At 41.6% G+C, this 288,358-nt stretch overlaps 1 protein-coding gene and 4 non-coding genes across 5 annotated transcripts; 2 read left to right on the forward strand and 3 right to left on the reverse strand.

The window, feature by feature from the left end:
- Positions 1–10,139: 10,139 nt before the first annotated feature.
- On the reverse strand, positions 10,140–10,214 carry Trnas-cga (transfer RNA serine (anticodon CGA)). The gene has a single exon. It is a non-coding gene; the product is annotated as a tRNA-Ser (tRNA).
- A 527-nt stretch (positions 10,215–10,741) lies between these two features.
- On the reverse strand, positions 10,742–10,816 carry Trnas-cga (transfer RNA serine (anticodon CGA)). The gene has a single exon. It is a non-coding gene; the product is annotated as a tRNA-Ser (tRNA).
- A 14,479-nt stretch (positions 10,817–25,295) lies between these two features.
- Positions 25,296–230,224, forward strand: LOC126094538 (E3 ubiquitin-protein ligase SH3RF2). The gene is made up of 15 exons (XM_049908968.1): positions 25,296–25,427; positions 25,754–26,310; positions 26,393–26,507; positions 29,063–29,146; positions 29,229–29,365; positions 41,678–42,145; positions 46,469–46,541; positions 69,867–70,048; positions 94,362–94,532; positions 124,195–124,385; positions 132,389–132,660; positions 154,321–154,475; positions 171,619–171,765; positions 202,686–202,817; positions 224,852–230,224. Exons 2-15 carry the CDS (start codon positions 25,850–25,852, stop codon positions 225,018–225,020), a joined length of 2,757 nt encoding a protein of 918 aa, XP_049764925.1. The 5' UTR covers positions 25,296–25,427; positions 25,754–25,849; the 3' UTR covers positions 225,021–230,224.
- Trnat-ugu (transfer RNA threonine (anticodon UGU)) lies at positions 144,273–144,347 on the reverse strand. The gene has a single exon. It is a non-coding gene; the product is annotated as a tRNA-Thr (tRNA).
- On the forward strand, positions 144,597–144,671 carry Trnat-ugu (transfer RNA threonine (anticodon UGU)). Its single transcript has one exon. It is a non-coding gene; the product is annotated as a tRNA-Thr (tRNA).
- Positions 230,225–288,358: the final 58,134 nt, after the last annotated feature.

The raw sequence follows: 288,358 nt of genomic DNA on the forward strand, positions 1-288,358 counted from the left end.
GGAGAATGTTAGTATGCAACACTGGGAGAACAACCACTCGACAGCATTGTGCCTCTGTGGCAAGCATGAGGAGGCCCTGGACAATGTTGAGTCAAGCACTTACGAGAAAAAATATATGTCGTGCTGGATCTGCATCCAGATAAATGTGCTCTGTGTGATCCACCTGGAGTGCTGGAATGATTTTCTGGAAAAACAAGTCAGCAGCCATGGCGGTCATGATCTATCATGTTGTGAATGGAAAAAGCAACAGGGTTTGCTGCAAGGCATCATTCGACTCGAACACAAGAGCATCTTGCCGGTCCAACTCCACATTGGGCCCCACCAGTAGCTGAGAACCGCATCAGCATTAGCATGTGGGCAGTGGAGCACTAATGAATGTTATAAGAATAGTTACTGAGAAAGTTGACCAACAGCCCTGCAATTGGTGGGCAGTCGTATCCAGCAGCTTGGAACAATGCCAAATACGAAAAACAGCAGCTTGTGGTCAGTGACGCGGGGGCAGCTTGCCCAATACAGAAAAAGGATAAACTTTTTGCCCCCAAAAAGAATGGTAGTGCCTCCTTTTTCCACCTGTGACTTGTTCCACCATCTGTGAGTAGTTCCATTGCGCAGCAGAAAGTGACTTCAGTGGGTAAGTGATGGGCTGTTCAGTACTGTACAGGTTCCGTTGCGACAGAATGCCGTCAGTGCCATATTGAGATGTGTCACAGGCCAGAGTTAAAGGTTTAACCGGTGTATAGGAAGCCCAACAGGGAGCAGAGTACAAATGCTACTTGAAAGACTGGAAAGCACATTGACAATCTACAGACTAGACAAATTTAATGCCTTTCTGGCAAAGCCACAGATTCTTGGGCGGTGATAGGTTGAAAGTGGCTTGATGTGGGGATAAGATGATCTTTACTAAGCATATGACCAAAAAAAGATTTTGGGGAGAAAAAACTGCAGTTTTCCAGCTTACAATGAAGGCCATTCTGCAGGAGATACTGGAAAACAGACTGAAGGTAACATAAATGTTCTTCCCCAGTAGGGTCCTTGAACAAGACATCATCAAGGCAACTGATGCAACAGGGAATTTCCTGAATCAACTGCTCCAAATATTGTTGGTACATTTCTGGAACACAGGAGATTCCAAAAGGTGAGTGATTTAACTGGCAAAGCCCAAAGAGGGCAATGAAGACTAAGACAGTCAGTTAAACTGTGTCCAATGACAACTGCAGATAAGCATCACATAAGTCATGCTGGGAAAATACTGGCCTCTCATAACTCCACCTGCCACATAATAGTATACGAATCCGTGACACACTTTATGTTGACTGTCTGTTTAAAATTGCTGCATCAGGCTTCTGAATCAGTACCAAAGGGGTGGCACACTTGACTCAGGGAAACAGGATAAATGGCAACCTGATCTCGCCAACCCTGCAACCCAGCCTTTACCTTATTGGGCATGGTGAAGGGAATGAGGTGGGGGTGACAAAATTTGGGGACTGCCGACAGCTTAAGAGAAACATGCGCTTTAAAATTTTCTGCCCGGTCCAAGAGATTCTCAAACGGTGAGCTGTAGGACCACAGCAAGGAGACCAGATTGTGAATAGGAAGATACTGAGACAGTAAATGCACTTTGTCAATGATCTTTTTTAAAAAAAAGGGGGGGGGGGAGAAAATGCTCCAAGCTCAAAGATATTTGGTGCCGTAATTGACCACAACAATGGAAGTTGGTGTTCCATATTCTTGTAATACGCAGAGATGGAGAATTACCCTTGCAAGGGAGTGCACTGTTTACCATAAGACACAACCTGAGGAGAGGCTACGATAACTCTGGGTACCCCAAGATTCTGTACGTGTTCAAATTAATGAGGCTGACTGATGCTCTCATGTCTACTTGGAATTTGACTGGATGCCTATTCATCATCAACAGAAAAATATGCTGGGGAGACACATGCATGGCATTGCAGCAAGGCCAGGGAAAATACCGTGGTATGTGATGACTGACTCACAGCTAGTCGAATGGTCTAAACATTTGTCAAATGTCCTATCTGACACTGTACCCAACAAATTGCCTCCATGTGTGGGCAGTCTTGGCAAACTTACAAGAAATGACAGTCACAGAAAGACCGATGGCTCATCCAGTGAGCAGAAGGAAAGCAAAGTGAGGATCACCATGGGTGGTAATTACAATGCAGCAAGTGACATGAAACTAACGAGGTTGGTATGGGCATAGAGATGCTACTGCACTCGAATGATCAATGGTGGCAACACATGGCATCTCTGTGTGAGGTGAGGCCATTTGAGGGGCTCCACAGGGCACTGGGAGCCATTGACCATGCATATCTGCCAATTACCAGAAAGGATATCCTGAGCCATAAGCTCATGTGATTCTGCAGTTTTGGCAATGTTGGCTTAAGAAGTGTCCGACAAGGTCAATGCCCATTTCTGACCTTGCACTCAGGACTAACCAATCACATCTCGAATTAGTGACTCTGCATACAAGGCAGCACATTTGGGACACTCAAAATGACACTTGTGAAGGAGCCCTTGCAAATCAGCAATTCAGGCTGCATACGACTGCCCAGGGTACTTGTGGTGCTGGTTAAACTGCAACCACACCACTACCGCAAGGTTTCGATGACTGAGACACTGTGTCAGCAGTCAGCAAAGCTCATCAAACGGAACATTCTCGGGCTCTGTGGAGGACCTCAAATTCTGGACAACTTTATATAAACCTGCAGGACAAGGCAGTCTTATCAATCAGGCTGTTGATGTGCCATACCTGACAGTGCACCAAGAACTGATGCAGAACCCCGCGAATGGAACTAACCTGCCATGCTGATTGAACTATGGGAGGCAGAGCATCTGAGCTCATGTAAATACACACATGGCAATATCCTCAGCATGTGGGTGGCACAGGTGGCTAACGACTGAGGTCATGAGGACTTTTGGCACAGAGCACCAAGCTTGTCTGTGGCGGTATAGCTCTGTGGAAACACTGGCCTGCTCCACTTACAAGCAAACACTTTGGTCAGCAGGTCTGCACTTATGACACGACATGTGCACCCCCCATGGCAGGTTTCTGAACTATGCCACTGCTCTACCCATGCCATCTCATCTGTCACCATTGCAACATCCACTAGCATAGATACTAAACATGCCAAGTTGTTGTTTCCATTTTATGCACAATATTTCTGCTGTACACCTAGACTACTGCCTGCGACACAGGCACCAACCATACAGTTATGCTCTGCAGGTTGCTGAAGCTACGGTGCACTAATAATACTACCCCTGTGATTGAACAAAAATCATCCAACATCAATAGAAGTATTCCGAATTATTTTCAACTGAACCATTAGCAGCCACCAGGGTACTGCATGGTCGAAAATAGCACTGCCATTGTTGCACTACCTCGCTTCCTTGAGAAGGTATTCTTCTCCTGTACGAACTTTCTGCAGTGAGTTCACATTTCAGGCTTACCGGCTGTGATTAGCAGTTCATAAATCAAAGTTCACATCGTCAAGTCAACAAGGAGTATCATCTCACCGCAGTGTCAATGGACTGCAACCATCTCGCTGAACTACATCTCAACTGTCCCCGACCTATCACCTCACTGGACCTCGTCTCAGGCATTTTTGAGCTACCACCTCACTGGACCTCGTTTCAATTCAGTCTCGAGCCACTGCCTGGCTGGACTATATTTTCAAACTATCCTCAAGCAGCCTACGGCTCACAGCCAACCATGGCCTAATGGACTTGACTTTGCCTTTGTAAGAACATTCCCATGCAACATCAGTGAACAAGTGAACCAAGTAGTGCAAACTCATGTCCCAAGGAATGGTGTTACTGTATTCCTCCCACTAGACTCAACAATGATTGTTGCTACCTGGGAACTTCAATTGCAGTCGCAAACACCAGAAGGGTGACGGTAATTGGCTTACAGATTAGTTGGTTGGATTAAAAGAGGGGGAAAAGGACCAAACTACAAGGTCATCAGTCCTTTGTTCTGAATAAAACAATGCCAAAAGTGTGAGAATAAAACAAATGAGACTGACAACTCAAAACGGCATGAAAGAAAAATCGCAAGAATGATAAAGGACAACAAACATGTAAATGGACAAAAGGGGACAAGAAAACCACAGAAACGCAAGAAATGAGATGAAGAGATTAAAACAAGAAAGCAGATTACCATGGCTGGCTGACCATGAGAATAAAAAGAATAAACCAGCCACTCTGCAACACATTAAAACCTCCATCCTAGAAGCACTAGGGTGGAGGACACAGAGGGGCAAAGGACATGCACTAAAACTTAGATCAAATGGTAAAACCCACCTTCACGAATAAAATGTAAAACTAAATAAGCCGATGAGGCGTTGTCAGATAAAATTAGCGGCAACGAGTCTGGTAACCCAAGATTTCGTTGCTGTGCAGTCAAATTAGGACACTGCACCAGAATATGGGCCACTGACAACCGGGCGTCGCCCTGACACTCAGGTGGGTCTTCACGACGCAGGACATAACTGTGGGTCGCCCAAGTGTGGCCAATTCGGAGCCGGCAGAGAACCACAGAGTCCCTGCGAGAGGCCCGCATGGAGGACTGCCACACATTCGTAGTCTCCTTAATGGCACACAGTTTCTTGTGCATACTGAGACTATGCCATTCCGCCTCCCAAAGCCGAAAAAACATGGCGATGTAAAAATGAATGCAGGTCAGTTATTGGAATGCCTATCTCCATAAGCTGTTTCTGTGTAGCCTGTTTGGCCAGCCTGTCAGCAAGTTTGTTGCCTGGGATTACAATGTGTCCTGGGGTCCACACAAACACCACTGAATGACCAGACCATTCCAGGGCATAGATGCACTCCTGGATGGTTGCTTCCAAAGGATGACAAGGGTAGCACTGGTTGATAGCTTGTAGGCTGCTCAAGGAGTCAGTACACAGAAGAAACGACTCCCCAGAGCATGAACAGATGTGCTCAGGAGCATGAGATATAGCCACCAGCTCTGTGGTGAAAACACTTCCACCATCGGGCAAGGATTGCACTGTTAAATATGTCCTCCACGGACATACATGAAGCTGACGTGTCCATCAGCCATTGAGCTGTCGGTGTAAATCACTTCATCGCCTCGGTACAAGTCAACAATCGAGATGAAGTGACAGTGGAGAGCCGCGGGGTGAACTGAGTCCTTTGGGCCACGTAAAAGGTCCAGGTGAAGCCACAGCCTAGGTGTACACCATGGAGGTGTACGCGACTGGACCTAGTATAAGTGATAAAGGAAAGGACTCCAGTTCAGATAGAAGGGATCAGACACGAACTGCAATTGTAAGCCCTGACCTGGGCCGCTGATGCGGGAGACGAACCGCCGTGGGTGGGAATAGGAGGCTGTAATTTGGATGCGCAGGAGAACTATGAACGTGTGCAACATAACTGGCAAGCAGTTGTGCACACCTGACCTGCAATGGAGGAACTCCAGTCTCCGCAAGGACGCTGGTCACTGGACTCGTCCTAAAAGCTCCTGTCGCTAGTCAAATGCCACAGTGGTGCACTGGGTTGAGTAAATGCAATGCCGAGGGCTCCACCGAACCATAAACCAGACTTCCATAGTCAAAGCGGGATTGAACAAGAGCTCTGTATAGCTGCAGCAGCGTAGAGCGATCTGCACCCCAGTTGGTGTTGCTCAGGCAGCAGAGGGCACTGAGGTGCTGCCAGCACTTCCGCTTAAGCTGACGAAGGTGAGGAAGCCACGTCAATTGGGTGTCGAAAAACAGTCCTAAAAATCAATATGTCTCTGCTACAGTAAGGAAATTGTCAGTAAGGTAAAGTTCTGGTTCTGGATGAACAGTACAATGCCGACAGAAGAAACTACTTTGCAGCCAAAAACTGAAAGCCGTGGGCTAGAGCCCATGACTGCACCTTGTGGGTGGCTCCCTGTAGGCACCGCTCAGCAACACCAGTACTGGTGGAGCAGTATGAAATGCAGGATTCGTATGCACACAGAGAGAGTGAGATGGGCGGCCCTACAGCCGCTGCTAGACCATTAATGGCCACTAAAAATAGAGATAAACTCAATACAGAGCCCTGCAGGACCTCATTCTCCTGGATATGTGGGGAACTATGGGAGGCACCAACTTGGACACGGAAAGTACGAAACATTACGAAATTCTGGATAAAAATTAGGAGCGGTACTCATATAATGTGCCAAGGATATGGTGTCGCCAAGTGGTGTCATACACTTTTCGTAAATCAAAAAAGACAGCAACAAGATGTTGGCATCTAGGAAAGGCTGTTCTGATGGCAGACTTGAGGGAAACTAGATTATCAGTGGTAGAGTGATCCAGGCAGAAGCTGCCCTGGCATGGAGCCAGTAGGCCACATGACTCCAGGACCCAACCCAACTGCCGACACACCATATATTCCAGCAGCTTATAAAGAACATTGGTGAGGCTGATGGGCCAATTGCTATCCACATCAAGCGGGTTTCTGCCGGGTTTGAGCACTGGTATAATGGTGCTCTCCCACCATTGCGATGGAAATACTCCATCACACCAAATATGGTTGAAGATCATGAGGAGATGTTGCTTGTAATCAGACGAGAGATATTTAATCACCTGACTGTGGATCCAATCGGGCCCAGGAGCTGTGTTGGGGCAATGTGCAAGGGCACTGAGGAGCTCCCGCTCTGTAAATAGGGCGTTATAGGGTTCACTGTGGCACGTATTTACCAAGAGGACTTTCTCCTCCATCCGCCATTTGAGAGAGCGAAAGGCAGGGGGATAATACTCCGACACAGAGGCGCAAGCACAGTGCTCAGCAAAGGGCTCGGCAATCATGTTTGCGTCGGTAGATAACATACCATTTATGTTAACACCAGAAACACCTGTTAGGGTCTGGTACCCAAAAACTTGTTTGATCTTAGCCCAGACTTGGGAAGGTGACGTATGGCACCGAATGGTCGACACGTATCTCTCCCAGCACTCCTGTTTCCGCCTTTTGATAAGCTGGCGAATGTGGGCACAAAGCCATTTAAAGGCTATGAGGTGCTGTAGGGAAGGGTGCTGCTTATGCCGCTGTAGAGCTCGCTGACGCTCCTTAATTGCCTCAGTGACTGCTGGCGATCACCAAGGGACTGTCTTTCACAGTGGGCACCCACAAAACGAGAGATTGCGTTTTCTGCTGCATAAACGATTGTGGTAGTCCCCTGCTCAACCATCACACTGATGTTACAATGTGGGGCAGGGTCAACAGTGACATCAGAGGTCAAAGTTTCCCAGTCCACCTCATTTAAAGCCCATCTGGGCAGGCGTCTGTGGGCCTGACGCTGAGGCAGTGACATGAAGATGGGGAAGAGGTCACTACCACGCAGGTCGTTATGTGCTTTTCAGTGGAGAGATGGAATAAGTCCTGGGCTGCAAATTGATAAATCAATGGCCGAGTAACTACCATGAGCCATACTGAAATGTGTGGTGGCTCCAGTATTTAAGAGGCAGAGGTTGAACTGAGACAGTAGTTTCAACATCTCTGCCTCGGCCAGTAAGCAAGGTGCCACCCCACAGAGGGTTACGGGTGTTAAAATCTCCCAAAAGTAGGAAAGGTTTAGGGAGTTGATCAATCAGTGCAGCTATTACATTCAGGGGTATTGCATCATCAGGAGGAAGATATACATTGCAGACAGTTATTTCCTGTGTGGTCCTTATTCTGACAGCCACAGCTTCGAGAGGGGTTTGAAGGGGCACAGTTTCACTACAGACTGAGTTTAGGACATAAACGCAAACTCCACCTGACACTTGACTGAAGTATCCCATATAGCTGTGGAGGGTAGGGGACCGCATTACCGCTGGGAACCACTTTTCCTGGAGGGCAATGCAGAAAGCAGGTATAAAGCTTAACAGTTGCCATACCTCAGCCAGGTGGTGGTAAAAACCACCGCAATTCCACTGATGGATGATGTTATCGTGAGGCTAGGAAGGCATGAAGCACACAAGAAGGCAGGTTATGACTCAGGGTCACCTGCTGCCTCTGACTGAGTATTTTTAGCCATTTCTATGGTAGATGAGGTATCAGTGAGATCCAGGGCCTCAGGGGACACTGAGATTTCCACCTCATCCGCAGGTGCCGAATTGGTAGGAAGTGGTGGTGTTTGGGCCACCGGAGGGTCCTTTTTCTTAGCAGACTTCTTTGTTTGCTTGCCCTCTCACTTCTCTTAGGGGCTTGCTGGGAGGACTTCTCCAAAGCAGCTTCAGGCACAGAGGAAGATGTGAGCTCTTTGTCCAGCAACTTTTTGCTCCTTGAGCCACTGGCGATGGTCCGCCACGGCACTAGTGGAGACCTTGTAAGGGAGGGCCCCAAGGGAACCCCTTCCGCACAAGAGGAGCCAGAGAAGGCTGTTGCTTCTCAGGCAGGGGGGAGGGGACTGGTATACCCTGCATTTGGGGGGGGGGGGGGCACTTGCTACCAAAGTAGGTGCTTTAGAGCTGTGGTGGAAGATTTGCCCCCTACCACCAAGGGCGTTGATGTATTCTGGTGGACCAGAGAGACCACTGTTCGTGGCACAGAGTAAGGAACCACTGGCCCTTGGGATGACGATGCTGATGTGGCTGCAGCGTATGTTGACGACAACCGAATGGGGTGTAATCTTTCAAATTTACGTTTAGCCTCTGTGTAAGTCAGCCAGTCCAGGGTCTGTACTCCATAATTTTCCACTCCTATTGGAGTACTGGGCAGTCTGGTGAGCACGGGGAGTGTTGCTCTCCACAGTTGATGCAAGTGGAAGGTGGTGCACATGGAGTATATGGCTGCAGTGGATGTCCACAGTCTCGACATGTGGCGCTGGAAGTGCAGCGGGAAGACATGTGCCAAAACTTCCAGCACTTAAAGGATCGCATAGGGGGAGGGACGTATGGTTTAACATCACAGCGGTAAACCATCACCTTCACCTTTTCAGGCAATGGATCACCCTCAAAGGCAAAGATGAAGGGACCAGTAGCAACCCTGTTGTTTTTGGGCCCCCTGTAATCGAGCAGCAGGACGAAATGAACATCCTGCCATTATAAACTGGTACAGAGCTCATCATCAGACTGCAAGAGGAGGTCTCGATGGAAAATAATACCATGGACCATGTTGAGGCTTTTATGGGGAGTGATGGAAACAGGAATATCAGCCAGCTTGTCACAGGTGAGTAACGCTCGGGATTGGGCTGGGAGTGCTGACTGAATCAAGACTGCACCTTTTGCATCTCAAGGTGTTCAATGAAAAAATGAGCTTCATCGGTGGAAAAAGAGTCTCCATCGGTTCTGCTACAGACTATAGTCTGAGGCAAATATAGCTCTCTCTGTTCTGTACCTCTATGTTCCTCCCATGGTGTAGCAAGGGAGGGAAACAATTTAGGGTCAAATGTGTCGGCATTGTATTCTATCTTTCCCTTCTTAGTGACTGCTGGTGTTGTACGGTCACCAGCGAGAGATGACTTGGTCCACTTCATTGTGGGTCATCCGCCCTGATGCCACCCACTCCCATCAGGGGCTCTTCCCACATGCGCCACCCAGCCACAGCAAAGGCCAACTGGCATGATGGCCATTGCTGGGAGTTCGGATGCCCCAGGAAGACAGGCATCTACTCCTTGGCATATGCAGGGAGTTTACAGCTCAGGCATCAGCAATGCGATCCCTGTGTTGTTAGGGGACTACTACCAAACGGGTCCATGATGGCCCCACCACAACGGAATGGATACCGTGCTGGATAATGGGTGCAGAGAAATCCAATATTGTCATGGGGGCAAAAGAGGACAGGAGACAACGGAAGAAGAGGACATACCCTGGAAAGTGTCATGACCCAAATTGTAGAATCACAGGTGGAGATGCAAAGCCATGACAAGAGATTCAGGAGATCGAATCTAAGGGCACTCATGCACCACGTAATGCATCCTTCCCCATATGGCCTGCACTTCTGTAGAATTTTGAAAATTGCAGGTCAAACCATAGAATGGGACCTGAACTCATAGGGCCGAAAAGTGAGAGACTCCTTTTATTCGCCTCTTATGAGAGGCAGGGATACCTCGGGCCTATTCTATCCCCTGGACCCGCAGGGGGGTGGCTTACGGATTACATCCCACAGGTGACTAGCACTTAGACTGAAACTTCCTGACAGATTAAAACTGTGTGCCAGGCCGAGACTCGAACTCGGGACCTTTGCCTTTCGCGGGCAATCGCTCTACCAACTGAGCTACCCAAGCACGACTCACGCCCGGTACTCACAGCTTTACTTCTGCCAGTACCTCGTCTCCTACCTTCTAAACTTTACAGAAGCTCTCCTGCGAACCTTGCAGAACTAGCACTCCTGAAAGAAAGGATATTGCGGAGACATGGCTTAGCCACAGCCTGGGGGATGTTTCCAGAATGAGATTTTCACTCTGCAGCGGAGTATGCGCTGATATGAAACTTCCGGACAGATTAAAACTGTGTGCCAGGCCGAGGTTCGAACTTGGGACCTTTGCCTTTCGCGGGCAAGTACTCTACCAACTGAGCTACCCAAGCACAACTCACGCCCGGTACTCACAGCTTTACTTCTGCCAGTACCTCGTCTCCTACCTTCCAAACTTTACAGAAGCTCTCCTGCGAACCTTGCAGAACTAGCACTCCTGAAAGAAAGGATATTGCAGAGACATGGCTTAGCCACAGCCTGGGGGATGTTTCCAGAATGAGATTTTCACTCTGCAGCGGAGTATGCGCTGATATGAAACTTCCGGACAGATTAAAACTGTGTGCCAGGCCGAGGTTCGAACTCGGGACCTTTGCCTTTCGCGGGCAAGTGCTCTACCAACTGAGCTACCCAAGCACGACTCACGCCCCGTCCTCACAGCTTTACTTCTGCCAGTACCTCGTCTCCTACCTTCCAAACTTTACAGAAGCTCTCCTGCAGGAGGTCCCGAGTTTGAGTCTCGGCCTGGCACACAGTTTTAATCTGTCAGGAAGTTTCATATCAGTGCACACTCCGCTGCAGAGTGAAAATCTCATTCTGGAAGCACTTAGACTGTCAAACTTTTTGTGTTTGCCCTGTGTAGCCTTCCATACGACTTTGGATGTTTGCTGATTTCTCACTGTGTACATGTGCTCTCAATGCCCACTGACGCAGCCACTGCTGCCTCAGGAATTCATGGCCCACCTTTCTCATATGACTGTAACAGTACTTCATGGCCTGCACGATTTACCTTGACGCTGAACAAAAAAAACTTTTTTCTCCTCACCTACTCCTCTGCTCCCACCCATAGTGCTCATTGGTTCCTCAACACTGATGCAGACCTTGCTACCCTGTTCTACATTCCTTTAAAGGACTAACTCAATGTCTATTATGACATTTTTTGTGCTTATACACGCACAACACACTCCATCATCCTTTGAGTGGCTCTTCTACTCATCGCTAGTCTTCAGTGAATTAACATACACTACCGGCACCTATGCCACAAGCACCACGGCTGCCAGTCCTGCTACAGCTAGCCCCATCATTGCCAGCAATCTGCTGCTCCATTCCACACCACAGAGCCCACACACTTCCAGCCTGGCTCTCGCAGGCCTTCTACCTCTGATGTGCCTGCCCACTACCCATCTTTGTCAGGTCTCTTATGCACCACTCTACAGGATCTTACAGGCTTCCCCTGTCATCCAACTCCCCTTCTTCCCAGAAAGACCACGTGCCTCACACTCTTTGACTGTTTTCAGACAAGCAACATTGCAATGCACAGCACGCCTTCTGATGATCCATGCCCTAAACAGCCCCTACTGGGTTGACTCCCCAGGAAACCTCACACTAATGGTACCAATTGCAGCCAACAGGACTTCTTGTGGTCAGAGGGCTACAGCCGTTCCTCATCTGCCCTACCTCTTGGCCTCATGTTGTGTATTCCTGGAAATTTCAACACAAACCTGGGCCATGCTGTGTCCTGCCTTCATTGTCACCCATCAACCTTCCACAACGATTGCTATATCCGCGAGAAGCATGTTCAAAAAACAGGAGAGTAACGGTGACGGCACAAGGCGGGAAGACTGTCTGTGGACAGGACTCAGACTCGTGCCACAGTCGAGCAGCAGGCCTTACCAAATGGTGGACATAGCACAACAAGAGCAAGTCAATAACAAACTAAGCAACAACAAAGTGCAATGAACTTTTGACACAACGCTGTCAACAGGCTAAGTACACACCACAATCCAAATTGAGACCAAACAGGAAAACCAGTACCAAAGCAAAGTCGTTGACGAGTAGTCAGTAGTAGGCGGAGTAGTAACAAATACTATCAGACGAAATACACAACTGACTGAGCGGTCAGGTATGGCGGTATTTATGCCAGCCACGAGGGACACTATTGACCGGTGTATCATGTGGCGAGATGGTGGCGCACTCACTATGCAAGTGCAGTGCTGCAGCAACACTGCCCTCTACTGTCCATCAAGATCCATTTGCTCTGGCGGGCATTCAACTTCCACACAGCCTGACAGCAGAACAACATCACATCCTTGTCGCCTTCCCCAGTGACTACGTCAATCTTCCCAGATGATGACACTGCACATCTCGCTTTTTCAGCGAAGATTGCTTATGGTACCTTGGTTCCAGACAAGTCGTTTAATATCTCAACTAGAAAAAAGAAGTTGCTTAATTCTGACGATTGTTTATTTGGGCCAAAGTAGTCAATGGCATTGTAAAATTAAGATTGAGATGATGATGTTTGGTTTGGTTTGTGGGGCGCTCAACAGCGCGGTTATCAGCGCCCGTACAATTTCCCAACCTTTGCGCAGTCCAATTTCGCCACTTTCCTGGATGATGATGAAATGATGAGGACAACACAAACACCCAGTCATCTCGAGGCAGGTGAAAATCCCTGACCCCGCCAGGAATCAAACCCGGGACCCCGTGCTCGGGAAGCGAGAACGCTACCGCGAGACCACAAGCGGCGGACAAATTAAGATTGAGTTGACTGTATGTTGTATTATAGACAGTAAATGTTTACTTTCTTACCTCTTGTTTTGCTCCTGCCACTTTCCGTCTCAGCCAGACCCATCAATCACACCACATCTGAGCTGCTTGTCTTTCGGCTAAGCTCCCTAGGTTCATGCCTCCAGCATTGCAAGCACCCATCCCAGGAACTGCTTCCTGAATCCCAGAATGCCTCCTCTTTTCAGATATCACATCACCAAGATGGTTCTGCCATCTTTCCTTTGGGGCGGTTGCTGTATCCCCAATCCCCAGGCTATGGTCTGCAACATAGCCATCAACCATACATTCATGTACTGTGGGTAACCAAAAGTCCATCCCACTAATGATGCTACCTGTGGAGATCAAATGAAAATAGCCTGACATCAATAAAAATAAGCCAGGTTATTTTCAACTCAATCTTAAGTAATCACCATGCACTGTTTGGCACCAGTTTTGCTGCCAGTGGTGTAAGCATTGCCACAAACAATGCTATCATCATCGTACTATCTCGCTTATGCAATCCATGTGCCCCTGGAGTGTCAAGCCAGATTCTTTTGCTGGGTAGTTATTTACTTCGCCGCCGAACTGGTCTGTAGAGAGTTCGCAGTCTGGGCTTATACCTGCAGCATATAGCAGCTCATCAATTAGAGTTCACGCCACCAAGAAAACGAGGCATATCTCATTAAAGCATCCATAGTATGCAACGATCTTCAAGCTACCACCTCTCTTGATCTCATCTCCAATGCCCTGAAGTCTACTACCTTGTTTCAACTTGTCCTTGAGCCACCGCATTGTTGGACTCATTATCTTCAACCCATCCTTGAGCAGCTCACACATATCTACAGCCTACAGACTTCCCATCTTAGCCGTCTTGACATGATCTATGGAACACAATGATGAATGTATTTCCAATTTTTTTTTTGAGCGTATTAAGTCATGTAAGTCATGAAACAGCTTATAGAAATGTTTCACTCTTGACTGATGAGGAGAAAGGAAAAACGAGTAAAAAATTCAGTCTGAGATTTTTACAGCTGGAAACACACACTTATTTTGCTTTTGAGAATTCCTTAGTTAACCTTGGAAGTTAGGTTGGCTACTGCTTTTAATGAATGCATTCTGATTTAACCAGCAGCTTAACATTATTGGACTTACCTCTGCAAAACTGCTGTTGGTTTAAAATCCACAAACGATTGTTATTCATCAAAAAACAATGTGTGTGTGTGTGTGTGTGTGTGTGTGTGTGTGTGTGTGTGTGTGAGAGAGAGAGAGAGAGAGAGAGAGAGAGAGAGAGAGTTGTTGCTGTTTCTCTAATATTACTTTTAACTTGAAGAACGATTCCAATGCTGGTCTGTTGTAAAGTTACCCAGTTGTCCCTATAGAGGTCAAACAGTTCCCAGAAATGAATTGTTTGATTTCCATGGGGGCAGCTGGGTAACTTTACAGATCAGCATTGAAAGTCTTGATCTAGATGTTAAATTAACGAATGCTGACAAAGCCAAATCTGAAGTACACAAGTGAAAGTTGTGTTGAGAGATGAGGCAACTCATGCTGGAAACCTATATGCTACTGTGGTTACAAATATTGCACAGTAATAAAAATATTTATTTATGCTTGGATCATTTTGTTTCCTGGTGTGGACAAGCCACATCTAAAGATGTGTAAACATAATGGACAAATAGTCTGAAGACAGCATGCTGCTATGAACAACAAGGCAATATTATTTGTCTCTCTCCTGGACTTACTATTAACACAATAATACAGAAAAAAGTTAATGTTTTAACAATGTATGGATGACATCAATACCTAGCGATGTTATTCTCTACAGATGCATCACATCAAACAAGAAAGCTCTGATTTATAGTAGACGGTACTGGGAAGATAAGAGAAAAAACTCATCTCACATTAGTTATCATTTTAGAATCTGTGAACCACATGGTGCCGAGAGTGACATGGAAATAGACAACATGCATAAGTTGTGCTCTCTTGCTGCTCTTTTCTCCTAGCTATTGGCTTGTACAGGAACACTCTAAAGCTCCCTTCACATTTTTCAATCTTACGAAATTCAGATGCACTATCATTTCTTGAGATAGGAAGAAGAGAAAAGCAAGTTAGCATTTGTAACTAAATGTGTGACACTATGCATGCATGTAGAGAAAGGAGGAGTCCTGGGTAGAATACAAAAAATGGATGTACAAAAGGTAACCATTCATCATATAGCTGAGCTGTTGAACAATTGACAAACACACAGAGCCTTCACAGAAGTCATGTCGTGTACTACCTCTGCTATAACTTTTGCATTGCCTTTAATGTGAGCATGACCACCAACCGTACACCTGGCTGAATGGTCACCATCAAACTGAGCCAAAACAAGTATGTTTTGACCTTCCAGCACAGGAATAAGCTGAGCAGCACAATAAGATGCACATAAACGGCTGTTCACAGTATGTGCCATCTGGATCCTTCCCCGCAATTTAAGCTTCTCTGAATTAGGTAGACTGGAATTGTCCTTGCAACACATTCTTTGATCCTGTAATCCTCCTGGCACCCAACTCTGCCAGCCCCTGTCGCTCATCCACCTCCACCTCTGTCTCCATGCCCACCACTTCACTAATTCAATTTTCATACCTTCCTCTTCCTCTGACCTATCTCCCCCTTCCAACCCACTCTTCTACTTCATTATGTACCACCACACACAACTCTTCGTGCTTGAAGCAGGGCGATTCCAGCAGTGTCAATTCTCATTCCACATCCTGTTCCCATGTAACCTAACTCCCGCTCTCCCCCCTTGACTGTTTTAGGTCTGTTGGGAAAATTCTTGTGGTAAATGAGTAGTCTTATTGGGTCTTTGATTACCGACCTTGTCTGGATTACTATCAGGACTATGCGATGTTTTATTTTTTAGTTTCCTTATTTTTAAGTAGCATTACCACTGTAATGCATACTCTTTCATAATGTTAAGTCATTTCATTGTATTCCACTTAAATCAAATGTATACCTTTTACTTCTTCTATGGTCAGCTGACACACGATGCTGAGGTTGCAGGTTGGTAGGTAGACTGAGGGTGGGGGTTGTGTCTGGAGGGGTGGTTAGTGGGAGAAAGAAGCAGGAGGTGGCCGGGGTTGGGGACAGGTAATTAGCATCTTGGAGAGAGAGGTAGTGGGTGTACAGGCTATGAATGTGGAAGGGAAGGGTGGCAGCTGCATGGACTAAGCATGTGACACAAGTGTACTGGATCCTGTGATGGGAGTGACGATGGAGGTGGTGATGTGTGGATTGAGTGGGAGCAACAGGACAGACGGAGGGGAAACTGTTGGGTAAAGAGAGTGCGGTCAGCAGAGGTTGACGCCTGGAAGATTTTTTGGAGCAAAGGATGTGTTGCAAGCATAATGCCCATTTATGTAGTTCACAAACAATGGTGCTGAAGGGATGGCTCCATATGTGCTGCAATCATTGTGAGGCGTTGCAGCTAGGGCGTGATCACCAATTTGTCTATTAAAGCTTTCTTGTATGAATGTATGTGGGCTCCAGTGTAAGCAGTCAGAATCTTATACTATCTGCAATGGGTGAGCTGTGTCCTGCAGACGTGCGTCATGACCATATGACGTGACTGCAGCATGTGAAAGTAGCGGAGAGGCACTTACAGAGTAGTAACATTTTCTGGAACTATAAAAATTAATAACTGATCTAGAAATAGCCTGAGGAACTTCATATTAGGTACATAACATTCTGTTGTGTAAAGGAACAATCTGTCAAAATCTGAAGTCAATAACTGTCATAATATGGAAGTTTTTTATGTTAATAGTTCACCAACTTTGACTATTTGAAAAGATATGATAACACCTTCGGTGTTTAGATTCAAATTTGGAAAGTTCTCATTTTAGAAAAACTTTCGTAATTTTGCTGTAGTAATAACTTTAAGAATTTCAAGTAGATATTTATGTGTTGCGTTAGGGTGAGTGTGAAAGAGAGTACGTGTGTGAGTGTATGTGGGACATTCGCCAATATTAAATTTTCAGTTTGTAATTCTCTCCAGGAACTTGCAAGTGTTCCAGCTTTGTATCGTGGGAACGAATCCACCAGTGGTTCCCCTACTAGTGGATGACGGATGTCCAAGCATGTTTGAATATGTAAGAGACAGCCAGAACTTTCACGACTATATAGTTAAATTCCAGACGTAAAGTTTATTTAATTTTATTTGTTTAACAAGAGAGTTTTGAGTTGCTTATTTTAATGACGTCAATGAGCTGAGAGCAGTGGTTGGTTCTTGCTAGGTTTTGGCGCGAGCTGTGCCCTGAAAGTCAGTTCTGATTGGCCGTAATTCTGTACAGCCAATAAAAAGAGAGATGGTTTGCCACCTAAGGCCTGAGACAGAGGTGCTTGTAGAGGCAGAGAGAGAAGAAGGAAGTGGTGGACTAGCTTTCGAAGGAGCCAGTCATGCTGAAAGTGTCCGAACACATTATGTGTAAAATGAAGTGATATTGCGACTTCCACGTTTCGGTACAGTGATAAAGGTAGCTGGTGTTTACCATTAACTATTTGTGAAATTTTAAGAGTCGAGAGATATTTTGTTCTGGAGAAAATCGTGTGTGTAAACTTTGAACTAAAAGTGTGGCAGTACAAAGTAAATTTTTTTTACTGAGTATTTATGGCGAGCAAAAACTTTATTCAAAGACAACCACTGAATGCCGAGTGCAAAATTAAATAGCAGTTTATTGACTGTGTTACTCTCGTAAATGATTTCAGAATTGGATAGGAAAAGTTCTGGCTGTTTGAGTGTGACAAGGAATGTGAACAGGAACTTCAATGATTTAAACACATGTGGGCTGATGATCTTGCTTAATAGCAATTAAAAAAATCCTAATGCAAGTTTAAAAGGACCTTTGAACTTAGAAATTTGAAGAGCAACCCATTTCCGATTTATTCTTTAGAGTTCAAAAGACTATTTTCAGCTTTTTGTACTTATAGTGGCCTCCGATGTGTAGTTATGAAATCTCAGTGTCTTCAACACTGCTCTTCTGAGATCTCTTAAGTAGCTGCAGTCAGGAGTTATGTGTGCAGATCTGCAGCATCAGGTAGGTGAACAATTTAAGTTGCAGAACCACCAAATCGATGTGCGAAAGAGTGCGTTATGCTGCAATTGCACAGCATTTTATGTGGGTTTGACCACCAACAAGCTATCAACGAGAATGAACGGCCATTGCAAAACTGTGGCCAAGAACAAAGTTGACTGTCCATTGGCACGATACGCCGCTGACCTTGGCATGCTCGAGTTCACTAGCTGCTTCACAACCCATGCCATCTGGATCCTTCAGTCGAATACCCAACACAGCCTGTCATACTAAGCTCTACACAGTTTCTGATGGCTTCATTTTACTCATTTGACTTTATCTTCCCTACTATTTTCTTCATTAGGAATGTCATAGCACAGCAAGAGTTATGAGTTTTTGTTCATTCTTCTCACTCAAAAGCTTACCCTGGACCTTAGGTAGGTGGTAATTCACGTTAGTTTCATAGAAGGGAAGGGATGCAGGGGGGGGGGGGGGGGGGGACTCAATTTCTTACAAACTAAAACTCTACATTATTGAGAAACCATGTTTAGTAATCGCCACACATATTAATGCTATAGTTTTTATTGACACTGGCTACAAAGAAAAACCATCACTAGATGTGTGAAGATACAACACTATTGGAAACTTCTGAATTTTTATTATTAGATCTGCATCATTTTACCACATGACTGGGCAGACTGCATCGAAATTATATACATAAATATGAGTTGTTTACAATTTTTCATATAAGATATAAAGAAAATTTTTCACAATAAATACATATGTAAGATGAAAACATTATTATTTTGTCCATTGACTTTTTTGACTGTTGAAAAAAAATCTCCAAAGATAACAACATGTGCTGTTTCACATCCTGTTCAATTTTTCTTTTGCATAGTCCTGGTGGCAGACCACTGCACTGCTCAAAACAGCGTGCCAAACATTTTTAGAACAACCATTGGAAAACTATCTTGTGTTCCAGTCAGTCGACTGCTTGGAATTTTGATGTTCTTCTTGTTGTGGGTGTCATAAATATGTATTTCTTGCCTCATGCTGAAAATCACTTCATTTTCTTTTACACTGCTAAGGCATAAAAAAAACACACTAGATGAAAATGGTTGTTATTCCTAACTGGTTAAATGAAGGTTTGCAGTGCTCCATTCTAATTGCTTGTTGTGATGATTCTGAAAGCTTTTAATTTGTAGCATTAACACGCTTTTATAGCTTGAAGTGTGTCCCCATAACAGCAGGCCACAATTAACGTGGCTGTGAAATAGAGCATAATACACTGTTACAAGGCTCTGGTCAGTTACTACACCCTTTAGTCTTCTTGGAAACCATAGGAGAGCTTGAAGTGTGCGCATGCAAACGAGCATGAGTGCACACACATGACCCCCCCCCCCCCCCAAAACACAAACACTCTCCCTCTCTCTCTCTCTGCATTCATTTATAGTTTGCTGTCAGTCATGAAGCCCGGCAGTTGCATTCATTTATAGTTTGCTGTCAGTCATGAAGCCGGGCAGTTTGACAGGCTCTGTATTAGCCTGGCATCCAACATAACTGAGGCTGCATAGTAGAAGATGTGTTTTCCCTTTTACCTTCATTCATTTTATTTTTGATGAACCACTTTTTCATGTTTTAAAAAAGGACATCTGTTGCTAGTAGAGCTTGGCAGCAGTTTTCTATTTGGCAAAAGGGGTAGTGTCATCGGCAAACTGTAACATGTGGTTGTCACAATCTACGCTGGTGTCCAAAATTAAAGCAACAAACTGTTATTTCCTCATGTTGTGTCTAGTTCATGGTATAATCATACAAAATATCAACAGATGCTTTACAGTCATGTTCTGCCTGGAAGATAGCATTCCGGTCAATGGACAACCATGTCAATGACGACGTCAGAACACCTATCCAATAGGGTAGTGTTGGCCGGGTAGTCCCACATCCATTTCGGTGACATCTTGGGACCCCATGTGCTGTTGTTGCAAGGTGGTGTGGGCCCAGAATTCGTATAGATAGACAATGTTCAACCTCATAGAACACAGGTGGTTATGTTTTCTTGGAAATGTAAGATACTGTGTGCATGACCTGGCCTGCTTGCTCTCCCAATTTGAATCCCAAAGAGCATGTCTGGGATGTGCTATGGTCTCAGCACATTAACCCGTTGTCGGAATGTTCACTATGTGATCAAAGTATCTAGACACCCCCAAAAAGTGCTGCCACCTACTGACAGATACTCCATCTCATTGAACTCAGTAGTCATTAGACATAGTGAGAGAGAAGAATGGGGCATTTTGCAGAATTCACGAAATTCGAATGTGGTCAGGTGATTGGGTGTCACTTGTTTCATACGTATGTACGCAAGATTTCCACACTCCTAAACATCCCTAGGTCCACTATTTCCAATGTGATAGTGAAGTGGAAACGTGAAGGGACACATACAGTACAAAAGCATACAGGCTGACCTCATCTGTTGACCGACACACACTGCTGACAGTTGAAGTGGGTTGTAACGTGTAACACGCAGACCTCTATTCAGTCCATCACACGGGAATTCCACTGCAAGCACGATAACAGTTAGGCCGGAGGTAAGAAAACTTGGATTTCATTGTCAAGCGGCTACTCGTAAGCCACACATCACGTCGCTAAATGCCAAATGATGCCTCGCTTTGTGGAAGGAGCGTAACATTGGACGACTGAACAGTGGAAAAAACGTTGTGTGGAGTGAAGAATCACGAAATACAATGTGGCGATCCAATGGCAGGGTGTGGGTATAGCGAATGCCCGGTGAATGTCATCTGCCAGCATGCATACTGACAACTGGACTTGGACAGGATTTGTGATTGGTGTAAAGAATGGCTGCTAACTCTAAATATAGATAAATGCAAATTAATGCAGATGAATAGGAAAAAGAATCCCGTAATGTTTGAATACTCCATTAGTAGTGTAGCGCTTGACACAGTCACGTTGATTAAATATTTGGGCATAACATTGCAGAGCGATATGAAGCAGGGCAAGCATGTAATGGCAGTTGTGGGGAAGGCGGATAGTCGTCTTCGGTTCACTGGTAGAATTTTGGGAAGATGTGGTTCATCTGTAAAGGAGACCGCTTATAAAACACTAATACGACCTATTCTTGAGTACTGCTCGAGCGTTTGGGATCTCTATCAGGTCGGATTGAGGGAGGACATAGAAGCAATTCAGAGGCGGGCTGCTAGATTTGTTACTGGTAGGTTTGATCATCACGCGAGTGTTACAGAAATGCTTGAGGAACTCGGGTGGGAGTCTCCAGAGGAAAGGAGGCGTTCTTTTCGTGAATTGCTACTGAGGAAATTTAGAGAACCAGCATTTGAGGCTGACTGCAGTACAATTTTACTGCCGCCAACTTACATTTCGCGGAAAGAGAACCAGCATTTGAGGCTGACTGCAGTACAATTTTACTGCCGCCAACTTACATTTCGCGGAAAGACCACAAAGATAAGATGAGAGAGATTAGGGCTCGTACAGAGGCATATAGGCAGTCATTTTTCCCTTGCTCTGTTTGGGAGTGGAACAGGGAGAGAAGATGCTAGTTGTGGTACGAGGTACCCTCCGCCACGTACCATATGGTGGATTGCGGAGTATGTATGTAGATGTAGAACTGTAAAATTTGGAGGTGATGGTGTTATGGTGTGGTCGTGTTTTTCATGGAGGGGGCTTGCACCCCTTGTTGTTTTGCTTGGAACTGTCACAGCACAGACCTACATTGATGTTGTAAGCATCTTCTTGCTTCCCACTGTTGAAGAGCAAGTTGGGGTTGGCGATTGCATCTTTCAACACAACAGCACAGCCCGAGGCGGAGTGGTTACACGATGATAACATCCCTGTAATGGACTAGGCTGCACAGAGTCCTGACCTGAATCCTACAGAACACCTTTGGGAGGTTTTGGAATGCCGACTTTGTGCCAGGCCTCACTGATCTACATCGATACTTCTCGTCAGTGCAGCACTCCACGAAAAATGGGCTGCCATTCCCCAAGAAATCTTCCAGCACCTGATTGAACGTATGTCTGCGAGAGTGGAAGCTGGTATCAAGGTTAAGGGTGGGACAACATTACCGATGGAGGGTGCCATGAACTTTTAAGTTATTTTCAGCCATGTGTCTGGATACTGTTGATCACATAGTGTATGTGCAAATCCATTAAGTTGGGCAAAATGGAGAACATTTTTGTCTACCATTATGCATGTTGTAGTTGTTTATGCTCTGCGTTCTTTACATTGTTTCTACTTTACTATCATCTGTGTACACTATTTTGAGGCAAAATAAACGTAAATTTCTAAAATCCACTTGTTGCTTTAATTTTGGACACCGGTGATTATCATTTACATAAATAAGGAACAGGAGAGGTCCTTTGGCAAATCCCTGGGGTACACCTTTCTTCAGCTTTTGTCATCGGAGATTGTTCCACAGACTGATACTACCTGATTGAAGAGCTGCCAGAACAACACCCCCAGTACCACAACACTTTAGCTTATTAAGCAGTGTCTTGCATGAGATGTGATCAAATGCCTTACTGAGGGCACACTTGATCCGTTTTCAAATCCCTGCCTTCTTTGTAAATGGAATGATCAAGTAGACTCAATCATGGGTACCACAGGTGGTAGACTTTGGTTTATTGGTAGAATACCGGGGAAATGCAATCAGTCTGCAAAGGAGATTGCTTATAAACACACAAGAGCATTTAAACTCTCATTCTTCCCACACTCCATATAAGAATGGAATGGGAAGAAACCTTAATAACTGGTTCAGTGGGACGTACTCTCTGCCATGTGCTTCACAGTGGTTTCCAGAGTAGAGATATAGACAGACAGAAAAGAGTGCACCAGCCTCAAATATTTTATCTCATCGTCATGAGCAGTTTTAGGTCATTATACTCATCTCCAGATGGCAACACGTTTTAGTATTGTCACACTCGTCAGCAGCATGGTACCTGCTTCTATATTGCACACAAATATTTATGTTAGTGCAACTACATGTGCTGTAAGAATGATACACGTATAATATATAGAAATATGCCATTTAACTGTATAAAGTAACTGCAAGCCTATTATCATATAAGTCATCCAAACAGCATGTAAAACAGCACTAAGTACATAAATATTTCCATGCAGAACAGGAGGAGATGATATGCTGCTAATGATTCTGACATAGTACCAGCACTAAAATAAGTGCAGCCTTCTGAAGATGGGCACAGTGGTCCAAAACCCCTTTGTGGTAAGAAAATTCATGGCTGGTGGTAGTCTTCCTCAACAATCCCTAACTGAAACACTGCCACAGAGTCAACAACATCCATGCATATTTTTATACTGACTACACTTTTCTGTGTGTAGAGGCATGGTAAATGTAGAATATTTAGTCATTGCTTGGAGGGTGTTAGCCTAAAACTGTTTGTAATTATTCTAACAGCTCATTTTTGTTGTGTAAAGACTTTTTAGATTTGTCTTATCATGACCGCAGAAAGTGAGGCCATAGATAATAGCAGTGAGAATGTAAACAATTCCGCTACACTGCTTACTAGCCAAATTAATACTTACACATAGTGCAAAGCAATCACAACTTAACTTGTCAGTGAGATAGTGCATGTGGGCCATCCAATCTACATTTTCATATATATGGTCACCTAAAAATTTAGTGACTGCTGCTCTCGTAACATCTTTATTTTGTATTCTGATGTCCAGGTCAGTTTCTGACTGTTTTCCTGTAACTTAATAATTAGTTTAAGAAATATTTAAGGTTAACTTGTTCATTTTAAATCAGTTTCATAAATATCCAAAACTATAGTTGCACATGTTTGCAATACCTGGTTTATATAAGTTACAACAAAATTTGTATCATCAGAAAACATGGTTTTATGAGTACCACTGACTGGAATCTTGATGTCATTTATGTAAATTAGAACTACATGGAAGTCCTAGAACACTTCCCTGTGGCACCCCAACTGGTACAGTCTGAAACAGAGATCTGTATGCAATATACAATACTGGTATTTTGGTTTTTAATGTTGCCTGAGGTAATTTCTGCCACCTTCTTCTATTACAGAGATTAGACCGGAACCATTTTTTCACATCTCCTTGTATACCAATTGTGTAATTTGTCTAGCAAAATGTTATGTTGACCAATATCAAATGCCTTCAGTAAGTCCAAATTTATTCTTGTTGTACTGCTGTTTCTGTCTAATCCCATTACAATGTTTTCAGTGAAATGGGTAATAGCTGCTTTTTTTTTTTGTTCATGCCTGGTGACTGCGAACATTTCTTGGCGGCTATATTATTCGAACCTTGAGGCATCACTATATCTTATTTCACATGGGCAAATATATTATAATAATGAAAGTGGCAAATTAAACTGTGGTCAGTGTTAATCAACGTTTACCTTCATATGATGCATTGTACCCCTTGTTTCTTCTCGGCGGTTGTGAACTGTGTCTTGACATGACAAATGTTAATGTTGAATGGAAAACAAACAAACCTAGATAATGACTAGACTATTGTGTGGAGAATAACTTTAAGAACCTGGTGTGCTTCTGCTCATACTTATTAATTTGCGAACTGCTGCACTGGGACGTCATGTACTTTTAACTTAATTCTGTGGGCGCATGAAGTGAAAATGACTTTTATGACCTGTGCAAACGTTACAACACAAGCTTACAATCATATACTATACTTTTTGGGAGAATATGCGGTTAACACACCTCCCTTTTCAGAAAACTGCTTACAAATTACAGTTAGTTACAGCCGAATTAGATTTTGTGGCACATTTCACGTGTTCATATGAAATATACAAATTGATTACGGAAACTGAGAACGTCTAGTTTTAACTAGGACTTACCACATTTAACCGACCTAAATAAGAACATTTGGCTATGTGAAATAGAATCTTCAAAATTCTCTTGACGCTAAACATCTACAGCAGCCGACTCGGCACTCGCTATGCGCCGGATTTGAAAATTTGGCGATTTCTGCTTGCTCCCACTAGTGTATCAATGCGCAGCAGCTTGGCATTAATAACATTGGAGAGTTTGTCTCAAATGATCCATAATATTTTGGTTTATTGGCGAATAGTTTACAGCTTTCACATTTTTCCATCTGTTTTAAATCGATCTTTGTTATAAGTTCGTACCTACCTTTCGGTTAACAACGCCCGAATTTACGTAGGAGTGGCAGCGATCTTGCATAACGGAGGTGGTCTACACCTGCTAGCGGAAAGCCGGAAATCCTAATGGTAGGAGAGGTGATTGATTCATCTAATCACAGGAGTCGGCATAACGAAAAGTGATGTGGTTGTGCGCTTCTGGACGGCGTATTAAAAAATGCTACGGTGAATTGACAGGGAAGAGTTCTCAACAACATGATGCTGTTCAAAAAAATGTTAAGCTCGACTTAGTAGCGACACTACAGGTTTGATATAAAAGTTGGAACATCGGTATTTTTGTTTTAAATCTGTCAGATTTTGCTTATGTCGCATCATAATAGCGTACTTATAATTTGCATGAATGTCCTCACATTCATTTACGTAATATTTGCAGTACAGGTTATAAGATAGTTTTAGGATTTGAATGTAAGTTGTGGAAATAGTAAATAGTTTCTGAAAACCATTAATAATTATTAGAGCAGCGCTGTGCATGCTTATCTTGCAGGATGTTAGTTTATTACTGACTGATTTTGTTAACATCTCTTTCAAATTTTTGTAACTAACAGTAGTTACCCCTTTGTTTCCTCCCTAGGTCGCCAGAAAGTATGATGTACATAGTGTATTTATTATTCATTAAATGTCAGAAGTAGTAGGAAGACTGTGCTGATCATTAATATCAAGAGTCACAATGGATGAATGGACTTTAAATGATTTGCTGGAATGCTCAGTGTGCTTAGAAAGATTGGATACAACAAGCAAAGTGTTACCATGTCAACACACTTTTTGCAAGAAATGTTTGGAAGAAATTCTAAATCGGCACAAAGAATTACGATGTCCAGAATGTCGTATATTAGTGGATGTTAAGATTGAAGATTTACCACCAAATGTGTTACTCATGAGAATTTTAGAAGGCATGCGAAATGCAGCACCAAAGAAAAGGAACACTGCTGCCATTAGGATGCAGGGAGGAAATTATCCTCAAACTCCAATACACCAGACACCCTCGGTGCAGTACCAGATGACATCACAGGCAACTACTATTACTACCACGGAAAATATTACTGTGTCTCATGCAATACCCAAACAGCAGTTGCTACCAAATTTGTCTTACGCAAAAGCTTTATACGATTATCGCTCACAGGAGAAAGGGTAAGCTGTAATGGATAATTTTGTGTCCCCATTTATACAGAGTTTAATTATTTGTTGTTATCTTCAACTTTTTATTGCACAGGGATCTGAATTTTAAAAAGGGTGATATAATAATACTACGAAAAAGAATTGATAGCAATTGGTACTTTGGTGAGAATGGTGGGTGTACCGGTGTTTTCCCATTAAGTTACGTTCAGGTAAGTGTATGTTGCAATAAAAAAAAACTTTCTCATGTTATTAAGAAAATGTTTGAAGCTGAAACTTCATTTGTTTGACGATTTGTAACCGACTGAACTGACTTTTGTACATTTATTAACTAATCATATGTAAGAAAGTAAGCCTCTTCTGTCCTTTGAGTATATGGTGTTAGGGAGATATACAGCTAGCTAGTGAGTATAAAAGGTATGCATGCTGTGCTGTTCTGTCTACAGTTCACACATTCCTCATGATTTAGGGAAACAGTGTGGTTCTTGCTTAGGTAAGCTTTTGTGCAGAACTGTTGTCAGCCTTATAGTGAAATTTGTTACTCTCATAGCCTTACGTGTATTTTTCATATGCACTATGTGGGCGTATGTGCGCACATGTTCTTGTTCTTAGGGTGTTCTGTGTGTGTTTATCTGCACTTTGTGTTTTAAAAGTTTTGCGGCCTTTGCTCATCTTAAAAAATGTAGTACGGATGCTAAAGATCCTGCTGTCATTCAGCGACACCACCACCACCACCATCATCATCATCCTCATCATCATCATCATTATCATTATTTGTTTGTACTGAATGCACAATATAACATGGCATTTCTTGTGGTGAATACTCGCAGTGTAAGCTACCAATTGCTGCCTAGTACAGTGGCTGCTGTAGTGGGAGGAAGAGTGTGTCTGGCTCTGTCTCAGTGGAATGTTAAACAGAATTTTGAAAATTTGTTCTAACTTCATATGTAATGTCTTAAATGATATAGAGAACGCATCATTGATACAGGAAATTTTTCCAGGTAGATTAAAATATGCAAATTTTAAACCTCTTTATCAAAAAGGTGACAAGAAAGACTTAATTAATGATTTTACTTTTGCATGGAGCCATGGTCATATAAAACTTTTTGAAAGATGTCACTGCCATTTGACTGTACAACTGGTTTTATTCCGCAAGCTAGATTTTAGCCTTAGGCCATTATCAACTGTTACAATTATTAAAATCACAAAATTACAAAAATTAAAAATCATTAGACTTGAGTAGAACACAAGTCACAGTCAAAACCTGTAACTTTGTTTATGTAAACAAATTTTGACAAAGGTTAATGCAAGAAAATTTATGTAACAGGCTAATTTGCTGGCAGTTAGGATGGCTTCTGCACTTGATATGGTTGTGAATAAAATAATGACAAAATCACAGTCACAGGTTTTAAACTTTGCTACTCTGTGTCTAGGCAGCCACTCCTAGTTAAAACTTAAATAATTATTATCACAATATTGTGACTGGTAGTGGAAATATTTCTACACTCTATAAAGGAACAGTCATGGAATTCAACAGCATCCACTACGGATAAAGTTCACATTTTTCCAAAATATTCAAAAAAGCAATGTACTCGGGTAGTCTCACATTTAAGTAGGCCTAGAAACAATTCAGGATATTGCATTTGGGTTCAACCTCCTGACATATTTGGCATAGTAACATCTCTAGGAATTATTTTCACTCATCACTTAGACAGAAAGGATTGATTGCACAAAAGTGAGCAGTAAGAATAATATATAGTGTCCACGTGCAGCCGTCATGTAGGTTCCTTTTGAAGGCATTTTAACTGCTCCTTCACAATATATATATTTGCTAAAGAACTTAATCAAAAATAATGCTTCGTGATTTGAGAAGAATAGTGATGTTTAAAAGTAAAACACCACAGAAAAAGACTTTTATTACCTGTTATGGAAGTTGTCAGTGGCCCAGAAAGGAATTGAATGTACAGCAACAAAAAATGGAGCATTTACACAACAACATAAAGTGACAGAAACAAAGCAAATTTTAAATGTAACGTAAAATCACTTCATGTGGACACCTGTTCCATTGATGAATTTCTATTTAAAAATTGATAGCCTGTAAAAAATAAAAAAAATAGGTTTGAAATGTAGTCACATGAGTGAATTATTAGGGCTAAAATATTTTTAATTAATGTTAACATTATCTTCATCTATAGATATCCTGCAAACTAAATTTTCCACATTTTGATAAAAGAATCATTCAAAAGATCTCTGTAACATGTAACTAACAGACCAATTTCCTAGCAGAGCAAGCAGCATATAGGAGTAAATGTTGCATTCTTAATGCTGACTAAAATGGAACATTTCTATGATGTGTGCTGTATTGGTTCCTAGCTAAGGTTGGCAACAGGTGCAGAAATCTGTACTACTCTGAAGTCGTCAGACATTCATACATTCCTTCGCTCCCAGAAAAGTGCGAGGTTAATTTTGCATGAGTGCCAAGTTAAATTGTGCATGTAGTATTAAAGAGTTCACACCAATAGCAAGCTACGGTTTATGCACTACGTGTGATAATTATTTTATAGGTGAACTTTGAAGGTATCTCATTTTTTTAATGAACTGTTGACTCTGTAAGAAGCATTCTAAATTGGCGGTGTTAGTGATTTCTTAGGATATTTAATGCGAGAAGAGTAGTTTGTGGTTTTATAAAGAATAGTAAATGTTGTAATTCTATGTTAATTTTCTCATTTTCATTATGATTGTTTCTATATTACGTACTATTTTTCAGGTGATCACACCTCTGTGTTCAACGCAGCCTCAGTGCAAAGCACTTTACGATTTTGACGAAGAGGGCTGTTTGTCTTTCATTAAGGTGTAGTAATTTGAAAAGCATTGTTTATATATGTGTGTACACGATGTGCAACATTTTATTTCAGTTACTTATTTCTCAACAGGGTGAAATTATTACTGTTATACGCCGTGTTGATGAGAATTGGGCTGAGGGAAAACTTGGTGAAAGGATTGGAATCTTCCCTTTGGCTTTTGTAGATCTGAATCCAGTTGCACGTTCTCTAATGAAGCTGTCTACAAAGTATGTAAGATTTTTCATAAATTTTCAGATTGTCATCTTTGTGGTATGTTTAGCAATACAAGCTGTTTTGCTATAATTTAATTTTGAGATAAGTAGTTCACAAAACAGTGTTCATGGTATTTCAGGTTGGAATACCAACAATATGAGAAAAAGATAGAGTGCTATTCACTGTAAAGATGACGTGTTGAGAAGCAGATAGAAAGACTTACACATTTAGCTTACGGCCAAAACCTTCTTCAGAAAAGAAAAGACGCGCGCGCACACACACACACACACACACACACACACACACACACACACACACACACACAAAAAAAAATAAGAGCAAGCACATCTCACACATGCATGATCACTATATCTGGCACTCTGAGTTGTAGGAGTAGGGTGTCTGTTTGCTGTTTGAAATGACTGAAGCTTTCTTTGAACTGTTCAGCAGCTGTATCACCTGAGTCATGGGATTGGTTAAATGAACCAGTTATTAATTTACTCTGGTTGTAAAGTATAGCCTCTATATGTACTAACTCACAGGAACTGTATATGTAGATTTCACTACAGGGTTAACTATTACGGACAGCAGTAAACACTCCACCACAATTGTATTTAATCTATTCTTTTGAACACCATTAGGTCCTTCATAAGAATTTTGGCTGAACTTCTCTCTGGCTTTAGCCAGCTTTCAGAAGCTGTAATGATTTGAGCTGCAATGTTTTCTTTAAATGCTTGGAGCTCGTGTTCTTTCCTAACATAGCTACAATAATTTACAACTACAGCACTGATAATTGCTTAGGTCTAACCTTGTCCTATTTGTACCTTGCACCCTTTTAGACTGAAACTCTTTCTGTAATTTTCTGAGACCCTGTCACCTACAAAAATGCCCAGTGCCCTCCACCCCCCACACAGTCCCTGCTACCTGTGTAGCTGCTTCCTGTGTGTAATGGAGCCCTGACCTATTAAGTAGAACCCAAAAACACACCACCCTATGGTGCAAGTTGAGGGATCTGCAGTCTACTCAGTCACGAAACTGTGCGAGACTCTTATTCAGACCCTCCACTCTGGTTTGTATCAAAGGTCTGCACTTGGTGCCGTTGGTGATGCTACAGATGGCAAGCTATGCCGTCATCTTGCAAACAAGACTGGCGGCACTCTTCAAGACTTCAGATAGCTGTCTAAGACCATATAGAATCTCTTCTGATCCAATGCTACACACATTGTTAGTACTGACTTGAACCACCACCTGCAGTTGGCTAAACTCCGTGCAGTTCATGGCATCTGGAAGTACCCTTTACACATCTGGGATGACTCCGTCCGGTATGCACATAGAGTGCATGCTGGACTTTACTTCCCTTCTTGGCAGCCATATCTGTAAGGGGTCTCGTGCATCTCACATTGGAGCTCCCAACTGCCAATAATCCCTCCCTCTGTGACAGTCCAGATTTTACAGGCTGAGAGGCTTCCTCCGAAATAGGGCAAGTGATTGTATCTGGATCAGGATCTTTATCAGACATCATTGATAGTACCTGAAGCCTGTTTGTCAGATGAACTGGGGAGGCCCTTCGATTGCCCCCCCCCCCCCCTCTTCCTCAGAGCCCTTAGATTGTCCCCTCTCCTCCTCACCCTCCTTGTGAAAATTGATCTCTTGCCTGCCACATCTTGGAACAGCCTCCCACTTGACCAAGGGTGAGGGGTCAGTCTCAGTGCAGGCTGTATCCAGGGCGATCACAGTAGTCTACTGATTGGAGGACTTGTAGGATGTGTTTGCTGTCCCTCCTACCACCCCCCCCCCTCCCCCTCCCCCACGGTGAAGCTGCTGTGAATGAGAGTCACCAACTGATCCTGGATCTGAACACAGCAAATACAGCCCCTACCTATACTAAGAGGGCAGAAATACAAGCATACACTAACATTTATTGAAATGAGAAACTGTTCCTGGTAAACACACATACATGCAAGAAAATCAAAATAAGTTGCTTCTTTTTAGAATCTGTGTCAACTTGCAAACAAAATAGTGTGCTTTGACATGCTGCTGCAGTGGTGGAAGCTGCTATTCAACTGAGTGGTGTAACAACTGTATCTGGATGGAAAGAAAATTTCTTAACTGCCACAAGAAAATAAAATTTGACGGTAAATGAAATAATTAGAAGCACTTTAACACAAGAACACTATACAGTGTATGATTGAATGACTTTGACACAACAAAAACAACAACAACCACAACCACTTGTATACACAAAGGAAGTAGTTCAGCCTCAGTTTAGTTCTGATGGTTGCTAATTGCCTGTAACTGGTTTTGCATTGCTGGTTAGTGTTACATAGGAACAACTGGAAGGAGTCAGCAGTGCTGCCCTGATTTCCATAATTTTTTACTGTGTGTACATGTGGCAGTTTCAGACTGCTACTTGAACAGACCCACTGCTATCTTGTTAGGTTACACGTGGTTTGTTAACTTTCTTGACATTTTGCATGTTTAGAATTTCTAATTATTATCTGGAAGTACTAGCTGTTCCAAGAAGCTCTATCTTCACACAAAACAGAAACTAAGTTAATTTTGACATATCAACCAAGGCAACTGGTTTATTTGGAAAGTTTGTGCATAAATGACTAATTCTCAAAAAACTGAGTCTTGAAATCATTATAGATACTCTGCATCATTATTAGACAGTAATCCAGAGGATCCATGCTTCAGGCTGTGTACTGTGTGTTGCTATAGTGTGGAATATAGGATTACAGTAATTGAATAATAACTGAATATACTGAACCCTCCTTTTTTTGTCTTCTACGGACCACACTATTTCAATCGTACTTTTCTTTTTCTAAGCCTTTAACATAATATTATCCCTTTTGTTTCTTATACTGCTCCAATCTTGTCTTTTCTTTTAAAACAAGGTACTCTCAGAGTTTATTGTTGAGTGGAATGGATTTCTGAATATCCTGCTGTGTTATCCCCACTTCTTATAAGTCATTTTCTATCTCAGTGATAGCAATGACAAATATCCCCATGTTCTGCATGTGTGTTGTTCTCAAAGAAACACATTTCACTAATTGCCATTCTGCAACCCTCCAACCCTGTTGGAACCATACTGGCTCTAAGAGAGCATTTAGAGGGGTCTTTATGTTGATCCACATATATGTTATTAGTTAGTGGTTTCCCCTCAGTGCCACATTAAAATAAATAGCAGTGAGAGTGCGTACGACATCGGGGATCACTGTTTGGAGTGTTACTTATCCTTGTCCCCGTAGGTTGCTTGGTTGCCTTGAGATGGCTATCTTAAAGTGAGAGTGCCCCGTCCCCCACCCACCTTTCTCCAGCTTTGAGATGTCAGTGCACACCAACCCCTGTGGGGGAGTACCAAGGTGTGCAGTAGGGGCCATCTGATTGGCCAACTTCTTTCTGATTATGTTCTGTCCCCCCTCAATGCTGGTCCTTTTGCTCACTTTAGTGCTGCCCATGGACATGTTCTGCTGCCGAATTTGCAATCTCTTTCCTCACTTGACTTCATTACAATGGTCGTTATATGATGATCCTTGTGACAGTGGTCACATTCCAGTGATCCGGTCACTTACTTGTCACCACCCGATGGACCAGTTGTCACATTGGACTTGACCAGAAGAGCCCATTTGCAATCGTACACTTCCGCTATCACCTTTGTCCCATGTTTGTCATATTGCATCGGCAGGGTTGTTGGATACATCTCCAGTCAGAACACCCATGCTGCTGAAACTGCTATCTTCCTTAATTATCGCTAATTCATAACTTAACAAAAAAATTTTAAAAATCCCATAGTAGTTGGTGCCATGGTGGACCAAAGAATTTGCAACAGTTATTAGAGACTGTTGAAGGCTCCTGCGACGTCTCAAGTGACATCCTTCTCAGATTGCCCTCATCACTTTCAAGTTGTTCCCTGGAAAGGCTCACTATCTAACGAGACACAGTAAAAAAGAATACTGGGAACACTGTGTCCCCTTCTTGGGAACGTATGCCTCTTCATCCCAGGGGTGAAGCTCTGTAGTGTACTGGGCCACCAAAGCTCAACTGTTCTGGCTCCCTCCTTTGTAGTGGTACTTGGGCCAGTGTGTCAGTTTTTGCTGAACACACCGTGACTCACTTAGTAACAGTGCTGGCGTCCTCTTCTTAACTTGGGTACCTTTTGAATGAAGATAACTGCTTCAGACTCTTGACTCATCTCGTGACACCCCCCCCCCCCCCCCTCTCCCCCGCCCTGCGGGTCCAGGAGTTAAAATAGGCCCGAGGTATCCCTGCCTGTCGTAAGAGGCAACTAAAAGGAGTCTCACACTTTTCGGCGCTATGAGATCAGGTCTCATTTTATGGTTTGACCTGCCACTTTCCAAATTCTACAGAAGTGTGGGTCATATGGGGAAGGACGCTTTACGTGTTGCATCAGTTATCCATAGTGCCCTTAGACTCGATCTCCTGAACCTCTTATCATGGATTTCCATCTCAACCTGCAATTCAACTATTTGGTTGAGGACACTTTCTGGGGTATGTCATCTTCTTTTGTTGTCTCCTGTCCTCTTTCGCCCCCATGACAATATAGGATTTCTCTGCGCCCAATATTCCAGCACGGTAGCCAGTCCGTTGTGGTGGGGCCGTCATGTACCCATTTGGTGGTAGCCTCCTGACAACACAGGAATCACATTGCTGATGCCTGCGCTGTAAACTCCCCACGTATGCCAAGGAATAGATGCCTGTCTTCCTGGGGCATCCGGACTCCCAGCAACGGCCATCATGCCAGTCGGCCTTTGCTGTGGCTTGGTGGCGATCGTGAGGAGAGCCCCAGATGGGAGTGGGTGGCATCAGGGTGGATGACCCGCATTGAATCGGACTAAGTCATTTCTCGCTGGTGACTGTATGGCGCCAGCAGTCTCTAAGAAGGGCAAGATCGAGTACAGTGCTGACATATATGACCCTAAATTGTTTCCCTCGCTTGCTACACCGTGGAAGGAATGTAGGGTTACAGAAAGAAGAGAGCCATATTCGCTTTGGTATTTAGTCTGTAGCAGAATGGACAGGGTCTTCTTTCTACCTATGAAGCCTCAATTTTTGTTGAACATCTTGAGGATAAGTTTGAAGAAGTGACAGCACTGTTCAAGATGAGAAGCAGTGCAGTCTTGATTCAGACAACATCGCCAGCCCAAAGCAGAGCGTTACTCACTTGTGACCGGCTGGGTGATATTCCTGGTTCTGTCACTCACCAAAAAAACCTCATCATGGTTCAGGTGATTATTTTCCATTGCGACTTCCTCTTACAGTCTGACAACAAGCTCTGTGCCAGTCTACAACAGAGGGGGGTTCATTTCATCTGCCGTGTTTATAGGGGACCCAAAGGCAATAGCTTTTGTATGTCCATCCTTTTAGCAGGACGACAACTGGGTTGCTACCGGTGCCTTCATATTGGCTGTTGAGGGTGATTCATTACCTGAAAAGGTCAAGGTGAGTCCAGTGACCAGCATCCTGGTGGAGGCCGGAGTCCCTCCATTGAAAGTTAGGGGTGCACAACTGCTCGCCAGTTACGTTGCGCACATTCGTAGTTCTCCTGAGCATCTGAATTACCGTCTCCTTTTCCCACCTATGGTGGTTTATCTCTTGCATCAGAGGCTCAGGTCGGGGCTTACGAATGAGGTTCACTTCCGGTCTCTTCTGTCTGAAGTGGAGTCCTTGCCTTTACCACCTATACTCAGGGTCCAATCACTACACCTCTATGGTGTACACCTAGACTGCGGCTTCGCCTGGACCTTTCACACGGCGCAGAGGACTCAGTTCACCCTGCGGCTCTCCACTGTCACTTCATCTCTATTCTTGACATGTACTGAGGCCATGAAGTGATTCACACTGATGGCTTGATGGCTGATGGTCATGTCGGCTTTGCGTATGTCCATGGAGGACATATTGAACAGCACTTTCTTTGCCTGATGGCTGCAGTATTTTCACTGCAGAGCTGGTGGCTATATCTCGTGCTCTTGAGCACATCCGTTCATGCCCTGGGGAGTCGTTTCTTCTGTGTACCGACTCCTTGAGCAGCCTGCAAACTATTGACCAGTGCTACCCTCATCAACATTGGATAGTGACCATCCAGGAGTCTATCTATGCCCTGGAACGGTCCAGTCATTCCGTGTTGTGTGTGTGTGTGTGTGTGTGTGTGTGTGTGTGTGTGAAGAACCCAGGCCAAGTTGAAATTCCAGGAAATGAACTTGCCGAGAGGCTGCATGGAAACAGCTTCTGGAGATTGGCATCCCCATAACCGACCTGCAATCATTATTACACCACAAGGTTTTTCAGCTTTGGGAGACGGAATGGCATAATCTCAGTACCCACTCAAATTGCATGCCACTAAGGTGACTACGAATGTGAGGAAGACCTCCATGCAGGCCTCTCGCAGGGACTCTGTGGTTCTCCGCCAGCTCTGCATTGTCCGTACGTGGCCGACACATGGCTACCTGCTCCATTGTGAGGACCTACCTCGGTGTCACTATGCCTCACATATGACTGTCGTCCACATCTTGCTGGACTGCCCACTTTTAGCCCGTTTGCGACGGACTTTTAACCTTCCCAGCACCCTACCTTCGGTGTTGGGAGACAATGCCCCATCAGCAGATTTAGTTTTACATTTTATTCGTGAGGGTTGGTTTTATCGTACTATCTAAGGGTGGGCATTTATCCTTCTCTCCGAGGCCACCATCCTCCCTTCATTTTAACTCTGTCACACTTTTTTTGCATTTGTTTGTCTTGGTGGTTGTCTTTTTCTGAAATGTGTTCGTCTCGCCTTGTTTTTTTGGGGTATACCTTTTAATGTGTTGCAGAGTCATCCTCTTTTATTATTGTGATCGGCCAGCCCAGACCATCTGCTCTATGGTTTTAATACCTTCTTCTACTTTTCCTTGTGGTGTATTTTTCCCCCTTTTTTGTTTGTTCCATTCATTTTCTTTTTAGGTGTGGTTCCTTATTCCTTTTCCCCTTTTGCTTTCCCAGACATACTTTGGGTGTTTCTGTACCTTGAGTGTTGCTTGCTTCAGGAAAAATGGACTGATGACCCCGTAGTTTGGTCCCTTTATACCCCAAACCAACAAACCAATCATCTCGTGACATTGCCCCAGGCCTTGATACGATTTATAGTCAGATCGTCTAACATCTAATACAGCTGAGACCCCATCAACTCAGTCATCTGTTGTATTTGCCCAGAAGGTATTTTTTTTCCTTTTGAATGGACAGGTAGTGTCATCATTGCAGTCTTTAAAACAGCCAATGTCCATCAACAGCTGCTGACCGATTAGTCTCGCCAACGTGCTCTATGGACTGTTTGAAGGAATTGTAGGCGGATGATTATGATGGGTTCTCAAATCGTACTGCTTTTTGCCACTCCCTATCAGTGTGGTTTCCAGGAGGGTTGATTGACAACAGGTCATGTCGTTTCAACATTGTGACAGGTCTTTTATGAATACCAACTTCTCATTGAGGATTTTTTTTACAACATAATTTGTATGACACTGCTTAGTGCCATCGTATTTTACTTACTTCTGTGGCTGCCAGGGCTTTAGAGGCCACCTACCAGTTTTTATTCACCAGTTTTTATCCTACCAATCATTTCAGTCCCTCAAGACACTGATGAGAGTCACAGTCTTCCCCATTGTCATCAAGGGGCTAGTGACCTGCATCAGACAAGTAGTTCCTCTGTGCTATGGATTGGTTATTTTTGCATTTGGTATATCTCCCATTTTATGCCATCTGAAGAGCCTCCACTTGAACACTTTCCCATGGCTTCCAGTTGTCTCCTGATGAAACTGGAGTTATGCTTTTCTATCATTCCACAGTTCATGCTGGTCAATAACTCTACTTGGGTACTCCCACTACTTGGATTTTGAGCAGGCCACATTTTTGGGACTACTCTGATAATAATTTAATATGACTGTCTCATATTTGTCAACAAAGACTAAATGCATGTGAAAGCTTAACACACTTTGCTTCCTCACCCACATCTTTAGGGGAGCAAATCATGCTACTCTACTCTGTCTTTACTGGGCCTTTGTCTTTCCCCATCTGGACTGTGGTTGCCAGTTTTATGGGTCGACAGCATCTCTGGCTTTGGATTATTTGACCAAGTACATCATCGTGGAGTAAGACTGTCCACTGATGCCTTCCTGGTGAATTTCGTAGACAGTCTCCTTGCTGAAGCTGGCATCAATATTGCTTTCAGCACATTGATTTTACCATTCCTGTGTACTATAATTAAATATGCCAAATTTCTGGATGACATAATTAACTCCATCTGGACTACCACTGAACAAGAGACTGATGACCTCGCTGTTTAGTCTCTTAAACCCCAACCAACCAACTAATCTGCTTCTATGAACCACATTTTCTTTATTTTTCTTTTTGGGAAGGTAATGGGAGGATCAAAGTGCCAAACCTCATAGGACTCTCAAAATCAGTGTGGCCATAGGAAACAATCCTCCTCGTACTAATCTCATCTCTCATCTCATCTTTTTTATGAGTGTGCAGAGTTTGTAGTTCTCTGATCTTTTGAGTTCATTATTTGCTTGATTAGACATTATAGGATTGTCCTCAAGACATGCTGTTCCCTTATTTCTGATTTCTCAACCAGAATTTTTTCTGTTCATAGCAAAGCACCATGTGGCGTTTACAGCCTCCTGCCATATTACAGTGCAGCAATGTTATATCTTGGCATTAATGGATATGGATGTCTACAGTTGACACTTTCAGTTAGTTTATATACCGTATCCATTTTCCTTATCAGTGATGCAAATTGCACTATATTGCATTGCATTGAAAAATAGTAACAGTAACAGTGGCTATAATAATAATAATAGTCAGGGAATAAGAAATATGACAGGCATGACATCTTTTTAGGACTCATCATGGTGTTGATATGAAATAATTTAGTAAAACCAAAATTAAGCATTTTTGTCTCAGTTGTGACTGTAATTCTATATACATAAATAGAGAAATAAAAGTCCTGGAGATAACAACTCATAATATATGCAAGTCTTTAAATGTTGCTAAACTTTTGCCACAACACACACACACACACACACACACACACACACACACACACACACACTCTGCAGGAGTACATTGTGCCAGCACTGCTGTGTAAAACCTGTTGTGGGTGGAGAGGACAAGGGGAGAAAAGAGGTAGTGTGAGACAGGGTGGGTTGCAGTGAAAGGTAGCTGATAGCTGGGAGGGAGAGACAGCAAGTTGATCGTGTAGGAGTGTGTCGCATTGATGCTTGTCCTGGCGCAGGCAGGCAGAGTTTGTGCAGCACACAATGACATGGAGAAGTTGAATTGAAAGGGGGGGGGGAGGAGAAGAACATAGGGAAAGACTTTTACTGTGGATGGGATGTTATGTACCAGAATATAGGCTCTGTTTGTGCTTACGCTCTGTTTGTGCTTAGTGCACTTGATAGGGATAGAGGTTTTATGGAGCCATCAGAGAGGTGGAGGCCAACGTCTGAATGCCAACACATACTACTGGCTGTGCTTATACCAAGCACACAGTATTTGTGTTGTTTCGACATTTACCTTTTAACATTTTATCTTGCGGCTAACCATTCTGTATCATGACGCCACATTTTTCTGCAATTTTGTCACCTGAAGATGTTTGTGTGGAATAAAACTGGTTGTGGCTTAAATGCACTTAAACTAACTGCTGTGATGGTTTTCTTAACGTTCAGATTGTATATGTGCACCCAGAAAATGAGTGGTGATAATTATTTGAAGTTGCTATTTGTGGAACTTTATTTCTCTCAAGCCACACTACTATTCTTGTACACTGATTCATTTCTGAAAGGTGTTTGGCTTGCATTAAAATTAAAAAGATTCATCCAATTTCACAAGACTATATCTTCTACATAAATGAAGATAGGAACTTGAGGTAAATTTTAATTAGCACTTTGGACCTAAAAATTTCTCTTGCTCCCATTTGTAAGTTGCCAGTTCATGTGGCTACCAGTAGCAGTCTCCTTGGTGTAGCTTGCTCACTCACTCATTCATTGAACACCCTGTGATGAATTGCGATGGCGATAATAGAGCAACAAATGCATTTTGCATTCTCTGTTCCCAGACATGCAGTTCAGGTATAACTGTGTGACATGACTTTTGTTGAGAGTACAGCACTCCACCCACTACTGTTAAAAGGACATACATACCTTCATTGCACCATTGGCTTCCAAGGTTGCCTGGTCTCACAGTACGTGATTTCTTTTTTTCCAATTTGTGAAAGTACCCTGTATGTGCCTTCCCTTCCAACAACTTTTGGTAAAAAACAATGCCACTTAGCAAGATCAATGAATGTAGTAACTTGAAAATTGCTGACAAAACTAAGGAATGAGTTTGATTATTGTGAGGATATTCAGCTTGTGTTTGGTGCAATGCATGTGGAAGAATTCTGAAAGATGAATGAAAACTATGATCCTAAACTTAATCTAAAAATTTCCCCAAGGTTGTACGTCCATGTAGGTAAAAGGTATAAAACTGATGGCCCTTTTGAAAATAAAAGGGTTGCAGTCCCAGTTTTATGTTGAAATTTGCCTCAAATTTCTATCTTCATTCATGGAGAAGATATAGTCTTGTTAAATTGGCTGAATGTTTTTGAAACACCCTGCATATTAAGGTATTTTATTAATTATTTCTATAAAACTGCACATATTTACACTCTGTAGCTATGCGTCAATAACTGGAATAACTCAATCTGTGTTACCGCTTTAGTGTGGTGATCCAAATTGACTGAAATCTCATATGACCATTTCTGTAAACAAAAGGAAAAAATTGCTTTTCTTTTATAGTACTCTTTCATTATGGCCATTGTAGCTCTCATTCATGAAGCACACCTTCAATGGCAAAGACTCCAATATGCATAAATCAGTGGGCAAAGACAGTGGTCTCGCATGGGCGCGCGCGCACGCTCGCGCGTGTGTGTGTGTGTGTGTGTGTGTGTGTGTGTGTGTGTGTGTGTGTGTGTGTGTGTGTGTGTGTGTTTTTGTTGTGCCTATCTGCAACTCAGCATCTCTGCTATACAGTGAGTAGCAATTTCTGTTTTCATAAAATGAGACATCCCTTTTTCAGTTAACTACTCAGATTCATTTACTCAGACAGCTGATACTCTTTATTGTATGTATTAATAGTCATCAAATGTAATAACTCAATTAAAACTGTCATTTGGAAATACAAAATACAATTTGTTAACCAAGTCAATGTTGTTTCTATCTTTCGTGGTTGCCACAGTTTATAAACGGTTAGTCGTGACAACACCCTTTGTTGTGGCATTTGCTTCTTACTTGTTACTGTGACTGAAGACCTTTCTGGCATGTGGTGTATGAATTTCTACGGCCTGTGGACCCCTCTATTGATAAAATTCACTCTGCATGTCACAGTTTGGTATTTGGCAAAGGGTACTTCTGGTACAGTTACCTTTTATTCCCTTTCCTGTTCCAACTGTGATTGATGCATAGGAAGAATGATTTTGTCTCCACAGAGACTCATTTCTCTTGTTTTACACTCGTGCTTATTTCACAAGACAGTTCAATTGTGCCATTTAAATGTGCACCAGTAATTCTAAGAAAGATTCAAGAATGTGAAGACGATAAATAATATATAAAAATTCGTCTGCAAGGTTCTTAGAATCTTACATGGAAGGCACAGTTGATGACAGTATCGTGCCCAGTGCAGGTTTAGCTTACTGTCTGGTGCCTTCTGCTAAATATATATTTCAGTTCAGACCATTTACACTGATGGTAATGCATTAGTTAGCCAGTTTATGTGTTTTCCACAAAACACCTCCATCGGTCTTCCTTTTCCTGTCTGCAACCAGAGCTTGTTTTTCTTCTGTAAAGAAGTATTGGTGGGATGTTAATCTCTACGATCATCCCATGTTTCCATCCACACTTTCCAATTTCATTAGTTTACAAAGTGTAATGGACAGTGTACAAGGAAAGAGAAAAAAAGAAAGCATTGGGTTTTTGTGTGCTATGCTGTATGTTGTCATAAGATATCAAATATGATTTCCTGCATATAATTTTGCTACTTTAATTCTTGCTGTGCAGACAATGACTGTTGCATTGCCTTGTTCATACTGCTGGAAATCTTAATTTCAGAGTGTGTAGAGAATTTAAAATTTCATTGTTCTTACAAAATTTTCCGTATTCACTGTTGTGTTGATATTAACATCTCTTTCAGCTGTTGCTTCATGAGAAAGCGTCTTCAGATTTTTCAAACTTTGTTTGGTGTAGTCACATGACAGATTGTTTTGAACGATTACTGCACCACTTACTGCACTTCAGTTCACAGCCTGGGCCTTCACGGGTAGCACCACCAACACCGACTTCGGAGGACACTGCGCCACTCATTCCGACAGACCACACTCGTAGTGTCGGAGCTGTGCCAGTTCCCACTTGCCGTTCACCTGCTGCCGCTGCAACTGGGCCGCCGCCTCATGTTCACACCCGCAGTCGAGCTGCAGTAGCATCTGATTCGAGCTCCACACAGTCTTCGCCGTCATCTGCCACTACTCCCAATACTTCATCGGGAAACACGTCGTCGGGTTCAGGATCTGGAACAGAACCCTCATCACCAGCATCTCCACCTCTGGCACGACCTCCACCTGATCCAACGTTGCCTTCACCACCACAAGCATTAGGATCTGGTACAGCTGCACCACCACCTAGACCGACGCCATCTGTGCAGCAGCGAGATAAAAGGCATAGCTTTAGCGCTGTTCATACAGGACACCATCATCAAACATCCCATAGGTGAGTGCAATACTTGCTCTAATTTTGAAAAGAGGGAGAGAGAGATTGTTTCACTGTTGAAGATCATAATAATGGCTCCTTTCTGCAAAAAAGCTGAAATGGCAATAATTAATATTAGTTTTTGCAGAATAGGAAGTGAACTACTTTGTTCAATAGAAGAAAATCCAATTGGAATTGATGTGACATCTGTACAATTCAGTACAGCTTATGTGAAAGAATTTTTGTTGCTCCACTTCTGGTAGCATTTTACTGTACAGCAGTGAAATTGTGAAGTGCACAAAGAGATGCGTAGGTCATTCATTCGTTCATATAATGAAGGCTTTCGTGACCCGATGTTTCAGCTGCCGAGAATTCTTCTGGGTTGTATGGCTGTGGTCCATGGAACTCTTCTATCCCTGTCGTTTTTATATCTGCTATCATGTGAAATCCAGACCACGCCCACTTTCCACAGTATTTAAGCCATTCTTCGACGTCTGACTCGTCAGTCGGCAAGACTCGGCACAACCACGAGCACCTCCAAAGATGTCCAACGTAGCTTTGGACGAAACGTCGGGGATAGAAGAGTTCCGTGGACCACAGCAGTACAACCCGGAATAATTATCGGCAGCATTCCTTCATTGGTGAAACATCAGGAGACTAGCAAGCCACATTTAGCTTTTAACCATGAGTCCACTTTGTGAAAATGTCATCACTGAATCTGATTCAGAAAAGGGCTTTTCGACTGCGTAGGAAATGTTGTGTCTAGAGATCCTGCATACTAAACAAACAATCCAACAACTTGTAGTCATGAGTTTTATTATAACAAGACAAGCACAAATACTCAACTTTGATAGATGTGTTGCAATCAAAGGGCGACATACAAAATAATTAGTCTTCTTCAGAATAGACAAAAACAAGTCTGTGCTACATAGAGATTACTAATAATAGAGGGTACGATGTATTGGCTAACAAACTGGCTAACATTGAAGCTGCCATCGAAGTGGGCTGCCACCATTCAGAAACCACCACCAGTACAACGCCTGAACTGTGCTATGTGACATTGTAGATTTCATTGGCACAGCAAAAGGAATCTTGCTATAAGAGTCTACCACAATCGACAAATGAATGTTCCAAAAAGGACCTGCAAAGTCTAAGTGCACACATTGCCATGGTGATTGCAACTTACGCCAAGCAGAGAATTTTTGTTGTGGAATGGACTGATTTTCTGCACATGCGAGACACTGTGATGTCATCTGTTCTATTTGGGTGTCCATACCCTGCCAAGTACAGTGTCAATGCGCTATCTCTTTTGTACGAACAATCCCCCAGTGTCCATGGTGAAGTAATTGCATCGCTTCTTTTTGCAAAGATTTGGGGATCAACACACATGACTGTCCACTGTCATTTTGAACAAGAATCACACCTTGCTTTATAGCGAGGCTTTGCCGATGTACAAAGTATCAGCGCACTACAGAGTTCATTATGATGTGCAACGAGCGAGGCCAAGATGTGCGAATGTACTTTAGCAAAATGTTCAAATCTCAATCACCTTCTGTGGCCTGTGCAATTTTCCTATTCAGAATCATGAGCATTGATGTGACAACAAGTTACAGCCGAAGTGTCAAAGTCTGTATCAGGGCCAATCGGAAGATGTGAAAGTGTGTGTGTGTGTCGTAAGACACCCTCCGCATAAGCCCTACCCCTCCAACCGTAGGTCTGACCGCATGACCCCCCCCCTCTTGTAAGCCCATATCGTTCCCCCCCCCCCCCCCCCCCACCAGAGCCCATTCCCCCCTGGTCAGCTTGTCCTCCCATAAGCACCCCCTTCCCCCAACCTGCACGCCCCCCACTCCTTCTCATATGCCCTACCCTGTGAACTCCTTTTGTCTTGTTCTGCTGGTGCTGCTTTATCTGTGGAAATACCTGCATCACGTTATACTCCTATCCCCTCTTTTTTTCTTTGTGTGTCCTTTCCTACGCGTGCGAGCGCGCGCGCGTGTGTGTGTTTGTGTGTTTGTGTGCATGTGCGTGCGTGCGTGCGTGCGTGCATGTGTGCGTGCACTAGTGTCTTGGCAGCGCGCACGCTTGTACTTGGGAAAGAGCATAAGTTCGAAAGCTACTGTGAGTACTGTTTTGTGTTAAGTGCGTTTCTATGTGCCACATGTGTCATCTATGTTAGAACAAAAACATTCTGCAGCTTGGTTTCTAACTTTGGCATTTTACAGCAGCTTAAGAATAGTATATGACAGTCATGGGTGTCCTTTTGTACCTGTTTGAATTAAAATTTTATAATATATACATATTTAATGAAACAATGGAAAATCCAGAATGGAATTAACGGTATTATGAAAAGGATAGTTGCTACTCACCATATAGTGGAGATGCTGAGTCACGGATAGACACAACAAAGAGACTGTCAGAAAGTTAAATTTCGGCCAACAAGGCCATCATCGAACACACACACACACACACACACACACACACACACAAAGTTGCCTATCCCATCATGCGCTGCTGCTCGCAGTCTGGTATTAGTAGCCAGAGACTGTGGTCATGCGTATGAACTCTGTGTGTGTGTGTGTGTGTGTGTGTGTGTGTGTGTGTGTGTGTGTATTTTCGATGAACGCCCTATTGGCCAAGACCAAAAGCTTACTTGCTGACTTTTCTGTTCTTCTCTTGGGCCTGTGTAAGTAGTAACTATCCTTTTCATAATATTAAATATTTAATTAAATTTATAACAAAATGTAGTAAAAGTGGCAATTTTTTCCATTATTACAATGCTAGAAAGAAAAATTTTCATTGCTATTTACAGATATTAATTTTGGCTTTGAAAGAAATGGATTGGGATCTGTCAAACATTTGATTACTTACCTAGGGAGTAAAATATCTAACAGGTAGAAAAATTGATTTTTAGAAACACAGTAAAAAATCTTCCTTTTTACAATGTTTATTATGTAAATAAGTTTAAATTAAAAACCCATTCATTGTGGTCCATGTTAAGAAATCCTTTATGAAGGTGGATGTATTTTCCTCTTAAGTTTTTATTTAGAAAATTATGTATATAACATACTGTGATTAAGTATTTCTCACTGTGGTGTTTGGTCATCTGTAAATTGGCAGTTCATGATCTGAATCGAGCAAAGGTGCTTTCAGTCTGCATGTTATTTTGATTTCTACATTGCTTTACTTAGTGATCCTTGTTGGGGATGACATGCCAATGCCTTCCTCCAATATGAGAATTGACTACCCCAACGAGTTACAGAGAGAGACATAGAGCTTAATGTCAAATGTGAATCCAAGAAGACAGTAAGCTTCAGTGCCAGAAGGGGAAAAATTGTAGGACCATATAAGGGCTGATACCTGAACCTTTAGAATTGTTGTCATATACTTGCTCGCTGCAGTATCGACCCACGTGCATATAACATTAAATTCCTCTAAATTGTCTTATTCCACATCATTATAATATGTTCCACAAATCTTTGGTGCTTGTAAAGGGGATGACAGGGTCTTTCATTCAGTAGGCTTTGTGACTAGCCCATCTCAGTAAAACTTTCTCTTCATTTATCAGTAATATTTATGAGACTAGTGTCTTGGCAGCCCATCATACTAGTGTCATTTTATTACTGAAATGAATTGTGATAAAGTTCTTGGTATCAGATATTTCATTTACATTGGCACTTACCGTGATTTTCTGTGTTAAATTAAAAGGCTGCTAGTCATTGACTGAAATCCACAGGACTGAGGAAAGCGAAGGCATACAACTTCTAGTGGAATCGAAAACAGTATATTACTGTTAATGTTGTCACCATACCTGTCCCAGTCCATTTGATTACAATTTACTGTGCACAGTTGTCGTAACTGCTTTCCATAATAATATGTTTATGGGTTGACATGCATGCAATCTCATTGCTGAGGCAATATTAGCTGGAACCAAGTTCTAAACAGGAAAACAGAATTGTAATGTTGTTGTCCCAATAGAACACTGATTGCATTATTTTCTACCTAAGGCATCATGTGATATCAATATTTGGCGAGGATCAAACAATTCTCCTGGTTGTGAATTTTGAATCTAGAGACATTATTTCTCCTTAAAGTAACTTTGTAGTTGCTGTGAAGGTCCTGAGTACTATCATGATATGAATAAAATACGCAGGCTCAAATGGATGGTATATGTAGGATGCAGTAATTATGTAGATATGATAAAACTCTCAAAAGATAAACTAGCTTGGAGAGCTACATCAAACAAGTCTTTGGATGATAACAATAAGAGGGTGGTGTACAATGCACATTTTATTGTTTTGTATTTTTCGTTGCCTTATTGTGACTTGGTGTTTTTTCTTGCAGGTTATCTGCCGAAATTCTCAGCCCATCAGAAACATCCTGTCAGGAGCCCTCATCCTCAGACCAGACATTGCAGGTGTGTGTAGTGTCCAGTGTGCCAAAGAAAAAAAAAAGACAGTGCAATGCAATGCATAGCATTGTATTGCATTGTACTGTATTGCATTGCATATTGATTTCATTACCTTGTGCAGTAATTGTTTCTTTGTGGGCACTGGTTGCATGTTATAAGATATATATGAAGATAGTGGTCCTTATCATTCACAAACATATGTCACAAATAATGTTTTGTGTTTTCAGCTTGTGTATTTATGAAATTCCATTTGTATGCACCTTTTCTTACCTGTCATTTTTTTTCTTGCTGCCTATAAGCATTGCTCTCAGCTCAAATGTTGGTGCTAAAGACTTGGAGAGCAGGCCGTTTCAGATTAGATGAGAGAGTTGGAACTGTTCCTCCATAAGGGGGAAAAAAAAACTTGGCATTGATGGATACTACTGAATTAAGAGGATTCTTATTATGTATCCCTCAGGAGTTCCATGATTTGTGGGTACATTCGTGATGAGCATGGGGTTCTCAGGTATTGTTGTCTTTTTCTCCCTTTCCTTTGCAGCATTTCCCTTCTCCTTCCTCAGACAGTTTCTTCTCAGATTCTACTGACCCCAATGTTAAGGCTTGATAGTGACATGGCTACTACTTGGAGTGTTCCCTTCGCTTCCTTATATCACCATTTTGGTAAATTAGTCATAGTTCCTACTTTTGGTTTTGATGCTCCTCCTCCCCCCCCCCCCCCCCCAATGCCGTCCTCCCCCCCTTTTTCCCCCCCAAATTTAAAAAAAAGTGTACATCAGTTGGGGATGTGGTAGTACCATACCCATACTGTGTGACAATCTCTTGCAAGTTTTCAGTATGTGGACATCTACTCCTGCCAAAAAGCCAGCATGGTAGCCAATCTGATGTGGGGCACTCAAGGAAGGACTGGAGCCGCCTGGCAAGGCTTTACTCACACACTTGATGGCCAAGCTGTTACCTCCCCATGTAAACCAAAGAGCTAACCTGAAGAGTAGAAGCCTATCATTTTGCGGCACTGGAATCCTGAGCAGTGACCGTCAAACCAGATACACATCGCTGTGGTGGTGTGATGCCTGTGGGGACAGCTCTTGACTGGAGTTGGCAGATCTCTTGCAAATGAAGATAATTAAACTTATGCCAGACATTGGCCACATAGAAACTGCTTTCTCTGTGACTGGAACAAGAAAACTTTATACATAAACTTACAATCCATCAGCATTTCCTACTGTAGATATGCCTTAAGATAAGGCATATGCTAGGAAAGAAGGAATTACACAATTTACTCAATATTTGTCTTCACTAGGAGAGATTATGATTACTCCACAACAGTGAAATTTGTGTGTGTGTGTGTGTGTGTGTGTGTGTGTGTGTGTGTGCGCGCGTTGTGGAGAATATTGAAGAAAAAGTTTTGTAATGTTGCTGTCCTGGAAAAAAAGCATCAAGGTAGGAAAGATCAGCATTACTGTTACCACAACCAATAAACTTAATATTCTGCGGGGCATTATTTTTCACTGAGATCTAATACTTAAATCTGACACAGAATTCTGAGACAACCTGGAACACTGTGTTGTTCATTTTGTAAGCTGCAAACAGAATTGACACAGGTGCCTTTATGATAGTCATTTGAAGGAAACATCTTTATAGAAAAAAATGATTGTATATATATGTGATCTTACTTCCTAATATCCATGAGGAGGTTACAGTGTTTCCGTTTTGGTCACTCTTAATCTTGCTGTACTCTTGAACCTGTCTGGAACTATAGCAGAACACACAGTGATCACCATTGTCAACAGCTTTCGCGGTGCACAAACAGCCCAGACCACCAACCAACAGTCACAAGTTTGTGGCATGTTTGAAAAGGGAAATAAGATATAGAAAATTAACCATTTGATTACCAGGAAGACTGAAAAAAAGGAGGAATTCATTTAGTTGGTGTGATTGGAAATTTTGCGGAGGTACAGCTAATGCTGCCTATTGTGTTGTTTTGGTCTTGAGTCCGAAGACTGGTTTGATGTAGCTCTCCATGGTAGTCTATCCTGTGCAGGCCTCATCATCTCAGCATAACTACCACAATCTTTATGTGAACTTGCTTACTTTATTCAAGCATTGGTCTCCCTCCACAGTTCTTACCCCAAACACTTCCTTCTTAGCAGAGTGACAATTTCTTGATGCCTCAGGATGCATCCAATCAATCCATCCCTACTTTTAGTCAAGTTGTGCCATAAATTCCTTTTTTTCAACAATTTAATTGTGTACCATCCCATTTGTTACTTGACCTTCTTGAGCTTCTATTCTCAACTGATTATTGCCCGTGTTGCACTTCCATACAAGGCTACACTCCAAATACCATCAGAAAAGGCTTCCTAATACTTAAGCTGGTAGACATTAATAAATTCCTCTCTTTCATAAATGTTCTTCTTGCTATTGCCAGTTCAAAATTTTATATTCTCTCTACCTTGGCCATCATCAGTTGTTTTACTGCCCAAATAACAACACTCATCCTCTGCTCTTAGTACCTCGTTTCATAATCTAATTCCCTTGGCATCACCTGATTTAATTTGATTACATTCCATTACTTGTATTATTCGTTTTATAACCTCTTTTCAAGGCACTACCCTTTCTGTTCAACTGATCCTCCAAGTCTTTTGTTGTCTCTGACATAATGACAGTGACATGGGCAGACCTCAACTTCTAGTTTTCTCCATGAACTTTCATTCCCTTTCTGTATTTCTTCTGCTTGCTCAATGTTTTGATTGAATAACATCACTTCCTTCTCAACAGTGTCTTCCCTTTCATGTTCTTCGACTTTCCCACTGCAGCTTGGTCTCTGTACAAATTGTATATAACCATTTGCTCCCTGTATTTTATCCCTGCTGCCATCAAAATTCTCATGAGCATGTTCCTGTGAACATTGTTAAAAGCTCTCCCTAAATACACAAATCCTATAAATGTAGATTTTTTGACAACCTATTTTCTAGGATAACAATACCAGAGAAGGAAAGTTGACATTCACCATATAGCGGAGATGCTGAGTCGCGATAGGCACAACAAAAAGAATCACACAATTATAGCTTTTGGCCAGTAAGGCCTTTGTCAGCAGTAGAGAGAGAGAGAGAGAGAGAGAGAGAGAGACACACACACACACACACACACACACACACACACACACACACACACATGCGTTGTTGTTTTTTTTTTTTTTTTTTTTTTTTTTTTTTTTCCCCCCCCCTGTGGATAACTCAGCATTTCCACTATATGGTGAGTAGCGATCTATCCTTTTCATAATATTATTCCATCCTGAATTTTCCATTGTTGAACTGATGCTTCGGTAGTACATACTAACATGTTAGTGCACGCGTGCAAGCGCACACAGAGATCTGGGCGGTTCGTAAAAAACTTTGACTGCTCCTGGTCTAGGTCAACAATTGACCACCGTCTATTACCGGAGTCCACGATAAGGGAAGCCTTTGCACTCTGTCGACACCTAGTAGCAGTTCCCTTGATTTGCAAATGGTATATAATGAGTGGTGATACCACATAGGTGAGTGATGCTTCTCAGAAAATCAGCATCTACGTACATACTCCACTAGCCACCAAGTGGTGTGCGGCAGAGGGCACAATTCGCACCAGTCATATTTCTATTCCCCCCTCCCACCCGTTCCACTCGCGGATTACGTGAGGGAAAAATGACTGTCTGAATGCCTCAGTACAAGCCCTTATTTCCCTTATCTTTGAATGGTGATCATTGCGTGATTTGAAAGTTGGTGGTAATAATATGTGCTCTACATCCTCAGTGAAGATTGGATTTTGGAATTTAGTGAGCAGCTCCTTCCGTTTAGCACAGCGTGTATCAGCAAGTGTGTTCCACTTCGAACTTTCTGTGAGATTTGTAACACTCTCATGATGGTTAAATGTACCAGTCATGAATCTTGCTACTCTACTTTGGACCTTCTCAATCTCTTGAATCTACATCTACATCTACATTTATACTCTGCAAGCCACCCAACGGGTTGTGGTGGAGGGCACTTTATGTGCCACTGTCATTACCTCCCTTTCCTGTTCCAGTTGCGTATGGTTCGCAGGAAGAACGACTGCCGGAAAGCCTCCGTGTGCGCTCGAATCTCTCTAATTTTACATTCGTGATCTACTCAGGAGGTATAAGTAGGGGGAAGCAATATATTTGATACCTCATCCAGAAATGCACCCTCTCGAAACTTGGACAGCAAGCTACACCGCGATGCAGAGCACCTCTCCTGCAGAGTCTGCCACTTGAGTTTGCTAAACATCTCTGTAACGCTATCACACTTACCAAATAACCCTGTGACGAAACACGCCGCTCTTCTTTGGATCTTCTCTATCTCCTTCGTCAACCTGATCTGGTACAGATCTCACACTGATGAACAATACTCAGGTATAGGTCGAACAAGTGTTTTATAAGCCACCTCCTTTGTTGATGGACTACATTTTCTAAGGACTCTCCCAATGAATCTCAACCTGGTACCCGCCTTACCAACAATTAATTTTATATGATCATTCCACTTCAAATCGTTCCGCACGCATACTCCCATATATTTTACAGAAGTAACTGCTACCAGTGTTTGTTCCACTATCATATAATCATACAATAAAGGATCTTTCTTTCTATGTATTCGCAATACATTACATTTGTCTATGTTAAGGGTCAGTTGCCACTCCCTGCACCAAGTGCCTATCCGCTGCAGATCTTCCTGCATTTCGCTACAATTTTCCAATGCTGCAATTTCTCTGTATACTACAGCATCATCCGCGAAAAGCCGCATGGAACTTCTGACACTATCTACTAGGTCATTTATATATATATTGTGAAAAGCAATGGCCCCATAACACTCCCCTGTGGCACGTCAGAGGTTACTTTGACCTCTGTAGACGTCTCTCCATTGAGAACAACATGCTGTGTTCTGTTTGCAAAAAAGTCTTCAATCCAGCCACGCAGCTGTTCTGATATTCCATAGGCTCTTACTTTGTTTATCAGGCGACAGTGCGGAACTGTATCGAACGCCTTCCGGAAGTCAAGCAAAATGACATCTACCTGGGAGCCTGTATCTAATATTTTCTGGGTCTCATGAACAAATAAAGCGAGTTGGGTCTCACACGATCACTGTTTCCGGAATCCATGTTGATTCCTAAAGAGTAGATTCTGGGTTTCCAGAAACGACATGATACGCGAGCAAAACACATGTTCTAAAATTCTACAACAGATCGACGTCAGAGATATAGGTCTATAGTTTTGCGCATCTGCTCGACGACCCTTCTTGAAGACTGGGCTACCTGTGCTCTTTTCCAATCATTTGAAACCTTCCGTCCCTCTAGAGACTTGCGGTACACGGCTGTTAGAAGGGGGGCAAGTTCTTTTGCATACTCTGTGTAGAATTGGATTGGTATCCCATCAGGTCCAGTGGACTTTCCTCTGTTGAGTGATTCCAGTTGCTTTTCTGTTCCTTGGACACTTATTTCGATGTCAGCCATTTTTTCATTTGTGCGAGGATTTAGAGAAGGAACTGCAGTGCGGTCTTCCTCTGTGAAACAGCTTTGGAAAAAGGTGTTTAGTATTTCAGCTTTACGCGTGTCATCCTCTGTTTCAATGCTATCATCATCCTGGAGTGTCTGGATATGCTGTTTCGAGCCACTTACTGATTTAACGTAAGACCAGAACTTTTTCTGTCAAGTCGGTACATAGAATTTTACTTTCAAATTCACTGAATGCTTCACGCATAGCCCTCCTTATGCTAACTTTGACATCGTTAAGCTTCTGTTTGTCTGAGAGGTTTTGGCTGCATTTAAACTTGGAGTGAAGCTCTCTTTTCTTTCGCAGTAGTTTCCTAACTTTGTTGTTGAACCACGGTGGGTTTTTCCCGTCCCTCACCGTTTTACTCGGCACGTACCTGTCTAAAACACATTTTACGATTGCCTTGAACTTTTTCCATAAACACTCAACATTGTCAGTGTTGGAACAGAAATTTTCGGTTTGATCTGTTAGGTAGTCTGAAATCTGCCTTCTATTACTCTTGCTAAACAGATAAACCTTCCTCCCTTTTTTTATATTCGTATTTACTTCCATATTCAGGGATGCTGCAACGGCCTTTTGATCACTGATTCCCTGTTCTGCACTTACAGAGTCGAAAAGTTCGGTTCTGTTTGTTATCAGTAGGTCCAAGATGTTATCACCATGAATCAGTTCTCTGTTTAATTGCTCGAGGTAATTTTCGGATAGTACACTCAGTGTAATGTCGCTCGATGCTCTGTTCCTACCACCTGTCCTAAACATCTGAGTGTCCCAGTCTATATCTGGTAAATTGAAATCTCCTCCTAAGACTATAACATGCTGAGAAAATTTATGTGAAATGTATTCCACATTTTCTCTCAGTTGTTCTGCCACTAATGCTGCTGAGTCGGAAGGTCGGTAAAAGGAGGCAATTATTAATCTAGCTCGGTTGTTGAGTGTAACCTCCACCCATAATAATTCACAGGAACTATCCACTTCTACTTCACTACAGGATAAACTACTACTAACAGCGACAAACACGCCACCACCAGTTGCATGCAGTCTATCCTTTCTAAACACTGTCTGTGCCTTTGTAAAAATTTCGGCAGAATTTATCTCTGGCTTCAGCCAGCTTTCCGTACCTATAACGATTTCAGCTTCGGTGCGTTCTATCAGCGCTTGACGTTCTGGTACTTTACCAATGCAGCTTCGACAGTTTACAATTACAATACCGATTGCTGCTTGGTTCCCGCATGTCCTGACTTTGTCCCGCACCCTTTGAGGCTGTTGCCCTTTCTGTAGTTGCCCGAGGCCATCTAACCTAAAAAACCACCCAGTCCACGCCACACAACCCCTGCTACCCCTGTAGCCGCCTGCTGTGTGTAGTGGACTCCTGACCTATCCAGCGGAACCCGAAACCCCACCACCCTATGGCGCAAGTCGAGGAATCTGCAGCCCACACGGTTGCAGAACCGTCTCAGCCTCTGATTCAGACCCTCCACTCGGCTCTGTACCAAAGGTCCGCAGTCAGTCCTGTCAGTGATGCTGCAGATGGTGAGCTCTGCTTTCATCCTGTTAGTGAGACTGGCAGTCTTCACCAAATCAGATAGCCGCTGGAAGCCAGAGAGGATTTCCTCCGATCCATAGTGACACACATCATTGGTGCCGACATGAGCGACCACCTGCAGATGGGTGCACCCTGTACCCTCCATGGATCTGGAAGGACCCTTTCCACATCTGGAATGACTCCCCCCGGTATGCACACAGAGTGCATATTGGTTTTCTTCCCCTCTCTTGCTGTCATATTCCTAAGGGACCCCATTACGCACCTGACATTGGAGCTCCCAACTATCAGTAAGCCCACCCTCTGCGACTGCCCGGATTTTGCAGACTGAGGGGCAGCCTCTGGAACAGGACAAGCAGCCATGTCCTGCTGAAGATCAGTATCAGCCGGAGACAGAGCCTGAAACTGGTTCATCAGACAAACTGGAGAGACCTTCCGTTCAGCCCTCCGGAATGTCTTTCGCCTCCTGCCACACCTCGAGACAACCTTCGACTCTACCACGGGTGAGGGGTCAGCCTCAATGTGGGCAGTATCCTTGGCAGCCACAGCCGTAGTCCGACCGGGGGATGTGTGGGACGAGATGGCCGTCCCCGACAAGCCCCCATCTGGACCCCCACAGTGATGCCCATTGGCAACAGCCTCAAACTGTGTGACCGAAGCCAACACTGCCTGAAGCTGGGAGCGAAGGGATGCCAACTCAGCCCGCATCCGAACACAGCAGTTGCAGTCCCTATCCATTCTAAAAACCGTTGTGCAAAGAATGTCTGAACTAATCTACAGAGAGCACAAACAATTTGACACAAAATTTAAAAGGTTATTAAAATACAAGATTGCATAGTAAATGCAGTAATGCTGCTACTTGCGCACTGCTGACACACTGCTCGGCGGCGGAAGGAGAGTATGCGATTTTACACTATTCAGGTACTAAAACGCGATGCTACAGCTCCCAAATACTATAATACGCCCGAAATTTATGAATTAAACAATGCAAGTACCCAAAAAGATGCAAAGAAATTAAGAATTAAACTATGTAACAAATAAGTGAGCTAAGAGTATACGACTTGCTGCTGGCAGCTGCTATCCAACGGCGGCAGGGAGCACACTGGCTGTGACCAACCGACACTGGCCGTTCAAAACAAAAACAGAAGACAGACAACTACACGAATTTACACTATGTAGGTACTAAAGCGCGATGCTACAACTCTCAAATAATATAATATGCCCGAAATTTATGAATTAATCAATGCAAGTACCCTAAAACACGCAAAGAAATTAAGAATTAAACTATGTAACAAATAAGTCGGCTAAGAGTATACGATTTGCTGCTGGCAGCTGCTTATCCAATGGTGGCAGGGAGCACAGACCCAACTGGTAAGGGTCCCAAACAGATGAACAGTACCCTAAGACTGGACGAACTAATGTATTTTAAGCAATTTCCTCTGTTGAAGGACAGCGTCACTTCAGGATTCTACCAGTTAACTGCAATCTAGAGTTTGTCTTGCCCATTACTTGTGTAATCTGATCATTCCGTTTGAGATCATTTTGAAAAGTCGCACCCAGATACTTGACGGATGTTACTGCTTCCAAAGACAGGGCATTTATTTTGTACTTGTGCATTAATGGGGATTTTCACCTTGTTATATGCAGTAGGTTACACTTACCAATATTGAGTTCACAACTTAAGTGTGATACTACTTTTCTGTAGACTACAGCATCATCAGCATACAGTCTAATGCCGCTGTCAATACCATGAACCAGATCGTTTATGTAAATCGTAAAAAGCAGCAGACCTATTACACTGCCCTGGGGCACACCTGAAGTTACGCTTGTTTCCGTTGAAGTCATCCCGTTCAGGATGACATACTGCTCTCTTTCTGTTAGAAAACTTTCTATCCAACCGCATATGTCATCTGATAGACCTTAAGCGTGCTCTTCTTGGACCAAGCGACAGTGCGGAACTGAGTCGAACGCCTTTCGAAAGTCAAGAAATACGGCATCAACCTGGGAGCCAGTATCTAGAGCCTGTTGTATATCATTCACAAAGAGGGCCAGCTATGTCTTGCATGACCGCTGTTTCCTAAAACTGTGCTGGTTTCTGCAGATGAGCTTCTCGGAGTCTAGAAAGGTCATTATGTCTGAACACAAAATATGTTACATGATTCTACAACAAATCGATGTCTGTGAAATGGGCCGGTAATTATGTCCATCAGATTTTCTGCCCTTTTGTAGATTACTATAACCTGGGCCTTCTCCCAGTCCTGTGGAACTTTCCACTGTTCCAGTGATCTCTAATAGGTGATGGATAAGAATGGTGCTATATTTGTAGCATAGCCAACATATAATCTTACGGGGATACCGTCTGGGTGAGATGGCTTCCTGGCATCTTCAGGATCTTAACTGTTTTACAATCCCAGATACACTTAACGCTATGTCAGCCATCCTTGCATTTGTTCGATAATTGAAAGGGGGAATGGTGCTGCAGTCCTCTACCATAAATGAGTTTTTGAAAGTTAGGTTTAGAATTTGTTTTCTGTTTATCATCATCCGTCACATTACCCATACTGTCAGCAAGAGAAGGTATTGAATTATTTGTAGTGTTCATAGATTTTACGTATGACCAAAATTTTTTTGGGGTTATTTTTAGAATCTGCAGATAAAGTATTGCTTTCAAATTCGCTAAAAGAATCTCTCATTGACCTTTTGACAGCTGTACATGTAGTAGATGCTTTCATTTCGCATAATTTCTGTTTGTCGGTGGATCATTGAACACTTTTAAAACAACTTTGTAATATTCTCTGCTTTCTCAGCAACTTCCTAATATGTTTGTTGTACCAAGGTGGATCCTTTCCCTCTATATTTTTGCTAAGCATGTACTTCGCTAGCATGTGGTGGACAATACCTTTAAATTCCGACCAAAGATGCTCAGTATCTTTGTGTCCCGTGGTGAATGCTTGGAGCTGATATTCATTAATTCATATTCGTTAATGACCCACTACGAAGATATTAATGAATGATTTGCTTTCCCTAACAAGAGAACTCTATGCTGTTTTTTACAACTTCCACTGACATAGAAGCCACAATGACATTATGGTCGCTAATACCTTCTTCTAGATTAACTTCCTCAAAAAGATCAGGTCTGTTTGTCGCCAAGATATCTAATAAGTCCCCATCTTGAGTTGGTTTTCTAACCAGTTATTCAAGGTTGTATGTTGAGAGTGCTCCTAGAATAACTTCACACGAGTCTTTGCTTCTGCCCCCTGTGATAAACATGTAATTTTCCCAGTCAATGGATGCCAGATTAAAGTCTCCACCTATAACTAATGGATAATTTGGATAGTTATTTCCTATGTACTCAAGACTTTCCTTGTAACGTTCTGTGACGTTTGTTGCGGATGCTGGTGGTCTATAAAAACATACTAATACAATAGTCAATCCTTGCCTTATTGACAGCTTTATACAGACTATTCCACAGTCCGACCCAGTATCGATGTCAACAGCTTTTAACTGCAATGAACACACCACCTCCCATAGCATCAGCCCTATCCTTCCTAAACATTGTCCAATTTGAGTTCAAAATTTGGATCTTGCTACAGACACTTTGGCAATTTACTAACACGAGATTTAGCATATTTCAATTCTTTGGAATGACCTGTTTAGGTGATCTAACAATTTTTACAGTTGGCACACCCACATCAGTGTCATGAACTCGTAATTTTTCAGGCCAACAGTTTGTTTCCCGTGGGAGGAACCTAATCTAAAAAAAAAAAAAAAAAAAAAAAAAAACCATCTACAAATGCTATTAAAAATTTCTCATCCTATCACATTTTCCAGTTAGTTGCTACAGCCCTTATTAATAAACATGTACAAGAAAACAGGGTTCTGCAGTGTTCAGTCTTGTGTTCTACCCCTTTTGAAATTGCCATAGACGGAACTGCCACCATAGCATGACCAAATGTATTGGCAGCCTTGTTGGTTACTTCTGCCTGTACTGTACTTCTATGTCACTATGCTTAGCAGAACATCACCTTCACGTGCCCATTCAGAAGACATGCTTAGGGCCCAAAATCATGGGTATAATTGTATATCTATGAAATCCAGGATCATGCACTTCCTCACCCTGAATTATATCTGAATAACCAATGACTGGAAGTGATAAACAACTTTTACTTTTTGGACAATTATTAAACCAAAAGTGGATGCAGTTACGGCATATAAAACAGCTCAAAAAAGCTTGTATGTGGGTATTAAACTCCCCTTGCTTTCTCAGAAAGACGTCTTGGGTAGATTGAAGGTTCTAGTCAAATTTTACTAGTTATTGATTTTAACCCAATTTAACTATGGATATATTCCTTGAGAGTTAGCACTACCATCTGTGCTAGGCTGAAATATACTCTGTGTGCAACAATGGATTCTGCCTTGCTATTGGAGCATTCAATGCAAGCCCTGATGATAGACTCCTAGTTGAATCAGGTATTAAACCATGAGAGACATGGTGCGATCAACTTTTAATTAGACAGTTAACATTTGTTGTAGATCAAAACTTCCCTATTTTTACACCAGAACCTTAACAACTGCATCCTTATGAATTGATTGGGAACAGAATAGGAGAGATTTGACTAAAAGACATTCACCAGGAACACTCTTCCTCTGAGACAACTTGCCTGCCTCTGCCTCACAGTTGTAACCCCCCCCCCCCCCACACACACACAATGGTATATTCAACAACATGCAGCATGAGTGGCCCTCCACTGTACCACCAGGAATCACACAGACCCTAATATTCATCACTGTAGGTTCTATTTGGTCTTAAAAGACTACACACTGTCTTTTTGTTTTACATATACTAGTGACTCCAACAATGAGAAAATCAGCTGTCCATTTGTTGACAGAAATCTGTATGAACAACTCTTCTTTCCCACTGTGTACAGTATCTACTGGTGGAATTAGTAGCAGTACGCAAAACTCACAGGCGTAGAACCTCGACTTGCCAGAAATATGGTGTGTGGGATGGCTCCCTCATTACTTTTAAGGTTATTGAAAATCAGTGAACCCATTCTTTGGTGTCAGCCAATTACAAACTTTTATACAATCTCCACAACACAGGAATCTCGATGGTATTTTTTCGGATGCTGAACCACATAGTGATCTCAGGCAGTGAACGTACCGAGACATTAGCTAAGGAAGTCTCAATAAAAAATTGCAGAAGCTGGCCTGTAGGCGTGTGTCAGGTGCAGTAACTTAGGAAAAGGTAAGAAAAGTAAATGACCGACATCCAGTCTTCAAACTCTGAACCATAGAAGTCTCCACTAAGAAGTGGAGAATATCATTTTGCCCTTCTCAAAGAGAAGCTACAGTCTCACATCACATCAATATTGGCCGTACTTATCTCACACAGACTACATACTACAGCAAGTGAACCCTCCCTGTGCATCTGTGTAGCAACCTTGTCAGTCTGCCACATCCTTGAAGCATGTCCACACTCAGTTGGCGTGCAGTGCTGCTGATGTCTTGACAAGTCATTACCACAGATCGTAGTGATGATGAAATAAAACCAGTCTTTGTTTTAATCTTCCTACAGTAAAGTAGGTACTACTACTTGTTTTAAAGTAGTCATTTTAGTAGTTGACTTACGTAGTGGAATTGGGGAGCAGATGCTGTAGTATCTGAGGGTGGATCAGGTTCCCTGCCTAGCCCAAGTATCAGTATAGACAGGCATCACAGGTACTTGGGCTCCAGGCAACAGCTGTGGCCCGCACGCTGCACCAGTTGCCATGGCAAGCACGTAAGTGGTGCTGCACTCTAGCAAGTGTTTACCAATATACAACCACACTCTGAACTGGGACTGGTTATTAATTCACATAGTGACCTCCACTGTCAGTTACTAAAAAATTGTTGTTTCATTCTGCTGGTCTCTTTGTTACCATTAGTGTGGGTGATCATAAACTGTGTTTCTACCTATACAGAGCCGGATAGAAAAGAAACCATGTGCTATTCCTTTTGTCCCTCTACATGCATCTCTTCTCCCTGCCTGCACAGGTGTAACTCAATATCTTACCTCCCTGTTTGTTTGAAACCTGTCTACATGGTATGTGCCCTTATCACCCATACTGCTTTGAATGACTTCCGTTTTTTGTGGGAGTCTCTCCTGGTATCTTGTGGTGAGGGGAGTGAATTATGGGGTAAACCTTCTGCCCCAGCCCTTATTCTTAGGGAACCTTCCCCCTACTGCTCTCCCTTTAACTGTGCACATTCTATATTACTCTTCTATTGGCCCATTGACATCGGGACTCATTGATTACAACACTGCTGATTCCCTTGAAAACTCCATTCATCATCATTGCAGTAGGGAATAATTTGACTTTTGTTGTTCCTACTCTTGAGTTTAAGGATACACAGTGTGAATAATATTGGTGTTTAATGTACACAATGTGTCTATAGTTATTGTGAGTGTTACTGTTGATGCCATGGATTGATTTGAATTTGGGAAATTATGTGCAGTTGCAGATTTAGTTCAATTAGATGGAAATGGTGTAGAAAGAAGTTCGTTCATTCATACAGTCAGCAATATTTGATTTGGCTTAAAAATAATATGTGAAATGGTAGTAAATTAATAGTAAATAAATGAGACCTGGAGGTGGAAGAGGAAAGGAATAAAATGTATATATAGAAAATGGAATGTAGGAAAACTAATTATTCTCAGTCTATTAGAGTAAGAAGGAAAGGAAGAGACTAAATGTCAGATGTAGGAAAAACAAAGAAAAATAATGTTATTGGAAGGAGATATAATAGAACTGTTTCCTTGCATTCCTCCTTCAAGATCCTTTGGTCCTTGCAGGGTGTTTTTTCATACTGTATGCCATCATTCATCTCTCTCTCTCTCTCTCTCTCTCTCTCTCTCTGTGTGTGTGTGTGTGTGTGTGTGTGTGTGTGTGTGTGTGGGTTATCTTTAACACTGAATGGTATACCTTTTATTAGTCAGAGGTCAAAATCCCTTTGGATGTTACTTGAATACCGACTTTTCCACAGGGTGCACTGCTATTGCACAGATGCCCAGCTCTTGGTTTTTATTTTCTCTGTTTCCTTATGGGGTCATTCCATACTAAGTCATCCAGGGCCTATCCCCAACTGTCACAGATGTTTATGAAAATTTGTATTTGAATTATATGCATAAATACAAGAAAATATTCAAAGTTTCATCCAATTCTAACCAGTAGTTTCTGAGTTATAACCGTTTTAAGTTTTAGGCTAATTGTATTTCCGAGGGCGATTAAGATGTAACTAAAGCATGCATGCTGTTACAGAATTTGAAGCAAAATCGGTAGTTTTGAAGCTAGAGACTTGAAATTTTCGCAGTTTTGTTCTAAATTAAACCCTGAAACTGACAGAGGTACAAAATTCCAGTTTATAATGTTCATTCATATTGGAAAAACTGTACTGAAACTCAAAATATTGTTAATTTCAAAATTGTGACATAGGCGTAGAAAATTATGAATAGCTACAATCTCTTTCCAAAAAACCCAATACAACCATATATTTTTGAAAACGGCATAAAATTACCTTTCAAATGGTGCAAAAATAAATAAATAAAATAAAATAAAATAAATTGGTAGGGCTCTGAGTTGTAACAATTTTATAACAAACTGAAGTCAAATTTTGTAATTTACTTTGTAAAATGCATGTTTGATACAATAATTAAATATTTGAAGTCAATATAACTGTGAAAATACGAGATCAACACAAGTTTTATGTATCAATTATTTTAAAATAAAAGATACATACATTCAGAATTTTACAATCTTCCCACCATGAACCAAGGACCTTGCCGTTGGTGGGGAGGCTTGCGTGCCTCAGCGATACAGATGGCTGTACCATAGGTGCAACCACAACGGAGGGGTATCTGTTGAGAGGCCAGACAGGCGTGTGGTTCCTGAAGAGGGGCAGCAGCCTTTTCATTAGGCAGGGGCAACAGTCTGGATGATTGACTGATCTGGCCTTGTAACACTATCCAAAACGGCCTTGCTGTGCTGGTACTGCGAATGGTTGAAAGCAAGGGGAAACTACAGCCGAAATTTTTCCCAAGGGTATGCAGCTTTACTGTATGATTAAACGATGATGGCGTCCTCTTGGGTAAAATATTCCGGAGGTAAAATAGTCCCTCATTCGGATCTCTGGGTGGGGATTACTCAAGAGGACTTCGTTATCAGGAGAAAGAAAACTGGCGTTCTATGGATCGGAGCATGGAATGTCAGATCCCTTAATCGGGCAGGTAGGTTAGAAAATTTAAAAAGGGAAAGGGATAGATTAAAGTTAGATATAGTTGGAATTAGTGAAGTTCGGTGGCAGGAGGAACAAGACTTTTGGTCAGGTGAATACAGGGTTATAAATACAAAATCAAATGGGGTAATGCAGGAGTAGGTTTAATAATGCATAAAAAAATAGGAGTGCGGGTAAGCTATTACAAACAGCATAGTGAACTCATTATTGTGGCCAAGATAGATACGAAGCCTACACCTACTACAGTAGTACAAGTTTATAGGCCAACTAGCTCTGCAGATGACGAAGAAATTGAAGAAATGTATGATGAAATAAAAGAAATTATTCAGATAGTGAAGGGTGACGAAAATTTAATAGCCATGGGTGACTGGAATTTGGTAGGAGGAAAAGGGAGAGAAGGGCACGTAGTAGGTGAATATGGATTGGGGCTAAGAAATGAAAGAGCAAGCCGCCTGGTAGAATTTTGCACAGAGCACAACTTAATCATAGCTAACACTTGGTTCAAGAATCGTGAAAGAAGGCTGTATACATGGAAGAAGCCTGGAGATACAGACAGGTTTCAGATAGCCTATATAACGGTAAGACAGACATTTAGGAACCAGGTTTTAAATTGTAAGTTATTTCCAGGAGCAGATGTGGACTCTGACCACAATCTATTGGTTATGAACTGTAGTTTAAAACTGAAGAAACTGCAAAAAGGTGGGAATTCAAGGAGATGGGACCTGGATAAACTGACTAAACCAGAGGTTGTACAGTGTTTCAGGGAGAGTATAATGGAGAAATTGACAGGAGTGGGTGAAAGAAATACAGTAGAAGAAGAATGGGTAGCTTTGAGGGATGAAGTAGTGAAGGCAGCAGAGGATCAAGTAGGTAAAACGACAAGGGCTGATAGAAATCCTTGGGCAAAAGAAGAAATATTGATTTTAACTGATGAAAGGAGAAAATATAAAAATGCAATAAATGAAGCAGGCAAAAAGGAATACAAACGTCTCAAAAATGAGATCGACAGGAAGTGCAAAATGGCTAAGCAGGGATGGCTAGAGGAGAAATGTAAGGATATAGAGGCTTATCTCACTAGAGGTAAGATAGATACTGCATACAGGAAAATTGAAGAGACCTTTGGAGAAAAGAGAACCACTTGTATGAATATCAAGAGCTCAGATGGAAACCCAGTTCTAAGCAAAGAAGGGAAAGCAGAAAGGTGGAAGGAGTATATAGAGGGTCTATACAAGGGAACTGTTCTAGAAACAGTAGATCACATCACAAGTGGATGTGCAATACTAGCAAATACAGAATACCCCAGAAGAAATGACAATGTAGCAAAAATAATACATCAACAACTTGCCATACAAGTCAAGGACATGTGGCATCAGGATAAAGTTGACATTATACCGATTACACTATCAACTACAGGAGTCATACCACACAATATCCACCAGTACATCAACGCAATACAGCTACATCCAAACGTATATATACAACTACAGAAATCCGTAATTATTGATACGTGTTCAATAACCCGAAAGTTCCTAAATACAATGTAACATATACCGTACAGTTAAAAGGAAGTCACGCTTGATCAATGCAATATAACATATACCGTACAGTTAAAAGGAAGTCACGCTTGATCAAGGTCCGCGTCACTTTCCATTTTTAACCAGACCTAAGGTCTGAGAAAAGAAAGAAATAATAATAATAATAATAATAATAATAATAATAATAATAATCTTTATCTGAAACCTAAATAATCATCATCATCATCTTCTTCTTCTTCTTCTTCTTCTTCTTCTTCTTCTTCTTCTTCATCTTCTTCTTCTTTCCTTTCTCAGACCTTAGGTCTGGTTAAAAATGGAAAGTGACGCGGACCTTGATCAAGCGTGACTTCCTTTTAACTGTATGGTATATGTTACATTGTATTTAGGAACTTTCGGGTTATTGAACACGTATCAATAATTACGGATTTCTGTAGTTGTATATATACGTTTGGATGTAGCTGTATTGCGTTGATGTACTGGTGGATATTGTGTGGTATGACTGGAATACTCTTTCAAATTCTAAAGGTGGCAGGGGTAAAATATAGGGAGCGAAAGGCTATTTACAAGAAACCAGACGGCAGTTATAAGAATAGAGGGGCGTGAAAGGGAAGCAGTTGTTGGGAAGGGAGTAGGTATTAATATCCATGGAGAAGAAATAAAAACTTTGAGGTCAGAGACAGCAAAGGACTTGGAAGAGCAGTTGAACAGAATGGACACTGTCTTGAAAGGAGGGTATGAGATAAACATCAACAAAAGCAAAATGAGAATAATGGAATGTAGTCGAATTAAGTCTGGTGATGCTGAGGGAATTAGATTAGGAAATGAGACACTTAAAGTAGTAAAGGAGTTTTGCTATTTGGGGAGCAAAATAACTGATGATGGTCGAAGTAGGAGGATATAAAATGTAGACTGGCAATGGCAAGGAAAGACTTTCTGAAGAAGAGGAATTTGTTAACATCAAGTTTTGATTTAAGTGTCAGGAAGTCGTTTCTGAAAGTATTTGTATGGAGTGTAGCCATGTATGGAAGTGAAAGTTATTCCATGTGTAAGTGTATCAGGGAATATGTATGGGTCTGCAATGTAATTGTTAAATAATTTAGTTAGATGTGAATGTGTTGAGGTGAACTTCTTTAGCCAGACATTTGCTATTTTATAATTCCCAGGGGCTTCCAATTGTGCGTAGAATTAATTACTCGGGTGACTTCATGTTGCAAAATTACCACTTCTGGCATTTGTGGTATCATCTTGTATGTGTCCGTTTCTGCTTGTATCCACCATGCATGTCTATTATGTTGTACCAGGTTTTATTATTATTATTATTATTATTATTATTATTATTATTATTATTATTTACAGTTGCTACTTCATATCTAACAATTCATCTATTGAGTAGGAGTAACTGTCATTCAGAAATTCTTTTAATTTCCTTTTAAATGTTGTTTGACTATCTGTCAGACTTTTAATACTATTTTGCAAATGACCAAAATTTTTTGTGGCAGCATAATTCACCCCTTTGTGCACGAAAGTGAGATTTAATCCAGAAGAGTGAATATCGTCCTTTCTTCTAATGTTGTAGCTATGCACTTTGCTGTTATTTTTAAATTGGTATGGGTTATTAATGACACATTTCGTAAGTGAATATATGTACTGCGAAGGTACTGTGAATATCCCAAGTTCCTTAAATAAATGTCTGCAAGGTGATCTTATGTGGGCTCCAGCTATTATTCTGCTTACATGCGTTTGTTCAATGAAAACTTTCTCTCTTAATGACGAATTGCCGCAAAATATGATGCCATATGAAAGCACGCACACACACACACACACACACACACACACACACACACACACACACACAAAACTATAGTTTTAAAAATAAAATTGTAACTGTGTTTATATAACAATTATTTAAAATGTCATTAAGCACAAAACACTAGGCAGTTAACTTGAACAGAGCCAAATGAACACTGACAGACTTGCAGTACAGGCAGGCTGTGGAGGGAGGGTGGGTTTCATGTCCTGACTTGAATTTTGTGTCTTGACAGAAGACAGCAGGCAGACTGCTGACTGGTGAATTTTCATGTGCATACTTGCATGGTAGTACTTACTGCCTTATCTGAACTTCAACACACTTCTCATGACTCCAAAATGTTGTATGTTTCTTGACTTTAACTTCAGCTAAATAAAACAAAAAATATAAATAAAATTACAACTACAGTAAAATCTTTGGCCCAATTTAAAAGTAAATAACAAAAAATTTTTCCAGAATGAAATTTTCACTCTGCAGTGGAGTGTGCGCTGATATGAAACTTCCTGGCAGATTAAAACTTTGTGCCGGACCGAGACTCGAACTCGAGACCTTTGCCTTTTGCGGGCAAGTGCTCTACCATCTGCCTGGGAAAGGCAAAGGTCCCGAGTTCAAGTCTCAGTCTGGCACACAGTTTTAATCTGCCAGGAAGTTTCAACAAAAATGTACTAATAAATTACTGTTTTAAGTAGCTGATCTTCCAAATTGTAGTTTTAAAACCTTTTACTTCTATATAACCTCTACTATAACCATTTTGAATTTTAAAATAGCTGTTCTATACGTTTTGAATAGATAGAACTTGTTTTGACTTCAATATAAGATAAAGTTGTTACAACTCAGAATCACACTAATTTTTTGAACCATTAGAAAGGTAATTTTATGTTTTCAAAAATGTATGGTTGCATTGGGTTATTTGGAGAGAGATTTTAGCTATTCATAATTTTCTATTCCTACGTCACAATTTTGAAATTAACAATATTTTGAGTTTCAGTACAGTTTCTCAATATGATTGAACATTATAAATCGGAATTTTGTAACTCTTATAAGTTGCTGTATTTAATTTAGAACAAAACTGTCAAAATTTCAAGGCTCTAGCTTCAAAACTATCGATTTTACTTCAAATTCTGTAAAAGCACGCATGCTTTAGTTACATCTTAATCGCACTTGGAAATACAATTAGCCTAAAACTTTAAATGGTGATAACTCTGAAACTACTTGATAGAATTGGATGAAACTTTGTATATTTTCTTGTCTTTATGCTTACATTTCACACACAAATTTTGGTACAAATCCAAAAACCTTGGGTGTTGGCTGGATGATTTTGTGTGGAATTGACCGTATGTGGTGTTGTTAGTTAAGGGTACATCTCACTCTGAATTTATTGGTTTTATACTCATTTTTATGGGAAACTGGTGCTGTGTATTTTTTTGTGGATGATCTTAGTCTGACAGTGTGATTAGGATCTTCAGTAACGCATTTATCTGTAAATGAGGGAGAGCTTGAGGAGACTGATTGTAGAAACTTTACTCCATGAAGCCATCCGCTTTTCCCACCAAACTGTCATAGGAAGACACTTGACCATATTTCCTATTTCTTTTGTGATTTTGATGCTCGAAAGGATTGACTTAAGATATCACAGAAAACAATTCTCGTGCTGTATCTTATGGATAGAACACAAATGCATGTAAATATGCCAGCAGAAAATTGCTAAGTTTTTTATTCAGTTTCCAGAATATCTGACTCGAAATCCTCCTCATGCAGATTCACCACTAGTTCTAATTCTGTTCATGATAGTTACCCCTGAACAGAAAATAAGCTGACATGATGATCTATCTGAATCTTCAATGAATTAATGTCTCCTGAAGTTCCTCTTGTTGAAAGGGAAATTGAGCCAGTACCCATTGTGATGATATCTGTTTCCTGAAGCTTCTGTTTACTGAGGTGATGGAAAAAAAGGAAGGTAAGTTTGAGAGTGGTGGTCACACTAACCCACAATAACAACTCAATAACTTCTCAAGATAGTTCTCTAGCTATTCTTGAGAGCACCAGTGTAACTTAGTATTGGTAATGTTTTAGGAGATCTTTAAGGACAGAGTCATATGGCTATGGACAAGCGAGTTTCGCGAAAATGTTAAAGCAAAAAGTAATGTGAAATTGCCGGTTTTTTAACAAAATATTGGCAGAGCAGTGATTTGTATGAAATATTGAGAAATGTCATTTCCATGTATAAAAAAATATTATAAATCTGAGAATGGCAGTTTGCCAATTTTTGTAACTGCTGGTTACTGAATGCTGAAATCACATTTTGACATCTTGTTTCTTCAAGGCTGAGGGTAACGTATAATCTTAAAATGAATGATCATTTCCCACATAACTGTGATGTGATGTCAAAACTAACACCAAAAATGGCAGAAAAAGCCATGAATTGGGGAAAAAGGTAACAGCAAAAAAGGAAGAGAACACCAATTCTAGAGAAAAATACTGACACTGGAAAAAACACCAAATTTATTAAGAAACCAGCAAATTTGGCAGAAAAGGTAACACTGAATTTTTTTTCACTGAATCTGGAAAAAATAGCAGCGAATTTATAAAAAAAAGCAGCAAATTTAGCAGAAGAGCAGCAAATTTGCCAAAAACTGAAGAAAAACAAACTTCCAAAAAAATAGCTCCAAAGTGGTAAAAAGAACTTGCAAAAAATAAAACCTGAACCAGAAAGAGAAAAACGGCAAAACAGCAAAAACTCTGATGACTTGAAGGTACCGTTGCAAATGCTGGTTCTCAAAAGTTTTTCTCCCCTTCCCTGCACGCATTCCCATTTGAGATCGCAGAGTATTTGCATAACACTTGCCTGTTATTTGTTCTTAATGTAATTAGTGGGGTACGAAAGCAACATAATTGAATGTTTGTATTTTTTTTTTTTTTTTTTTTTTATCATGCTCCACACAGGGACTGTAGCGTCATATTTAGGTGTTAGACAGAATTAAAATTTCGTGGTCCTTGAAGTTCATTAATGACAATAAATTCTTTGTTGGAGATTCTGGCGCTTCCTGTGCCGTTGGTAAACGAATAATTGACAGTGTTTATGGTGGTTCTTATCTAGTGCTTTCAGTGAATGCAGGGCAGCTGCATGCTCCAAAGAATGTAAGTAATTTGCTATCAGCATTACTATCATAATGGCTCAAAATTTATCACTTAATGCAGTGGAGTTACATACATATCACACAAGCCACCATACAGTGCTTAGTGGAGTGTATCTCGTACCACTTTAGGCATTCCCTTTTTTGTTACATTCACAAATGGAATGAGAGGGAAAAAAAGCTATCTATATGCTTTTTATCTGTGAGAATAATTTGACGGCGCACTGAAAGATCTGTGCCCTAAGGGTAGATGACATTCCCTCAGAATTATTGAGTGCCTTGGGAGAGTCAGCCATGATAAAACTATTCCAATTGGTGTGATAGATGTATATGATACCGGTGAACTACACTTACAGCTACCTAAAGATTCTGTAAGATACCACAGCGTGCATGGCAGGGGTAACTTGTGCCACCAATAGTCATTCCCTTTCCTGTTCAGGGGGAAATGTAGTGAGGGAAAAATGAATGTCTGTGTGTGTCTCAGTATGAGCCTTTATTTCCCTTATCTTGTCTTTGTGATCCTTAGACAAGTTGTGTATTTGTGGCAATAGGATTGTTTTGTGGACTGTTGCAAATGCTGGTCCTCAAAAGTGTTTCACAAAAAGATTTTCGTCTTCTCTGTAGGCATTCCGATTTGAGTTCGGAGTATTTGCATAATACTTGCCTGTTGATCGAACCTACCAGTAACAAATTTAACTGCATGCCTCTGAATTGCTCGATATCTTCTCTTAATCTGACTGGTTTGAGATCCTGAAGACTTGAGCAGTACTTACGAAGAGGTCACACAAGTGTTCTATTTCAGTACCTGTGTTCCACTATCATCCATATGATTGTGAGTAATATTTGGAGCTTGGTGTGCATCTGCACCACAGGGATCATTGCCTGTCCTCGTCTTAATTGTATATGTGGTGTCTGCTCTTTCAAATGTGCAAGACAGCCAGTAATCCCTTCAGTGCAGATGCACACCAAGCTCAAACTCTTACACAAATTGGCAAAATGCCGTGAGTAGTGAGTATAATAAGCAAGGGGCTCTACATCAGTAGTGTGTGAATAAGTTGAGAATTTGGGTCTGATGGGAGGTGTGCTAGGGTAGTTTGTGTAGTTGTGATGACCACTGTGTCTAGGCGGTGTAGTGGTCAGCGCATTCGCCTAATAAGTAGCAGCCCCTAGTTCGAATCCCGGACACACCTGTGAATGTGTGTGTGTGTGTGTGTCTGTGTGTGTGTGTGTGTGTGTGTGTGTGTGTGTGTTTGGTCTGCATTTAACAGAGGACTTTCTGAGGTAGCTGATAATTGATAGAACCTCCCCCCCCCCCCATGCGCCTTTCTGTCTCTCAGTGCGGTAAGTAGCAATCTATCCGTCCCCCCCCCCCCCCCCCCCCTCACCTTGGATTTTCTATTGCTTGACAGTCATATAGTTATTCTTATTGAGTTAATCACTGGTTAATGTATGATGCATCTGTGTTTTGCCTGTGAGTAATGATGAGTCATTGTTCCTAGGTACCGCCACACAGCACCAGCACTAGTAGTAACAGCACTGTTGGCGATGGCATAGGTGTACAGAGGCAGGGCAGCCAGAGACACCGCCGCTCAGGCAGCAGCGACCTGACAAGTGTACCTCCGCTGCCCCCGCCACAGGGTCTGCACTCCATGCCAGGAACCTCTGCACACCTGCCTGCAGCGTAAGTTAAAAACTTTGAATGTGTTTGGGATGTGCTTTAGTTTCTCAAAAACTTTTATGCGCATACAGAGGAGGTAATTTGAGAACATAATGACAATTACTGATAGGACAAGTAGGTTGGATGTAAATTTTTTATTCATTATGGCTACATCTGTGCATTTGTCTAAGGTGTCAAGAGTGTTGAGGTAACACTGGCTATTACATGTACTTACAGCCAAATTTTGTTTTGGATCTCTCTCCCTCTTGTCTTTCTCCCCTTCGCCCTCCCTCCCCCTCCCCCTCCCACTACCCCCCCCTCCCACTCCTCCTCCATGTCCCCATCCCCTTCCCATCTCCTCTCCCCTCCCCTCCCCTCCACACATCACCCTCCCCTCCACTCTCCCACTGCCCCACCCCTCCCATCCTCTACATTCCCCCTTACCCTCTATCCTTAAGTGTCCTAATCTCTCGCACAGGACATTGTGAGGTCTTCAAAAGACTTCTGTATAAATTCCCTGTAAATCTGTGAGACAGTTTTATGTGGGATACATGAACATCTTACTTTGTAGCAATGCGTACAAATTCTTTTGATGTCCGCTGTTGCGCTTGCTTGCTAAAGACTCCAAATTTTGGAACAGATCACAAATAGCGTTTTGTATACAATTTCCTTATCATATGCCTAGCACTATTCACGATATCTCACCAAATCAAAGTCATCCATTCATCTTGTGTACTACAGATTTCCCATATTCCTTCTATATCATATCATTTCGCTTTATCATTTCATGTAAGGACACAAACTGGTTTTCCTTCTTGCCCATGTAAATTACACATTTTGCACGATGCATATATGAAGAGAGCTGCCCTTCAGTAAACAAAGTTGAAATACTTTCTCTCAATCTCATATTATTACAATCACCCAGCAATGATACCTTTCTGTGAACAACAGCACTATCAGCAAAGAATCTGAGTGTGATACTGATAAATCCTTTATGTTGTGTCTATAGGTGAAATGTGGTGACCTGGATAACTATGAACACTCCAAACATTTAGTGTATGAGTAAAATATCATTACTTTTATTTGCAAAATGTGCAGGCAATGAAATATACATAACTTTGAAGATGTGTGTCTTTCCCAGTAATTTCCATTATTCATTGATCTCCGAATACTAGTTTTGAATATAGTTTGAAATTTAATAGCATTATGCACAGTTTGTTGTATCTCACTGTGAGTCTTCAGAGATCTGAGGGCAGAACTCAGTGAACAGCTTCTTAAGATGATGTGCAGCTGGGTACATTGGGATGCAGTGAGTGCAATCAAAGGCATTCCCTGGTGGCATCCATAGGAATATAATGAGCCCTGCAGCTAGTATGACTTCGAGTGGTGCCAGCTGGCAGCCTGTCTGTAGGTTGTGACTTTTGCTGAGATGTGGGCACATTCCATGCGCAGATGGCCTAGGAATGCCATGTGCAGATGATCTAGGGACTGTTGATATCACAGTCCTCCACCCCACACTGCCCCCCCCCCCCCCCCCCCCAAAACTGCATACCATTGTTGCATAGTGTGAGTGCAACAAGCAATGATATGGAGAAAGCCTGTGCCATGGTGCAACTAACGGAGTTGAATATGGCATGATGGCACCAACCAACCAGTGTCCCAACATTAGCTGTGTGAACATCAGTCGACAAATGTTGTGGCTGCAGCATAGCTGGGCAGGGGTCAAGAGCTGTCTGTTGAACTATATGCCTGCACATCAGGCACCAGTAAAGGCTGTTCAGGGGCAGCAGTTTGGGATACAGGCAACATGTCTGAAAAATGAAAATATTTGGCGGGATCACAAAAATTCCAGAATGTAATTGGTTTTGGTGCCGTCAGTGTGTGTCTGTTTTGCCTGGAGTGGTATAGTGAGCTCAGTGTAAGGTTTGGTAAATACACAATAAAAAACTTTGTCATTCATGTGGAACTTCATTGCTAAGGTTATGTCCGAAGCAGAGTGCTGAGCACATAATAAAAGTAGCAAACTGCAGTAGGTAGCAAACTGCAGTGACAATGACCATGTAGCACTTCTGCAAACAAAGCATCGCGAACAGGCATAGTGCAGAAGGTTCTGAGAAACAATAACAAAGCATTGTCCCTCGAGTGTGAAGCATGAAGTTTGGGCATCTGAAACTTGGAATTTCAAATGAATTGCTTAGCTTCGCCTTTTGATTATGAAGAGGAGGAGCCATCCGGATATGATGAATCCCATTTTGTCAGCAGAAATGTTGAAATTCCAATGATGAAAACTGTGTACCATTGTCTGAAATAATTTTTTGAGGCAAACCTTCTAAACAAGTCTGAAGTGAGCTTTTTGATAGTGTTAGCACTGGTCATCAAATTCAGAGGGATTGAGCTGCTTTCTGTATGGTCATGTACATCTTTCAACAGATGAAAAATCACTGTTAGTAGCTTATGATCAGTCACAAGAAAAATTTTCTTCCATGCAGATATTGATGAAATTTTATAACACCTTATATCATGGCTAAGATTTCTTTTTCCTGTTGACTGTAGTTGACTGGGCCTTGTTCAGTGTTTCAAAGGGAAATGCTGTGGAGCGTTCGGTGTTTCCAACCTTGGAGGAAAAAGCGCACTTTTTCAATGTGATGCTGTATTGACTGCAATCACTGCCGACCTGTGGGGTCATAATGGAAACGATACGGGCGAATAAACGATGCATTTTTCAACGTTTGAAATGAACATTTGTTTTCTCCAGAGCATCGGAAAGGAACACTCTTACACCTGTGATGATGCAAAGGAGCAGTGATTTGCACTGTGTTCAGAATGAATTTAGTATATTAGGTAATTTTTCCAAGCACTACCTGTAGTTACAGAACATTTTTATAAGAAGGTAATTTCCTGATGGCTTCTAAGTATTTAGTCGAGGTACAAGCTGCACGGGCATCGATGAGATGTTCCAAATATCCAATTTCTGTATTGAAAAATGAAAATTTCTGCAGATTGCACTGCATCCTCTGTTATTTAAACTTGGAAAAAAAATCAAAGCTTTGGATATGCTGTTCCAACATTTGTCCAGATGCTGTGATGTCATTCAAATAATATGAACAGGATGGGACTTTCAACATCACTTGTTCAAGAAAATGGTGAAACACTGAAGGAGCAGATGTGCTACCAAAGAGAAAGCACATGCAAGCCAACCTGTGTATTTTTTATTTTATTTACACGTCAAGTTCTGTAGGACCAAATTGAGGAGCATATCTCCAACGTCATGAAGCGTGTCAGTACATGAAATTACAATATAAAAGTAACAACAGATAAAAATAAAATGTTTATGAACCCGCAAAAAAGTAAAGCCATAAGTTTAAGTAAATGCAATCAACAATACAACAAGAATCAGTTTAATTTTTCAAGGAACTCCTCAACAGAATAGGAGTGACCTATGAGGAAACTCTTAAGTTTCGATTTGAAGCGCGCTAATATTTTTGAATTCTAATGCTAGCTTATTGAGAATGGATGCGGTAGTATACTGCACACCTTTTTGCACAACCGTTCAGGAAGTCCAGTCCAAATGCAGGTTTGATTTCTGCTGAGTATTAACTGAGTGAAAGCTGCTTATACTTGGGAATAAGGTAATATTGTTACCAAGAAATGACAGTAAGGAATATATATATATATCCCTGTGTGTGTGTGTGTGTGTGTGTGTGTGCGAGTGTATACCTGTCCTTTTTTCCCCCTAAGGTAAGTCTTTCCGCTCCCGGGATTGGAATGACTCCTTACCCTCTCCCTTAAAACCCATATCCTTTTGTTTTTCCTTCTCCTTCCCTCTTTCCTGACGAGGCAACCGTTGGTTGCGAAAGCTTGCTTGAATTTTGTGTGTATGTTTGTGTTCGTTTGTGTGTCTGTCGACCTGCCAGCACTTTCATTTGGTAAGTCACATCATCTTTGTTTTTTATATATATATATTTAAAAAGAAAGATGATGAGACTTACCCAACAAAAGCGCTGGCAGGTCGATAGACACACAAATAAACACAAACATACACACAAAACTCTAGCTTTTGCAACCAACGGTTGCCTCGTCAGGAAAGAGGGAAGGAGAAGGAAAGACAAAAGGATTGGGTTTTAAGGGAGAGGGTAAGGAGTCATTCCAATCCCGGGAGCGGAAAGACTTACCTTAGGGGGAAAAAAGGACAGGTTTACACTTGCACACACACACATATCCATCCACACATACACAGACACAAGCAGACATTTGTAAAGCTTGTCTGCTTGTGTCTGTGTATGTGTGGATGGATATGTGTGTGTGTGCAAGTGTAAACCTGTCCTTTTTTCCCCCTAAGGTAAGTCTTTCCGCTCCCGGGATTGGAATGACTCCTTACCCTCTCCCTTAAAACCCAATCCTTTTGTCTTTCCTTCTCCTTCCCTCTTTCCTGACGAGGCAACCGTTGGTTGCGAAAGCTAGAGTTTTGTGTGTATGTTTGTGTTTATTTGTGTGTCTATCGACCTGCCAGCGCTTTTGTTTGGTAAGTCTCATCATCTTTCTTTTTAAATATATTTTTCCCACGTGGAATGTTTCCCTCTATTTTATATATATATATATATATATATATATATATATATATATATATATATGTATGTATTGATTTCTGCTGAGTAATATTGTTACCAAGAAATGACAGTAAGGAATATATATATATATATATATATCCCTGTGTGTGTGTGTGTGTGTGTGTGTGTGTGTGTGCGAGTGTATACCTGTCCTTTTTTCCCCCTAAGGTAAGTCTTTCCGCTCCCGGAATATATATATATATATATATATATATATATATATATATATAAACAAAGTAGATGTGACTTACCAAATGAAAGTGCTGGCAGGTCGACAGACACACAAACGAACACAAACATCAAGCTTTCGCAACAAACTGTTGCCTCATCAGGAAAGAGGGAAGGAGAGGGAAAGACGAAAGGATGTGAGTTTTAAGGGAGAGGGTAAGGAGTCATTCCAGTCCCGGGAGCGGAAAGACTTACCTTAGGGGGAAAAAAGGACGGGTACACACTCGCACACACACACATATCCATCCACACATATACAGACACAAGCAGACATATTTAAAGACCGCTTTCAACACTACCGCTGCTATAAAATCCACCGTTTCTAGTTCAATAACAGCTGCTTTCACGTATTTAACAATCATTTCGGCTAGTTCTAATAACTTTAACTTTATTTCCACTTCCGTTTTTCGCACATCACTGATCATTTTAGCCGCTCCCCACAGGTTTTAACGTCATTTTTTCTACAATTGTTAGCCGCATTTTCGTAATTTTTCACCACAACACCACTCCTTTAATACGTTTTTTCGAAATTTTCTCGAAATTTTCCCGAATTTCTCCGTCCTTTAACGTGATTTAGCGGCAACACAACCACCTAACCTTTTTGCACATCGCTGTCTACCAACCCAAGTTCACCACAAGATGTTTGTGTTTGTTTGTGTGTCTGTCGACCTGCTAGCACTTTCATTTGGTAAGTCACATCTACTTTGTTTTTAGATATATTTTTCCTTCGTGGAATGTTTCCTTCTATTATAACCATATATATATATATATATATATATATATATATATATATATCCCTGTGTGTGTGTGTGTGTGTGTGTGTGCGCGAGTGTATACCTGTCCTTTTTTCCCCCTAAGGTAAGTCTTTCCGCTCCCGGGATTGGAATGACTCCTTACCCTCTCCCTTAAAACCCATATCCTTTTGTTTTTCCTTCTCCTTCCCTCTTTCCTGACCAGGCAACCGTTGGTTGCGAAAGCTTGCTTGAATTTTGTGTGTATGTTTGTGTTCGTTTGTGTGTCTGTCGACCTGCCAGCACTTTCATTTGGTAAGTCACATCATCTTTGTTTTTATATATATATATATATATATATATATTGAGAGACCAATGTCAAAATAATATACTTTTAGAATGGGAAGGGCTATCCCAAAATATAATACAATAAAATATAAATGAATGAAAATAAAGTAGACTAATTTTCGTGTCGAACAATCACTCACCTTTGATGCTGTTCAAATAGTAAAAATGGCAGCGTTAAGTCCTTGAACTAGGTCCTGAATGAGGGCTTTCCATGAAAGTTTACTATCTATCTGAACACCCTGAAATTGGAACTGTTCAGTTTCACTAATCATACGCCCATTCTGTGAAATTAAAATGTCAGGTTTTGTTGAATTGTGTGTTAGAAATTGTAAAAACTGAGTCTTACTGTGATTTAGCATTAGTTTATTTTCTGCAAGCCATGAACTTAGGTCATGAACTGAACTATTTGAAACTGAGTCAATGTTGCATACAACATCCTTTACTACCAAGCTAGTGTCATCAGCAAACTGAAATAATTTAGAGTTACCTGTAATACTAGAGGGCATATCATTCGTATAAATAAGGAACAGGAGTGGTCCCAACACTGATCACCAGGGCACCCCCCACTTGACTGTACACCACTCAGACGGCACGTCACAGCCATTCTCAACACTGTGAATAATGACCTTTTGCTGTCTGTTGATAAAGTAAAGGTGAACCAGTTACGAGCTCCCCATATTCTGTCATGATCCAACATCTTGAGCAATATTTTGTGATCAACACATTCAAATACCTTAGTTAAATCAAAAAATATGCCTAGCATTCGAAACCTTTTGTTTAACCCATCCAGTACCTCACAGAGAAAAGAGAATATAGCATTTCAGTTGTCAAATGACTTCTAAAGCCGAACTGTACATTTGGTAGCAAATCGTGTGATATAAAATGATCAAGTATCATTACATACAAGCCTATTCAGTAGCTTTAGCAAAAACTGATGGCATAGAAGTAGGTCTAAAATTGTCTACATTATCCCATTCTCCCTTTTTATAAAGCGGCATTACTACTGAGTACTTTAATTGTTCAGGAAACTGACCATTCCTAAAGGAAAAATTACAAATACAGCTAAATACAGGGCTAACATGTGCAGCACGGTACCTTAATATTCTGCTAGACACTCCATCATATCCATGAGAGTCGTTAGTCTTCAGTGATTGACTTAATCTCCCCCTTGTCTGTATCACAGAGGAGTATTTCAGACATCTGTCTCGGAAAGGCATTTGCCAAGAGAGTTATGATTCCCTGCAGAAACTAAATTTTTATTTAATTCATCAGCAATGCTCAGAAAATGATAGTTAAATACTATACATATATCTGAACTGACTTCATATTGTCGACCTTGTGCTGCTGACTAGACATTTCCTTTGCAACTGACCATGTCGTTTTCATTTTATCCTGTGAGTTAGCTATTCTGTTTGCATACTGCATACTCTTTGCCGTCCTTATAACAATTTAAGCACCTTACAGTACCGTTTGTAATGGACTGCCGTAGCTTGATTGTGACTACTACTGTTGTTGTTGTGGTCTTCAGTCCTGAGACTGGTTTGATGCAGCTCTCCATGCTACTCTATCCTGTGCAAGCTTCTTCATTTCCCAGTACTACTGCAGCCTACATCCTTGTGAATCTGCTTAGTGTATTCATTTCTTGGTCTCTCTCTACAATTTTTACCCTTCACGCTGCCCTCCAGTACTAAATTGGTGATCCCTTGATGCCTCAGAACAAATCCTACCAACCGATCCCTTCTTCTACTCAAGTTGTGCCACAAACTCCTCTTCTCCCCAATTCTGTTCAATACTTCCTCTTTAGTTATGTGATCTACCCATCTAATCTTCAGCATTCTTCAGTATCGCCACATTTTGAAAGCTTCTATTCTCTTCTTGTCCAAACTATTTATCGTCCATGTTTTACTTCCATACATGGCTGCACTCCATACAAATACTTTCAGAAACGACTTCCTGACACTTACATCAATACTCGATGTTAACAAATTTCTCTTCTTCAGAAACGCTTTCCTTGCCATTGCCAGTCTACATTTTATATCCTATCTACTTCGATCATCATCAGTTATTTTGATCCCCAAATAGCAAAACTCCTTTACTACTTTAAGTGTCTGATTTCCTAATCTAATTCCCTCAGCATCACCATACTTAATTTGACTACATTCCATTATCCTCATTTTGCTTTTGTTGATGTTCATCTTATATCCTCCTTTCAAGACACTGTCAATTCCATTCAACTGCTCTTCCAAGTTTGCTGTCTCTGACAGAATTACAATGTTATTGGCGAACCTTAAAGTTTTTATTTCTTTTGCATGGATTTTAATACCTACTCCGAATTTTTCTTTTGTTTCCTTTACTGCTTGCTCAATATACAAATTAAATAGCATCGGGGAGAGGCTACAACCTTTCTCACTCCCTTCCCAACCACTGCTTCCCTTTCATGTCCCTCGACTCTTGTAACTGCCATCTGGTTTCTGTACAAATTGTAAATAGCCTCTCAGTCCCTGTATTTTACCCCTGCCACCTTTAGAATTTGAAAGAGAGTATTCCAGTCAACATTGTCAAAAGCTTTCTCTAAGTCTACAAATGCTAGAAATGTAGGTTTGCCTTTCCTTAATCTTTCTTCTAAGATATGTCGTAAGGTCAGTATTGCCTCACGTGTTCCAACATATCTACGGAATCCAAACTGATCTTCCCCGAGGTCGGCTTCTACTAGTTTTTCCATTCGTCTGTAAAGAATTCGTGTTAGTATTTTGCAGCTGTGGCTTATTAAACTGATTGTTCGGTAATTTTCACATCTGTCAACACCTGCTTTCTTTGGGATTGGCATTATTATATTCTTCTTGAAGTCTGAGGGTATTTCGCCTGTTCCATACATCTTGCTCACCAGATGGTAGAGTTTTGTCAGGACTGGCTCTCCCAAGGCCGTCAGCAATTCCAATGGAATGTTGTCTACTCCGGGGGCCTTTTTTCGACTCAGGTCTTTCAGTGCTCTGTCACACTCTTCAAGCACTATCTTATCTCCCATTTCATCTTCATCTACATCCTCTTACATTTCCATAATATTGTCCTCAAGTACATCGCCCTTGTATAGACCCTCTATATACTCCTTCCACCTTTCTGCTTTCCCTTCTTTGCTTAGAACTGGGTTTCCATCTGAGCTCTTGATATTCATAGAAGTGGCTCTCTTTTCTCTAAAGGTCTCTTTAATTTTCCTGTAGGCAGTATCTATCTTACCCCTAGTGAGATAAGCCTCTACATCCTTACATTTGTCCTCTTAGCCATTTTGCACTTCCTGTCGATCTCATTTTTGAGACGTTTGTATTCCTTTTTGCCTGCTTCATTTAGTGCATTTTTATATTTTTTTCCTTTCATCAATTAAATTCAATATTTCTTCTGTTACCCAAGGATTTCTAGCCAAGGATTTCTAGACCTCGTCTTTTTACCTACTTGATCCTCTGCTGCCTTCACTACTTCATCCCTCAAAGCTACCCATTCTTCTTCTACTGTATTTCTTTCCCCCATTCCTGTCAATTGTTCCCTTATGCTCTCCCTGAAACTCTGTACAACGTCTGGTTCTTTCAGTTTATCCAGGTCCCATCTCCTTAAATTCCCACCTTTTTGCAGTTACTTCAGTTTTAATCTACAGGTCATAACCAATAGATTGTGGTCAGAGTGCACATCTGCACCTGGAAATGTCTTACAATTTAAAACCTGGTTCCTAAATCTCTGTCTTACCATTATATAATCTATCTGATACCTTTTAGTATCTCCAGGGTTCTTCCGTGTATACAACCTGCTGTAGCTTGAGCAGAAACGCTCTGAAGTCAGAGTTAGGGGACCTATAAACAACAACAATTAGAAGTTAAGTTTTACTAAATTCAACTGCCCCTGCACAACATTCAAATACAGGGTTATTACAAATGATTGAAGCGATTTCACAGCTCTGCAATAACTTTATTATTTGAGATATTTTCACAATGCTTTGCACACACATACAAAAACTCAAAAAGTTTTTTTAGGCATTCACAAATGTTCGACATGTGCCCCCTTAGTGATTTGGCAGACATCAAGCCGATGATCAAGTTCCTCCCACACTCGGCGCAGCATCTCCCCATCAATGAGTTCGAAAGCATCGTTGATGCGAGTTCGCAGTCCTGGCACGTTTCTTGGTAGAGGAGGTTTAAACACTGAATCTTTCACATAATCCCACAGAAAGAAATCGCATGGGGTTAAGTCGGGAGAGCGTGGAGGCCATGACATGAATTGCTGATCATGATCTCCACCACGACCGATCCATCGGTTTTAGCATCTCCTGTTTAAGAAATGCGGAACATCATGATGGAAGTGCGGTGGAGCACCATCCTGTTGAAAGATGAAGTCGGCGCTGTCGGTCTCCAGTTGTGGCATGAGCCAATTTTCCAGCATGTCCAGATACACGTGTTCAACCGTTTCTTCGCTCACTGCAGGCCGACCCGTTGATTTCCCCTTGCAGAGGCATCCAGAAGCTTTAAACTGCGCATACAATCACCGAATGGAGTTAGCAGTTGGTGGATCTTTGTTGAACTTCGTCCTGAAGTGTCGTTGCACTGTTATGACTGACTGATGTGAGTGCATTTCAAGCACGACGTACGCTTTTTCGGCTCCTGTCGCCATTTTGTCTCACTGCGCTCTCGAGTGCTCTGACGGCAGAAACCTGAAGTGCGGCTTCAGCCGAACAAAACTTCGAGTTTTTCTACGTTTCTGTAGTGTGTCGTGACCATGTGTCAATGAATGGAGCTACAGTGAATTTATGAAATCACTTCAACCATTTGTAATAGCCCTGTATTTGTTCAGTGCAGTGCCGTGATACGTCTTTGGACTCAAATGGAATAATATTTTTTACGTACATGGCCTCTCCTCCACCCCGCAAGGGACTCCTTGAAAAACAGCCAGCTAATCTGTATCCTGTATTAACATGGACCGTAAAATAAGAGATAATCAGTACGCTAACACCAACAGCACTGCCATATCCTGTGCAGACTGCTACTGCCTTGAAATGGCAACCCTCAGTTGCTGCTGGAGTACCAATTATTCTGTATGTTTTTCTATTCCTGTTAGTACACACTGGTAAAACAAATATTGCATGAGCATAATTTGTGCCCATTTTATCAATTGGGCACATAATATTCTGCTTTAAAAATAATTTGGTTTATAAAGGGGAAGCACACTGATGCTTTCTCTTGACACAGGAAGCACCTGAAAGGTATGATGTTCATTATTTGTTTGGACTGACTCCAGCTGCAAATTGCAAAAATGAAATTGTAAATATCAGCTTTACTACTGAGTAATTTAATTGTTCCGGAAACTGACCATTCTTTAAGGAAAAATTACAAATGCAGCTAAATATAGGGCAGAGTAAATGCACCCGATGACTGTCAGGAAGTGTTCTGTATTCATATTACTGAATTATTTGTAATGGATGGTTTCCGATATCTACATCTACATCTACATTTATGCTCCGCAAGCCACCCAACGGTGTGTGGCGCAGGGCACTTTACGTGCCACTGTCATTACCTCCCTTTCCTGTTCCAGTCGCGTATGGTTCGCGGGAAGAACGACTGTCTGAAAGCCTCCGTGCGCGCTCTAATCTCTCTAATTTTACATTCGTGATCTGCTCAGGAGGTATAAGTAGGGGGAAGCAATATATTAGATACCTCATCCAGAAACGCACCCTCTCGAAACCTGGCGAGCAAGCTACACCGCGATGCAGAGCGCCTCTCTTGCAGAGTCTGCCACTTGAGTTTGTTAAACATCTCCATAACGCTATCATGGTTACCAAATAACCCTATGACGAAACGCACCGCTCTTCTTTGGATCTTCTCTATCTCCTCCGTCAACCCGATCTGGTACGGATCCCACACTGATGAGCAATACTCAAGTATAGGTCGAACGAGTGTTTTGTAAGCCACCTCCTTTGTTGATGAACTACATTTTCTAAGGACTCTCCCAATGAATCTCAACCTGGTACCCGCCTTACCAACAATTAATTTTATATGATCATTCCACTTCAAATCGTTCCGCACGCATACTCCCAGGTATTTTACAGAAGTAACTGCTACCAGTGTTTGTTCCGCTATCATATAATCATACAATAAAAGATCCTTCTTTCTATGTATTCGCAATACATTACATTTGTCTATGTTAAGGGTCAGTTGCCACTCCCTGCACCAAGTGCCTATCCGCTGCAGATCTTCCTGCATTTCACTACAATTTTCTAATGCTGCAACTTCTCTGTATACTACAGCATCATCCGCGAAAAGCCGCTTGGAACTTCCGACGCTATCTACTAGGTCATTTATATATATTGTGAAAAGCAATGGTCCCATAACACTCCCCTGTGGCACGCCAGAGGTTACTTTAACGTCTGTAGACGTCTTTCCATTGATAACAACATGCTGTGTTCTGTTTGCTGAAAACTCCTCAATCCAGTCGCACAGCTGGTCTGATATTCCGTAGGCTCTTACTTTGTTTATCAGGCGACAGTGCGGAACTGTATCGAACGCCTTCCGGAAGTCAAGAAAAATAGCATCTACCTGGGAGCCTGTATCTAATATTTTCTGGGTCTCATGAACAAATAAAGCAAGTTGGGTCTCACACGATCGCTGTTTGCGGAATCCATGTTGATTCCTACATAGTAGATTCTGGGTTTCCAAAAACGACATGATACTTGAGCAATAAACATGTTCTAAAATTCTACAACAGATCGACGTCAGAGATATAGGTCTATAGTTTTGCACATCTGCTCGACGACCCTTCTTGAAGACTGGGACTACCTGTGCTCTTTTCCAATCATTTGGAACCTTCCGTTCCTCTAGAGACTTGCGGTACACGGCTGTTAGAAGGGGGGCAAGTTCTTTCGCGTACTCTGTGTAGAATCGATTTGGTATCCCGTCAGGTCCAGTGGACTTTCCTCTGTTGAGTGATTCCAGTTGCTTTTCTGTTCCTTGGACACTTATTTCGATGTCAGCCATTTCTTCGTTTGTGCGAGGATTTAGAGAAGGAACTGCAGTGCGGTCTTCCTCTGTGATACAGCTTTGGAAAAAGGTGTTTAGTATTTCAGCTTTACGCGTGTCGTCCTCTGTTTCAATGCCATCATCATCCCGGAGTGTCTGGATATGCTGTTTCGAGCCACTTACTGATTTAACATAAGACCAGAACTTACTAGGATTTTCTGTCAAGTCGGTACATAGAATTTTACTTTCGAATTCACTGAACGCTTCTCGCATAGCCCTCCTTACGCTAACTTTGACATCGTTTAGCTTCTGTTTGTCTGAGAGGTTTTGGCTGCATTTAAACTTGCAGTGAAGCTCTCTTTGCTTTCGCAGTATATGCTCCACAGCATATACTGAATCTGAAACCCATCATTTCAATAACAGTTATGAAATTCTTGTTAAAAAGTTTTGCAACACTGCATATACCTGTTACCAATTTATCAAACAGTGGAAAATGCAGAATGGAATAATGACTATATTATGAAAAGAATAGATTGCTACTCACCATATAGTGGGGACATTGAGTTGGAGATAGGCACAACAAAAAGACTGTCAGACTTGCAAGGTTTTGTCCAGGAAGGCGTTCACTGAAATTAGACAAAAAACACACACACACACACACACACACACACACACACACACACACACACACACACACACAGGTGGGTCTAAACAGGGGGATCAAGTTGACTGCTCTGTTGTTTTCCCTGATTCTTTCCTCAAGATTTGGTTGCCTCAAGACGTCACCGTCTTCAGTTCCAAATGATAAACAGCCTTGAGGGTGCTGGAGCAGATGAGATGATACAGTGCTGCACTTGCTAAATTTCTGGTCTCTTCAGATTCCCTGAGTTCCCTTCGTTCTGTACAACACTCATATCCAGCAGATAAAGTAGTCCAGGATAACCAGGACACCTTTTTTAATTATTTTTTTTTTTTTTTTTTTTTGCATCAGTCTTCTGACTGGTTTGATGCGGTCTACCACAAATTCCTCTCCCGTGCTAAACTCTTCATCTCAGAGTAGCACTTGCAACCTATGTTCTCTATTATTTGCTGGATGTATTCCAATCTCTGTCTTCCTCTACAGTTTTTGCCCTCTAGTACCAAGGATGTCATTCCCTCATGTCTTAACAGATGTGCCTCCATCCTGTCCCTTCCCCTTATCAGTGTTTTCCACATGTTCCTTTCCTCTCCGATTCTGCGCAGAACCTCCTCATTCCTTGCCTTATCAGTCCGTCTAATTTTCAACCTATGTCTGTAGCACCACATCTCAAATGCTTCAATTGTCTTCTGTTCTGGTTTTTCCACAGTCCATGTTTCGCTACCACACAGTGCTGTACTCCAGATGTATGTTTTCAGAAATCTCTTCCTCAAATTTGATATTAGTCTTCTCTTGGCCAGGAATGTCCTTTTTGCAATTGCTAGTCTGCTTTTGATGTCCTCTTTGCTCCAATTGTCATTGGTTATTTTAGTGCCTAGGTAGCAGAATTCCTTAACTTCATCTGCTTCGTGACCATCAGTCCTGATGTTAAGTTTCTAGCTCTCCTCATTTCTACTACTTCTCATTACCTTCGTCTTTCTTTGATTTACTCTCAATCGATACTCTGTTCTCATTAGACTGTTCATTCCGTTCAGCAGATCATGTAATTCTTCTTCACTTTCACTCAAGATAGCAATGTCATCAGTGAATCGTATCATTGATATCCTTTCACCTTGAATTTTAATTCCAGTCCTGAACCTTTTTTATTTTCATCATTGTTTTCTCGGCGTACAGATTGAAGAGTAGGGGGGAAAGGCTACAGCCTTGTCTTGTACCCTTCTTAATATGAGCACTTCGTTCTTGATCGTCCACTCTTATTATTCTCTCTTGGTTGTTGTACATATTGTATATGACCCGTCTCTCCCTATAGCTTCCTCGTACTTTTTTTCAGAATTTCGAACATCTTGCACCATTTTACACTATCAAACACTTTTTCCGGGATTACAAGTTGTATGAACATGTCTTGATTTTTCTTTAGTCTTGCTTCCATTATTAACTGCAACATCAAAATTGCCTCTCTCATGTCGTTACCTTTCCTAAAGCCAAACTGATTGTCATCTAGCGCATCCCCAATTTTCTTTTCCATTCTTCTGTATATTATTCTTGTAAACAACGTGGATGCGTGAGCTGTTAAGATGATTGCGTGATAATTCTTGCAGTTGTCAGCTCTTGCCGTCTTCGAAATTGTGTGGATGATGCTTTTCCGAAAGTCAGATGGTATGTCGCCAGACTTACACGTTCTACACACCAATGGGAATAGTCATTTTGTTCTCGCTTCCCGCAGTGATTTTAGAAATTCTGATGGAATGTTATCTATCCCTTCTGCCTTATTCGATCTTAATTTCTCCAAAGCTCTTTTAAATTATGATTCTAATACTGGATCCCCTGTCTCTTCTAAAACAACTCCTGTTTCGTCTTCTATCGCATCAGCCAAATCTTCTCCCTCATAGAGGCTTTCAATGTATTCTTTCCACCTATCTGCTCTCTCCTCTGCGTTTAACAGTGAAATTCCCATTGCACTCTTAATGTTATCACCCTTACTTTTAATGTCAACGAAGGTTGTTTTGACTCTCCTGTATGCTGAGTTTGTTCTCGCAACAATCATTTGTTTTTCGATTTCGTCATATTTTCCCTGCAGCCATTTCGTCTTAGCTTCCCTGCACTTCCTATTTATTTCATTCCTCAGCGATTTGTATTTCTGTATTCCTGAGTTCCCTTAACATTTTTGTACTTCCTCCTTTCATTAATCAATTGAAGTATTTCTTCTATTACCCATGGTTTCTTCACAGTTACCTTCTTTGTACATATGTTTTCCTTCCCAACTTCTGTGATGACCCTTTTTAGAGATGTCCATTCCTCATAGCAGATCTAACAGCCAAGAAGGCAGATCACAACTCTAATTTCATTCAGTGTGGCATCCCCCTGCATGCTGTCGCCTCGTTGTTCAGCTACGGAGTTGTGTTGATGGGGAGATGAGTGGCTGGAAGGTTTGAAGCGTACCTGCTTCCAGTGACACAGATTGGATTTATGTCCTTCTCAGTTGTCTTCACATAGGACATAGTCCTCTGACACGTGGCTTCTTGTTCTAGTGCACACTGGACTCACATTTGGGAGGACGATGGTTCAAACCCATGTCGGACGCTCCTAGTTTAGGTTTTCCATGATTTCACTAAATTTCTTAAGACAAATGCTGAGATGGTTCCTGTTGTAACCAAAACCAACTGCGGGAACGCCTTGGGCTGCGGATTGGAGCCGCCAGCGGTGGAGCACGCACCACCGGGTAAACATAGGACGAGTCGGACGCAGACCAACGACAACTGACAACAACCAACCACGGCCGACTATGAGCGACACAACAAGGAAGAGATAAACAACAGAGGCTTGTGGAAACCACAATGCCAAACACCAAACGTAAATCCACTCGGAACCATAGCCAGGCAAATGTTAACAACGAGCAACGACCAGAACACAGTACCGCCGAGATAGGAACGAAATTCAGAGCGAGTACCAGACTGACTGGACTAGGGCAGAGCGGGTCCCTATATACGAAACCGGAGGGAGCGGCTATTGGCCGCTGTCTGCATGTGGCGTAGCGGTGGCGCCCTCGCTGTGCGAGAGCCGCTGCGGAGGCGGAGCCCTCTATGGGCTGGCCACGTCCATTTGTTCTGGCGTGTGTTCGACTTCCGCGGCGAAAGGTACTAGAGTTCCTTCAAAAGGGCGTGGCTGCTGTCCTCCTCCATCGGTACCTAATCTGAGCCTGTGCTTCATCTCAAGTGACCTCGTTGTCAATGGGACATTTAACACTAATCTTCTCCTCCTCCTCCTCCTCCTCCTCCTCCTCGCACCAGTGAGAGGACTCTCCTGTATGTGGTACAGATGGGGTGCTGATCATGGTGCGCCACATTTTGGTATGCTGTATTTTGTATTCAGGCAAATGGCAGCAGCTGATTTGTTGTTAGATTTGGCCTTTACACAAATGTGATATGTTTTTTAAGGATCTGTGCAATGTCTGATTTGTTCCCTAAAATTTTTATTGTGTTATCAGGGTGTCTGGCTCATCTGTGTTTTTTATAAGGGTTCAGCCCGGCACATATTCCTATGAATTTATGTTAGTTCCCCTTTTGTCTTACTTGTATTTCACATGAAAGTTAACATCTGACCATTTTTAACTCTATCATCCATGTGTGTGCGCTAGTGTGGTTATGCAGGTGTTCATGGGTGAGATTAGGAAAGAGGAAGTGCAATTATATGACAGATTGCTTTTTCTCTGTTTTACCCACATCCATTTCTAATTTTCAGATGGTTGCGTCACTGAGTGTCCCTAACCCCCCCCCCCCCCCCCCCCCCCCCCCCCCCCCCCCCCCCCCCCCCCCCGTCCACACACACACACACACACACTTGGGAAAACAGCTTTCAAATAACATAAGGACTTCATTAGTAAAGTGTTGTGTTTTTAATTCATGCCATGAGCACTATATATATCGCACGATTTCAGATGAGGAGTTTCCTAAAGTACTAAATTTTTGGCTTATTGACCATCTCCTTGAACTCAAATTTATTAGATTTTGAGTTCAGATCTACATTAACATGTATCAAAAGAAACTGCATGTAACTGTTTGAGATACTATTGACTATTGGTTTTTTAATATAATTTTGTTCATTACACATTTATATAAAGATATTGTCAAATGGGTATTTTTGAGTAACTGGCTACCTTAGTAAGTTTACAGTAGAAATTAAGTTGACTGTGATGTTAATGACTGCCATAAATTTTTACTGAAAGAGTTTTTACGAAACTCAGCATTAAAATCACCATCTACCACTGTTTCCATGTGTTTTGATGTTAAATAGACCAGTGGAGCTTAAAAGTGATTTCCGAAGATTGAACTATGTGCAGGTGCTTTGTGTACACTCACTGTTATAAAGAATTTTTACGAAATTCTGCTTTTCTCTCATGCTTACATATGCTGCACTGAGCAAAACCTATGTTCTTAAATTTATGACAGTTCTTGATGAATGTTCCAACTCCTACCTTCTCCATTTCTGCTCTATGGAAGTGAGATGCTGATCTACAGTCTGTAACTATTGACACCAGCGATCACATGGTGTTGAGAAGTCAGATTATGTCCACTGAGTTTGATGACTCATTAGTCACTGTAGTTGAAAGCAAAACAATGAAGATAGTTGGCATTTCACACTGATTAAGATATAATTGGCTGGAAATAAAATTTCTGATGATTACTGTAAATTTTCAACCAACAACTGTTTTTACTGAAGCAGTATGCCAGAATTATGTTGTTTAGATTCTTTCTGACTGAAGTTTTATATCAGTCCTAACGTGTCTCTAAGTTTTTTTCTTTCTATTCCCTCTATACTGGAAAAAAATGCTGTTCTGACACCCATTAGCACCAGTATTTTACTACTGACGTATTTTACTACTTATGACAGAGCCTCACCCACTCTTCCTTATCTTAAGTTTTGTGTCCGTAAATGCAGCCAGTATATCCTTCCCTTTCCTGTTGAGGTGAAGGCCATGCCCAGTATAATCCCATCTAATAACAGAATCAAAGGTGATAAGAGAGATGTCAATAACTATTGACCTGTTTCACTGTTGACATCATTCTCCAAAATGTTTGAGGTGATGACGTATTCTGGAATTGCATCTTTCCTTAGCAACAAAAATACCATTTGCAAATCAGAGTTTGGGTTTCAGAAGGGTTGCTCTACTGACAATGCCGCTTATATGTTCCCTCACCAATAGTGCCAGTTGGTATTTTGTGCAACCTCTCTAAGGCATTTGGCAATGTGAATCACATTGTTCTGCTAGATAAATTCCCATTTAATGGGATTGATCGTATTGCCAACCAGTGGATAATGTTATATCTAACCAAAAGAATGCAGAAAGTTGTAATTAGTAATTCAAGCAGTATAGGCTAGGGACATAATTCTGACTGGGAAGAAATCATATATGGGGTTCCCCAAGGTTCAGTCTTAGGTCCACTACTGTTTCTCATAAAGGTAAGCAATCCTCTGTGTAATTTACAACAAGCAGAATTAGTTCTTTTTGCAGTGACATATATTGTAATGAATTCAAGCATACATGCAGAAACAGAAGAAGTGATAAACGAAGCTCTTAAAAGTATCATTGACTGCTTTTCTGCAAATGGTGTCACCCACAATTTTAGAGAGACACAACACATTCAGTTCTGTTGAGGGTACTACACCAGTGATAAGTGTAACACATGGTGGGGAAATAATAAATAGGGTGGAAAATTCAAAATTCTTAGGGGTCCATGTTGATGAGAATTTAAATTGTAAAAAACACATTTTGGAACTCCTAGAACAACTTAGTTCAGCTGCATTTGCACTTAAAATCATTGCAAATCTTGGGGAGAGACAAACCAGTAAGTTAATATATTTTGCATGGTTTCATTCAATGTCATGTGGAATAATGTTCTGAGCTAACTCATCTTTAAGAAAAAGTCTTCATTGCTGAAAAAGTGCTGTAAGACTCCAAATGATAGGCCTCCACAGCTGATGACCCATGAATTGGCAATGACAATCAGCAATGGACATTGGCAGAGTGGCAGAGTATTGCATGGTCTGATGAATCCCAGTACCTTCTTCATCATGCTGATGGGAGGACGCGAAACCGTCGTCTCACAGGGTAACAGCTCCTCAATACCTGTACTGTGGAATGGAGACAAGCTGGCAGTGGCTCCAATGTGCTCTGGGGAACATTCACTTGGACATCCATGGGTCCAGTGATGCTTGTGCAGGGCACTGTGATGGTGAAGGAGTATTGTACACTGCTTGCAAACCATGTACACACTTCAGTGACGATGACATTTCCTGACAGCAGTGGCATTTTTCAGCAAGATAATGCACCATGTCACAAGGTTAGGAGTGTGATGGAGTGGTGAGTTCCAGCTCTGAACCTGATCGAACACACTGGAAAGTGATTGAATGTGGCCTCAGAGCTTGTCACTTCCCTCCCCATAATTTATGGGAATTAGGTGGCTTGTGTTGGTAGATGTGGTGCCATCTCCCTCCAGTGACCTACCAAGGCCTCATTGCTTCCATGCCATGACGTGTCCCCACTGTTATCTGTGCCAAAGGTGGACATACTGGCTATTAGGTAGGTGTTCATAAAGTTTTGGTTGATCAGTGTATGACCCTGCATCCGACATAAGAACTATTCCAACGCCAAATTAACTCTCCTGGCAGAAGAGCTCAAAAGAGTTCAGTCATGGTATTCCAAAGCAGATACAGCCAATGCTGATATGCCTCAATGCTGGTGCAGTCTTTGCCAGTCACTCTCTATTATACTCAAGATCTCTCATTACTATTTCCTTGCCCACCCACTACACCCTGGTGTCTTCTTTGATAAAGACTTTGCAAAGTGATCCTAAATACCCTGTCACTTGACCCAGACCAGCACTAGGTTAAAAATAAAAAAAAGTGATCTGGTTTTCTGATCCTAAATCATCCTGCAAAAGTTGGTTACACCTCTAGCATGATAACTACATAACAAATAAACTTTATCTTTACTGTTTTCCCTACATTCTTACTTTCAGTTTACTGCTGAAAATTTCTTATCCTGTCTATACCTACAGCCGCATGAGGCTCATCTATGTATAATTGAAACAACAGATCACACTTATTTTACACTTTCACTACAAAGCTGTCAGATGAAGTTCTGTGCCCATTCCTTCCGTTACCTGTTGCCACCTCTCACCTCTCTTTACCCTTCTCCCTCCTTAACCTGTTGAGATCTTTCCTAGCCTAATCTAAATCACCCTGAAGGACAGTAGTTTTCCCCTCCTGTTCCACTATCTTCCTCTCCCTACTGCCTACTGAAGAGCATCATTTACTTTTCCGGTCCCCACGCCACTGCAGTCATCCCTGTTGAAAAAGCTACAGCAACCATCACACTTATATACAGCTACATAAATACACTGCTAGCCATTGTGTGGTGCAAGACAGAGGGCACCTTGTACCACTGCCAGTCATTTCCTTTCCTGTTCCACTCGCAAATAGAGTGAAGAAAAATGACTGTCTATATGCCTTTGAACAAACCCTAATTTATCTTATGTTATCTTTGTGTTCTTTATATGAAATGTACGTTGACAGCGGGAGAATCATTCTGCAGTCAGCCTCAGATGCCAGTTATCTAAATTTCCTCAATAGTGGCTCGCGACGACATAGTCTTTCCCCCAGGAATTCCCATTTGTGTGGAAACATCTCAATAATACTTGCATGCTGACTGAATTTATCAGTAACAAACCTAGTAGCACACCCCTGAATTACTTCTATGTGTTCCTTTAATCTACATGGTGAAGATCCCAAACACTTGAGCAATACTCACAAATGGGTTCCACTAGCATTCTACATGAGGTCTTCTCTGTAGATGAACTAACTATACCCCAGAACTAACAATTCAAGAGCAAGTCAAGTACTTTACATTCATAGTAAAATAATAATTTTGTAAGAATAAGTCAGTTAAATTACCGACAAACAAGAAAACATGTGAGCGTATGTGCAAAAGTTTGTAAACAAACTACATCTACAAAATTTCTGAACCCATCCACTTATCTGCGTCTCCTTCACTAGGTTTTTCACATAAAGGGATTGTCTGTATCATTTGTAGTAGATTTTCCTCTTCATTTGCAACTAGGTTGTCCTGAAAAAAAGAGATGTCCAGATTTCTCCATGATTTTCTCAGAGTATTTTCTGAAATATTCTGCCATGCCTCAGCCACCCTGATGCCATATGAAAGCAGAGAATGAAAATAGGCATCTATGCATACACCTAGAAATTTTGAATATTCTACCTTAGCTACTGATTTCTGATCGAAGTCTGTATTTATTAATGATGTCATTCCGTTTACTGTGTGGAACTGTATGTACTGTGTTTTGTCAAAGTTTAATGAGAGCCCATTTGCAGAGAACCATGTAATGATTTTCTGAAAAACATCGTTTACAATTTCACCAGTTAATTCTTGTCTGTTGGGTGTGATAGCTATACTTGTATCATCGCAAAAAGTACCAGCTTTGTACCTTCTTGAGTATAGAATGGCAAGTCATTAATATATATTAAGAACAACAGAGGACCCAAGATCGAACCTTGCGGCACCTCATTCTTGATCGTTCCTCAGTTTCAGAAATCGCCAGGTTTTTTTTTTTTTTTTTTTTTTTTTTTTTTTTTTTTTTTTTTTTTTTTTTTTCCATATTATGTGAACCGCTTATTTCAACTTTCTGCACTCTTCCAGTTAGGTATGATTTAAACCATTTGAGTGCTGTCCCATTCATACCACAGTACTTGAGCTTATCTAGAAGTGTTCCATGATTTACACAATCAAAAGCATTTGAGAGATAACAAAAAACCCCAACGGTGACTTCCGGTTGTTCAGAGCATTTAATATTTCATTAGTGAATGTATATATAGCATTTTCCGTTGAAAAACCTTTCTGGAAACAAAACTGACATTTTGTTAAAACTTTATTTTTCTGAAAGTGTGAAGCTACTGTACAATACATTACTTTTTCAAGAATTTTCGATAAGGCAGTCAGAAGAGAGATTGGGTGGTAGGTGTGGACATCAGACATATCCCCCTTTTTATGCAGTGGTTTAACAATGGCATACCCTGCTTCAGAGAGCTATTACATATGTGGCTAAGAATCCCACTTATCTCTTGGGAACAAGCTTTTATTATCCTGCTGGAAATGCCATCAGTTCCATGTGAGCTTTTATTCTTGAGAGAGCTGATTATCTTCCTAATTTCCAAAGAAGAGGTGGGTGGAATTTCAATTGTGTGTGTAAGACCTCTTCCATTAACTGTCTTGCTTCTTCTAATGATCATTGAGATCCTATTTTCTCTACTACATTTAAAAAATGATTATTCATAATGTTTTCGACTTCTGGCTTGTTGTTTGTCAAATTTCCATTCACTTTGATGGTAATGCCGTCATCCTGTAGAAGTGGTGTAACATTCGGCAGCAAAAACTTTACCACAAGTTTTCCATCACATAATTCCTCAGTGCTGGGGTGAGATGGTGCGTTAGCAATCAAAAGGATTGCTTGGGGAGACAAATGATTGTCCTTACAAAATCGTCAAACAGAGGGAAAAAACTGGCCGTGAAACCATTCTTTGAACAACTTACCATCCGTTGATGCTTTTTTTGTGGTTGCGATAATATACGGGCAAGGACTTCATGTTGCAGTTTTTAAAAGCTCTGGGCCTAGCAGATTTGTCGATCAGCAATAAAGGCAGTTTGTGATTACCAGCAACGTTGCTGCATGCTTATAAAGTCACATAATCTTTGAACATTTTAAAACCAGGAGCACGGTCTCCTGCTTTTGATGCCAGGCTTTTTGTTGGCAATGTCCTAAAACTAAAGCCAGTCTTGTCAGCATGTAAATTTGTTAGGGAGAACACTTTCCCTTTCTTATCATTTTTTTTTTCAAACTTACCCAAGTGTTCCTTCACTGCATCATGGACAGAAGAAAGCTTCTCTCCAGTAATTGTTAGCTGATGGATTCCATGAGGTTTTTTGAATCTGTCCAACCAACCAGTACTTCCATTAAAAGACTCATCACCATTCATTAACTTGTTCAGGTAAACAGCCTTCTCCTGAACCAGTGCTCCACTCAAAGGAGTTCCCCTTTCTCTTTCGTATGTAAACCAAAGGAAAAGAGCTTCATCCACTTTATCATACTGGGACTGTTTCAAAGTCTGCCGAATTTAGTGTGTTTATCCCGAAGATGTTGCACAGGACTGTTCATGCTTCACTTGGTTCTTCTTCCAATCATAAATGGTTGCTTTGCCAACACCCAGTTCAGTTGCCAGTTTAGATACATTCTCACCATTGTCTATCCACTTCAAAGCATTCAGTTTTTCTCTGAGAGTTAACGTTGTATGCTTCCGTTTACTCATGACAAAAATACGTACACTACTACACCTGAATGAATAAACAACTGTTATGCGTGCCAGCGATTGATAACTAACATAACCAAGCGCTTTGTGAGCCAACTGGCAGTGCACTGACCTCAGTCACTACAAAGGTCTCAACAATGCACAACAACAAGGGCAGAGTGTGAGAGTGAGCCATTGTTCCCATACTTGTTCCCATTTGTTACTATGGTGTATCTACTTATCTGCTTGATATACTTCATTCTAGAAACTTGTCACCGTAATTCTGGCTAATCCAGACAAATTGGTAATCCGAACAAGGTCCGGTCCCAATTAGTTCAGATTAACGGGACTCTATTGTATTCATTATTTAGTACTTACAAGTATACAAACATCTTTTTGATGTGAAAAGTCTAATGGTGACAATTGTGCTTCCTATTCCAGGTATATTGCACTATACCCATATAAGCCACAAAAAGCGGACGAGTTGGAATTGCGTAAAGGTGCTATTTATATGGTAACAGAAAGGTGCCAGGATGGATGGTTCAAGGGAACATCAAATAGAACTCAAAAGTCAGGAGTTTTTCCAGGAAATTACGTTGCACCTGCTAATAAGTAAGTGCTATTATGTAATGTGAAACTACTGTATTCCTTAGAGCTGCTGCTGCTGAAAAAGCACACAGTTGCTGCTTTGGAAGGAAGTTTTGTATGTTAAGCTATTACTCATTTCTTGTAACAAGAGTTTATAATGTTATGTAATTTTAGTGAGCATTGCAGCAGTGACCCTCTGAGCTACAAAACAATGAACTAAAGTTTTTTTCTCTTTATAATCTTCTTGACTGTGAACATACATACTTCACAATACATTTTGTATCACCCCCACCCATTCATATAAAAAAAGACACCATGTAGCACCAACCTAAACCAGATGATGGCACATGAAATAAATAATAGTAGTCCAAGTAAGAGCTATCCATTTCTTGAAGTTTTGCCAGTAAGTCTAGTATTTTATAATTTTTTTGGAGACACAAACAGGGCATTATTAGTACCTCTTGTGATATTTTGGCTGAAAAGTTTCCAGACAAGTGTAAAATTATGCCTATTTATTCTTTGCGATTCCAAAATGTTGTGATTGGAAGCTGTACTGGTGAGTTCAATGCACAGAAGATATCAAGTGTATGTCCAGTACTTACATTCAGGAGGCACAATTCCAGATCTTCCCAAAGACACAAAAGTATGAAAAAACCTCTATCCTAGCTTTTGGAACCATTAGTTCCTTTCTGAGGGAATAAAGATAGATAAGTTGGTGAGGGTTTGAAACGGGAAGCAGTTCTTCAGGACCCCCAGGTAGTGAGGGACACACTTGTCATGAGGATGAGTGGAGGCAAAGTTATGGGTTATGAGTGACCGGCTTCTCCTTTCTGATCTGCTCCAACATATCCTACGTTCTACTATTAGGAAGGATCTAACAGTACCAAAAAACTGGGATTGAGTTTTTCCATTTCTGTCTGTATCTGTTGCCAGTACTGGAATTTTACAAGCTCTTTGTTATAGCAGTCAACACAGCTATTCCCATTAACCACCATACCAAGAGTTAATTGCTGTACTGTGTTGTTTATAGCCTTGCATAAGTGATTGAAGTGTTATGTTAACTGTTACTGTCGAGTTGAAGTCTAGTGTTTTCTGTCACAGAGTTTTGATACTGATAATGTAATTGGCATTACAGTGACAATCACAGATATAAATTATGTGCAAACGATAAAAAGTTGAAACAGAGAGAGTAGAAACTGCTCAAGAAATCACGAGTGGTGCAAAAGTTGCATTACAACAATATTCAGATTGATGACTGGTAGCAAAACGTGCAGAAGTGGAGATAGGTTTATAACTAGAAATCAGGCACCTATCTCCCTCATTCGTGTGTCCCCACATTGTTTTTTACAAGGTAGCTTGCTATAGAATACTGCACCATATTTCTGGTGATAATTTTTTTTAAAAGTGCTCAATTAGGCTATCCTTAAGGATTTCTCCATTGAGAAGGCAATATGTTATCTCATGAACTCAACCCTTATAGAGTGAGTTGTGATTTTCTCTCTCTCTCTCTCTCTCTGTGTGTGTGTGTGTGTGTGTGTGTGTGTGTGTGTGTGTGTGTGTGTGTGGTTTTTTTTTCCCCTACCACACAAGAAAGCCTTTGCATTTTGGGTGAAGCTAAACGTATAGCAGTATTCTTGTTGCACCTGTCAATGACTCGGTCTTCACTGTATGGTGAGTAGCAATCTATCCTCATAATATGAAAGAAAAATGAATGCAGGTACCAGAAGTAGATATTAATGGTCATACACTGGATGAGGCTTCATCTGAATTTTGTAGGTGTTAAGTATATTATAAACTAAGGTGTCACAAGTATGTGGGCAAGTTAACCAAATGCTCAGTTCTGCCTGCTTCACATTCAGAAGTCTCTCTGTGTGCTGACTTGTAAACAAGATAGCTAGCATACTTGGTTTACTTTGAATTCTTCTTCATGACATAATCTTCTGGGGCATTGCAGGCAAGGTGAGAAAAGAGTTCATTCTACAGAATATTGTGTGATGTTGATAGCCAAATGTGTTGCAGGAGCCTTTTGAGAGACGTAAGGGTTCTTACACTTACATAGCAATATACACGCTCCCTAATGGTAATTTTAGTTAAGAGGAAGAATTAATTAGGGAGAACTCAGCAATTCATTACCACAATGCTAGTGCAGAAATAATTTCTGTTTAGCCTCTGCATCTGTCTCTGTGCTTCTGATATGTTTATAGTCAGGTGCAAAAGTCTGAAACAAGTTGCTGGTGGACATGAGTCAAGAAATTAAAATCTCCAAATAATAGATGCGGCAGTGAAACCAGTGATTTGGCAACTTTAGAAATAGCACATTATGTGAAGGATCATAAAATGAGAGTGATGCCACCTGGACAACAAACCTTTGCCATTGACCCTGTTAATTGATGTCCATTTGAAATGGAGTTGTGGACCAGTGAACAACATGCTGTTGGCTTGAGGGCATTTTACAAAAACAATAACAGCTATGCGGCTGTGCAGCATTTATTTCGTGCTCATTATAATCTCACATGTCATGCTCCAGATCCAATAGCGCATGCTGTCAAAGTGTGGTTACAGAACTTCAAGGAAACAGTTCATAGGGTGCAAAAGAGGGGGAAGTGCAAAACATATGTGCACACAGAGAATGTTGCAAGGATCGAAGAAGCTTTCACTCGAAGTCCCACATGCTCTGCAACACGACATATTGGATCACAGTATATGGTAAATATTGCACAAAGAGCTACAATACAACCTATACAAAATTCAGATAGCGCAAGAACTGAATGCGCCCAACCTCCCAAAGACGCTAAGTTATTGCCGGTAATTGTTTTAACTCGTGAACCCAGGTTTGTGAGACATTCTGATCATGAGTGATAGGACCAGTTTTATCAACTAGGCTTTTTTAACAAGCAATACTTTACATACTGCTTGCCTGAAAGTCATGATATGATTCATGAAATGAAATGCCACCTCACTCAGAAAGTGGTAGTGTGGTGTGGCGTATGATCGTTTGGAATCGTGGAGCTTTATTTTTTTGAAGATAGTCATGACAGTGCTGTTACTGTGAATAAAGAAAGTCAGGTTCACATGTTAGACCATTTCCTCGTGTATCAGTTTGCTGATCTTCCTGTAACTGCAAACATTTTCTTCTGACAAGATGGGCCACGTGCCATGTCCCATGACATTTCATTAACATGCTACAGGGTATCTTTCCTGATCATCTCATCTCCAGAAATGGGGACATTTCCTGGCCTCCAAGAAACCCTGACCTTTCAGCATGTGGTTTCTTCCTTTGGAATCTTTTGGAAGCATAGATCTTCTAGAGTGACCTACCTCACACCATCCAGGAACTGTCTAACTTCTGTAAAAGACTTGAAATACATGTGAAGGAAAATGGCAGCCACTTACTTGCATTTTTATAGTTTTTGTATGATATATGTACATAATATACACCAATATACTCTTTGTAGTGTTGTTTATTATCTAATAAAGGTTATCTCAATTTGGTACAATGTTTAGCCACCCAGGTGCAATTTTTCCTACAGATTAATGCAATAGTTCACATGAAAAACGACGCATTTTGCCCATAGCCATAGTAGCAGACTGGGCAGGTAGTAGCAAATCGAGAAGTCGCAGTGCTGAGCCAAGTGTTTTCAAAGCTAAGGTACACTATTTGGTGGTTATCATTTTTCTACTGAAGTCCTAAAAAAATGGGGACATTCCCTGGCCTTTGTGCACCGCATTAAAGACCTCTCCAAAATGCATAATTTTTAGTGCAATTTGTCCTGCTAAAGTGTTGGGAAAAGTGATGTCGGTGGCTCAACGAAGTACAAAGTACCCTGAACTTATCTAGCAATTTTAGATTTTATAAAGAAAAGTGCATGGAATATTGGAAACTACATTAAATGTGGTGTGTGAATGTAGACATTGTGCCTTACTACAGATCAGTGTGCCACTACGACGAAGATTCAGGTGGGGGGAGGGGTACTACAGTATCACACTTAATTAAGCCTGTTAAGCACACATTTTTTAAAACATTAATAAGCCATTTTATTTATTATACTGACATTTAATGTTGATGGTCTCACATAAATAGGACAGAATGAACAAATAAGTTCACCCTGCAGGTTCGGGGGTAAGAATAGGCCCGCGGTATTCCTGCCTGTCGTAAGAGGTGACTAAAAAGAGTCTGTCACGTTTTGGCTTTTATGTGATGCTCCCTTCTTGGGTTTGACCTCCATCCGTCAAAATTCTTCTGAAGAGCAAGCAAATTGGGGAAGGGCGCCTTACATGGTGCATTGTGTCCTTCGTGCATTGAGACCTTTAGCCAGCTTTCTCGTCGTCACATTGCAGTCCCACTTGTTCTCCATCTCTTCGGCAAGCATACATTCCCGGGTGCGATTTCCACCATGTACTCTGCAGTGTTGCTTTCTGTGGAGACGACTAAGGACTTCCTTGCCCCTAATATCCAGCACGGTGGCCAGTCCGTTGTGGTGGGGCCGCTATGTACTCTGTTGGTTGTAGCCCCCTGACAACACAGGGATCGCTCTGCTGATGCCTGCACCGTTAACTCCCCATGTGTGCCAAGAAGTAGAGGCCTATCTCCTTAGGGCATCGGGACTCCTGGAAATGGCCATCCTGCCAGGTGGCCCTTGCTGAGGCTGGGTGGCGCCCGTGGGGAGGGCCCCTGGTTGGAGTTCGTGGCATCAGGGCAGATGATATCTCATGAAGCGTAGTACATCATCTATTGCTGGTGGTCAACCACCAGCAGTATTTAAACATTCAAGGGCACAATTTAGTGCACAGAAGTATGTCCCCAAGTTGTTCCCCTCCCTGGTCACATCCTGAGAGGAATGCCAGGCTAAAGATGGCAGCAAATCTTACTCGTCCTGGTACCTAGTATGTACGACAACTGATGGGGAATCCTTTGTGTCATTGAAGCCTCAGTTTTTTGTAGAGCCTTTAGAGGACAAGTTTGGGGAGGTGGAGGGCTTGTCCAAAATGCGCTCTGAGTCAGTATTGATAAAAACGGCGTCTTCTGCCCAGTCATGAAGGTTACATGCTTGTGACAAGTTGGGGTATGTTTCAGTTACCGTCACACCCCATAAGAGTTTAAATATGATCCATGGTATTATTTTCCTTAGGGACCTTCTTCTGCAATCTGATGATGAGCTGCGCGCCAATTTAGAGCGCCGAGGTGTTCATTTTGTCTGGCGCGTTCATCGGGGTCCGAAGGATAATCAGATTGCTACTGGTTCCTTCATCTTGGCCTTTGAGGGTGATAACATTATCGGAGAAGGTCAAGGTGTTGGTCTACCGCTGTGATGTCAAGCCCTATATCCTTCCTCCCAATGCGGTGCTTTAAGTGCTGGAAGTTTGGCCGTACGTCTTCCCACTGTACTTCCAGCCTCACATGTCGAGATTGTGGACACCCATCACATCCCAATACTCCATGTGCCCCACTCCCATCTGTGTCAACTGTAGAGAGAATCATTCACCTTGCTCGCAAGACTGTAGGATCTTACAGAAAGAGCAGAAAATTATGGAATATAAGACCCTGGACTGACTGACTGACGTATACTGAGGCTAAGAGGAAATATGAACAACTCAATCTTGTGCTAATGACTTCCTCATATGCTGCCTCTATGACAACCGTGATAGCCCCATCAGTTCAGCGAATTCCAGTCGGCTCCCCGAGCCGTACGACTCCACATGCCCCCTTGACCGTGGGGGGCACTACCCACCCTGTTGCTCCTGCGCCACCTACCTCGGGAGCAACACCCACCCACCCATCGGGGACGTCTGTACCCGCTTATAAGCTGGAGAAGCATCCAACTTCTTCAGCTCCTCTCTCTCGCAAGGGGTTCCTTGGGTCCCTCCCTTTCCAGGTTTCCACAAGTGGGAAGGATGACGCCCAGCAGTGGCATAAGTGCCCACAAGCAGCTGATGGGGCTTCGCGATCCTTCTTTGTCCGGGAGACTGAATCGGTGAAGCCCTTCCAGCCAGTGAAACTCAAGGACCAGCGAAAAGTCCAAGACGACGACCTCTAAGACCAAGGAACTTACTGTGGCACCCACCCCACCGCAACCTACAAGCTCTGCGTCTGAGGACAAGGTAGAGATTCTGGCGTCTGCTGAGGACCTAGATCTCGCCGGACCCTCAGACACAATGGATGTCACTCACACAGGTACTCAATTGGTGGCACCAGGTGACCCAGCAGCGTAATCTGTCTCCTTGGTCCATTCACGTCTTTCTCGGCCATGGACAGTGTCATCCTTCAGTGGAACTGCAGCGGTTTTTTCCACCATCTTGCTGAGCTCCGACAACTTCTCAGCCCTTTCCTCTGCATTGCTCTTCAGGAAACATGGTTTCTGGCGGTGCGAACCCCCTCCCTCCGTGGCTGTCGGGGTTATTATAAAAACCAGGCAGCTTATGAGAGAGTATCTGGTGGTGTCTGCATTGATGTCCTTCACTCTCTTTACAGCGAGTGTGTCCCTCTACAAACACCTTTAGAGGCTGTCACTGTTCGGGTGTGGACACCTCAGGCTGTTACTGTCTGCAGTCTCTATCTTCCACCGGATGGTGATGTCCCACAGCATGTCATGGCTGTGCTGATAGCCCAGTTGCTGCCACCTTTTCTGTTACTGGGCGACTACAACACCCATAACCCTCTGTGGGGTGGATCAGTGGCAACATGCCAAGGCAGCGTCATTTAGCAAGTGTTAGCACAGCTCAACCTTTCTCTTTGAAATAATGGTGCTTTCACACATTTCAGTGGGGCGCGTGGCACGTATACAGCCATCGATCTTTCAATCTGCAGCCCAAGCCTATTACCGTATGTCCAAAGGAGTGTGCATGACGACTTGAGCGGTAGTGACCTCTTTCCAATCTTTCTGTCACTGCCACAGCATCACTTTTCTGGGAGCTCCTGCAGATGGGCTATGAATAAGGCTGACTGGGTCTTGTTCACCTCCATTGCCACTATTGAGCCTCTTTCCAATGATGCCTTTAATGCGGTGATTCACTCGGTCACCACCGGCATCGTTACTGCCGCAGAATCTGCCATTTCCTTTTCTTCTGGGTCCCCTTGGCAGAGGACTGTGCCTTGGTTGTCGCCCAAGATTGCTGAGCTGATTAAAGTTTGTAGGCGGGCCCTCCAGTGTCACAAGCGGCATCCCTCATTGGAACACCTCATTTAAATGGCTCCGTGCGTGAGCCCACCGCCTCATTTGCCGACGCAAACAGGAGTGCTGGGAAAGGTATGTCTCCACCATTGGCCTCTGTACCTCTCCATCGCAGGTTTGGGCCAAGATTAGGTGACTCTATAGCTGTAGGACCCCCATCAGTGTACCTGCACTTTCACTGAATGGAGCAGTCTGTACTGACTCTGACACAATTGCAAACCACTTAGTGAAGCATTTTGCTCAGAGTTCTGCTTCAGCAAATTACCCGTAGGCCTTCTGCTCCCTGAAAGAGTGGTTGGAACGTCAGAGCCTTTCATTTCACACGTGCCACCCTGACTTGTACAATACTCCGTTCAGTGAGTGGGAATTCCAAAGTGCACTAGCTACTTGCCCTGATACGGCTCCCACGCCAGATCGCATCCACTGTCAGATGGTCAGATACCTCTCGGTGGACTGCCAGCGATGCCTCCTGGACCTTTTCAACTGTATCTGTGTTGAGGGCGAGTTCCTGTCGCAATGGCGGGAAAGCATTGTAATCCCTGTGTTGAAACCTGGCAAGAACCCACTGGAGGTGGGCAGCTACTGCTCCATTAGCCTCACAAACGTTCTTTGCAAGTTGCTTGAACACATGGTGACCTACAGGTTGAGTTAGTTGCTTGAGTCTGGGGGCCTTCTGGCTCTGTCTCAGGGTGGGTTCTGTAAGGGCCGCACTGTCACCGTTAATCTGGTGAGCCTGGAGTCTGCCATATGTACGGCCTTTGCCCACCATCAGCATCTGGTTGCTGTCTTTTTTGACATGCGGAAGGCGTATGATACGACATGGCGACATCACATCCTCACCACACTTCATGGGTGGGGTCTTCAGGGTCCGCTCCCGATTTTCATACAAAATTTTCTGTCGCTTCGTTGCTTCTGCGTGCAAGTTGTGGCCTCCCATAGTTCCTCCTAAGTTCAGGAGAATGGGGTCCCGCACGGATCCGTCTTGAGTGTCTGCTCTTTTTAGTTGCAATTAATGGGCTCGCTGCGGCGGTGGGAACGTCTGTCTCGGCTTCCTTGTACACTGATGACTTCTGCCTATACTATAGCTCCACCAGCATTGTAGCTGCTGAATGGTAGCTGCAGAGCACTATCCACAAGGAGCAGTCTTGGACTGTAGCACATGGCTTCCGGTTTTTGGCTGCCAAGACCTGTGTTATGCATTTCTGCCGGCGTCGCACTGTTCACCCTGAACCTAGGCTTTATTTTGACACTGAACCTCTTACAGTGGTGGGGACGCATTGGTTTTTTGGGATTGGTTTTTGATACCCGGTTGACTTGGTTCCCTCATAATCGATAGCGTAAACAAACGTGCTGGCAGCATCTTAATGCTCTTCGTTGCTTGAATCACACCAACTGGGGTGCCGATCAGTCTACCCTTCTACGGCTGTACCAGGCATTAATTCAGCCCCGTCTAGATTATGGGAGCCTGGCTTATGGTTTGGCATCCCCTTCTGCATTGCGCTTGCTGGGCCCCATCCTTCACAGCAGGATCCGACTTGCCACTGGAGCTTTCCGCACAAGCCCTGTCAACAGCATATTTGTGGAGGCTGGTGTCCCTCCATTGCGGATCCGGTGCCAACGATTACTGGCCGCTTATGCTGCCCACATTTCTAGCTTGCCCGGGCATCCCAATTACCATCTGCTGTTCCCCAACTCGGTTGTCCATCTGCCAAAGTGGTGGCCCCAATCAGGGTGTATGATCTCAGTTCGTGTCTGGGATCTTGTCTCTGGGCTTGAGATTTTCCCTCTCCCACCTGTTTTCCGTGCCCGTATACGTCTACCCCCATGGTGTTTGCCCCACTCATACCTTCGGCTTGATTTGGCACAGGGCCCTAAGGACTCAGTCCCTCCTGAGGCCCTCCGCCGCCACTTTCTTTCAATCCTTGCCGTGTTTCAAGGCTCTGACGTCTATACTGATGGTTCAATGGCTGCTGGTCGTGTCGGTCATGCTCTTACTCTAGGGGATCGTTATGAACAACACTCATTGCCGGCTGCCCCAGTATTTTCACTGACAAGCTGGTCGCCATCTCTCGTGCCCTAGAGTATATCTGCTCCTGCTCAGGTGAGTCCTTCATTATTTGTAGTGACTTCCTGAGCAGTTTACGAGCTATTGACCAATGTTTCCCTCGCTCTCGTCTGGTGATGGCTATCCAGGAGTCCCTACATACTCTTGCCCGTTGCGGCCGCTCTGTGGTCTTTGTGTGGACCCCGGGTCATGTCGGCATCACAGGAAATGAACATGTTGTCATGCTGGCCAAACAGGCTGTCGGTGCACCAGCCTTAGAGATTGGCCTTTTGGAGAGTGACCTTAGGTCAGTTTTGTGGCAGAAGGTACTTTGCACCTGGGAGAAGAATGGCGCATCCTGCCTTCACCTAACAAACTTTGGGCCGTCAAGGAGACTTTTGGTGTGTGGCTTCTCCTTGCGGGTCTCTCGCAAAGACTCTGTCGCACTCTGCTGGCTGCGCATTGGCCACACCTGGCTAACGCACGGTTGTCTCTTGCGCCGTGAGGACCCACCTGTCTGTCGCTGTGGATCAGTGTTAACAGTGGTCCACATCTTGTTGGCGTGTCTGTTTTTAACCACGCTCAGGCAGACGTATGCTCTGCCTGATATGCTCCCTGCACTTTTATTGGATGACGCCGCAATGGCAGACTTAGTTTTGAGTTTTATTCGTGCAGTGGGTTTTTATCGTTCAATCTAATGGTCCGTGTCCTTTTTTATGTTGAGTCTGGCCTTTGGCCTCCGGGTTTAGATTGTGGTTTTTAGTATGTTTCTTGGTGGTTGGCTTTTCGTCTCTCTCTCTCTCTCTCTCTCTCTCTCTCTCTCTCTCTCTCTCTCTCTCTCTCTCCCTCTCTCTTTTTTTTCCCATGGTCGGTCAACCACTGTCACCCTCCAGGTGATTTTAATTCCTTTTATCTGGTCTCTGTCTGTGTCTTTCTTGTCTTCTGTCGTCCCTTGTCATCTCTGGTGTTTGTTTTTATTCTTTTTGGGTGTTTAAAGTTCGTGGAAAGAGGGACCGATGGCCCTTGTAGTCTGGTCCCTTCCATCCCACAAACCAAACAACCAACAAATAAGTACAGTAGTTCTTACTTTTTAGCAAAGAGATCCAAAATTGTGGGTTGTTTTAATTTTTTGATGTATTTTTGTTTTTCAGTGTTATTTTCCAGTTCATAAATGGAGTAGAAAGCTTTGGCATCTGTAGCAAAAATATATTTTGTTGTTGTCTTCACCAATTTACATCTGCAACAGAAAGAACCTCATTGTCATCACTATCACATTCTGCATTATTGTTTAATTGCTGAAAGTCAGTCATGTCTTCAACAGATATACTTTCAACAATGACATCGCTGTTATCAGTATGTAGAAAATTTGCACCAGATGCTCCAGCTGCAGCTCTTCTCATGATAAAGCAATTAAGAGTTGGTGTCATCATTATTACCTAGGACTGTTGTGCCAGATCCATTTGAATGCCTTTTGCACAACGGCTTTCCTGTGATACGTTTTTAAGCGATGGTTAATGCCCAGATACAAATGCTGCAATTTGCTTGTGCAGTTTAGTGGCAGAGACTCTTAACTGCATGTTGTTGTTGTTGTTGTGGTTGTTGTGGTCTTCAGTCCTGAGACTGGTTTGATGCAGCTCTCCATGGTACTCTATCCTGTGCAAGCTTCATCTCCCAGTACCTACTGCAGCCTACATCCTTCAGAATCTGCTTAGGGTATTCATCTCTTGGTCTCCCTCCACGATTTGTACCCTCCACGCTGCCCCCCAATACTAAATTGGTGATCCCTTGATGTCTCGGAACATGTCCTACCAACCGATCCCTTCTTCTACTCAAGTTGTGCCACAAGCTCCTCTTCTCCACAATTCTATTCAATACCTCCTCATTAGTTATGTGATCAACCCATCTAATCTTCAGCATTCTTCTGTAGCACCACGTTTCGAAAGCTTCTATTCTCTTCTTGTCCAAACTATTTACCGTCCATGTTTCACATCCATACATGGCTACACTCCATACAAATACTTTCAGAAATGACTTCCTGACACTTAAATCTATACTCGATGTTAACAAATTTTTCTTCTTCAGAAACTCTTTCCTTGCCATTGCCAGTCTACATTTTATATCCTCTCTACTTCGACCATCATCAGTTATTTTGCTCCCCAAATAGCAAAACTCCTTTACTACTTTAAGTGTCTCATTTCCTAATCTAATACCCTCAGTATCACCTGACTTAATTCGACTACATTTTCATTATCCTCGTTTTGCTTTTGTTGATGTTGATGTTTTTCCATTCGTCTGTAAAGAATTCGCATTAGTATTTTGCAGCTGTGACTTATTAAACTGATAGTTCGGTAATTTTCACATCTGTCAACACCTGCTTTCTTTGGGATTGGGATTATTATATTCTTCTTCAAGTCTGAGGGTATTTCGCTTGTTTCATACATCTTGTTCACCAGATGGTAGAATTTTTTCTGGGCTGGCTCTCCCAAGGTTGTCAGTAGTTCTAACGGAATGTTGTCTACTCCTGGGGCCTTGTTTCGACTCAGGTCTTTCAGTGCTCTGTCAAACTCTTCACGTGATATCATATCTCCCATTTCATCTTCATCTACATCCTCTTCCATTTCCATAATATTGTCCTCAAGTACATCGCCCTTGTATAGGCCCTCTATATATTCCTTCCACCTTTCTGCTTTCCCTTCTTTGCTTAGAACTGGGTTTCCATCTGAGCTCTTGATATTCATAGAAGTGGTTCTCTTTTCTCCAAAGGTCTCTTTAATTTTCCTGTAGGCAGTATCTATCTTACCCCTAGTGAGATAAGCCTCTACATCCTTACGTTTGTCCTGTAGCCATACCTGCTTAGCCACTTTGCACTTCCTGTCTATCTCATTTTTGAGACTTTGTAATTCTTTTTGTCTGCTTCATTTAGTGCATTTTTATATTTTCTCCTTTCATCAATTAAATTCAATATTTCTTCTGTTACCCAAGGGTTTCTACTACCCCTCCTCTTTTTACCTATTTGATCCTCTGCTGCCTTCACTATTTCATCCCTCAAAGCTACCCATTCTGCATGTTATAGGTTCCCATTCTTGTATCAAGGCAATGTAATTGCTTCTCAAATACTTCTGCTCTCATCCCTGCTTTGGTAATGGCACTGTAGTTTGTGAAAAAGCTTTTTTTTTGTTTAAACAACCTATACATAATTTTTTTCCCAATGGCAAACAGTTTGGTTTTTTGAGTCTCATCAGCATTTGCATGTAGTATTAGTGTAAGGCAAACTTTCCTTTTTTTTCCCTCTCCTTGGCTTTTTCTGTCTGTAAAGGCAAGTGTTTTGTTTGGAATGACACTGAAAAATGATCGATTTAATCTGTGTTTATAGTGCTTTTATAAGTTCTTGTAACCTGTCACTCTGTTATTCACTAAAATTTCATACACTGCATTTTACTACATCTTGAACCTTTCAATCCACCAGTTGTATGCGGAGAAGTCCTTGATTCTGAGTGAATTGGCCACCTTCAGCAACCTTTTGCACATCACACTGTTCATGGTGATGTTGGAAGCACGTGCTGTCTGAAACCAGTCCTTCATAATTCCTTCCAGCAAATCTTTTTTAAATATGACACACTATTATTAGCACTTCTGTTGCACTTTCCTAAATGGGGTCTTTGTTTTTGACAATGATGTTCAGCATAGACTTAAGAGTATCTCTAATCTCTGTGCTAATGCACTGCATGTTCTGCAGTGAACTTTGAATCTTTAAGAACTTTTTCTTTCTTTTCCATCAGAAAGGTTTTTCTGTTTGCCTTCATAATATTTCCCATCTTAACTCTGTGACAGGAAACGCCAAACTCCTAGTTGATAGAAACAGCTAATAACACAACACTTCAACATTTACACAAGGCTATAAACAACACGGTACAAACAATTAACTCGTGGCGTGGTGGCTGACGGGAGTAAACTGTGTTGATTGAAATCATCTCACCACACAACTTTGTCACCACACCTGTATAGTGAGCCTCAGCCAGTGGATGACACTGTGTTCAGCGCATATATGGACCATAAATAAAACTACATTATTACTTACAAATGCTAGGCAGTGGATATCCTCTTCATGAGATCACAGTATCAGGGCAAAGTTAATACTGAAACAATATGGATGCAATAATGTACCATACTGCTTTTTGTATGGCACACAGTAGTGGAAGCTAAGATTGGTAGTGGAAAGAAACACATGATGTTCGCCTGGATTCATCCTTCTTGCCCACACTGAAATAGCAACATGTGAGCATATATTGTACATTTGTGTAATGTATGTAGTGGGCAATCACAGCTGTAAGACTGAATTCTTATTAAACAAAACTGCAGCAGCTGTTGAGTAATCCTTTTATTAGTATAACTGATTTCCCCCATGAACCATGCCATTGGGCGGGTGGCTTGCATGCCTCAGCGATACAGATAGTGATACCATAGATGCAAGCACAACAGAGGAATGTCTGTTGAGGGGACAGACAAACATGTTGCTCCTGAAGAGGGTTAGCAACCTTTTCAGTCGTTGCAGGATTAACAGTCTAGATGATTGACTGATCTGGCCTTGTAACATCAACCAAAACACCTTGTGCCAGTACTGCAAATGGCTGAAAGCAAGGGGAACCTACACCTATAATTTTCCCTGAGGGCATGCAGCTCTACTGTATGGTTAAATGATGCCATCATCTTAGGTAAGATATTCTGGAGGTAAAATAGTCCCCTATTCGCATCTCCAGGTGAGGGGCTACTCAGGAGGATGTTGTCATCAGGAGAAACAAAACAGCGTTCCGCAGATCCCTTAATTGGGCAAGTAGGTTAGAATATTTGAAAAGGGTAATGGATAGGTTGAAGTAAGATATAATAAGAGTTAATGAATTTGGTGGCAGGAGGACGTCTGGTCAGGTGAATACAGGGTTATAAATACAAATAGGGGTAACATAGGAGTGGGTTTAATAATGAATAAGAAAATATGAATGTGGGTAAGCTACTATGAACGGCATAGTGAATGCATTACCCTAGCCAAGATAGACTCGAAGCCCGCACCTATCACAGTAGTACAAGTTTATATGCCAACTAGCTCCGCAGAGGTTGAAGAAAGGAAGGAAGGAAATTTGGGTTTAACGTCCTGTTGACATTGAGGTCATTAGAGATGGAGCAAAAGTTCAGATTGTGTCTAGGATGGGTAATAAAATTGGCTGTGACCTTTCAGAGGAACCATCCTGGCATTTGTCTGGAGCGCTTAAAGGAAATCACTGAAAACCTAAATCTGGATAGCCAAATGTGAGTTTGAACCATTGTCCTCCAGAATGCAGCAGAGGATGCAGGGATTGAAGAAATGTATGATGAGATAAAAGATATTATTCAGGTAATTAAGGAAGACGAAAATTAATAGTGATGGGGGACTGCAATTTGACAGTAGGAAAAGGAAGGGAAGAAAAAAAAAATAGGAGGTGAATATGGATGGGGACAGGAGTGAAAAAGCAAATCACCTGGTAGGATTCTGCATTGAGTTCAATTGACTTATTGCTAACAGTTGGTTTAAGAATCATGAAAGAAGGTTGCACATGCGAAAGTGACTAAGAGGCACTGGAAAGTTTCAGATTGATTATATAACAGTAAGACAGAGCATTCGGAACCAGTTGTAAAACACTTCCAGGGGCAGATGTGGACTCTGTCCACAACTTATTAGTTCTGAAATGTAGATTACAAATGAAGAAATTGCAAAAAGGTGGGGAATTAAGGAGATGGGACTGGATAAGTTGAAAGAATGCAGAGGTTACTGGGAGTTTCAGAGAGAGTATGCGGCAGTGGTTGAATAGAACAGGGGAAAGGATTACAGTAGAAGATTAGTAGGTAGCATTAAGAGATGAAATGGTAAGAGATGAAATAGGAAAAAAGATAAGGCCTAGTAGAAGTCTGTGGATGACACAGGAGATACTGAATTTAATTGGTGAAAGAAGAAAATATAAAAATGCAGCAAATGAAACAGGAGAAAGCATATACAAAGGTCAAAAAATTAGTGACAGGCAATGCAAAATGGCTAAGGAGGAATAGATAGAGGAAAAATGTAAGGATGTAGAAGCATATTTCTTTATGGGAGAACTAGATACCGCCTACAGGAAAATTAAAGAGGCCTTTGGATATAAGAGGAGCAGCTGTATGAATATCAAGCTGAAGGGTGGAAGCAGTACATAGAGGGTCTATTTACGGGAGATGAAATTCATGCCAATGTTATATAAATGCAAGAGGTTGTAGATGAAGATGTGATGGAAGATATGATACTGAGAGAATAATTTAACAATGGAAAATCCAGGATGGAATGTAACAATATTGAGAAGGAAAGTTGCTACTCACCATATAGCGGAGATGGTGAGAGAATAATTTGACAGGACACTGAAAGGCCGACATGGAAACAAGACCCCGGGAGTATATGACATTCCATCAGAACTGCTGATGGCCTTAGGAGAGTCAACCATGACCTGCCTCTTCTACCTGGTGTACGACACAGTTGAAATACCTTCAGACTCAAGATGAATATGGTAATTCCTATTCCAAAAAAAGCAGTTGCTGATGTGTGTGAAAATTACTGAAATATCAGTTTAATAAGTTATGGTTGAAAAACACTTGCACAAATTCTGCAAAGAAGGAGGTAAAAACTGGTAGAAGCCAACCTCAGGGAAGATCAGTTTTGAGTCCAGAGAAATGCAGGAACAAGTGAGGCAATAGTGACCTTACAAATTATCGTAGAAGATAGGTTAAGGAAATTTTGAAGGTGTTGTTGTTGTGGTCTTCAGTCCTGAGACTGGTTTGATGCAGCTCTCCATGCTACTCTATCCTGTGCAAGCTTCTTCATCTCCCAGTACCTACTGCAACCTACATCCTTCTGAATCTGCTTAGTGTATTCGTCTCTTGGTCTCCCCCTATGATTATTACCCTCCACGCTGCCCTCCAATACTAAATTGGTGATCCCTTGATGCCTCAGAACATGACCTACCAACCGATCCCTTCTTCTGGTCAAGTTGTGCCACAAACTTCTCTTCTCCCCAATCCTATTCAATACTTCCTCATTAGTTATGTGATCTACCCATCTAATCTTCAGCATTCTTCTGTAGCACCACATTTCGAAAGCTTCTATTCTCTTCTTGTCCAAACTATTTACCGTCCATGTTTCACATCCATACATGGCTACACTCCATACACTTTCAGAAATGACTTCCTGACACTTAAATCTATACTTGATGTTAATAAATTTCTCTTCTTCAGAAACGCTTTCCTTGCCATTGCCAGTCTACATTTTATATCCTCTCTACTTCGACCATCATCAGTTATTTTGCTCCCCAAATAGCAAAACTCCTTTACTACTTTAAGTGTCTCATTTCCTAATCTAATACCCTCAACATCACCCGACTTAATTCTACTACATTCCATTATCCTCGTTTTGCTTTTGTTGATGTTCATCTTATATCCTCCCTTCAAGACACCATCCATTCCGTTCAACTGCTCTTCCAAGTCCTTTGCTGTCTCTGACAGAATTACAATGTCATCGGCGAACCTCATAGTTTTTATTTCTTCTCCATGGATTTTAATACCTACTCCGAATTTTTCTTTTGTTTCCTTTACTGCTTACTCAATATACAGATTGAATAACATCGGGGAGAGGCTACAACCCTGTCTTACTCCCTTCCCAACCACTGCTTCCCTTTCATATCCCTCGACTCTTATAACTGCCATCTGGTTTCTGTACAAATTGTAAATAGCCTTTCGCTCCCTGTATTTTACCCCTGCCACCTTTAGAATTTGAAAGAGAGTATTCCAGTCAACATTGTCAAAAGCTTTCTCTAAGTCTACAAATGCTAGAAAAGTAGATTTACCTTTCCTTAATCTTTCTTCTAAGATAAGTCGTAAGGTCAGTATTGCCTCACGTGTTCCAGTATTTCTACGGAATCCAAACTGATCTTCCCCGAGGTCGGCTTCTACTAGTTTTTCCATTCGTCTGTAAAGAATTCGTGTTAGTATTTTGCAGCTGTGGCTTATTAAACTGATTGTTCGGTAATTTTCACATCTGTCAACACCTGCTTTCTTTGGGATTGGAATTCTTATATTCTTCTTGAAGTCTGAGGGTATTTCGCTTGTCTCATACATCTTGCTCACCAGATGGTAGAGTTTTGTCAGGACTGGCTCTCCCAAGGCCGTCAGTAGTTCCAATGGAATGTTGTCTACTCCAGGGGCCTTGTTTCGACTCAGGTCTTTCAGTGCTCTGTCAAACTCTTCACGCAGTATCGTATCTCCCATTTCATCTTCATCTACATCCTCTTCCATTTCCATAATATTGTCCTCAAGTACATCGCCCTTGTATAGGCCCTCTGTATACTCCTTCCACCTTTCTGCTTTCCCTTCTTTGCTTAGAACTGGGTTTCCATCTGAGCTCTTGATGTTCATAGAAGTGGTTCTCTTATCTCCAAAGGTCTCTTTAATTTTTCTGTAGGCAGTATCTATCTTACCCCTAGTGAGATAAGCCTCTACATCCTTACATTTGTCCTCTAGCCACCCCTGCTTAGCCATTTTGCACTTCCTGTCGATCTCATTTTTGAGACATTTGTATTTCTTTTTGCCTGCTTCATTTACTGCATTTTTATATTTTCTCCTTTCATCAATTAAATTCAATATTTCTTCTGTTACCCAAGGATTTCTACTAGCCCTCGTCATTTTACCTACTTGATCCTCTGCTGCCTTCACTACTTCATCCCTCAAAGCTACCCATTCTTCTTCTACTGTATTTCTTTCCCCCATTCCTGTCAACTGTTCCCTTATGCTCTCCCTTAAACTCTCTACAACCTCTGGTTCTTTCAGTTTATCCAGGTCCCATCTCCTTAAATTCCCACCTTTTTGCAGTTTCTTCAGTTTTAATCTACAGTTCATAACCAATAGATTGTGGTCAGAGTCCACATCTGCCCCTGGAAATGTCTTACAATTTAAAACCTGGTTCCTAAATCTGTGTCTTACCATTATATAATCTTTCTGATACCTTTTAGTATCTCCAGGGTTCTTCCATGTATACAACCTTCTATCATGATTCTTAAACCAAGTGTTAACTATGATTAAGTTGTGCTCTGTGCAAAATTCTATCAGGCGGCTTCCTCTTTCATTTCTTAGCCCCAATCCATAGTCACCTACTACGTTTCCTTCTCTCCCTTTTCCTACACTCGAATTCCAGTCACCCGTGACTATTAAACTTTAGTCTCCCTTCACTATCTGAATAATTTCTTTTATTTCATCATACATTTCTTCAATTTCATCGTCATCTGCAGAGCTAGTTGGCATGTAAACTTGTACTACTGTAGTAGGTGTGGGCTTCGTATCAATCTTGGCCACAATAATGCGTTCACTATGCTGTTTGTAGTAGCTTACCCGCATTCCTATTTTCCTATTCATTATTAAACCTACTCCTGCATTACCCCTATTTGACTTTGTGTTTATAACCCTGTAGTCACCTGACCAGAAGTCTTGTTCCTCCTGCCACCGAACTTCACCAAGTCCCACTATATATAACTTTAACCTATCCATTTCCCTTTTTAAATTTTCTAACCTACCTGCCCGATTAAGGGATCTGACATTCCACGCTCCGATCCGTAGAACGCCAGTTTTCTTTCTCCTGATAACGACATCCTCTTGAGTAGTCCCCGCCCGGAGATCCGAATGGGGGACTATTTTACCTCCGGAATATTTTACCCAAGAGGACGCCATCATCATTTAATCATACAGTAAAGCTGCATGCCCTCGGGAAAAATTACGGCCGTAGTTTCCCCTTGCTTTCAGCCGTTCGCAGTACCAGCACAGTAAGGCCGTTTTGGTTATTGTTACAAGGCCAGATCAGTCAATCATCCAGACTGTTGCCCTTGCAACTACTGAAAAGGCTGCTGCCCCTCTTCAGGAACCACACGTTTGTCTGGCCTCTCAACAGATACCCCTCCGTTGTGGTTGTACCTACGGTACGGCTATCTGTATTGCTGAGGCACGCAAGCCTCCCCACCAACGGCAAGGTCCATGGTTCATGGGGGGATTTTGAAGGTATCAGGGGTAAAATACAGAGAATGAAAGGCTCCTTACATCTTGTACAGAATCCAGATGGCAGTTAAGAGTCAAGGGGCATGTCAGAGAAGAAGTGATTGAGAAGGTAGGAAGACAGGGCTGTAGTTTATCCTCGACGTTGTTCAATCTGTACGTTGAGCAAGCAGTAAAGGAAACGGAAAAAAAATTAGGGGGAGGAATTAAAGCTCAGGGAGAAGCAATAAAAAATTTCAGGTTTGCCTTTCACATTGTAATTCTTTCAGAGACAGCTAAGGACTTGCAAGAACAGATGATTGGAATGGATATGTCTTGAAAGGAGAATGTCAGATGAACACCAACAGAAGCAGAACAAAGATAATGGAATGCAGCCAAATTAAATCAGGCAGTGCTTGTGGGAATCAGGTTAAGAAATAAGACAATGCAATAGATGACTTTTGTCATTTGCACAGCGTAATAACTAATGATGGTTGAAGCAGAGATGATATAAAATGTAGACTCTCAATGAGAAGAAGAGCATTCCTGAAGGAGACAAAATCTTATTAACATAAAGTATAGACTTAAGTATTTGGAAGTCTTTTCTGAAGGTATTTGTCTGGAACATGAACAATAAACAGTTTAGACAAGAAGTGAATAGAATCTTTCTATGTGGTGACACAGAAGAAAGCTGAGGATTGGGTGGTAGATCATGTAACTAACGAGGAGATAGTGCATAGAATTGAAGAGATTCGAAATTTGTGGGACAATTTGACTAAAAGAAAAGGATGGTTGATGGGACACTTTCTGAGCCATCAAGGGACCATTGTTTTAGTACTAGAGGGAAGTTGTGTGTGTGTGTGTGTGTGTGTGTGTGTGTGTGTGTGTGTGTGTGACCAAGAGATGAATACAGTAAGCAGATTCAGGAGGACATAGGTTATTGCTGTTGTTCAGAGATGAAGGCGCTTACACAGGATAAAGTAGCATGGAAAGCTACATCAAACCAATCTTTGTATTTTAGACAATAACAACAACAACAACTAGTTGCATCATCAGGTACATCTCAGTAAGGGGGGGGGGGGGGAGACGAACAACAACAACAACAACAACAGAGATAGTTGGGATTTTTTTTTTTTTTTTTTTTTTTTTTTACAATGGGTCCAGAAAAAATTTAATGCTGTGTGGACACTAAATATACATAATTGACAGTATTCTCAAGAGAATCAAGTACACAATAAGCTGGTTACTCAAATTCAATTCATTTACAGTGAAACATAGAAATAATAGTCCTCTGTCACTCTGTCAAGTTGTATTAAACATTCTTAAAAGAAATGGTAATCAAAGTATTATTAGTGGACTGGAGGAGACAGCCATGATAAATGCATGAAGTTTTAGAAAGAAACCTGGAGAATAATACAATAAAAGTGTATCAACCAGACCAAGAAATGGATAAAACATATAAAAGTCTATTGTATAATGCTTACCTGGAGGAAAATAACTATAGTATCAAGTAGGGCCATGACATGGGCAGTACTACAAACATATTAAAACTGTATAAACTGTAGCGAAGTGCATGAACTCAGAATGAAAATCAAATGGGCCAGAAATAAAAAAGAATGAGAAGGAAAACAAAATAAATAGAAGAATAAAAATCCCTGCCATAGAGGATGTATCATCATGCGAAGAAGTGTGGGCTGATACCATCTGAATACTGAGGCCATGGACAAGCATTATTTGACAGGCAAGCGCAAATAAGGCCCAAAAATAGGTGGCGTAGCAGTAAATAATAAAACCTGAATAAGAGCACTGGGATGCACCGTTACATTCATAGTGTTATATTAAAAAAGTAATAAAAACATTTGAAAGGAATGAAGATTCATAATATTGTCATTATTCCAACCTGGATTTTCCATTATTTGTCTTTGAATGTAATGGCATGTCTCAACAAACTTATAGAGGTTTTATTATTTTCTGTCTGTCTTACATTTCTCCATGCCACACCACCTATTTCCAGGTCTACTACGCATTTATCTGTCAACTGACTCTTGTCCGTGCACTCAATATTCAGCTTGTTACAGCCCATGTTAGTTCTCGCCATGACACGTCAGTTGCTTGTGATAAGACCCATGTCGGTAGTCATTCATGTGGACAGACAGCTTGTTGGTTGTCATGTCTACATAGAATGCAGTACAATGGTTGCAGCTTAGCTTGTAGAAGGCATGACTGGTTTCACAGGTAGCCCAGCCTTTGATGGGATAGGTGATGTTAGTGACCAGATTGGAGTAAGTGGTGGTGGGAGGATGTATGGGACAGGTCTTGAATCTAGGTCTATTACAGGGGTATGGGCCATGAGGTAAGGGATTGGGAGCAGGTGTTGTGTAAGGATGGGCGAGTATGTTGTGTAGGTTCGGTGGACGGTGGAATACCACTCTGGGAAGGGCTGGAAGGATATTGGGCAGGACATTTCTCATTTCAGGGCCCAACAAGAGGTAATCAAAACCCTGGCGGAGATCGTAATTCAGTTGCGCCATATCAAACCTACTAACCACCAGCAATACACCTACTTAGACAGCTCCCACCCATTCCATACCAAGACGTCCCTTCCTCACATCCTATCCACCCGTGGTCGTCGCATCTGCAGTGACGAGCAGTTTCTCTCGAAATATACCAAGGGTCTCACTGAAGCCTTCACTGACTGTAATTATCCTCCCATCCTTGTACAAAAACAAATCTCCCGTGCCTTATCTTTATAGTCTCCCAATGCCCCATCGTCCGGCCACAGAGGAGCATTCCCCTCGTAACTCAGTACCACCCAGGACTGGAGCATCATCAGTTATCTGCTATATTAGCAGGTCCTTTGCCTCTCCATTTTCTGTGATCCATTGCTTCCTTCTTAAGGCTGCTGTATGTTGTACCGTCCATCATGTCATCCAGTATCTGGAATCTCTTCCTTCCTCGCTTCCTTTTCCCTTCTACATAAACTTCTAAAACTGTTTTTATCAGTCCGTCATTCTTTCTTAATATATGCTCAATCCAATTTCTTTTTCTTCTCTTTATTACATCTAGTAACTGTCTTTTCTCTCCCACTCTTCTCAGTACCTCTTCATTTTTTACTCTGTCCATCCAACTTATTCTTTCCATCCTCTGCCATGTCCACATGGCTGGAGCAACTGAATTAAATTCTCTGCCAGGATTTCGATTACCTCTTGTTGTGCCCTGAAATGAGAAATGTCCTGTCCACTGTCCTTCCCACCCCTCCCCACAGTGGTATTCCGCTGTCCACTGAACCTACTGAATATACTCGTCCATCCTTACACAACCCCTGCTCCCAATCCCTTACCTTATGGCTCATACCCCTGTGGTAGACCTAGGTGCAAGACCTGTCCCATATATCCTCCCACTACCACCTACTCCAGTCTGGTCCCTAACATCACCTATCCTATCAAAGGCATGGCTACCTGTGAAACGAGTCATGTCTTGTACAAGCTGAGCTGCAACCATTGTGCTGCATTCTATGTAGACATGACAACCAACAAGCTATCTGTCCGCATGAACGGCCACCGACAAACAGTGGCCTAGAAGCAAGTGGATCACCCTGTTGCTGAACACGCTGCCAAATATGATATCCTTAATTTCAGTGACTGCTTCACAACCTGTGCCATATGGGTCCTTCCCATCAACTCCAGCTTTTCTGAATTGCGCAGGTGGGAACTTTCCCTGCAACATATCCTACTTTCCCGCAACCTTCTCGCCTCAACCTTCGTTAGTCGCTGTCCACCCATCCAACCCCTTCTCTGCTCCCATTCTGGCACTACACAGCTGTCATTCCACCACCACACTCAGTTCTTATTTATTTATTTCTTATTTAATTTTTTGTTTATTTATTTTATTTATTATTCATTTATATCTCTTTACTTCTCTCTATTTTGTTCCTTTTCTGCTACTTCCCTGCCCAATCTCTCCCATGCTCGCCGCCCAACTTGCAACACTTCACTGTCCTCCCCTCCATCCCCACAATACTATTCCCTCCCCTCACTGCCCAGCCTCCTCCTTTCCCCCTGCCCAGCCACCACTCCCATTATGCACTGGTGCTGCTGCTCACAGTGTGGTTTCAGTTGTCTGAGACTGCAGCTGTGTGTGTGTGTGTGTGGGGGGGGGGGGGGGGGCTATTGTTGACAAAGGCCACTGGCCAAAAGCTTTGAGTGTGAAAATCTTTTTGTTGTGACTATCTGCGACTCAGCATCTCCGTTATATGGTGAGTGGCAACTTTCCTTCCTGTAATATTGCTATTCCATTGTTTGAAACTGTAATACCTTTCATATGTGCAGCCTCCTACTGCTGCTTGGTGAGTAAACTTTTTATCCATCCAATTAGTTATACTGTACTTGTATTAGAGGGATCCTTACTTTGCCAGTATATAGGAAACTATATTTATTTCTCGTTCAGCTACAGGCAAAGCGTGATACACTTACAAACATCAACATAAAAATTTAAATTAACATTAACAATGATTTACAATAAAATTTTCAGGGTTTCCAGCCACAAAAGTGCTTGGTCACTTATCAATGTATGTCCATCAGATTTCCTCCCTTAAGTCCGTGTACGTCGCACTCAACTATATGCTGCATGGTTTGACTCTCTCCGCACTCACAATTGGGGTCCTGGGAGAAACCCCACTTTTTCAACAAATATCCGCACCGACCAACACCTGTCCGCAGACGATTTAGAGTTACCCACACTCTACGTTGGAGTTGGAAGCCTGGAACTCGTTGAGATGGGTCCTCAATAAGGAAACTGTTATTCACTTTGCTTTCCTGCCATTGCTGTTTCCACAGGTTATCGATATCAATCTGTTGTTTGAGTTCTTTCCAGAAGGGATTTCTTGACATCAATCTGTCCGGGGGAGGAGGTAGGTCCCTGAACTTTTCTTTGTACCTCTGGATTGCTCTTTCACGTCTAATCGAGGGTAGTTCGATATTGGCAAGGACGGGCAGCCAAGGTTTCGGGGTGGGTCTTACTGTTCCTGTTATGAGCCTCATTGTCTCGTTAAGTTGCACATCAATATATCTGACATGCCTACTGCGGGCCCAGACGGGTGCGCAATATTCCGCTACACTATACAGAAGTGCCAGTGCTGATGTGCGTAGAGTTTCAGTGGAACATCCCCAGGTTGTTCCTGCCAGTTTCATTATGATGTTGTTTCTTGTTTTCATTTTTTGGGCGACTTCGTACAGGTGGCTCTTATATGTGAGAGTGCGATCTAGCTTAACACCCAGATATTTTGGCGTTCTATCGTTTTTCAACAATTTACCTTTTATTTGCACTTTTAGCTCACGATTTGCATCTTTGTTACACAAGTGCATTATTGATGCCACGGATTTAGTCGGATTTACTTTGAGGTGCCAGTTGTCATAATATTGTTGTAGTCAGTCCAGATCCCTGTTTAAAATTTCTTCCAGTTCTTCGAAAGTGTTGGCGTGAGCCGCGATAGCGATGTCATCTGCATACATAAAAGAATGAGATTCCAGGTTTGGGATGTCCGCTATGTATAAATTGAAAAGGCATGGAGCCAGCACAGACCCTTGGGGGAGACCATTTTGTAGTGTCCTGTAGCTGCTTGTTTTCCCATTCAGAGATACCTTGAATCTCCTGTTTATCAACATATTTCTGACTAGATCTATGATCTTCTTGCATTTCACGACTTTTGACAATTTATACAGTATCCCTTTTGTCCATACGGTGTCGTATGCTGAGGTGAGATCTAATAATACCATGCCCGTTTTCTTTTTGTTTTGGTAACCTCTTTCAATGAAAGTGGTTAGGGCGAGAACTTGGTCGCAGCAGTCTCTTCCTTTTCGAAAACCGCCTTGCTCTGGGGGGAGAGCAGCTTCTATTTTACTTTCTATTCTGCCTAGGATGACTCGTTCAAACAGCTTGTAAGTGGTGCACAATAAAGATATCGGTCTATAATCTTTAGCATTCTCTCCTGTTTTCCCTGGTTTCTGGATGGCTATGACTTGTGCGTTTTTCCATTGCTTTGGTAGCCGGCTGGTATCTATGATATTAGAGAAAAGAGAAGACAGCCATACTCTTCCCTTTGGCCCGAGGTTCTTCAAGAATTCTGGAAGAAGGCCGTCGCAGCCAGCTGCTTTACCAGGTGATATTTTCTTTAGTGCTATATTTATCTCTTATTGTGTTACCCAGTTCGCTAAACCTGCTTCCTCCTCGCTTGCATCTAGCTCTTCGTTCATCAGTTGGTGCAGTTCTTTTTTCTTCGAGGCGGAGGCATGGATTCTGGATGTTTGTAGTATAGAAGAGCATATCTTGTTAGGGGTCATTTTATTATTGATGTTCCGTCCCTTGAATTGTGCTCCGCCAAGTTTCCTCAGTAGATTCCAGCTCTTCTGTGAGGAGTGCGTAAAGTCCATTTGTTCCATCCGCTTTTGCCATCTCTGTTTGCGTTCCTCGTCCATAGCTCTTATGAGCTGTTCTCCTAGTTCTGGATTCTCTGTTTTGTTGTATTCATCGAGTAGTTGTTCGCACTCCTTTGTCCAGCATGGGATGTATTCTTTCCGCGCTCCTCTTGGTATTGAGTTATGTGCCGCTTTGATAATTAACTTCGTAAATCTGTCGTAATTTTCTGGAATTGGGGGAATTCTGTTTACATTATTTTCAATGGTATCTTTAAACTTAACCCAGTTAGCCTTCCTGAGGTTCCAGCGGGCTATAGGGGGGCTCTTTATTACTGGTATTTGGATCCCAAGGTCTATAATAACTGGTCTGTGTTGGCTCCGAGGAATACGGCTCAGTACAGTTCTCTTGGACGGAAGTGCTATTCCAGTTTCTCCAGATGAGACAAAACAAAGATCGGGCGTTGATGTTGTGCCCCACGCTCCTGAACAGAAGGTGGGGGTATCTTTTGCATCGTATATTAATGTATAATTATTTATATCTGCCCAGTCTGCCAGCATGAGTCCTTTGTCGCAAGACTGATAGCCCCATCTGGGGTGGTGGGAGTTAAAATCGCCAATTATGACTGCAGGGTGTTGTTGGTTAGGTAAAACAGGTTGTTCCCATTTTTCTGAAGGTGGCTTGTACACGTTATACACAGTCATATCGTTTAGTTTGATTCCCACGGCAAATTCGTGGTGCATAGTTTCCTCAATATTATCAACCAGTTCTTTCTTGATCAGTGTTGCAATACCGTGTTTATTATGGGCTTTATAGCCCACATAGGAAACTATAGTGGTCTGTGTAAAGCTATGCAAATGTTTTGTGGACAGTATTAAATGGAAGCAGAAGTTTGATTAGTGTAGGAGGGTGAGGGGAGGAGGAGGAGGAACAGTCTTTTACACTGAAGAGCCAAGGAAACTGATTCACCTGCCTAATATTGTGCAGGGCCTCCAGGAGCACGCAGAAATGCCACAGCATGGTGTGGCATGGAATCAACTAATATCTGAAGCACTACTGGAGGGAAATGACACCATGAATCATGCAGGGCTGTTTGTAAATCTCTAAGAATGTGAGGGGGTGGAGATCTCTTCTGTACCAGTTCTAGGCCCCTCGGGTGTCACATTGTCCTGTTGGAGTTGTTGAAGTCCGTTGGAATGCACAATGGACATGAATGGGTGCAGGTGATCAGACAGGCTGCTTACGTACACGTCACCTACCTGAGTAATATGTAGACATATCAAGGGTCTCATATCACTCCAACTGCACGTGCCTTGCACCATTACAGAGCCTTCACCAGCTTGGACAGTTCCCTGCTACATACAGGGTCCATGGATTCATTAGGTTGTCTTGATACCCGTACATGTCCATTCGCTTGATACAATTTGAAATGAGACTTGTCCAACCAGGAAACATGTTTCCAGTCAGCAACAGTCCAATGTTGGTGTTGACGGGCTCAGATGAGGTGCAAAACTTTGTATTGTGCAGTCTGCAAGGGTACACCAGTGGGCCATCAGCTCTGAAAGCCTATATTGCACTTAAATCTTGATAAATTGTCATTATAGCAGCAGTAACCGATCTAACAACTGTGCCAGACAGTTGTTGTCTTATATAGACATTGCTGCCTGCAGTGCTGTGTTCTGCCTGTTTATATATCTCTGTATTTGAATACTAATGCCTTTACCAGTTTCTTTGACACTTCATGTAATTGTGCCTATCTGCAACTTGAGGTGTCTTCTTTAAGGTAAATAGCAGTCTGTCTTTTCCTACACTATTGACATTCCTCCCTGGAGCTTCCACTGTTTGACTTTGTTACTTTTAACCTATTTTATATTTTTAATGTAGAAGTACATATAATTATCATTACTGTAGAGTAGCACTAGTCATAATTTGTGTTAATATATTATGCAGAAGTGGCCCACAGCATTTGTTTCTGTCTCTTAATGTATAACTTGACTCATTCCACACCCCTGAAAGCTCTCCTCCATGGTGGGTGGGATTGAATGAATCAGGCAGTGAAAACTCTGAACAGAAATTCATTTGAGAGCAAAGATGCAAAATTGAAGTATTTCACGAATTGGCTAATATGTGGTCCATGTCGTGGTTGGTGGGGTTTTCTGCCAGTATTTTCTTCACTGCTGCCTTAACCGCACAATCCTGAAAGGAGAAGACTTTGAATAGTATCTGAACTTGCTTGTAATCCATGGAATTGTCAGTTGAAATGAAATGCTCGACCATCATATATTTGGTTGTAAAAGACAAGTGTGTCATCTGTGTTCTGTGTATCATTCCTGTACAGTGTATGTAGTTTGTCCTATATAACTTTTATTGAATGCACATAAGATTCTTATAGATTCAGGCAGAAGATCACTATTCACTTGGTATTTCTTCATAGTTCTGAAGAAATATTTCTGATGCATGGAAGAAATGCTGTACACTTTACATCATCATCAGCTCTTTCCTCTTCGTTGGTTTGATATTTTGGTTAGCAGAGCTTCCACAATATGCTGCAACTATCTATTTTTCTTAAAAACAATCACAGGGTGCAACAGTTCAAGCCCATTCAGGCGGACAGCAGGTTCATTGTGTGTGTGTGTGTGTGTGTGTGTGTGTGTGTGTGTGTGTGTGTGTACTGTTGTAACAAAATTTACAATGACATAATTTTTCAGTATAACCACTCTGGCTTTTAATGCACTTGTTCTACCATTGCACAAGCTTTCCAGTGCTCTCAGAAAAAGTTTTTCAGCTGAACAGCAAGACAACTTATCTACTTCCACTGCTTCAATCCCCTCTTCATCAGAGGTCTATTAATGGTCGCTTAAACAGTTTTAAGGAACAAAACAAATGGAAATTTGACAGGGCGAGATAAGGACTGTATGTGAAATGCTCAAACGCCTCAAAATTCATATTCTGAAGAGTCAGAGCAATGAAGGCAGGGATATGTGGATGCACATTGTCATGAAATAAATAAATAAAAAATACATTGATTGGCAATAGAAGTGAGTGTTGTGTTTTGAATTGCGGGCTGTAACTCGCTGTGAAGCATATCATTGTAGTATTGACCATTTTCTGTTGACCCTTTTTCCAGCCAATGTTCCAGAATTTGGCCTTGTGTGTCCCCCAAAAAAGCTGTGAACAACACTTTTTTCTGCAGAGGGTTGACTCGTGAATTTCTTTTGGTTGGCGGTTTGGGATGTTTCCATTCCATGCTGCGGTGTTGGCTCTCTGGTAGAAATTGATTAACCCATCTTTCGTCTCTATTGATGATTTCTTTCAAAAACATTTTATTTAATTGGCATGACAGTGCAGTAGCTGCTGATAGATTCTCACACAACTCTTCATTGAATTGTTTTGGGACTCCTCCCACACAGACTGTATGAAAGCTGAGCCTGTTTTGAATGAAGTCACGCAGAACCATGACTACATTTGTGTATTTAGTTTTTCACTTTATCAAAAGTCACTTGTCACTTATGCAGAATCAGGTTAACAACTTGTTAAATGTTGACAACAGTAATATGACTGGACACCCGTTCCTGCTCTTTCCTTGGTCTTCTTGCTTGTTTGGCTACAATTGAATTGTTCAGTCCTCTGGTGAACATTTCTCCATGGGAAAACAATGTGCTGAAAGTTTTATGAACTTCAGCCCTTGGCACGCCTTCAGACAACAAAAAATGATTTACAGAACTCTGTTCTTCATCTGTGCAAATGAAAAGTGGCATAACTATGTTTACTCCACAAGAGCACAAAGTGAACTGATGTGACCTGCTACAAGTAAAGAGAATAGTGCCATCTACTGGCTGGCTAGAGCACTAAGCTGTTCTAGATAATTAGAACAAAAGTGTAGACACTTACGGACTTACCCTCAGGTCTATCTAGCATGTGACATTATGGTAGAGTATGAAGTTAGCTTACATTGTTTTCTAGGAACATGCCATGTTTTATATTTGTGTCTTATCTTCAGAGCACTACCTAGTCTGCACAACCAGCTGCGCTGTGCGGTCCGTGTTGCTTCTGGCACGGGCAGTAGCTCCCCACGAGCAAATGGAACTCCACCCTTGGAACCTCGGAGTTACACTCGTTCCAGGCAAGGACCTGCCACCCTGCCCTATAGTCCTAAGCAGCAGTCACATGGACCTGCACTAGATTTATTGAGTGAGTATTAGTGATTTATCTCTCTGCTTTAATTTGTTTGGGTTTGTGGAGTCACTGAATGTAGATTCTGCTTGGGTGTCACGAACGTATGCTATAAGGAAGATGAAACACCATCTCTTATTAGTTTCATCATTTTTATTTGCATTTAATTGATATTGAAAGTTTTTCTCCGTTGGTCTTTCTTAGGTGATGTAAATTTACAACATGCAAATAGAATAAATTTGAATGATGAAATAATAGAGTATGGTATAACACATAGCCAGACAAGTTTCATTAACAGTGGTAAAGTGAAAAATACATTTTTCTCAGAAATTATAGTTTCATGAATAGTTTCAAAAACTAATGCAGGTGAAAATATTTTTATCTTTATTTTTGCTCATGGAATAGTGTGCAAAAATAATTGAAAAACTTGTTGTCTTTTAAAAAAATTGAACAGCTTTGTTAGAAAATTTTGTGAGTGTGAAATGATCTTTTGATAAATTTCTGTGGGTGATGTCCTGATGTACATGAATAATACACATAATCAAAATAAATGTGGCAGTAAAAACAGTTGTTACAATTATGCCTGTGACATCACTTGAAGGAAACGTTTTTCCCTCCTCCAGAACTTGAAAACCAAGCAGAAAGGCAACTGTTGACTTTATTTTACCTTTAAACAATAACAAACATTCTTGTAAGCAGTACATTTATATAGAGGCAGCTTGGTGTGGAATAAATTTGATTGAACTTGGGACACTAATTTCTGCTTGTGTTAGATAATCTGGGAAGATAACTGTGCCAAAAGAAGCAGCAGCAGCAGCAGATGATGATGATGATGATGATGATGATGATGATGATGATGAGTCAATGCTTACAATTTTAATTTTGTGTGAAATATTAATTGAAAGACTTTATCATTCCTCCATCTTCTTCTTTTGTTTCTTCTCTTCTTTGAGACTCCTAATACAATAGTAAATAATTTAAAAGCATTCATTGATGATTAGTACATTGACAACTGTTCTTAATGGCCTGCTGTAGTGAATTCTACTGTACAAAATACAGTTAGCGATTTTGATTTGCACAAAAATACAGCTGAAAATCAAATTCATCATTATGTTAAAATTAGTTTTTTTTCTATTCTTGAGCCTGACTTTATCACCTCCACCTGGAGCAATGTAGGTACAGTTAGATGTATTTTGGTGAGTTGTGTAACTGATGTCGAGGCTCCTGCATCTGCTCCTGCAGAGATTTTTTTCACAGGCAGGACATCAAACTATACAGATTATATAAAATCAGTAATACACCAATAATTAAAAACATTTTTTTTTAAAAGATATCTTTCCCACAAATCACTAAGTAAGCAGCTGTTTGCAATCAAAAAGTTATGGAAGATCATCCAAAACCATGTCCTGTTGTATTTTGCAAACTCAGTTATTTTCTCCCCCTCACAGCATGCAGATGACATTAAATTTATAAATTGAATATTTCCATAACACTCTTTGATTTAGCTAGGGGTTTTTACTGTATTCAGCTGGAAGTGCCGATGATTGTTCAGACCTTTGTGACTGTCATGTGCACATTTGTTCACAAGATAATTGTTGATAGTATTACGAAGATGTATGTTCTAAGAGGTTGGTTCTGCCAACACAGTTGACTGAGCCAGTTGCTGCAGACAGTGCTTAATGCGTATGTAGGTTAAGTCATTGCAACAATTCCTCTCAATACTAGTGACACTGCTACATTACTCCTCCTCCTATTTTACCGAGCGAGGTGGCGCAGTGGTTAGCACACTGGACTCCCATTCGGGAGGACGAATGTTCAATCCCGTCTCCGGCCATCCTGATTTAGGTTTTCCGTGATTTCTCTAAATCGCTTCAGGCAAATGCTGGGATGATTCCTTTGAAAGGGCACGGCCGATTTCCTTCCCCATCCTTCCCTTACCCGAGCTTGCGCTCCGTCTCTAATGACCTCATTGTCGACGGGACGTTAAACACTAATAGCCTCCTCCTCCTCCTCCTCCTCCTCCTCCTCCTCCTCCTCCTCCTATTTTCTCCTCTCCCTTCCCTCTCCATTTCATTATAATGAATTAACTAATTGATGTAAAAATTTGTTAACATTGGCAAATTATAATTTAAGAGTTCTTTAAGAAATGCATTTTGGTATGTACAATGAAACATATAATTGACAAGCAGTTGTGTATCACAAAATGTATTGTTTTGTTGCAATTGTCCTTTCTCCAAAATTTTCAGACTACACATTGATTTAATAAAAACTTATAATGAATTGCTTCACAATACAAGGGGGCAGTACTTGAGAATGGGTCACACAAGCATTCTGTACACTTTCCTTTATAGATGAGCTACACTTTCCCAAAATTCTGACACTAAAACGAATACAAGTATTTGCCTTCCCACTACCAAGCAGACGTGTTCATTCCTTTTTGTATCCCTTCTGAATTTGCGTACTATATTGTTCGCTTGGTATCCCTATGCAGTTATACCCCCCCCCCCCCCCCCCCCACACACACACACACATTTTATATCATCTCTGCTTCAGCCATCATTAGTTATTTTGCTGCCCAAATGACAAAAGTCATCTATTGCATTGTCTTATTTCTTAACCTAATTCCCACAAGCACTGCCTGATTTAATTTGCCTGCATTCCATTATCCTTGATTTGTTCTGTTGGTGTTCATCTTATATCCTCCTTTCAAGACATTATCCATTCCCTTCATCTGGTCTTGCAAGTCCTTAGCTGTCTCTGAAAGAATTACAATGTGAAAGGCAAACCTGAATTTTTTTTATTTCTTCTCCTTGAACTTTAATTCCTACTCCTAATGTTTCTTCAGTTTCCTTTACTGCTTGCTCATTGTACAGAATGAACATCATCAGGGATAAACTACAGCCCTGTCTCCCTACCTTCTCAATCACTGCTTCTCTTACGTGCCCCTCAACTCTTAACTGCCATCTGGTTTCTGTAAAAGATGTAAGGAGCCTTTTATTCTCTGTATTTTATCCCTGATACCTTCAAAATTTCAATGAGAGTACTGCAGTCAACATTGTCAAAACTTCCCTAAATCTACAAATGTTATAAACATTGGCTTGAATTTCCTTAACCTATCTTCTACAATAATTTGTACGTTCACTATTGCCTCACTTGTTCCTACATTTCCCTGGACTCAAAACTGATCTTCCCCGAGGTTGGCTTCTACCAGTTTTTCCCTTTTTCTTTACAGAGTATGTGCAAGTGTTTTGCAACCATGACTTATTAAACTGAAAGTTCAGTAATTTTCACACACATCAGCAACTGCTTTCTTTGGAATTGGAATTATCACATTCATCTTGAGTCTGAAGGTGTTCAAATTGTGTCATACATCTTGCACACCAGGTAGAAGAGGCCATCAGTAGTTCTGATGGAATGTCATGTACTCCCAGGGCCTTGTTTCCATGTAGGTCTTTCAGTGCTCTGTCAAATTCTTCTCTCAGTATCGTATCTCCCATCTTGTCTTCATCTACAATGTCTTCTATTTGTGTAATATTGCTGTCAATTTCATCTCCCGTTAATAGACACTCTATGCACTGTTTCCACCTTTCAGCTCTCCCTTGTTCACTTAGCACTGTCTTTCTGTCTGAGCTCTTGATATTCATAAGGTGCTTCTCATATCTCCAAAGGCTTGTTTAATTTTCCTGTAGGCTATGTCTAGTTTTCCCATATTTAAATATGCTTCTAAATCCTTAAATTTCTCCTCTAGCTATTCCTCCTTAGCCATTTTGCATTGCCTGTCACTCAAATTTTTTGACCTTCGTATTCACGTTCTCCTGTTTCATTTGCTGCGTTTTTGTATTTTCTCCTTTCATCAAGTAAATTCAATGTCTCCTGTGTTATCCACACATATCTACTAGGCCTTGTCTTTTTTTCTATTTCATCCTCTTCTGCCTTCAGCATTTCATCTCTTAATGCTACTTAATCATCTTTTACTGTAATCCTTTTCCTTGTTCTAGTGAAGCACTGCCATATGCTCTCTCTGTCAAACTCCCAGTAACCTCTGCATTCTTTCAACTTATCTAGTCCCATCTTTTTAATTTCCTACCTTTTTGCAATTTCTTTATTTGTAATCTGCATTTTGAAGCTAATAAATTGTGGGAAGAGTCCATATCTTCCTCTGGAAATGTTTTACAGTTGGATCTAAAAGCTCTGTCTTAACATTATATAATCAATCTCTTTAATTTCCTAACATTTTCAATTTTCTCAATTCATAACAAATAAATTGTGGTCTGAGTCTACATCTGCCCCTAAAATGTCAATGTGACTGTGTCAAGCAGCACACAGATAATGCTGTAGTTGAACATTACAGAATGTTTTTTCTACTCATCCGCATTACTTTACATTTTTATATACTTGAGGCACATTGCCATTCGTCACACCAACTAAAAATTTTGTCATTTTCAATGTCAATAAAATTCACCGACAGCCATATACTTTAAGAAATATTATTTTATTCTGAAAGCAACCAGTTTTTTCATTTCATTTTGCCATCTTCAGGCTCCATACGCTTCTATGAAATAAATGAACTTGTCGTATAGCGCCATAAGTCACTGGATATCGTGAATTCGAATTGTTATACAATTGCTTCATACAAAGACATGACAACCTGTCACATCCTTGTGGGTAGAAACTTTTACGTCTCAAGGAATTTTTTATGTTCGGACTCGGAATGCGTTCAAGAATTCTGCAGCAAACCAGTGTTAAGAATATTGGTCTGTAATTGAGCAGGTCTGTTCTTTTACATTTCTTATATACAGGAGCCGCCTGCAATTTTTTCCTGTGCGAGAGATTTGAGATTAACAAAGCAAAGGAGCCAGTGCCACAGAATACTCGCTGTATAACCTGGTGAACTGTTTTCAACTCTTTCAGTTGCCTCTCTACACCAGGGATGTCTATTGCTGTATCCTTCATGGTAGTCTGTGCAATAGTCAAACGATGATATGTTCATATGAACCTCTGCATCAATGATTTCTTAAGAATGAAGTTTCAAACTTCAGCTTTCCTTTTGCTGTCTTCTATTGCCACCTGACACTAGTTGATGAGTGACTGGATAGAAGCCTTCGACCCACGTAGTTATTGATTTTATGTATGTTCAGTATTTTCTTGTTCTCATCCATCACACCAACACTGTGTGACACTGCCAGTAGTGTCTATACTGGTATCAATCTGAACAAGGAATAGTGTCCACAATTTTCTTCAGGTGTGCCATTTTCAGCTATAGGCGATCATTGATGATTAGAGCCTTTCGAGATGCCGAATTGTGGGGATTTTGGTTGCACTATTTCACCCATTGTTCCAACTAGTCCCAGATGTTTTCCACATGACTAATATTATGCAATTAACAGGTCAGTAGAGGTGTGATAGGGTGCCAGCATGTTCGTCAAACAACGAATGTATGTGTGCAGCTATGTGAATGTGGCCTTTGTCATCTTGGAAGATGGGAGCATTGATTGCTTACTCATTTTGAAGGTGCAGAAGAAAGGGTTATGCTTGTTTACAGAGAGTTTTGAATTCAACTTCTTGGTTCATGTTCATGGTAACCTGAATGAGTGGGCCCAAGGAATTGTACAAAAAACACCTGCAGAACACCACAGAATGAAATCCGACCTGAACTACGTCTCGCACACACTGTGAGTTAAGTGCCTCATTGAGCTGTTGGTGCACTTGAGACCTTGTGTCATTTGAAAAATTGCAGAATTATGACTTACAGGACAACACTACATGCCCCTAGTCTGCTGCTCTTATGTTTGTATGTTATTTGGCCCACTGAAGTTTGTTTTATGTGCTGCTGTGAACAATGACCTTTTGCAAGGCACCGAACTCCAAATATCATTACATACAGTTTCCTTCGCAACGTCGGAAACTGCGAGACGGACCTGTATCCACAGACAGCAAGGGTACAATACCTGTTGGACTCGAAACTGATGGTCATTGACGTGGAGACACTCGTGTCTGGTCCCTGTCAATTAGGACTTTCTTATGATGACTGTTGTAATGATTCATTGATACACAAACAAATTGGGCAACAACATTCACAGTATGGTCATGGCCCCTCTGAACACAATAGCTGCTTCCTACCATTGTGTCACATCCCCATTTTGTTGTACTGATTCCACAAAAATGATAGGCATATGCATACCAATTCATTGATGTGACATACACTAGTGGTACAGGGTCACACAATCATCTATTGCCAATTCTACACCATCGACGGCCCCCCTAAGTGAACCATAAACTCTTGTAGAGGTTACTAATATTTTGTACCGTGAGATTACATACATAGACTCTGGTGTAGGCAAGATTACTCCAAAACAAGGTACACTACACAACCAATTATATTAAAGTGTCACAGTCCCACAAAAAAGCACACTCGAAGAAATCTGTCACAATGCAAATCATAAATTCACGTTTTCAGAAATAGTGCATTACCTATTCAGTTACAGTACACAGCATAAACTGAAGTGAAACACTTCTCGAGGCAATAAACAGTAATAGAGGTAAATCAAAATTTTAAACATCCAAGAAACATGAATAAAACATTCTCAGTTTACTTATCACCTCAAATCTGGATAAACTATCACCTTCATTAGGAATAACTGACTGTTGTGACTGCTGTCATGGTAACTATTTATAGCCCACAGACGGCTTGTGATTGATCAGTGTATGTTGTGTTTCCAGAGATAGTGTCCATGTTTGCACCAGTGGTGCCACCCGTTTTGTTAGAATGTAGGCAGTTCAGCCTATTTCTGTCTTCCAGCAGTCAGAGCTTGCTTCCTTGCACTACTACAGTTTTAGCCTCTGTTGCAGTTAAATTTATTTTCACACATTCTAATTTCTTCTGTTTCCTTAAACGCAGGATAAAATTTCAGTTTCATCAAACATTATTCTGTGTTTATTCTTGAGGCTTTAGAAATTGCTGATTTCTCAAGTTCGCGATTTTTAATGTGCCTTTAGTGTTCTGTACAGCAGTTGATAACAGTACACATAGAGCGACCAGTGTAATTGCTTCTGCACGTACAAAGATTGTCATAAATCCCAGAGTCTCTGAGACTGAGACTGCCCTTAACTGGTCATAGCATCTCATTTATATTCTTGGTTGGTCAGAAAATAAGTCTTATGGCTCTTCTTCCCAGGACCCTAACTATTTTGCTTGATGTTCCATTACGGAAGGGAAGAAGTAGCTCACCATGTGATAGTTCAAAATTTTTGCATTTTTATTTGTTGGTGAATGTTATATCTTGAAATTGTACACAGATTAGATGTGACACGTAAAGGAAGAATGTTTCATACAAGGATCTCAGCACGAGAAACTTTGGTCTTGTGCAAAAAAGATTTTTTGAGAAGTACGTTGGAATAAATGTGAGCTGATGTTTTTTAAATCGTGTTACATACATGAACACTATCTGTCTACAAATATATTATGTAAAATTTAGTTCTTAAGAACTACACAGGATATTTACTGTATCTACAATATAATATAGTGTTTAATATTATGTAATATTTCATGGAATGACAAACATAAAATTAAATAAACCCCATCCCCAGTCCTCTCAGATATCGAATATGGTATGCCTGTGGTGAGGATGCGGTATGAATTGCAGAGTGCCCAAAAATAAGTGGAATGGATTCCAGTCATGCAGCTGATGTCTGTTGCACTGTAAACATGACAAAGGCTAACAGTACACCTAATATGTCAGTATAGTATCATCGTCAGCTGACGGCTGCAATACATTTCATACTGCTGATGCTGATGCAACATTACTTAATGAAAAGCATATGTCAGCCTGAATATCCAGAAAAGTATCCTGTAGGTATAAGTACATTCTTGTTTCTTTTGTCAAAGATAAAACTTACAGAAGAAAATTACATTCTAGATATTTATTGCATGATGAATGAGAGATAATTGCTAATAAATGAACTGCTCCTGTGTTCACTTTAGGGCACTGCTGTAAGTACAGTGTTTCTCTCTGCCCTTGCAGCTGGCACAAATAGTGCTCTCCACCCGCCTGAGCTGCCGCCACGATCGACAAGCCCAGGGCATCGTGCGAGCAGCTCGAGTGTGGTCGCTTCGTGGCTGACACCTGCGAGTGCTGCCGACACAACGGCATCCAGTGCTGGAAGTGGCAACAGTGCTAACTCCATCATCTCATCAGTTACATCAGCTGCTCACGGTGCTCCCGACGTAACTGCAGTGACGGGCACACCTGTACGCTTTGCTCATGTTTCATCAGCAGCAGCCTCGAGAGATAAGGCGAGTATCTTTCATAGAAATTAATGATGTGGGTATTGCTGCATCCGAATAACAAGGAAAATATTATTTATGGGAATGCAACATGATAGTTCTGGAAAGATCAGCAACTAGTTGTGAATTCACTGTTTTTGTTTTCTACTATATTTGCATTCACACTCAAATTTACTGGTGATTTGTTTCAAACACATTTTCAATTTGAACATTAAGTACTAAACATGTGAATCAACAACAAGTAATTTTTTTAACGGTTCCTGCTGTTTTGCACTTCTCTACAGCCACAGCAACCCTGCAGTAAAGATGTAGGTTATAAATTAGCTTTAAAACTTCCTCCCAGATTAAAACTGTGTGTCGGACCGAGACTCGAACTTGCCTTTTGCGGGCAAGTGCTCTACTATCTGAGCTACCCAAGCAGGACTCATGCGGGCGTCCTTACAGCTTCACTTCTGCCAGCATCTCGTCTCCTACCCTCCAAACTTTACAGAAGCTCTCCTGCGAACCTTGCAGAACTAGCACTGCTGAAAGAAAGGATATTGCGGAGACATGGCTTAGCCACAGCCTGGGAGATGTTTCCAGAACGAGATTTTCATTCTGCAGTGGAGTGTGCGCTGTTATGAAACTTCCTGGCTATAAATTAGCTTTGACGACTTTGGCAACTTGGTTGAGGGGAAATAGATGCATCTCAGAAATGAAATATAGCAACCTGAAGAGAGAAGTTGTGTATCTTCAATAGAACTGAATGATATGGTAATCACAGGGTTCAAAGAGCAAAAAACAAATATTATGATGTAAACCATATTAAAAAAATTAATATGGCAGCTAAGTGCAGTTGGGAAGTAGTCATTAAAATGAAGAATGTTGTGTTGGGCAGTGTGCTCAGCAAGTGGGTGGTCCAGTTGTTTCTTGGCTGCAGGTTTTCAGTGGCCATTCATGCGGACAGACAGCTTGTTGGCTGTCATGCCCATGTAGAGTGCAGCACAGAAATTGCAACTTAGCTTGTACATCAAACGACTGGTTTTACAGGTAGTCCTGCCTCTGATTGGTTTGGTGATGCTTGTAACCGGACTGGAGTAGGTGGTGATGGAAGAATGTATGGGACAGGTCTTGCATATAGGTCTGTTACAGGGATATGAGCCATGAGAAAAGGGTTTGGGAGCAAGTGGTGTGTTGCAAAGGTCAAGGATATTGTGTCGTTTCGGTGTGCGGTGGAATACCACTACAGGAGAGGTGGGAATGGTAGTGGGTAGGACATTTCTCATTTCATGGCATGCTGAGATGTAGTTGAAACCCTGGCAGAGAATGTGATTCAGTTGCTCCATTCCTGTGTGGTACTAATTCATGAGGAGAATGCGCCTTTGTGGCTGGGTGGTGGGACTTTGGGAGGTGGGGATGACTGGAGAGATAAGGCACACAAGATACATTTCTGTACAAAGTTGGGAGGTAATTACGATCTCCAAAGGCACGACAACCAACAAGCTGTCTGTCCACATGAATTGCCACCAACAGACTGTGGCCAGGAAACAGCTGGACCACCCAGTTGCTGAGGATGCTGCCCAACACAACATTCTTCATTTTAATGACTGCTTCACAGATTGCACCGTCTGTATCCTTACTATCAACACCAGCTTTTCTGAATATGGGAACACTCTGTGCAGTATATCCTACACTCCCATACTCCTCCGTGCCTCATCTTTCATTAGTCATTGTCCTACACTCACTTATCCCCTTTCCTGCTCCCACTCTAGCACTACACAGCTCCCTTCATTCCACTGCGCCCCCTACCCGCCCTCTGTCTTAACTTCCTGACTGAACTAAGCTGCCCTATCCTCTTTCCACCTCATCCCTATCTTCCCACTTTCTCTCTCCCCACACCAGCCTCCTCTTTACCGCCAACTTTCAGATTTCTTCTACTGTCTTGCACTGCTGCTCGCACTCTGGCCTCGGGAGCCATAGAATGTGTGTGTGTGTGTGTGTGTGTGTGCGTGCGTGTGTGTGTGTGTGTGTGTTTTGCCTAATTCTGATGAAGGCCTTTTTGGCCAAAAGCTTACTTGTTTGACAGTCTTTTTGTTGTGCCTGTCTGCAACTCAGCATCTCCGCTATATTGTGAGTAGCAGTCTGTCCTTTTTATATTATTTCATATTTATAGTTTTTACATTTGCACTTACATATTCCAAAAATATACAGTTTAGGGGCTAAACCAGGTTAAAGTTCTCTCCAAAATGTGTCATTTTTTAGAATATTTTGTTACGCTAAAGTGTCACAGAAATTTTACTGTCAGTAGGTAAACATCCTACTGTACTTTGCTCCACTGAAATTACGTGTGTACCATTGCCTCAATGTCCACTGTTTTTATCCTTGTGTTTATATTTGGGTTGGATGCACCAAGTTTCCTCAATTTTACCCTGACCTCATACTCCTATTGTGTGCCTGATAAATTGCACACTAAATTCGTATTAAGCTGTTTTAAGACTCATATGCTACAGTTATTCACAAATCACACTTTATCCCACAAATACCATTAGCAAATTATTTGTTACTAAAGGAAGTGGAACATATTTTGGTTGCTCACTTACTCCAGTCATTTGTGAAACTTTAGCTAGGTGGTGCTGTATTCTAGTACACTTTAGCAAGACATCTATAAGTTAATGTTCTTTTTCTGCAATGGATAGAACTGCAGATGCCAGAAACAAGGAAGTATCCTCAACACTATCAAAACATTGAGGCACAACAAGGATATACAGAGGCAGGGATTCAATAGTGAAGGTTAAGCTGCTCTGGTGACTCCCTTTTGTTGTAAGCAGTGGAATGTGAAAATTGTATAGGGATGGGTAGGACACCCTTAAACTGAACAGAGAGTGTCTTTGGGAGAAACATATATTCCATAGAAGAACCCAAAGCTCTGCTCAGCAGAATTAACCTTTATTTCAAGGCACAAAGTTGGGAACAGCTGCTACTTGTTCGAAAAACATCATTTGATACCAACATTTCCGAAAAAAAAAAAAAAAAAAAAAAAGATTCATTATATGAAATCTTGTGAGAAGTATGCAAAATGTGTTCTGATAATTTTTCTGTAATCCATTATCTATATATAGGGTGTCCATTCGTCCCGTTTTTCCCGGGACAGTCCCGTTTTTTACCAAAATGTCCCGCTGCCCCGAAAGTTTTTTTTGGGGATGCTCAAATGTCCCGTTTTTTTATGATTTCGCTTGGCTAGAGTATTTTACGCTACTGGTTGTTTGACTTGCTATTAACTGCACAATTATTTACGCTAGGAAGCGTGTGATGACTTTCAACATATCCCAAACATGTACCGAACTGTCAAAAATTGCAAGTAATTTTAAACGCACTATAGGTTACGAATAACAACGAAGATTCTTCTCTTCTAAATCGATCCACTGAATCCGTCCTTTCGGTCCAGAGATAATCTACACCACAGATACTTGCTCTCTGGCTTTCGTCACCACACTGTTAATGTTTTGCACTGTGCAATCACTGTTTCAGTATGCCAAAACGAAAGTGTAATTTTAGCAGCAATATAAAAAGCGAGTTTCCTTTTATCACTGGTAGTGGAGAAACTGTAGAATGTACATTGTGCAGATCAAAATTTTCTATTGGTCATGGTGGAAGGTTTGACATTGTGAATCACATTAAAACGAAGAAACATCGCATGAGTGGTCGAAGGAAAAGAGCAAATAAATGCGTGAGTGACTACTATGTAAACTTAAAATCAGTAATAGAAATGGATAGGCAGTTGGCAGCACAAGAAGCTACGTTTGCATACCACAGTGCAATGCATAACCATAGCTTTAAGTCAATGGACTGTACTACAGCAGTTGTTAAAAAACTTTTCAATCCTAAATTTACATGTGGACACACAGTGTAATGCAATCATTTCAAATGTTATTGCACCGTATGCAGCTCAGCAGGTCTTTAATGAACTGAAAAGTGCTCGATTCATTTCTGTAATGATTGATATGTCGAATTATCTGGATTTGAAGTTGGTTCCTACCCTTAGCAGGTATTTTCACCCTGAAAATGGCATCACGGTGAAAGTACTCGAATTGATTAATTTAGCTGGAGAAAATTCAGATTTATTTCAGAATTATGTGCTGGAGGTTTTAAAGAAATATGATCTTGAGGGAAAGGTGATTGCAGTTTCTGCAGACAACACTATCACCAATTTTGGTGGTAAGCAGAGGAAAAGAAAAAAACAATTTGCTCTATAAACTGCAACAAAACACAGTGAATAATACAATAGGTGTTGGCTGTCCAGCACATGTGGTGCACAATTCCATACAAAGTGGCTCAGATTGCCTGCCTACCCATCGACTGCCAATTAATAGTAAACAAAATCTACCAGCATTTCCACATATATACAGTAAGGGTTGAATCTCTGAAGTCATTCTGTAAGTTTACTGAAACTGAATACAAAACTGTACTTGGGCATAGCAAGACAAAGTGGCTCTGCTACCAGCATTGGAAAGAATTGTAGAAATATTTCCTGCTTTGAAATCATATTTAATTTCTCTTGATAAGTGTCCTGTTATCCTTAAACAATTCTTTGATAACCGTGTGTCTATTGTTCTTCTACATTTTTTTTGTTATCCAGCTAAACTCTTTCTCCACAACAACTAAATGCATTGAGAAATCACAATAGTGAAAGTTTATCAAGAAATAAACAAATTATTGGGCAAATTACAATGTAGAAAAATCTGAAAGATTTCTCACATCCTTTGTACATGAGACTCTAAGAATGCTGGAAGAAGAGGGTGAAATTACTGTAGAACAATTTCATATTTATGCTGGCATCTTCTATGACTCTTGCATTGAGTATATTAAAGAATGGTGTTTACCATTTCTCACGTCTTTTAAAGCATTTGACTGGGTTAATACTGAAAAGGAGAAGCTACAGTGGAAGGATATTCAGGACTGTTGTGTTTTTGTCAAAAGTATTGTACCAAATTTTCCTGTTGATGAAGACAAACTGTTCGATGAATTTTCATGTGCACAGGACTTTATAAAAAGTGAAGGAGGAGACAAAGAAAGTGATAGTGCAATGTGGTGTAAAATATTTGCTTATTTCAAATGTAAAAACATTAACATGAAGAACATGATTCATTTGGTGGAGTTTTGTCTGGCAATTCCTTGGGGGGGGGGGAACAGAATGAAAGTTGAAACAGTGACGGCCTTGCTCATTGTCAAAACACGCTTTCATGTTGTATAGTGTACTGACTTTTTTTTATACAATTTCAAACGAAAATGCACTTCTTGATAAAGTACATAAAAGTGAAAAGTACGGTGATAGTGTGGCAGAATAATTGTAAAAAGTGATTTGGGATCATCTGAGTGCACGTTGTAAAGGTAAACTTGTATGTGTATTAAATTTAGTCAATACAATATTTATGTCCCGTTTTTTTTCTTCATTGTCCCAGGTTTTTCTCTAATTTATTTTAAATGTCCCCTTTTTCAATGAAAATGAAATGGACACACTATCTATATATCATGTAAATAAGTAAGAATGTGTGTGTGTGTGTGGGGGGGGGGGGGGGGGGGGGGGGGGGGACATCTAGGCTAACATGCATGACAGCAGGCATGTTGCGTGGGTAGTATCACAGTGCATTCGGTGGGCTATTGATGCAGGATGCTGAGCAGAGAGAGGGGAGGAGATGTGGGAGGTAGGTGGAAGATGGAGAAGGGTAGTGGGCAGGCAGAAAACGAAGTTCATTCAGAAGACAGCTGGAAGCACTGTGACATTGTACTAGCCTTAAAGGTCGGGATGGGAATGAGAAGGGTGTGACATGTAAAAATGCTCTACAACTACCTTTTGGTATTTCTTTCCTGTATTTAATTGACTGGGCGTGCTTTAAAAGTATGAAGTTATATTTTGTATATTATTTGTGCTGCTGACGGTTTCAAGTAGGTCACGAGAATGAGCCCAATACTTCCATCAGTGTGTATAGCGATGAAAGATTATGCCACAAGGCTGAATATTACAGGTAAATTTAACATCCTCTCTCAGGTCATGTGGTGTAAAATGACAGAGAATAAGGTGTGTGTGAAATATATCCAACGTACAATGACATGGGCAAAGCTGTGGGTAAAAGGCTAGTACATACATAAAAATGGATGTAAGTGTTTATGTTCTACATCTCCTTCTAAACCACCAGATTGATTTTAACCAAATTTGGTACACACATTATTTATTGTCTGGAAAGTAGTGCTGTGGGGGTAAGAACTCTGCAGTAATAGGGGTAAGAGTAAAAAGGGTTGGTAGCCCCTGACATTTAGGGTGCCCTGGGTAAGTGGTATTGTAATGCTTTCCAGTGGGTATACTTGCAGATGGTTGTGGCTGAGCAGAGAGGGATGAGAGGAGGAGGTGTATAGTGGAAGGGAGTGGATGAGATGGACAGAGAATAAAGGGAGAAGATGGACAGACGGAGAGGTGGGAGGACGAGATGATCGAGGAGAAGAAAGACGGAGTGAAGGGTGTTGAGAGATGGGAAGAGGGAGAGAGGCGGGAGGGGGTGGGGTGTGAGAACTGATGTGGGCAGGTAGTTGAGAATTACGAGAAAGTGCTGAAAAGTAATGCCTCCAAATTTTTTATGTGAATACCTAAATTTAAGTGAAACAAACTTCAATTGTAATGGACCAGGATTTGAACCTGGGTCTTCTGCTTATGAGGCAGTTGCACTGACAAGTCATCTGGATACAGTGGTTATCGCACTTGCATGGACTACCCCAGCACCCATCCCGTCAGACCAAAATTTTCAACTTATCCACCCACTACTGATGTAGTGTCCCTTGCCCATTATCATCCTCATTACTCAGTGCATTTCGTCAATTCCCGTAAGAATTTGAGCTCACTGTGCATATGCGCTGAAAGGATCATTGGCCATCCTCGCCTTAATAGTGTATGTGGTATCTGCTTTTTGCTTTACACGTCTAGTTCTGTTGGACCAAATTGAGGAGGAAATCATCATCGTCATGTAACACGTCAGTACAAGAAATTACAACAGAAAAGTAATAATACATAAAATAAAAGGTGTAAGAATCCTAACTAGATGACAAACTATAAGTTTATATAAATGCAATAAAAAACGTAACACAGAAATTAGTTTAATTTTTCAAGGAATTCCTTGACAGAATAGGAGTGACCCATGAGGAAACTCTTCAGTTTAGATTTGAAAGCATATGGACTACTGCTAAGATGTGACTGTAGGCTTTCCCAGCATAAACTATTGATGAAGGTTTCTCTGGTCTCCAGCTGGGTGGTAGCATTGATATGTCGCGATGCCTCGGGAGGTGTCATACTACCCATCTTCTGGCGAAGTCACTCGCCAGGAGATGGGTAGTATGACAATTCCCGAAACGTCGTGACATATCAATGCTACCACCCGGCTGGAGACCCGAGAAACCTTCATCAGTACTGCTAAGATTTTTGAATTCTTGTGGTATCTTATTGAAAATGAATGCTGCAGAATACTGTACACCTTTCTGCACAAGAGTCAATGCAGATTGGATTTCTGTCTAGTATTAACTGAGTGAAAAGAATATATAGAGAAGTCAGTGTCAGATAGCCAGTCTAATGAACTGGGGCTCACAAGAGGTTCACAAACTAACACCACATGTTGGCCGAACTGCCCATTTCTGAGCCATAAATACCCTTTGAGAATGGAAAGAGTTACCCCAAAATATAATACTGTAGGTCATAAGTGGAATAAATGGATAGGTTAAAGTTAATGGATAGATTAAAGTTAATGAAGTTCAGTGGCAGGAGGAATAATGGTCAGGTGAACATAGGGTTATAAATACAAAATCAAACAGGGGTAATGCTGGAGAAGGTTTAATAATGAATAAAAAAAATTGGAGTGCGGGTAAGCTACTACAAACAGCATAGTGAACACATTATTGTGGCCGTGATAGACACGAAGCCCACACTTACCACAGTAGTACAAGTTTATATGCCAGCTAGCTCTGCAGATGATGAAGAGATTGATGAAATGTGTGATGAGATCGAAGTAAATATTCAGACACTGAAGGGAGATGAAAATTTGGTAGTTATGGGGACTGGAATTCAATAGTAGGAAAAGGAAGAGAAGGAAACATAGTAGGTAAATATGGAATGGGGGTAAGAAATGAAAGAGGAAGCCACCTGGTAGAATTTTCCACATAGCATAACTTAATCATAGCTAACACTTGGTTCAAGAATCATGAGAGAAGGTTGTGTGTACAGAAGAGGCCTGGAGATACTTTAAGGTTTCAGATAGATTATATAAATGATCTAGAGAGAATTTCTGTATGGTGCGAAAAGTGGCAATTTGGCACTAAACAAAGAAAAGTGTGAGTTCACCCACATGGGTACTAAAAGAAATTCGATAAATTTTGGGTATACGATAAATCACACAAATCTAAGGGCTGTCAGTTCGACTAAATACCTAGGAATTACAATTACGAGCAACTTAAATTGCAAAGACCACATAGATAATGTTGTGGGGAAGGCGAAACAAAGACTGCACTTTGTTGGCAGAACACTTAAAAGATGCAACAAACCCACTAAAGAGACAGCCTACATTGCACTTGTCCATCCTCTGCTGGAATATTTCTGCGCAGTGTGGGATCCTTACCAGGTAGGATTGACAGGGGACACCGAAAAGGTGGAAAGAAGGGCAGCTCGTTTCATGTTATTGCGCAATAGGGTGAGAGTGTCACTGATATGATATGCGAGTTGGGGTGGCAGTCACTGAAACAAAGGCGATTTTCTTTGCGGCGAGATCTGTTTACAAAATTTCAGTCACCAACTTTCTTTTCCTAATGCAAAAATATTTTGTTGGCACCCACCTACGTAGGGAGAAATAATCATCATAATAAAATAAGAGAAATCAGAGCTCAAACAAAGAGATTTAGGTGTTCCTTTTTCCCACTCGCCATTCGAGAGTGGAATGGTAGAGTAGTAGTATGAAAATGGTTTGATGAACCCTCTGCTACACTTCAGTGCGAATTGTAGAGTAACCATGTAGATGTAGACAGAGTTTTAGGAACCAGATTTTAAATTGTAAGACATTCCCAGGGGCAGATGTGGACTCTGACCACAATCTATTGGTTATGAACTGTAGATTAAAACTGAAAAAAGTGCAAAAAGGTGGGAATTTAAGGAGATGGGACCTAGATAAACTGACTAAACCAGAGGTTGTACAGAGTTTCAGGGAGAGCATAAGGGAACAATTGACAGGAATGGGGGAAAGAAATATAGTAGAAGAAGAATGGGTAGCTCTGAGGGATGAAGTAGTGAAGGCAGCAGAGGATCAAGTAGGTAAAAAGATGAGGGCTAGTAGAAATCCTTGGGTAACAGAAGAAATATTGAATTTAATTGATGAAAGGAGAAAATATAAAAATGCAGTAAATGAAGCAGTCAAAAAGGAATACAAACGTCTCAAAAATGAGATCGACAGGAAGTGCAAAGTGGCTAAGCAGGGAAGGCTAGAGGACAAATGTAAGGATGTAGAGGCGCATATAGAGGAGCATATCACTAGGGGTAAGATAGATATTGCCTACAGGAAAATTAAAGAGACCTTTGGAGAAAAGAGAACCACTTCTATGAATATCAAGAGCTCAGATGGAATCCCAGTTCTAAGCAAAGAAGGGAAAGCAGAAAGGTGGAAGGAGTATATAGAGGGTCTATACAAGGACGATGTACTTGAGAACAATATTATTGAAATGGAAGAGCAGGAAGATGAAGATGAAATGGGAGCTATGATGCTGTGTGAAGAGTTTGACAGAGCACTGAAAGACCTAAGTCGAAACAAGGCCCCAGGAGTAGACAACATTCCGTTAGAACTACTGACAGCCTTGGGAGAGGCAGCCCAGAAAAAATTCTACCATCTGGTGAACAAGATGTATGAGACAAGTGAAATACCCTCAGACTTGAAGAAGAATATAATAAATACAATCCCAAAGAAAGCAGATGTTGACATATGTGAAAATTACAGAACTATCAGTTTAATAAGTCACTGCTGCAAAATACTAATGCAAATTCTTTACAGATGAATGGAAAAACTGGTAGACACTGACCTCAGGGAAGATCATTTTGGATTCCGTAGAAATATTGGAACATGTGAGGCAGTAGTGACCCTACGACTTATCTTAGAAGAAAGATTAAGGAAAGGCAAACCTATGTTTCTAACATTTGTAGACTTAGAGAAAGCTTTTGACAATGTTGACTGGAATACTCTCTTTAAAATTCTGAAGGTGGCAGGGGTAAAATACAGGGAGCGAAAGGCTATTTACAATTTGTACAGAAACCAGATGGCAGTTATAAGAGTCGAGGGGCATGAAAAGGGAAGCAGTGGTTGGGAAGGGAGTGAGACAGGGTTTTAGCCTGTCCCTGATGTTATTCAATCTGTATATTGAGTAAGCAGTAAAGGAACAAAAGAAAAGTTCGGAGTAGGTATTAAAATCCATGGAGAAGAAATAAAAACTTTGTGGTTCGCCAATGACATTGTAATTCTGTCAGAGACAGCAAAGGACTTGGAAGAGCAGCTGAACGGAATGGACAGTGTCTTGAAAGGAGGATATAAGATGAACATCAACAAAAGCGAGATGAGGATAATGGAATGTAGTCGAATTAAGTTGGGTGATGCTGAGGCAATTAGATTAGGAAATGAGACACTTAAAGTAGTAAAGGAGTTTTGCTATTTGGGGAGCAAAATAACTGATGATGGTCGAAGTAGAGAGGATATAAAATGAAGACTGGCAATGGCAAGGAAAGCGTTTCTGAAGAAGAGAAATTTGTTAACACTGAGTCTAGATTTAAGTGTCAGGAAGTCTTTTCTGAAAGTATTTCTAAGGAATGTAGCCACAAATGGAAGTGAAACTTGGACAATAAATAGTTTGGACAAGAAGAGAATAGAAGCTTTCGAAATGTGGTGCTACAGAAGAATGCTGAAGATTAAATGGGTAGATCATGTAACTAATGAGGAGGTATTGAATAGAATTGGGAGAAGAGAAATTTGTGGCACAACTTGACTAGAAGAAGGGATCGGTTGGTGGGACATGTTCTGAGGCATCAAGGGATCACCAATTTAGTATTGGAGGGCAGTGCAGAGGGTAAAAATTCTAGAGGGAGACAAAGAGATGAATACACTAAGCAGATTCAGAAGGATGTAGGCTGCAGTAGGTACTGGGAGATAAAGAAGCTTGCACAGGATAGAGTAGCATGGAGAGCTGCATCAGACCAGTCTCTGGACTGAAGAGCACAACAACAACAATAATATGTCATAAGTGAATGAAAATAAGCAAAGTAAATTACTTTTCATGTCAAACTACCGCTTACTGTAGGTGCTGTTCTAATAGTAAAAATGGCAGCATTAAGTTGTTTTGACATGTCCTGGCTGTGGTTACAAAGATACTGGTTTCGATCTCTGGTCAATCCTACCGCTTCTGGCTGACATTTATTACTTCTTTCGCCTCTGGCAATTTTTATGATGTGAAAAAACGCCAAGTTGCACCCTGTTTCAGAGTCGTATTATACCATATATAGGTTTGAAATGATAATTAAATGGACACCCTAGCTGCAAACAGGCATTGATGTACTTCATTGGGGACATGTTGAAAATGTGTGCCCCGACCGGGACTCGAACCCGGGATCTCCTGCTTACATGGCAGACGCTCTATCCATCTGAGCCACCGCGGGCACAGAGGATAGTGCGTCTGCAGGGACTTATCCCTTGCACACTCCCCGTGAGATCCACATTCCCAACATGTCCACACCACTACATTCGTAGTGCGCCTAATAGATGTTTGCCCATCATACTCATTACTCGTGGCAGATTAATCTACCAAGTCCCTTACGAGTTCGGGCATAGCGTGTGCGTTTGCACAAGAAGGTGGATCTCACGGGGAGCATGCAAGGGATAAGTCCCTGCAGACGCACTATCCTCTGTGCCCGCGGTGGCTCAGATGGATAGAGCGTCTGCCATGTAAGCAGGAGATCCCAGGTTCGAGTCCCGGTCGGGGCACACATTTTCAACATGTCCCCAATGAAGTACATCAATGCCTGTTTGCAGCTAGGGTGTCCATTTAATTATCATTTCATTTCTAGCAAAGCTGCATGGTCATCCACGGTAACTGTTCTTTCGGGAACAGATACTACCGTCGTATATAGTATATAGGTTTACAACTGGCTGTGCAAGTCATTCCAAAGGATGGAGGAGAGCAATGATATACCACCTTCAGCAGGACCTGCTGCTGCTTCCGTTGTTGTTGTTGTTGTTGTTGTTGTTGTTGTTGTTTGTGTCTTCAGTCCCAAGACTTGTCTGCTGCATATCTCCATGCTAGTCTATCCTGTACGAGCCTCTTCATGTCTGCATAACTATTGCAACCTTCATTCATTTCAGTGTACTTACAGTATTCTAACCATGGTCTCCTCTACAATTTTTACCCTCCAACGCTTCCTTCCATTACGAAATTAACAATTCCCTAAAGCTCCAGGAGTGTCCTATCAACCAGTCTTTTCTATTAGTAAAGTGATGCTGTATACTTATTTTTTCCCCAGTTCGATTCAATGCCATTGCATTTTTCATTTGAACTACCCATATAATCTTCAGCATTCTTCTACAATAGATGTTTCAAAAGCTTCTATTCCCTTCTTGTCTGAACTAATTATTGTCCACGTTTAATTTCTGGACAGGGCTACACTCCAGACAAATACCTTCAGGCAAGGCTTCCTTAAATGTATACACTGTTCAGTCACAGTAATGTGACCACCTGTCAGAAGCCTGAATAATCATCTTTTGTAGCACACGACTCAAAATGTCTATAGTTTGGTGAGTGATCTCCTTTACCCCTAAATTATTTTTATTATGTAGGTCAAATTTAAATGAATGCAAAATATCCAAGATTAGGGATCATTTACAGAGACTTGAATTTTAGCACAGACTTGAATGCAAGATGCTTATATTAGTTTCCACAATGACACTTTGTCTCAAAACCTGGCAGAAAATCCAAAGAAATTCTGGTCATATGTAAAGTATTCTAGTGGTATGATACAATTGATGCCTACTCTACGCGATAGTGATGGAACTACTGTTGACGATAGTCCTGCCAAAGCAGAATTACTAAACACAGCCCTTCGAAATCCCTTCACCAAAGAATATGAAGTAAATATTCCAGAATTCAAATCAAGAGCAGCTGCCAACATGAGTAACTTAGAAGTAGGTATCCTCAGAGCTGTAAAGCAATTTAACTCGTGTAATAAAAGCAAGTCTTCTGGGCCAGACTGTATACCAATTAGATTCCTTTCAGAGTATGCTGATGCAATAGCTCCCTACTTAACTACCATATACAACTGTTTGCTTGATGAAAGATCCGTACCCAAAGACTGGAAAGTTGCTTAAGTCATACAAAAATTCAAGAGAGGTAGTAATATTGTTCTTGTGAAACACAAGTAACTCTGTACACACACACGCAGTGCTGAGTGCTATTGACAAGGGATTTCAAATTGATTCCATATTTCTAGATTTCCTGAAAGCTTTTGACACTGTACCACACAAGCGACTTGTAGTGAAATTGCATGCTTATGGAATATCTTCTCAGTTATATGACTGGATTTGTGATTTCCTGTCAGAGAGATCACTGTTCGTAGTAATTGACGGAAGGTCATGAAGTAAAACAGAAGTGATTTCTGGCATTCATCAAGGTAGTGTTATAGGCCCTCTGCTGTTCCTTGTCTGTATAAATGATTTTGGAGATAATCTGAGCAGCCGTCTTGGGTTGTTTGCAGATGATGCTGTTGTTTATCATCTTGTGGAGTTGTCAGAAGATCAAAACAAATTTCAAAACAATTTAGAAAAGATATCTGTATGTTGTGAAAATTGGCAATTGATGTTAAACAATGAAAAGTGTGAGGTCGTCCACATGATTGCTAAAAGGAATCCGTTAAACTTTGGTTACATGGTAAATCGGCCAAATCTAAAGGCTGTAAATTCCATTAAATACCTAGGAATTACAATTATGAACAATTAAAATTGGAAAGCACACACACAGTGTTTTGGGGAAGGCAAACTAAAGATTGCGTTTTATTGGCAGAACACTTAGAAAATGTAGCAGATCTGCTAAAGAGACTGCCTTCACTACGCTTGTCCATCCTCTTTTGGACTAATGTTGCATAGTTTAGGATTCTTACCATATAAGATTAACAGGGTACATAGAGAAAGTTCAAAGAAGAGCAGCATGTTTATATTATTTGAAATAGAAGAGTGTGTGTCAATGACATGATACAGGATTATACAGGATTCGGGGCAGACGTCATTAAAATGAGGGTGTTTCTTATTGTGATGGAATCTTCTCATTAAATCTCAATCGCCAACTTTCTCCTCCGAATCCAAAAATATTTTGTTGATGCTGACGTACATAGGAAGAAACAATCATCACAATAAATTAAGGGAATCAGAGCTCACACGGAAAGACGTCAGGCACTTCAGTGTGATTTGTGGACTATCCATGTATATGTAGATGTACATTATACCAGCAATTTCCTAACCATATATGTACTTTGACCATTGTCGCTTTTTCATTTTGCCATTTCCTAATCTATTATCCTCTGCATTGTCTGATTTATGTTTTTGTTGATGTTCATCTTACATGCTCCTTTCAAGAGACTGTCCATTCCATAGAGCTGCTCTTACAAGTCCTTTCTTCCCTCTGATGGAACTGCAGTGTCACCAGCAAGCATCAAAGTTTTTATTTCTTTTCCCTGAACTTTAATTCATTCTCCATATTTTTCTTTCGTTTCCTTTAGTGCTTGCTCAATGTACAAACTGAATAACATCATAAACTCTTTCTCACTCTCTTCTCAACCACTGTTTCCATTTCATGCTCTTTCACTCTTATAATCTCTGTTTGTTTTCTGTACAAGTTGTAAATAATATTTCACTCCTTATGTTTTATCCCTGCTACTTCAAAATTTCAGAGCATAGTCCAGTCAGTATTGTCAGAAGCTTTCTCTAAATCTACAAATGCTGTAAATGTGTTTGCTTTTGTTCAACATTCCATCTAGGATAAGTCGTTGGGTCAGTATTGGCTCCCATGTTTACAGAATGTGAGATCATCTTCAACCAGTTTTTTCTATTCTTCTGTAATTTGTGTCAGTATTTTTCATCCATGTCTTATTGTACTGATGGTCTGATAATACATTTGTCAGCCCCTGCCTTCTGTAGAAGTAGAATTATTACAATTTTCGTGAAGTTTACATTTGATGTCCACCCCAAATCCTGTACCATGTCGTCGTCTTGCATACCAGTGGAACCATTTTGTCATAACCAATAAACTATGGTTAGAGAGTGCACATCTACCCCTTGGAAATGTCTTAAAGGTTAAAATCTTGTTTTGAAATATGCTAAACTTCTGAAGGAATATTGTATGCCAGGAATCTTGTTTCCATCTATGTCTTTCAGTGCTTTAAAAATTCTTCTCACATTGTCATATCTAGCATCCCTTCTTCATTTACTTTCTCTTCCATTCCTATAATATTGTTTTAAAGTTCATTTCCTTCCACCTTTGAGCTTTCCCTTTTTTGCTTGGTAATGGCTTTCCATTTGAGGTCTTTGTATTCACACAGCTGCTTCTCTTGTCTCCAAAGTTCTCTTTAATTTCTCAGTAGACAGCATCTATCTTCCCCCTAGCCACACATGCTTCTACAGTGTTGCATTTTTTCCTCTACCAATTCCTACTTGGCCATTTTGCACTGTGTCAGTCTCATTTTTTAGAAATCTATATCCATTTCACCTGCTTCATTTTTATATTGTCTCCTTTCTACAGTTAAATTTAATATCTCCTACATTATCCAGAGATTTCTGCTAGGCCTTGTTGTTTTACCCATGTGATCCTATGCTGCTTTCCATATTTCATCTCTCAAAGCTGCCTGTTCATCTTTACCCCTTTCCCCCTGTATCAGTTCAGTTTTTCCAGTGTTCCCTCTGAAAACCTCAACAGCCTGTGGTTCCTTACATTTAGTCCAGTGTTTCCCGTGTTCCCTCTGAAAACGTCAACAACCTGTGGTTCCTTGCATTTATCCAGGTCTCATGTCCCTAGTATCCTATCTTTTTGTAATTTCTTCAATTTTGATAACAGTTTATAACTAATATGTTAAGATCACTTTGCCTGTGTAACTGTCTTAACAGTTTAAAATCTGATTTTGAAATCTTGTCTTTCCACTATACAATCAATATCAAACCTGCAACTGTCCTCAGGTCTCTTCCATGTCTACAGATATCTTTCATGATTCTTAAACTAAGTGTTAGTGATGATTAAATTATGCTGTGTGCAAAATTCTACCAGGTAGTCTTTCATTTCTCTGCCCCAGTCCATGTTCCCCTAAGATTTTTTCTTCATTTCCTTTTCCTACTGTTAAATTTCAGGCACCAATCACAGTTAAATTTTAATCTCCCTTGCGTATCTGAATAATTTTCTTTATCTCATCGTACTTTTATTCAATCTCTTCATCATGTGTGATGCTAGTAAGTGTATAAACTTTTACTACTGTGGTGAGTGTCAGTTTGTGTCTATCTTGGCTACAATAAAGCATTCACTGTGCTGTTCATAGTAGCTTGCCTACATTCCTGTTTCATTATTATTTATTTGGCCTACTCTTGCATTACCCCTATTTGATTTTGTGTTGATAAACCTGATACTGGGCTGTGTAAAACTCCTGTTCCTCCTGCCACAACACGCAATTAATTCCTGCCATATCTAACTTCAGTCTATCCATTTCTTTTTCCAGTTCTCTAACCTACTTACCCGATTGAGATCCAACACTCCACAATCTGATCTGTAAAGTGCCAGTTTTATCATACAATGCAGGCTTTCTTGGCTAGTAGTAGCATCCTTAGTATTATTGTTTCATGGGCATTAGGCCATAGTCTCTTCCTAATGTTTCATCTTCCAGTGATAGAAACATCATCAGAGGCTATAATGACACTGGGAGCAGTTACAGTCTCAAACAAACTCAGCAAGTGGAGCTGTTCATAAGTATCCACACAACAGTCAGTTTGTCATGCCATCAGACTGCTGCCTTAAGTTATGGAGCCGTGTCGACATGTGTTACGGGACTTGTTGTAGTGGGGCATAGTTGCCACCGTTTTTCTGTATTTGGCACTATGGCCAACAACTTATTTAATTTCAGTCCTTGTTTCTTTTCTGTTAAATTTGTTTTTGTATTTTTCAATTTCTATTGTCTCTCTGTACATCCTAGCACAGTAATCATTGTATCTTGATAAAACCATAAAATCAGAGAAATGAATGTCCCAGTGCATAATCTGCTACTGCTGATTTCTCCGTGTTGTCCAGATGACAATTACTCACGGTTCCTTAAGGTCAGTTTAATGTTTATTGTTGTAGTTCCTGTGTACATTTGGCCTTGCGTGCAGGGGATTTTCTACACTCCTGTGACGATTTGTGAGTGTATGTCCTTTGCAGTGTTCAAATATTCATGCACATTTCTTGTCAATACTGTGTCTTCTAAGTACTCTGCTGATGTAGTGTATGACTATCTTTGTGAATGGGAGGAAAACTATCCCTTTATTTCGTTATTTTTCACTAGAAGCTCCAACATGTAGTGGCCTAGTTATCTACTTGTCACAGTAGCCATTTCTTCTGGATGCAGATCTGAAATGACTGAGCTTTCCCTCCAAGTCCTGTGATTCACAGATTCTTTCAGCCCGTTCTACCAATGTTTTGATTAATCCTTTTCTTTGCTTGGGGTGGTGGTTGGAATGTCTGTGAAGGTATCTATCCCTGTGAGAGGGTTTTCTGTAGTCTTTGTACACTAAAGTTCCAGCAGTTTTCTGAAGACGTACAGGGGGATTTTTTTTTCCCACCATGTACAAACTCTATACCTGCATGCTATGGTGACAGTGAATCACCAGTATCGGTGCAGCCAAAATGTGTAGTCTGGGATAATTGACAACAATATTTTGGGATCAGTCTTCCTTCCATGTTGCCTAACAGGCCGGAACTATTGGCATTCCTTGCAGGTGACTTTGCCTCCCCGGCTGGAAGAAGGGGAAGGATTATGTGGCTGCTGCATGATGCTCCAGCCCACGTCGCTGTTAACATCCAGACGCATCTCAATTGTGTCTTCCCTGCTCGATGGATTGGACAAGAGGTCCAGTTGCATAGCCTGCTTGTTCATCTGATCTCAACCCTTGAGATTTCTGGTTATGTGGTCATCTAAAATGTGTTGTGTATGCAGAACCCATTCCAGATGTGGATGCACTGTAGCAGTGTATTCATGCTGCTGGACACTGTTCGTATGCAGCCTGGTTGATGTGAGGCACATGGAAAACATTTTCAACACATACTGTAACTGTGGTTGCATGGTACAGCATGTATTTGACCAAAGTATCTGAAACAATGTGTGATTGAATAAATGGTCTCTAACATGAACACCATGCATTTCTGGACGTAAATTCATTATACCTTTTTTTTCCGTATTCTCTCATCGATCAATCCCTAGACTTTTTACACGGTGGAAAAAATCAACCTGTTTACATTCAAAAATGAAACTGGAACTCCTCTTTCCATAGTGAACTATATATTGGTATTAATATAATTCAGAAAATTTAGAAGTTCTGAAGTTCATTTTCTCCATGAGGCCATGTAATGAATGTACCATCCCTGTACTGAAACTGACATAAAGGTTTCTTATTGCCATCTGAGGACAGACTCTGTGCTCAGTGTGTTCCCCACAGCCACACCATAGGTTTGCTCATAGAACTTGTTGCCCCATTAAAAGTAAGTTGATCTGAGACAATCTTTAAATAGATCTGACATGTCTTTTTGCAAACATACTTTCCAACTTTTGTAACGTTATCCCATTAAGAGGGACCAAAACTTCCCATAATATCACTTGAACTGAACCTGAAGGATTTTAATTTTTTGATAAAATGATTAGATTCTCTAATGTAAGTGTAAGTTTTTCCTTTAAATGGCCGTAGGTGAGTGGCGAAGTGTTTGGTGGCAGTCCCGTAGATCAATCAGTAGAGCTAACAGTAGGTGTTAATGGAATGTGAAGTTTGTAAATTTGTGCCAAATCGTGCAGTTTTAGTGATAATGCTTCTGATTTGGTGAAATCCTTCTTGTCTAGGGAGAGATGAAAAAGTCTTTTATTAACTTATCCTTTATTGTAAGGAGAGAACTTCTGGGATCTCCCGTAAGCTCTTTCTATTTTGCTGGTTGTAATGTACTTTACTGTGGCAATCTTCCTTCCTCATTATCACGGTAGCACTACCCATATCTGCTGGAAGTATTAGAATGCCTTTATCAGTATGTAAATGTTGGCAAGCTTTCATCTTGCCTATTACTAAGTTATTGCTAGAGGGCTGGCTCCTGATGATGTCTCCAGCATTGAGAGATGAAACAGTAGGCAGAGGAATAGCCTTGGAGCATGACCTAACACTCATAAAAACAAAAAGCCCCAAGAATGCCAGTCTTGTTTCTCTGACATCCTCTTAAGCGGTGCCCACCTGAAGATCCAAATGGAGGACTATTTTACCTCCTGAATAACGGGAGAGGGTGCCATCACCATTTAACCTCACAGTAGTGCTGCATGCCCTACAGGGGACAAACAAATAGCTGTAGTTTCCTGTTGCTTTCAGCCTTTCACAGTATCAGCATAACAAGGTCATGTCAACGGAGCAAATAATTTTTAGGTGGTGCTATTGTCTTCACTTGGAACTTTTCTTCTTGAAGGTAACTAATGAACAGCCATTCTGTCTCCTTTTAATTTACAGTTTTCTCAACTGAACTTACTATGAATCAAAAGTAAAATTCAAGAATATTATGAAAAAAAAAGAGACTGCTACTAGCCTTGAAGATGATATTGTTGACATTCCAACCTTGGACTTTCCAAAAGTAAAATTTTTGCAAGGTAAATGTGAATGAAAAGGAGAAAGAATGGCTGGTCAGTAGTTACCTACATTCAAGAAGTAATGATAATAGACACACTTAAAAATTATTTACTTTGTTTGGGTGATTAGCAGCATTGAAAGTATGTAGTAGGCCCCATGTGTTGTGGCACTGGTGGGTACTTACGCTCAAGTCCCATAGCTTCTACTTGTCTGCAGCAGCAAAATGCTGGTTCTTTATAAATCTTCCTTTTCCCAGTTACAATTACTTGTGTTATGATGTAGAGTTTCGTAATCCGACAGGAGTAAGACTATGTAACTATAGTAATTTCACTAGTTAGCATGATACGGAACATAGCTGATGTTCACTCTGACTCCCACACTTTACAAAGGGTGGTCAGACACAGTCTGGAAAGCTTGTAAGGGTGTTTCAGGGTAGGTTGTGCTGACAAATAATTGCACTGTTTCTGAGTTAATTAGCATTGAAATTAGACAATGAGTCCATTGCATGCACAGATTCAGGCGCCATTGCATACACAAACTCAAGCGGTGTCACCAAAACGTGTTCTTCGATCAGTTTCCGAAAACCAAAGAGAGCAATGCAAAAATCGGACATGGTATGGTAGTAAGGATTGAACCAGAAGCCCAGACACTTGAGCCAGAAGCTGTGCAGTCTCATGTGTTATCATCTATGCAGTGAGAACTACTGACACACAGTGTATTTGATGGGCTGCTTGAATTTACATGTGCAACAGCCTGATTGGTTAACTTCAGTGTTAATTAACTCTGAAATGATGCACTGTATCAAATTTTCCTAACTATTCTCACCAAAACTTACCCTGCAACACCCTTACAAGCATTTCAGACTGTTTCTGATGACAACCCTTTATAATAGCTTGTAAAAGGATAATGGGAATTGACACTTTTCATACTTAGCTAGTAAACATATCCATTTAGTAGACAGATCTTTTATGTTGACATAAGTCACTTCAGTAGTACCAGTATAGTTTTTTCTTAATGAATTAACACATATTTCACGTTAACTCTGTTAGTGTCATCACATTATTCATAACTGTTACTTTTTAGCATCTGTGGTATATATTTTTTTCAAAATAAAATCTGAACATCAGTTGTAAAATGCAGATATTCATTTCACTTAATTGGTTTTGACAGAATACTCCATCTTCAGAAGTCTACAAAATTTAGGCAAAAATAAATCCCTAGAACATGGGCATACATGTAGGTAAAGTACAGTACCGTATTACAGAAACTCACATAATATTGGTTCAGCAGATGTCATTTCCTAAGTTCAGTGAATCGTAATGCCATGACATATTGCAGAGTGTAGGTAGTGTATGTGATTATTACATCCTCAATAGACATCACAATAAACTTCACTAATAGCTTGACAAGCTTGAACTGACATAAGGCATCAAGTTCACCATATTTCATTGTTTCTGTGCCAGTGTAAATAACAAATTTTTCCTCTTTGGATGACTCAAAGAGAATTATCAAAATGATCAGCACCGCTCATGATGCAATCTTCTGTGTATATATAGCAATTGCCATAAACCACTTGTCATGTGAATCACAGCTCCTCTTGGAGCTATGCAGATATGTAAAAGAGATATTCCTTTCTTGGATTTTGTGTCAGCCTTTAGTAGAGTGACAGAAGAGTTATTGATTTTCCTTACACAGGACAGGTCAGATTGGACACTAAACACAATATTTGTCATAATTTCTTCATATCTTCTTTGTTTTACAGGCAAAAGAGAAAAAAGAGAAAGGTGTTGGTTTAATGCGTCGTCTGACTAGCATGAAAAAGTCAAAATCACCACCTCCAACTACATATTCAATGGATAACCCTGTGTTTGAAGATGGTACAGTGGCAGCAAGTCCGTCACATCCGGTTCACGTCAGGTAAGGACCTTAGTCTAGTGGCTTGCTGAAATTATGAACTAGTTTTTTCTGCTAGAGTTTTCTGTAAGGCTAAATTTAATTTCATTAAACAAATTTCAAAATTTTATCAAATATGTGTTCGATACCAAAGGATGCTGCTGCTGCTGCCGCCCACTTACTGTATGCGAGGACATCATGTACTCTAGTGGACAGGCGTTGTGCATTTCTTTTTTCCTCACAACATTTGGATTTCTATGTCAAAATAAATGCAGAGGAATGTAATCTGATGATTATTTATAAATTTAATGATGTAAAATGTACACAATACTCCATATTCACTTACGGCATAAAAAACAAGACAGAACTTTACAAACTCCCCCACCCCTCTGGCTGTATTGGTTAGATTAGATTAGATTAGTACTTGTTCCATAGATCATGAATACGACACTTCGTAATGATGTGGAACGTGTCAGGTTAATAAAAGGTGTCTATACTAAGATATTACATTAGATAAAATATTACATGACACTCAATAATCTCTCTCTCTCTCTCTTTTGTGTGTGTGTGTGTGTGTGTGTGTGTGTGTGTGTGTGTGTGTGTTGAAATACGGCAAATGTTATCCCGGACGAGCCCCCAGTTGAAATACGGCTAAGACACAAGTTGAAATATGATCACTATTTTTTCTTATTTATTTAAATTTGCCATATTTCGTGACAGTACCTTTTCCATTAGACGTTTATACGACGATATAGTCTTGGCTTCAGTTGTCTGAGAATGATTCCACAATGCATCTTTGTTGGTTGCAATATTGACGTGGTTCAACGTGTTTCTCTCTTTTTGGTGTTTCAAATACAGTTTCTTCAAATGTAGTTTCTTCTTTTTTTAGTTAATACAAAAATAATAGTAACATACTTCAAAATGATTTATGACGGCGACCTTCACAATGTTCTTCCAACAACACCATGGTCAACACACACCAAGAGTTAGCTGCCGACTAAGTACAGTCAAAGAAGACTCCAACGTCAAAGATGTTTTACACCACACACAATCTTCCAGTTGTAATCAGTCTCTCTGCTATACTTCGATACATTTTCTAATAGTAATCAATATGCTTTTACTCTCAAAAACAGAAGTAAATTAACATATAATAAGACAAATTATAATAAATCCTGACAAAAATATAAGAAAACATTTACATTCGGTATCGACAAATATGGTAAAAAAAAATAACGTCTCCCAGATCCATTACAGTGTGTGTGTGTGTGTGTGTGTGTGTGTGTGTGTGTGTGTGTGTGTGTGTGTGTGGAGGTTGGGAAATTACCCACTTACTATATCCAAAAATTCATGTAATGAGTAGAAGGAGTTGCCATTAAGAAATTCTTTTAATTTCCTTTTAAATGCTATATGGCTATCTGTTAGACTTTTGATGCTATTAGGCAAGTGACGAAAGACTTTGTGGCAGTATAATTTACCCCCCTTCGGAGCCAAAGTTAGATTTAACCTTATTTATGCCCATTTATGAGCAGTATGGTAAGTTTGTTATTTTGTGCATAGTGGTAACAAATTCCCATCAGGTATCCAGATTTAGCTTTCCTTTGACTTCCATTAATCACTTAACCCAAATACTCTCTCTCTCTCTCTCTCCCTCTCTCTCTCTCTCTCTCTCTCTCTCCCCCTCCCCCCCCCCCCTCCCTCTCCCTCACTCTTGTGGCTGTTTGTGTGGTGTGCGTTTTGTGTGTTTCCTTGTTCACCTCATTAACAAAATCTTCTCATTTACTTTAAAATATCCAGTGCCCTGAAATTAATAATCTAGATCAGGGCCACTCACCAAGGCTGATTGTCTAGCATGTAGTCTTCTTTAAGTGAACAGAACGATGAGTGAGAGAGCGACAGTAAGAGCCACAGGACATCCTGCGTGCTGGCCTCAGTTGTCAGATGGAAAAACTTTAACAAAAACTGTTTTTAGCGCTACCAGGTGGTTATAATTAAAGAGATGATTTTTCGAGTGCTGTAGTGCGGGCTTATACATCACAGGATGCTGAATCATCATAGGTATGTTCATTAATTGGTGTGCTCACAAGGTATGCTGGAAAAAATGGGTGTGCTCACAAGGTATGCTGGAAAAAATGAGTGTTCCACTTTCTGCAACGAGGTGAAAATATGGCCCTGTAAGCAGTTAATGTGGTGTTGTTTTAGGAAGAGGTGAAGATCGATCAAACACGTGACAGTAATAGTTCTGGTGTGCTTATTAGGATTTGGTCACAAGTTACTACATGTGTTTAATATGGTCTCCCGACTCGGGAATGTCGACAGTTGCTCACAAGCATATCCATTGTAATCAGAGTGATATGTTGTCAGTGCCTTCTTTCAGATCAGGAAGAGTCCGTTTACAGTCCTGATATACAGTCTTTCAGATATCCAAACAACCAGAAGTCATGGATTTAGGTCAGAGAAAGTGGAAGGCCCACATCTTGAAGTAAATTTTCCACCTGGCAAGAGAGATGTAATGTCACCCCATCTTGCATAAAAATAGTAGTGTGGCCACAGTTGCATTCTTGCAAAACTAGAATCACCTGTTGCAGAACTAGGTACTCATAATATGCAAATGTCGCTGTCGCCTAACAGGCCTGCAAGGTGTCATCTCCTCAAAGAAAAACCGACCGGGGATGAAGGAGCTTGTGAAACCACACCACAACCACAGAAGATGAGTTCAGCAGATGTTCCTGCACAACATGTGTCTTGGGCTTCATTTGGTGCACGTTCTTAATCTTGCAGGGATACCAGTGTAAAATGCACTGCAAAATCTTTTTGAACTGTTGACCAGGAAGAGAGAATTCGCATGTCACAGCATGAGCACTGGCTGCAGAATTTAAGGCATGTGCTGCATGGTTGGCTGTAGCTACAGATACTTAATCAGCAGCTGCCATGGAAATGGGTCACCTCCGTCTCCCTTCTTAGACCATTTGTTGGTATGGGGCCTCTTTGCAGCTTTATGTGTCAGCAATATTCCTGGGATGCAGCACTACTATTGCTGCAACTTTGATACAACTACTTTTACCAGTAGTGCATGGTATTTGTTCTCAGTAGGCCTAGTCATTGTGTATGGCACAGAGAACTTCAACCTTTTTAAGCCTATACAACAACAGTCACTTCACAAAAGAAATCAACATGTGTCACCAAGTGACAAACAGCATACTCATGTCAAAACAGGAAACATTTCACATTCTGACTGCCTACAGTGCCATATTTTCACCTGGTGGCAGAAAGTGGAACTTCAATGTTTCAGCATCCTGCAATGTATATACCCTGTACTGCAGCACTCAAAACATCATTAGTTTAATTATAATCATCCGGTACATGGGAGTCAGTATCTTTTTACCAATTTTGATAGATATGCAAATTGTCATGTAAGTGTCATGTGATTTATGGCATAATGCCACAGAAAACTGAATTACTCAAGAGGACTTAGCACTTTATGACAAGTGTGAGGCAGTAATCCATGACCTGAAAGCCAGTCTGTAGTATTCACCACTTAATTTAAAAAATTGTATTTTTTTTTCAATGTAATGACAAAAGCATTAAATAGATCCATCTTCACTTGAGCAGCAATTGCGATGGTAGTTTTTAGCTTCAATAACAGATATGTTGTGGAGAAGTAGTTCCATTATTTGCAGCAAGGAGATCATCTAGGAAGAGAATCTGCAGATAGAATCAGCTGGAAACTTTCTTGTAAGATATTTAATGATCTGAAACCATTTTCTACAGACTACTTGATTAAAGAGTGTCTTTTAATAACAGCAGGAGAATAGTGTCTACAACTAGTGCCCAACATTGAGAGTCCAATGCAAGAAAAAACAAAGATATTGAGAAGGAAATAATAGAAAATGATTTTGTACTGATTCCGTGTGTCTTCATATTGTTTTGGTTTCTCACTGTTCTGTAGGTGTTAGCTGACTGCTATATATTGTGATCAGTGATTAACATACTCATTTATGATTGCAAATCAGGAAGTCTTTGCACCCCCCCCCCCCCCCATTTTATATCCAAATTACAGTTGTAAATGCAGAGTCAACATATCTGTTTGACACGGGCCTTATCTGGCTGTAGCACGGCGGCATAGTGCTGCTGTCAATTGTTGAAGATGGCGAGTGTGCTTGACATGTTGACAGTGTAGGAGCAGTGAAGTATTGATTCATTTCCTCTCGCACAAAGAACGAGTGCCCATTGAAATCCACAGGGAAATGCCCTTCCTGTGTGAACAACAGTGTTTTGCTGTGAGAAGTGTGAGATGGTGGTGTTGCAAGGTCGAAAAAGGCTGTGAAGACTTGCATTACAATAAGCGTTCGGGGACACCACGTTTGTCACAGGATGACGTCATATCCAATATGAATGAACGCAATGGTGAAATTGGATTGGCATGTACACCTCGAGACATTTCTCAGGAGCTTGGCATTTTTTTATATGGGAGTGTTTAATACCTTGTTCATGGGTCCTTAGGGTGCTGGAAGGTTTCATGTCAGAGGATGCCTAAACAGTTGAATGATACGATAAATGGCAAGAGAATGAGTGCTTCACTGAGTCACCTGTGAGGAGAGTGACAGTTTTCCGGACTTTTGTTACTGACAATGAAGTATGGGTACTGCATTTCATGCTGGAATTGAAGGGGGAGCATGGTGTGGAAACATCCAGATTCAGTTGAGACAAAAAAAAATTCTGTTCAGTGCCATATGTTGGGAAAGTGATGTTAATGGTCTTCTGGGGTGGTTGTGGACCTCTCCTGCCAATCCGAGCAGGGAATATCAGCACCCAGGGCAGGAAAGGGGAGGAAGAGTGTGGTTCATTTGTCACTAGGTGCAGCCATCAGTGCTGATGATTACTGTTTCACACTGTCATGTCTACAGGCTGTCATCAACAAGAACTGCTGAAGGATCCTCGATGTGGGCAATGTGATTACCCCAGTGGCAGCGCAAGGCCAGTTGCAGTGACCAGAACTGCCGACAAGCTCTGGTCGTTTCACTGGGAGAGTCTGGGCTACCCAGCGTACAGTCCAGACCTTGCCCCTATTTGTTTGTGCATTCTCAATCCACTGAAGAAGTTACTAACAGGACAGCGATTCACGTGCAACTATGAAGCCAAGGCAACATCTGATGGTGGTTCCACAGTCAGCCGGACGAATTTTATCATAGGGTTGTCTCAGATTTAGTGCTGTGGTGGAACAAATGTCTGAAATGGTGTGAGGACTACAAGGAAAACTAGTCGGGCACATAGAATAGTACATATGATAATAAGTACCTGTAGTTGTATGTACCTTATTTTGGTTAGTAAAAAATAAGGGCAAAGACTTTCTGATTTGTCCTCGTAGTTTATAGTTACTTTTAGTCTGTGGCGTTTATTTGTTTGCAGGTCTTTCCCTTACATTATAAAGTGTATGTTATTAAGTTCACTGCAACATTTTTTTAATTATTAACAGTTACATGTGTTTGATCAATATTTCTGAGATTTTTCTTCAGGTTCCCCTATTTTGAATCAGTCTTCAGAACATTTGCTTGTTTATGACTAAGAAAAACGGCAACTGCTATATTTTATTTGCGAGACTATTACTTCTGATAGATTGAGCTTGGGGCCACTGTGCACCACATGACGCATTCTACGATGCACCTGTCACTCTATGGTATTACTTTTTTCGGTGGACACTCTCACTCCTAGGGCCTGTGCTCCATGGAGCAAGAGCCAGTCTCATTGCTGAGTAGAACACTAGCATGAACAATCTTGATTTAGACTAAGTCATCATGGTTAAAGTACAGGTAGCTAAAGTTTATCTGTTACTTGTGCAGAAACATAGGTTTTCTGATGACATTGTAATTTTGTCAGAGACAGCATAGGTTTTGGAAGAATGGTGTCATGGAAAGAGGTTACAAGGTGAACATCACCAAAAGTAAGACAAGGGTAATAGGATGCAGTCAAGTTAATCAGACAGTACTTCTATAATTAGATGAGGAAATGAGACATCAAAAACAGTATCCAAATTTTGTTATTCAGACACCAAAATAATAGATGATGGCAGTGACAATATTTCACAAATGAATAAAGATATTCAGGAAGTGAAAACAGCAAATTAAATATAAAATTGAGGTGGCTGTCAGAGCTCTAATACTGCCAGTAGTTCCAGAGCTACATGAAACCAACAAAAATGCTCCATTACTGTACTTAGAAATTAATTAATGCCATTAACAAAATTGATAAAACTCTCAGGAAGATGCCAACATATGCTGATGAGAAGCAAATCAGGGTAGTGTCAGTTGGAGGGTGCTAATGGGAGATAAATGGTGTAAACTCTGAGATGTGTATGTGGAGAGGAGACAACTGTACGAGACACATTTACGAGACAGCTGTGACAGTTTGGGTTGCAAGTTAGCCACATTGATAAAGTATTTGTCATGAGAAGTGCTAAATTCAGGACTGTAAATTCTGGAGGGGCTTTATGTTTGGCACATAATGAGCAGCACCGAGTACTTTAACTTTTGATGGAACTTTGCATCCACAGTGATACTAGGCTTCTGATGCTAAAAGTTTTTGGGACTTAAGGATAGTTAGTTGATGATTGAGTGTCTTCGGAGGGACATGTATAATTTAGCATTAGTAAGTCCGGTTTGCCGTACTGGTTCTATGATTCACGACACTCTGCACATTTGTCTGAGGATAATAAAGCATTTACGGAACTTTAGTTCTCACATGTGTTGATTAAATTTTAAATCAGCGCTACATTGTAATTTTTAAGGAATATGTATAGGCGATTTCCATGATAAATGTTCACAGAAACAAAATGTGAGGGTGCAAAACCCCTTTGATATGGATGAGCTACTAACATTAAATGGTTATCCATCCAGCGCCTTCCACTGCCAGGATAAAATCGTTGATATTAAGAAAGAACTTTATATTATTTTAAAACCACAGTTAGGAGCAAAGGTCAAGGTTCACCAGATGTGGGTCACAATAGTTAAGCAGAGACTTGCACACGATAGACTAACATGGAGAACTGCATCAAATCAGTCTTTGGGCTAAATACCACAACAACACTACCATTTGTAAATATAAAAAAGGCGTTTGGACTCAACACAGGAAACATACTTCACAGGGATTGTTTAGAAAATACTGAACCGTGAATACGTCCTTGGACAATAACTTTCAGTGATTCTGATCTTACCTATGACTTTAAAATAAAATAAAGTTTATATGAATGTTAATGGTTTTATCCCTGCATAGTGTATGTGAGGCACAGATAACTGAAATATCATGGCTAATGTGAACAATGTAAAACATCAGTATGCCATTTTTACAGTCTGTCTAAGAGCTGTCATTTCTTCTAGAGTGGACAGCTGACATTGTTCTCAATGGCTGGGTTTTTCTCTCCACCAGCCAAGAACATGTCTGTCAGCAAGACCCTTGCTGTCCAGTGCATGCTGACTCACTCCTCTTAAATAAGCTAACCACCACATGGCTGCTAGCTCTCATTGTGCTGTCATACTGTGCATGTATATCATCACATTGTCTGACAGGGATATCATCTTGTTTTGTCACTAACTACACTGTAGTTCATAGGAATTGTAAACAGTGAAGAACTGTGGGGTCAAGGAGATTTGAATTCTTGTCTGACTATATGGTCCACTGGAGCTGTGAAGGACACACTAAGTACCATATATTCTTGGTCCAAAGAGTGTGGGAAATGACAGAAGTTGAATAAATGAGTACGTGATCATCTCACAGAACAGCAAATGTCATATGTTCTGAAGTATATTTGTCAATTGTCTTTGGAAAAATGCTTAATTTTTGCGTAGAGCAGCACTGAGACAGAAAAAATAGGTAAAATATGATAACTCATATTGCTGTTCAGTGGTAAGATGCTTCTATTCTTGTATGGGACTAAATCCATTTTGACTGCTGCTGCTCTTGACGACGAGTGAAACAATTAGGAAAAACACAGTTATCACTTATCTGATACAGACTGGGCTGTATAAGAGCACAAGTGCTCTTCAACCTGTATTTACAGATTGTTTAATTGTTCTGCTAATTTCTTATTTTTCTGTTGATAATTATGGTCAACAGTGCCATATTTGAGTGATTATTTTAAGGAAACTATTGAAAGCTGAATAACATTGATAAATTTAATTACTTGTTTAAATTTGCTGTATACTATAAATTCATTGGATATTCTAAGAGTGACATTATCATCACAGTAGTTGTCACAGGGAAGAATTTCAGTGGTAAGAGTTTATTTTGGCTGAGGTCCTCGTGCTGTTCTTCTATGATGTATAGAAAGGATGGTGGATAAAAAAGGGTATTTTGAAAGAGGTGACAGTTTTCCAGGTGTTACAGAAGAAAATACTATGAAAAATATCACAAATCCTTTTAATTCAATATAATGTTGGGGAATTAATTCTCAAACAACTACTAATCACTCCCTAGCCACAGTTCCCATGCAATCCACATCACAATAAATAAATCTATCCTGATATGGATGGTATCAAAATTTTGTTCCTCGGGTAAGTGGCTCATTACGCTTTCTTTTGTTTTAAATTGAAATTTTTTTCCAGCTTCACAGGAAAATTTTCTATAATGGAAACCACAGAAATTCAATTTCGAATGAAGATTTGGATCAAAGTAGTCACTGGCTCAAATATAGAATTCCTCTAAATATGTGAAAAATATGTCTGCTGTTGATTGCTTACACTTGTTCTCTTTAAGAGTGTACATTGTCTTGTATGAGCTAAGTTGTGTTTTGTAACTGCATGTGCATGTTATACAAATTATAGATTCATGCCTTTCAAAGCACAAGCGGTTTGTGTTTAAACCTTCTCACTGTAAGCTTTGTCATATTTGCATGCTGTGTTTATTTTTGTGTGACTTGATGCATATGGACTCAGTTCTGTAGGTTGATTAGTAAATTGAACATGTTGTAGAAATACATGTAGAAAATATGTACTTAAATGAATGCGAGCAACATTAGTGTGATTAAACTGAAGTAGACTTGTTGTGTGTTGTGGTCTTCATTCCAGATACTGGTTTGATGCAGCTCTCTGTGCTAATCTATCCTGTGCAAGCTTCTTCATCTCAGACTAAATGCTGCAACCTACATCCTTCTGAATTTGCTTAGTGTATTCATCTCTTTGTCTGCCTCTACGATTTTTACCCTCTACGCTGCCCTCCAATACTGAAGTAGTGATTCTTTGATGCCTCAGAACATGTCCTACCAACTGATCCCTTCTTTGTAGTCAAGTTGTGCCACAAATTTCTCTTCTCCCCAATTCTATTCAGTACCTCCTCACTGGTTATGCGATCTACCCATCTAATCTTCAGCATTCTTCTGTAGCACCACATTTCGAAAACTACTACTCTCTAATTGTCTCAACTATTTATTATCCATGTTTCACTTCCATTTGTGGCTACATTCCATACAAATACTTTCAGAAAAGACTTCCTGACCCTTAAATCTACATTCGATGTTAACAAATTTCTCTTCTTCAGAAACGCTATCCTTGACATTGCCAGTCTACATTTGGTATCCTCTCTACTTCGACCATCATCAGTTATTTTGCACCCCAAATAGCAAAACTTGCCTTCTATTTAAAGTGTCTCATTTCCTGATCCAATTCCCACAGCATCACCTGATTTAATTCGACTACATTCAGTTATCCTTGTTTTGATTTTGTTGATGTTCATCTTATATCCTCCTTTCAAGACACTGTCCAGTCCGTTCAGCTGCTCTTCCAAGTCCTTTGCTGTCTCTGACAGAATTACAATGTCATCGGCAAACCCTTAAAGTTTTTATTTCTTCTCCATGGACTTCAATTCCTACTCCAAAAGTTTCTTTTGTTTCCTTTACTGCTTGCTCAATATACAGGCTGAATAACATCTGGGATAGGCTACAACCCTGTCTCACTCCCTTCCAACCACTGCTTCTCTTTCATGCTCCTCGACTCTTGTAACTACCATCTGGTTTCTGTACAAATTGCAAATAACCTTTCGCTCCCTGTATTTCATGCCTGCCACCTTCAGAATTTGAAAGAGAGTATTCCAGTCAACATTGTCAAAAGCTTTCTCTAAGTCTACAAATGCTAGAAATGTAGGTTTGCCTTTCCTTAATCTTTCTTCTAAGATAAGTCGTAGGGTCACTACTGCCTCACATGTTCCAATATTTCTACGGAATCCAAAATGATCTTCCCTGAGGTCAGCGTCTACCAATTTTTCCATTCATCTGTAAAGAATTCGCGTTAGTATTTTGCAGCAGTGACTTATTAAACTGATAGTTCTGTAATTTTCACATCTGTCAACACCTGCTTTCTTTGGGATTGGATTTATTATATTCTTCTTCAAGTCTGAGGGTATTTCACTTGTCTCATACATCTTGTTCACCAGATGGTAGAATTTTTTCTGGGCTGCCTCTCCCAAGGCTGTCAGTAGTTCTAACGGAATGTTGTCTACTCCTGGGGCCTTGTTTCGACTTAGGTCTTTCAGTGCTCTGTCAAACTCTTCACACAGCATCATAGTTCCCATTTCATCTTCATCTTCCTGCTCTTCCATTTCCATAATATTGTCCTCAAGTACCTCGTCCTTGTATAGACACTCTGTATACTCCTTCCACCTTTCTGCTTTCCCTTCTTTGCTTAGAAGTGGGTTTCCATCTGAGCTCTTGATATTCATGCAAGTGGCTCTCTTTTCTCCAAAGGTATCTTTAATTTTCCTGTAGGCAGTATCTATCTTACCCCTCATGAGATATGCCTCTACATCCTTACATTTGTCCTCTAGCCTTCCCTGTTTAGCCATTTTGCACTTCCTGTCGATCTCATTTTTGAGACGTTTGTAATCCTTTTTGCCTGCTTCATTTACTGCATTTTTATATTTTCTCCTTTCATCAATTAAATTCAATGTTTTTTCTGTTACCCAAGGATTTCTACTAGCCCTCGTCTCTTTACCTGCTTGATCCTCTGCTGCCTTTACTACTTCATCCTTCAGAGCTACCCATTCTTCTTCTACTATATTTCTTTCCCCCATTCCTGTCAATTGTTCCCTTATGCTCTCCCTGAAACTCTGTACAACCTCTGTTTCGTTTAGTTTATCCAGGTCCCATCTCCTTTTTGCAGTTTCTTCAGTTTTAATCTACAGCTCATAACCAACATACTGTGTTCAGAGTCCACATCTGCCCCTGGAAATGTCTTACAATTTAAAACCTGGTTCCTAAATCTCTGTCTTACCATTATATAATCTATCTGATACCTTCTAGTATCTCCAGGATTCTTCCATGTGTACAACCTTCTTTTATGATTCTTGAACCAAGTGTTAGCTATGATTGTTATGTTCTGTCCAAAATTCTGCCAGTTGGCTTCATCTTTCATTCCTTACCCCCATTGCATATTCACCCACTGCTTTTCCTTCTCTTCCTTTTCCTGCTGTCGAATTCCAGTCCTCCATGACTATTAAATTTTCGTCTCCCTTCAGTGTCTGAATAATTTCCTTTACCTCATTGTACATTTCTTCAGTCTCTTTGTCATCTGCAGAGCTAGTTGGCGTATAAACTTGTACTGTTGTGTTAGTTGTGGGCTTTGTGCCTATCTTGACTACAACAATGCACTCACTGTGCTGTTCATAGTAGCTTACCTGCCTTTCTATTTTTTTATTCATCGTTAAACCTACTCCTGCATTACCGCTTTTTGATCTTGTATTAATAACCCTGTATTTACCTGACCTGAAGTCTTGTTCCTCCTGCCACTGAACTTCACTAATTCCCACTATATCTAACTTTAACCTATCCATTTCCCCTTTTGAATTTTCTAACCTACCTGCCTGATTAAGGGATCTGACATTCCACACTCCAATCTGTAGAACGCCAGATTTCTGTTTCCTGATAACGAGGTGGTCCTCACTAGTCCCCGCCTGGAGATCCGAATGGGGGACTAATTTTCCTCCAGAATATTTTACCCAAGAGGACGCCATCATCATTTAACCGTACAGTAAAGCTTCATGCCCGTGGGAAAAATTACAACTGTAGTTTCCCCTTGCTTTCAGCCGTTCGCAGTACCATCGCAGCAGGACCGTTTTGCTTAATGTTACAAGGCCAGATCAGCCAGTCATCCAGACTGTTGCCCCTGCAACTACTGAAAGGCTGCTGTCCCTCTTCAGGAACCACATGTTTGTCTGGCTTTTCAACAGATACCTCTTCGTTGTGGTTGCACCTGCGGTACGGCTATCTGTGTCGCTGAGACGTACAAGCCTCCCCACCAGTGGCAAGGTCCATGCTTCAAGGTGGGGGATTAAAAATCGAATAAAAAAAGTCTTGATGGCATTTTCAGATTTTTAATTTGCCAGCAACCGGTTTTGGACCTTTCCTCAAACTATCTTCAGGCTTTTCCCCACCATTATGGCTGGTGGTGGTGGCGAATGAAGCGAGATCCGTAGAAGTAAAATTGTCACTTTCAAGGATCTCACTCCGTCTGTTGCCATCAGCAGCCATAATGGCGGGGAAAAGCCCAAAGATGGTCTGGGGAAAGGGCTGCAACCGGTTGCTAACAAATAAAAAATCTGAAAATGCAATCGAGACTCTTTTTATTTGATTTTTAGTATTTTACTCTGATCACTGTGCTCCAATTACAGAATGCCTTCTAAAATTTTGAACTAGTCTTGCCCCTTCTTTTTTTTATTTTTATTTATTTATTTATTTATTTATTTAATCCAGTAGTACTAATCTGATTGGGAGCTAGTCAGTGTATTGCTTGGTCCTGGCGGGTATGTTTACTCCTTATACAGCATCAGGCCATTGCAGTAGAATTCTGTATCAGCAAACTGATTGATGTGATAATTTAGAAGGTAAACTGGACGAAATTTGTCCATGCCTTTATTTTGCAACGGGGCTATCTAGCCACTGGTTCATGTTTCTCTAGTCGTGCATCAGTTTTCTAGTTTTTTACTGTTCATACAGGGCGTATGGTAGTAAAAAGTTACAAAGACCTTCAAAACCCACCACATAGAAGTGGAAAGTTCCGGTCGCAGCCTATTGAAAGGATTACCATGTCATTGCTCATGTATAATAAATCAGCTCACATGTGCTCACATTAATTATATACTATACACGAGATGGATATTAATATAGCAAATTATAGGCAGATAAAGCATCAAAGCAGGCAGTTTGCCCAAATCCCAATAAATGTCCAACAGCACTTTCTTTCTTTCTTTCTTTCTAAGCACTACATTACTTATCATTGAATGTTTGACAGGAGTCATAGTGTTTTCACGCATTACTGAGTTTTCTGGGATGGACATTTTTATCTACTGTAACTCAGTCTTTTGATATCTCAGAGTGCGAGAACTTCAGAGTTGTTTTCAGTGTCTCAGTATCTACAAAACTGTTATTTTTTTCCTCTCTTTCGCAAGAGGAACGAAACTTGTCAAAAATTTAGCACTACCAGTATAGAAGTTTGATAATAAAGGATCTCTGTATTTCATTGACTGTAATCTGACTCTGTATCAATGCAGCTGATTAATTATTGTTGCCTCTGGTAAGAACGACCAATCTGGTTTTTTGGTTTTTATCTTGTTTATGCTGCTGGCAGAATCAGGTCATAATCAAGTGTACTGATTGGCAGGAAAGTGTCATCACTTGCTTATGCAGCATTTGAAATTGGCTTTTGAAGCTATAATTATAGGCTAAAGCTGATCCTTTGCAATAATGGAGGATAAGGGGCACTGAAGGTTTGGAGCACAAGTTAGGAAATAAAACTGATGTTTTGGCTTCTAGCATTTTTATCGGGTTCTTCTACCACAGCATTGGAACTGTTTTTTATCTTGAATGCGGCCAGTGTAAAGTTACTTGAAGCTTAAATTACTAACCCGTCAGTATTATCAGTTTATTGTGATACATTTGTGTTGTATTTAATTTGAATGTGCAATGTAAATTGTGTAAGTTTCATATATTGCACTGAACAGTGTAAATGTTGTTAGTGAGAAACAGCAATAACAGTGTTTCCCTCTCTAAATTTGCAAAAGTGATTGTTGTCATAAACTGTTTATTTGAAACACACGGTATCATTATTTTGCTTAAATGATATGTTTGTGTACATACACATGAAATGCTAGAGAATATTCCATATTGGATATACAGCCGACTACTACTACCTGCTCTGTTTCTTTGTTGAATTAATTTCATTGTGTAGGAAGTAAGGAAAAAATACTTTGTGTGCAGTAGATGTTTTTTTACATTTTTTTTATCAAAAACACAGTTGGAAATTAGTATAGTATTGACAGATATTGCTTTAGTGTTTTCCTCTCCAGCTACTTGTTTCCAAAGCACCACACAGTAAACAGTGTTTTCAACTCGACTGTAACTGTGGAGCAGGTGAATGCCTTAATTCATTTCTGCCACCTGCCTCAGTCACACATCATTTACATGTTTATGTCCAACAGTGGCACATAAAGCAATGTGAAGCATGAGTGTTTTTCTGAAAATTTGGTAGCATGTTCTGTTCTTTTTTCATTGCAAATAAGGCAGTGATCTTTTGGTTTAGTAATTATACAGCAGCAAAACCAGTGAAGATTTCTGTATTAGGTAATTCCAGTGCTATTGTCCAGATTTGAACCCATAATTTGTAATGCAGTGATTTGTCAGTGTATCTTGTCTAAATGAAGTACTGAATATTGATTGGGAACTGCCTAATTGAGCAATGATTTCCCTATAGCCCAAAATTCTGTTGAAATTATTAATAAATAGGTAACTGTGTAATATTTAAGTTATTCCAGTGATGTAAAATAATGCTTCTCTTCATTAGGTGGTGTTTGTTCCATCCATTTCATTGCTTTCATGGCGTGGTAGTTCAAAGACAAAAAATATTGTAAGCAGTTAGCATTTCCTTTCTAAAAACAGTAGTTTCTTAATTCAAAAAGGAAGAATTTTTTTCTAGTAATCACTGGCATTGCGGTATGATATTATCAACTTTTAAACTTTTGAAGTTTCAGCATACTTTTTTCTTTCTTCCATTTAATGAGATTTGTGGTCCCATTTGTGTATGTTTCTTTCCGTTGGTGGCCATCTGCAACAGGTAACACAGTGTTTTTCTAGTTACGTCAGCAATGTCCTATTGAAGACATTTTTATAACAACTCTCCAGTTAGTACCCACCACTGAAAGAGAATTTAGATTGAGACCTTTGTCTTATGGATCTGAAAATGTATTTGATTTTTCTTCTTGGCACAATAATTTAAAATTCCATTATCAGTTCAGTTTTTGTATTCTGTCTTGTTTAGATCTTTATTTTAGGAAAGAAATGGTGTTATAGATTCATTATATGGTTGTCTTCAATTATACTTACTGTTCCAGAGTTTTAAAATTCTGATTCTTAACAGTGCATACCTTTTGTGTTGTCAAAAGCTGTTTAATAAAGAGAATTCATAGCAGTCTCTACTTGGTAGTCACATGAAAATTACTAACCTAATTTAGATCGTTTCTGCCATGACAGGGCCATTAGTTCCGAACATTTTGTATTTATTCTTTCTATCCAAAATGAGATTGGCATAATTTTTTGTCAGTTGCTGTGGATGTGTTCCGTTTTAAGTTGTTTATATTTTTAATTTATTTACCTGTGTGTAGTATTACCACTTTTTTCATATGGCTACAGTTTTAACATGAGTTACTTCAAGTACCTTGCTTTGTAATTGAAATAGTTAAGCAAATACTCACTATTTGTTGGTTTCTTTCTCATTTTACATTGAAAAAATTCTCAAACATCTCTGTTTAATGTATTTTAATTGCTGGACATGAGTAAAGTTCTGTGCTTCTGTTTCCTTGTACTGTTTAATGTCTGCATGTCACAGAGGTAACATTACTGCTACTAAACCCACCCAATGTCTCTGGTTACATAGCAAAGGACACTCAACAGCAGAACACTGCATGTCAGAACAGATATGTGTTGGCATTCATTTTTAGCTTTGTATGGTGTGACAACTGGTTTTTGAAGTGGTTTACGTCTCAGATAGTTTTAATACATAGGCAAGCTGTGCCATAAAAATTGCATAACTATTCTTACATTTGTACTAGTTGTTAGTTCTAGCAGGGTGCTTAGGTGCGTGCACTTAGGACATATTGTCAGTTGAAATTCAGTATCACTTCTCTTTATTATATGGGTCTGGCACTCTGAGCTCTATGAAAATGTCCATGACTAAATATGTGTGGCTGTCTCTCTTCATTGACAGTCTTGTGGAGGCAATAGATAATGAATTATGGTCTTCCCCAACATCATGAACCTGAAAATTGTAAAGAACTAGCAGCATAGAGCGATTAGTGTAGGTGTCAGGTGCTGACCCACAAGTGTGCTGGTCCCAGGAGCTACGCTGCGAAGTGTTTGACCATCCATTTTTTGTAGTACTGTTCTTGCTCCCACTGAGTTCAATCTTTTCTTACAAAGAGAAGAAATTCTTGGCTAGTTAACTTTTTTGCAGTGATGGGAAAGCACTGTAGGCTGTTGTGCACTTGTTTCACTTCCATGAAACATACATCTGAGACAAAGGAACAGAAAAGCTGACCATATAATATGACAGGTAATATCAGTATAGTAGTAAATATGTTAATTCAGTGCTTGTTTGTCTATTCCAATAAACATTTTTCAGCATCTATGTATCTTTTTTTCTTTTTTAGTGATAGGGAAAGTAACTTTCTGTATAACCTTATATGCACCTACCTTGGATGGCAGTTATTTAACAGAAATCATGAGAGTTTCCTTCAGAAACCTTGTTGCGTGCAAACGAGGTGCTTTCTTAGCTATCAGCAGTCACATTGAAAGTGTAGCTGCTTCCTTTTCCAGTGATGCTGCTGTCTATGTAAACTATATGTTTCATCCTGTGCTTCCAAAATAATTCAGTTTGTAGTATTTATGCAGCTTTTTTTGCAGTTCCCAGATTCTTTGACATTTTAGTGCCATTTTGAAGTTTCATTATTTCAAATAAATTTAACACCGTGTGTCATCTTTGCGGTTAACAGATTCGCTCTGCACAGTAAGGCAGTAGCATTATGTATCGAGAAAGTTTTGGATTTTGTATCTGAATCTACTTGTATTTGTCAAAAACATTTGCGTTATCTGTGTGTCTGTGTGTGTGTACAGTGTGCTGTACATTGTGTTGTGTACCAGGTCGGGATCCTGCCCCAGCCAGCTTCTCCAAGTTCTGCCCTTAGATGCTAACAGTGCACACCACCGCCTGTTTGGTTCCGGCTCCCAGAGAATGAAACACAAAGACCGACCCAATGTAGTCGTGGCTAACCTATCGCATTATGGAAGGTTTGTTGTCCCCATTACCTGCTTACCTTCGGCCATACATTCATAAACATGTCATCCTATACTGTTTTAATGCACCACTATTAAAGTCCTGTCTGTATTTGTGTTATCCTTTCCCTTCCTGCAATTTTAAGTTTCTCATTGCCTCATTGTTGAAGTCTGAAAGCCTGTAGCCGTTACTTAACAAAAACAAACTGAAGTCCCAGCCATAGTAGGATATGATCTCACGACAAGGTGGAGCCACATTTTTTTCCGAACTAGTGTATACTGTTACCTTGCAATGCACACAGGACACTAAGCTTGAAAAATAATTCACAAGGAGGTAAGACACAGTGCAAGATATTATCCTCATTACCTTTTTATTGATAAATGGGTGAAGATGATGGGATATGCTTGTAAAGTGTTGGATTTGTCAAATCCAGTGATGTCACAGTTGCAAAACGAAGGGCATAATGAGTGCATTGATAACTTATCATTTATTCAGAAGAAGAAGAAGAAGAAGAAGCTGAGGATGAAGATGATGATAACAGGGCTACTAGGCAGCAATTATAACAGTACTATGTAGTTTGAGGAGATGCTGAATTTGAAATCTCTTCACAGATTGTGCTACTGAGAACTGAAATTGAAGGTATCTCAGCAAAATGAATGTATATTCTGGAGCCAGTATTACCACTGCTAGGGTAAATAAGTAGTACTGTCTCTCTCTCTCTCTCTCTCTCTCTCTCTCTCTCTCTCTCTCTCTGTGTGTGTGTGTGTGTGTGTGTGTGTGTGTGTGTGTGTGTGTGTGTGTGTGTGTGTGTGTGTGTGTGTGTGTTGACACTGTGGTTGGGACTTCAGTTTCCAGTATATGGCTACACTTAATTTTAAACGTCTGTCATCAAGAACAGTTCTTAGGGATATTGATTTTTAAATAGGACATATCTCTAAACGGAGAAGTTTGATACAGAATATTACGTGATTTTAAACATCCGTTCGTGTATGTCTTAACAATTAAACATTAAAGACCATGTTTGTAGGGACTCTGTTGTTGCAAACTCTGCTTTGCTACACTATCTAAATGACTTCATCTACCTGTATCCCAACCTTTTTCTCCAATGAAACCATCTTTATTGCATGTTTATCCTTTTGATTTATCTATACTATTATTTACTGCTTGCAGAAGTGTTTCACTCCTTCCAGTGTATGCTGTGTACTATAAGTAAACTAATGTGTAATGTACTGTGTCTGAAAATGTGAATTGAGCTTTGCATTGTGATTGATTTCTTTCAGTGTGCTTTTTCTTGTGGCATTGTGGCACTTGAACATAACTGCTTGTGTTGTGTGACTTGCTTTGGAGCTATTATGTCTATTGTTGGGTGTGTAAGGATGTAAAGACTTTGGCTGTGTGCACTTGTATTTGTATTCCATTGGATGTTCATTGACACTGCACTTCATTGCTATCAATGTTCTTTGAATCAGTCAGGGAACTCTCATTAAGGCTGTTTTTGTTTTGCAGATTAATGTATAGTAAGGTAAACCAATAGTGAACTTACGTGAAACAGATATCAACAGGAAATAAGCGAAATTGTGTTCTATAGGCATTACATGTTGTGAAGAATGACAGTGTAAGAAGCGAGCTGCAAGATGGTTTGTTAATTACTCAAGTGTTTGCATGACATTGGAACTACTTGTCAAATCGTAAATCTTTCACACAGGAGGGAACTTTAGGGTCACATCTTGTCAATCCACGTGTCATTGCTAAATACTGAATGTTGAATGTAAAGGAATAAGAGACTGTCATACAAGAATTTGATATTTGGATGCAGTATTGAGGAAGTACAGCACAGTACTGGTAATACTTGCATTATCGAAGAACCAAAGTGAAGTTCATAATGACTGTTAGTGACAAAATTCCTGAACAAACTCCCTGTGGTGAAAGAAAGTGAAAGAAGAAAAATACCACACACAATTTTTAAGACATCATAGGATTAATAGTTGCTTGCTCCTGAAGATGTTTCTCAAAAGGAAAATCCACTTCACAAAAATATAAAATTACAAGGCAGAATAACAAGCCAAAAATTTCAGCACTGCTTACACACACACACACACACACACACACACACACACACACACACAAATGAAAACATTAATCCTCTCTAAGGAGGGAGCAAATAGTTCCGGAAACTAAGACATGTTCTTGTATGTGTCTATCGGCAGAGCTGGAATTTTTCCTCCTGAATGTAAGTACCCATTCTCTCTCTTCATAATTTTATGGTTTTCCAGAATATATTTACAAATACAGATACTAACACTATTTGGAAGGTAGTTAATACCATCTTTCTGTCTTTGTCCAGTGTATCTGGTTCCTTTGTAATTGAAAAAAGGAAATAATGCTAAAAACTGTGTTGTCTTTCATTTGAGTTTTTGATTTGTTTGGAAGCATGTACAATAAAATTTTCTGAGTATGTGTGTGTTCTTATTTAGGTGCAACATTTTTATGGGGCATATTTTTTAAAATATAAGTAATGTTAGCTTTGGGAATTGTGGTCTCTTTTACAGGAGAACGCATGAAAGTAAGATTGTAACTTCTCATACAGCGATTCCAATCTACCATGGGAAAAGTAAGCTATAAAATAAAGATGAACAAATGATAAATGCACAGAATATGTCATAAGTAACTGTGCCAATTACATTAGATTGGGATAAACTACCATGCTTTTATGGTTCTCTTGGTGATGTGCACCACCAGTGGAATATTAAAACATTCTAACAGAGGCTCTTCAGTTAGACATGGCGAGATGATATTCTGTGCCATTCATTTCCATTGATGCTCAGTGCCACCTTTAGTATATATTCAGTGCTTTCACAAGAGATTACATGATGTGGCATAGTGTCCAGTGTGAATCAACTTTTTAAATCTGCTTAGGACATATGCAGTGAGAAGTTTATATTTATGATCAACATTTAAATAATAGATAGGAATATGAACAGTGACGATATAATGGGCAGATAGGATCGGTGAGACACGAGGAATTTGGAGATTAAAGTGAACTGGGAACTGAGCTATCTGAGAGAAGATGAAAATAATGTGATTAAAGTGTTGAGATTGAGAACAAGGAAGAAATAATGATAGTACGTGTGGCACAGGGGTGGCAATGTAATGTCACCAAACAAAGTCCCTACTTAATAACGTATTGCACCATGATTTGTAATTAGCACTAAAAATTTAGGTTTTCAGAGCGTAGGGGTAACAATATTGATAAATAAAAAGATGCAGTTATCAGTTTTGTATGATGATGGGCATGAATACCCAGAAGGTTGAAGAGTTTAATGTGTTGTACAAATCTAATGTTGTTGAAATTGGTAGCAGAGAAGAGGCACAAAGCTGTTGGAATTATGATGCACTGGATGCAAAGTACAACATTCAGCAGTATCTGTCCTTAAAAAAAGCCTTAGACATAGTAGTGTTTTAAAAATCTGTAGAGAGTTGTGTATCACAATGAAAGTGAACCAACTCAAATATTTGTCTTCAAAATCAAAGTACCCTCAGAATACTTTTTTTGTGTAACATGCTTGTAGTGAGAAAAATGTTTCATGCATTGGTTCCAGAACCATACTTTGAAATTGTGTGTCAGTGTCATTTTTTAAATCTATAAACACATTATTGCAACATTTGGCATTCTTTAGAGGCTCAGGCTTTCCTTGTGCGTATTATTAAGATAATTACTTCAAGTAGAGATGAAATCTCATTGTTTATCCATACGTCACAGCTACAGTAAGGTGCGCACAATAAATATGCATCCTGAGAAATCACAGTGGAATAATGGAGAGGAACTAACAGTTCTATGATACAATTTTTCACCAGTGTTGGTAATGGACTGTGTTTTGAGGAATGTCTCCTGTGCATGAAGAAGACTATACAATTCACACAAACATATTCTGAAGGTTCTGAGAAATTGAGAGGTAATTTCAATATTGAGAATGCTGCTTTCAATCTTCACCTGCCAACGAAGAGTATGTTGATGTATTAAAGCAACTAGTGAAGTAAAAGTGAAGTTTGGCAGGATCATGAAGGAGAACCTCACTTCAGACGTACCTTCAATTTTGCCCAGAAATGTATTACATTGGAAATTGGAAATGAAATTGAGTCCTCAGATGTGTCTAGTATTCTATAATAATCCCACAATAACATCAGCTTATTTGGACACTAACATTTATTCCACATATTCTGTGTAAAACCAGAACTGCCTGAAGTCAAGTTTGGAATTGATATATGGAATAACTTTGTTCATATGGCACAAAACCTCCACCTCCAGAAATAACTGGGATTTATAACCCACCAACCCCAAATGGGAATGTAGTTGTTAATCTCTGTGCCACTTAAATCTGCTGATGTTTCAGAAAGGGTCATTGTATATATGAGGAATGGTATGTGAACAGTAATGAAAGCATATATGCCTACTAGCTGTGCAGATGATGATATTCAAAAAATGTGATGATGAGATTTAAAAAAAACAATTATTCATCTCATTAGCAAAGACAGATATTTAATTGTGATGTGGGAATTCAGCAGTTGGGAAAGGAACAGAAGGAAAAATAGTCAGAAACATGGATTGCAGTAAAAAACAGAAAGTGGAAGCAGCTTGATAAAATTTTGGGCAGAATAAAATAGAAGATTGCTAGTACTTGGCTTAAGAATCATGAAAGACAGTTGCACATGTAGAAGAGACCTGGAGACACTGGAGAGTTTCAGGTGGATCATACAATGGTAAAAATATTGTAAAGAACGCTCTAGCAGACTGTAAATAATTTAGAAGTAAAAGTGATTTCTCATCGAATAGCAGAAGCGTTGCGATCAACAGGCACACAGCTACCATAAGCACAGATAAGGCGGCTTGTGAACCCAGATGTGTCATCATGAACTCTTGAAAACTGGTTATTAGCAGTGGGACTAAGGACACATACCCTCCTAGTGTGTCTGCCACTCCGGCCACAGAATGGATGTGCACAGCTGTACTGGTGCCATCAGAGTGTCACTTGGAAGGTGGAATGGCGCACTTTGGTATTCGGCAATGAAAGCAGATTCTACCTGCACATAAGCAATGATCATCTGTGCATACGATGTAGATCTGGTGAACACACAGGCCCCACCCCAGGCCTTATGGTATGGGGTGTGATAAACTACAGCTCTCTTCACCTTTGGTGTTTCTTGATGGGATGCTAACCGGTGCTTGGTATGTGCAGAATGTTAGACCCTTTCTTTCTTTTGCCATTCTTGGAAAGGGAAGCTGATGTGTTGTTCCAACAGGATAATGCTCACTCCACATGCTCTGCAAGATATCCAGACTTGTCTCCAATCGAACACATGTGGGATATGATGGGATGAGAAGTGACATGGGCGGCTCGTCAACCAAAAACTGTTACAGAACTACATGAATAGGTCGAGCCGGCATGGCATAACATATTCCAGGACAGTATTTGTCATCTGTGTGATCGACTGGATGCCAAAGTTAGTGCTTGCATTGCTGTCCATGAAAGCTGCACCACATACTAATACAGATTTTTTAGCATCAGGGGATACCTGATGCCTCAGAACCACTTGCGCTATTGAGCTGTAAATGAAATTATTTCATATCCTCCGTATCCACTATTGCCACAATAAATCCTGAATGAATTGGAAACCTCTAAAAAAGTGTACTAATTATTTTTTCCAGCAGTGTATGACTTAGGGGAAAAGAGAGGCACCATGTACAGGAAAATTAAGAAAGGCTCATGCCACATCAACTGAACCACCTTTAGGAATTACCATGACCGTCTCCAATTTGAATAAAATTTTCAGCTCTTTCCTACTGAATAAAAAATAAGCTGTGAAAAATTTGAGCTCAAGATTCAAAAAATTCTATGTGTTTGGAAGTTAATGATTGAAGGCTGCAAAATGTCATGCAATCTCTAAAATAGTTTTGGCCAAATTTAAGACTGCTTAAAATCGATACCAGTCGTGATATAGGCCTGGTGTTTGGATTAGATGCACAATGTTCTGTGCTCTTCAGTCGTTCATTGTCTTTAAGGTTCAGGAAGTCAATGTTCATAAAGAATGAATGGTGGTGCACTGCCTATTGAATAAATGAAGCATCCAGAAGTGAGGCAGGAAACAAAATGAAATTTCACGAGTTGAGATGGTATCCGATTTCAAAATCGAGCAAAATTTACAAAGAACTTGACAGTATGAGCCCACTCATCAGTATGAGGGTTCATCTCCTCTAGTCTGGATGCATGAACTGATTTGGTTGGGAATGGTTTTGTGAGGCTGTTTTGTCCTGTCCAGAGACAAGATGACAAAAGCTTTCATAAATGGTCCTTGATATCATGGATACAGACACTCGGATGCAGTTTACATCCAAGGTCATCCGATACATGTTCTATTGGGGACAGAGCTGGGGATCTTGCTGACCTCAGGAGTACCTCAGTATAACACACATGGATCATAGAGTCAGGTATCACGTATGGACGAGCATTGTCCTGTTGAGAAATAACATGATACTGCCACATGAGAGGAACACACGAAAACGCAGGATGTCCACGACTTACTGTTGTGCCATTAGGGTTCCCTCGATCACTGCCAGCTGTAATATGAAGCCATACCCAGTGGTTTGCCTCACCGGGATGCCAGAAGTAACACTGCTGTACCTCTCCATAACAGTGAAGAATAGGACCTCTCCCCAGGCCTGCCGTCACCATACTTGCTGACGATAGTCGCACACGACAGTGCAGAACAATGTTTCGTTGTTGAGCACAGTGTGCCATTCATCTTCAGTCCATGCTTTTCAGTCATGGCATCACTCCCAATGAAGTCACATGTGTTGTGGTGTTAACGGCAACCTGGTCTTTCAGAGAAGTGGACAACATGGAAGACTGTAAACAAACTACACTCTAGTACAACAAGATGCAAGGCTAACCTCAAGTGGCACCTTCCTGTGGCATCACTTTTTTTTAAAAAGTATGATGCTGTGCAGACTAACAACCATCTATTACAATTCTCTTCATCTCCAGCCTGATGAGGTCGACACCAAAGGCACTTGATGTGGTCAACCAATGTAGGAATTGATGTCGACAATTGATCTCCTTTTTCTGATTATGTATTTGATACTTGTGACACGATAATAAACAAACATTGGCTGCTTACACATGGGATCGTAATTCTCTAGGACAGCTGCTGCTAGCCTTTGACCAATGGTGCAGGATCACACAGAATGTTGCAGGTAGTCCTTTACTTGTAATCAGATGGTAGTCACTGATTTGATGAGGCAACAATGTGCTCAGTGCACAATATTGCGATCATCCCTGGTGGAGGTTGGACATGTTCATCTGAAACACTGACGAGAAGTATGCCTTCTTTAACATTCTCGTGCATTTCAGCATTTGGCCACTGTTATGTCCAAAGGCTCTACAAAACTGGACATTGCACAGATCAACCAGTCAGCCAAAGTGAAACCCAAAATGAGGGCCCTTTCAAACTCTGTCAGCTGCTGATAATGCTATGTCATACAAGTACTTGAGATATCTGCATCCTTCACAATGATCATTCAACATCTGATGCTGTTCATGCCCATTTTATGCCTAACCAGGCATGGTAACAACACTAAACATGAACAAAACTAATGTCCTCAGGTGGCTATAGTAATTGTCATAGAGAATTTCAGCTCTAATTATTTACGTAGCTGTTGATGGTGAGTGTGTCTGCACAGTTGCAGTGACTTGTGGCCATGTCATCTGTTTCATTCACTTTTTTTGTCAGCCAGTGTAACTGTTTCACCATTTTGTGACTGAAATAATTTTTGGTCAAGAAATTATACTAAATGTCCTTTAGTGGTGCCACAGAAAAGTTGTGTGCTGCCATTTCTACCAATTTTGAATGTTGTAGAAGTTATTAGTACATAAACAAGCCATTGTTTTTTTTTTATTTCTACCTAATAAAATACTGTACTGTTAAATATTATAACCCCTATTTTGTGAATGTAGGTTCTCCCAGCATATATTGTTGTTGAAAAGCTCTCACGTTCCCAGCCGGGTAGCAGTATTAAAATACCATGATGTTTTGATGAATGTCATACTCATCACCTTCTGCCAAAGTGTCAAGATATGCAGACACTGTAATATTTATACTATTGGAGTGTGGCCCTCCACTTGGCTATAGGTGGTCTTGATCTGTCCAGCTGGTGGGCTGCAGTGGTAGGGGTACGGGGTGCTCCGTTCACATCTCTGTGTGGGCATTCCGTCACGTCTTGTGAGTTGGACGGTGCTTGTCATGCTCTCATCATCTTGTCACTAACACTAGATACCATGCTGCACTTAGTTGATATCCTTTGTCTGTTGACCAGATTTTTTTGTAGTGCTTTCTCAATATCCGGCTGCTCAGCGTAGCATCTTGGTGTTCTGGAAGTCAAAGATGTGGTCTTCTTTGATGCTATGCTGTGCTATTGCTGATTTTTCTGTCTGTCCTAGTCACAGGTCTGATGTGCTCCTTGCAGTGTTTCGAAATACAGAACTGTGTTTGACCAACGTACTATTGGCCATATTCACAGGTGATCCTGTATATTCCCAGTACTTCATTTGAAGTGGGTCTTTTGCTGAGCAGGGTTACCCTTTCATCTTATACTGTGGTTGGAAGACAGTTTTTACATTGGGTTTTTCTAGTAGGCTCACGATTTTGGCTTAGGGCAGTCCCGGGTACAGAAGGAAAGCAAGTCTCTTTTTCTTCCTCTTCCCAGTTTCCAGCATATTGTCTCCTCTTGAATGCCCTACGCAGGGTGCTGCACTGGTCGACATTACCCTGCCAAGTAAGGAAAAGTCCTTCAAAAACTAGTTCAGAGTTGAAGAAAGTCACAGTTAAACTTTTGGAATGATGATCTCTGAGGTGGGGTATTTACTCTTGAGGATATGGATTTTCACTCAGAGGAACCTGAATGCTGGGCACCAGCTGACATTCCCCCCCTGACCTCCCGATAAATCACCGCCTCCGAGGGAGAGAGGCAAGACAAACCATCACTAATCAATGGCTCCCACAGAAATTTCTGTGTTGCAGTGGAATTGAAATGGATACCGATCACATTTGGAAGAATTACAGCTCCTGATCCAGATGAAACCATCCTGCATCTACTTAAAAGAAACTCATTTTAAAGTCACCGACACACCTGCATTAAGGGGTTACCACCCCTACAGGAAGGATGATATTACTGGAGACAGGCTAAAGGTGGAGTGACTGTTTTTATTGATGACAGATACCACTCCTCTCCGGTCCCTCTTACGATGGCCATACAAGTAGTGGCTGTGAAAGTTCTTGCACCACTCCCACACCCGTTCCTCCTTGTGGGGAACTTCGTGCTGTGGGACTCAGCTACCACTTGCTCCGGGGGGTTGAATTATTTTGAGAATATCTGCCTTTTGAACTTGGGTCAGATGACACTTCTCCACAGGTACAGGGGCTTTTTCAGCCATTGACCTTTGTTTTTGCTCCCCGGCTATTGCAGACTCAGTTCAGTGGGAACTGGCTACAGATTTACATTCCAGTGACCACTTCCCAGTGTGGGTCTGTCTGTCAACTCAGATGGTGGTCAACAGGAGACCATGAAGATGGATGATTTAAAGGGCAAACTGGTTGCAGAGCAGTCGACGGACCATTTTTGAACGAAAGGATTGTGCATAGGAGACAGTGCCGTGTATCACTCATGAGATCCGATTGGCTTCCACAGAGTCCATCTCTTGGCTAGCAACTACGTCAAACGATGACCTGTACCCTGGTGGAATGACAACTGTTGTGTGGCAATCAGAGCCAGACAAACAGCTCTGCTGAACTTCAAACACCATCCAACTACAGAAAATATTCATCCTTTCAGATCAGTGAGAGCACATTCAGGGCGAGTGATAAGAGAACGGTAGAGGTATTCCTGGAAGGAATTCACAACTTTCGTTAATTGGTCCACTTCCACTGTGCAAATTTGGGAATCAATAAGACAGATCTCGGGCAAGGACAGTTTGTCCCCCCTTACAGCCTTGTCAAGAAATGAGGTCTTGGTGGATGCGTCTAAAGATGTGGCTCAGGTTTTAGATGAACACTTTTTTACAGTCACTGCACCATCTAGACAAGCTCCTCCTTTTCAGATGTTCCATAGGACTGTGGAGACGATGAAGCTCCATTTCTTCTTGCATAATGAGGAAGTCTGCAACTTTCCATTCTCCATGTGGGAACTGGAATCAGCTCTATCCATGGCGGAGACACTGCTCCAGGACCTGGTAAGATTCATTATGCCATGCTTCATCATTTGTGCTCTGAAGCGAAAGGACAGCTCCTCTCTTGTTTCTATCAGATCTGGTTTGATTGACAGTACCCTATGACTTGGAAGGAGGAATTATTAGTACCAAAAGCCCTTACCAGTTGTGTGTGTAAGACTCTTGAATGCATGGTCAACTGCCACCTTGTCTGGTTACTCAAATCCTGAGATCACCTGAGTCGCCCCCAGTGTGGTTTCAGGTGCTACGGTTCCACCCTATGCAACTTAATTGTACTGGTTTGTGTGTTTCTTGACCTCGAGACAGCATATGACACTGCTTGGAGGTACAACATCCTTCACCAACTTCATGAATGGGGACTACGTAGACATCTGCCATTTCTTATCAAGTCCTTCCTTGAGGACCCTTGCTTTCAATACTGCATCGGTGATGCATTGTTTGACTAGTATGTTCAAGAGAATGGGGGTCCCCCAAGGCAGTGAACTCAGTGACCAGTGACACATTGTTTGCCATTGCCATCAATAGCATTTACTCCACTACTCTTCCTCCAATCCTCTTCCTCCAATCTTAAAATGGCGACAAGGCAGCTACAGCTGACCATCAGGATTCCGGAAACGTAGGCCAAGAGAACTGCTTTTTGATTCTCACCAGAGAAGAATACATGTGTCAATTTTAACCATCTTCATCGAAGTTTTAATGAACCAGTGTTTACAATGGTGTACAGTTTTTACGTCTTCTGGAAACTGTGCACTTTTTGGATTTTTTATATTCTTGAAATTAACTTGATTCCCACATGTGAAAGACTACGAACAAAGGGCTTCCAGTCATTGAATATTTTGAAATGCCTTAGAAGACAAGTATGGGGAGCTGATACAGCCCACTCCCTGCAGTTTTATAGGGCATTTGTTTGCTCACGTTTGGAGTATGGCAGTGTGGTCTATGGATCAGCCCGTATTTCCTGCCACAAGATCTTAGCTGCTGTGCACCATGAGGACATTCAGATATCAGATGGAGTCTTTAGGACCACTCCAGTTCAGTATCTGTGTGCAGAGGCTGGTGAACCACCCCACTGGATTCAGTGACATATCCTTTTGGCTCAACAGCCACTGAAAATCTCAGTGTCACCTGAGTCATTGGCATTTAGTGCAGTGGTCTAACTCAATTTCAAAGGGCTGTTCAGGAATCAGACCCATGTGACCAAGCCATTCGGGATACTTGCTACTATACTGGCTGTCTCCGGGATGTGGAGCCATCTTTAGAATTTTAGTATGTACCACATTTTATCATTGTTTATACAGATGGATCCCAGCAAGAGAATTTCTTCCGTTGTCCGTTTTCCCTGAAAGGGTTTCCAAACTGCATCTTCTGGAACAATTTACAAATTATGATGCGGAGTTATATGGCATTATGATGGCATTGGGTACGGACATCACTATACAAGGTTCACTGTGTTTCAACTTGCCTAGTCCACTACAAGCACTTTACCAAATGTATCAAGTAGACTAGTTGATTCAGCTATCCATGACTCCTTACACCGGCTCAAACACTGTGGCAAGGAGGTGATCTTTTGCTGTGTACCTGTCCACATTGGGACACAGGGAAATGACTTGGCCGATAAAGCAGTCATAGGAGTGTGTCAGGATGGTGCTGTCCATCAGTGTCCCATCACATTGACGCCATCACTCATTTTCTGACAGATGCATCATGCGTCAGTGGAAGACTGAATGGTTGACAGAAAACAAACTGTGGTTGCTCAAATTGGCCACACAGGCATGGCAGACTTCCTGTTAGCCTCATCACTCAAAGGAGGTCCTGCTTACCAGGATGCGCATCGGACATAGCCCTTTAACTCATGGCTTCCTCCTCCGGTGAGAGGATCCCCCACTCTTTGAGGTTTGTGGTGTGCCTCTTTCAGTTCAGCATATTTTGGCAACATGTGTCTTATATAGTGATAGCAGGGCAGCCATCAGTCTTGATGAGATCTGCCCACTATACTCACTGATACTGACTTCAGTATTACAAGAGTGGTGGAATTTTGTGGACTGTCAGGCCTCATCCTGAAATTGGTGGGGAAGGGAGGCAGACTTTCATGCATTATAAACAGCTCTACATGTGGCTACAGCTTTTGGGGTCCCCACCTATGAGGTTGGCATGCTGACTATGTCAGGGCACTGATGATCATGATATTGAGTGCCCCTCACCTAATAATAATAATAATAATAATAATAATAATAATAATAATAATAATCTTTTTATTCACATGTCTTTAAGTATTTTCATGAAATCGGCAGAGTTCTTAACATGATGACTACGTAGTCCACAAGGGGATTTAGAAGTGTCACCAGATATTAGGCTGTGCATAATTGTGTGAATTGATGGTCTGAGTATTGGCTGCAGAGGCACCCGTTCTTTATATATCTTTGGCAGTCATACTGGTGTGGTGTGCCCCCTGTGGGTTCGGGGGTAAGAATAGGCCCGCGGTATTCCTGCCTATCGTAAGAGACGACTAAAAGGAGTCTCAAACGTTTCGGCCTTAATGTGTTGGTCCCCTAAGGGGTGTGACCACTATCTTTCAAAATTTTCTGTTAGTGCGTACCATTTGGGGAAGGACGCCTTACGTGGTGTATTATACAGGGTGATTAAAAAAGAATACCACAACTTTAGGAATTTAAAACTCTGCAACGACAAAAGGCAGAGCTAAGCACTATCTGTCGGCGAATTAAGGGAGCTATAAAGTTTCATTTAGTTGTACATTTGTTCGCTTGAGGCGCTGTTTACTAGGCGTCAGCATCAGTTGATGGTAAGATGGCAACCGCTCAACAGAAAGCTTTTTGTGTTATTGAGTACGGCAGAAGTGAATCGACGACAGTTGTTCAGCGTGCATTTCGAACGAAGTATGGTGTTAAACCTCCTGATAGGTGGTGTATTAAACGTTGGTATAAACAGTTTACAGAGAATGGGTGTTTGTGCAAAGGGAAAAGTTCTGGACGGCCGAGAACGAGTGACGAAAATGTAGCACGCATCCAGCAAGCATTTGTTCGCAGCCCAGGAAAATCGACTCGCAGAGCTAGCAGAGAGCTGCAAATTCCACAATCAACTGTATGGAGAGTCCTACGAAAAAGGTTAGTTATGAAACCTGAACGTCAACTACCCGAGGCGATGGATCGGCCGCCAGGCAGCCCGTGACAGAGCACTTCATCACTGGCCTCCAAGAAGCCCTGATCTTACCCCCTGCGATTTTTTCTTATGGGGGTATGTTAAGGATATGGTGTTTCGGCCACCTCTCCCAGCCACCATTGATGATTTGAAACGAGAAATAACAGCAGCTATCCAAACTGTTACGCCTGATATGCTACAGAGAATGTGGAACGAGTTGGAGTATCGGGTTGATATTGCTCGAGTGTCTGGAGGGGGCCATATTGAACATCTCTGAACTTGTTTTTGAGTGAAAAAAAAACCTTTTTAAATACTCTTTGTAATGATGTATAACAGAAGATTATATTATGTTTCTTTCATTAAATACACATTTTTAAAGTTGTGGTATTCTTTTTGAATCACCCTGTATATCCATCTTGTCCTAATATCTGGCACACCCGATATTGTCATGGAGTTGGACTTCCATCGAGCTTCCGGCCACATTGGCTGCAGTGTGTTCCGGGTAGCATACATTCCCTCCATTGTGCGCTTCCATCTTTGCCCTCGTGATGTACATGGATATTTTGACACCCGACATCCAGCACGGTAGCCAGTCCGTTGTGGTGGGGTTGTCATGTACCCTCTTGGTGGTAGCCCCCTGACTACACGGGGATCGCACTGCTGATGCCTGAGCTGCTACCTCCCCACGTATGCCGAGGAGTAGATGCCTATCCCTCTGGGGCATCGGGACTCCCGGCAAAGGCCATCCTGCCAGGTGGTCTTTGCTGCGGCTGGGTGGCGCCCGTGGGGAGAGTCCCTGGTCGGAGTGGGTGGCATCAGGGCGGATGACCCGCAATGAAGCGTGGTACATCATCTCTCGCTGGTGGGCCTCCACCAGCAGTCTCTAAGCGATCGAGGTCTACCCTCAACGGGAAGAAATTTGATCGGAGATCGTTTCCCTCCCTGGCCACTCCATGGGAGGATCGCCTGGCTAAAGAAGGGAGTGGAGAATATTCACCCCGGTACCTCATGTGTACACGGGTTGATGGGGGAATCGTTTATGTTGACCAAGCCCCAGTTTTTTGTGGAGCATTTAGAGGACAAGTTCGGGGAGGTGGAGGGCTTGTCCAAAATGCGCTCTGGTTTTGTGCTCATCAAAACGGCATCCTCTGCCCAGTCACGGATGTTGCTCAATTGTGACAAGTTGGGGGATGTTCCAGTTAGCATCACGCCGCATAAGTGTCTCGACATGGTCCAGGGTATTATATTCCACAGGGGTCTTCTTCTGCAGTCCGACGATGAATTACGCGCCAACCTCGAACGACGAGGTGTTCACTTCGTCCGGCGCGTCCATCGGGGTCCGAGGGATAATCAGGTAGCCACCGGTGCCTTCATCTTGGCCTTCGAGGGTGATGTCTTACCCGAAAAGGTCAAGGTGATGGTTTACCGTTGTGATGTGAAGCCATATATCCCTCCTCCGATGCGGTGTTTTAAGTGCTGGAAGTTCGAGCACATGTCATCTCGCTGTACTTCCGGCATCACCTGTCGAGATTGTGGCCATCCTTCCCATCCCGATACTCCATGTGCCCTGCCTCCTATCTGTGTTAACTGCGGAGAACACCATTCCCCTGCTCACCGGACTGTAGGATCTTCCAGAAGGAAAGGAAGATAATGGAATATAAGACTCTGGACCGCCTGACCTACACCGAGGCAAAGCAGAAATATGAGCGGTTCCATCCTGCTCCCATGACATCCACCTATGCTGTGGCTGCAACACTGGTTCGAACCTCTACCGTGTCGTCACCTACAGTTTGCCCTCAGCTCTGTCAGAATTCACTGGCCCCCTTGGTTGTTGGGGGCACTTCACTCCCTGTTGCTCCTGCTCCATCTACTTCAGGAGCAACACCCCCCCAAACCATCGGGGACATCAGTTCCCCCTTCCCAGCCGGAGAAGCGTAAGACTTCTTCGGCTTCTCTCACCAGGAAGGGGTCCCTTGCGGACCTCCCTTCGCAAGTTCCGACCAGTGGAAATGCGGACACCCGAAAGTGGCTGAAACAACCACCAGTCCCTGGTCGTAGGGCCTCACGGTCGTCGTCCGTCCCTGAGACTGACTCAGTGAAGCCCGTGAAGCCTGAACCACCGAAGGCACAGCGGGAGAAGCCGAAAAAGAAGAAAGTCCCCAAGACCAACGACATTGCGGTGGCGCCCTTCCCACCGCTTCCTACAAGCTCTGCGTCTGAGGACGAGGTCGAGATTCTGGCGTCTGCCGAAGCCCTGGATCTCGCCGGTCCCTCAGACGCCATGGATGTCACTTGTGCAGGTTCTGAATCGGTGGCAGCAAGTGAACCAGTGGCGTAAATTGCCTTCCTAGTCCCTTCACGCCTTCTCAGCCATGGACAATTTCATACTCCAGTGGAACTGCAGCGGTTTCTTCCACCATCTAGCTGAGCTCCGGCAGCTTATCAGCCTTCACCCTTTCTTCTGCATTGCTATTCAGGAAACTTGGTTTCTAGCAATGCGAACCCCCGCCCTCCGTGACTATCGGGGCTATTATAAGAACCGGGCAGCTTATGAAGGGGTGTCTGGTGGTGTCTGCATATATGTCCTTAACTCTCTTCACAGCGAGTCTGTCCCTCTACAAACACATTTAGAGGCTGTCGCTGTTAGAGTGTGGACAGCCACAGGCTGTTACCGTCTGCAGTCTTTACCTTCCACCGGAGGATGATGTTGTGCAGCATGTCCTGGCTGCGCTGATAGCCCAATTGCCGCCGCCTTTCCTGTTACTGGGCGACTTCAACGCCCATAACTCTCTGTGGGGTGGGTCGCTGGCAACAGGTAGAGGCGCCACCATTGAGCATTTATTGGCACAGCTCGATCTTTCGCTATAAAATGATGGTTCCTTCACACACTTCAGCGTGGCACATGGCACGTACTCCGCCATCGACCTTTCAATTTGCAGCCCTAGCCTCTTACCGTCTGTTGACTGGAGTGTGCATGACGACCTGTGTGGTAGTGACCACTTTCCGATCTTTCTGTCACTGCCACAGCGTCAGTCTTCTGGGCAGCCTTGCAGGTGGGCCATGAACAAGGCTGAGTGGGACTTGTTTTCCTCCACTGCTGCTATTGAGCCTCTCCCTAGTGATGACATTGATGCGGTGGTTCAATCGGTCACCACCGGCATCGTTACTGCTGCCGAATCTGCCATTCCCTACTCTTCTGGGTCCCCTCGGCGGCGGACTGTGCCTTGGTGGTCGCCTGCGATCGCTGAAGCGATTAAAGATCGCCGGTGGGCGCTCCAGCGTCACAAGCGACATCCCTCCATCGAAAACCTTATCGCCTTCAAACAGCTGCGTGCGCAAGCCCGCCGCCTTATCCGCCAAAGCAAGCAGGAGTGCTGAGAGCGGTATGTGTCCACCATTGGCCTCCATGTCTCTCCATCGCAGGTCTGGGCCAAGATCCGACGCCTCTATGGCTATCGGACCCATGTCAGCGTCCCTGCGCTCTCACTGAATGGAGCAGTTTGTACAGACTCCGACGAAATTGCCAACAGCTTGGCAGAGCATTTTGCTCTTAGTGCCGCTTCTTCCAATTACCCACTGGCCTTCCGCTCCATTAAAGAGCGGATGGAACTTCGGAGCCTTTCGTTTTGCACCCACCACCCAGAATCTTACAATGCTCCATTCAGCTTGTCCTGATACCGCTCCTGGGTCAGATGGCATCCACTGTCAGATGCTGAAACACCTTTCAGTGGACTGCCAGGGACGCCTCCTCGACATTTACAACCGTCTTTGGGTCGAGGGGGAGTTTCCGTTGCAATGGCGGGAAAGCATTGTCATCCCCGTTTTGAAACCTGGAAAGAACCCTCTGGAGGTGGACAGCTACCATCCCATTAGCCTCACCAACGTTCTTTGCAAGTTGCTTGAACGGATGGTGAGCCGGCGCTTACTTGGGTACTGGAGTCTCGGGGCCTTCTGGCTCCGTCTCAGGGTGGGTTCCGTAAAGGCCGCTCCGCCACCGACAATCTGGTGAGCCTGGAGTCGGCCATCCGTACTGCCTTTGCCCGCCGTCAGCACCTGGTTGCTGTCTTTTTCGACATGCGGAAGGTGTACAATACGACATGGCGTCATCACATCATTTCTACGCTTCATGGATGGGGTCTTCGGGGTCCTCTGCCGATTTTTATCCACAATTTTCTGTCGTATCGTACCTTCCGCGTGCAAGTTGCGGCCTCATATAGTTCCTCCCATGTCCAGGAGACCGGTGTGCCACAGCGTTCTGTTTTAAGTGTCTGCCTGTTTTTAGTAGCCATTAACGGGCTCGCTGCGGCCGTGGGAAATTCTGTCTCCGCTTCCCTGTATGCTGACGACTTCTGCCTTTACTACAGCTCTACTGGCATTGCAGCTGTTGAACGTCAGCTACAGGGCGCTATCCACAAGGCGCAGTCTTGGGCTGTAGCTCATGGGTAGCCAAGACCTGCGTTATGCATTTCTGCCGGCGACGTACTGTCCACCCGGAGCCGCGGCTTTATCTTGCCGACGAACTTCTTTCAGTGGTGGAATCACACAGGTTTTTGGGGGTGGTTTTCGATGCCCGGTTGACTTGGCTGCCTCATATCCGGCAGCTTAAACAGGCGTGTTGGCGGCATCTAAACCCTCTGAGATGCTTGAGCCACACCCGCTGGGGCGCCGACCGATCTACCCTGTTACGGCTCTACCAGGCTTTAATCCAGTCCCGTCTAGATTATGGGAGCGTGGCTTATGGCTCAGCATCCCCATCTGCGTTGCGGGTGCTGGACCCAATTCTCCACAGCGAGATTCGCCTTGCTACTGGTGCTTTCCGCACCAGCCCTGTGGACAGCATACTAGTGAAGGCAGGTGTCCCTCCACTGCAGTTACGACGCCAACAATTACTGCATCTTATGCTGCCCATGTTTTTAGCTTGCCCGGGCATCCAAATTACCGTGGCCTGTTCCCGCAGTCAGTCGTCCATCTGCCAGAACGTCGGCCCCGGTCGAGTTGTCTGATCGCCATACGCGTCAAGGAGCTTCTCTCCGGGGCTTGGGTTTTTCCCTGTTCCACCTCCTTTCCGGGCGCCTCTGCGTACACCCCCGTGGTGTGTGTCTCGCCCTCACCCTTGCCTTCGGCTCGACTTGGCACAGGGCCCGAAGGACTCAGTCCCTCCAGAGGCCTTCCGCCGCTGCTTTTATTCCATCCTGGCCACGTATCAGGGCCCTGGCGTTGTATACACGGACGGTTCGATGGTTGCTGGTCGTGTCGGTTATGCACTAACTCTAGGGGACCATTCCGAACAATGTTCCTTGCTGGATGACTGCAGCGTTTACACTGCTGAGCTAGTCGCCATCTTGCGAGCCCTAGAGTATCTCCGCTCCTGCTCAGGTGAGTCCTTAGTTATCTGTAGCGATTCCGTGAGCTGTTTACGAGCTCTTGACCAGTGTTTTCCTCGTTCTCGTCTGGTGATGGCTATCCATGAGTCCCTGCATACTCTTGCACGTTGCAGCCGCTCTGTGGTCTTTGTGTGGACCCCAGGCCATGTTGGGATACCCGGCAATGAGAATGTTGACTGCCTGGCGAAAGAGGCCACCAGTAAACCACCTCTGGAGATTGGCCTCCCGGCGACTGATTTGCGGGCAGTATTACGCTGCAAAGTTTTCGATTTCTGGGACACTGAATGGTGCAGCCTGCCCGTGCCAAACAAACTCCGTCGTATCAAGGAGACGACGACTGTGTGGTGGTCATCCATGCGAGCCAACCGCAGGGACTCAGTCGTCCTTTGTCGGCTCCGCATTGGCCACACCCGACTGACGCACAGTTATTTACTGTGTCGTGAGGATCCACCTCTTTGTCGTTGCGGGGCATCCTTGACGGTGGTCCATATTGTGTTGGAGTGTGCCCTTTTAACTGTGTTCAGGCAGACTTTTGCGCTGCCTGATACGGTCCCTGCGCTTTTAACTGACGACTCTGCCATAGCGGACTTAGTTTTGCGTTTTATTCGGGCAGGGGGATTTTATCACTTAATGTAAATGTGTGTGTTTTTTTTGTTGATTCTGGCTTATGGCCTACGATTTTAGTCCGCTTTTTTAATGCGTTTCTCGGTGGTTGACTTTTCCCTTTTTTTCTCTATGGTCGGCCAACCACCGTCACACTCGGTGTGATTTTAAATTTGTTTTGTCTGTTCTTTGTCGGAGTATTTCTTGTCCTGTGTCGTCTGCCGTCTTTCCTGTTATTCATTTTTATTCTCTTTGGGTGGTTTTAATTTTTTTGGAAAAGGGACCGATGGCCGTCACAGTCTGGTCCCTTTAATCCCACAAACCAACCAACCAACTGGTGTGGTGTCATTGGCACCCTGGGATACAGCTGCTGCTTCTTTGCCTCTGACCAGAGTTCTGCAGCAGAGGCACAGTTTTCCTGGTCATCATCACAGTTTGATCCTTCTTTAGCTTCCTGTAGAGATGGTCCTGCTGCAGCGAGCCAATTTTATGATGGTAGTTGTCGGTGCATATCAACACAGTTGCACTATTTTTGTCTGCTGGAATAACCATAGTGTCAGCATCATCTCTCAGTGCTCGGGTGGCCTCCCGTTCTGCTGCAGTGATGTTCACTTTCAGAAGTCACGACCCTGCAGGTTTCCCAGTGGATCTCCTCTGCTTTTTCCTTTCTCAGGCCTCAGATTGCTACCTCCGTGCCCTTAACAGTGTCCTGTTCCATTACGATTCTCGAGACAGGTGTGAAGTTCAGTCCTTTCGCGGGGACCGAAATTGTACCTGAATCCTGTACTTCTTCTGTCAAATGCACTATAGCCTTGGTGTTGTTTGCTTCCTTGACAGTGTGTGAGACATAGTGTCAGTATCCAGATTGCATCCACCACATGCGCTCCAGCAGCACACTTGACACCTTGTAGTTTGTGTTGTTAGCTGCTACAGTTACTATTATGTTGGTGACAGACACACACAAGTGTGTCGGGTTCCAGATCCAATATTTTCCTGGATAACAGTTGTGAGAGGCATCGTCTGTTGCTTGACATAGGCCCACAGGAACATATTTTAATCTGTTAAGTGATGACAGTTTGTGATTTTAACACAGGCTGGACATTCATCATTGATGATCAGTTTTGTCAATTGAAGAAGGCTGAAAACTTTGCCTAGCCATGCCAACCATTACTCTGTAGCGATCTGTTATAACACTCTATGCTATATGACACAGCATTATATACACCAGAAGGTACAACTAAAAAGTTGTGTAACCAGTTTTGAGAGTCTCTAATCAACTCAAATAAATACACCTGAAGCAAACTATTGTACTTTGAATTCAGTTTTATATTTTAATAGTTTTAACACCTGTTGTACTACGTGGCCAGAGATGTGAACTGAGCACCTGCTACTCTCGCCACTGCAGCCTCACCCTCATTCCTGGTGGCAGCCAGACAGTACACAGCCATTCGTAGCCTGCTAGAGGGGCTGCCCCTCCACTAGTACAAATATTGCAGCATCCGCATATCTCAACACTTCACCAGGAGACGAATGTGATGTGTGTTGAAATGTAACAGTATTTCAACACTACCACCCAGATGGGAACCTCATAGATTTTTACAAACCTCCTGTTTTCTTTATTTTTGTTTCATTAGCAAGAACAGGTGTTTCTGTTGTAAAAAGTTTCGTTTATTTTAAAGACCACCTGGGAACGGTTTAAAAAATGAAATTGAAAATACTACTGCAAACATTTTAAAACTGTTGTTATGTTTAGTGTTTGATAACATTTTCATTATTTGTAAGCACTTATTTCATATATTTACTACTAGATTTTCTATATCTAATCATAACTAAAAACTTGTTATGACAGTGGCACTCCAGGCTGCAAATAATTAAAAATGAAGTCTGCCACTCACTTCTAAATGAATTTACTTCATATGCTAGACTCACCAAATACATTTGTTTCCAGACTCTCACTGCTTCATATGCAGTTTGAATTGATGATTATTGTTTCTGGCAGCCAATAACAACTAAAAACTCAGCACATAGTCAGTATATGTTTCAGGAAACAACAATGTTTAGATGTATCTGAGTGGTAGTCTGTTCTCCTTTCTTAATTAAGAGCAAGAAATTTGTCACTCTTGAGTCCATGGGCAAACTGAACATTTGGTTGCAAACTTCATTCTCAACAAGACTTATTTTGTTTACTAAGGAGTTTTGAAGTGTTGTTGCACAAGTGTTTATTTAAAATTATTTTGCGTAGGGTAGATGGATACAAATGTTAGCTTTTACTTGCCACTGTGCACAATTGGTTGTTTGGACAATTTAAAGTGCCTTTCGGCCTCTCTTTGTAACTAGAAAAATAACTTTTTACTATTTGAGTCCCAGTTACCATAGTAATTAGGACAGTGAAACAAATTCAGTGATCTGCTTCTGTTATGAACTTCGCTTCTGTTATGAACTTCGCTTCTCATTCACTTTGAGTTCTTCCAAAATCACTGCTGTGGTCTGTTTGCAGAAACAAGTCATGCTGCTGAAAAGGACTTGATAACATAAAAACATTTGCAGAAAATAAATGTGTGGTGTAATGACTGGCAGTTATCTCTCAATATTAGTAAGTGTAACCTACTGCGTATAACAAGGCGAAAATCCCCATTAATGTAAGAGCACAAAATAAATGCCCAGTCTTTGGAAGTAGTGACATCCACCAAGTACCTGGGCGTGACTATTCGAAATGATCTCAAATGGAATGATCAGATTACACAAGTAATGGGCAAGGCGAACTGTAGATTGCAGTTTATTGGTAGAATCCTAAAGTGATGCAGTCCTTCAGTAAAGGAAATTGCTTACAATATGTTAGTTCGTCCAGTCTTAGAGTATTGTTCATCTGTATGGGACCCTTACCAGTTGGGTCTGATTCAAGAGACTGAGAAGGTCTAAAGAAGAGTGGCAAGATTCATGACTGGTACATTAAGCCATCGCGAGAGCGTTATAAATCTCATAGAAAGTTTGAAGTGGGGCACACTTGCAGATACACAACGCGCTGAACAGAAGGGGCTGCTCACCAAATTCCAAAATTCGTTCTTCGCCGAGGATGTAGAGCATGTATTATTACCACCAACTTTCAAATCGCACAATGATCACCATTCAAAGGTAAGGGAAATTAGAGCTCGTACTGAGGCATTCAGACAGTTGCTTGTCCCTTGCGCGATCTGCGAGTGGAACAGAGGGGGGGGGGGGGGGGGATATGACTTTGGCATGAATTGTGCCCTCCGCCACACACTGCTTGGTGGCTAGCAAAGTATATATGTAGATATAGATGTAGGTGTACAACTTTGCTTCTGCTGTTTGCCTACAGGTGGCAACAACGGTAAGTAACTGTTGAAAGAAACAGATTGCAGACATCGAGCAGTTAGATTGGACCTCGGTCAACATAACCTCATTCAAACATTAGTCGATTTGTGTTTGCATCATAAAGTTGTTCTCGATTGAAAATTTCACTTTACGAGCCTAATTCATGTCATTTGCAGGATGTGTTACTGTGTTGTTTCAGTATGAAGAAAACAGCGGCTGAGTCTCATAGACTGCTGTCGAGTGTGAATGGTAAGGATGCTGTTAGTGAAAGAACATGTCATGAGTGGTTTCAACGCTTCCATAATGGTGATTATAATGTCATAGACCGGCGTAGTGGTGGAAGAGAGAATGTTTTCGAAGATACAGAATTGGAGACATTGCTGAGTGAAGACTCGCATCAAACTCAAGAAGAATTGGCATGATTAGTGGGAGCGACACAGCAGGCCATTTCAAAACACATCAAGGCTATGTACATGATTCAGAAAGTAGGAACTTGGGTCTCGTGTGAACTGAAACCAAGAGATGTTGAACTGTGTTTGTGAACAGTTGCTTCAGAGGCAAAAATGGAAGGGATTTGCGCATCGCATTGTGACCGGGGACAAAAATGGGTTCATTATGATAACCCCAAATGCAAAAAATCATGGGGATATCCCAGCCATGCTTCCACGTCGAAGGCCAAACCATATATTGACAGCTCCAAGACCATGCTCTGCATTTGGTGGGAGCAACTCAGCGTCTTGTACTATGAAGTGCTAAAACCAAGTGAAACAATCACAGGTGCTCATTCAAATGCAGTTAATGTGTTTGAGCAGAGCATTAAAAGACAAATAGCCGCAATACAGCAAGAGGCACGATAAAGTGATTTGGCAGCATGACAACGCTCGACACCGTGTTGCAAAAGAGGTGAAAACATACTTGGAAACGTTAAAATGGGAAGTCCTACCCCACCCGCTGTATTCTCCAAACATTGCTCCCTCTGACTATCACCTGTTTAGATCAATGGTACATGTCCTGGCTGACCAACACTTCCGATCTCATAAAGAAGTCACAAATTGGATCAATTCGTGGATCGCTTCAAAAGATGAACAATTTTTTCGACACGGGATTTGTACACTGCCCGAAAGATGGGAGAAAGTAGTGGCCAGTGATGGAAAATACATTGAATGATACATGTGTAATCAGTTTGTTTCATTAAAGCCTCAAATTTTGGGGAAAAAACGGTGGAAGGAAAGTTGTCCACCTCGTAGGAGCAGCTGACTTCCACGAAATCTCACAAAAATTGTGCCCAGTATAACTGAATGTGGTGAAGAAGAAACTTGCTGCTCTGTTATCTTCTTGAAAGGCCCAAAGTGCTGATCATTATGGAAGAAAAGAAACCTGAAGAAAGAACCAACACCAGTTCGTCAAATCTTGACCATTCTCCACTAAAATGTCAGTCTCAAAATGAGATTCACAAGGCTACATGAAGCAAACTGCTGCTTCTCTCTCTCCCCCTTCCTCCCTCCCTCCTCCTCCTCTTTTTTTCGTCCACCTCCTCCATGGAAAACTAATTTAACTAGAATGAAAATGTGTTATGTGGAAAGTTATATAAAACTACTTTTGCAATAATTTTACTTTACTGTCATATTGAAGTATGTAACTAATATACAGGTAACAGGTATATTCTGGCTCCAGCTGCCAGAGATTTTGTGTGTGTGTGTGTGTGTGTGTGTGTGTGTGTGTGTGTGTGTGTGTGTGTCTGCTGTTGTCTATTTTTGACAAAGACCTTGTTGGCCTAAAGCTCATAGCTCATTTTGTGACAGTCTTTTTTTGTTGAGCTTATCTCTGACTCAGCATGTCCGCTATAGGGTGAGTAGCAACTATCCTTTTCATAATATTGATACAGATACACCGAAGCACCAAAGAAACTGGTTTAGGCATGTGTATTTAAATACAAAGTCAGAATATGGTGCTGTGGTCAGCTACGCATATATAAGACAAGTGTCTGGCACGATTGTTTGATCAGTTACTGCTTATTAAGATTCAAGTGAGTCTGAATGTGACGGAATAGTGAGTGGACAAATGATGGGACAAAGCCTCTCCAAGGTAACAATGAAGTGAATATTTTTCCATATGACCATTTCACGAGTGTTCTGTGAATATCAGGAATCCGGCGAAACATCATATCTCCAACATTGCTGTGCCCAAAAAAAGATCCTGCGAGAACAACAACTACAACAACAACAACATGGGCATCACCAAACAGTGGTGCATACTTGGTAACTGTATTGAATATAAGTACATTGTGTTGAACATAATCACAATGTCTGCAGTCAGAATAAGACTAAGGATGACCAGAATGTGCAGCAAAAATATTTTCAGTGGCTGCTAAATATTACCGGTTCATCATCTGACTTTAAAGCGAGATGATAATATGACAGAGCACTGTCAGAAAAACTGTTCTGTTAATAAGATTCAAACCAAACATTTTCTACAGCAGATTGTGTCCTGAAATGAAACTGCATGGCAGATGAAAGTTATGTGTTGGATTGAGACACGAATCAAAATACTTGTAAAGACATGCGTTTTGCCACAGGTAGTGTCTGAGACTGAATGTAGATTTGATTTGCAGTCTGGCACATACTTTTAATAAATCAGTTACATTTATTCAAAAAAATTGTGTTAATTGTTCGATTAACTCACATTATATAATGATAAACATTTTATGCTGACCCTCATGTATTGTGGAAGATTACCATAGAAATACTAAACAATGAAGAGACATTTTTACACAAAAATAATTATGGTGCAGTAAGATGAGGGAGTAATCAAGAATAGTCAAATTAACTCGGGGGGGATGCTGAGAGATTTAGACAAGGCAATAACACTGGCATTGGTAGACAAATTATGTTATTTAGGCAGCTAAATAAAAGGGGATAGAGCAATGCCAATTTAAGTGATAGGAACTGTTTCCTGAACGTATCGGTTTGCAGTCTAGCATTATATGACACTGGAACTTGGACAATTAGAAGTATAAACAAGAAAAGAATAGGAACTTCTGAAATGTATTGCTGTAGAGGAGTACTGAAGATTATATGGGTGGATTGAGTAACTAATGAAGATGTACTGAATGAAATTTGAGAGAGCTGTACTTTGACAAAACTTGGCAAAAAATGGACAGATTGAATAGAAAATGTCTGAGCTTTAAAGGAACAGTAATTTAGTAATGGAGAGAACTGTGGAGAGCAACATTTATGGAGGGAAATGACCAGAGCTTGAATACAGTGGGTAGGTTCAAATGGATGTAGGGTGTAGTAGTAACAATATTATGAAAATGAAAGTTGCTACTCACCATACAGCAGAGATGCTGAGTCGCAGAGAGGCGCAACAAAACTATTTGTGATGGTCTTTTTGTTGTGACTGTAAGCATCTCCACTATATGGTGACTAGCAACTTTCCTTTTAATTGATGACTCCTCTGGTAACAAAGTGGACTGATGATTATGACAAGAAGGAAAATTTACTCAAGAAAATTATGAAATAATGACTAAAATTCCCTGGCATCACTTATATTCAGGAGGTGATTATTGCCATTTCAGCATTTTTAATTTTATTTCTTCCCACTAGTGAGAAAGATCAGAGGTGTTGAGACAGTGCATGGAAGTTCTGATAAAAGCAGCAGATAAAGGACAGCGTGTCTTGTAGACTAGATTTTTTCAGTTACCTTCTGAAAGAACTCTTAACATTTTGGTCTCTTATTGTGAACAAACAATTTTATGCTTGTGCAATACTTCAGTCACACTATTCCGTATACCAGTGACAGTACAAGGACCTCATTATGAAAGTGAAACATTGTGACTTTAGGTCAAAAGGCACTTACACTACATAGTGATATTTTTGGACATTTTCATCTGTTGTTGCAGTTGTGGGATACCCCTCCATGTTTCATCTGCAAAACTACGGAGATCTACATCTACTCTCTGCAAACCACCGTGAGGTGCATGGCAGAGGATACATCCCATTGTATCGGTTATTCGGGTTTCTTCCTGTTCCATTCATGTATGGAGTGCGGGAAGAATGATTGTTTGAATGCCTCTGTACATACAGTAATTATTCTAATTTATCCTCGTGATCCCTATGTGAGCGATACAAAGGGGTTGTAGTATGTTCTGAGAGTAATCATTTAAAGCCAGTTCTTGAAACTTTATTAATAGACTTTCTCAGGATACTTTAAGTCTATCTTCAAGAGTCTTCCTGTTCAGTATCTCTGTGACACTTTCCCATGGATTAAACAAACCTGTGACCATTTGTGCTGCCCTTCTCTGTGTGTGTTCAATATCTCCTGTTAGTCCTATTTGGTACAGGTCCACAAACTTGAGCAATATTCTAGAACCAGTCGCAAGAGTGATTTGTAAGCAATCTCCTTTGTAGACTGACTGCACTTCCCCAGTATCCTACCAATGCACCGAAGTCTACCACCTGCTTTACCACGACTCAACCTATGTGATCATTCCATTTCACATTCCTACAAAGTGTTACACCCAGATATTTGTATGAGTTGGTCAATTCCAACAGTGACTCATTGATATGATAGTCGTAAGATACTATGTTTTTTGTTTTGTGAAGTGCAAAATTTTATATTTCTAAACTTTAGAGCAAGTGGTCAGTCTCTGCACCACATTGAAATCTTATCAAGATCTGATTGAACATTTATGCAGCTTCTTTCAAATATTACATTTCTTCATTATACATAACTGCATCATCTGCAAAAACTCTGATTTTACTATTATTATTATCTACAAGGGCATTAATATACAATATGAATAGCAAGGATCCCAATACACTTCCCTGGGGCACACCCGAAGTTACTTCTACATCTGATGATGAGATCTGAGATAACAAGCTGTGTCCTCTCTACCAAAAAGTTCTCAGTCCAGTCACAAATTTCACCTGTAAGTCAAATGCTATTTGGAAATCTAGAAATACTGCATCTACCTAGCCACCTTGATCCAAAGCTTTCAGTGTGTTCAGCGAGAAAAGTGCCAGTTGGGTTCCACATGATTGATGTTTTCGAAATCCGTGCTGGTTAGTGTTGAGAAGATCATTCTGTTCAAGATATATCATTATGTCAGAGCTCAGAATGTGTTCTAAGACTCTGCAACAAACCAATGTCAAGGATAATGAATGGTAGTTTTGTGGATCACTTCTACAAGGAGGGCCCTTTTCCAAGAACTGGGCACGGTTTTTTGTTTGAGGGATCTAAGGTAGATTATAATTAGAAGAGGGGCTAACTCGGCCACAAATTCAGTATAGAATCTGAGGAGGATTCCATTGAAGCCTGGAGCTTTGTTCAATCTCAACGATTTCAGCTGCTTCTCAACACCACTGACACTAATACTTATTTTATTAATCTTTTCAATGGTACGGGGATTAAATTGGGGCAATTCTCCTTGGTTTTCCTTGGCAGAGGATGTCTGCCTGCAAAAACAACTCTCAGAGGCATGTAGGTAAAACGAAAGCAATTTTTAGTTTGACAACTTAGGCATCATACAGTTGTTGGAATATTGCCTAATGATACTGCTTGGCAAATTAAAACTATGTGTTGGACCAGGACTTGAACATGGGACCTTTGTCTTTAGAGGGCAAAGTGCTCTACTGATTGTGCTATTCAAGCACGACTCACAAACCGCCCTCACAGCTTTACTCGAGTCAGTACCTCAACTTCTACACTAAAAAAATTCACAGAAGTTCTCCTGCATCCAATGTGGACCTATGGCTTAGCATTAGCTTGTAGGATTGTTTCCAGGATGTAATTTGTGTAATCTTTTTTGTTAATGGTGTTACTTTCTGGTAATAGTTTTGCACATAAATTGAAGATAAGTTGACAGAGCTTATTTTGCAGCAAGGCCGGATGTCTTTGGACGTCATTGTGTGAAAATTTAAATTTAAAGAAATGATTCACTGGGAAAATAGTGCTGTGCTATGGAAAAAGCTAACAGTTTTAGTAGCCACTATCAAGGATCAGTTGACCAACTTTTCAGTAGGCACTTGAGGTTAGGTATGCTACCCTAAGAATAGGTGTCTGGCTTCCATGTGTCTAAAATTTGAAAAGTACTGGTATAGTGAGATGTGTTGTTAGGTATGCAAAATAAATAAATAAAAATAAAAAATGTTTGTGTAGACTATTGCTGATAAATTTCATGTTGGTGGATGGTACTGTTGGAGTTTCAACATGAGGAGAAAGACCCTTCATGTTGAAGAATTCTCATCAGTAATGACAAACAATTGCTGCATTTGGCTGTCAGATTCATGTTAAACGTTTGATACGAACTTATAAGTGACATATGTGAATAGTTTCTGCATTTCTTGTGTACCATTGTTCAAGCATTTGCAAATCACCCACAGTACAGAGAGCATTTTTCAAGGTGTATTCCTTATGTGCTCATGAAAAAAATAGGCATATGTGGATGTGGTGTGGTGCTGTATTTTCTGGAGCATTTTGCTGATAGAGGAAGCACATTCCTGACACACTGTTACTGATGGGAAAAGTTGGGTTTCTTCTATCACACTCAGTCAAATGCTGGTCAATAAAGTGGTGCAAACAAACACACACACACACACACACACACACACACACACACACACACACACACACACACCATGCAAATCAACACAGGAGGCCCAACTCAATGTCTATTAATGGAATTTCCCTTTTTATTCAGATGATGTATTTTATGAAACTCTTAAGAAAATTGCAGTGGAGAATTTAGAGTCTGAAGCAACTATATTTTGTCCTTACATCTTACTACCCCTTGTGTAAAAGGAAAATCGAGAAATGTAAATCATCACAGAGAAAGAAAATAACAGTGTGAAAGAAGAATGGAATGAGAGGAACTTTTCGAACTTTGTGTATAAGTAAAAAATTAATAGGTCTATTGTTTCGTTTGTTTTGCTTAACAGTTCACATTATTTCTAGTATTAAAATGTATTTGTCATATTTTTATTTCCCTCTTATAAATAAATTTTTGTTTCTAACGTAGATAATTCTCTTATTAAATGTATGGGCTACATTTAAAAAAGAAGACTGATTGGACAGGAGAGATCATAAGATTTATTATATTGTCACAGTCCTGATGTTTCTGTGTGGCTATCAGTAATTTCCTAACAATTTTAGTACAATGGAATTAATATTTGTAAACTTAGTGTGGAATGCAGATATGTGAGTATGCATTTTTGTGATTTAAAACAGTTGCAGGGTCGCAGCTTCTCACTGTGTGGTTCTGAATGTCGTGTCTGTTTTAAAAGTGTTTGATGGTGCACCTCAGATGTTGTCAATGTTCCCAACACCAGCATTTCTTTATTTACATGCTCAGTAAGATTTACTGACTGATCACTATTCCTGACTCTCTTCTCTTCATCATGCACATTTGTATATCCTTTCATAAATGGACAACACTATTGTAGTACTTTTCCTTTGTTCATTGCTGAAGGTCAATAAATACTGACTTTTGACGGATTTCAGTGGTTTTGTACCATTTTCCATTGAGAAAGTGAATTGCTGACAGTGAGGTACATGCAGTTTGTTTATTTAATTTTAACTTTCTTCACAGCCACACAAAGAGAACGAACAGTACTGTAAGAAACTGTGTTAGTACAAATTGGCCACTGTAGTCAGTGAATTGATTTAGCCAATCAGACCTATAGTATGAGATGCACAGTATAAAATGTAAACACATTATTTTCTTAACAAAAATAGCCAGAGTGTCTGGTCTGGTCCTGCTGAGGAATGTGCAGTCGGTTCAGTTTTAGGGTCCATCTCGTTACCACAAAGCAATCAACATTTAGTGTTAACTCAGAAATACAGAAGTTACATTTCCGTCCCTGCTAATGGGTTAATTTTCAAAGAGCATTTGAAATTATGACCAGCAAATTATACCTTTGTGTATCACATACTACTATTTGCCTCCAATCTCACAACATGAGATATTTTCAGAGGAGTATGTTTCGTAGGGCATACTGTTTCTATCCAGGATAATGGTGTGATGACATGTGTTAGTGACTTTTATTTTAAAAAAAGGAAAGAATAATGATTGTTAGTATTTTTATTGTTGTTGTCTTGGCATTTCTTGCTGATTTGTGAGCGCATTAAGTTTTAGAACGACACTGCGAAACACGGTTTACATTGTTATTTTCCTGTTATTAGGGTGAGTGATCCTGGAACATCTAGTGGAGGTGGCAGCAGTGCTGCCCAGCATCGCAAATCCAACTCACTTGACGCTGACAGTTGCGATCTCAGCAGGAAAAATAAACAGTTAATGCCACCTGTTAGAGAAAGGTAATATTCAGTATTGAATATCTCTTCCAAATTGAGCACCTGCATGTCTGTCATTGTTCTACAATCCTAAGGAATGTAACAGATGGAATCGGTTATTAATAAATTATGAATAGAATTTCTGACTGGCATTTACCTTCAGGATGTTTAATGTGTAGTACTTCTGAGACAAGCTTATAAAAGTGAAAAGGACACACTGCCTAGTTCACAGAACTGATAGTTCCATCATTGGGGAGGAAAGAGGGATGTTGCAGAAAGTTATAAAGGAGGGGTAGGTCACTCAGACCCCAGGATGAGAGAAATCCATCTGTAGTGAGGACGAGGGTACAAAAAGATGAAGGGGGATGTGTCACTGGAAGAATGTCAGAGATGGTACATTCATAAGCACTGTGCCATTGTAATTTCAGAGATGAGAAGAGTGAGATGTAAAGAAAGAATAAGGGGAAGAGAGTTGTATTGCATAATTAATTGCAACAGACAAATTGGCATATTGTAAACAAAGGCATTGTGTAGAATGCCTGGAACTTCTTGAAAGGTGTTTAATTTAATTTTAATCATTTTAATGTAATAAATTTCCGGCAAAATGTGTAAATGTGTAGGTGTTTTATAAAATGCAAAATGAACACACAAAAAGTATTAAATTACAACAAAATAATTAAATTAGAAGAAATCAACAGTTTCACTACTATGCCTTTTGTGCAACCCTGCTGGCATGGTTCACAGATCTGTGTGAAAAGCTTTGTATCATGAAGAGTAGTATTATTATATCTAGCAGACAACTCCTTTTTCATCCTGTTTCCGCCACTATGGCCATTAGAAGAATGGATCTCATACAGTAAATCAGAAAAACTCACCATCTGGTACGATAAATTTGATTGCACCACACATTTCTTTCAGTGGTTGTAGCTATCTCTGTATTCCCTGGATATTAATTACATGGTACTTATTAACTAATGTTGATGAGGTTGCTTATTTCCCAGTCTTAGCCATATTCACATGTCTTATTATTTCCTTATAGCACCATATGTTAGAAAAACACTGTTTCTTGAAGAATAACTCCTCATTATCTGTGACTATATAAATCTTTGTTTCATTGCTTATGCATGATCAACCACAAAATATTTACAGTCATCACGTGTAGCCTCCATTTTAGTGAAAGTGACACTCTGACACTAATTAACTCTAACTGAAATGAACAGGATCTGTTACAGCAATTGTCTGTGAATCTTGTAACTATCAAAATATTTAAATTATCTTCTTTTCATATTTTGTCTCAACGTGACCAGCATTCTACTAAATAATTGAACAAAGTATAAATAAAATCCGTCTCATATCCTGCCTAAAGATTGTTAGTATTCCACAGGGTGAACCATCTAAAACTCGCAGTGCAGATATTGCAGAAATGGAAAGTCCTGTTGATACACATTCAAAAGATTGTTTAGAAAGTGTATTTTTTGTGCAAACATACACTTTTATAAATTACAGAATTCTATACGAGCATTTTAGTATATATTGTATTTTGAAAAGTTACCACACTGACACTTGTACTTATGGTTGCACACATTAAAGAAAAACAAATTGTATACACAAGTTACGTGGATTCTGACCAGTAATGAGACAACTGACCATCACAGGTTGTGTTCAAAATTACCACCTGCAGTGGCACTACATACTTCCAGTTTGGTGTGGAACGACTACTATACACATGCTAGCATTTCAGTGGAGATGTTTGAGCAGGCTGCAGTAATACATCATTACCTACCATCAGGTACAGCTGTTATGACCTTGTACACAGCACCTTTCAGCTCTCCCCACAGATAAAAGTCTGCAGGTGTCAAATCGGGGGAGCGGGCTGGCCAAGGTACATATCCTCTGCATCCAATCCAATGATTTGGAAACAATTCATGAAGACATGCTGTAGTACTTCGTGCACTGTGGGCTGGACAGTCATCATGCTAGTACCACAGGTTCTTCCTAGTCCGCAGAGGAATGTCTCCTAGCATCCATGGAAGATTGTCTGTTAGGAGGTTGTGATACTTGGGCACGTTCATTGTTCTGTCTGTGAAAAATGGGCCTATGTGCTGGTGGTTCAGTATCCTGCACCACATGTTTACACTCCATGGGGTATCATCAACAGATCAGTAGTTCATGTTTCGACTGTGTGCCTGGCCATGATTGGTAAATGTGACTTCATAATTAAATCAGACATATGATGCATCTGGAGTATCCTGTGTTAATGCCATGCAGTTCTTAATAGAGAGAGATGTGATATGGATGGAACCTATGTCGATGGAGAATGAATAGGACATTTGCCTGACATATTCCACTTCCTCGTGGATGATGTATGAGCAAACATGTGGATCAACTGCAACAGCAACAAGAACATTAATTTTCGCTCTTTGTCATCAGTTGTTACCTTCTGTTACGTTGTCTAGATGTTACACTACCACTTTCATGTAAATGGTTGAAAATGTTGATAAATAATTTCCAAGATTGATTATTTGACATTTATTGTGATATGTTTTTGCATGCACAGTACAAGAATGAATTGCATTCTTCCTACACTACTCATACAAGAGCAGCATTGGTAAATCCCATTGTCCACTTATGACCTGCTGCTTGGGGCTGTCACACACACACTGACTAGCACATCACAGTGCAGTCAAGGAACACATGGGCACTCTGTAAGCAAACATAACATCATCATACATAGCAACTACGCAGGTTGAATGGCATAAACAAGTATCAATGTGGAAACTTTTCAAAATACGATATCTCATAAATGACTTGCACTAGAATCCTGTAACGAACACCACTGACATTCTAAGTTGCCCTATTTTTACTTTATTAATGCCAATAGGTATTGTCCCATTCAAAAAAAATGGTTTGCTCAAAAAATACTCTTTATAAGTATTATTGCAACTTGTTTCTAGGCTAACAATACAAACCCCCTGACTACCAATCCTTTCTGCCAAAACTGCACACCAATAGCACTTCCCATTTCCAAAGTATTTGCAGAGCAAGTGTTAGGTGATTCACTTTGTATATACATGGTGTCTCGGCTAGGGTTACACAAAAACATTGGTTTATATTTCAATATGTGTTAAGATTTATTCTGTATGTGTCCAACATTGTAAACAGCAGCTCAAATATTTTAATGCATGTTAGTACAGTTCAGTATGAGCATCATTTGTGGTTTCAGCTATTGAAACGTTCTTAAGCTGGGTAGGTGTTATCTACAGGAATACTTTGCAAATCACATTTAAGTGCCTGGAAGAGGGTTCATTGAATCACCTTCACAATAATTCTCTATTATTCCAGTCTCATACAACGCACAGAAAAAATGAACAGGTATATCTTTCTGTGTGAGTTCTGATTTCCCTTATTTTATTACGGTGATCTTTTCTGCATATGTAGGTCGGCAAGGAGAAAGTTGGTGCTTGAAATTTCATGAGAAGATTCCACTGCAGTGAAAAATGTCTTTGTTTTAATGATGTCAACTCCAAATCCTGTATTATTTCAGTGACACTCTCTCCTCTGTTTCACAGTAATGCAAAATGTGCTACCCTTCTTTGAACTTTCTCACTATACTCTGTTAATCCTATTTGGTAAAGATCCCACACTGCGCAGCAGTATTCTGAAAGAGGACAGACAAGCATAGTGTAGGCAATCTCTCCAGTAGATCTGTTACATTTTCTAAGTGTTCTACCAATAAAACACAGTCTTTGGTTAGCCTTCCCCACAACATTTTCTATGTGTTTCTTCCAATTTAAGTTGTTTGTAATAGTAATTCCTAGGCATTTAATTGAATTTACAGTCTTTATATTTGACTGAGTTATCCTTAACCAAAGTTTAACAGATTCCTTTTAGCTTTCATGTGGACGACCTCACACTTCTCGTTGTTTAGAGTCAATTGCCAATTTTTGCACCATACAGATATCTTTTCTAAATTGTTTTGCGATTTGTTTTGATCTCCTGATAACTTTACTAGCTGATAAATGGCAGCATCATCTGCAAACAACCTGAGATGGCTGCTTAGATTGTCTGCCAAACCGTTTATATAGATAAGGAACAGCAAAGGGCCTGTAACACTACCTTGGGGAATGCTAGAAATCACTTCTGTTTTACTTGATAACTTTTTGTCTGTTTCTACAAACAGTGATCTCTCTGACAGGAAATCGTGAATCAAGTCGTATAACTGAGACGATATTCCATAAGTAAGCAATTTCACTACATGCCTCTTGTGTGGTATAGTGTCTGGAGATCTAGAAATACAGAATCAGTTTGAAATCCCTTGTCAATAGCACTCAACACTTTGTGTGAGTAAAGAGCTAGTTATGTTTCACAAGAACAATGTTTTCTAAATCGTGTTGACTGTGTGTCAGGAGACCATTTTCTTTGAGGTAATTCATAATGTTCTAACACAATGTAAATTCCAGAATCCTGCTGCGTATCATCGTTAATGATATGGGCCTGTAATTTAATGGATTACTTCTACTACCTTTCTTGAGTATTGGTGTGACCTGTGCAACTTTCCAGTCTTTGGCTACGGATATTTCGTCAAGCGAACGCGTTACTTGTGTTTGCAGCTGTTCTCGATTCAAATTCTGGAATATTCAACTTTGTCTTCTTTTGTGAAGGCATTTCGGAAGGCTGTGTTTAGTAACTCTGCTTTGCCAGCACTTTCTTCGATAGTATCTGCATTGCTAACGTGCAGAGAAGGCACGATTGTGTCTTGCCACAAGCATACTTCACATTCAACAAGAATCCATTTGGATTTTCCGCCAGGTTTTGAGACAAAGTTTTATTGTGTAAACTATTACAAGCATCTCGCACTGAAGTTATGGCCTCTACTGTGGCATAGAACCATCGTCACAAATCTATCATATCTTGAGCCCTTGTTACGATAAACCCCCATGCACTAAAATCCAGCAGAGTCAGGGCTGAGGGTGCCGGGCAGTGGGACCCCCTTTCGATCAAACTCTCATGAAATGTCCCATGGAGAAATGTTGTAAGATCCCCATGGTAGTTGGTTGGGTGATCGTCCTGCCGGAATGTGCCTGTGGAATTGTGTATTTACCTAACAGTGTAAAATGTTGAACTCTTTCATTACAAGGACTTGTTTCTGTGTACCTCTAGCCCGGACACCATGTATCTCCTAGGCATTCCATAAAATTCCAGATTTCACCGTTTTCCAGTAACGTATATGAAATAAAAAGTATGGTGAACAAGATGTGTGTGAGTGGGGTGGAGTGGGGAGTGTTATCAGAGATGAAATTCAGGAGGTTTTTGGGATGTAAACAAGTGTTGGACGCTAAGGTCCCACCTCTGGAGTTCACAGAATCTAAAATCAGGTGGAAGGATGCAAGTAGTATAGGTCCCTTCTATGCCCATTCATGTGCTCTGTCAGTTTATGGGTAGTAACACCTACATTGATCAGCCAAACCATAAGACCATTGCCCACCCCAACGTTCCCCCCGGGGGGCTCACCGCTCTTTGGTGAGTACGTGCTTGGCGACCATGGGTCCCCAGCCCTCACAGCACCTCTTCTCTTTCTGTGCTGCTTGTCTCCTCTTCTCCTGTCCTTCTCCCCTCTCTTGGGGAGATGTCTCGTGCCTCCATGACTTACAAGCTGACCTATCACTGCAAATTTCTCAAACTTCGCTGGCTTCGCTCACAACTTGCCGATAGTATATTTTTGTACACTGATAGTTCCAAGTCCGCCCACAGTGTTGGCTGTTCTTTTATCTTGGCTGGGTGGCAGGGGTAAAATACATGGAGTGAAAGGCTATTTACAATTTGTACAGAAACCAGATGGCAGTTATATGAGTCGAGGGGCATGAAAGGGAAGCAGTGGTTGGGAAGGGAGTGAGACAGGGTTGTAGCCTCTCCCCGATGCTATTCAATCTGTAAGCCAGAGAAACCCAAGGAGCAGCAAGAGAAATCCAAAAAGAAGACCCCCCAGACCAAGGGACTTGAGGTACCACCCACATCACTACTGCCTACAATCTGTGCATCTGAGGATGAGGTGGATACAGACTGCTCAGGAACTAAGTCAGTGGCAGCAGGTGACCATGAGGCTTCATTGCCTCCGTGAGCATTCATGCCTTCCCAGCCTCACGATCACTTCATCCTCCAGTGGAATTGCTGCGGTTTTTTCCACCACCTGGCTGAGCTATGGCAACTGTTAAGCTTTACACATGCTTTTCTGCATTGCCCTCCAGGAAACTTGGTTCCCAGCAATGCGGACCCCTGCCCTTATTGGGGATATTACAAGAACCCTAGCGACTATAATAGAGTGTCAGGTGGAGTCTGTGTCTATGTCCTGAACTTGGTATGTAGTGAACCTGTGCCCCTTCAAACCCCTCTTGAAGCTGTTTCTGTCAGGATGACGATGATGCAGGAAATAACTGTCTGCATTGTATATCTTACTCTAGATGGTGTGATATCTCTGAATGTCTTGGCTGCACTGATTCGTCAACTCCCTAAACCTTTCCTACTTTTGGGAGATTTTAATACACGTAACCCCTTGTGGGGTGGCAGCACAATTTCTGGCCAAGGTAGATTGGTTGAAAATTTACTGTGTCAGCTAAACCTCTGTCTCCTGAATACTGGGGCTCCCACACATTTCAGTGTGGTTCACAGCACTTATTTGGCCATTGATTTATCACTTTGTAGCCCAGGACTTCTCCCAGCTCTCCACTGGTGAGTCCACGATGACTTGTGCAGTAATGACCACTTCCCCATCTACTTGTCACTTCCCCAGCGTCATGCCCATGGATGCCTACCCAGATGGGCTTTAAACAAGGCATACTGGGAAGGTTTGACTTCTTCTGTCACCATTGAATCTGCCCCACTTGGTAACATTGATGTGGTGGTTGAGCGGGTCACTAGAACGATCATTTCTATGGCGGAAAATGTCATTTCTTGTTCCTTAGGGTGCCCCGGCGAAAGACAGTACCTTGGTGGTCACTGGAAATTGCTGAGGCCATTAAAGAGGGTAAGCAGGCTCTACAGTCACATAAGTAGCACCCATCTCTGGAACACCCAGTAGCTTTTAAATGCTCCGTGCCCACATTTGCCAGCTTATAAAACGGTGGAAACAGGAATATTGGGAGAGGTATGTCTCAACCATTGGGTGGCATATATCACCATCCCAAGTCGGGATGATTATCGGACATGTTTTTGGGTACCAGACCCCAACAGGAAACCCTGGTATTAACATTGATGGTGTGTTGTCTAACAATGCAAACACAATTGCGAGCACTTTGCTTAGCACTATGCTAGACCCTCTGTGTCGGAGAATTACCCCCCAGCCTTTCTCACTCTCAAACGGTGGCTGGAAGGGAAAGTCCTCTCGTTCACTACACGCCACAGTGAACCCTGTAACGCCCCATTTTAGAGTGCCCTTGAACATTGCGCCAACACAGCTCCTGGGCCAGATTGGATCCACAGTCAGATGCTTAAACGTCTCTCGTCTGACTACAAGCGATATCTCCATGTCATCTTCAACCAGATCTGGTGCAATGGTGTCTTTCCATTGCATTGGTGGGAGAGCACCATCATACCAGTGCTCAATCCAGATAAAAACCCAGTTGATGTGGATAGCTATTGGCCCTTCAGACTTGCCAATGTTCTTTGTAAGCTGCTAGAATGTATGGTGTGTCGGCGGTTGGGTTGGGTGCTGGAGTCACATGGCCTACTGGCTCCATGCCAGGGCAGTTTCTGCCGGGGTCGCTCTACCACTGATAATCTTGTGTCCCTCGAGTCTGCCATCCAGACAGCCTTTTCCAGATGCCAACACCTTGTTGCCATCTTTTTTGAGTTACGAAAAGTTTACTGCACAAGCTGGTGACATCATATCCTTGCCACATTGTATGAGTGGGGTCTCCGGGACCCGCTCCTGATTTTCATCCAAAATTTCTTGTCACTCCATACTTTCCATGTTCAGGTTGGTGCCTCCCATAGTTCCCCCATATCCAGGAGAATGGAGTCCCGCAGGGCTCTGTATTGAGCGTATTTCTACTTTTAGGGACCATTAATGGTCTAGCAGCAGCTGTAGGGCCCTCCGTCTCACCTTCTCTGTATGCAGACGCCTTCGGCATTTCTTACTGCTACTCCAGTACTGGTGTTGCTGAGCAGTGACTACAGGGAGCCATCCACAAGATGCAGTCATGGGCTCTAGCCCATGGTTTCCAGATTTCAGCCTCAAAGTCATCTGTCATGCACTTCTGTCGGTGTCGTTCCGTTCATCTGGAACCAGAACTTTACCTTAATGATGATCCACTCACTGCAGTGGAGACATATTGATTCTTAGGACTGGTTTTTGATGCCCAATTGTCGTGGCTTCCTCACCTTCGTCAGCTTAAGCTGAAGTGCTGGCAGCACCTCAATGCCCTCTGCTGCTTGAGAAACACCAGTCGGGGTGCAGATCGCTCTGCACTGCTGCAGCTCTACAGAACGCTTGCTCAGTCCTGCCTTGACTGTGGGAGTCTGGTTTATGGTTCAGCTGCACCCTCAGCATTGTATGTACTCAACCCAGTGCACCACTGTGGCGTTCGACTAGCGACGGGAACTTTTAGGATGAGTCCGGTTACCAGCATCCTGCTGGAGGCCGGAGTCCTTCCATTGAAGGTTAGACATGCACGACTGCTTACCAGTTACATTGCACACATTCATAGTTCTCCTGTGCATCTGAATTACAGTCTCCTTTTCCCACCCACGGTGGTTCATCTCCCTTATCAGCGGCCCAGGTCAGCTCTTACGTTGGTGGTTCATGTCCGATCACTTCTGTCTGAACTGCAGTCCTTCCCTTTACCACCTATACTCAAGATCCATTCATGTACACCTCCATGGTGTAAACCTTGGCTGAAGCTTTGCCTGGACCTTTCACATGGCCCTAAGGATTCATTTACTCCTGCGGCTGTCCACTGCCACTTCTCCATTCCTGATGTGTTCAGGGGCTTGGAAGTGGTTTACACCGATGGCTTGATGGCTGTGGTCACATTGGCTTTGCATATATTCATGGAGAACACCCTGAACAGCAATCATTGTGAGATGACTGCAGTGTTTTCACTGCAGAGCTGGTGGCCATATTTCGTGCTCATGAGCACATCTGCTCATACCTTGGTGAGTCTTTTCTTCTGTGTACTGACTCCTTAAGCAGCCTACAAGGTATTGATCAGTACTACCCTCACCATCCTTTGCAGGAGTCCCATCAATGCCCCGGAACAGTCCAGTTATTCAGTGGTGTTTGTCTGGGTCCCAGGTCACTTCGGAACCCCAGGAAATGAACTTGCCGACAGGCTGGCGAAACAGGCTACATGGCAACCACTTCTGGAGGTTGGCATCCCCGTAACTGACCTGCATTCATTCTTACACTGCAAGGTTTTTAAGCTTTGGGAGATGGAATGGCATAATCTCAGTACCCCCAACAAACTGTGTGCCATTAAGGAATCTACGAATGTGTGGGAGTCCTCGATGAGGACCTCTTGCAAGGTCTCTGTGGTTCTCTGCCGGCTCCACATTGGCCCCACCTGGGTGACCCACGGCTACCTCCTGCACCTTGAAGACTCACCTAAATGTTGGTGTGGCACCCAGTTGACAGTGGCCCATATTCTGGTGCACTGTCCTACTTTGACTCCCCTGTGACAAAATCTTAGGTTACCGGACTTTTTGCCAATAATTTTGTCTGAAAACGCCTCATTGTCTGATTTAGTTTTACGTTTTATTTGTGAGGGTTGGTTTTATCATTTGATAATTGGAAAGAACACATAGAAAATGTTGTGGGGAAGGCTAACCAAAGGCTGCGTTTTATGGGCAGGACACTTAGAAAATGTAACAGACCTACAAAGGAGACTGCCTACACTACACTTGTCCATCCTCTTTTAGAATACTGCTGTGTGGTGTGGGATCCTTACCAGGTAGGACTGGCGGAGTACATAGAAAAAGTTCAAAGAAAGGCAGCATGTTTTGTATTATCGCGAAATATGGGAGAGAGTGTCACAGAAATGATACAGGATTTGGGCTGGAAATCATTAAAAGAAAGGCGTTTTTTGTTGCGACAGAATTTTCTCAAAATTCCAATCACCAACTTTCTCCTCCGAATGCGAAAATATTTTGTTGACACCGACCTACATAGGGCGGAATGATCACCATGATAAAATAAGGGAAATCAGAGCTTGTATGGAAAGATATAGGTGTTCATTCTTTCTGCGCGCTATAAGAAATTGGAGTAATAGAGAATAGGCTAATGGTTCAAATGGCTCTGAGTACTATGCAACTTAACTTCTGAGGTCATCAGTCGCCTAAAACTTACAACTACTTAAACCTAAGTAACCTAAGGACAGCACACACATCCATGCCCCAGGCAGGATTCGAACCTGCTACCGTAGCGGTCGCTCGGCTCCAGGCTGCAGCGCCTAGAACCGCACAGCCACTCCGGCCGGCAATAGAGAATCGTGAAGGTGGTTTGATGAACCCTCTGCCAGGCACTTAAATGTGATTTGCAGAGTATCCATGTAGATGTAGATGATCTAAACTTTAGGACATGTCCTCTGTTCCTGTGTGTCCTCCACCATAGTGCTTTCAGGTGGAGGTTTTAATGTGTTGCAGAGTTTATTCTCATGGTCGGCCATCCATGGTAATCTGCTTTCATGTTCTAATCTCTTCTACCTGTTTCTTGCGTCTCGTGTGGTTTTTCTTGTCCTCTTTTGTTCCTTATAGTGTTTGTTGCCTTTGTGTCATTTTTCCTTCCTTGCGGTATTTTGCTCTATGTCTCGTTTGTTTTATTCTTTTCCTTGTATGATTGTTTTAACAGGAAAATGGGACCAATGACTAAGCAGTTTTGTCCCCCCCCCCCCCCCCCCCCCTTTTAAACCAACCAACCAACCAAGGAGGATGTCAGACCAAGAGGATATCATTTAGGGCTTGACACTGAGAAAGTAAAGGTAAAACAGAGCAAAGTATTCAGGTGTACAATGTCTGTGTGGTACTGGGTGACATGGGGAGTCCTTAAGAATTTTTGGAAGTGGGAACTGTAATAGGAGGAGAGTGGGAGGATGATGTTGCCTGGGAGATGTGGTTTGGATTAAGAACTGTTGGTTAGTTGTGGGAGAGGAAACCCTAAGAGAGATTGTTGGTGTAGATGTTAACGGATTTGTTGTGCAGCAGAAACCTGTGTTGCGGGTGCATAGGCTGCAGGAAAGTGAGCGTTTTATGTGAAAGGGGAGGCAGCTGCCAAAGTGAATATATTCTTGCTTATTTATTGCTTTTATATGGACTGAGGTTTGAATGTGCAGTTCAGTGTGGTGCAGGTCAACATAAACAATGGTCACTTTGGATTTAGAAAAAGGAACAGATTGGATTGGATTTGGCAAAAGTTAGTTGTTTGCAGGAAGCAGAGTAATTGTTATTGCAATGAGCCTGGTCACAAAGATATCTTGCTACTTAGTCCCTTATCCCCAACCAAAGAACAAAGAGAATGTAGATAAATCTGCATGGGGCGAAGGGGTCCAGTTTCTGGGTCTTGAGGAAGGCCTTTTCCATTCTACCCATGAAAAGGTCAGTGTAAGATGAGGTTGTCCTGCTGCCATAGCTATCCCCCTGATATGTTTGTAGGTCTGGCCCTCAAAAATTTAATAATTATGGGTAAGGGTAGAGTTGGCTAGAGTGGCAGTAAACAAGGTTTTAGAGAGATTATCAGGTGGCTGTTGGGAGAGGTAGTGTTCTGTGGCTGAGGGGCTGTGTGTGAGATGTTTGTGTAAATTGAGGTCACATTGAAAATGATTAGTGATAAAGAGGACCCAAGATTATGAGGGGCGATGGCCAGGATGACTGTATTAGTGTATTTTGGGAAATAGGTGTAAGTGGACATGCATGAATCAGGAGGGGTAAGGAATTCTGTGGAAGTAGATGCAAGTCCTTTGAGACACCCAGGGCTTCCTACAGAAATCAGGATAGACAGAACGGGGTCATCACCAACAATTTTGCATGCTGAGATGTCTAAGAGCCAGTCCCTTGCAGTGAAGTATTCCAGTTGTTGAGCCTTTACCCACAGGAAATATAATGAAAGAGTCATCTGCTGTCAGGTCACTAATAGTTAGAGACTCAGTTCGTAAGTTTTGAGGTGTTGCTTATGCTTTTCAAGGAGGGTTGACAGCCAGTATTGGAAGTGAGGAATTCCTGGAATGCTTGGCGAGCTTGGTTTTTGAAAAAAAGTTGAACATACATTTTGGATTCTGGTCAGGATTCAATGCTCACTCTGGTGGGAGTTGTGACTGAGTGGTGAAGTTGTATTTTCTGTTGAAATTACAGATGAATGAGAACAACTACAGCAGTGTGCTTTAATTTTGGTGTGGAGCTGAAGGTTAGGGCTTTGGAAAGAACGGATGTCATAGTATGAGAGAGAGAGATCTGGATGAGAGTTTAAGGACTGAATGGCGGCCATTCTTGTGAGGTGTTGAAATTTGATTAACCCTTTCGCTGCTACAGATGTGCACTTTACGCTCCATGCTGAGACAGCTTTTGTTATGGCTGTAATGTTTGCCAAATACTAGTGCCTGTGTGGAGAGGTGGCATTCTGGCTGATATGAAATGTTCGTCATCTGATTTTTCAAAAACTGTTTCGTGAAAAAATATGATTTTTTTCCAAGTCTTATAATCTGATATTTTCGCTCAATAAGGAACTGAATTTCTTTTTATTATGCATCATATTTAATGTGCTGCATCAAATTGAGTAAAAAATTGCACAAAATTTTAAAGAATTTTGCAGATGTAAAAACACATTGTGTTAACTTTGCTTAGGGTTGATTTTAGCTTGTACACAGCAGCGAATGAAACGTAGATAAGGTAACAAAATTGTATTTAAAATTGAGAAGAGAATGATATCTCATTTTGTTCTTGAGTTATTGGGTTTTATATGCAAAGGATGGTTGTGCACAACACACCCATTCACAGCCTTGTGCATCACGAATCATGTGTCGTAAAAACTGTCATATCTCGTAAATCATTGAAGATATTGACATGTGGTTTTTTGCAAATGATAGCATGCGATAAGATACATATGTTGTATGATAAATACTTGAAAATTTTTTATTCACCGAGATATGGGTGTAACGTGACCACAGCTGTGAGAAGTCGGCAGACCGTGATACATGCAGACATCCATAGCACCATAGAAAAGTCCAGGCAGCATGTGTATAATGTCCACAACACTGGGGGAACTGCATAACAGGATGTGTATACACGCCCAGAGCAGCAAAAGGGTTAAGATTAAAGTTAAAGTTGGGGTTGGATGGGAGATGTGCATAGATTTAGAGGTTAAGTAAGGAGGCCAGTTTGGGCTTGTTGGCTAGGAGGGGGGCATTCTTGTTGGTAATGTTGTGCTTGTTAGTTGCATGAGGGAGACACTACTTCTGAGGTATCTGACTAACAAGCTGGACAGCTTCTTAAGTGGTGAAGGCATTTTGTTAAAATTAATGGTTGACGTCAAGGAGTATTCCACTAAGTGTACTAGCATATCCAGGAGCTTGAAAGATGGGGTAATTTGAGGGGGAAGGGGGTGGAGGGGAAGAGAGAGAGAGAGAGAGAGAGAGAGAGAGAGAGAGAGAGAGAGAGAGCAGCTGAGCAACTGAGCAGCTGTTGCAAGTGGTGGTGGATAGAGACAATGTGTTGGTCAAGGACAAGATGGATAAGGGCTAAGGATTGATCAGTGTGAAATTCAAGGAGAGGTTGTGTGAAAGTGGATTCTAGCCTGAGAAAGGGACTCATAACATAAAGCCTTTGGAGCAGTGCCAAAAGATAAATGGTTCCTTTATGTGGACAAATGGGATGCTAAAAGATTGTCCAGAAAAAAACAAATTCAATTCATTTGAAGTCCTCATAACTATTATGTGGCATGTAGCAGTAAATTATTACAAACGGGGAGGAAAAATTGAATGTGATTAATGATTGCAGCTCCGTGTTGATACATATAGAATTTGTGTGCACATCCTCTTGCATTGTTAAAGTTGGTCTTTCCCTGTATTACAAGGTTGTTATTAAGCTGCTTAATCCACTTCATGAAACTTCTTATCAAAGCATTAGCATAAACGTCTCTCATAGTTCATCTGTATATTGGTAGTACTTTTACACTGAAGCACCAAAGAAACTGGTATAGGCACGAATATTCAAATACAGAGATACCTAAACAGGCAGAATATGGCACTGCAGTTGGCAACGCCTATATAAGACAACAAGTGTCTGGTGCAGTTGTTAAGATTGGTTACTGCTGCTGCAATGGCAGGTCATCAATATTTCAGTGAGTTTAAATGCAGTGTTATAGTTGGCGTACAAGCGATGGGACACAGTATCTCTGAGATAATGATGAAGTGGGGATTTTCGTACATGACCATTTCACGAATGTTCCATGAATATCAGGAATGCAGTAAAACATCAGATCTCCGACATGGGACCAATGACGAATCATTGAATCATTGAACCTGACAAAAGTCCAACCCTTCCGCAAATTGCTGCAAATTTCAATTCTGGGCCATCAACAAGTGTCGCTGTGTGTGCCATTCAACGAAACATCATTGATATGGGCTTTTGGAGCCGAAGGCCCACTCGTGTACCCTTGGTGACTGCATGAAAGAAAGCTTTATGCGTCACCTGGTCCCATCAACACAGACATTGGACTGTTGATGTCTGGAAACATGTTGCCTGGTTGAACGAGTTTCATTTCAAATTGTTTCCAGCGGATGGACATATATGGGTTCGGAGACAACCTCATGAATCCATGGACCCAGCATGTCAGCAGGGGTCTGTTGAAGCTGATGGAAGCATGTTCAGTTGGAGTGATATGGGCTCTGACAGGTGACACGTACATAAACATCCTGTCTGATCACCTGCATCAGTTCATGTCCATTGAGCATTCCGATGGATTTGGACAATTCCAGCAGGACGCTGGGACATCCAACACGTTCAGAATTGCTACAGAGTGCCTCCAGGAACGCTCTTCTGAGTTTAAACACATCCACTGATCTCCAAACTCCCCAGACATGAACATTATTGAGCATATCTGGGATCGTTGCAATATGCTGTTCAGAAGAGATCTCCAACCACTCATACTCTCATGGTTTTATGGACAGCTCTGCAGGATTCATGTTGTCAATTCCCTCCAGCACTGCTTCAGACATTAGTCGAGTCCATGTCACGTCGTGTTGCAGCACTTCCGCGACCTCACAGGGGCCATACACAATGTTAGACAGGCGTATCAGTTTCTTCAGTGTATTATGATATTTCACTGCATTGCCTATGCCTGTAAATGGTGCTTACGGAATAAAAGCTGGAGTGGTGCATTTGTATATTCACTAATGTCCAGCCAGAGCATGACACAACTTACATCAGTCACCCACTTTTCAACAATACATAGGCTGCTCACTCTGCAACAGAATGTACCTGAAAGTATTAACTATGTAGTTAGCAAAGTGAGTCTGGAGTAGCATCCCACAAACTCGAAAATACACCCACATATATTCTGAAAATTCTTCAGTGACAATAACTGTTAATCATACATCTATGGCCAGAACTAATTCTTGGTGATTCAGTATTGTATGATTAAGTTAGAAATATTTTTTGTGACTTAATATTGTAATAAGGTTTGTAAGTATTAGTGTTGTATTGCCTCTAAACATTTGTATACACAAGAAGTGAACTTAAGTTTTCAAGTGTTACTGAAGTTTCTCAGTGGTATAGTCACAGATACATTACTAATAATTATGAAATGCTTCCAACTTGTTAAGGTGCCCTCACATTCTCAGTATGTATTTTGCATTAATATTGTGTCAATCTGTTGCGCAAAAGTGTAAGGCCAAGAACAACACCAATATTTATGCCTGGGATGTGTCAGTTATAAATCGGCCTTCATACTGAACATGTTTGTGCTCGATGACGTAGAAGTTGCGTGTATTAAGACTGCAATTTCTATGTGCTGCAAATTGATAAGCAAGAGGAAATGGCAATGGGCAAAACAATGGTTTGGAAGGTGTTCTACACATAGTTGTACTAGCATGTTAAAAGAGATTGCAGCAGAGCCAGATGACTATTGGAATTTTTTAAAGCTGCATGAGGAATCATTAAATGAATTGGTTAAGGTTGATACACCTTACATTCACAGAGAAGGTACTGTTCATACACTCATCAAATTTCACTTTCCCCAGTGCTTGAAATGGTCTATAAACCTGTTGTTATGGAGGAGGCAATGCTGTTATATATTAAAATAAACAATTAGAGCTTCTGAAACAAACAACTTAGCAGTTGCAGCATTATTTCCCTGCATTAAACACTTCTATCAAATGTGTCTGTAATTAATTACTGAATAAGTATTAAATGTGTAATCAAACTACTCTTACGAGTGCATTTCCACAGATTTTTCCTTTCATCTGTCTTTCCTAATGTATTCATACAACATTGCTGTATCTGCTGTTTGCTTGTCTGCAAATCACTCAGTCTTGGCAGGAACTGCTGTATATTGCACAATACTCAGTATTTCACAATAAAAATTGAGCATATGAGGGCCCGTTAGCAAATACAGTGGACTTCTATAAGAATACTTTCACCCAATTCTTTACAATATCCAAACCACATTGCAGTAAGGCATTAGTAGAACCATTATCGCATTTTGCATAACATGATTTACATTACGATACGGCGCTGTCTAGCTGCTTACCCGGTTCTCAGTACATGTCGACTACCTCATGCCTCTGCTGGTAACAATACCTCAATTCAAATTACAAGTCTGGTATGCTAATTAAATGTTCAGACATTGCGTAATATGGGATACCAGCACACTCACATTCTGGTGTAAAGAATTTTCTCACAATTTCTATGAAATTTTTTGAAAGTAAAATAAAACACCCAGGTCATGGTTGTCACTTAGGGCTTCCACAACCTATAAAAATTAAAATACCATGTAATAAATCAAAGTACTAAACATTATCACTAAAGATTTTGAAAAGTGAATAAAATAGATAAAAGTGAGAAATTATAACAGTAAAAGTGAGAACATATGGTTATAAAAGTGAGACACAGTAGCCCAGAACAATTACTTAAGCTAAGTGCAGTTGGTGTTGTATGTAGATATGAGTTGGTATATACATAGAAGTTTCAATAAAACTGTAAAACATCCAGATAAATAACAGTGCATAGAAAAATTACTGTGAACTGACATGTTTTCTCATGTTGTACCAGACATCATCTGTTTTATGTCTTTGAATTCTGTGAATGAACATGTCTGGATAAAAGAACCATTGAAATAGAAAAATACACATGAATATGTTCCATTACCATTTATTTCTTGTGGCATGTGTGACACATTGGACACTGTACACTTACACCTAAGGCATATACATGCACTCTTCTGCAGATGGAGCATGGTCACTGTACCAATAGATCATTTGTGCGGCCTTGTACCTCTATGGATTGTATTCGCTTATCATGTACATGGAAAGAAACAGAAAATGTGAACGTTTACACCTGTGTTCCCTCAGTAGTATTATTCTATACTAAACGTGATAAGCCTGTGGCAGTAGCCTTACAGTATGCTTAAATACTTAAAATAGAATCTAGTTATGAATTAATAGAAAAAAGGCAGGCAAAAACATTGTAAACATGGAAACTATAGCTGTGAGATTCTCCTCTGCAGTTGGGATCCATCCTGCTAGGGAAACATGAGGGGAAGAGAGAAAATTCTTAAACGAGAACAGTATTATCACATAGTAATAAAATGTTATTATATAACTATGGGTCAGATGGTAAGAAAGTTGACATCTAGATCATTGCATTCCTACATGTTGCTGTTTGAAGTCGGTGCTAACATAACACAACTGCTTCTTCCTTCTATCTTCATTTATGATAATTCTTTTGTTGGTGAAGAATCATTGTTTCCTGTTCACTAACTGATTTGGCATTACTTTATGGAGAAAAAGAGTTCTTGTGGTTTTCCCAATTGTTCCAAACATGGTACATAATGTTGATAATTCCCCAAAAAAGTTTGTACTTATTTTCTGCACTGGAACTATGGAAACTGTAATACCTTTAAACTTGTCTTTATCTGGAAAAATACCTTTGTTTGGGCTATTCTTCATCTCAGATAATCGGTCTTCTGTTTCAACGTTGCATCATCTTGTTGAGTTTCCCACCTCCATTGCCTTTTATTGAGGTGGCTATTGATTGTTGTTTGCCAGCTCGTTAAAGCTGCTTCTGATCCTTCTGTAAAGTAAAGTGATGGTTCCTCATCTTCCATCCTTGTGGCTACAGTGCCCTGGAATGGTACACTAAGAATATTAACTTTTGTTTTTTATTGTTACGCTATTTGTTGTGTAATCGATGTGGACTGCATGCTTCTTCAATTATTGCCCCTCAGGATTAACATACACTCAGGCAAGGCACCACTTAGGCAGAGATTTCAAATTTTTTCCCATCTATTACTGTATCTATAAGGATCTGCTCATTCATTGTTCATTTGGGAATTTGAACAACAGGTATTTATATGCCTGTTACTGGAAGGCGTTGCATATTCTCTCCCTTTTTTACCCATTTATGGCAGGTGCCTCATGTCCATGCTAGCAATAATGAGTAACTCAGGTGCCAATGCTTCAGATCAAATTACGAGTGTCAACACACTACTTAAATGTTCAAAGATTGTGTGAAGTGGGATGACTGTATGCTCACACCACTTGAATCTCAATGTGAGTGAGTAAACATTGAAGTGGAACTGTGTCTTGTTGATTAATATTATAGCTTGAGAATTCTAGTCTGCTCTTTCTAATCTTTTCTGTGATTGTCTCCGTATGTTTGTATAGTTCTTCTGTAGGTTTCTTGATCCATACTCCCTTGCTGTTAGTTGTGCCAAATATTTTCCTAAGTTTTTTCCATTCTACTTTTTCTAGCTGTCTGATACGTGTATGCCCTAGGATGAGTGTGGTCTCTGCAGCATACAGTGCTTTGGAGAGCACCACCATGTTGTAGTGGTGTAATTTGGCTTTTTGTAAGATGTACTTCTTGTTGTAATGATTCCACACAACTTTGTATGCCATGTCCAGTTTAGTTTTTCTTTCTTCATTTGAGTCTCTGTTATGTCCGTTCATTTGTGGTGTTTCACCGAGGTATTTGAAGTTTGCTATTTTGTAAATCGTGGCGCACTTTGTGTTAAGGGATGAGAGTTTATTTGTGCTCATAAACTGTGTCTTTTCGTAAGTTTTGGAAGCGATTTCGTGTAGTTTTTCAATAGCTTCTTTTGTTTCGTTTTTATCTTTTGTGATAATCGCCAAATTGTCTGCAAAAGCCAGGCATTTAATATGTAGGTTTCCTAAGATTATCCCATGTTGTGATATTTCCCATTCTTTTATTTCCTTAGATTGAAAATGAGAGGTGAGAGGCCATCGCCTTGTTGGACACCTGTGCGAATTTCAGAGGGCTCTGATAGTTTCCCACGTAACTTTACTTTGGAGGTCGTGTTGGTCAAGGTTTGCTCTATGACAGTCCGTGTTTTGTTGTGTACTTTGTATTCAGATAGAATTTTGAAGAGAGTTTTATGGTCAATAGAGTCATACGCATTTTTGAAGGCAACAAAGGTAATGATCAGGTTCTGTTTGTGTTGTAAAATCATTTTCAGGTTCCAAATTTGTTCCACACAAGACAGCCATTTATGGAAGCCTGCTTGGTATTCCCCAATCAAGTGGTAGGTTGGGCATTCTAGTCTGTTTAGTGAAGCTTTAGAGAGGATCTTGTATGTGACCGGTAGTAGGGAAATTTCTCTGTAGTTGTCACCTTTTTTGTGTAGTGGGTGTATCAGGGCAGTTTCCCAGTCATCAGGAATTTTCATGGTCTCCCAGATATCTTCCAAGATCCTGTGGATGTCTTTGGTGAGTTCTTGGTCTTGTAACTTCCAGATTTCTGCGAAGATGCCGTTTTCTCCTGGTGCTCTACTATTCTTGAGTGACTTGATTATTTCGTTAACTTCTTCTAGAGATGGAGGTTCACTCTCTGTATTGTACGTACTCATTTCTGTCATCAGTTCTTCCATAGGAGGGTCTGTGTTGAGGAGTTTTTCAAAGTACTTTGCCAGAATGTCACAGTTGTTTTTGGTATTGGTTTCTTGGGTTCCATCTGGTCTTCTGAAGCACAAGTTGGGTGGTTGATATCCAGTCATATTTTCTCTGAACATTCTGTAGAAGTTTCTTGTATTGTTTTTCATGAAGTCCGATTCAGTCTCCATAAGTCGCCATTTATCATACTGTTATTTTTCGCTATGAATGATTTTGCTTGATTGTTTCTGTGTTTTCAGGCAGTTCATCCAGTTTATGGCTACTAAATTTTTTCCATGTGCTGATTCGTTGGTCACTAGCTTGGTCATATGTGTGGTTCCACCAACGGTGTTTCCTTGTTCATGGTGCTTGTGCTAGTTTTATGGCATCTCTGATTGTTCCTGAAAGTTGTGTCCAGTCTGTCATTTTCTCCATTTTAATTTTGTCTCATATTTGTGTCTGGTTTAAAGTAAGGTATTCTGGATCTAGTCTAACAATTTTGTTCTTCTGGAGCTTTTTCTTGGGCAAAAGGCAAATCCTGATCTGCAGTAGGTTGGTGTTCGGAGGTGAAGTAGCCTTTACATGTGTCTATGTTCAAAATTTCTTTTTGTGAATCTTTCTGGACTATTACGTGGTTGATGTGTAGTTCTTGAATTTTGTTGACATAATGGCAAGGTCGTGGCTTTTGCAAAAGTCTGTCAGGTGTTTTCCATTTTTGTTTGTGTCATTGTGTGGAGTAAGATTTCATGTGGTATGTGTGTATTCATTTTCTTTTCCGAGTTTAGTGTTGAAGTCTCCCAGTATTATTTTGACTCTATGTGCAGGAATTTTTGATAGTTTCTTCCATTGTTGTCCAGAAGTCATCAGTTTCGTCTGGGTTTTTCCTGTTGTAGTCATTAGTCGGTGCGTTTGCATTGATTGTTGTGTAAGATTTGTTGGCTGTTTTCACTGTGATGGTGCTGATTCTTTCGTTTGGTGATGAAAAGTCGATTATGCTGTCCTTGATGGACCTGTGTACTGCAAATCCTGTGCCAAAAAGCTGTAGGTTTTTCAGTTGTCTCGATGGTTTTCCTTTGTATATTCTAAAGTTCTCCGTGTTGAAATGGTCTTTGTCTGTGAATCGTGTTTCTTGCAGTGCACATATTTTTATTTGAAATTTTTTGAGAGTGTCTGTGAATTGTTTCATCTTTCCTGTCTTCAACAGTGTTTTTGCATTGAGTGTGCCGATGTAGTGTTTGCGTTTGGTCTTGAGGGAGTCTGAGAAGCTCCAATTCTTCTCATGATGTCAGTGAGCCCCATGTGTGTGTGTGTGTGTGTGTGTGTGTGTGTGCGCGTGCGCGTGCGCGTGCGCGTGCGCGTGTGCGTGGGCGTGTGCGTGTGCGTGTGCGTGTGCGTGGGCGTGGGCGTGGGCGTGGGCGTGGGCGTGCGCGCGCGTGAGTGTGTATACCTGTCCTTTTTTGCCCCTAAGGTAAGTCTTTCCGCTCCCGGGATTGGAATGACTCCTTACCCTCTCCCTTAAAACCCACATCCTTTTGTCTTTCCCTCTCCTTCCCCCTTTCCTGATGGGTTGCGAAAGCTTGAAATTTGTTTGTGTTTTTTATTGTCTCTATCAACATACGAACGCTTTCGTTTTGTAAGTTACAGCATATATTTTTCCCACGTGGAATGTTTCCCTCTATTATATTCATATTATTTATTTATTTATTGCACTAGCCACTATGCTAGAAGCCCATGTTAACATTAAAAATAATTTTTAAGTGAGACAGTATTACACCCCCCCCTCCATGCCTTTTCATCCCCCCCCCCCCCCCCCCCCCCCCCCCGGCCAGTCTTATGCTTAATAAATCGTTGTGAACTTTTACTACAAAGTTGGCATTTTTTTAAATGTTGTTCTTGGCAAATTTTGATATCTTTAATAAAATTACATATTCTCAATTCTACAAATTAAGTGCAGTTTATTCTGATTTTCAGATTCCGCTGTATTGTGCCTTATCCTCCGAACAGTGAATTTGAACTGGAGTTACAAGTGGGTGACATAATTTATGTCCACAAGAAGAGAGATGATGGATGGTACAAAGGCACCCAGCAACGTACAGGGCGAACTGGCCTCTTTCCTGCAAGCTTTGTCGAGAGCTTCTGAGAACCCCCTTCGTGCGTGCTAGAGACGTGTGTGTAAAGCATATAAGGAAGTGTGTGTATTCAGACAGTGAAAGATCTGCTGAATTTTATCAGGGCAGTACGACAATTTGCTTTGCCTTTGATTGATTTTACTTACATGTGCCCATTCTTCCATAAGTGTTATGTTTTTTCTAATTTTTTTCTTTGTACTTTTTTATTTATTCGTCGAAAGCACGCACAGGGGATGTTACGGTGTGTCATATTGTGAGATTTTCACAGACTCTTAGTTAAATAGAAGTAATGACGCACAATGTTATTTTTATAGATGTGTTCACATTTGTGTGGTGCGGAAAGTGACTACCTCTGAATAAGAGACTTGCCTTTTATGTTTGAATGTACTCATTCTAAGGAGACGGAATGGGTGGCCAGTACTTACCATCAGGAAGTGAGATTCCAAGTACTGCTGATAGAAACACTTAAAAGCAGAAGAAAACTATTCCTAGCTTTTGGAACTTGTATGTTTCTTCCTCAGGGAGGAGAGGATTGGGGGAGGTTGGAAAAAGGAAGAATTCACTCTAACCCCAAATTTAGAGGGACCCATCAGGCTACTTTTGTGCTAAATGTTATTCAAACATTGCTCTAGCAATGAACATTTGATTTCTAGAGGCATAGTGAAAGATTAAACTACACAGACCTCTCAAGAGACAGTAAAAGTTGTTCCACAACTTCAATATTATATAATATAGTTACTCAATCTTTCATGTTTGGTAACATGTGTTATCAATCATTTGTACCTTCTGTGATAAATTAGTTACGGATATCCATTTCTGCTAGTACTGTACAGATAACTGGGCATTATTTTCACATTTATTTTGGCATATTTTTCAGACGCCCTTATAATTATAAGAATGAAAGGAAAGAACTAATTTTCCCTTGGACTGAACACATAATATAAACCATTCACTAATTACAGTCAGTTTATTTTATACTTATATCTCATAATCTGAACTCTCACATGGCAGGTGACTGACATGAAACCCATTTTGGCTATTTAAAAAATGAACTGAGTTTCTCATTGACTCGTCTAATTAAGTACATATTTGAACAGCTGTTAAGCTATTCTGGAATAAAGACTTTTACTCTGAGATTCCAGTATTATCTGCCAAAAGAATTAGTATGAAGTAATGTGTTTTGGAAAAATTCATCACAACTACAACTTTTTCCAGTGTATGCTAATTATTAACTACTTACCATAAAAATCTCATTCTCTGTAAACAAAGTAATGTAACATGGTTTTCACATATGATGATCTTCTGTAAATATTTATTTCCAATAATTAACTCTAAAATTATAAACAGTATTATTTAAATGATCATGAAGACCTAATTGTTATAAGCTTTGCCAAAATATTACGATTGAAAAAATGTGTGTCCTCCTTTTATGGCTCCGCAGTCTGTTGTGGACCTTTGTCTCTTCCACAATTTTCTGTTAGATGTCCCATTTTTGCACTAGTGCTACTCAATTCCTGTGTACTATTCTCTGAATGTCCACTTCAACAATATCCACATGTTATTGGGTTGGCCATGCCATTGTCATCCTCCAAGATTTCCAGTTTGTGCCACATGCCCGGCCCATCTCAGTCTTGCTGATATTCTTGTTTGTATCCAAAGAACAATTCACATGACAGAACAGTAAAATTACAAGAAGACCTTTGCTTACCTTCAGAGGGAAAAATTCTGAGTGCTGCTGATAGACATGCATAAAAGTAGAAGAGTGTCTCCTGGTCTTCAGAATTGTTAGCTCCTTCCTCATGGAAGTATAGGTATGATATACTGAAGTCTGGAAAGGAGGGGCAGGTAAAAGTTGCAAGGTTGTGTGGGATACGCCTCTGTGAGGACACACACTTTTGTGTCTCATCATCCTTTTAACCTGGGGTTTGAGTGACTTGCTCCTCCTTTATAACCTTCCCTTACCTCTCTCTCATTCCCATCTGAGGAAGGAAATTAGAGTTCTAGAAGCTAGGACAGGTTTTTACTTTTATTTATGTTTATAGGCAATACTTGGAACAATGGTGCAGCCATTGTGACTTTTGTGATGGGTGGTTCATCATATATGGCAGAAAGTTCATTGTTGTATGGTCTTCTCCACCTTCTTACCTCACACCAAGGATGTTTTGTTCTGTGAAGTATCTTCCTCTCAGAGGTATGAAACATGCTAGTATCAGTTACTGTTAATGGCAGTTTCTGAAGTGTTTTATGTATGATTAACTTTGTGGTGTGAGACAGGAGCTTTGAAACAAGGAATTTTGTTACAGCAAAATAAGCTCTGTTAGCTGCTGCCAGACAATTAATTTCCTATGAAAGTATCACTGTAGTGTGTTGTGGTCAATTGCTGTTATTCAAACTGCTCAGCCTTCTCAAATTTACAGTTAAATCTGGCCACTAATTTCTGCATCTTTCCAGTGTGTGCCCTTCTACAAGCAACGCATTCAATCTTAGACTCATTGATAGGCAAACCATAAGAACTAATTTTAATACAGTAAATGACTCCTTCCTTGCCCTCTGTTGAGGTCCTGTGGGTGTGTATATCACTGATGCCGGCCAATGTTTACATTATTTTGTCTTAGATGATTACACCGCACAGCAGGTTAGCCTCTTCTATCACGTTTTCCAGCAGTACATTAAAAAGAAGAAACATAAGTGCCATCACCCAGGTGTATGCTGCTGTGGATATCCACTGGCTGTAATGGTATTCTTTGTAGCCATACTCTGCTTCTTAAAATGCTCGGTGTAGTCCACATCAATCTCAGAAGCTTCAGAGTTCCCATTTCCCGCAATGTGGACCTTCTTTATATAGATCTCTCTCTCTCTCTCTCTCTCTCTCTCTCTCTCTCTCTCTCTCTCTCTTGACAGTTGAGAGAGAGGAGATGGTCAAACAGATCAGAAAGAACATTTTGTATTTCAATTTCGGAAGCATTATTCATAAGTAATTTTCACACTCTATTTGGTCTACTCCTTTGTTGTGTGCATATGACTCCTTTGTTGCACTGTTATGGCTTTTAGGCTTCTTATATCAACAAACTCATTTTTTGCAAGTGACTGCATGTCAATCTTGAGACGAGTAGATTTTCTAAGTGACCATTTCTTTTCAGCCACTCTCGTTTCTTTCATTGATAAATTCTTCATCAGTTCTTCTTTTCTTTTTGTAATACTGCTTTAATTTTCTGGTACAGTTCCTTTGTACCATCCTCTTGTATGGCTTGTTCTTTACTTTGGTTGCTCTCACACACTGCGTCAAATGGCCAGTTTTTCTGTGTTTGTTTTCCATTACTACCACTTAATTTACTGCCATTTTTGTTAACAACTCGATGATTTCTGGTGCTTCTTCAATGCCATTGTGTTTGCCGCTTCCCTGTAGAGTTTCTTGATTTTTATTTTTTTATTTCAGTTATGTTCTGAGCAGTTGCATTGTATTTTGAGGATTTGTTCTAGTTCCTTTTTATAGTGATATGTAATTGCTGTGACTCTGATCAATACCAAATAGTGATCAGGGCTATTTTGGGGTTCCCTAAGGCTTGTCATGTAAAGGTTGTGTGATTTTGTCCCTTGCTTTTTGTCAATACATGACCTGTGTTCATTATGTTGCCATCAGGGAGTTCCATGTTCCCTTGTGTTTTTGTATGAGAGGGCAGATCCAGCAGTCATGTTTCAGGGCACCATAAATATAAAACTTTTTTTAAACTATGTACTAGTTTTTTTCCTAGTCAATTGACATGAAAACATGCCTTCCACTATGCAGCACAGTAACTACTTTGATGATTAGTTTTCTCATTTGATAAGAGTATGTCAGAAGAATGAATACATGTAAAGCACAGCTTTCATTACAACAAGCTTAATATTTAATCTGATCTGGGAAATATTTATATTAATTGAAGCTTTTTTTCCCTGGAGAGGAAGATATTGCCCAGTAATGTACCATTTAAGTAAGAGGAAAAATATTGAGTGTAAAATTAAAACAGTGCTTCAAAAGGGAAAATGCAGTCAAGGAAACTGTTAACTGACAAGGAGAGACTGTCTGGCCAGTACTTACTTTCAAAAAATGAAATTCCAAGTACCACTGAAAGAAACAGATAAAATTTGTAGCTTTCAGAATTTGTATGTTCCTTTCTCAGAGAGAAAAGAGGGAGAGGTTGAGGAAGGTTAGAAAGGTTAGAAAGGTAGGTCAGGCCACTCAGACTCCAGGTTGAATGGAACCCACCTTGTGGGGTATGGTTGTTTCAGATTATTTTCAGAAGTTACTTTTCTGGTGATGTTGTAGCTGGAATAGTCGCTCAAAGATATCCAAATTTCCTGTCAATTGTTAAATTCTAATGCAACAATAACTATTTAGTTTTGTGGTTGCAAGGGATGAAGATTTGCTTTTGGTGGAGTATTGGTGAGCAGCAGTTGAGATGTTAAAGCAAAAGGTTATATGCATCATGAAGAGGTGCATGTTATGAGAAAGATCTGAAAAGTGACATAGAAGACATACAGTATTCATATATCATGATTACTGTACTATTAAGAGAGAAATGAAAGCACTCCTTACATAGCTACTTGCTAGCGATTAAAAAATGTGTGACAAAATTAACTCTACAAGAGGATGATTATTTTGCTTTCTGCTCCCTTTGGAGCTATTATACAAGTGATTCTAATTTCTCATATTGTTATAGTATGGGGGTTGAAAAATTTTTAAAAGCTGTAAGCTAGGTTTAGGTTTCCGTGTTTTGTCAGCTGTTCCAACACAAGAAGTTGTGAATCTTCTGAGTGTCTGCTGTTAATTGAAAAGTTGCTAGAACTTGTTTTTCAAAAATTTATTTATTTGAATTTGAGTTGTGTTCATAAATAACTCGATGATTAGAACTTTAAATGTTAAAACAGTGCCCGAGGACAGAGCATGTGAAATTTTGCAAGATGTCTCTTCTAGAAAATATTAATGTAGCCTATGTTTTCATTGGGTTTATGTAAATCATTTAAACTCTGTGTGCTTTGTGTGCTTATTGTTTGTCACCAGCTACTATAGCATGAATTTTTTAAATCCCATTATGAAAAATCTTCATACCTTTCAAAATGCCAGTCATGTGTGATAACTTGAAGACATCTATCACCATTAAATGGGCTTATGTCAGAAGTGAGTCAGCTTTGTGGGAGGGAGTATTTCTAAAAAAAAAGAAAAAAAAGAAAAAGATTTAGTTTCAAATAATGAAGTTTTTGAATATTGGCACCCTATTCTCCATTTATAAGTAATGAGGTGATAAAGGAGAACACGTTGTATGAATGACGCTGATACATTTTCACTTATATGTGTTCATAAACAAAATTTATTCATATTGAATATGTCCTGTGAATGGTCCCTATCTGAAAAAAATGTGCAATGTAATATCTCTTTGTGTGTTATGAATGAGTGTTAGTACGTATAAATTATGCTGTAGGTTGTAGAAAAATCAGAACAAGCTTGTGTGACTGACTAAGTTATTTGTCACTTACCAAACAGCTTGTTGTGACCTGTGTAATAGATTGTTGCCAGAGATTAATTTATTGTTTTCTTTAGCCATGTTATACATGACTACTTGTACTTGAATATTTCACTTTTCTGCTGAGTACATTGTTGAGGAGTGTTACCGTTGTATGTTTTTGCATGCAGATATTATATCATTTATGAAACCAATTTCATTGTTCTATATGTTGAAAACCTTTCATTAAAATATTGTATAATCAGAATGTGCCATATTACAGATCTGCTGTTACTGATTTCCATCATAGATGTATGTTGCTATGTTAAATGGTGTAGCTCTGGTAATTTGCATTCTGTGTGAAGTGTGCTAGTAATTGTATCATGAGTAACAGTGTAATTTCAGAAGTTAAGGACATTCACTATATATGTTCAGTGTCTCTTGTCTGTACAAAATGTTATATAAAGTTTCTTACTATGTGGATGCTATATCCAGCACAAATTTCAATTTAGCAAGGGTCTTGCCCAGTACTTCATCATTTGAATGTCTCATAAATGCCACAAGAAGTCATTAGATTATTCATGGAAATGTTAGAAATAAATAAAGAGATAATTATGACTCCTACCAAACATAAGAGTGTGTGTGTGTGTGTGTGTGTGTGTGTGTGTGTGGTGTGTGTGTGTGTGTGTGTGGCAGATGAATGAGCACATGTCTGCATGCACGAGTTGAAAATTATTTAAATATTTGTTTACATATCACAACTCATACTGACGTTTTTTAGAATTGTTACTAAAAGCTCTCTGTGAATATCTTGTCACACATTTCAGTTGTATTTATTTCTGTTATTAAAGGATTTAGATTATGTGAAGTATTGACCAGCTGTTAAAAATTACATTTTTCTGTACATGTCTTGTTGTATCGATGTTATATTCATCAAATAACAAGATCTGTCAAATAGATTTTGTCGTTATTCTTTCTGTTATTTGATACATCAGAGTATTGTATGAGTCATCTCACCCTATTTGTCCATTTTGTTCTGCTACAATTATGTCCATTGTCCTCCTCCTCTTCCTCCTCCTCCTCCTCCTCCTCCATCATCTCTTGCTCTTCCTTTTCCTCCTTACGAACAGTACCTTCTCCACTGTGAGCTATTTTATGTGTCAGATAGCTTTTTATAATTTCATCAGCCTTCTTAAAAACTTGATTTTTCTGGTAACCCCCCAAAGCTTAAGTCAATGTATATCATACTTCAGTTAGTAATAATAGCCAGTAATTGGCAATTTTAAAGTAGTGTGGAAAAAGATAACAATATTTTCTTTAAATAAAACACACACTGATGTTGCTTGGCTTCCTGAAATGTTTGACACCCGTCGTAAGAGTGAGATGAAAGATCCTAACTTCGAACACAGATGGGTTTGATATAAATAATATTTTGTTATGTTAGCATATGTTACAAACTGATCTGAGGTATAGTTTTCTGTATACAGTTTATGATATATTGATTCCAGCTTCTAGTCAATAACTATACAAATGCTAAACTGCCAGAGATTGAGATGAGGGATTGTATATTTCCTATTGCATGACCATTTAACAGTGGAAGTGCATGTGTACTGGATGAGATATCTTTGGTACTTTCCAGAGATTATTCAAACAAACTTGCTCCCTTTCTAGTAGTAGCTTTTTGCCTGTTATTGGAGCCATGAAGGTTACTAAGGGACTGGAAAAGAAACATAGGTCAAGGATCGATGGACAGATGTAGGTGGTTATAAACCTATATTTTTGATGTTGATGTGTAGCAGAATTTTGGAACATCTTTTACTTTTGGGGCATTATGACAGTTTTGGAGAAGGAAACTCTATAAAGTACATAGATTCTGGAAAAAGAGATTTTTCAAAATACAGCTCTCTGTTCGTTCGTGAAATCCAGACTGTCATAGACTAGGGCGTCCAGGTTGGCCCCGTGTTCTTGTCTTCTGGAAGGCATTCATTGTAGCTCTACACTGTTGTTTGGAAGCAAATTATGAGCTTATTGAGTGTCAGACCAAATGTATGGCTGGATTCAGAACTTCGTAGCAGACAGAGCTCAACGTATTGTTCTTAACGAGGCGAAACTGGCCATTGTAAGGTAACTTTTGCAGAACCATGAGGGAGTATTATAGTGTTGTTAATGTTTGCAGTATATGATAATGGCCTAGTGCAGGTTGTTCCAGTTCGACTGTGCACCTACAGACAACCATGCGCCTGTGGGCAAAGATGTGCAAACAGCTGACATCCAGGCTGTAGGTCGCATTACTAAAATGCCTTGACTCGTTACATCTGCAGGGAAGGGTAGCCTAATGGTTCACCATGTGCAGAACACGTGCAGTAGGGCTATGTGATGGATAGCCTATAGTAGCTGCATGGGACAGCGTTAGAAAAGTCTAGTCTTCAGGATAATGTTGGAAGCTCTATGAGGATGTTTGTAGCAATGATATTGTCTACATGGCAATGCCAGAAGACTTGAGAGAGAAAAAAAAAAAAGGTAGAAATACCCGTGGAAGGTCAGTGATTGGTGCAGGGACAGGCAGTTGACTTTGTACACAAATTATTGTAACATATTGCACATAAAAATGTGAAGAGATTCATCATAGTTTGACCGCATTAATGGCAATAAATCACTGGAAACAGTAAGAACTTAAATATACCTAGCAGTAAACATCTGGAGCAACCTACGGTTGAGTGACCACTCGTAACTAATTGTAAGGAAAGCAGATGCCATCTGATATTCATTGGGAGAATATGGGGGAAATGTATAAGCCACTTCTTTTGTGGATGACTTACAAAACATTGTAAGATGAGATTCTACAATCTGGGATCTGTACCAAGTTATATTAAAAGAAGAAGTAACATTCCCTGTCATGTTTGTCTTGCAAAGTGACCACAACAAGAAAATCGGTGAAATTACAGCTTATGCGGAATTTTGCCAGAAATCATTTTTGCTACACATCATCTGCAAATAGAACATTTTGTCAGTGGTTGAATTATGAATGATTGGAACACCTATCCTGTTCTACAGATTCCGCCCTCTGACTCCCACCTATTTTCACATCTAATGAAATTTGGGGTTCTAGCAGCAGTAGATGGATATTTTTAGTCTTCCAAAATAACACCTCAGGTATTGAATTAAAAAGCAGGCCTTATACTACAAATTTTGGCACTATTCACTGTTTAACCAATAAATTTCATATTTTTAATAACCATATAATATATTTAGTTTCAGTCTGGTCAATATCTACATATTTAAAGGGCATCCACAAACCCAAAGAATTAAAAAATATTCATAAGTATTGTGTTAAAAATAACACAAATTAGCCTAAATATAAAACTGACTGAAAAACCAGATCCAAATAAGGAATGTGTGTTAAACTTTCAACTTGTTTGAAATGTACAAAGTGATTGCGCTACTATGTGACAGAATAAGTAGTGTTATTACAGAATGTAATTACTCTGCACAACAATATAGCTATGAGCAATGGTGCCAGGGAGACTGTAGGGAGTCAAAAAGCCATTATCACAAGGATGTTACCAACGTAGCATGGATCTGATAAAAAGGACTGCAAGCAGCATCATAAGGAACAAGAAGTGAAATAGTCAGAAAAATTACTTGTTTGTTCTCGGTAAATGGTGTCGTGTGAACAAAGATGGTTGATTTACTAGATAGAGGATGGGGGAGGGGGTGTGGCAATGATGGTCACTTTACATGGTGACCAACACTACTTGGGGAAAGGGGTGGCAATAACAGTCAATTTACCAGGTGACCATGATTGCCCCTGGCGGACAATGATGGTCAATTTACATGGTGGTCTCCATTATCCATAATGGGCAGCAATGATGAATTCAGCAACTTGATCTTAATTAGTATTCTAACACTAGTAACTGGCATTGTATATGTAATGGGGCCGTGTAGCTATTGGGGGTGTCAGCTACTGGGGGTATTAGTTGCTGGGAGTGTTTGCGGCTGGAGGTGTTAGCTTCAGGGAGGGGGGGGGGGGGGGGGGAGGTGTCCGCCAGTGGTAATGGTCATCACCTTGTAAATTGATTTTGCCACCCTCCCCCTCCTCCCCCCTAGGGGTAATGGTGATCACCTGGAAAATTGAACTTCATTGGTGGTCACCCTATAAGTTGATCATTTCCCCTGGGGGTAATGGTGCTCACTTTGTAAATTGACAATCTCTGCCCCACTGGCCAATTTGTAACATTTTTGTTGTTACATTGGGATATGTGGTGCAGTCTGTTACAATTTTACTGACTGACAATGATGTATGTGGCAGTTTTAGGACAATTTGCTGTATAATGCCTATGTATGAGGGAAGTGTCATGTTGTCTGCACTGTGTGATAGCAGAAGATGGCATACATTTTGTACTATGACATAAAGTTAATACCATAGCATGGGGTCATTATAATGTTTGGTTGACTTAGTTAAAGAAATGAAGTGCTTTGGTAAATGATGATGAACTTACTCCTTTAAGCTGGATCTTTTACTAGCAAGTTGCTGATTGAACAAGGCCGTGTGTGATGATGCTGGGAAACATCACTTCTGTTACTGGTATGAATAATTGCCATTTGTTGTATCAGCAAAAAGTATTTTCTGGTGGTAGGCATTTTGATCATATTTGTGATGCTAAGCGTATTCCAGGTGTGGGAAGATGTATGGATGAATGTGTAGCTAGCTGAGATTGCTTTCTGTGAACATTAGATGTTATCAGTGCCAAAGTCATGGGAATAACATTTTTTACTTTGGTGGTTCTTATTGACAAGTGCACTTTCACTGAAAACTCCTTCAGCAGTAGTGCCCATGTGTGTTTTGTAACATTATAGAGCAAATATTCATATATTTCGACTTCTTCAGTGCTAAGTACAAAGATAATTATGCTCATTGTCTAATGTATAATTTATTTCTAACAAAGACATAGAGGGGCTGGCCAGTACTTACCTAAGCTCAGTACAGTCGATAGATACACAAAACAGAACAGAAAATTTACGTTCCTAACTTTCGTAACTTTGTTCCTTCGTCAGGGAGGAGAGAGGGGAAAGAAAGGGAAGAATGGAAAGTGGATTCAGTTACTCACAACCCAGGTTATGAAGTAACAGGGAAAGGTAAACAGGGAGGGTAGCAAGGATGGAGGCATGGTTGTCAGAGGGAAGCCAAAGATATTCTACTGTAAGTACTGTGCCAGCTTCAAACCAAAGAGGATGCATACAGAAGTAAAGAGGTATATAGTACAAAGATAAACACAACTATGTAGGATGAAAAGATGCGTGGATGGCTAAAGAGGAAAGGGAAAGAGGAGAAGACTGAAGAGTAAATGGGAGTGAGGTTGGTTAACGTAGGTTCAGTCCAGGGGGATGGCGGGATGAAAGGATGTGTTGGAGTGCAACTTCCCATCTCTGCAGTTCCGAGGGACTGGTGTTTGTTGGGAGAAGCCAAATGGCACATATGGTGTAGCAGGTTCCTAGGCCCCTAGAATTATGCTGGAGGGCATGCTCTGCTACACCTACCAGTATAATTTATTTCTGCAGTGCCAGTAAGTGAGCTGTCTGTATTTTGATACATAATACAGATGATTCAGATGTGTAAAAATTAAATTTGATCGTCCCTCTTGCCTGAAAAGTGTGCTGCCAATATCAAACTTTGGTCATCAGCAAGTGCTGCTTTTCCTGTAAGCTTTATCAATAGTACCAATATGCAGGTTGCATATTTTTCTAAATCGTATACAACAATTAAGTTATGACAGCAGTGCCAAACGTGTTTTGTACTTGAAGCCTTTAATTATTTTTGGTAATAATTACTAACTGGTTATAGGACTACAATCTTTGAATGTTTTAGGGAGCTTTGGCATCGTAGTTATGATCAGTAGATGTTGTAGCCTTACCTGAAAGATGTGTTTGTGCTAATCTTGAGTAGGGTTAAATCTTTCATAATAATAATCAATAATTGCGAATAAATTATATTTTTCTAATGTGGAAACTAAATTGGTGCTTGGTAGAGTGAAGCATTACTGAAAAACTCATAAAAATATCAGGTGATGTCAGTTCATTCTACAAATCACCAATACCATATCCTCAAATTGAAATGCCAACACCGTTTACATAATGAGATTTTCACTCTGCAGCGGAGTGTGCGCTGATATGAAACTTCCTGGCAGATTAAAACTGTGTGCCCGACCGAGACTCTAACTCGGGACCTTTGCCTTTCGAGGGCAAGTGCTCTACCATCTGAGCTACCGAAGCACGACTCACGCCCGGTCCTCACAGCTTTAATTCTGCCAGTATCTCGTCTCCTACCTTCCAAACTTTACAGAAGCTCTCCTGCGAAGGAGAAACGTTCCATCATGGGGTTGTATCTACAGTATTGTTATCTGTATTTTTGAGGCATGCAAGCCAACACACTATGGCAAGGTCAACGGTACGTGGGATGGGATGGGGGGGGGGGGGGGGGCAGCATACGAACTAACTTAAGTAAACCTTAGTTTCAGAAGGAAAGTAATCATATGTTTAAGCTATTGACACTTGTGCATAACAATTTTCTTTAGTCATCGATAAAAGTGCAGATGAATGCATCTTGCATTTCATTATCCACTTCTTGCATCTCTCAAATTGAGTTTTTTTCTTCTTTTATTCAGATATTAACTACAGAAGGAAATTAAAATTTCTCGGCATTGCATCGTGCTTCAGCTTTCTCCCCACACCAGTTTTAGTAACAAATCTCTCAAAGCCTCAGTGCCAAAACTCTCAGATTAAATATGACTATATGTGTTCATGTGATTGTTTGCTTTAACTGTATTCCCTGTCAAGAAAATAGGTTACTGGTACTTACTTAGTGTGGAAATCCTTCGCAGTATTGCTGTTACGCAGTTTGTATCATTGTCAGAGGGAACAAGGCCAATGTAATTAATGTTTCATAAATTTCTGCATGAACTCTTGTTGAGACAGTTACATGATGACATTCGTAAGTGAATTTATAGTGATATACAGAAACAAAGATTCTAAAATTGAAGACCATTCACATTTGATTGGTAAGGGTATCATTCCCTAGCCTTGGCCTACAACTGAATGATTTGATCTTGAAAAATGTATTAACAAGATTTTGGTAACTTTAAGCAACTTTACCTTGGCATTAGGCCATGCGCCAAGGCATATTTCTCTGCCTAAATCTTAGTCCTCCTATGCTGAAGCCATCATCAAGGGCTGTGAATCAGTAAGCAGTTACAGCATTACTCAAGCTCAGCAAGTCATATGTTCATATATATATGCACGCACGGATCGGTTCATGATGTCATCAGACTGTTGCCTAAGATTGTGATGTTGTGCTGATGTAGTGGGGAAGAGCTGGTTCTGTTTGCTTTATCTAGCACTAAAGTGCACAACTTGTCAAATTTCATTCCTTCTCCTTTTCTGTTGTTTTTATACCTTTGAATTTCTAAGGTCTCTCTGTACATACTAGCATAGTAATGACTGGATCTTGATGAAATTGGAGAAACAAATTTGGTGGTTTACTGGACCCAGTACATGATTTATCTGTGTTGAAGCAAGAAGAACTCTGTGCGAGTATATGAACACTGGAAAGACATACACCCTCTGCTTATTGCAGCAGGAGTGTGTAAAATCCCTGGCACATGTGGTCAGTGTACAAGAAGCTACAAAAAGAAGCATAACCTTGAGATCATGACTACGTAGGCTAGGACGTGCAGAGAGAACATAGAAATTCAAAGGCTCAAAAAAACTTTGACAGAAAAGGAGGAAGACTGGTGGGTCTTAGTGTTAAATAGAGGAAACAGTGCCAACTCTGCTCCACTTCAAGTTCCATAACCACAACTGTGAGTGGTGTCTGTTCTGTTGGACACGTCTTTGAGTAGGGGAATAATGGGCAGGGGTCATTGCAGAGTTGTGAATGGGTAGTTGAGAATTTGGGTCTGACAGATAGAATGTCCAGATGGCCGAGGCTGTTAAGGCAACCATTCTAGAGAAGCGGAGCATCTGTGTTCGAGTCCCAGTCTAGCACAAATTTTCAACTTTCGCTGTTGCATTGCCGCGATGCTCTCTGCGGCTGGAAGACATTACTTTCTTCCTATCTCATTCCCACCCCATTTCCTTTCCGTTCCTTCCACCCCAGTTATTCAAGTTCCATAGCACACATCTGCACAACTCTGTGATTTCAGGCGTGGTCTGATGACTTAGATTGACAGATGCATGAATACGTATAAACAGTTCGCCTGTTTGAAACTGTGACTGCTTTCTGAGTTGTTATAGCCTTTGATTCTGTCTCTAGCATTGACAAATGAAACATTAGGCAGAGAAATATGCCTTGGACCATGACCTAATGCCAATAAAACAAAACTCATCAAGGGCACAAACAGAGGCAGCGAAATCTGCACTGTATGATTATCACTAGGGCTCAGATTTTAATGACAAGTCTTTTTCTTGAACTTTAGGGAAAATTCTACAACAATTTACATACAAATCCGGGTAATGTGGTGTGCATGTAAAGTCATTTTTTCAGCTTTTTCAGTAACAGGTCATATTATAGGTAACTTTTGCCATATTAAGTCATATTTCGGGCAACTTGTGCCAAAAATGCATATATATTTCATAACAATACAAGAGAGATGAGCTTGAAAGCAGTGTTATAGAAAGGGAAGAGTAGATAGATGAAGATGGGGTGGGAGATATGATACTGTGAGAAGATTTCGCAGCACTGAAAGACCCAAGTCAAAACAAGGCTTCTGGAGTAGACAACATTCTGTCGTAACTACTGATAGCAGTGACAAAACTCTTCCATATGGTGTGCAGGATGTATGACAGATGAAATACCCTTGTACATCAAGAAGAATGTAACAATTCCAATTCCAAAGAAAGCTGGTTTTGTCATGGTTGCAAAATACTAACACAACTTCTGTAAAGAAGAATGGAAAGACTGGTAGAAGCCAACCTTGGGGAAGATCAATTTGTATTCTGGAGAAATGTAGGAACATGCGAGGTAATACTGACCCTGTGACTTTTCTTAGGAGGTAGGTTAAGCAGAGGCAACCCTATGTTTATAGCATTTGTGGACTTGGAGAAAGCTTTTAACAATGTAGATTGGAATCCTCTCCTTGAAATTCTGAAGTTCTGAGGGGTAAAATGCAGGGAGTGCAAGGCTATTTACAAGTTGTAGAGAAATGAGATGGCTGTTATAAGAGCCGAGGAGGGTGAAAGGGAAGCAGTGGTTGAGAAGGAAGTGAGACAGGGTTGTAGCTTATCCCTGATGTTACTTAATCGGTACATGGAGCAAACAGTAAAGAAAACCAAAGATAAATTTGGAGTAGGAATTAAAGTCCAGGGGGAATATATAAAAACTTTGAAGTTTGCCAATGACATTTTAATTCTGTCAGAGACAGCAAAGGACTTGGAAGAACAGTTGAACAGACTGGACAGCATCTTGGAAGGAAGATATAAGATGAATGTCAACAAAGGCGAAACGTGGATAACGGAATGCAGTCGATCTAAATAAGGTGCTGCTGAATAAATTAGATTATGAAACAAGACACTAAAAGTAGTAGATGAGTTCAGCTATTTGGGAAGCAAAGTAACTGATGGTGGCCAGAGAAGAGAGGATATGAAATGTAGACTGGCAGTGGCAAGAAATGCGTTTCTGAAAAAGGGAAATTTGTTAACATTAAATATAGACTCAAGTGTTTCCTGAAGGTCTTTGTCTGTCTTCAAAGCTGTCTTCAAACAGCACCAGTATATCCCCACGTGCTTCCATCCTCACCTTCCAGTGAGATATTTGTTTCCATATAATGACCTGTGTGCTGTCTACATCATCAATGGAGTGAGGATAGTACCAGCAACATCGTGCTGCACATAGGCACTTGTCTGCTATGAAACATAAAAACAGTTTATGAACATGTGCGTCATATCCCATGCTGGGTCGAGCTGTATCACCTGAAACTTTCATTCCTGACCATCGAATTATCGTCTCAATTCAAGTCTATAATTAAATTACAAGTATGATAAATTAGAAATATTAAAAAGAACAATTATAAGGAAAATATTAGGTCTTCAGAAAAATACAGCACTTTGGAAATTGATAAAATTTACCAGAACACAGGAAAAATATTACAGACAATAAGGAAACTAAGCTTACTATTTTTTTTAAATATATTTACAGAATGGATGGCAATCAACTCACCAACAAATGCTTCAAATATCTTTGGGAACAGAAATTGACAACCAACTGGATTTGAAAGGAATTTAAGAGAAGTAGTAGTATAGGAAAAAGAGATTTTTATGGAAAAGCTTTAAATCTGGAAAGATTCCAAAGCAGGACGGGAAAGAAAATAGGTAAAAAATGGTCTGAAAACAGGAAAAGAAACACAGTGAAACAATGAAAGAATAGTGGAAGAAAAAGAAACACCCACAAAGTATTAAGAACTGAAATTGGAACATGGTCCCTTGAAGCCCTGAATGCAAGAAGAAGAGGAAGAACAACTACTTTAGAACTGTCTACAATCAGCATAATTTGAACCCTTAAGATCTGGAACTCAGTTTATAATGTATTTTCCATGCATGGTAAGTACTCTGTCTTATCCAGAACTGGTCTGAAATGATAATGGTATAAGATAGGATGATTGTAGCTTTTATGAACCGTAATTGTGAGTAGAATTTGGGCATTAGCATTATTGCCACTTTTTTAATGGCTCTTGCAGTCCTATAATGAGACTAGGTGTTGCAGTCATCTTACCTCCCCCTGCTGAAAGGATACCTCGATTCAAAACTTTGGCTACCTGTCGGTACTTCAGCATCTACATCTACATCAACATCTATGTACTCTGAGGTGAAAAAAAGTCATGGGATAGCCATATGCACATATACAAATGGTAGTAGTATTGCTTACACAAGGTATAAAAATGCAGTGCATTGGGGTAAGCTGTCATTTGTACTCAGGGGATTCATGTGGAAAGATGTAAAAGTGTTATGGCCACCGACACTAATTAACAAACTTTGAACAAAAAAATGTAGTTGGTGTAGATGCATGGGACATTCTATTTCGGAAATCATTGGGGAATTCAATAGTCCGAGATCCAGAGAGTCAACAGTGTGCTGAGAATACCACATTTCAGGCATTATCTCTCACTGTAGACATCTGAGTAGCCAATGGCCTCCAATTAATGATCGAGAGCAGCGGTTTTGTGTAGACTTGTCAGTGCTAACAGACGAGCAACAGAGCATGAAATAACCACAGAAATCAATGTGGGCATACTGCGAACATATCAGTTAGGACACTGCAGAGAAATTTAGTGTGAATGGGCAATGGAATCAGACAACTGACACGAGTACCTTCGTAACGGCACGTCGACACCTGCAGCACTTTTCCTGGGCTGTATTGGTTGCATCCTAAATTACTGGAAAACCATGACTTGGTCAATGAGTTCAGATTTCAGTTGGGAAGAGCTGATGGTAGGATTTGAGTGTGGTGTGACCCTCACACAACCATGGATCCGAGTTGTCTCCAAGACACTGTGCAAGCTGGTGGTGACTTCATAATGATGTGGGCTGTGTTCACATTGAATGGATTGGGTTGTCTGTCCCAACTGAACCAATTGTTGACTGGAAATGGTTATGTCCGGCTACTTGGGGACAATTTGCATTCATTCATTCCCAAACAACGATGGAATTTTTATAGATGACCATGTGCCATGTTACTGGGTCGCAATTGTTCACTTTTGGTTTGACAAACATTCTGGGCAATTCGAGCAAATGATTTGGCCATGTGACACAAATTCCATCAAACAATTATGGGACAAAATCGAGAGGTTAATTTGTGCACAAAATCCTGCACTGGTAATACTTTCACAATTATGACAGGCTATAGAGGCAGCAAGACCCAACATTTCTGCAGGCAACTGCCAGCAACTTGAAGATAGCACAAAAAGTGCTGAAACGTGTGTGGGTAAAACAAAACTGAAAAGGTGACTTGCATAAGGTGGAATTCCTTCCCTATTTTCATAGCAAGCATGGACATAAGAAGAACTCCAACACCACAAGATGAACATTGTCTTGCTGAAAAATAGCACCACGATAGTGTCACATGAACGGCTTCACTTGAGGGCACAGGATATCTGTGATCTGCTGTTGTGCCATCAGAGAAGCCTCAATCACTACGAGCTGTGACCTGAAGATTATTTATTTATTTGCTATTTCCTTTTCATATGTTATCTAGATACAAGAAATACCAAATGTTGCTCATAAATTGGAATGAATATAGCACATATTTTAAAATAATTTCAATTATGTTAGTATAACTCAGGATTATGGTATTTAACTGGGGGGAAATCTACATATGGAAAAAATATCATAATAACTTTTAAAAGTAAGAAAAAAATTCTGCATGCTACCCTTTCACCAACTGGTACACAGATATTTGATCGTGCAGAATCCAGAAGGCACGTGATACTCTTCTAGTGTATTATGCTGCATTGTTGGACCACAAATTTTGTAATGTAGAATTCTGTGTTGCACCATTACACAACACTGCACTGGACTACTACACTTGCTATCAAAACCAAGCTAAATTCCTCAATTGTCTGGATAGTTAGCCCCTGGCATGCTAAGGAATAACTCAGGATTCACAGGGGCTGTGCTGCCCCTCAAGGTGTAGAGATTGAGAAATGATTGTCAGGGTCTCAGGAAATCCTTCCTGGTCCACCCCAGGGCTCATCTTCTCACTGCTTCCAGAAGATTGCTGTAGGTGGACGTCCGGCCATGATGCGTCTTGGGTGATGTGTGGCCTCTTGTTGCTCCTCCCTCAGCCATGTAGGCTTGCAGTTCATAAACTGATAGTTTAGCTACGGGTGAGCTCAGCGTACACCACACTTCCTCATTCCTTATAACATTATATACCATTGTATTACCAAATATGTTACTATCCTGGTTTGTAAAATCTTGTCTAACGGTACATTCCCAGATGATATGGTCTAAGTACTGACTGCTTCACATTACGTCAAAACTAAATTACAAATACCATACTGAAAATTTAAAATATTTAAAATTTAAATGTTTATCTTATACATTGTTGAAAATCAATGGGTTGGAATGACCTACTTGGTGTCTCAAGTATCTTTTCATGTTGAACATGCTGATGTAACTCTGAGCAGCTGACATTATAATTTGTTTTTTTACAAGATTTTTTACAAGATGTTCACTTTCCAGAGATTTGGTCTAAACATTTTTTCGCTCATCGCTCCACAAATTGTTCATCTGGGAAAACACTAATTCTGCGTGTACATTGCTGACAGGTATAGAAAGGACAAGAATTAGGACAATGTTAATTCTGGCAAACTCTGCATTGTTGCCAAATGTACCCAAGATGGCGGCGATGACGCCATCCGAGATGGTGGCCATGATGTCAGCTGATTACGCAAGCATTGTTATCCAAGATGGCTGCTTTTGGCGGGAAATTGCTATGCCCTCTCCCCTACCCCAGATAAATGGTGGGAAGTTCAAATTCCAACAGGATAATGCATCACACCTAAGAAAATGGCGGGAAAGAAAGGTCAATTGGGCTACCTCCACTAACCTAAGTCACCCGACCACCACCTCCTCCTAAGGATTCGTGGGAAAAGGACTCGACCAGTGCTGGACATAAGTCTTTATTTTGCATGCTCTATTTTATTTAAACAGTTAGAGGCACTACCACCATCCAGTGTGATTGCCAAGGGGTCTGGACTCCAACTGACCTAGTACACAGTACTGCCACCAGAGGGCACTGTATGTAACCCTAGACGGCAGTCTGGGCTGGGGGAAAATGGCATTAGAAGCACTCTGCCTGTGCTGGATGTGAGTATTTTGCAGGCAGTGTCTCCACCACGAGATCTAGAGTCCAACTGACCTAGTACACAGTACTGCCACCAGAGGGTGCTGTCATCCCTCCTGTGATGTAATCCAAGATGGTGGTATGGAGGGGGAAAATGGCACAAAAATGACTCAGCCTGCGCTGGGCTGCTTGAGAGAGTAAGGAAGGAGTAAACAATTTATTTAGGGATGGAGTATATTTATCACACTGATACAAAACACATGCTTGGGGTCACAATACACAGTCTGCAAACCTGTAAACTACTCCTAAACAACGCTCTGCATACACGCAAACAACCCCTAACTTACCAAAATAATTTCAGTACAGACCTGCAAACTGATCCTAAATAATGCAGCACAGTGATGTGTAGACACGCTCAGTATTCATAAACTGTCCAAATAGCGCATAGCACATCCTACAGATCCACTCACAAAATAAGGCAACAGACACCGCTCGCCGCCCCCCTGTCCATTGGACCGCACATATCCCAAAGTCAGGATGCATTGACAGCCCCGTGAAGTGACATGGCAGTCAGCTGTCAAACCACACACAGGCACCCATTTGGGTCCCACACGCATAGGTGGGGGCATCCCTTTCATACCCAACACCTGAGAAATTCCTATCAAAATATGTGTGCACCTAGGCACCATTGATGACGTGACTGGATGGGAGAGAAGACCTATATACAAAGTGCAGACACTGCAAGGTGGGCCGCACGTGCATATTAACCGCTGGTATCATGAACCCTCCCTCTACCTGCAGTCCAGTGAAGAGCTTATTGCCAACTGATGCTACAGAAATCCGTTCCAGAATAGCACAAGCTGCTTTCTCCCTAGAGGTTGAAACAGGCCATGCGTGACGTGTGGCTGATGCATCGCTGCGCGTAGCTACATACCATCGCAAGTGCATCTAACAACGTTCTCAATGTTATACTGAAGCCACATGGCTACCTAAAATAATAATCTAAAATAATAACCAAGCCGAACTCTAGTAAATTGCATAGTGTCCCAGAAATACTTAACATGCGCTTTTGTAGGAGTTTTCATGATGTCTCAGCTCGTATGCACAGAAATTCTCTCCCTAACAGAACCCGTTTATGAAAGTAGAGCAGAATAAAATAGAATGCACCCTTCCCAGCGGTCCTAACGTGATACCCTTCCTGCTCTCAACATACGCAAACTTTCTCACCGCTATGTAGAGACTCCTATATCCAAGCACAAAGGATGTATTGTGAATGAATCGAGCATTATGATTGGCTCTTATCGAATCTACCCGCCGAATTACTGATGCCACCAGTATCGAAGCACCATCCACCTTTTCTTTCTTTCTGCAGACGAGACTTTCAACTGTAAAATTATTCTGCACAGATTGCTAAATTGCATTGACAGTTAAACCCACAAAGTTATCTACAGATCATCAAATACATGCTAGACTCACAAGAATATTGGAAGCCAGGAGCATATTTACCAGTGTAACTAAATTAAATATTACTGTTGCTGCTACAGTCTGACACCGATTGATGTACAAGTAATGTCCCCTCATGATGGTTGTGCTTGTGGAACGAATCTCAGTGTCTACAGTGCACATAATTTTCCATGTAAAAAATCTCTCTCATACTCTTGACACTATCGATGTGCTGACTCTATACGTCCCTCAAGGTAGCCCATGCAGTCATCTTCTCCTGTCATGCCACAACATAAACCACAGTAACTTTACAATGCAATATATACACATTTTGCACAACATAAGCCACAGTAACTTTACAATGCAATATATACACCTTCTACACAAAAAGTGCAGCTATCTTTTATATCTGCACAGCACCCAAAAAAATTATGGTATGCCTACACTCACACCGGCTATATGTCACGATTCTCCTCAGTCCTAGGGAATCACTGTCCACCTTTTCTTTCTTTCTACAGATGTGACTTTCAGTGGCAAAAAAGCTGTTTTACACTGATCACCATATTGCACCAACAACTAAACCTTGCAAAGTGCCATACATATCGTCAAATACGGAAATACTCTTACTCAATTACACTGCTCTCCCACTGAGGACAGGAGGTTGAATATTAGAGCGTGAAACCGATCTCCAACCCAGCAATATATCACCACATACTGTGTCAATGTAGTAAACATACAATTCATATCCTCCACCATACAAAATCATCCCTTTTACATCAGAAAGCCATCAGTGGATCGAAATCACTCTCAGAACTGTTGTGCAAAGACTGGCCCATTTCCCCCTAGACACAAACGTGTTACTGTTTCTGCTCCAGACGTGCTTCCCTGCTTGCTTTTTTTCTACACCCATCTCTAGACTCTGGGATTACAAGAACAAATATATTTTCGCATGGTTTGCACACAGCAGTATCCTACTGATCGCTCACGCAACATAATTCCGAAGATGCGGACTGGGAATTATTTCTCTACAAACCCGAAACTTTAGCTATGTGGAGCATGCTCTAGACCATTGAATAACTAGAAACTTATCCTGTCTGCGAAGACCTTTGCTCGGCAACTCAAAACACATAGAGAAGACTGATATTTCCACTCTTGAATACTGATGTCGATGATGTAGTAGATTCCAAATCATCCCTATAATTTACAAGGTCAACTAAAGTGTTTCTCATGTCTAGAGAACTGGCAAACGTGTCTTCCACATGTTAGATGCACACACCACAATCAATCTTCTCTCAACTAAATAAAGGCACGAAATGTGCAGAAGCAGTCAACCGAACAAATTACATGGGCGGGAATAACGATCCAGTGCAAATGCACCTCCACATCCATTCTCAAATTTCCACGCGATCATGAATGCTATCCGACACATACTAAGTATTAGTTCGCTCTTTGGTTGTCTAGAGGATAACACGGTTAATTCATATACATTTCTACACTCCAACAGGCATCTCCAGTCTGACATCTCCTACCGTTAACAGGAAACGTGAATCACCCCAGCACAGGTCACTGGCGCTGCAGGCTGAGCACGTACAAGTAGAATGTTTATCCCAAGAAAATGGTCACATATATATTTTATCCCTGTACTTACAACTAAATGTTACGATCGCGGTCTCAGCTGAACGACATTTGACAATGAGCGAAGTATTGGAAATACACTCTGTTGACGTCTGTGGCTCTGGAAATAGAAATATCAGTATCATTCTTATGACTTGACATACTCTTCCCGTGCGATCACAGTACTCCACGTCAAATCCATACATTCGTTATGACTGGATATAGTCATTTCCTTTATACATGTCGGAACACGAACACATACTTTATAAGCCTGATGCTCAAATGCGGACATAGCATTCAGCCCCTACTACTAACAGTAAGTATAATACTTCGTCAATAACAACATATTACCTATGATATAAAATAATACTGAGAGAAAATCAACCATGGGTGGACATGTCTCATAAGTTTTTCTTGCGAGTGGCACCACCGTGTCCTATAAAGAGAGGTTTAACCGCCATATGTTAAAAAAAAAAACCTCGATCCCAACAACTACGGTATGTTGCTGTCACAAGCGGTCATTGTTCTGCGGGTGCATTCAAGTATCCATGTTAAAGCTATACTGGCTTTATAAACTGAGGTACGACATTACCTCTGAATGAGGTGGATTTCGTCTGGACAAATACGATGACAGCGATTGAATGAGTATATAGTAGCAGACCAGCACTCCGATTACACGTCGCCTATGGTGCAACCTCGTAATAAAATCGCTGAATTTTGAAAGTGATTCGGCTAAGGAAAGTGGTATGTAAGAGGTATTTGCGACTCCCTAACGCCGCCCCAGCTAGATATTTCTATAGTACTTGTAACGTTTTCTGTCTCGTTACCATGTCGTCAGAGGTTCGGTGATTTATCCACTGAGCTATAGGAGATGATTGATTGAGAAGGATCATGAACACTAGTAGTGTATGATGTGCTGATTGAGGTTGTAAGAAAATGTACACTAGCTTCTCAGATCTCTAGTGTTACGCTATCCACTAGAAATGATGTCCAAGATTTGGAATCAGGTCTTTCCATTCAAGCACATACCTGCGTTGGATCCTATTGACAATTCCTTCAAGGATTACAACCACTACTCAATCATATTTCTGGCACTGTCATATCACAAAACGAGTCACCTTTCTCGAACCTCGCTGTTACAATAAAATTCCAACGTGGTTTTAGTCAACCCCTACTCATCTTGCCACTGCTCCCATTTCTACAGCTTTCAGCGTGGGATCATTCCTATTTAAGTCGGAACTGAGCGTAAGTCAGAGAAAGACATATCCACCACCTTCTACAATCCGTGTAGAAACAGAACGACCTGAGTTAGTGCAACAGGATCGTGTTTTGACCATTCGGTGGAAATGTGCGCAATGCGGTACGTCCCCAAACTAGATACAGATACTACAATCCAAAGCAGATCCGTGTCCATTCAAATCTATTACCCAAACATGCCATCATCGTTATTCTCTACCCCCCCCCCCCCAAAGGAGAAAAATTAAGAATTATAGAAGTTCCACTAACTTCATCTGATATATAACACACCTAGCCACCGTCGCTCACGCGATGACGCATAGCTGCGGTGCGGTCCACTGCGGAGAGGGAGATTTCGCGATGCTCCCCAGAATAACATTCCTAACAGGACACGCCGTCCATCATAGAATTTACCAGTCAAACTGCTGCTGCTGCCTATGCAGAACGATCCTATTAAATATACAGCTTTTGATCCAGTGCAGAGGGCAGTTTAAGGGTTCATCACCCATACTGTAGGATGATGACCGTGTCCCACAGGCTATACTGTAAGTTGCAAGAGACGCTCCCTGTAACCCTGTGTCATTGTTTGAAACATTGTTTTCTAACACGCTTTGTACACTGCCATACATTTTGTTTTTCTGTCACGACTTCGAAGTCTGTGTCAGGTCCTAAACTGACATTAAGATGCTCTAATACATGCCCTCTCGCAGAAAACGCACACTGTAAATCATTTTGTTATGGCAGCTACCATAACACGCCACACACTGGACGGTTTAAATAAAAGACAGTTACAACATAAGGAAACTAGTAGAGTTTGGCTGCGTTGTGGAGAGTTTCCAGTCCGAAAGTGATAGACGACCTCTACATTTAAACTTATCTGTCACAGTGATGGAATAGATGATGGCTCTGTGTTCCATTTCGACTGATTCTTCATATTGCACTCATGTACGTGATCACCCCAGAAGGTGCTGTCCATCCACCAAAACTCTTTCCCCAACTCAAACAAGAGCTGTCAGTCAATCATTATGTGGTAACCAACAGCATGCCAGTGCACGGGTGGGACAGAAAAGGCACCATCGATGTACTCTAATAATAAGCTTCACAGTAGATAGTGCGAACAATTTTACAGTAATTTCAACACCGGTCAATGATGTGACAACATGTTTCCCCCAGTTTCAGTATCATAGCTAAACCGCCCCTTCTCTATTTTACGAGCATCATTGCGAATGCAGATAGATGAATGTGCAGTACATCCATTTAGTGTTAAATCTCAAACACACAAATCATCAAAGTATACCAGACAGCGCTCTACATATTTCTAACACCTCGAGCACAGTGCTTAATTTACCATCTATCTCTCTGTGTATGAGAGCCGCAGGGCATTCGCGCTGTCTTAGGGTAAAATTAGAGGGTAAGAGACTCTCCTCACACTGTCATTGACCAAACCGGCCTGCAGCACCGCTATCGAATTAATCTGTAACCGATCAGAAGCAGAACACTGCACTCCATATCTCGTGAATGAATGGAGCTTTCCGAGTCGTTACCCATCCAGGGGCACAAGATTTCTCGAGATGCGCCCATGTCGAGGAGCTTAGCACTCCTTTTCGATGTATAGTAACAGATTTCAAAGTGTCATGATGTAATAGCAGACGGTTAAGAAGAACAAGAAACGAATGATTTTTATGCGCGATGGAGCTCCAGACAGATGGAGTTCGACGCATTTTTACGTAAGTCAACCAAGCTATCAACTCTAAAGTATTGTTCTAGAGTCTAGGATCGGTACCTGGAAGGTATTGGTAAGAGAGATCATAAACACACGCACTCCTAAGGCTACAACGTTCTGCACTTAAAACGGGCTATAATGTTAGACAGCCTGCGTTTCCAACCTATCAGTCGTATGGAATGTAGTGCTGTTAATATTCGAATGTAAGAAATATATTTCAAGCGCATGACATACATCCTTCTTCCCGGTTTCTCTACGATAAACCATGTTATCCAACTGTAAAACGAAAAACTACTTCCGTAAAACATTTGCTCCGCGTGATACGAGCACAATATACACTCCTGGAAATGGAAAAAAGAACACATTGACACCGGTGTGTCAGACCCACCATACTTGCTCCGGACACTGCGAGAGGGCTGTACAAGCAATGATCACACGCACGGCACAGCGGACACACCAGGAACCGCGGTGTTGGCCGTCGAATGGCGCTAGCTGCGCAGCACTTGTGCACCGTCGCCGTCAGTGTCAGCCAGTTTGCCGTGGCATACGGAGCTCCATCGCAGTCTTTAACACTGGTAGCATGCCGCGACAGCGTGGACGTGAACCGTATGTGCAGTTGACGGACTTTGAGCGAGGGCGTATAGTGGGCATGCGGGAGGCCGGGTGGACGTACCGCCGAATTGCTCAACACGTGGGGCGTGAGGTCTCCACAGTACATCGATGTTGTCGCCAGTGGTCGGCGGAAGGTGCACGTGCCCGTCGACCTGGGACCGGACCGCAGCGACGCACGGATGCACGCCAAGACCGTAGGATCCTACGAAGTGCCGTAGGGGACCGCACCGCCACTTCCCAGCAAATTAGGGACACTGTTGCTCCTGGGGTATCGGCGAGGACCATTCGCAACCGTCTCCATGAAGCTGGGCTACGGTCCCGCACACCGTTAGGCCGTCTTCCGCTCACGCCCCAACATCGTGCAGCCCGCCTCCAGTGGTGTCGCGACAGGCGTGAATGGAGGGACGAATGGAGACGTGTCGTCTTCAGCGATGAGAGTCGCTTCTGCCTTGGTGCCAATGATGGTCGTATGCGTGTTTGGCGCCGTGCAGGTGAGCGCCACAATCAGGACTGCATACGACCGAGGCACACAGGGCCAACACCCGGCATCATGGTGTGGGGAGCGATCTCCTACACTGGCCGTACACCACTGGTGATCGTCGAGGGGACACTGAATAGTGCACGGTACATCCAAACCGTCATCGAACCCATCGTTCTACCATTCCTAGACCGGCAAGGGAACTTGCTGTTCCAACAGGACAATGCACGTCCGCATGTATCCCGTGCCACACAACGCGCTCTAGAAGGTGTAAGTCAACTACCCTGGCCAGCAAGATCTCCGGATCTGTCCTCCATTGAGCATGTTTGGGACTGGATGAAGTGTCGTCTCACGCGGTCTGCACGTCCAGCACGAACGCTGGTCCAACTGAGGCGCCAGGTGGAAATGGCATGGCAAGCCGTTCCACAGGACTACATCCAGCATCTCTACGATCGTCTCCATGGGAGAATAGCAGCCTGCATTGCTGCGAAAGGTGGATATACACTGTACTAGTGCCGACATTGTGCATGCTCTGTTGCCTGTGTCTATGTGCCTGTGGTTCTGTCAGTGTGATCATGTGATGTATCTGACCCCAGGAATGTGTCAATAAAGTTTCCCCTTCCTGGGACAATGAATTAACGGTGTTCTTATTTCAATTTCCAGGAGTGCAGCTTTCCAGAGACGTATAGTGTCCACTGTTCACATCCGATCATCGTTCAGAAATTGCACGATGCCTACATCAGGCCTATATACAATGATGGTTAGTAGCTGGGGAAACCTCCTACAAGGAAACAGATAAACGCATAGCAGCAGCGTCCGACATGTGAAAACTACAAGTCATTCCGTAACTAACTCTGTAAACAGCACATCTGTCAGGCAAATGTGTACACGGGGATTGCAGCACCTCACAGGCACCTATCGCTAACTTAGTTATGACTCTGAAGTCTCGATTTTACACCCAAGATGCGACAGAGGGGATGGAGTACATCACATAAATCAAAGTTCGTTTAGAGGAATGTGTCAAGTTTCATCACACATGAAATGGAAGTCCTCTGATGACCAACAGGTTTATCGTTAACGATCGCAAGTAGACAGTGCTTTAAACCACATACAGAACACGTGGCTGTATACCAGTAGAACGCAGGCTATGTCACGCGAGTGATGCATCCGGACAGAACAGTGGAAAAATTGACCTGCAGCAACTTCTCTTTCTCTAGAATGCATCACTCGACATTAAATCGTACCTCGTTACAGCTCCATCTCAATCGATCACCCCGTCCACTCTCTCTTATCCTTTAACGCAGATGCAAGTAAGTTTAGAGGCGAATGGTTTTCTGTCTTCCTGAAAAGCATCAAATACAGTAGTCGACTCGCGTATATCACTGGCACATCAATAGACATGCAGTATAGTGCTGCCTCGACGGAAAAAAATTGACTGCCTCCCTGTTTCCCTTCGTTCCGATGTCGACGTTTTCTCGGATTCCTCTTGTTGCCACATACTTGTTCCCATGTACAAATTGTTCGGCGCGAACCAGAAGATACGCAAGTACTTCCCCAATTTCCCAGCATTTCGGCGTATATTCGGTCAATTTATACCTATTCCCTCGTCATTTTTCGCAATTCTATCGACTTTGTCAGATCTATCCATGCGATCATGATATAACCTCTCATTCTGTGTTCTAAAATTGCTTGTAAATGTAGCACAGCTGCCAACACCTAGCCCAAATGCGCTGATCGGGAGGCGTAATATACACTCCTGGAAATTGAAATAAGAACACCGTGAATTCATTGTCCCAGGAAGGGGAAACTTTATTGACACATTCCTGGGGTCAGATACATCACATGATCACACTGACAGAACCACAGGCACATAGACACAGGCAACAGAGCATGCACAATGTCGGCACTAGTACAGTGTATATCCACCTTTCGCAGCAATGCAGGCTGCTATTCTCCCATGGAGACGATCGTAGAGATGCTGGATGTAGTCCTGTGGAACGGCTTGCCATGCCATTTCCACCTGGCGCCTCAGTTGGACCAGCGTTCGTGCTGGACGTGCAGACCGCGTGAGACGACGCTTCATCCAGTCCCAAACATGCTCAATGGGGGACAGATCCGGAGATCTTGCTGGCCAGGGTAGTTGACTTACACCTTCTAGAGCACGTTGGGTGGCACGGGATACATGCGGACGTGCATTGTCCTGTTGGAACAGCAAGTTCCCTTGCCGGTCTAGGAATGGTAGAACGATGGGTTCGATGACGGTTTGGATGTACCGTGCACTATTCAGTGTCCCCTCGACGATCACCAGTGGTGTACGGCCAGTGTAGGAGATCGCTCCCCACACCATGATGCCGGGTGTTGGCCCTGTGTGCCTCGGTCGTATGCAGTCCTGATTGTGGCGCTCACCTGCACGGCGCCAAACACGCATACGACCATCATTGGCACCAAGGCAGAAGCGACTCTCATCGCTGAAGACGACACGTCTCCATTCGTCCCTCCATTCACGCCTGTCGCGACACCACTGGAGGCGGGCTGCACGATGTTGGGGCGTGAGCGGAAGACGGCCTAACGGTGTGCGGGACCGTAGCCCAGCTTCATGGAGACGGTTGCGAATGGTCCTCGCCGATACCCCAGGAGCAACAGTGTCCCTAATTTGCTGGGAAGTGGCGGTGCGGTCCCCTACGGCACTGCGTAGGATCCTACGGTCTTGGCGTGCATCCGTGCGTCGCTGCGGTCCGGTCCCAGGTCGAGGGGAACGTGCACCTTCCGCCGACCACTGGCGACAACATCGATGTACTGTGGAGACCTCACGCCCCACGTGTTGAGCAATTCGGCGGTACGTCCACCCGGCCTCCCGCATGCCCACTATACGCCCTCGCTCAAAGTCCGTCAACTGCACATACGGTTCACGTCCACGCTGTCGCGGCATGCTACCAGTGTTAAAGACTGCGATGGAGCTCCGTATGCCACGGCAAACTGGCTGACACTGACGGCGGCGGTGCACAAATGCTGCGCAGCTAGCGCCATTCGACGGCCAACACCGCGGTTCCTGGTGTGTCCGCTGTGCCGTGCGTGTGATCATTGCTTGTACAGCCCTCTCGCAGTGTCCGGAGCAAGTGTGGTGGATCTGACACACCGGTGTCAATGTGTTCTTTTTTCCATTTCCAGGAGTGTAGAACTGTACTCGACTGTATAAAGTCCCTCCACATTCGGAGAGCGTTTGCACTGTTTTCTGTATGTCTGTGTGTATGCATGCCTCGCTGATGGCTCCCAGGACCCGCGGTAGACCCGAGTAAGCGTTCTAATGTGGATCCGCCGCTGAGGTATGAGGACTGCAGCCTTGGCAGCGGCGTCAGCAGCCTCATTTCCTGGAAGACCGACATGACCAAGATCCCATAGAAACATGACACTGGCTCTACCAAGAGTGAGCAAGTCACAGTTTTCCTGGACCCACTGCACTTTTGAGATGGGCAGTGTACTGCGCACATAGACTTTGAAGGGGACTGAGCGAGTCTGTGCAGAGGACACAAGTGAAAAGCCTGTGTCGTCAGATGTACTCTGTGGCCTGATTCAGGGCGAAGAGCTCGGCTGTAAATACTGAGGAGTGTGCTGGAAGCCGATATTGAAAGACACAGGTGCCAATCACGGAGGCACACCCGACTCCACGGTCAGTCCAAGAGCCATCAGCGTATACAAAGGTACAATCGCGAATATTCATGCGAAGGTCGTGAAACTGAAGACGATAGACCGAGGCTGGAGTAGTGTCCTTAGGAAGCGAATGAAGGCCAAGGTTAAGATGGGCTGCTTCACCAAACAGAGGTGGTGAAGGGTTCAAACCCAACGGGAAAGCTGCAGGTACTGAGAAGTTAAGCCGCTGTAGCAAGTGCTGAAAGCAGACTCCAGGAGGTAACGGAGAAGAGGGATGAGCCCCGTACTGACGATAAAAGGAATCATCAAAAAAGGAGGCATAGGAGGGTTGGCCACACATGGCAGCAATGCTGAGGAGAATGTCACGGCGGTAGACAGTGGTAGGTCAGCAGCTTCAGCATACGGTCTCTCAACCGGGCTTGCGTAAAAGGCACCCGTGGCCAAACGGTTGCCACGATGGGGGATAGTGTTGAGACGGCGTAGGAGGGACATGCGTACAGAGTCATAAACAAAGAACCCACAGTCGAGTTTCGAACGGACAAGGGACCGGTACAAATGGAGGAGTGTGGTTCGATAGGCACCCCAGGAAGTACCATTGAGGACACGTAGGACATTGAGGGACTGCATACAGCAGGTTGCCTGGTAAAGTACATGGGAGGACCAAGAAAGTTTCCCATCGAGCATGAGCCCCAGGAATTTCGTAATTTCAATAAACAGAAAGGCAACAGGCCCAAGATAGAGAGATGGTGGGAGAAACCATTTGCCCCGCCAGAAATTCATACAGACAGTTTTGTCAGTGGGAAAGCGAAAGCCATTGTCGGTGCTCCGGGAGTAAAGACGATCAAGACAGTGCTGAAGTCGCCGCTCAATGAGACATGTCCGTGGAGAACTGCAACAGATGGCAAAATCGTCAACAAAAAGGGAGCTGGAGAGGCCCGGCAGGAGACAGGCCGTTATAGGGTTAATGGTAACACCAAAGCGGACGACGCTCAGGACGGAGCCCTGAGGTACAGCATTTTCCTGGATAAAGGTGTCCGACAGGGCGGAACCCACACACACCTTGAAAACTTTGTTGTGTAAAATGTCCAAAGAAAACAGGGCAGGCGCCCATGGAAGCCTCTCGTGTAAAGAGTATGGAGGATACCAATTCTCCAGCAGATGTCATAGGCCTTCTCCAAATCGAAACACGGTCAAAGTCTGGGATTTCCGCCGAAAATCATTCATGACATGGATGGACAAAGTAACGAGATGGTCAACTGCAGAACGCCGCGCTCTAAATCCACACTGTGTGTTCGTTAGTAAATGGCGAGACTCGAGCCACCACACCAGCCGGGCATGAATCATATGTTCCATCACCTTGCAAATGCAGCTTGTAAGAGAGATGGGGTGGTAGCTATAAGGAAGCTTTTTGTCCTTTTGTCCTTACCAGGCTCAGGTATGGGTATGACGGTGACTTCACGCCAGCGTCCAGGAAATGTGCCCTCTGCCCAGATGCAGTTGTATGTGTTAAGCAGAAAGTCCTTGCCCAAAAGAGAAAGGTGCTGTAACATCTGAATGTGGATCGCGTCTGGCCCTGGGGCAGAGGATCGGGATGAACTGAGAGTATGATCTAGCTCCCTCATAGTAAAGGCGGCATTGTAGCACTCACGATTCGGAGAAGAGAAGGGTATCGCCCGAGCCACATCCGCTCGTTTCCGATGGAGGAAGGCAAGGTGATAGTGGGAAGAGCTCGAAACTGCCGCGAAATGGCGGCCTAAGGTGTTGGAGACCGTAATAGGGTCCACAATGAAATCGTCAGCTACTGTCAGGTCGGAAATTGGGAATAGATCTTGGTTCCAGACAGCCATAGGAGGTTGGCCCACACAACAGAGAAAATGGTGGAACTGTTAAAAGAACTAGTGAATGAAATCCAGCTAGCTCTTTTGCTATCCCGAAGAACGCGACTACACTTTGCACGCATCTGTTTATAATGAATGCAGTTCGCCTGCGTAGGGTGGCGGTTAAAAACGCAGAGAGCACGTCTCCATGCGCGAATTGCGTCGCGGCATGCCTCAGTCCACCAAGGGACTTGGACACGACATGGTAAACAGGAAGTGCGGGGGGTGGAACATTCTGCAGCAGTAAGGATAATGTTTGTGAGATATTCCACCTGGTCATCACAACTGGTCGTTCTTCGAAGGTCGCCAGGGAGGAGGAAAGCTGCCAGTCAGCCTTAGGAAGCTGCCATTTAGGCGTGCACATGGATGGGGCAGGAGTGAGCAAACGGATAGCACACGAGAAATAGTCGCTCGAGTTGGTGTCAGAAAGAACGGACCACTCTAGATGAGGGGCAAGCTGGGCAGTGCAGAAAGATAGGTTCAAATGGGAAAAGGTGTGCGAGGAGTCGGAAAGGAAGAGATTAAGTTGGCTAAGAATGTCAGCAAAGAGGGCACCTCTCTGACATGTCCTGGGAGAACTCCAAAGGGCATGATGCGCATTAAAGTCACCAAGTAGCAAAAAAGGGGCGAGGTAGCTCCAAAATAAATTGAAGGAAGTCTGCCCTGGTGACAGCGAATGGTGGATGGACATATATGGTACAGAGGGAAAAAATCAGGTGTGGAAGGAAAAGGCGAACTGCAACAGCTTGAATAGTGGTAGTCAGGGGATGGGTTGACTGTGAACGTCATCCTGTATGAGCAGTATGACGCCACCATGAGATGGAATGCCGACCTCAGGGGGAATATCAAAACGAATTGGGAAGAAATGTGAAAGCTCAAAGCAGTTGTGAGGGCGCAACTTCGTCTCCTAAAGGCAGAATACAAGGGGACGCTGCGACTCTAATAGCAGATGTAAATCCTCTTTGTGGGACCGAAGGCCATGAACGTTCCGTTGGAGGAGTGTCGTGATGATGAAGAGATGTAGGGGTGTCACCTCGGCGGCTGCAGAGTGTCAGCTGGGGAAGAGGCGCTACTACAGGGCACAGAAGCAGGAGGATCCTGCTCCGTGGGGTCCACAGAGGCATCAGCTTGCTTGTGAGGTCGGTCTGTGGAGTCCAATGCTGAAAAACGGTTGGTGGTGTGCACCGGCAATAAGGAGACCGGCCAGGCTAAGGTACCATGTGGCGACACCATCGAAAAGGATCTTCAAGGTGGTGAAGGAGAAGACCAGACTCGGGTGTTGTTTGGCTGGAGGGACAGAGGAAGTCTTCACAGGAGCACTCCTTCTGTCCTTTCTGGCCTACAAGTTGTGTAGCTGGTGGCTTCGCCCCTTGAGGTGAGAGTTTGATGGCTTGTTGCACAGCTGGACGGGGGGGGGGGGGGGGGGGGTGGCGTTGCCACCTTGATACTGGGCGATTTCACCACCTCAGAGCTGAATTGAAGGTTGCGTGTCTGCGTGGCCATGTCCTTCATGGAGCGTGGGTTAACATACAATGAGGAGAAGGACGTGGACAAACGCCCTCGTGAGCATCCCTACCAAAGGGCTGTATGTCGACAATATGTTCTAGTGTGGTTAAACGATGACACTGATAGCAGCGCATTGGATCAGAATGTACGGCCAATTTCATAGCCTGCTTTGAACTTGGACAGAAGCACCAATCTATCAAAGGTGAGAAAGAGAGTGCGGGTGGGCATTAATGAGGAATCTACCGTTTTCATTGCATGATGGACAGCAATTACACCCATTTCAGAGAGGTAAGATTGGATTTCGGCCTCGGTTAGACCGTCGAGCAGCCTGGTGTAAAGTACACCATAGGAAGAATTCAAAGTTCTATGGGCCTCAACAGAACAGGGTAACCATGGAGAAGCGAGGCAGCAAGCAGTTTCTGTGATTGAGAATGAGAAGTGGTCTCCAAAAGCAAAATGCCATTCTGTAAACGAAAGCAGGATTTCACAGGCCCAGCAATTGCATCTACACCTTTGTGAATAATAAACGGATTTACCGTGGTGAAGGACTGACCGTCTTCAGTACGTGAGACTACGAGGAACCTTGGTGCAGTGGGAAGGGTCTTTGAATCATTAGCTTCATTACGTTTACGTTTCGTAGAAGTTGAGTGGGAAGATGATTGACTCATCGTGAGGAAATCTCCCATGATTACCAGCGTCTATGATGGAGCACACCTTCCAACTGGGGGCCCCCCTTCACAAGGGGGTACAGCCGCCTTAGGTGATTGTTCACACCTCAGGTCACACCTCGCGAATACCTGACAGAGGGACCAATCGGCAATTTGGGAAGGTTACAGCACAGGCAAGCACCCTTCCCTGGGCCTGGCCCCGTACCAGGGGGTACGTGCAAACCCTACCTGTCGACCCGGGGCTGGGAATTACGCGTTACCCAGTCACCTGTTACACGTCAGACGCATGGGCTGGCCTCCAGGAGCGCACAGGGAGGAAGAAGATAAAAGGGGAGCCTCAAACGCCGAAGCAGAGGAATGAGGAGAAGGGAAACAAAGAAAAGAGAAAGGAGTGGAAAGCAAAGGTGAGACTGTTCGCTCGCCAGCGACAGCATGGAGAAAATTCCCAATAATACCCCAGACATGTTCCACAAGGGAATGGAAAAAGAATAGCAAGAGGATAGACAAGCAGCACGGAAGGGAAAATATGCTGCAAAGGCTAGGGCCCCCGTGGTAGCCAAGCACGAACCCGCCAAAGAGTGGTGAGCCCCCTAGGAGGGGGGGGGGGGGGGAAGGGTTAGGCTTCTCTGATATATGTTAGCAGCATCTGTTCTAAATTTGTACTGGTCTGATTTGCTCAAGTGACAAAAATCATTCAGTTGTGTATGAACTGCATATGAAAAAAGGGTAGTGAACATTCATCTTCTTCATCCACACGTTCCACGGAAGTCAATATTAAAGGATTGATCTCTTCTTCCCCTTGAGAGAGAAAGACCGAGAGAATAGCTTTCCGGCATCGCAGTATGCACTGGACACTCAGCAGCAAGGCGAACCCTGTACAGGAATTTCTTGTAAAATTGTTGCATATATTGTTCAACAGAGTCAAATATAATTTTCTTACTATAAGATGAGAAATCGTTGTAGACTTTCAATAGCAGCCTCATAAACTTAAGTTTTCCCGAAAGTGGCATCAGCTGTTTCACTCCTATCTTCTCAGAAGCTAGTGATCTATCCTTCACCCTAGCCACCTCAGGTGAATATTTTATAGACACAGGAAAGTATTTAACATTACTTTTATTGGATGCATCTGTCAGAACAGACACAAATGTGGCATCTTTTAATTCATTTTCTACGTGTTCTATCGAATGCAGAGCCTACACATTTTGTACCAGTTTCTCATATTTTAGTCACCCACAATGAAGGTTAGGGCTTGCCTGAGACTTTGAAAACTGTACTTCTTACAAGGGAACCTCCCCATCGCACCCCCTCCCCCCCTCAGATTTAGTTATAAGTTGGCACAGTGGATAGGCCTTGAAAAACTGAAGACAGATCAATCGTGAAAACAGGAAGAAGTTGTGTGGAACTATTAAAAAAATAATCAAAATATACAAACTGAGTAGTCCATGCGCAAGATAGGCAGCATTAAGGGTACTGCGAGCTCAGGAGCGCCGTTCCTGTGGTTAGTGTGAGCAGCTGTGGAACGAGAGGTGCTTGGTTCAAGACTTCCCTCGAGTGAGAATTTACTTTCTTTATTTTCGCAAAGTTATGATCCGTCCGTTCATTCATTGACGTCTCTGTTCACTGTAATAAGTTAAGTGTGTGTTTTTCGACCGCACCGCAAAACCGTGCGATTAGTAGACGAAAGGACGTGCCTCTGCAATGGGAACCGAAAACATTTGATCGCAAGGTCATAGGTCAACCGATTCCTCGACAGGAAAACACGTCTGATATATTCTATATGACACTGCTGGACGGCATGTGCGTCATATGACAGGAATATGTTGTCGAACCACCTAACTTGTACACTTGGCGAATGGGTAAAAAGATTCTTCTACCTTGCCCGATTTAGGTTTTCTTGTGAATGTGATAATCACTCCCAAAAAAGTGATGAAAACATAAGGGTTTGTCACATAAACTGCAACAAATGAATGCAACAGTTTCACAGTCGCACAGTTTTCCCTGTGCTCTGTCAAAACATATGTTTTTAACGTTTTCAAATTTTTCCGTGTGTAGGCCGTCAAATCCTGCGTATGTCCAAGCAAATCTGAACATGTCCTGGAATTTTGGAGAGCGAAGTTGATTATGTTTGAGTGCCTGAACTTTGATAATTGTCTGAAAATAAAAAAGTAAAACCCTTCACTCGAGGGAAGACTTGAACCAAGGACTTCTCGATCCGCAGCTGCTCGCGCTAACCACGGGACCACGACGCTCCTGAGCTCACAGTACCCTTAATGTTGCCTATCTTGCGCATGGACTACTCAGTTTGTATATTTTGATTATTTTTTTCATAGTTCCACACAACTTCTTCCTGTTCTCTCGATTGATCTGTGTTCAGTTTTTCAAGGCCTATCCACTGTGCCAACTTATAACTAAATCTGAGGGGGGGTGCGATGGGGAGGTTCCCTTGTTAGCAGGGGGACTGGCTCTCTGGATGTTCCAGTGTTTGTGCATCCCCTCAGAATTTTGTTGGGCTGCACCCACTTAAGATGGGAAGGAAAGAAATAGAATAAATACAAAGCAGCATAAAAAATGGCGAAAATTACAAAGCTGTCAGTTATGCCAATTTTGATGTAGCACTGTCTTTCGCACATGCCTAGCGCTTCTCAGCCTGCAGAAACAACTGAACTGAACTGACAAATGCTGAGCGCTACTCTCGTGGAAACAAACGTCACGAAGTTAACAAACGGCAGAGATGTGAACTGCCTGCTTTCCGTCGATACATATTCACTCTCTGTAGAGCAGTAAGTTTCAGTTTACATTTTTTATTCCGTAACACAATATCATTTACAACTAAAATTTATTTTGTTTATTTCTTCGTTGTAGCTGGTTTTTCTAATGGATAAATTCATTGATTCCTCGTCGATGCAGAAAAAGTAATTAGGCTGCGTCAGATGAAGGTATTGCTTCAGGTAGCTACGATTCAGCTGGTGTATCGAAAGAAACAAAGAAAACTAGTTATGTTAGTGGTGTCCGCTCTTTTCAAAAACAGCGGAAAGACAAAAATCAATGAATATTATACGATGAGAAGTGCGGTGAAGTGTTTTGTTATGTATGTAAGAAAATGAGTTCCTCTAGAGAGGCTTTTACGAAGTAAACTAAATAAGACGAAGATGTGATGAAAGTATTCGTTGAAGTCTTGTTTTCATACTGGGACAAAGAGTTAGAAAGGTTTGCTTATCATTAAAAGTCGAATTATCATAAGTCTTGCTGTAGTAGGAAAGTGCAGTTGATAAAAGTGTTAAAGTGCAGTTTAATGCATGGTCGTGAAGCCGTATTGTTCAAAAACCAGTACTAACATTCTGGGACGGTACCCCGGGCCTCATATATACCGATCTTATTATTAACTGGTAACCTACATAAATTGATGTGTTATGAGCTCACAATAGACAAGTTTTAGTAAGGGCGCGATAAGTTTGTCGCTGACACCCAAGTACTGACCGTTAAAATCGGCACCAATCGGAAAAAAAGGTTCAAATGGCTCTGAGCACTATGGGACTTAACTTCTGAGGTCATCAGTCCCCTAGAACTTAGAACTACTTAAACCTAACTAACGTAAGGACATCACACACATCCATGCCCGAGGTAGGATTCGAACCTGCGACCGTAGCGGCCGCGCGGTTCCAGACTGTAGCGCCTAGAACCACTTTTTTTTTTTTTTTTTAATTTCATTTTGTTCTCTGTTGTTCGTTGCATCTGCTCGGGGCGGACGTCGTAAGACATCCGTTTAGTGCGTTGTTGATCGATTAGCTCAGTCTTTTTTATTACAGAGGACTGCTAACCCTCTGACCGAACACGCTGAGCTAACTTGCCGGCGCGAAATGTTTTGAATTTCATTTTTTTCTTCTGCTCATTGCGTTGTGTTACAACAACTTTAATTTAATTTCATGCTCATTGATATAAACATGTACCACATTTGAAGATGACTACGAGCCCCATACTACTTCTGACTGAAATTTATACCATAGCAGCTGGTCGGTACCTCTTACTGTCAGATGATATTTCTTTGATTTGGCTGCTAGTTCCTAGGTACACATTACTATAGAATAGGGCTGAGAACCGCAGGCCGAACGAATACTCGATTCGGGGCAAATGGGGCCCATGGATCAGTCTGAGTGGTCTGAGGATAAGGAGGGAGCAATGAAATCTGCAAGAGTAGCTCTGTTGAGAATGTCATCTTCACTCATGATGCAGAGGTTAACAATTCGTTGTCATACAGATAAAAATTCTAAATAAATGGAGTTTGTTCCTAAGCGTAACCAAATAAATAGAGTTAGTTCCATAAATTATCTGGGAGTACGCATTAGGAGTGATTTAAAATGGAATGATCATATAAAGTTGATCGTCGGTAAAGCAGATGCCAGACTAAGATTCATTGGAAGAATCCTAAGGAAATGCAATCCGAAAACAAAGGAAGTAGGTTACAGTACGCTTGTTCGCCCACTGCTTGAATACTGTTCAGCAGTGTGGGATCCGTACCAGATAGGGTTGATAGAAGAGATAGAAAAGATCCAACGGAGAGCAGCGCGCTTCGTTACAGGATCATTTAGTAATCGCGAAAGCGTTACGGAGATGATAGATAAACTCCAGTGGAAGACTCTGCAGGGGGGGCGCTCAGTAGCTCGGTACGGGCTTTTGTTGAAGTTTCGAGAACATACCTTCACCGAGGAGTCAAGCAGTATATTGCTTCCTCCTACGTATATCTCGCGAAGAGACCATGAGGATAAAATCAGAGAGATTAGAGCCCACACAGAGGCATACCGACAATCCTTCTTTCCACGAACAATACGAGACTGGAATAGAAGGGAGAACCGATAGATGTACTCAAGGTACCCTCCGCCACACACCGTCAGGTGTCTTGCGCATTATGGATGTAGATGTAGATGTAGAAGGTAACTCCGATTTGTCCAGTTGGCTCGGGCATAAAAAGTACATATGTTTTTCATACTACATAACAAATGAAATAGGTTCTATTATGGCCAACGAAGTCTTACACCTTCTGATAAAGTTCGTAAAATATTCTCAATACTCTTCCCTAGTTTTACATGAAACTAGCAACGTATGTCAACATGAACAAGTTTCGATATGTCCTGATGTGTCAGTGGCGATAATTTTCAAATTCTTGAATATTATTTTTTGTGTCTATAATACACTCCTGGAAATTGAAATAAGAACACCGTGAATTCATTGTCCCAGGAAGGGGAAACTTTATTGACACATTCCTGGGGTCAGATACATCACATGATCACACTGACAGAACCACAGGCACATAGACACAGGCAACAGAGCATGCACAATGTCGGCACTAGTACAGTGTATATCCACCTTTCGCAGCAATGCAGGCTGCTATTCTCCCATGGAGACGATCGCAGAGATGCTGGATGTAGTCCTGTGGAACGGCTTGCCATGCCATTTCCACCTGGCGCCTCAGTTGGACCAGCGTTCGTGCTGGACGTGCAGACCGCTTGAGACGACGTTTCATCCAGTCCCAAACATGCTCAATGGGGGACAGATCCGGAGATCTTGCTGGCCAGGGTAGTTGACTTACACCTTCTAGAGCACGTTGGGTGGCACGGGATACATGCGGACGTGCATTGTCCTGTAGGAACAGCAAGTTCCCTTGCCGGTCTAGGAATGGTAGAACGATGGGTTCGATGACGGTTTGGATGTACCGTGCACTATTCAGTGTCCCCTCGACGATCACCAGTGGTGTACGGCCAGTGTAGGAGATCGCTCCCCACACCATGATGCCGGGTGTTGGCCCTGTGTGCCTCGGTCGTATGCAGTCCTGATTGTGGCGCTCACCTGCACGGCGCCAAACACGCATACGACCATCATTGGCACCAAGGCAGAAGCGACTCTCATCGCTGAAGACGACACGTCTCCATTCGTCCCTCCATTCACGCCTGTCGCGACACCACTGGAGGCGGGCTGCACGATGTTGGGGCGTGAGCGGAAGACGGCCTAACGGTGTGCGGGACCGTCGCCCATCTTCATGGAGACGGTTGCGAATGGTCCTCGCCGATACCCCAGGAGCAACAGTGTCCCTAATTTGCTGGGAAGTGGCGGTGCGGTCCCCTACGGCACTGCGTAGGATCCTACGGTCTTGGCGTGCATCCGTGCGTCGCTGCGGTCCGGTCCCAGGTCGACGGGCACGTGCACCTTCCGCCGACCACTGGCGACAACATCGATGTACTGTGGAGACCTCACACCCCACGTGTTGAGCAATTCGGCGGTACGTCCACCCGGCCTCCCGCATGCCCACTATACGCCCTCGCTCAAAGTCCGTCAACTGCACATACGGTTCACGTCCACGCTGTCGCGGCATGCTACCAGTGTTAAAGACTGCGATGGAGCTCCGTATGCCACGGCAAACTGGCTGACACTGACGGCGGCGGTGCACAAATGCTGCGCAGCTAGCGCCATTCGACGGCCAACACCGCGGTTCCTGGTGTGTCCGCTGTGCCGTGCGTGTGATCATTGCTTGTACAGCCCTCTCGCAGTGTCCGGAGCAAGTATGGTGAGTCTGACACACCGGTGTCAATGTGTTCTTTTTTCCATTTCCAGGAGTGTACTTAACCTACAACAGCTGAAGTATTGTCGACAATTATAATGGATGTTCTCACTCGTTTTTCTCTAGAAATTATGTCATGCAGAGGTATTGCTACTGACGAAAAGGCAAATACGACTGGCGCTTTTTCTGGGTTGCAGCAAAAATGAGAGATCCTGAGCCACGAGGTCTGCGTGTTCACTGTTTGGCCCTGCTTTGAAACTTGTGACTCAAGAGGCAACGCAAAATGAGACCATAGTGAGAAACTATCTTTTAAATGTGTAAAAATTACCAATTTTGTATGTGTCTGTGTAAAATCCTAAGGGACCAAACTGCTGAGGTCATCTGTCCTTAGACTTACACACTACTTAAACTAACTTATGCTAAGGAGAACACAGACACCCATGCCCGAGGGAGGACTCGAGAATCTCCGGCGGGTGGGGCCGCGCAATCCGTGACATGGCGCCTCAAACCGTGCGGCCACTCCGAGCGGCTTTGGTATGTGGATCCCCCAAGCGACCAGCAATATTTGGGTCTCTCAAGATGTTCAAGGTGCTACCCTTATTCACCATGTGGCTCTTTGACCTTTTTTGCCTTGTCAGGAAGTGTTGTAGAATATGTTCACTGAAAACTATTTTCCATAATTACGAATAGTTTATCTTGTTCTTCGAGGAGCTCGAGCTCAGAAAATCTGATTCTTGTGTTAAAGCTAAAGATCTCTGAAATTTTCTGCGTTGTTTTGAATTTATCTTTGTCACTACGCTCCTTATTAAGAGCCAGTTGAAATTTTGAACGCTTTTCTGCAAGTTTCGTCTGTACATCTTAGAAAATCCATGAACGATATTAATAGTGGTAGAAATGTACTGCGGGTATTTAGAACTGATGAAACTTTTGATGAAGTATGGTGCTCTTGCTTGCAATTGACCAAAAAATTTGATGTCGAAGATCCGAAAGTTCCAACAGTTCGAAAGATTTCTCGAAAACTCGATGGCGACTCTCTACCCTATGCTTTTGCCACCCTCCGTGATTGTTAACGGAAAATTTATTTTGAGTTTTTAGAGAATGCGATTCAGTGTCTCGAAGATCGATTTTCTAAAGCTGCTGAAATTGTCTCCAAAGCAACAAAAACATGTCTTGTTTCTAAAACTAATGATTGCAATTATGTAATAGAACTTTATAATGATGACGATGACCCAAAAAAATTAACTTTACGCAGAACTATGACGGGAGATGTGTGTAAATCAAAAAAAATATTTCGTTGGTATTACGAAACACTCGTTTGCCTCTGATATGCAAGTTGAAAAATTGATTCCAGAGGTGATGAAACTGGCGAAAATCGCTTTAACTGCGCCAGTCTGTACATGCAGGGCAAAACGTTCTTTCTCCACCTTACAGGATTAAAAACTTACCTGCACAACGTCATGATGGTAGAGAAATTGAATGACAGCGCTATCACGAACTGTGGCGATCATTTTCATCAAACGATACACCGTTTGTAGGAAAATATTATTTATGAGTGAGAATTAGAAATTACACAAAGACCTGAAAAAATAAAACAATTCTGTGTGGCTTGCGGACGAACAGGCGAAAGGGGACACAGATGTCTAAAAAATGAGATTGGCAAGAAGTGCCAAATGGCTAATTAGGATTGGTTAGAGGACAAATGTAAGGATTTAGACGCATTTATACCTAGGGGGAGAAAGAGATACCACCTATAGGAAAATTAAAGAGGGCTTTGGAGAAAAGAGAAGCAGCTATACGAACGTCAAGAGCTCAGATGGAAAACCAGTTTGAAGTAAAGCAGGGAAAGCTGAAAAGTGGAAGGAGTACATGGAGGGCCTATATGAGGGAGAGAAACATGAAGGGAATGTTGTTGTTGTTGTTGTTGTTGTTGTTGTGGTCTTCAGTCCTGAGACTGGTTTGATGCAGCTCTCCATGCTACTCTAACCTGTGCAAGCTTCTTCATCTCCCAGTACCTACTGCAGCCTACATCCTTCTGAATCTGCTTAGTGTATTCATCTCTTGGTTTCCCTTACGATTTTTACCCTCCACGCTGCCCTCCAATATTAAACTGGTGATCCCTTCTAGTCAAGTTGTGCCACAAACTGCTCTTCTCCCGAATTCTATTCAATACCTCCTCATTAGCTATGTGATCTGCTCATCTTATCTTCAGCATTCTTCTGTAGCACCACATTTCGAAAGCTTCTATTCTCTTCTTGTCCAAACTATTTATCGTCCATGTTTCACTTCCATACATGGCTACACTCCATACAAATACTTTCAGAAACGACTTTCTGACACTTAAATCTACACTCGACGTTAACAAATTTCTCTTCTTCAGAGACGCTTTCCTTGCCATTGCCAGTCTACATTTTATATCCTCTCTACTTCGACCATCATCAGTTAATTTGCTCCCCAAATAGCAAAACTCCTTTACTACTTGAAGTGTCTCATTTCCTAATCTAATTCCCTCAGCATCACCCGAGTTAACTCGACTACATTCCATTATCCTCGTTTTGCTTTTGTTGATGTTCATCTTATATCCTCCTTTCAAGACACTGTACAGTCCGTTCAACTGCTCTTCCAAGTCCTTTGCTGTCTCGGACAGAATTACAATGTCATCCGCGAACCGTAAAGTTTTTATTTCTTCTCCATTGATTTTAATACCGACTCCGAATTTTTCTTTTGTTTCCTTTACTGCTTGCTCAAAGTACAGATTGAATAACATCGGGGAGAGGTTACAACCCTGTCTCACTTCCTTCCCAACCACTGCTTCCCTTTCTTGTCCCTCGACTCTTATAACTGCCATCTGGTTTCTATACAAATTGCAAACAGCCTTTCGCTCCCTGTATTTTACCCCTGCCACCTTCAGAATTTGAAAGAGAGTATTCCAGTCAACATTGCCAAAGGCTTTCTAAGTCTACAAATGCTAGAAACTTCACGGTAAATGATGACAGCCAAAACAGTTGCAGGATAAAGATTTATTAAAATTCTTGACCACGGTTTCCGTATGTATAAATATACCTTCCTTAGAACTAAAATACCTAAAATTACATCCTGCAGTGGAGATTAATAAAACAATTGTACCAAAGGCGTCGTCGGTAGTTAAAACAGCATCTCCATTTATACAACATAATTATGGTCAGAGGCTCGATGTGAACACAGCTTAGCTCAGTTCTTCGCCTAAGCAAGAAGAATTTCAACAGTTGATGTTTCAGCCATGTTTAAAATCTTGCAATGCTATAAACGTAGGTATGACTTTTCTTAATCTAGCTTCTAAGATAAGCCGTAGGGTCAGTATTGCCTCATGTGTTCCAGCATTTCTACGGAATCCGAACTGATCTTCCCCGAGGTCGGCTTCTACCAGTTTTCCCATTCGTCTGTAAAGAATTCGCGTTAGTATTTTGCAGCCGTGACTTATTAAACTGATAGTTCGGTAATTTTCACATCTCTCAACACCTGCGTTCTTTGGGATTGGAATTATTACATTCTTACAGAAATGGAAGAGGATGTAGATGAAGGTGAGATGGGAAGTGCGATACTGAGAGAAGAATTTGGTAGAACCACTGAAAGACCCAAGTTGAAACAAGACCCCGGAAATAGACAATATTCCATCAGAACTACTGACGGCCAAAAAAAATGTTCAAATGTGTGGATTTCTGAGGGACCCAACTGCTGAGGTCATCGGCCCTAGACTTACACACTACTTAAACTAACTTCCGGTAAAGGTGCGTTTACACTGCCATTTGTATCGGCACATGTATGAGATACATGTATATGCGACTTTGCGACATGTATCGCGACTTGTATGATTTGACAAGTATCAACCTCATACATGTAAGAGCGTGCGTTTACACTGGTTGATATGTATCACTGTGCGATAGCTTTCGACGACGATTTGGAAGATTTCACATTTTTATGTGTTGGTACACTTGCTCTTTTGGAAGATGATAGGAAGAAAAGGCGGAGGAAGCGTAGATGGTGGCAGAGAGAGTTTCTCGCGAATCAACGCTAAAGGATGGCGCATATTTTAGAAATTATGTTAGGATGAGTATGGAGGATTTCCGCGGTTTGTTATCACTTGTGGCTCCTCTTGTGTCCAAAACCAACACAAACTTTCGGGAAGCGATTCCACCAGAGGATCAGTTGGCAGTAACACTCCGTTTTTTGGCCACTGGGGATTCCTCTTGAAACGAAGATTTCATTGCAAAACATTTGCATTGTCGCGCGATTGCTAATGCCAACGTCTCACACACGATTGTCGGCATCCGTTGTCAACATTATCACGCGAGGCCGCCGGAATAATAGCAAAAAATTGATATACGTGCCAGATGCATGAAAAAATTATAGAATGTATTACATACTCTGATATATATAAAACTTATACCTTCAGTTCTTGGAATAAAACTTGCACAATGGCCTCGCAAACACGAAGAATAATGTTGCATATGGCACTTTTTGATGTTCTATGCAGATACATTAACGTCGAAACGATAGTCGGCACCTCCAAAACTCAAACATTCGCCAAAGAGCCTGGTACTACGCATGCGCTAATCGTCAAAATAAGCGGCAGGCGACAAGACGACAGGAAATGATAGTACTGCGCATGCGCGAGTTCAAATGTCGCTCATACATGTCGTGTATATGGCCAAAAAGCGATATACAAAATGTATACGCGACATGTATGAGCTCGAGGGTCCGCATACAAGTTCCGTGAATTTTTGTATGAGGTGATGTATCGCGACATGTCAAATTGACATGTCGCTCATACATGTCGCGATGCATGTATCCCAGTGTAAACGTACCTTAAGAACAACACACACACCCATGCCCGAGGGAGGACTCGGACCTTTGGCGGGAGGGGCCGCGCACTCTTTGACATGGCGCCTCTAACCACGCGGCCGCTCCGCGCGGGCCAGGCATGACAAAACTCCTCGATCTACAGCGTAAGATGTATGAGACAGGCGAAACAGCATCAGACTTCAAGAATAATGTGATAATTCGGATTCCAAAGAAAGCAGTTGCTAACAGGTGTGAAAATTACCAAGTTATCAGTTTAATGAGTCATGGCTGCAAAATGCTAACACTAATTCTTTAAAGAAGAAGGGAAAAACTGGTAGAATCCGACCACAGGGAAGATCAGTTTTGATTCCAGGGAAATGCAGGAACACGTGAGGCAATACTGACCTTATAACGTATCTTGTTCAAAATGTGTGTGAAATCTTATGGGACTTAACTGCTAAGGTCATCAGTCCCTAAGCTTACACACTACTTAACCTAAATTACCCTAAGGACAAACACACACACCCATGCCCGAGGGAGGATTCGAACCTCCGCCGGGACCAGACGTACAGTCCACGACTGCAGCGCCTGAAACCGCTCGGCTAATCCCGCACGGCTATAACGTATCTTAGAAGGTAGTTTAAGGAAGGGTAAACCTATGTTTACATCATTTGTAGACATAGAATAAGTTTCGAAAATGTTGACTGGAATGCTTTCATTGAAATTTCGACGATAGCAGGGGTAAAATACAGGGAGAAAAAAGCTATTTACAACTTGCACAGAAGCCAGACGACAGTTAAAGAGCTGACGGTCATTAAAGAGAAGCAGTGGTTGAGAGGGGATGGAGACAGGGTTGTAGCTTATTCCCAATGTTATTCAATCATTACATTGAGCAAACAGTAAAAGAAACCAAAGAAAATATTGGAGTAGGAATTAAAATCCAGGGAGAAGAAATAAATACTTTGAGGTTTGCCGATGACATTGTAATTCTGTCAGAGACAACAAAGGACTTGGAAGAGTAGTTGAACAGGATGGAGTGTGTCTTGAAAAGAGGATATAAGATGAATATCAACAAAAGCAAAACGAGGATAATGAAATGAAATCGAATGAAATCAGATGATGCTGCGGGAAATAGATTAGCAAATAAGATACTTAAAGTAGTAGGTAAGTTTTGCTATTTGGGCAGCAAAATAACTGATGATGGTCGAAATAGGGAGGATATAAAATGTAGACTGGCAATGACAAGAAAAGCGTTTTTGATGAAGAGAAATTTGTTAACATCCAGTACAGATTTAAGTGTCAAGAAGTCGTTTCTGAAAGTATTTGTATGGAGTTTAGCCATGTATGGAAGTGAAACATCGACGATAAACAGTTTGGACAAGAAGAGAATAGAAGCTTTTGAAATGTGGTGCTACAGAAGAATTCTGAAGGTTAGATGGGTAGAGGAGGTATTAAATAGAAGAAAAGAAATTTTTAGCATAAACTGGGGGAATTCGAAGAAGGCGTCCAAGAGGTGAATACAGCAAGCAGATTCAGAGGGATGTACGCTGCAGCAGTTATTCGGAGATGAAGAGGCTTGTACAGCATGGAGAGCTGCATCAAACCGGTCGTCGGACCGAAGAGCACAAAACAACGTGGATCACTTTTTGTATTTATTAATTAGTGTAGAAAAAACGTAATAAACTACAGTTTGTTTGCATTTGTCAAGTGTTGCTCATTCGAAGATATCAGAAACTGTATTTGCAGGAGGGTTGGGTTTCAACATTCCTGAACTGTCATTTAGGACACCCACACTGATTTCCAAAAGCCAGTGTCCATGTTTCCTAGCCTAGTAACACAGTCAATAGAAACATATCTACAGTTAAGCATAACTCCATAATATGCAAGTGACAGTTTGGGTGCTGACCCTTCATTGTCAATAGACGAATGTTTTACGCTGAAAAGAATTTCAGTCGATTCGCTTTTGGAAGTTAATGCAAGAGAAAGTTTATGTTTCTCACATGATGAACGCTTTCTCTGAGCTTCGATACCCTCACTTTTTATTGAAAACGCTTTGGCATCCCTTCATCGTCACCTTTAGCTAGCCAAATTTTGAACAGTTTACCCTTCAGCCACACATTACGAAATGAGCACGGTCTTACCACTTTTGTCTTTCGTGTTTTATTCTGAGTGTCATAATTGTCATATCACTACTCTCACTACCACTGCTGTTTGTATTTCCACTTAATCTACTGAGCATTTTAAATATGAATCGGACTTCGGAAAACTCTAAAATCACCGTAACATCAATAACGTGTTCCTCCAACGGAACAGCGTAGGAAGGAAACTCCTTCACTCGGTCACTCCATAAATAACAAGCCTTCAACCTTAACTATTGTGAATACGAGGTGGCAAAACAACTGACTTTCAAACCCATTGCTTTGTTACTCTCTTGTGCTTTCCTCACATATTGGCTTTCGCTAAAAAGAATAAGATGATATACTTAATAATATGAAGTTAAAATTTACGCAACGTGATACAAAAAAGATAAAATTGTAAAAATAAACCAATAAAGTAGGGACGTAGGGACATGGGGGCAGTCATAGAAAAGTAGGGACGGTCCCTAAAAAATCTGGACAGTTGGCAACACTAGTCACGACGTCGCGAAATGCAGGAAGATCTGCTGAGGATCGACGCTTGGTGCAGAGTGTGGCTGTGAACCCTCAATATATAGACAAATGAAGCGTGATGCGTATGCATAGAAAGACCCATTATTTTATGATCACACGACTGCGGAACAATGACTGGAAACAGTTACACTATCTGATCAAAAGTATCAGAACACCTGGCCGAAAATGACTTACAAATTCGTGGCGCCCTTCATCGCTAATTCTGGAATTCAGTATGGTGCTGGTCCACCCTTAGCCTTGATGACAGCTTCCACTCTCGCAAGCATACTTCCAATTAGGTGCTGGAAGGTTTCTTGGGGAATGGCAGCCCATTCTTCACGGAGTGCAGCACTGAGGAGAGGTATCGATGTCGGTTGGTGAGGCCTGGCACGAAGTCGGCGTTCCAAAACATCCCAAAGGTGTTCTATAGGATTCAGGTCAGGACTCTGAGCAGGCCAGTTCATTACAGGAATGATACAGTCGTGTAACCACTCCGTCACAGGGCGTGCATTATGAACAGGTGCTCGATCGTGCTGAAAGATGCAATCGCCATCACCGAATTACTCTTCAACTATGGGGAGCAAGGAGGGGCTTAAAACATCAATGTAGGCCTGTGCTGTGATATTGACATGCAAAACAACAAGGGGTGCAAGCCCCCTCCACGAAAAACACGACCACACCATAACACCACCGCCTCCGATTTTTACTGTTGGCACTATATACGCTGGCAGATTACATTCACCGGGCAGTCGCCATACCGACACCCTGCCATCGGATCGCCACATTGTGTATCACGATTCGTCACTCCACACAACATTTTTCCACTGTTCAATCGTCCAATGTTTACGCTCCTTACACTAAGCCATTTACCGGCTTATGAGCAGCCGCTCGACCATGATGCAGTTTGATTTTCCTGCGTGATGGTCTGGATGAATGTCTGCCTACTACACATTACGACCCTCTTCAACTGTCGGCAGTGTCTGTCAGATAACAGACGAGGTCGGCTTTTGTGCTGTACGTGTCCCTTCACGTTTATACTTCACTATCACATCGGAAACGGTGGACCTAGGGATGTTTAGGAGTGTGAAAAATCTGCGTACAGACGTATACACAAGTGACATCCAATCATGTCACCACGTTCGAAGAATGTGAGTTAGGTGGAGCGCCCGATTCTGCTCTCTCACGATGTCTAATGATTACTGAGGTCGCTGATATGGAGTACCTGGCTATAGGTGGCAGCACAATGCACGTAATATGAAAAACGTATGTTTTTAGGTGTGTCCGGATACTTTTGATCACATAAGTGTATATCTAGGAGCATGCGTACGGAGCGACTTAAGAGGCAACACCATTGTGAAATTTTCAAAAAAACTTTTTTTATTGGTTTAAAAGATGCTTTGAACCTTCTAAAATAAGATGCAAAAAGTCTAATCCTGGGAAAAAATTGTTCTATGGAATTCCGAATTCCTCCTCCAGCCTCTCGGATAACGCGAAACGGCGTACCTGCGCCAACTCGAGACTCCTGTTGTGTCTGGGTGTAGTTGGAAGCGTTTCACAACAATAATACATTAGCTTGGCGTCAACAATGTTCAGTAGATGCATGAGAAAGATAATTCTTTCGCTTCGAGTCTTGATTTTTATGTGCAGCATTGACTTTTGATAGTGTATTTGTGATCTTATAGTATACATTTTTTGTCTCAGGTAAGAGTGAGCGGTAAGAGAATGTACTCGAACAGAAAAGGTACGAAAAAATCGTATCTAACGCTGCGTCGAAGCAGTATGTCATCAAGGCGTCCAAAGAATAGGCGGAAAGCAGTTCGGAAGGAGTCAGTGTCTCTGCTAAGAAACTGAACGACAGTGACCAGCCTTTCGATGTGAATTATAGGATTATGCATTTTCTTGCTGTTTTCTGTGGTATTTCTCAGCACGTGAAATGTAAAACATGCAATGCAGACATCGCATTGCAAGAATGATGTCCTCGAGGCTTTTCAATACTCATTGCTCATCCGACTGCCCAGGAATTTTTATACCAGTTTATAGGGAATGCGTATGACATCAGCCGTCGAATCGTTCTCCAACGCTCCAGCTTGGAGCACGGCTAAACGAAACTAAAATTTTGTACCTTCGTGGAATTTCCACGACCGATATTTCAGTCGCTCTACGATAAACTAGTGTATATGATTTCGATCGCAACGGCAATAGTACTACAGGTCAGTCCTGGGATAGCAGATTAATGGTAAGAGTTTTCTAAAAGTAGAAGTTTTGCATTTGTTCATGTCTATAACACATTTCAGAACTTCAGACCCGTTTTTCTCGGAATAATATGATATTTCAAAATGGCACGCCATGTAACTCCAACAATTTCTAATCTTTTTATTTGAAAATTTAACCACGACTTTGAAATAATATTTAGAAACGAATCACGTAGGGGATTTTTGATTAATTAATTTAAAAAATAATTATTAACAAACGACTGTCCTTTTTTGGTGCAAATTGGATGACTTTATTCAAACACTAGTGAGTTACACAAAAAGCAATTGAATGTTGCTCGTTAGTATGGGATCCGCACCAGATATGATTGATATAGGAAACAGAGAGGATACGAAGAAGAGCAGCGCGTTGCGCTACAGGTTCATTTAGTAAGCACGGAAGCGTCACGGAGATGCTGAGCCATCTCTAATGGCAGGCGCTGCAACAAAGGCGTGCTGCATCACAGTTTTGGGTTCCCGTCAAGAGTTCCGAGAGCGTACAGCCGATATATTGCTTGCTGCTACGTACATCTCGAGAAAAGACCTTGAAGATAAAATCAGAGAGATTCGCGCCCGCACGGAGTCTGGAGCAGGGTTTTGCACCCCGCAACTACTGCCTGGTCCTGTTTGTATGTGGCCAGTACTTTGCACTCGTCGCCCACCGCTGCCTCATGTAATGCAGGATGCTGTCGCTCCTGTCTTACAGCTTCCAATGATTGATGCCAAACAGAACCGGAAGTTTGAATGAAGCCTCATCCGCAAAGAGAACATTTGCACTGAAATGAGGATTGACACATTGTTGGATGAACCATTCGCAGAAGTGTACCCGTGTAGGCCAATCACCTGCTGATGGTGCCTGCACACGCTGTACATGGTACGGAAACAACTGGTTCTCCCGTAGCACTCTCCATACAGTGACGTGGTCAACGTTACCTTGTACAGCAGCAACTTCTCTGACGCTGACATTAGGGTTATCGTCAACTGCACGAAGAATTGCCTCATCCATTGCAGGTGTCCTCGTCGTTCTAGGCCTTCCCCAGTCGCGAGTCATAGGCTGGAATGTTCCGTGCTCCCTAAGACGCCGATCAATAGCTTCTAACGTCTTCCTGTCGGGACACCTTCGTTCTGGAAATCTGTCTCGATACAAACGTACCGCGCCATGGCTATTGCCCCGTGGTAATCCATACATCAAATGGGCATCTGCCAACTCCGAATTTGTAAACATTGCACTGACTGCAAAACCACGTTCGTGATGAACACTAACTTGTTGATGCTACGTACTGATGTGCTTGATGCTAGTACTGTAGAGCAATGAGTCGCATATCAACACAAGCACCGAAGTCAACATTACCTTCCTTCCATTGGGCCAACTGGCGGTGAATCGAGGAAGTACAGTACATACTGACGAAACTAAAATGAGCTCTAACATGGAAATTAAGCGTTTCCGGACACATGTCCACATAACATCTTTTCTTTATTTGTGTGTGAGGAATGTTTCCTGGAAGTTTGGTCGTACGTTTTTGTAACACCCTGTAGATACAACCGTGCAGTCACTCAGGACAATGGGCAAACCACGGAAATCAGGAGAACTGCTATCTCTAATCAGGCCTTCAGTAACAAGAAACAGCTTCTGAGAACCAGACACATGAGTAGGAAAACTAGGAAAGAATTCATCAAAACTCTTGGCTAGAGTGTTTTGTTTATTAAAACGTCGGTCCTGATGGAACAGGATATACGATGGCTGGAAGAAATGTAAATGTGGATGTGCAGTAAGATGTCGATAATAATCTGGAGAGAGAGAAATCGAACGAGTTTGCCCTCAAGGAAGTAGATGAAAGAAAGCAATTGATCACTCCCGTAGAAAAGCGGCCAACAAAACCCACTGACCTCACAATGCGTCAGAACGATATGTTGACCACCGCAATGGAAGCAAAGGTTTTAGGAAAGAAAGGAAGGGAAGACCGTGGAGAATCGTCTATATTTTGTGACAGCCGGACTTCAATTCAAACGCTAGGCTGAACTGAAACGCTCGGCAGAGCAGGGGCAAATATGGCTGCAGCGACGAGTCCCAGCCTTTAGAAGTCATGACAGGACAAACGACTGGTTTTAACAACCAACTGGCTAGTCGACTGTTTTTTTTTTTCGTTGAATCGTTTTTTTTTTTCAGTCGAATGAAACGACTGAATGAAATTGGTCCCTGCAGTCACGTCAGCTATATTAATATTTCTCACTCACTCTTTAGGTTTGATTGTTTCCGCTTAATGTGAGATAACCGACTGACACAAGTTCTTGAAGTGTATGTCAGTTATACGAATGTTTTCACTCAGTCTCCGATTTGAGTGCTTTTACTTACATGCTTCTTCAGTCTTTTCGGTTACACATGTCGGCAACACCTATATAAGACAACAAGTGTCTGGCACAGTTGTTAGATCGATTACTGCTGCTACAATGGCTGTGGAGTTAAGTCGGCGCACGAGCGATGGCACACAGCATCTCTGAGGCGGCGATGAGTGGGAATTTTCCCGTACGACCATTTCACGAGTGTACCGTGAATATCAGGAATCCGGTAAAACATTAAATCTTCGACATCTCTGCAACCGGAAAAAGATCCTGCAAGAACGCAACCAACGACGACTGAAGAGAATCGTTCAACGTGACAGAAGTGCACCCCTTCCACAAATTGCTGCAGATTTCAGTACTGGGCCATCAACAAGTGTCAGCGTGCGAACCATTCGACGAAACATCATCGACATGGGCTTTCGGAGCCGAAGGCCCATCGTGTTCCACTGATGAAAGCACGACACAAAGCCTCGCCTGGGCCAGTCAACGCCAACATTCGACTGTTGATGACTGTAAACATGTTGCGTGGTCGGACGAGACTCGTTTCACATTGTACCGAGCGCATGGACGTGTACGGGTATGGAGACAATCTCATGAATCCATGGAGCTTGCATGTCACCAGGGGACTGTTCAAGCTGGTGGAGGCTCTGTAAAGGTGCGCGATGTGTGCAGTTGGAATGATACGGGACCCCTGATACGTCTGGATACGATTCTGACAGATCGTACGTACGTAAGCATCCTGTCTGATCACCTGCATCCATTCATGTCCATTGTGCATTCCGACGGACTTGGGCAATTCCTGCAGGACAATGCGACACTCCACACATCCAGAATTGCTACATAGTGGCTCGAGGAACACTCTTCTGAGTTTAAACAGTTGTTGGCCACCAAAGTGCCCAGACATGAACATCATGGAGCATATCTGAGATGCCCTGCAACGTGCTATTTAGAAGAGATTTCCATGCCCTCGCACTCTTACGGGTTTGTGGACAGCCCTGCAGGATTCATGGTGTCAATTTCTTCCAGCACTACATCAGGCATTAGTCGAGTCCGTGCCACGTCGTGTTGCGGCAGTTCTGCGTGCTCGAGGGGGCCCTACATGATATTAGGCAGTTGTACCAGTTTCTTTGGCTCTTCAGTGTGGATGAGCCATGACTAAGGTTGTCTACTTTTTTACAGGCAAGTAACGTAAGTTGTTTCAGGGAGAGATAAATAAAAAAGTGCACCATGATGCATTGGAGACAGACGGATTTTAAATAAAGAATACTCGGCACTTGTAAAATTAATGTGATTACCGGCATTAAATCAAAGTTAGTTACTTTCCATTTAATGTATGCATCATTTCGAATGTACTATTCACATCTCTTCTCCATATCTCCCATCACATGGACCAATGTCTCTGCTAGGATGGCAGCAATTTCTAGAATGATTGCATTCTTCAACTGCTCCAAATTTCGCGGTTTATTATTTAATTATAGACACGGATCTTGAGGTATCCTCACAGATAAAAGTGGCGCACTGGGGATATGGGATGCCAAGGTACGTCGCCAAAACGTGAGATAATCTGTCCAGGAAACACGCGTCAAAGAACTGCCACCGAAGTGTTCACGGTGTGTGATGTATCGTCGTCCTGCCGGAACCAAACGTCTTTTAAAGAGATTCTTCATCTTCTCAGTTATGATTTCAACGAAGTTTCAAGCTTATGAATGTTTCGAGCCAAATTAACACTGACTGCGGGCCCATTTTCTTCGAAAAGATGCGGCCCAATAACGCCGAAAAAGTCAAGAGCACACCATACTGTGACTTTTTCAGAGTGAACAGGACGCTGGTCAATGAGGTGCGCAGGACCCTATAACGCAGGTTTTGCTTATTGACGATCCCGTTTAAATGAAACTGAGTTTCGTCGCTCATCAATAAAATGACATGATCACTAAAAATCACTTGCAAAGCCTTTGCTTACAGCAAAGTTAGTTAGCTTCAGTTGTTGCACAATAAGTTTATACGGATGGAATTGTAATTTACTTGTGTGCAAAATTCGTCTAACCGAGTCACGACTGACCGCTAGCTCACTTCTGACCATTACTCCCCTTACCCTTGCAATTTTTTCTGGCGTTGTAACGCTGCGTCTCGGGCCTATGCGATTCTCATACACTACGCTGCCCGTTGATCTGAAGTTCCCACTCAAAATAAATCCGCGCCAACCGATATTAAATTCTACATTCGCCTCGTAGCTGTAATAAGACTCACCATTTCTAAAGAAACTGTCATAGACAAACAAACGGTGTTGCAAGTCCCGCTGTTCCGTTGTAACTAAAGTAGCATCTTGTGTAGAGAAGAACTACCCCATCACTATCTCCTCCCACCACCACTTTTAGTGGTAGTTTTCAATTACTATTTATTTTATTTTTTATTATTATTTAATTTTATATTATTCTGGTTTTTAAAATGATTTAACTCAAATGCAAGTCTAATGAAATTAAAATTATTTTTGGCTAATTAAGTCTTCAATGAAATCAAGAAAAATTACGTACTTGAAAAATCATGTAAAATATTTTTTAAATATTGAAATTGGAATTTAATTACCACCACAATGGTTCAAATTTTTTTAGTTAGGCTCCTCTAGCGGGATTGTCTGTTGGCGAGTATAATTTTGGGACGTGATTTACGCCTTATCGGACTTCATTTTGTGAAAAGTGTAATTTTTGATGCAGGTTCTGAGAGAAAACCAAACGTATTACACTGATTGGTGCCGATAATACGCTATCATTCACTAACAGACGTCCCCACACAAAGGAAGCCACATTTAATTATCAAATTCATGAAAAAAGCTGAGGAAAAAAGGTATGATTAGTCGTAATAACAAACACAATGAAATTAAATAGTTATTATTATGCAAAATAGCACAAATAACAAAATCTCTACGAAACATAGACCAAGCAATATATTTTATGACCGTACCAGACAATGGCAGACCAGGAAGAGGAAAAACAAACAAAAACAAAAAGTTGCGAGTCCTTTTTCGCTTAAATTACACAGATAATCGCAGTGTCTTTCGTCAGCTATAAAATCGTCTCAGCGCTACTGCACGAAAACACAGTCACGAAATCCGCTAACACTTGGGGACACATTATACACTATCTCAGTAGTACGTAGTTCAAACAGTTCATCTTCCGTGTGTATGCTGTATGTTTCTATAAATGAAGTATTTTGAAAAGTTGTGTATTTATTTTTTCGTACTCCCGGCAAAAAATGTCAATTTTTAGTTATGTTTAAAAGTTCGGTAACTGGTGATGCATTGTATTTTGTGTTTAGATAAATGAACAATTACTTTTGTAATTTAAATACGACGAAGTTCTGTATCTCTGTCTTCCCGCCGGTTTGCACGTAATCACCGATAATTCTCTACTGGTAAATGCTGAGGCGAGGTGAACAGAAAGCATGTAGGATGCAATTTATTTTAATTGTTTTGTAACTTATTCTCTAGAGTGTAAACGTATACGGCCACTTTCCGGAAGTATTTTTCGTGAAAAAAATTCGTCATCATTTGTTAATACTATCTGGATGGATTACCACGGGACCTGGAAAGCCATCTATAACGGCGCCGAGGTGGGTGCCGTGTTTCTTGACTTCCGTAAGGCACTTGATACAGTCCCGAACTGCTGCCAAATCAACAAAATACGAGCGTACGGAATATTAGACCAACGGGGTGACTACATTGTTACTAGTTCCTATTAAACAGAACACAGCATCTCATTCTCATTGGAGAGAAATCTTCTGACGGAAAACTGACTTCGCGCGTACACCAAGGGAGTGTTACAGGTGCATCACTTTCCTCAATATACGGACATCTACATCTATTCTCCACAAACACCGTGGTGGATGGCCTAGCTACTTCTTGTTCCATTCACGCACGGGCGTGGGAAGAATGATTGTTTGACTGCCTCTGTGCGTGCAGTAATTATTCTAATCTTATCCTCACTATCCCTATGTGAACGATACGCATAGGGTTGTATATACCTAGAGCACTCATTTAAAGCCGGCTCTTGATACTTTGCTGATAGCTTACGTCTATCCTCCAGAGTCTTCCGATTCAGTTCCTTCGGTATCTATGTGATACTCTCTCACCGATCAAACAAACCTGTGACGAATCGTGCTGCCCTTCTCTGTACATGTTCAATATCCCCTGTCAATCCTATTTGGTACGGGTCCCACACACTTGAGCGATATTATAGAACCGATCGCACGTGTAATTTGTAAGCTATCTCCTTTGTACATTGGTTGCAATTCCCCGGAATCCTACCAATAAACCAAAGTCTACCACCTGCTTTACCCACGACTGAACCTATGTGGTCATCCCATTTCGATTCCCTGCAAAGTGTTACACCACGTATTTGTATGAGTTGACCGATTCCAGCAGTGACTCATTGATATTATAATCATAGGATACTTCATTTTTTCCGTTTTGTGAAGTGCAAAATTTTACATTTCTGAACATTTAGAGCAAAAAAATGGTTCAAATGGCTCTGAGCACTATGGGACTCAACTGCTGTGGTCATCAGTCCCTGAGAACTTAGAACTACTTAAACCTAACTAACCTAAGGACATCACACAGACCCATGCCCGAGGCAGGATTCGAACCTGCGACCGTAGCAGCAGCGCGGCTCCGGACTGGAGCGCCTAGAACCGCACGGCCACCGCGGCCGGCGACCATTTAGAGCAATTTGCCAGTCTCTGCACCACGTAGAAATCTTATCAATATCTGACTGAATACTCATGCAGCTTGTTTCAGATAGTACTTCATTATAGATAACTTCATCATCTGCAAAAGGCTTGGTTTTACTATTAATATTGTCTGCAAGGTTATTATAGATATACAATATTAAGAGCAAGGGTCCCAAGACACTTCCCTGGGGCACACCCGAAGTTAATTCTACATTTGACGAAGACTCTCCTTTCAAGATAACTTGCTGTGTCCTCCATACCAAAAAGCCTCATTCCAGTCACAAATTTCACGTAGTACCCCATGTAATCGTATTTTTCATATACATGACATAGCAGACAACATCAAAAGTTACTCGAGGCTTTTCGCAGACGGGGCTGTTGTATATACACTACTGGCCATTAAAATTGCTACACCACGAAGATGACGTGCTACAGACGCGAAATTTAACCGACAGGAAGAAGATGCTGTGATATGCAAATGATTAGCTTTTCAGAGCATTCACACAAGGTTGGCGCCGGTGGCGACACCTACAACGTGCTGACACGAGGAAAGTTCCCAACCGATTTCTCATACACAAACAGCAGTTGACCGGCGTTGCCTGGTGAAACGTTGTTGTTACGCCTCGTCTAAGGAGGAGAAATGCGTACCATCACGTTTCCGACTTTGATAAAGGTCTGATTGCGATTGCGGTTTATCGTATCGCGACATTGCTGCTCGCGTTGGTCGAGATCCAATGACTATTAGCAGAATATGGAATCGGTGGGTTCAGAAGGGTAATACGGAACGCCGTGCTGGATCCCAACGGCCTCGTATCCCTAGCAGTCGAAATGACAGGCATCTTATCCGCATGGCTGTAACGGATCGTGCAGCCACGTTGAGGTGGGGACGTTTGCAAGACAACAACCATCTGCACGAACAGTTCGACGACGTTTGCAGCAGCATGGACTATCAGCTCGGAGACCATGGCTGCGGTTACCCTTGACGCTGCATCACAGACAGGAGCGCCTGCAATGGTGTACTCAACGACGAACCTGGGTGCACGAATGGCAAAACGTCATTTTTTCGGATGAATCCAGGTTCTGTTTACAGCATCGTGATGGTCGCATCCGTGTTTGACGACATCGCGGTGAACGCACATTGGAAGCTTGTATTCGTCATCATCATACTGGCGTATCACCCGCCGTGATGGTTTGGGGTGCCATTGGTTACACGTCTCGGTCACCTCTTGTTCGCATTGACGGCACTTTGAACAGTGGACGTTTGAATTTCAGATGTGTTACGACCCGTGGCTCTACCCTTCATTCGATCCCTACGAAACCCTACATTTCAGCAGGATAACGCACGACCACATGGTGCATGGCCTGTACGGGCCTTTCTGGATACAGAAAATGTTCGACTGCTGCCCTGGCCAGTACATTCTCCAGATCTCTCACCAACTGAAAACGTCTGGTCAATGGTGGCCGAGCAACTGGCTTGTCACATTACGCCAGTCACTACTCTTGATGAACTGTGGTATCGTGTTGAAGCTGCATGGGTAGCTGTACCTGTACACGCCATCCAAGCTCTGTTTGACCTAATGCCCAAGCGTATCAAGGCCGTTATTACTGCCAGAGGTGGTTGTTCTGGGTACTGATTTCTCAGTATCTATGCACCCAAATTGCGTGAAAATGTAATCATATGTCAGTTCTAGTATAATATATTTGTCCAATGAATACCCGTTTATCATCTGGATTTTTTTCTTGGTGTAACAATTTTAATTGCCAGTAGTGTAGATAAGTCACAACGCTGGAAACTTGGAGCGAATTGCAGGAAGGCCTGCACAGTATCGAAACTTGATGAAGGGATTGCCAGTTGACTGTCAACATAAACAAATGTAACGTATTGTGTTTACATAGAAGGAAATACGCAATTCCGTATACTTACATGATTGCAGAACAATCATTGGCCGCAGTTACTTCCATTAAATATTGCGAAGTGTATGTACTGAGCAATTTAAAATGGATCATGTAACTGATCGCAGGGAAGGTGGATTCCACACTCAGATTCATTGCAAAACTCTCGGTCGATCGATATCTGTCTGCTCGTCATAATGGGATCCGTACCAGGTAGAACAGGAAACAGAGAAGATACAAAGAAGAGCATCGCGTTGCGTTACAGGTTCATTTCGTAAACACGAAAGCATCACAGAGATGATCACTCAGCTACAGTGACAGACGCTAGAAGAGAGGCCTTCTGTGTGTCACTGTGGTTTACTCTTAAAATTCCGAGAGTGTACCTTCCTACAAGAGTCAACCAATATACTGTTTCCTCCCGCATACATCTCGCGAAAAGACCATGAAGATAAAATTAGAGTTCCGGGCTCACACGGAAGCTTACCGGCAACCGTTCTTCCTCCGAACCATTCGCGACTTGGACGAGAAAAGGGGAAGGTTCTAACACCGAAATAGCAGATAAAATACTTTCTGCGCCAGCCAAAAATTTTCGCCGTTTAATATCTGTTGACAACTTGTACTGTACTTATGATTCTGAAGCTGTAAGCTGTCTTACAGAAACTATATTTAATACTTAATCGGTATAATAGTGTATTTATTTCTGACTGTACGTAATTGATTGAAATTGTAATGAAAATATTGTAAATATCTGGGTAACAGCCAAGAGAACTTTATTATTTAATGTATCGATAGCTAACACTTGGTTCAAGAATCATAAAAGAAGGTTGTATTCATGGAAGAATCCTGGAGGTACTACAAGGTATCAGATAGATTATATAATGGTAAGACAGAGATTTAGGAACCAGGTTTTAAATTGTAAGACATTTCCAGGGGCAGATGTGGACTCTGACCACAATCTATTGGTTATGAACTGTAGATTAAGACTGAAGAAACTGCAAAAAGGTGGGAATTTAAGGAGATGGGACCTGGATAAACTGACTAAACCAGAGGTTGTACAGAGTTTCAGGGAGAGCATAAGGAAACAATTGACAGGAATGGGGGAAAGAAATACAGTAGAAGAAGAATGGGTAGCTCTGAGGCATGAAGTAGTGAAGGCAGCAGAGGATCAAGTAGGTAAAAAGACGAGGGCTAGTAGAAATCCTTGGGTAACATAAGAAATATTGAATTTAATTGATGAAAGGAGAAAATATAAAAATGCAGTAAATGAAGCAGGCAAAAAGGAATACAAACGTCTCAAAAACGAGATCGACAGGAAGTGCAAAATGGCTAAGCAGGGATGGCTAGAGGATGTAGAGGCTTATCTCACTAGGGGTAAGATAGATACTGCCTACAGGAAAATTAAAGAGACCTTTGGAGAAAGGAGAACCACTTGCATGAATATCTAGAGCTCATGGAAAACCAGTTCTAAGCAAAGAAGGAAAAGGAGAAGGGTGGAAGGAGTGTATAGAGGGTCTATACAAGGACAAGATACTTGAGGGCAATATTATGGAAATGGAAGAGGACGAAGATGAAGATGAAATGGGAGACATGATACGGCGTGAAGAACTTGACAGGGCACTGAAAGACCTAAGTCGAAACAAGGCCCCGGGAGTAGACAACATTCCTTTAGAATTACTGACGGCCTTGGGAGAGCCAGTCCTGACAAAACTCTACCATCTGGTGAGCAAAATGTATGAGACAGGCGAAATTCCCTCAGACTTCATGAAGAATATAATAATTCCAATCCCAAAGAAAGCAGGCGTTGACAAATGTGAAAATTACCGAACTATCAGTTTAATAAGACACAGCTGCAGAATACTAACGCGTATTCTTTACAGACGAATGGAAAAACCGGTAGAAGCCGACTTCGGGGAACATCAGTTTGGATTCCGTAGAAATATTGGAACACGTGAGGCAATACTGACCTTACGACTTATCTTAGAAGAAAGATTAAGGAAAGGCAAACCTACATTTCTAGCATTTGTATACTTAGAGAAAGCTTTTGACAATGTTGACTGGAATACTCTCTTTCAAATTCTAAAGGTGGCATGGGAAAATACAGGGAGCGAAAGGCTATTTACAATTTGTACAGAAACCAGATGGCAGTTATAAGAGTTGAGGGACATGAAAGGGAAGCAGTGGTTGGGAAGGGAGTGAGACAGGGTTGTAGCCTATCCCCGATGTTATTCAATCTGTATATTGAGCAAGCAGTAAAGGAAACAAAAGAAAAATTCGGAGTAGGTATTAAAATCCATGGAGAAGAAATAAAAACTTTGAGGTTCGCCGATGACATTGTAATTCTGTCAGAGACAGCAAAGGACTTGGAAGAGCAGTTGAACGGAATGGACAGTGTCTTGAAAGGAGGATATAAGATGAACATCAACAAAAGCAAAACGAGGATAATGGAATGTAGTCGAATTAAGTCGGGTGATGCTGCGGGAATTAGATTAGGAAATGAGACACTTAAAGTAGTAAATGAGTTCTGCTATTTGGGGAGCAAAATAACTGATGATGGTCGAAGTAGAGAGGATATAAAATGTAGACTGGCAATGGCAAGGAAAGCGTTTCTGAAGAAGAGAAATTTGTTAACATCGAGTATAGATTTAAGTGTTAGGAAGTCGTTTCTGAAAGTATCTGTATGGAGTGTAGCCATGTATGGAAGTGAAACATGGCGATAAATAGCTTGGACAAGAAGATTATAGAAGCTTTCGAAATGTGGTGCCACAGAAGAATGCTTAAGATCAGATGGGTATATCACGTAACTAATGATCAAGTATTGGATAGAATTGGGGAGACGAGGAGTATGTGGCACAACTTGACAAAAAGAAGGGATCGGTTGGTAGGACATGTTCTGAGACATCGAGGGATCACCAATTTAGTACTGGAGGGCAGCGTGGAGGGAAAAAATCGTAGAGGGAGACCAAGAGATGAATACACTAAGCAGATTCAGAAGGATGTAGGTTGCAGTAAGTACTGGGAGACGAAGAAGCTTGCACAGGATAGAGTAGCATGGAGAGCTGCATCAAACCAGTCTCAGGACTGAAGACCACAACAACAACATGATAGCAACGACGAAATGGCAGTAACTGTGCCGTCGTTTATCTTTGCGTATGCAGACTCTGTCGCGTTGCGAGCAGGGAGGAAGCGTTGCAGCTTGAGTGATGAAGAGTGCGGAAGTGTTTGTTGGGCGCTCCCGCCGCCGCGGTGTCCAGCTATGCTCGCGCCAGTGTAGACGCGCCTGGTTCGTTAACCAGGGAGTATTGACAGCACGGAAGGAGTGGAAAGGCGGAGGATGTTGCAATTCTAGCTACTGCCTGTCCCGTAGTTATTCGTGGCTCCGGAGACGACTCGGGGTTCTCAAAGAGCAACAGCTCAGCATTGTCGTTGGCTACATTCTTAGTCGCCCGCACAGTTACAACATCGTAAGACTGTCAACTGACAGATATAATAATGTAGAGTTGATTTGCTTTCACAAAGTATGACTAACTTGAATAATAACTTGCAATAGTTAAAACTTGTAGGGCACCTATGCTGTCGCCGGCCGGTGTGGCCGAGCGGTTCTAGGCGCTTCAGTCTGGAACCGCGCTACTGCTACGGTCGCCGGTTCGAATCCTGCCTCGGGCACGGATGTGTGCGATGTCCTTAGGTTAGTTAGGTTTTAGTAGTGCTAGGGGCCTGATGACCTCAGATGATAAGTCCCACAGTGCTCAGAGCCATTTGAACCATTTGAAACTATGTTGTCATTGTCCTCAGACATTATAACCATCAGGGTCCCTTTTCCTTTCCACGAAATCACCGAGTGTCGTAAGAATATGAAAACTGATTTACTATTTACTGCCAGTTTTGTGTATTTGCTGATGACCAGTTTCAGTCTTAATTTTCTGCCTCTGTAACTGTACATTCTTGTATTGCATAACAGAGGCTTAACTTGCAATTTTGCGTATTAACTCCATTCACTTAAGTAACGTAAA

The sequence above is a fragment of the Schistocerca cancellata genome, chromosome 8 (assembly GCF_023864275.1).
Source record: "Schistocerca cancellata isolate TAMUIC-IGC-003103 chromosome 8, iqSchCanc2.1, whole genome shotgun sequence".
NCBI lineage: Eukaryota > Metazoa > Arthropoda > Insecta > Orthoptera > Acrididae > Schistocerca > Schistocerca cancellata.

Coding starts and splice junctions, on each gene's coding strand:
- LOC126094538 (XM_049908968.1), top strand. CDS start 25,850: ATGGATGAATGGACTTTAAATGATTTGCTGGAATGCTCAGTGTGCTTA. Junction 29,366..41,677: donor CTAATGAAGCTGTCTACAAA/GTATGTAAGATT, acceptor ACTGCACTTCAG/TTCACAGCCTGGGCCTTCAC. Junction 171,766..202,685: donor AACCTATCGCATTATGGAAG/GTTTGTTGTCCC, acceptor TCCTGTTATTAG/GGTGAGTGATCCTGGAACAT.